The sequence below is a fragment of the Chanodichthys erythropterus genome, chromosome 14 (assembly GCF_024489055.1).
Source record: "Chanodichthys erythropterus isolate Z2021 chromosome 14, ASM2448905v1, whole genome shotgun sequence".
Lineage (NCBI taxonomy): Eukaryota > Metazoa > Chordata > Actinopteri > Cypriniformes > Xenocyprididae > Chanodichthys > Chanodichthys erythropterus.
Window position 1 is genome coordinate 13,631,176 of NC_090234.1, and position 288,358 is coordinate 13,919,533.

The following is a 288,358-nucleotide window of genomic DNA, read 5'->3' on the forward strand; positions in this document are numbered from 1 at the left end:
CATGTATCTTTTGAATATGTGGCCAGCTCTGTAATTTCATCCCTCAGACTTATTTTGATGCTTTATGAAAGTTAAAGAAATCAAATATAAGGTAGTGATATATTTTTATTTTTACAATGAATAAAAGTAGGGTTTTGTGATGCTCATTTAGATTTGTGGATAAGGAATTTTGTTATATTTTGTTATATATAAACATACCATATTTGAAATTCAACATCAGTAAAGAAAAATAAACATCTTTTTGCATTTCAATGTTCTAAATCTTACCAAAATAATTTTGTATACAATCATAAAATAAATGGACGCTTCTCTCGATTCCCTCTGTTCATTTGCATATATATGATAATAATAATATTATTCATAAAAATATACTGAAATAAATGTGCTTAATCGTTCACTGAATTAGACCGCCCATCTCGTTGTTGCCCCGCCCCTTTATCTTAAGCCCCGCCCTCAGATACAGGTCCGCCAACCTGAGCACACAAATGATTGATAGGCAGAGAGTTTCTGTGATTGGAGCAGCTATTAACCTGTCACTGAATTAGACCGCCCATCTTGTTGTTGCCCCGCCCCTTTCTCTTAAGCCCCGCCCTCATATACAGGTCAGCAAACCTGAGCACACAGATGATTGACAAGCAGAGAGTTTCTGTGATTGGAGCAGCTATTAATCTGTCGCTGAATAAGACCGCCCATTTTGTTGTTGCCCCGCCCCTTCATCTAAACCCCGCCCTCTGATGCAGATTAGCAAACCCAAGCGCACAAATGATTGACAGGCAGAGAGTTTCTGTGATTGGAGCAGCTGATAATCAGTCGCTGAATTAGACCGCCCATCTTGTTGTTGCCCCACCCCTTTCTCTAAACCCCGCCCTCTGATGCAGATTAGCAAACCCAAGCGCACAAATGATTGACAGGCAGAGAGTTTCTGTGATTGGAGCAGCTGATAATCAGTCGCTGAATTAGACCGCCCATCTTGTTGTTGCCCCACCCCTTTCTCTAAACCCCGCCCTCTGATGCAGATTAGCAAACCCAAGCGCACAAATGATTGACAGGCAGAGAGTTTCTGTGATTGGAGCAGCTGTTAATCTGTCACTGGATTAGACTGCCCATCTTGTTGTTGCCCCGCCCCTTTCTCTAAAGCCCCGCCCTCATATACAGGTCAGCATAACCAAGTAAGCAAATGATTGACAAGCAGAGAGTTTCTGTGATTGGAGCAGCTGTTAATCAGTCACTGAATTAGACCGCCCATCTCATTGTCGTCCCCGCCCCTTTCTCTAAACCCCGCCCTCAGATGCAGATTAGCAAACCCGAGCGCACAAATGATTGACAGGCAGAGAGTTTCTGTGATTGGAGCGGCTGTTAATCAGTCGCTGAATTAGACCGCCTATCTTGTTGTTGCCCCACCCCTTTCTATAAAGCCCCGCCCTCAGATACAAGTTAGCAAACCCAAGGGCACAAATGATTGACAGGCAGAGAGTTTCTGTGATTGGAGCAGCTGTTAATTGGTCACTGTATTAGACCGCCCATCTCATTGTCGTCCCGCCCCTTTCTATAAAGCCCCGCCCTCTGATACAGGTCAGCAAACCCAAGTGAGCAAATGATTGACAGGCAGAGAGTTTTTGTGATCAGGGCAGCTGTTAATCTGTCACTGAACAAAGTGCAACCCACCCCTTTTTCAGAGGCGCTGGTTCTGAAAGTATTTTTTTCCATTCATTTTTCCCATAGGGATATTAAAATAGTCTTTATTAAAGCCCTGAACCAAGCCAATGAGCGACAAGGTAAATCACAACACTACAAACTCTGATTTGAAGCATAAACGTTTTTGAAAATCAGACAAAAAGACACAATACTGTTTTAGTGAGCGAAAGAACTACAATCCCATGAACCATTGCGAACAGCATAATCAAATTTAAAATGGAGAAATATAAAATTATTCATTAACAAATGTTGATTATATTTTATTGCAAAATATGAATATATATAACACAAACTTTTCAGTATTTAGAGAGCGTGAGTGGGCGGGGCTAAAGAGCTGTTTTGGAATGTGTTCTTTTCAACACTGATTGGCTTAATTATCTATACAGCATCATGGGTAATGTAGTTTGTATCCAGCCCATAGACATCTATGAGACCGCCCATCTCGTTGTCGTCCCCGCCCCTTTAAGCCCCGCCCCATATTCAATCGAGCAAATGATTGACAGGCAGAGAGTTTGTGTGATTGGAGCGGTTGAGACTATCACTGAAGTCTGTCAGTGACAGTATATTTGTGAAATCAAGAACACTTCGATCAGCTATAATATGAAGGTAGGCTTTTATTTCACCACAGACACACGCATCAGTTAATACATTAAAAAGGATTAAAGAACATTATGTCGAGGATACGTGAAAGATAGACGTGAAATGAAACTTCCCTCGCCGGAACCGCGAGCAGGAAAGGCTGGAAAAAGCGGAAATAAACACGCAGAAAGAGGAACTGCAGCTCTGGGCGGAATATGAGAGCGCGAGAGTACGTACTAGAAACAACAACACGAGCCGCAGCGCGAGCGTGAGTGAGGATGTGGATCACTCCTGAAGAAGTCGTGCTGAAAAACGCGCTCAAGCTTTGGGTGACGGACAAATCCAACGATTATTTCCTCCTGCAGCACCGGAGAGGACACGGAGACTCCGGGGGGAAAATCACAGGTGAGTCCGAACATCAGAACATGTCAGAATGTGACTGTGTGGATCAAAACCTGCTCGCTTTGGGATCATAAAATACTCGCTCTGAAGTAAAGTTCAGTCTTTTGTCTGGATCTGAAGCAACAGTTGCATCCTGGTTTTCCTTTTGTCTCTGCTGGGAGTTTCCTTCCAAGAGAATTACATGGAAAATATCAAAACAAACATCCAGAACACTTTGTATGGAAGCCTGTTTACGCCACAAAAGGAAAAATGCCTTTGTAAATCTTACTTATGGCACAAAAAAACGAAATTATGACATACTAAGTCATAATTTTGACTTTTTATGTCATAGTGATATAAGAAGTCCAACTTATGATATGAAGTAATCTTGACAAAGTCACAATTATGAGATTTAAAGTCGAAATTGTGACTTACTAAGTCATAATCATGAGTTAAATGTCTAAATTATTACATAAAATTGTAAAATTATGGCATACCAAGTCATAATTATGAGTATGATATAAGAAAAATATGACATACTAAGTCATAACTTGTCATAATGATATAGAAAGACGAAATTAAGATATTCTAATATTCTAATTATGACTAAGATTAAAAAAAAGTCAACATAAGACGAAATTATGACTTTATTATTATGAAGTTTTTCATGAATCATGACATAAAATCCAAATAATGACATAAAAAGTCACAATTATGATGCAAAGTCAAAATTAATTAGGACTGAGAGATTAAAAAAGATTAAAAAATCGAAATTGTGACTTACTAAGTCATAATCATGACATAAAAGTCAAAATTATGACATATTAAGTCATCATTTTGACATAAGAAAATATGACATACTAAGTCATATGACTTATTTTATGTCATAATGATATAAAAAGTCAAATTAATTATGACTAAGTTAAAAAAAATATAAATTGTAAGTCATAATCATGAGATAAGTCAACATAAACAGATGAAATTATGACAAGTCATTTTGTCTGTAATAATCATGATCCAAATTATGACATAAAAAGTCAAAATTATGACTTATTTTATGTCATAATGATATAAAAAAGTCAAAATTATGATATAAAGTCAAAATTAAGACTAATTATGGCTAAGATTTAAAAAATCAAAACTGTGACTTCATAAGACGAAATTATGACAAGTCATTTTGTCTGTCATAATCATGACATATCCAAATTATGACATAAAAAGTCAAAGTTATGACTTATTTTATGTCATGATATAAAAAGTCAAAATTAATTAGGACTAAGAGATTAAAACATTTAAATTGTGACTTACGAAGTCATAATCACGAGATAAGCCTAATTTATGACAAAAAGTCAAAATTATGACTTACATTGTCATAATTTTGACATAACAAGAAGAAAATATGACATACTAAGTCATAACTTGACTATGTCATGATATAAAAAGTCAAAATTATGATATAAAGTCAAAATTAATTAGGACTAAGAGATTAAAAATTTGAAATTGTGATTTACTAAGTCATAATCATGAGAAAAGTCTAATTTATGACATAAAAGTCAAAATTATGACATACTAAGTCACAACTTTTTATGTCATAATGATATAAAAAGTCAAAATTATGATATAAAGTCAAAATTAAGACATTCTAATTATGACTAAGATTAAAAAAATGTGACTTACTAAGTCATAATCTTGAGATAAATCAACATAAAATGAAATTATGACAATTTTTGTTTGTCATAGTTAGTTGACACTGACTTATTATGTCATAATCATGAGATAAAAGTAGTAATTTTGATATAAAAAGTCAAAATTATGACTTATTTTGTCATAATGATTGACATAATGAGTCACAATTATGATATAAAGTCAAAATTAATTATGACTAAGAGTTAAAAAAATTGAAATTGTAAGTCAACATAACAAGACGAAAGTATGACAAGTTATTTTGTCTGTCATAATCATGATATAAAAATGCAAATTATGATGTAAAGTCAAAATTAATTAGGACTAAGAGATTAAAAAATATTAAAAAATCAAAATTGTGACTTACTAAGTCATAATCATGAAATAAGTCTAATTTATGACATACAAATCTAAAATATGACATACTAAGTCATAATATTGATTTAAAAAGTCAAAATTAAGACATAATTATGACTAAGATTTAAAAAATCAAAACTGTGACGTCAAGTCAACATGAAATTATGACAAGTTATTTTGTCTGTCATAATGACAAAAATCCAAATTATGACATAAAAAGTCACAATTATGATATAATCAGAATGATGACAATAATTATGACTAAGGCACAGTCATGAGATAAAAGTTATTATGAGATAAAGTTGAAATTATTAATTTCTATGTCAATGTCGGCTTGGTATATGTATAATTTTGAATCTTTATGTCATAAATATGACTTAGTACGTCATAATTTTGACTTTTCATGCCAGAATTATGATTTTACAAAAGTTTGTGTGGCTGCACGACAGCTGGAAAAAAGTGGGAAAGTTTTTAACAGAAGACAAGGAAGCAAAACACGGCTATAAACATTCCCTCTTACAAAACAATAGAGATTCATTCATTTGCACTGTTCTCTTTCCACTTACGCAGATTTAAGGTCAAAGTTCTTGCAAAACTTGAGCGAGGACACAGATGACTGAAGCTCAGTGAAGATGAACAATGTTCTCTTGCTTTATGGGTCACCTAGTTTAGTTTATTTGAGTTGTGCAGTTCACAGAATTACCTCTTGTCTTTTTTACAGCCTTGTTAAAATGAGGAGATGATGAAGCTCAAATATTATACTTTCACTTTATTGTGTCTGTAACTGACACCAAACCTTTGCTCTCAGTGATATTTAATACACTCTTACAAATAAAGGCATCATTGTTTCCTTGGAGAACCTTTAACATCCACAGAACCACTAAAGGAAAAAGTGGATTAGTCTAAATAGTGGAAAAAAGTCCTTTAGATTTTTAAAATGTATTAAAAAAACATGGTTCTTTTAAAAACTGATAATTGAAAGGTTCTCAGAAATGTTTTTTCTATGACATCAAAGGTGAAAATCCCCTTTTGGAACTTTTATTTTGAAGAATTCATGACTTCATTGTTATTGTTTAATGATTTGAGCCGACAAACGTACAGTTCTCTTCTGTAAAAGCTGTTGTTTCAGTTACAAGTTACTGAACGATTGTGTGTTTATAGCTGAACGAATCACTTTATGATGCAGAGATTGATGAGGGATTGATCCCATTACAGCAGGTCTGCTGTAATTCAGTTTCCAAACTGGATTATGTAGGATCAGGACAACAGACTTGTGTTCTGTTTAGTAACTAATCACACATCTGAATCTTGCTCCATTGGAAACCAGCTCTGCAATCTTTTTTGCATGAAAGTGTTTTCTTTTCACTGTAGCTTGTTGAATATATATATATATATATATATATCTATATATATATATATATATATATATATATATATATATATATATATATATATGTTTTGTGATGGTTGTTCTTGAGTCTCTTGAGCAGTTAAACTGAGCTCTGTTCTTCAGAAAAATCCTCCAGATTCTTCAGTTTTCAAGCATTTTTGCATATTTGAACCCTTTCCAGCAGTGACTGTGTGATTTTGAGATCTGTGTTTTCACACTGAGGACAACTGAGGGACTCAAACTCAACTATTAAAAAAGGTTCAAACATTCACTGATGCTCCAGAAGGAAACATGATGCATTAAGAGCCGGGGGGTGATAACTTTTGAATTTGAATATCGTGGTAAATAAATTGTACTTAATTTGTCTTCCAGGAAATGTGAAAATATCTTCTTTTGCTTCCGGAGGGCAGTACTAAATGAAAAAATCTAATATTTAAATAAAATAAGAAAAAGTTGGACTTTTTCATCCTATTCAAAATGTTTTCACCCCCCGGCTCTTAATGCATCATGTTTTCTTCTGGAGCATCAGTGAATGTTTGATACTCAAATCTCATGAAAAACAATAACTTTTCTTGTGAATGAATGACAGAAAGCGAGCACCGCACTCTCCCTTTATAATCACTGAAGCTGTCAGATCAATGATTTCAGCACACTTGTAAAAACACATATTTTATTCAATTCATCTAACTAAAGTGCACAATATTTAATTTTTAAAGCTTTTTTTCACACAAAAGTGTGAAAACTGATGGTCGAATTGAATTTAGCCGAGGAGGAACACTGAGGTACGACTTTATTTATTAATTTTTTATGCTGTTTTACGTTTGAATAACTAAATTAATGCTATGCCACACTATTTATGTGACTATATTCTGATTATAAACTAAGTATTACACTACTGATGCTCAACACATCAGCACATGACTCTCACCGGAAGTTTTCCAGCTGGATTATATTAATGCGGAAGTTCTAAAGAACGCTCCGTGCATATAGTCCATTCTAAAACATCACTTTAGAACTAGTAACGAAGGAATGTTGAGTCCCTCCATTAAACTCATTGTATTTTGTACAGGGAGCGAGCATTACCTGTGTCTGATATAACATTCATTCTCCAGGTCGATGTCCATAATATTATGTCCATTATAAAAATCCGTTTGACTGTCCACTGAGGAAAGCGATCTTTGTATTTGTCCTTTTTACAGCTAAGGGAATTTTCCATAACAGTGTTTACACATTTACAAAAGTCCCTTTCAATGTAAAAGCCTGACTCGTTCACTCGTAAAGTTTGCCGCCATCTAATGGTGTATTAATGTAACTTTCACTCAGTTCATATTGCGCACTAATGGACCCTTTCTCAATACCAAAAACATCAAATTATTTCTATAAAATAATATTTATTAAACAATAATATTTAAATGAAAAACAATCGCCATTATAAATAACAATAGGAAACGTCAAACGTACAAAAGCAGTGCTCTACAGGATGTAAGTTAAATATAGCCTTAAAGGTGCCCTAGAATCAGAATTTGAATTTACCTCGGCATAGTTGAATAACAAGAGTTGAGTACATGGAAATGACATACAGTGAGTCTCAAACTCCATTGTTTCCTCCTCCTTATGTAAATCTCATTTGTTTAAAAGACTTCCGGAAAACACTCTGATCTCAACATAACACCGACTGTTATGTAACAGTCGGGATCATTAATATGTACGCCCCCAATATTTGCATATGCCAGCCCATGTTCAAGGCATTAGACAAGGGCAGCCAGTATTAACGTCTGGATCTGTGCACAGCTGAATCATCAGACTAGGTAAGCAAGCAAGAACAACAGCGAAAAATGGCAGATGGAGCAATAATAACTGACATGATCCATGATATCATGATATTTTTAGTGATATTTGTAAATTGTCTTTCTAAATGTTTCATTAGCATGTTGCTAATATACTGTTAAATGTGGTTAAAGTTACCATCGTTTCTTACTGTATTCACGGAGACAAGAGCCGTTGCTATTTTCATTTTTAAACTCTTGCAGTCTGTAAAATTCATAAACACAACTTCATTCTTTATAAATCTCTCCAACAGTGTGTAATGTTAGCTTTAGCCACAGAGCATAGCCTCAAACTCACACAGAATCAAACGTAACCATCTAAATAAATACTTTACTCACATAATTTGAAGCATGCATACAGCATGCATGACGAACATCTCGTAAAGATCCATTTGAGGGTTATATTAGCTGTGTGAACTTTGTAAATGCGCTGTAATATAGTCGAGAGCTCGTGGGGCAGAGGGAGCGCATCTCTTAAAGGGGCCGTGCTGAAAAAATCAGTGCATAGTTAATGATGCCCCAAAATAGGCAGTTAAAAAAATTAATTAAAAAAAATCTATGGGGTATTTTGAGCTGAAACTTCACAGACACATTCAGGGGACACCTTAGACTTATATTACATCTTGTAAAAAAACAATCTAGGGCACCTTTAATATTAAATTATTAAATTTAACACCACACAATTCGATTTGCTCAGGAACAAGTAATAGATTAATAAGAGCAAAGATTGGCCGTTTTATGCCCAAAATGAATTATATCTCCTGCTTAAACACTATAAGAGACAGCAGCAAATCCCTGAAGCACTGGCCGAGATGAAGCTGTTCTCGGCGGGTACTCGAGCACTGAACGACCGCTGACGGCCTGGAGCTCGCATCTCCGAAAACGTCTAAACAATTTGTAAAATGGGTGCTATGATTACATATGAGTCATATATTTCAGGTCTAAACAACTAAATTCTCACCTAAAAACTCTTAAAACTACAGTTCGTGGTACAACAGGTGTAGTATTTGTAAAATAAATACGGTAGATTTGCTCGTCCGCCATGACAGTCACTTCAAGTGGAGTGATACAAACGGTGAAAAGCTAGGAGTGCTGTTATCACTAGAATATCACACTGCTCTCAACCAATCAGATTTGAGGACCAGAAAGAACTGTTGTGTGTGTATATTTGTATATATAATATAATATAAAAAATCTTTTATAATATTAGAAATCCTTGCCACTTATGTGTCTGCCATGCTTTGTTTTATTTACAAATACAGATTTGACTTAATATCAGTATCAATGTTGTTTGGGTTTGTTTGACACTTATAAATCAGTTAGTTTTCTGTGTTTTAGTCAACTCTTCCACATCAGAGCTGGACTGTAAAGGGTAATGTTACCCTGAGGACGTTTGTGTTTGGAACTGGGACACATTCCAGGAGAGCCGGTTATTTGTCTTCTACTCTTTCTCTTTCTCTGCTGTGTCGACCGGAGCAGGAATGGCAAACATTAGACGCTTATCATCTCCCGACTTTTCAGCTGAGTACACAGAGCTGTTGAAAGAGGAGAACTTCACACGCTTCCAGCTCCTCCTCGTACTTTATTATGCTTAACATGAAGTTAACTCGATCTTCTTCAGTCTTGTGCATTTATTGAAGGGCTTTTTACTGCCAGTGAAAGTTCAGCAGATTTCAGCGTGTTTGATTGGCTCAGGATAACATGAGCTCATGGATTATAACTGACATCATCAGCTTATCCACGTCTGTGATTTACTGTAATCTCTTGTAGTGAGCAAAAGCATTTTTTTGTGCTCTTCCTTATTGGCATCTGTCGTTCCATGAAGAACTTTATTCTGCTTTTTTACATGTTCATCTTTCTTTAGTGTGTAATGTTGCTGTTTAAGCATGAAAAATCTCTGGAAAGTTCTTCTCTATATCAGTGTCAGTGTTTCTCCCTGAAACGCCTCCATTGTAGTCTTGAGTTTTCTTCACAATTTTCCTCATTTAAATAATTCATATGCAGAATAAAGGGGCGGGGCATGGTTGAGTTAGTTAGTAGTGTGTTGAAACTGGTGGTTATGGAAAGGGGCGGGACATTTCCCAAACACCAATCACAACACACTGCTCCAGCTGTCCAATCAGAGCACATTTTGCTTTTCAGAAGGTGGGGCTTCATAGAGACAGGAACTAAACAGTGTTACTGACAGACTGGGAAGAGAGGAGCTGCAACAATGGAGAATATGAACAAAATAATGAACATTCAAGCAGGAAAACCTGCTCTAGTAGAGCAAATTTTGCAAACGTTTTGTTTTTAAGAGACAGAAAAATCACGATATCTTAAACATTTTTATAAAATTAGAGAAAATGTGAAAAATTATTATAATTTTCAGCAACAGAACACACAATTCCTCTATTATAATATACTTAAAAATAGAGATGCATTGATATATTAGCCAATATATCGGTGCATCTCTTTTTTTCACTAACAATGTGAAATTTAGCTTTTATCAGCTGATACCGATTATCGGCCGATATATCGGTACTTATCAATTTTTAACCGATGGTGTGAATATTTGCTTTTATCAGCCAATACTGATTATTGGCCGATATATCGTGCATCTCTAATTTTAACCAATAGTGTGAAAACTGATAATGTGAAAATTTGCTTTTAATGGCCGATACCGATTATTGGCCGATATATATCGGTGCATCTCAATTTTTAACCGATAGTGTGAAAATTTGCTTTTATCAGCCGATACCGATTATTGGCCGATATATATCGCTGCATCTCAATTTTTAACCGATAGTGTGAAAATTTGCTTTTATCGGCTGATACCGATTATTGTACCGATATATCGGTACTTATCAATTTTTAACCGATAATGTGAAAATTTGCTTTTATCAGCCAATACGAATGTTGGCCGATACATGCCGGTGCATCTCTATTTTTAACCGATAATGTGAAAATTTGCTTTTATCAGCCGATACCGATTATTGGCCGATATATCATGCATCTCTAATTTTAACCAATAGTGTGAAAACTCATAATGTGAAAATTTGCTTTTAATGGCCGATACGATTATTGGCCGATATATCGGTGCATCTCAATTTTTAACCGATAGTGTGAAAATTTGCTTTTATCAGCCGATACCGATTATTGGCCAATATATCGGTGCATCTCTATTTATAGTCTAAAAACAGGCAATAGTCAGGGCCAATATATCCTGTCAATGCATTTGTGCTTTGTGTAAAGAAAATGATAAGAAATCAGTTTGATGTCCGATATTAATGGTAATTATATGAATTAATAACATTCAGAAAGCTTAGAAATATTCATTTAATCTTCAGAATGTAGTTAGTGTGTTAATATTAATTTGAGTAATGTGTTTGTTTATAAATTGATACCAGTTACTCAAGTTGATAATGTTAATAAAGTTTTTACATGCATTTCTTTCAAAATATAATAATTAAAATATAAAATATATATTAAATATAAAAATATAAAATATAATGATTAATTATAATTAAATTATCATTCATTCATAAGAAGGTATAAAAGGCAGAACCCCCAAACTATCGGTATCGTTATCTGTATCGGCCGATATCACTCTGAATAATCGGTTATTATTGGTGGATAAATGTAGTATCTGTGCATCTCGACTTAAAAAACAAACAAACTACTAACTAGACAATCCATAGCTTTATAAAAATAAATTATATTTCTTGACTTTATCATAGCTGCAAACACCATTACAACATTATAATCACTTTTCTGTTCATTTTTCTTTATTGCTAATATATAGATGGCAATTTATGTCATGTCTATAGTAAAATTATTAAACAATTTACATTTTATATTTGCATCTTGGAGTATATTTACAGCCAAAACCAAATATTTGTACAGTCAATTTTTCAACACGTCAAATAAAGTCTTAAGCAATAGAACGATCTGTACTTTCTCTGTTTCTGTCTCATTCGAGCTCAGTACGGTTTATTTTGCACTATTCATGTTTAGTCTAATCTGTTTAACAGGTGCTTTAATAGCTTATACCACTTTATCAGCTGGAAAATGTTCTGCAGAGAGGAAATAATATATTAAAAGCCGACGCGAGAGCCGTAAGCGAGAGAGTGTGATTTGCATTAGCCCGTGTTAAAGAGAGATCATGGGGTCCGTAATGAACTTGAACTGTTTTCATTTTGATTGTGGTGTCATTAGCTCTTGTTGCTGAAATGCTTTTGTTTTTCTTTCCTTTCAGTTTACCAGCATTGCTTGTTTGCAGCAGGATGATAAAGGGTTTTATCTCCATTTCTGTCACCGATGGAGTTGGTTTTCTTGCCACTGTTGCCTCTGGCTTGCTTAGTTGGCGACACTTAATATTTTGCAATTATTGATTTGACTGCACCGGGTTAGGATGAGAACTGAACTAAGCTAGATGATAATGTTACTGCAGAGCTGCTTTTGAATTGCAACATTTGAAAGCAAACGAAGACAAGTCTGTGTGTTCAAAGATTTTGTAAGTAAATGACCTGCTTATGAAGCAGAGAGAGTGATGTAATCAATTCACAATCAATAATGCAATATAAAACTACACGTCAAGTCAGTTATTTCTATAGCATTTTATACAATACAGACTGTTACAAAGGAGCTTCACAGTAATAAACATGAATATAACAGTGTTAAAGTTGCAGAGGTAATCAATTGGAAAACAAATTCAATTCAGCTGTAAAGCGGCTCTAGAAAAAGACAATAGTGTCATTATTCAGCTCAATTCATTTCAGATTTTGTTTTCATCTGATAGTGTCATTGCAGTCAAATCAATACTATTACTGAATATTAAATTGATTATAAAAATAAACACCATATTCCTCTAGTTTTTGTAAAATATTCATGAGTTCATTCAGTGAAGGAATCGTTCAAACTAACAACTCCCGAGTTTGTAAGTGAGTCTTTTGAATGATTCATTTAAAGAATCAGCTCATAAGAGTCATTTGACAGCTCATGCTGTGTGTTTGCATGAATGATTTAAATGTTTTCAGGTTTTAAATCAGATTTTGCATAAACAAAGGTGTTTTTCTTCAGGAAACCTGACCTTTACTCTCTTATCTGCTGTGTTTGTTTCAGAACAGGCAGATCCCGACAAATCAAATCTATAGTGCTTCATTCCTTGAGAAACTTCCACCTCAGACATGCTCTGTATCTGTCATATTATCAGCAGTTGTCTCTCTTTTTCATTTGTGCTGATTCGAGTGGCTGCAGCTCAAATAGGAAAGTGAAACTTTTGTCATGCTGGTGTTAAATCAGGCCATATGAAGTACATTAAATTAATAACTCGTGCAGCTCACAGGGGCGGTCACAGCTCTGCACCTATAAACAGACAAAAGTTGCATGCAATAAAGCAGTACTGAACTCATGTATAATACTGACAGATGTCAGTGAAATTTGCTTCTAATACTGACATGCTTTTGGAGGCTAAGATTTTAGAGAAAAGCAGTGGACAACATGGTGAAACTAGTGATTTTAATGTAGATTTACAGTGCATGTTCTGTCTTTCTGTGTGTGATGCAGGGCTCAAAAGTGCGAGCCTTTCACTTGCATTTGCGATTAAAAATAGATATGTGTGAACTTTCAAATCTATTTAGCAGCATGTGTGCAAATAAAAAAAAACTTCCTGCAGGTCCTTATGTGTATGTGTACTCTGTCACGATGGGTTGTAGATATGAATGCACGACGGAGGAGATATCTTCTGTAATGTTTAATGGAGGACTAGGAACAGGAAAAAAACATCAGGAAAGGAACTCACAAACACCATGTAATGCAATCAGAGCTAGACAACGGACGGACTAAAACTAAGGGCATATATATACATGCAGAGAACTGAGGAGTAAACGAGACTAATTAACAAGAAACGCCTGAACTGAAGACACTAATCAAATCAGTAACCAAGGAGACAAACAGGCAGGCACACAAGGAGAACTGAAACAATTATAACACCGGAAAACTGAAGACACGGAAAAAGCATGAAAACAGATCAAAAACTAACTCAAAACAGACCCTGACATACTCTGTATGTATATTATGTATGCATGTATGTGTATATATATATATATATATATTATGTGCATGTGTATATAGTAGTTTATGCATTTTAAAGTAGGCCTAAATAATTACATAATTATTACATGCAGTTTGAAGCAGAAATATTTAAAAACCTAGTGTAACTTTTCTATATTTATTGTAATTGTAAGGATTTTTTATTATTTTTCTTCTGCTGTAAAACTGATTGTGCAGACTTGGTCAGATGGTAGATCTGAATTTGAGAAGAGACTGACATGATATCACCCCAATCGGCCAATAGCGGGCGCTATTGTTTAAAAAGTTTGAAACCGTTCATAACTCCTAGATCATTTGTCGTAGACTCAAATTAATTTATATATCATTGGAATCCGTGCCTCAAGACGGAAAAAATGTATATCTCCGTTTTCATTTCCACCTTGAAAAATATTCCGCCATTTTTTAATTTTGTCCAAAACATACTTTTGCGAACTCGTCCTAGGTTTTTCACCCAATTGGAACCAAACCATCGCAGAAAGATTCTCTGGAGTCTAAGTATCAATATTGATAAAAAAAAGTCGAAATTTCGATTCACGGGCGCTAAGGGGCGCAAAAATGTTCGAAGTGGGCGGAGCCACTTTTACTAAATTAGCTATAACTCGAAAACAACATGCAATCTTTTCACCAAACTTTGTACACATGTGTATGCGTTCAATCTTTGGTTGCATGTAAAAAAAAAAAAAAGCAGTGATTGGACACTTGGTGGCGCTATAACGGGAAAAAAAGCATGAAAATGGCTATAATCACCCAACTATTAGTCCAATTGACTTGAAAATTGGCATGCAGTGTTGTGGTCCAAAGAGCCATGATTGGCTATGAGGACATTGGCATATCTCGAAAAACATGACTGCCATCGGCCAATGAATTTTGAGCACCTATTAGACAAGGTTAACGGATCGGAATGGTATTTTCGCTCATGGCCCTAGAGGTCGGTAAGAATTTTGAAATAATGAGTTTTACGCCTCTGTAATCACATTGTGTTTCAAACATGCGCACAATATTCATATCATTCGATAGATCTCCAAATACTGAACAACTTTGACTCAAGAACCACTTCTGTGGAACTTCCGGGTTAAGCATGGCGTGAGTAGGCGCACACGAGCGTAGCTCCCGACTTCTTTCGTTCATTTGGTCGTTATTCTTTCGATATTAGTCCATTACAGTCTATTATCTGGCAGCTGATATTACGTGAAATCTAGGAGGAACAAAAATGGCGAGTAGAAAGCAAATTCGGAATAAAACTGTCGACAGAGACGGCGAAGCTTCTTCGAGTAAGACCGACGAAATGGCACCACCGCCTGAGGGCCTAACGGCTTTACCTGAAGATCTCGAAAAACTCCGGTCAGCGCTCCTTTCTGACATGACGCAAGTAGTTCACTCACTTTTAAAAACAGAGCTGGCTGGCGCACTGTCACCTGTGAACGCGACATTGGAACAAGTTAAATCATATTACGAAGCTCATGACGAACGACTTCGCGAGGTTGAAGACGGGCTAAATGATTACAGTGACAGGCTGGCGAATGTCGAGGTTTCAATGGTTGCGCTACGGAAAGAGAACCTGTTCCTGAAGGAAAAGCTGGACGATCTCGAGAATCGCTCACGGAGATCTAACATGAGAGTGGTGGGCATCCCTGAAAGGCTGGAAGGGTCAGACCCGATTAAATTTATGACTGAGTTTTTTGAGGAAGTGCTGGGGAAGGACTTTTTTACGAGTCCTCTTGTTCTTTCTCGTGCACATCGAGTCGGACCCAATCCAACTAACGATACAAGGGCCAAGCAGACCAAACCCAGAGTGTTCTGGTTCTTTTCCACTTTTTCCAGGATAAGCATCGCATCCTCCGATTCAGCAGGCAACAGCGGGAGCTGCTCTTTCGTGGACACAGAGTGTTTTTCCACGAGGATTTCAGCGCTGAACTAGGGAAAAAGCGAGCGGCGTTTAAAGATGTTAAGTCTCGGCTCTACGAGAAGGGAGTCCGATTTGGTCTCTTGTACCCTGCAAGGCTCCGTATTACTCATGAAGGGAAAACACCTCTTTGGCACGCCAGAGGAAGCCAATGAGTTCTACCGTACTCACTGGGGTGAAGAATAATGTGCAAAGACGTTGCTTTCGTTTCCTCGGGTAAGAATTAGAAAACTGTTGGTTTTATATCGTATGTGTAAAACCCGAGGCTGAACTGGACTTATGGAAATAATTGTACACTCCATTTTGGCTTTTATTTTTATTATTATTATTCAAAGCCGGATAATGTACTCAAAAGTTGACAATTTTTGTTTCTGAACTTTTAGAAGGGGGCTACATCCACATTGTATATGACTCCATTTGTTGTTAGTTTGCATACTTTGGAAGTCTTTTCATTAATCTTTGTTTATCTGCGATCATCCTCAGCTGGGGAATTAGATCTAGGTATTATACTGTTCTTTTCCTGTTTCGTTTGGGGGGTGGGAAGGGCGGCTGGCAGCATTGTTTACCTCTGGTTTCTAGGTCTGGTATCTCTTTTTTTGTCATTTATGGTTAAAATTTGTTTCAGTTTGGAACCCTTGCATGCTTCTAATTTTTACATCACTCAGGTAATATAGGTGATGATAATGGAGGTCATCCTGTGAGGCTGATGACATGGAATGTCAGGGGATTAAACGGTCCTGTTAAAAGAGCTAAAGTTTTCTCCCATCTTAAATCTTTCAAACCAGATATATTATTTTTACAGGAAACACATTTAAGACCAGAGGATCACAATAGAATTCGCAAGATATGGGTTAGTCAAATTTTTCATTCCAAATTTAACAGTAGATAAAGAGGTGTGGCAATTTTAATTAATAAGAGAGTACAATTTATACCTTCTGACACAATCTGTGACCCTAATGGTCGTTACGTTATTGTCTCTGGATCTTTCTTTCAAGTCCCAGTGGTTTTAGTTAACGTTTATGCTCCCAATTGGGATGATGTTCAGTTTGCAAATAGTCTCCTATCATTAATTCCCAAGCTTAATACACATCATTTGTTATTTGCTGGAGATTTTAATTGTGTTTTCGATCCTCAGCTTGACAGGTCCAGCTCTAGTAGCAATGTTTCTGATATGGCAAAGGCTTTTTCTCTATTTATGCAACAGAAGGGCTGTGTGGATCCTTGGAGATTCTTAAACCCAATGACAAGGCAATTCTCCTTTTATTCCCATCACTCCTTTTCTAGATTAGACTATTTTTTTATAGACAACTTGTTTATATCAATGGTTAAGAAAGTTGACTACTCGGCTATAGTTGTTTCCGATCATGCACCTGTTGTGCTGGACCTGCATTTCCCTTCAAACATCAGGGAACGCCCTCTCTGGTCATTTAATTCATTACTACTATCTAACGATAAATTCTGTAACTTTGTCTCAACTAATATAGACACGTTTCTGGAATTCAATAAAACGGATACAGTGTCTTACTCCTTACTTTGGGAGACTTTGAAAGCTTACTTGAGGGGCCAAATAGTATCTTATACATCGTATGCTAATAAAGAACGTAAGAAGGAACTGCAAGCACTCTCACAATCCATATTAGATTTAGACAGACGATATTCTGAATCACCTACAGCTGAATTACGTAAAAAAAGAGTGGAATTGCAGACAAAGTTTAATTTTTTATCCACTACTCATGCAGAGCAATTAATAATGAGGACACGTGGTCTTTACTATGAGTATGGAGACAAATCAAGCCGGCTCTTGGCTCACCAGTTGAAACGTCAGGCTGCTTCCCGTCTTATTTCCCAGATAAAGGACTCTAATCAAACTTTAACTAGCAACCTAGAAGAAATTAACAAAACTTTTAAAACCTTTTACTCCTCATTATGTACTTCTGAATTCCCTTCAGATCCAACAGATATGGAAAATTTCTTAGATAATTTAGATACTCCCACCCTGCAATCAGATAAGATGGAAGATTTAGAGCATGACCTTGAGATTGAGGAAATCAGTAGGGCCATTATGGCAATGAAGAGTGGGAAGTCTCCGGGCCTTGATGGGTACCCTATAGATTTTTATAAGAAATTTAGGGAGAAACTTGCACCAATTCTTCTGCATGTTTTTAAGGAATCATTGGAGGCAGGCTCTTTGCCTCCAACTTTTTCGCAAGCATCCATTTCACTCCTCCTTAAAAAAGATAAAGATCCCACCCAGTGTGAATCATATCGCCCCATATCTCTTTTAAATACTGACATTAAAATATTAGCTAAAGTGTTAGCATTTCGTTTAGAACGTGTCCTTCCTTCAATAATTTCAGACGATCAAACGGGATTTATTAAAGGTCGCCAATCCTTTTCTAATATTCGTAGACTTGCTAACATAATGTATCTTTCTGATCCTTCTCCGCACCCAGAGGTAGTTATTTCCTTGGATGCGGAGAAGGCGTTTGATCGAATTGAATGGCCATATTTGTTTGCGGTCTTAAAAAAGTTTGGTTTTGGTAATATTTTTATGTCTTGGGTTAAATTAATATATAAGTCCCCTTCAGCTTCCATTCGGACCAATTATTCCCGATCAGACTTTTTTCCATTAACACGTGGGACTCGTCAAGGATGCCCACTGTCCCCACTCCTTTTTGCCATTGTAATTGAGCCTCTTTCAATAGCTCTGAAAACATCAACAGCATTCAAAGGAATTAAGCGAGGGGGTATTGAACATCGTGTGTCTTTATATGCCGATGACCTTTTGCTTTACATCAGTGACCCCATATCTAGTTGTCCTCTAATTATATCATTATTAGGTCGGTTTGGTAACTTTTCTGGATATAAATTAAATTTCCAAAAAAGTGAATGTTTCCCCATTAATAATTTGGCCTTACAAATTCAACAAGAATCATTACCCTTCCGTTTTTCTCTTGATGGGTTTAAATACCTTGGAATTCATATGACGCGCTCATTTTCCTCTTTGTTTGAAGCCAATTATAAAGCTCAGTTAAAAGAAGTAAAGGCAGAGTTGGAAAGGTGGCATAGTCTTCCCCTTACTTTAGCTGGAAGAATACATTCAGTGAAAATGACAATTCTTCCCAAGTTCCTTTATTTGTTTCAGTCCCTACCAGTTTTTTTGCCCAAATCTTTTTTCCATTTAATCAACCAATCCATAACCTCTTTCATTTGGGAAAATAAGATCCCCAGGGTTAACAAACATGTTCTTCAAAGGACACGCGATGTTGGTGGTTTAGGTCTTCCAAGTTTTACTCATTATTACTGGGCATCAAATATTCAGAAGATATTATTTTGGCTTCATTGCCCAGAAACAAATTGGTGTTTAATTGAAGCACATACATGTCACTCTTCTTCTCTCCCTGCTTTAGTGTATTCTTCCTTGCCTTTGAAAGCTTCTCTATTCACATCCAATCCTATTGTACTTTCTACTCTCAAGATCTTTAATCAGTTTCGTTGTCACTATAAATTTACATCTGCATCGGTTTTGGGTCCTATTTACAAAAATCATTTATTCCCTCCATCTACACTGGACTCATCATTTAGACAATGGGTAGTTTCCGGTTTGAAATGCATCAAAGATTTATATACTGAAGGTTTATTCAACAGTTTTGAGAACCTCTGCAGATTGTATGATCTCCCACAAAACCACTTTTTTAGATATCTTCAGATTCGCAATTTTGTTAAAAACAAATTCCCATCCTTCCCTGACCTTCCTCCTACCTCACCTTTAGATAATCTTACTCTCAATTTTTATAATAAAGGATTGATTTCACTTTTATACTCCCAGCTCATGTCTTTGAAAGAGTACAATCTGGATAAAATTAAATCCAGATGGGAAGATGAATTGGGCATTGAGCTATCTGAGACTTTTTGGAGGGAGGCGCTTAAAAAGGTCAACTCATCATCATCTTCTGTTAGGTTAGGGCTCATACAATTCAAAGTGCTGCACAGGGTTCACCTGAGCAAGGCATGGTTAGCTGGAATATATCCTGGAGTAGATGCAGCCTGTGATAAGTGCTCCTTTGCCCCAGCCAGTCTGACGCATTCGTTTTGGTCTTGCTCCTCTCTAAATAATTATTGGGCATTGGTGTTTAAAACTATCAGTGATGCCCTTGGGGTGATATTGCAGCCTTGTCCTTCAATAGGTATTTTTGGAGCCCCCAGTGACACTATGATAATTTCTTTAACTGCATCCCAGAGGGACATTATTGCTTACACCTCTTTATTGGCCCGCAGAAGAATTTTGTTATGTTGGAAATCCCCTACCCCTCCTTCTGTGACAGATTGGCTAGAAGATGTTATGTCCTTTTTAAAATTAGAGAAGATAAAATTTACATTAAGGGGATCGGTGGACATGTTTTACTCAAAATGGGAACCCATTTTGTCATATTTTAAAAATTTGAAAGAATTACCCAGTTGTTAATTTTTTTACTCTCCATATATGTATCTTTCTCTTTACCTTTTTTTTTTTTTTTTTATGATGCTGTATTTGATGTTTTGTCCTCAGTGTAATTTGTCTCACAGAATGGCTAAAAATAATAATAATTATTATTATTATCTTCTTTTATCTATTCACACTGCAATACTATTATTGTAATAATAATATTATCATCACTATGTAGTGGTATGCATGGGTCTATGCCTTGAAAAGATGTCAGACATTATGCGGTTTTGTTGTAGCTAAGCTGTCTAGGGAAGGGATAGGTTTGGGTGGGTGGGGAGGGGGTGGTGTTGTTATATTTAAAATAGAAGGAAGTAAATTGTATCTTGGATTGTATTAATGTATGTTGTTTTACTCCTTCAATAATAAAAAAAAAAAAAAAAAAAAAAATAACCACTTCTGTCAATCAGATCGTTCATTAAATATTCGCGATTATGTAAAAAATCTACTTTTGCGAACTGGTTTTTCACCCAATCGGAACCAAACCAGCGCAGAAAGATTCTTTGGAGTCTAAATATCAACATTGAAAAAATGATTCATGAGCGCTAAGGGGCGCAAAAACGTTAGAAGTGGGCGGAGCCACTCTTACTAAAATAGCTATAACTCGAAAACAACATGCAATATTTTCACCAAACTTTGTACACATGTGTATGCGTTCAATCTTTGGTTACATGTAAAAAAATAATCACAGTGATTAGACACTTGGTGGCGCTACAACGGGGAAAAAAGCATGAAAACGGCTATAACCACCCAACCATTTGTCCGATTGACTTGAAAAGTGGCATGCAGTGTCTTGGTCCAATGAGCCATGATTGGCTATGAGGACATTGGCATATCTCGAAAAACATGACTGCCATCGGCCAATGAATTTTGAGCACTTATTAGACAAGGTTAACGGATCAGAATGATATTTTCGCTCATGGCCCTAGAGGTCGTACAATTCTCTGGACTCTCTAGATCAATAACTATCAAAAAAAAAAGTCGAACTTTACCCTTTGGGTCGCTATAACTGAGTCATTTAGAAAAGGGGCGTGGCAAAATATACTCAAAAGCCAATAAATCCTAAACGAAAACTAAAATAGGTGAACGCATAAGATTCTAAACATGCATGCAAACCTTAATGATGATTGGATTATAGGTGGCGCTATAACTGTTAAAAAGGTTTAAAAGTCATGTATTTTCTATGGTAAACTGCCTTTTTATGCATGTGCTTAAAGCGCTTGAACCCCGATAATTGCTGCTCGCAGCTATATTATTATTATATTGATATTAAGGAAAAACATTATTAGATACATTTTCATTTTTAAACTTAGGAACACATGTGCTCCTTGGGGGAAAAAACTAAGCATCAAACCCTTTAAAGGTATAATCTATGAGGTCTGTTTGTATTGCAGGTTTGCTGGTGGGCGCGCTAGACACCGTGTTGGACTCAAATGCGCGAGCGGCCCCATTCCGGATCGTTCTGCATGTGCCCGGGTCGCAGGTCAGCTGGGTCATCGCCAGCGGTGAGAGCTCGTCTCCTCTTATTCTCAGTGTGATTTCATCTCTCGCGCTCGTGTGACACACTCCCGTCATAAACACAAGCATGTTATGCAGTCACTTGCACATGTGTGTGATGTTATCATCTGTGTGTTTGCAGGAGCTACGATAGAGGAGGTGCTGAAACACTGGAAATGGCTGGATCAGAACATACTGCCGTACATGGCAGTGTTTGAGAATAAAGAAGACGCTGCGAGTTTTGTACAGGGCAAAGTGAAGGTACTTATTTGAGATAATAGCAATAATTGTGCATTTCAATCACATTTTGCCATCCGAATTTAAAAAAGGTCATGAACTGAGAAATCAAATTTTCCTTGAGCTTTTGATATATACAAGAGGTCGTCATACTATAAGAATATCCTGTAAGTTTAACGAATAAAACGTCTTGTTGTGGAATGTGTCGGTTTATTACATAATAGTGCAACAAAACACCACCTCTGCAGAAGAAATCAACGCCTACTTCATCATTGCAGCGTTAGCCCCGCCCACTGGTGTGTTAGTGAGATGAGAAGAGCGATACAGGACTAAAATAACATTACCTTTCAAAGGATCCTAATGCTAGGAATACTGTCAACAATGTGAAAGTCTCAGTTGAGCTTTATTTATTTGTGTTTGGTACATTTCACTGTGGATTCTTTAGTAAATCAATCGCATTTCGGTGCAAACAGACTTTTACGACATGAACTCGACAGTAATGCAACAACATGTCAGTAACTGTGTTCATTCTGATATTAATGATTCATGTACAGTCAGATGATCTTTGTGTGTCAGTCAATCAAACCAGTGACTAAAATGCTCAATTTCACATTGTTTCTCTTAGTAAGATGAAAATAATCTATTTAAACAATGATTAAAATATATATAGGAATTAATCAAAGAACAATCGCTGGAGCTGTCAATCAAAGTTTATTAGTGACTGAGTTCTGGACTCGCACCAAAACACCCGTTTTATTCAACAAATCTCTTATTTACATCAAGTTTGCACTGTTCGTTATGATGAAAGCATTCATTAGTGAGTTTCAATGACGAGATCACTGCTTTCATGAGCTCAACAACATGTATGTGATCGACTACAGTGTTCATCACTGCAACCTTTCATGCCACGATCTAAATATAATGCCATAGATCTAAATATAATGCAACACTTTTCATGATTAGTTAACCTTGAGAGCTGTAATCGTAAAAACATGCTAAAAGTTTTTGAGAGAGTAATACTATTTCATATGCAAAGATGTCAGCCAATCACAGCAGTGGGCGTTAACACTGAAGTCTCATAACAGACACGCCCCTTAAAACAGAGCGTTCAAATCAGAGGAGAAAATCAGGGTAGGAAAAATGCCTTTTATTTCTAAATTGTGATCATTTTTGATGTAAAAAGCATACTAACATTATAAGTGCACCGCAGGAAACATTATAAACAATGCAGTTCATGACCCCTTTAAGAGGCTATCAGTTCAGTCCAGACTCTAATTCTCTTGATGTTTTTATGCATGCTCACAGGGTTTAATAGCTGAGGAGGTTTTGGGCGGTCAGGCTGCAGGCGAGGATGATCCGGCACGCTTCCGGGAAGACCTGGCGAGGTTCGAGCAGCGCTTCGGTCTCCCTCAACGAGAGAAACTGGTCACGCATTACTCCTGCTGCTGCTGGAAAGGTCATGTGCCACGCCAGGGCTCACTGTACCTCACCACCAACCACATTGCCTTCTACTCCTTCCTGCTGGGCAAAGAAGGTGAGAACTTTATAAATATAAATAATTGTACACAACAGTTTTCAACATTGATAATAATCATAAATGAGCATCAAATCATCATATTAGAATGATTTCTGAAGGATCATGTGACACTGAAGACTGGAGTAATGATGCTGAAAATTCAGCTTTGATCACTGGAATAAATTACACTTTACTAGATATTCACTTAGAAAACAAATCAAATAAATGCAGTGAGCAGATCAAATATATTTAAAAAAAATCTTTTGAACTTTAGTGATAAAAGATGATTTAAATGAAAGTAGACCAGGCGCGTCATGATTTAGTAATGATGTAATGGGCAGAATGTATATGAATTCTGGGCTGTCGATTTTAACGCATTAATTTAATTAAAGGTGCCCTAGAATTAAAAATTGAATTTACCTCGGCATAGTTGAATAACAAGAGTTCAAAACATGGAAATGACATACAGCGAGTTTCAAACCCCATTGTTTCCTCCTTCTTATGTAAATCTCATTTGTTTAAAAGACTTCCGGAAAACACTCGGATCTCAACATAACACAGACTGTTATGTAACAGTCGGGATCATTAATATGTACGCCCCCAATATTTGCATATGCCAGCTCATGTTCAAGGCATTAGACAAGGGCAGCCAGTATTAACGTCTGGATCTGTGCACAGCTGAATCATCAGACTAGGTAAGCAAGCAAGAACAACAGCGAAAAATGGCAGATGGAGCAATAATAACTGACATGATCCATGATATCATGATATTTTTAGTGATATTTGTAAATTGTCTTTCTAAATGTTTCATTAGCATGTTGCTAATGTACTGTTAAATGTGGTTAAAGTTACCATCGTTTCTTACTGTATTCACGGAGACAAGAGCCGTCGTTATTTTCATTTTTAAACACTTGCAGTCTGTATAATTCATAAACACAACTTCATTCTTTATAAATCTCTCCAACAGTGTAGCATTAGCCGTTAGCCACAGAGCATAGCCTCAAACTCATACAAAATCAAACGTAAACATCAAAATAAATACTTTACTCACATAATTCGAAGCATGCATGCAGCATGCATGACGAACATCTTGTAAAGATCCATTTGAGTGTTATATTAGCTGTGTGAATGCGCTGTAATATAATCGAGAGCTGGTGTGGCAGGGAGCAGGCGAATTAAAGGGGCGGCGCGCTGCCAAAATCAGTGTGTAGTTAATGATGCCCCAAAATAAGCAGTTAAAAAAATTAATTAAAAATAATCTATGGGGTATTTTGAGCTGAAACTTCACAGACACATTCAGGAGACACCTTAGACTTATATTACATCTTGTGAAAAAGCATTCTTGGGCACCTTTAATAGTTATTGAAAAAATAACTATGTGTAACTCAAGCGTTGTTTTTGTGCGCAGTGAAGCTGTTAGTTCCCTGGGCCGAAGTGACGCGGCTGGAACGCGTGTCGGTGGGTTTGCTGACAGACGTGATCCGCGTTCACACGAGACGGAAACAGAGGGAATTCTCCATGTTTCTGAACGTGGAGGAGGTGATGAAGGTCATGTGTCAGCTGGCTGATATCGCCCTCCGCAGGCTGCTGGACAGCGGCGGACTCACACTCGACAAATCCCTGCAGGACTCCACGAACATTACCAAGAGGTAATGCTTCACATATACAGTACATCAGATACTAGATTAGCTCATGTGTTTTGTTCTTCTTCCATCATGCTGGAGAACATGTTTAGTTCATGTAGCTTCAGTGAATCATCTGTTGCATCCATCTTCCATCCAGCCAATCATCAGCAGGGTTTTGATTCTAATATACTTCCTCTGCTAAAGGGGAAGTAGATGTATGAGAAAGAGTGAAAACAAGTAAAGCAGAAATGAAAACAACAGAAATAAAGAGATGTTAAAGTGTCTTCTGGTGTTTCATAGAGATTTGGAACAGCAGTTGCATTAAATCTGTTAATGGATGATTAATAATGATAACAATAAACTTTATTTATATGTACAATATTTAAAGTCAGCTTTAAACTATAAACCTCCAATATACCAGCATGTGAATTAAACAGTTAAGTCATGAGTTGTGGGTTGTGAAAGCAGCACGAGTGTATTTATAGCGCAGCAGGGTTTGTTCTGTCTCTGCTCCTTTGATGTTTCGGAAACGTTGCATGAAGTTGTTTCTGTTTGTGTCGGTTTCAGGGTTTTGGAGGAGCAGGCTCTCCGTCAGTACGTGCTCTCTCTCTTTGGCTTGCCGCGGTCCGAGCGTCTACGGGAAGTGATGTCATGCTCGGTTTGGACTCCTCATGCCCGCTGCCACACGCCGGGCACCGTCTACACCACAGACGGGTATTTGTGCTTTAACAGCCGTGAGGAGGGCCCGTGTACTCTCATCATACCCCTCGCAGAGGTGCGAACGCCATTACATGTCGTTCAAGCTTATGAACTGCTTGGTAACCATGTTATAGGAATAGTCACTTTGGATAAAAGCGTCTCCTGCTAAATGCATACATGTAAATTTAGGAATTGTTCACCCAAAATTAATGTTCTGTCATCATTTATTTTTATCCAGGCTGTATTATTATTTTTGTGTGTGTGAATGTTCAGTAGTATGTCAGAGCTGCTTGTTTCAACTCAACTTTCAAGCGTCAAAAAGCATGAAAAATGTACTATAAAAGTATCATATAAATGTATCAATAATGCCCTTTTGTATGGAAGCTTGTTTCCATATGAAGTCGGGATTGCGAGTTATGAAGTCGGGATTGCGAGTTATGAAGTCGGGATTGCGAGATGTAAAGTCGGATTTGCGTGATATAAAGTAAGTCGGAGTTGCGAGATACGAAGTCGGAGTTGCGAGATACGAAGTCGGAGTTGCGAGATACGAAGTCGGAGTTGCGAGATACGAAGTCGGAGTTGCGAGATACGAAGTCGGAGTTGCGAGATACGAAGTCGGAGTTGCGAGATACGAAGTCGGAGTTGCGAGATACGAAGCCGGAGTTGCGAGATACGAAGCCGGAGTTGCGAGATACGAAGCCGGAGTTGCGAGATACGAAGCCGGAGTTGCGAGATACGGCCGGAGTTGCGAGATACGGCCGGAGTTGCGAGATACGGCCGGAGTTGCGAGATACGGCCGGAGTTGCGAGATACGGCCGGAGTTGCGAGATACGGCCGGAGTTGCGAGATACGGCCGGAGTTGCGAGATACGAAGCCGGAGTTGCGAGATACGGCCGGAGTTGCGAGATACGAAGCCGGAGTTGCGAGATACGGCCGGAGTTGCGAGATACGGCCGGAGTTGCGAGATACGAAGCCGGAGTTGCGAGATAGATACGGCCGGAGTTGCGAGATACGAAGCCGGAGTTGCGAGATACGAAGCCGGAGTTGCGAGATACGAAGCCGGAGTTGCGAGATACGGCCGGAGTTGCGAGATACGGCCGGAGTTGCGAGATACGGCCGGAGTTGCGAGATACGGCCGGAGTTGCGAGATACGGCCGGAGTTGCGAGATACGGCCGGAGTTGCGAGATACGGCCGGAGTTGCGAGATACGAAGCCGGAGTTGCGAGATACGGCCGGAGTTGCGAGATACGAAGCCGGAGTTGCGAGATACGAAGCCGGAGTTGCGAGATACGAAGCCGGAGTTGCGAGATAGGACGGAGTTGCGAGATACGAAGCCGGAGTTGCGAGATACGAAGCCGGAGTTGCGAGATACGAAGCCGGAGTTGCGAGATACGAAGCCGGAGTTGCGAGATACGAAGCCGGAGTTGCGAGATACGAAGCCGGAGTTGCGAGATACGAAGCCGGAGTTGCGAGATACGAAGTCGGAATTTTGTGATTTTTATCCATTAGCAGAGAAGATGTATTAATGAAATCTGTGTGTGTTTGCGCAGATCCTCTGCATTGAGAAGGCTGAGAGCACCAGCGCTCTGCCCAACCCCGTCATCATTAGCGTACGGTGTAAGCGTGCATTCCAGCTAATCGAGCTGCTTCATCGTGATGAGTTGGTGGAGAACGTCAGAGACCGACTGCGAGCTCTGCACTGGGAACAGAATATGATCCGTGGACACGACCAACGCAAGAAATCCACGGTACTCTTAACATCATACCGTGTATCATCCCAGTTTAGTCTGTTGATGTTGTTTTTGGGCTCTACTAGAACAGGTTTTCATGCTTGAATTTTGATTATTCTCCTCATATTCTCATTGTTGCAGCTCTTCTCTTCCCAGTCTGTCAGTAACGCTCTGTTTGGTTCCTGTCTCTATGAAGCCCCTCCTTCTGAAAAGCACAATGTGCTCTGATTGGTCAGCTGGAGCAGTGTGTTGTGATTGGTGTTTGGGAAATGACCTGCCAGTTTCAACACACTACTCAACTAACTCAACTAGGCCCCGCCCCTTTATTCTGCATATTAATTATTTTAATGAAGAATATTGTGACGTTTTCAATCCTGGAAGAAAACTCAAGACTACACTGATATAGAGAATAACTCAGAGCTTTTTCATGCACACTAAAGAAAGATGAACGTGGAAAAAAGCACAATAGGACCCCTTTAATAGCTATCAGTGAGATGCTCCTGATCCGTGATATTCAATCTTTGACATTTACAAACTGCCCTGTTCCTACTTCAAACCTTTGTACATATTAGAATAGGTCACAAGTAATAATTCATCAGTGCATGGGAGATATCTCTGCACATGATACATGCACATTTAGCAAATAAATATGGAGGTATTTAGGGTTGCCCCCTAGTTCGTTAGTCGACTAGAAAAGGCTTAGTCGACCAAAATTTTATTAGTTAGTTAGTCAGGCAGCCCTATAGATATTAATATCATCAAGAGGTGGAACAGTATTGATAAATGTGACCTATAATGCTCTTTCACAAGATGTAATATCAGTCTCTGGTGTCTCCAGAATGTGTCTGTGAAGTTTCAGCTCAAAATCCCCCACAGATCATTTATTATAGCTTGTCAAATTTGCTCATATTTGGGTGTGAGCAAAAACACGCCGTTGTGTGTGTCCCTTTAAATGCAAATGAGCTCCACTTTCCAGAAGAGGGCGGAGCTTTAACAGCTCAACAACAACAAAGCTGGAGAATCTCACGCAGCCAAAATGATGAAAGTGTTCAGCCTTACATTGTTCAAACCGGAGTCGACACTGATGGAGAGACTCAGGAAGAAGTTACAACTTTTCTAACTACAAATTATGTAGTTGCTGTGGAGTTGATGAACCGGGGACCAGATTATATCACTTAAACACGAAAAAAGTCAGATTTCATGATATGTTGCCATCAACACCTCGTGCTACAGTTCTGCTGATACTATGACATAATTGTGAAACTGAAGCAAAATCATTTATTTGACTATATTTTCTATATTTTTATTATCTCTTATCTATATTGTGATTTCTGCTGATCTACAGTTACCGTGATATAATAGTGAAACTAAAGCACAATCATTTATTTTACTATTTGTCTATTGTCAGAACATCACTTCCTGTGCTTTTAGCTCATCTCAGGAAGTGAAACTCTGTCTAGTTCATTAAATGTTCACTTTCTTAATTTAGAACAGTTGTTGAGAGGTATTAAGCATGGCAGTTTTCATAACAGTTGTCATGCAACATTAAGCATGTTTTAGTCAGCTTTACTTCTGAAGCGTTTTATGCAATGCAGATCATTTCAAAGCAGCTTCACAGTAATAAACAGGAAAATGACAATAAATTATACCCGCAAAAACCATGTTTTAGACTGCGGTGTGTGTTTTCTGTCTTCTAGATCTCCACCACACCGTATTACACCTTCTGTTACGACACCGTCCAGTCTGACGAAGAGGACGGCAGCGTCATCATCTCTGATAAAGCTCTGCGTCACACTGTCCTCACGGACGCCCTCATTTCCACATTCCACCCCAGCCAATCAGACTCCAACCACAAAACATGTGTGAGTACACAAGCCTGAGATTGTCTTTGCTGTGGTGAAGATCATTTGCATCAAATATCTGAACAGATGGAGTGAACCTGTTAACTATCACCCCCTTTTACACATATGTAGATCTGAACTTAAAGGGACAGTTCACCCAAAAATGAAACTTCGGTCATCATTTACTCACCCTCAAGTTGTTCCAAACCTGTATGAGTTTCTTTCTTCTGCTGAACACAAAAGATGAAGAATGTCGAAAATCAAACAGTCGACTCCATAGTATTTTTTTCCTACTATGGAAGTCAATGGGCTCCATCAACTGTTTGGTTTAAAGGATTAATTCACAATTTCCTGATAATTTGCTCACCTCCATGTCATCCAAGATGTTCATGTCTTTCTTTCTTCAGTTGAAAAGAAATGAAGGAAAAGGATTTTTCTCCATATAGTGGACTTCACTGGGGTTCAATGGGTTGAAGGTCCAAATGTCAGTTTCAGTGCAGCTTCAAAGAGCTCTACATGATCCCAGACGAGGAATAAGAGTCTTATCTAGAGAAACCATCAGCCATTTTCTAAAAAAAAAAATATATATATATATATATATATATATATATATATATATATATATATATATATATATATATATATATATATATATATATATATATATATATATATATACCTTTTTTCCACAAATGCTCATCTTGCACTGCTCTGCGATGTGCCACGCATTACGTAATCATGTTGGAAAGGTCACGCGTGACGAAGGCGGAAGTACCGATTTACAAAGTTGTGTTCTAAAAGTTGATATCGTACCCCTAAAGGGACATTGTGATGGAAAAAATATGAAAAGAAATATATTTTAATAATTTTGCATTCGCTTGCAAAGAAATCATAATGTTTATGAGTGAAGGCAAAGTTTCCTGGGAGGTGCATTCTCCCAGGAAACTTTGCCTTCACTCATAAACATTATGATTTCTTTGCAAGCGAATGCAAAAGCATTAAAATATATTTCTTTTCATATTTTTTTCCAGCATTGAAATGTAATTTTTCCTCCTATGTCATATTGTTTTCCATCACCATGTCTCTTTAGGGGCTCCATAAAATCACAAAAATTGAGATTTTGTTTAGGCGCTATACCAAAAATAGTCACTTGTATCACAAAACAGTGGCCAAATAGGAAACCTTGAGTCTCATATCTTTCCAATGATACGTGTTTTGTCAAGATTGGAAAAAGGTTTTATTATAAAATAATGCAGTGAATTTGAAATGATGAGACAGTTATCAGGTTTAACTAAGATGTGGACAATCAAAATTAAATCAACTTCAAAATTACAGGATGCATTACAATAATTGGCTTCTATAGTGGTGAACAGAAACTACAACAAACACGTTTTTTAGCGTTCCCATTTGCTCCAAAAGCAAAAGAAAAAATGCGTGATAGTATTTCTATAACTTTTTAAAAGAGGAAAAAATAATGAGATTAATTACACAAGATGTCATCACATCCACTAGTTTACTGTAATTTAATGCCAAGGTCTTGGTTAACAACATTGGAAACGCATCTAAAAATACGATTTATGCAAAGTGCACATGCTGTTCATGCAAATCATTTCTTGTTGGATCTTGGTGTGAAATTTGTGTTTTTGTCTCCATCAGAACACAGAGCAGGTCAGAGAGCGTTTATGGGACGATCACTTCACTGAGTTTGGTCGTGGCGTTCACATGTTCCGCACCGATAAAATCCGCAATCTGGTGGCGCTGGGGATCCCGGAGTCTCTGCGCGGGGAGCTGTGGCTCCATTTCTCAGGTGAGAGATGGGAAAGATGCGAGAGAGAAGTTGGCCGGGTGACACGGAACAAAAGAAAGTCACTTCCATAGTGTTGTTTACAGTTACTCTATATATGTGCAGTGTCTCACTTCCCCTTCTGTAGAAGTGTTTATATATATAAACACACAGTCTGGAGTTTTATAACATGCAGCACGCTCATATAGTTTAATGGAATCTCCCATATGTTACTCAATTTTGTAACTAACTTTAAAATAGCATGGAAAATTTACATTAGTCATTAATATTCCTCTGCATATGTGTTGTGTGCATCTGTTTGTTGCACCTTTCTTACTTTAATTCACCCTCTCATCGTCTTGGAAATTAAAACACCATGGGCATTTTTTAATACGAATATGCATTTTTTTCCAGTCATGCTCTCACTTGGGTAGAAATTGTGATATAAAGTATTTTTTTCTTCAATCATTTTCAGTAAATCACAAATGACCAGAAAAGTCCTTTTAAAGGTGCAATATGTAAGATTTTTTGCAGTAAAATATCCAAAAACCACTAGGCCAGTGTTATATATTTTGTTCACTTGAGTACTTAAAATATCCCAAATGTTTGCAACTATTTGTAAATCGTAAGAAATTTGCAATTTTAATCAAGGCTCCGGGACGTGTGAGGAGTCGTCTGTCGATTGCGTCATCATACCCGCGTTACCCTCGGTTTCCGGTTTTAGTTAGTAGTAACCATGGAAACACCAAAGACGCTTTAATATTTACATGTTTTAATAAACTGTTTTGATATATTTATAGACAGAAACCGAATTATTGTTATATAGCTCAACACGTTTAGTCTTATTGTTTAAATCTAATTTTCTTGATGTTTTGCGAGTCTCATGCTTTACCATGCCTCAGAGAAAAACACTATTTTGTGAAGTAGCTAACATAGCATAATCAGATGCAGCTTTATTTTTAGTAACAGTAATACAGCATTTTCTCCATCATACAATATGTTTTAAAATGAATTGCATGCCATTTATCAACACAATCATCCAGCATTTAATATGATATTGTAAAATGGATCTATCTTACTGCAGTGTGTAACAGTGTCTCACAGCAGCCGCCGAGCGAACGCACAGAGTAACGTTATAACATCATTTTCAACACTCTCAAATGTATCTAATATGATAAACAGAGCTGTGTTACCTCATACTCATGACCGGAAAAGCGGCAGCGGCGACTGTGTCATAATAAAAGTCCCGCTGCTCGTGAGGCGTGTGTTGATCAATCGCTCCAGCTCCTCGTTCAGCTCCACAACACTCACTCCTGCTCTGCTTCATACTACAGTAAAGTTAATAATCACATCCATGAACATGATTTCTTCCCGAGTCCGTTCCCGATTGTTTCCACCGGCTGTGATGATGTGAGATTCCACGCTCAAACTTGGCGTCATCGAACTACGCCTTTGCTTTGAAAAGCCCTCTAGCGGATAGAAAATATGACATATTGTACCTTTAAATTCAATGTTTAAAAAGAGTGGGAAGAACATTCTAAACATTCTAAAAACTGGAATCCTGAAACTCAGCATACAGAAACTAGGAGTGTCCATAGATTAAAATGGTCTTCTTATAGCCATGAAACTTTGCCTTATTTGTTTTTAATTTCAATAGAATTATTACTTGATCTGATTTTTATGTTTGTGTAACATCTGACCCTCAGACGCGAGTTCCTCGCTGGCAGCTCATCCGAACTACTACGCTGATCTGCTGGAGAAATGCAGGGGGGAAACGAGCATCGCCACAGAGGAAATAGAGCGAGATCTGCATCGCTCGCTGCCGGAGCATCCGGCCTTCCAGAACGAAACGGGAATCTCCGCCCTCCGCAGGGTCCTCACCGCCTACGCCTACCGAAACCCCACCATCGGATACTGTCAGGTGAGTTCGCTCATTAGCACAAGTGATGAGTGAGATGCCAAAACACTCGTGCACTAATTAGATAATTATGATAAGTCACTGTAATCAGGGTCGCTGCAGGTTGAAGCAAAAAAACTCTTACACTCCACAAAAGTTCAATAAATAAGAAGTTAATGTTTTAGACACAATATTGTCTTTTTCCAAGGAAAATATTACATGTATAACCAGAGCAGAACTGTTTCTGAATGAATCAGTGAATCAGTCGAGTGAACCAGTGATTCAATGACTCATTCATAAAGAGAGCTGTTTACTTAATTCCTGAATGAATCAGCCGTTTGAATGAATTGACTCAATGACTCACTCATTACCACCACCTACTGGCAGTTTTAGTATAATTTCATTAAAATAAATAATTTCCTATTTTGAGAATAGTATGACCAAAAACGAAAATTCTGTTTATTTATGTTTACTCACCTTCATTACTTCAAACCTGACTTTATTTCTTTTGCACAACATGAAGGAAGATATTTTGAAGGATTTTGGTCTGTAAATATATTCAGATGCAGCAATTCATGACTGTTGTAGCCTAAACGTTTATTTGTAATAAATACTATGTTAAATAAAAATAAAATATTTCTTTCTAAAGCTACTTTTTGTATTGTCTATTTGATGCTTTTCTCATTTAACACAATGATGACTTTAAAATATCTTTTGGGGGTTATGTCTCTGCCAAATGTGATTAATATGTGATTAATCGGCATAATTAGATTTAAAAAAAAGTTTATATTTGTATAAAATTTAATAATAATGACAGTCATTATATATGTATTAAATACTGTATATTCATCAGAGTATAAATATAATCATTTTAAAATTTCTACTCATCCCTTTTCTTAAATAGTTTAAAGGCTAAAATGTGAGGTTTAGACTCTTATAAAACTTCCTGTTTTTGTCTAAACGTGTATTATATGAACTGTAAATCATGGTTTTTACTGTCATTTTATGGTTTAAGACTTTTTAAAACATTCAGGTAATAAAATGTTCAAAAAACTCTTTATTTAAAATCACTGGACTACAAAAAAAAAGAAACAAAATGTTTCGCATCCTCACTTGTAAAATCACAGGAAGCAACTCTAGCAAATATACACATACTAAAGTCACATGATTTCTTTAGGATGTTACCATAGACATTTCCCTACTTTGTCTTAAAAAAGGTCTTAAAAAAGCCATAAAAGTGATTATAAAAACTCTACACATGGATGTTACATAAACCTTGTGCATTAAATTTGTCTTCTCTGTAGTCCATGAACATCTTGGCGTCTGTGATGCTGTTGTACACTAAAGAAGAAGAAGCTTTCTGGCTGCTGGTCACTGTGTGTGAGCGGATGCTGCCCGACTACTTCAACCGCAGAGTCATCGGTGTGTGTGTGATTATTATCTCTCTGTATCTGCCAATATGAGGTAGGAAATGCCTTTGAAATGTTTTGAAGGGAACTGATTCAGATCAATTTCAGAAATTAGGTTTTGATCATTAACTAAAACTAAATAAAAATGGTTACTTGAAATTAAATCAAATTTAACTGACATAAAAATGTGAAATAAACTGAAATAAAACATAAAAAAATTACATTTATTTTATTTCAGCTAGTTGCCAGTTAAGGAAACATTTCTCGTTTTCTTGTAGTTAAACTCAATCCATAAAGAGAACATGTTTTGTTCCTTGAAATTAAATACATTTGAACTGAAATTATAAAATATTACAAAAAACATACATTTATTTTATTTCAGCTAGTTCACAAAGAAACATTTTTTTTTCTTTCTTTTTTTTTAGTCGATGTACTAAAAATACTAAAATAAAGACCTATTAGTAAAAAAAAGACAAAATTAATAATAAAATAATAATAAAATTATTATTATTAATAATAATTATTAATAATAAAAATGACAAAAACACAAGAAAATTACTAAAATGAGAACAAAAAAGAAAAACAGAAAAAAATTACTAATTCAAACCAGGGATGTGCAATGATTAATCGCGATTAATCATTTGCAAAATAAAATATGTTTGCATGTATAAACTTAAGAAATATATGCATGTTTAAATAAATATATACATTTCTATATATTTTATTACATATAAATGTTTTTACACACATATATATATATAATATAATTATTATACACAGAACACGCACATATATTATGTAAACACAGACTTTTATCGCGATTAATTGTTGCACATCCCTAATTCAAACTATTGATAAGTATAATAGTATATCAACGATACTAAAATAACACTGTTATTGGGGAAAAAAGTTGGGAAAAAAGTGATATTTTGCTTTTGCTAAGAAGTGTTTCTCTATTAGAGGGCCTCAAGTGAGACAAAAAAGCATTGAAATAAGATAAAACAATTAAAAAGCAAGATATTTCTTATTTTAATTCACCTTCTCTCCAACTGTTTTTGTTTTTGAAGAACCAGGATTCATATGGTCTTGGAAAACATGAATATTAGAGGAAGCCTGGAACAGTCATGGAAATTAAATACATTTTTCCAATCATGTAAATATTTGTAAAAATCCATTTCCTTCAGTGAATGAGAAACAGAAAAGTTATCTTTAGTTTATTGTTTTAAAATCCTGAAACTCGACATACAGAAACTAGGAGTGTCTGTAGATTAAAACTGCTCAAATGTGTTTTGGTCTGTGTTGGTTCGGCTCTTCACGACCCTCTGTGATGTCACTTCCTCTCGCTCAGGAGCTCAGGTGGATCAGTCTGTGTTTGAGGAGCTGGTCCGTGAACGGCTGCCGGAGCTGGCTGACCATGTCCCTGACCTCTCCCCGCTGGCGTCGGCGTCCCTCACGTGGTTCCTGACTCTGTTCGTGAGCGTGCTCCCGTTCCGCAGCGCTCTGTGTGTCCTCGACTGCTTCTTCTACTGCGGGATCAGATCAATCTTCCAGATCGGCCTGGCGGTGCTGGACGCTAATGTAGCCGAGCTGAGCTCGTGCACAGATGACGGGCACGCCCTGATGATACTGACCAGGTGATTCACTGCCTGCTAAAATAACCTCGGGCAGCATGATGTTCAGTCAGAGGAGAGGAAGCATTTGAACCAATCAGTCATTGAATTCAAGTAGATTCAAAATGCTTCATGTAAAGAAGTAAAATACAGTAATAATCAAGGCATGTTTTAACTAAATGAACTCAAGGAAGAATCATATTTAATATTTTCATTTATATGCACCAATATTTCATATTTAATCATTTTTCATTAATCATTCAATATTTAACCTTTTTTATTAATTATTTCAATTATTAAATATTTCATATTTAATATTTTCATTTATATGCACCAATATTTTATATTTAAATATTTTTAATTAATCTTTTCATTTAATCATTAAATATTTCATATTTAATAATTTTCATTTACATGCATACATTTTTTTAATATTTAATTTCATTTACATCCACCGGCTTTTCATATTTAATCATTTTTTCATAATTCATTTCAATTAATCATTCAATATTTAATCTTTTTTTAATTTAATGCACCAATATTTTATATTTAATCATTTTTGCATTATTTTATTTCAATTAAATAATATTTCATATTTAATCATTTTTTTCATAACTAATTTAAATTAATCATGCAATATTTAATCTTTTTTTAATTTAATGCACCAATATTTTATATTTAATCATTTTTCATTAATCATTTCATTAAATATTTCTTATTTATATGTGCCAATATCTCATATTTAATAATTTTTTTAGTCATTTCAATTAATCATTAAATATTTCATATTTAATCATTTTCATTTATATTCACCAGTATTTCATATTTAATCATTTTTCATGAATCATTCAATATTTAATTTTTTGTATTATTTCAATTATTAAATATTTCATATTTAATATTTTCATTTATATGAACCAATATTTTATATTTAAATATTTTTCATTAATCTTTTCATTTAATCATTAAATATTTAATATTTAATCATTTTCATTTACATGCATCAATTTTTTATATTTAAATATTTTTCATTAAGCTTTTCATTTAATCATTTTAATTTACATGCATTCATTTTTTTTTATATTTTCATTTACATCCACTGGCTTTTCATATTTAATCATTTTTTTCATAATTAATTTCAATTAATCATTCAATATTTAATCTTTTTTTAATTTCATGCACCAATATTTCATTATATTTAATCATTTTTCATAACTCATTTCAATTAATCATTCAATATTTAATCTTTTTTTAATGCACCAATATTTTATATTTAATCATTTCTCATTAATCATTTCATTAAATATTTCTTATTTATATGTGCCAATATCTCATATTTAATTTTTAGTCATTTCAATGAATCATTAAAGATTTCATATTGAATCATTTTCATTTAAATGCACCAATATTTTATATTTAAATATTTTTCATTTATATGCATCAGTTTTTCATATTTAATCATTTTTTCATAAATCTTTTAAATTTTTTTTTTAATTATATGCACCAATATTTCATTATATTTAATCTTTTTTTCATTTCATCATTTCAATTAATCATCAGATATTTCATATTTAATCACTTTCATTTATATGCACCAATATTTCATATTTTCATTTATAAGCACCAACATTTCATCAATATTTTATAATCATTTTTCATTAATAATTGTATTTATCATTAAATATTTCATATTTAATCATTTTCATTTATATGCACCAATATTTCATTGTTTTTATCATCATTTCAATTAATCATTAAATATTTAATGTTTAATCATTTTAATTACATGCACCAAGATAACTATACATAGTCATACACAGCAAAGTTTACCAACAGATATTTACTAAACATTTTAATATATGAAAAATGACACACAATCATTTTTTAATAAGTTATTAATCAGTTAATTGAAATGGACATTTTGAAATAATTCACACAAATGAATTAATCTTATCAACTTTGTTCTGCTGAAGTGTAAATGAGTGATCAAATCCTCTCTGTCTGAAGACTCTCATATTCGTGCATTAATGATCTTTAATGATATTTACAGTGTATCTTCCCTCCATCCGTTTGTGTAGTTTTAAACAGGTGATGTGATCTCGTGTGTGTGTGTTAGTTTCCTTGAGCAGGTCAGACATGAGGACGAGTCACATGTTTGTCCTGAAGACGCAGGAGCTTCTCAGCATCTCCACATCACCACTCTCATTACTGAAGCGTACGAGGTGTGTGTGTCTGCCGAACCGCATCATCACGGGACACAGTTACACACACCTGCACACCTGAAATGAAAAAGACTGTAAATATTTCTTACCGTCATGAGACTGTAGTTTGAATTATTTTTAATTTTTGTAGTATTTTTAAATTCTCACAGGCAGGGACACAAAGCAAAAAATTAATTCTATAATCTATGATGCAAACTTCATCAAATATGAGCCCAAAAACACAATTAAGACTTTGAAAAGTGTCATTTTTAATGTTAGGATTCAGAAAGCGCAATCCTTCATCTTCCTCTTTGTTTCTTGTTAGAAATTTGGGAGTGTGACAGTGAAGCATCTGGAGATGTTGAGGTGCCGCCACCGTGTTCAGGTGCTGCAGGCGCACGAGGACACCACCAAAGACAACGCGGTGAGACTTTCATCGGCCTCGAGTTTCTCTCTGAAATGCTTCTGCATGTGTTTTTCTTGCGGTTAAATGTTTGTGGTGTGTTTTCAGTTGCGGTTGGTCACTCCAGACGTGTCACTGTCGCAGGAGAACCTGTCTGAGCTCTACGACCTCTTCAAGGTGTGTGTGATCACATGTAAAGAGCCTGAGTAGATCTCTTCAAACTGTGCGTTTACATTGCTTCAGTCTGTCTGATTGTATATACACTAGTGGCCAAAAGTGATGTCCGGAGGGGAGGTTTGTTTTCACTGACAAAATATTTGATATTTTTTTAATTATTTTAAATATGAGGGAAGAACAAAACACTACACTTGGTTAAGGTATTTATGACAACATTTTTATCTAACTGTCCGAACAAATGAACAGGCTTCTATCGACCTCTAGCAGACAGAAAATCGTACATATTGCACCTTTTACGCTGCATTCACACGGGGCGTCAGCATCAACGCTTGACGGAGGGCGTGTCTGAAGCTTGTGTTGACGCGACCGTTATACACCCAATTACATCACTTTCCGGTGTTGCACGAACGCAATTGGCTGCACTAGGGTGTTTGCATAAAGCGATCTGATTGGCTGACCCCTGCGTTGGCGCTTGAAAAGTTGAGAATCTTCAACTTCTGCCGCGAGCAAGTGATGCGACGGATCCATAGACTGTAAAAAAAGATGGACGACGCTACACCGCTTCCTTCCATTGTATTGAACTGAAGCCAAAATGGGCCGACGAATGGGCGCTGACGCGTTACGCAATGCGTCAAAAAAAAAAGTTTGGAGCCTGGGCATGCGCAGAAGTAATCGTCAGTTCAGCCGGAGGCGGAGTCGCGATATCAAACTTCCGCCCAGACGACTGCGTCATCATTCATGTATTTTAAATAGACTATAAAAATTATACACAATTTAAAAGTCTACCTATAAAATAATAGGCTATTCTATTTCTAGAGCAATAATACTTTTAAAACAGCAAATCAGTAGATAAAATCAATATAATATGCCACTAGAAACAACTCTAAATCGTCAGAAACAGTCCGGCCATTTTAAATCAAGTTCAACTAACGTTACAGGAGATCGATTGCTGTAATTAGAGTAAGCTATCATTAGTTTTGTCCTGCTAATTATTATTTTATACCCATAAAAATAATAAGTAACTGCCAGATAACGATCACCTGCTTTTTCCCGACATGGTTAACATTAGGAGTGTTATCTTAACTAATAACATTTATTAATTAGCTTATAACGCCCACATTTGATGTTACAGAAAAAAAGTTCAGTGATCCGTCAGATCCTGTAGGTCGGTTAGTACAGTTTACTGCTGAACAACTCATTTTGTTGGTGTTAATGACAAAGAAATCTAAAATTAACAGTTAGTTATACATCTTCAATCTCCCCTCGAAGCTCCGACAGTCCTCAGACAACCTGTCAATCAACTTGAATCATGACGACACGCCCCGTTTTTATAGAATCAAATTGCTAGCTAAAATCTAAATCATCACAAAAACGAACAATTGAATATATATCAGTGTGATAACAACTACCTTAAATGACCAAAACCATCATTCAGAAAGTTTTATTTGAAGCAGAATTTATTTTTAAGTTTTCACTGAAGTCTCATTCGACTGCATTGAGAGGGCGGGGTTTATGACCTGTACTGCATCCAGCCTCCAGGGGGCGATCAAAGAGCCCGCAGCTTCACTTTTCAGAACGTATGAGACACACTCGGACGGAACCCACAATTCAGTTCAGCAACACATGATGTCACCCATTCAAAGTAAACGCGACGCCCCATGTGAATGCAGCGTTAAAGTGTTAGTTCACCCAAAAAATTAAATAATGTCATCAATTACTCACCCTCATGTCGTTCCACACCCGTAAGACCTTCGTTCATCTTCAGAACACAAATTAAGATATTTTTGATGAAATCCGATGGCTCCGTGAGGCCTGAGCAATGACATTTCCTCTCTCAAGATCCATTAATGTACTAATAACATATTTAAATCAGGTCATGTGAGTACAGTGGTTCAATATTAATATTATAAAGCCACGAGAATATATATTTTTTAAATAACGACTTATTTAGTGATGGCCGATTTCAAAACACTTCTTCAGGAAGCTTCGGAGCGTTATGAATCAGTGTGTTGAATCAGCTATTCAGAGCACCAAAGTCACGTGATTTCAGCAGTTTGACACGCGATCCGAATCATGATTCGACACAAAAGATTCATAACGCTCCGAATCTTCCTGAAGAAGTGTTTTGAAATCGGCCATCACTAAATAAGTCGTTATTTAAAAAAATATATATTCTCGTCGCTTTATAATATTAATATTGAACCACTGTACTCACATGACCTGATTTAAATATGTTTTTAGTACATTAATGAATCTTGAGAGAGGAAGTCTCATTGCTCAGGCCTCACGGAGCCATCGGATTTCATCAAAAATATCTTAATTTGTGTTCTGAAGATGAACGAAGGTCTTACGGGTGTGGAACGACATGAGGGTGAGTAATCATTTTTGGGTGAACTAACCCTTTAATGTAATCAATCAATCTATCTATTAATTAACGTTTTACCCTATTCAATTTATAAATGATTAAAGAGTAAATGATTATAAATGATTAATCGTGTGTCTTTCAGACAGAGCACTTCATCAGTCTGTACTGGGGTGACGGCGTGTGCAGCTCCGGCGCCGTTCTTCCTGCGACGGGCGGCTGCGCCGAGCGCTACTTCGTGGATCGAGCTCAGTTCAAGAGCCTGTATGAGCTGCTGGCGCCGTGGATCTGTGGGACGCACACCGACACTGTCGCCCAGCGCACCTTCACACTGCTGGACCAGGACAGAGACAACCTCATAAACTTCTCTCAGTTCGCTCAGATGCTCGGTAGGACCGCGTGCTTGAGGTTTATTCAAGAAATACTCATCGTCGCCTCGTGTCTCAGTCCTGCGCTCTTTCTTTGCAGACGTTCTGTACTGTGAGGAGCTGAATGAGAAGATCAGGCTGCTGTACCGACTGCACATCCCACCAGGTCCAATCACTACTGGATTATTATTTTTCATATCAAGAGAAGCAAAATGACCCTTTTTCAAAGTCTTGATGTTGTTTTGGGGCTCTACTAGAGCAGATGTTCATTGTTTTCCTTTATTCTCCACTTTTCTTCACAGCCTTGAGTGAGAATGAAGAAGACTCGTCCCCTCTGAAGAGTCCAGTTCTGTCCAGCACCAGACCTCTCTATGTCAACCTGCCCAACGGTGAGTTTTTCGAGTGTTTTGATGGTGTTTTCTGCTCAATGCTCCTGTGATGATGATGATGATGCATCATGTGTTTGCAGGTGAGAGTAAGAGTTATGAGGAGCAGCTGCAGCAGATGCTTCAGGACTTGAACAAAGGCAAAGAGAAGGATGAGGAGAAACCTCTTCCTCACATGAACCAGGTGAATCTCCAGTTTATGGACTGACATTAATATGTTAATGCATGTGTTTGTTTTGGATATTTAGCTCATGAGAGTCACAAAACTCACTCATATACACGTGAAGATCCTCACTGTGATTGGCTGTTTTGTTGAGTTCCATCTTAGTCAAGTCAGCTTTACTTTTATTATTAGTGGTGCTTGTCAAAGGCAGAGCATCACTATTGTTATCCGTCATACTTATTATTATTCTTCTGGACAACTTTGTCCCGCTACTTGCTCCGCACCGTTTGTCATAGACCCATGAATAAATACATTTTATTTGCTAACAATGTTAATTGTGTTAGGATTTTCCTAAAAACATGCAAGCAACATGCTAATTGTGTTAGCATCATGTTAACAACATTCTACCTGTTAAAATCATGATAGCAACATGCTAATTGTGTTAGCATCTTTGTTGAAAACATGAAAGCAACATGCTAATCATGTTAGCATCATGCTAACAACATTCTAACTGTGTTAACATCATGCTAGCAACATGTTAATTGTGTTAGCATCTTTGTTGAAAACATGCAAGCAACATGCTAATTGTGTTAGCATCATGTTAACAACATTCTACCTGTTAAAATCATGATAGCAACATACTAATTGTGTTAGCATCTTTGTTGAAAACATGAAAGCAACATGCTAATCATGTTAGCATCATGCTAACAACATTCTAACTGTGTTAACATCATGCTAGCAACATGCTAATTGTGTTAGCATCTTTGTTGAAAACACGAAAGCAACATGCTAATCATGTTAGCATCATGCTAACAACATTCTAACTGTGTTAACATCATGCTAACAACATGCTAATTGTGTTAGCATATTTGTTGAAAACATGAAAGCAACATGCTAATCATGTTGGCTCATGCAATAATTGTGGTAACATCATGTTAGTTGTTAACATCATGTTAACAAAATGTTAATCATGTTAGCATTATGGTAACAACATGTTGATCATGGTAGCAACATGCTAATCTTGTTAACATCCCGTTAGCAAAATGCGAATCCTTTTAGCATCATGGTAACAAAATGGCAACATGCTAATTGTGTTAACATCTTTGTTGAAAACATGCAAGCAACATGCTAATCATGTAAGCATTATGTTAACAACATTCTACCTGTTAAAATCATGATAGCAACATACTAATTGTGTTAGCATCTTTGTTGAAAACATGCAAGCAACATGCTAATTGTGTTAACATCATGTTAACAACATTCTAACTTAAAATCATGATAGCAACATGCTAATTGTGTTAGCATCTTTGTTGAAAACATGCAAGCAACATGCTAATCATGTTGGCCTCATGTTAACAAGATGTTAGTTGTGGTAACATCATGTTAGTTGTTAACATCATGTTAACAAAATGCTAATCATTTTAAAATCATATTAGCAGCATGTTAATTGTGTTAGCATCTTGTTGAAAAAATGCAATAACATGCTTATGTTAGCCTCATGTTAACAAGAAGCTGATTGTGGTAACATGTTAGTAATGTGCTGATCTTGTTAACATCTTTTTAAAAACATGTTAGCAAACATAATCAACATAACAACATAATCAATGTGTTACCATCATGCTAACAACATGTTCGTGTTACCATCTTGTTGAAAATGCTAGCAAAATGTTAATTATGTTAGCATTTTTTTGCTGAAACCAGGCTAGCAACATGTTAATCATGTTAGCATAATGTTAACAACATGCTAATCGTGTTAGCATCTTGCTGAAAACATGTTAGCAACATTCTAGTCATGTTAAAAATCATGTTAGCAAAATGCTAATTGTGTTAGTATTTTAATAAAAAAAATGCTAGCAACATGTTAATCATGTTAACATTTTGTTGAAAACGTTAACATGCTAATCATGTTATTTTAATGCTACCAACATGCTAATCATGTTAAAATAATGCTACCAAACATGCTAATCGTGTTAGCATCTTGATAAAAACATGTTAGCAAACATGATAATCACCGTGTTAGCATCATGTTAACAACATGCTAATCGTGTTAGCATCTTGTTGAAAATATGGTAGCAACATGCTTATGTTAAAATAATGTTAACAAAATGCTAATTGTGTTAGAATTTTGCAGAAAACAGACTAATATCATAATGCTAATCATGTTAGTATCTTGCTATCAACATCTTATCATGTTAGTATCTTGTTATCAACATGCTTATCTTGTTACAATAATGTTAGCAAAACATGCTAATCGTGTGAGCATCTTAAAAACATGCTAGCAAAATGTTAATTGTGTTAACATTTTGTTGAAAACATGTTAATCATGTTAAAATAATGCTATCAACATGCTAATCATATTAGCATTTGCTAAAAACATGCTGTCAGTGTAGGAGCAGTGTAGTTGCGCACAGCGAGCACCACTCATCTTCTTCAGGAAATCTACATTCTAGTTATTATTGTTAATATTAAGTAAAAACAATATAAGAAATATTACTATTGCAGTATTTGATTGTAAAATAAAGTTGAGTATTTACTACAAATAATATAAATGTAATTATTATTATTATTATTTTACATTACAACTCTAAAATTACAGTACTTGTTTATGACGGTCTTCATTTTTAAACTCCTAAACCGGAAAACCGCAGTGAGCTCTTAAAGGGACAGTTCACCCTTAAATTAAAGTTTAATAGTTTAAATTAAAAACTGTCATTTGTTTTTCCACACCTGTGTGAATGTGACTCAAACTCAGAGCAGCATTCACTGTGAATGCAGTCATTCAGAAGTCTACTGTTGTGTGTTTTGTCTGGTCAGCGGGAGTTCATCCAGTTTTGTAAGACGTTGTACAGCATGTTTCAAGGCGAGCCGTGTGAGGCCGAGCTCTTCCAGGCCATCGGGATGGTCACCAGTCTCGTGCTGCAGATCGGAGAGGCGCGACACCGCGAGGACGCTTCGAGAGACGCCGGCGAGTCGGACGCTCACTGGTCGGTGAGCTTCGAGCAGATTCTGGCCTCCTTACTGACCGAGCAGGTGCTGGTCAACTTCCTGGAGCGGCCCGTCGACCTGAGCGCAAAGATCGCTTCCGCAAAGACTCAGCAGTACCAGGAGCGCGCCGGTCTGCTCATGATCCAGCATGCAGCGGGCAGGTGATGAGCTCCAGACCACGACCTCACGTGTGCCTTGATTGTGATGATTCACGAGCGTATGGAGGACCAAACAGGCAAAAAATGATGTCTTGTTTTCCAGCACAAACATCTAAACAATCTTAAATCAAGATACATTTACTGGAGAAGAGAAATGAGTAAAAATAATGTCTGCCAATACAGGAAGAATAATTTTGTTTTCCCTTTTGAATGAAATAAACACTCCCCTTTTTTTTTTTTTTTTTTTTTTTTTTTGAAAACGGGCATTTTCCAACTCTCCTAGAGTTGAGTTTTACCGTTTTCGAATCCATTCAGCCGATCTCCGGTTCTGGCGGTAGCACTTTTAGCATAGCTTAGCATAGTTCATTGAATCTGATTAGACCGTTAGCATCTCGCTCAAAAATGACCAAAGTTTTTTGATTTTTTTCCTATTTAAAACTCGACTCTTCTGTAGTTACATCGTGAACTAAGACTGACGGAAAATGAAGAGTTGTGATTTTCTAGGCCGATATGGCTAGGAACTATACTCTCATTCAGGCGTAATAATCAAGAAACTTCGCTGCCGTACCATGAGTGATGATATTATGCATATTACTAGCCATATCGGCCTAGAAAATCACAACTTTTCATTTACCGTCGGTCTTAGTACACAATGTAACTACAGAAGAGTCGAGTTTTAAATAGGAAAAATATCGAAACTCTTTGGTCATTTTTGAGCGGATGCTGACGGTCTAATCAGATTCAATGAACTATGCTAAGCTATGCTAAAAGTGCTACCGCCAGACCCGGAGATCGGCTGAATGGATTTGAAAACGGTAAAACTCAACTGTTTAACTCTAGGGGAGTTGGAAAATGAGCCTATTTTCAAAAAAAAGGGAAGTGTTCCTTTAAATTTATTTTTCTGACCCCATTGGCAGATATTTGTTCTTAATATCTAAATATCTTCAGTCATTTCTCTTCTCCAGTAAATGTATCTTGATTTAAGAATGTTTAGATATTTGTGCTGGAAAACAAGACAGAAACACTGAGAAAGAACATTTTTTTTGCAGTGTGACGTCTATAAAATCCCAAGATGCCGCTGGGGTGAGCTGGACTCCCCTCACTGAATGCTTTAATGTAGGATGTCGTGAAGCGAAGTCTCGTTTAGCTGAGCCTCATTGATCCGAGAGTGTTTTAGTACAGCTTTACTGCTCACACTTTACAGTTAGGTTTCATTTGTGAACATCGGTTAAGCATTTAGTTAAAGGATTAGTTAATGTTTCAGCTTCCTGATAATTTCCTCACCCCCATGTCATCCAAGATGTTCATGTCTTTCTTTCTTCAGTGGAAAAGAAATGAAGGTTTTTGATGAAATCATTCCAGGATTTTTCTCCATATAGTGGACTTCACTGGGGTTCAACGGGTTGAAGGTTCAAATGTCAGTTTCAGTGCAGCTTCAAAGAGCTCTACATGATCCCAGACGAGGAATAAGAGTCTTATCTAGAGGAACCATCACTCATTTTCTAAAAAAAATAAATAAAAATTATACACTTTTTAACCACAAATGCTCATCTTGCACTGCTCTGATGCTCCAGGCATGACGTAATCACGTTGGAAAGACTAAGTTAAACGCCCTTTAGAAAAAAGGTAAAACAATGATGTTTTTCACCCTACTGTGGTACTTCACGTGACCTTTGCAACATGATTACATAGTGCGTGGCACATCACAGAGCAGTGCAAGATGAGCATTTGTGGTTAAAAAGTGTATAATCTTTTTTTTTTAGAATGGTTTCTCTAGATGAGACTCTTATTCCTCGTCTGGGATCATGTAGAGCTCTTTGAAGCTGCACTGAAACTGACATTTGGACCTTCAACCCGTTGAACCCCAGTGAAGTCCACTATATGGAGAAAAATCCTGGAATATTTTCCTCAATTTCTGAAGAAAGAAACACAAAAACATCTTGGATGACATGGGGGTGAGTAAATTATCAGAATTTGAAATGAACTAACTGTGAAGTGATTCAGATGATCATCAGCGTTATGTTTTATGAATCAGTATTCAAACGCATCTACTCTCACTGACATCTGCTTCTGTTCTTCACACACGAGGAAAGTGTGTTTGTCACATCAGATTTTAAGCTCTTTTTTTGTGTGAATTCTCACTATAGCTATTAAATACCATGTAAGTTCAGTCTGATGGGATTGTTTACATGTTTCTGACTGTATAAACGAGACTCATGTGAAGGAAATCTGTTCAAGCAGCTGAATATCTGATGCTGCGGCGTTCAGCGTTTTAATCATTTTGATTAAAAATTGAGGTCAATTTTTTTTTTAATGAAATATATTGTTCAACAAGATCAAAATCATGCATTTAGAAAGCAGATATAGTGAATGTACAGTGAAATGATTTTGATTTGATGTTTTTTATAGGAATATTTACTAGTTAAGCTCGATCAGCAGCATTTGAGGCGACATGATGCTTGCCAGCAATTCTGACTAATTTTCTTTAAAAAAAAAAGCAAATTTTTTGTAGTTTAAAGCCTGAAATGCAATGCTTATAATATTACATTCTTCTGTTTAATCATTTTTACAGTGTTTTAAGATAAATGGCATTGCATTGTGATGGAAACAAAATTGTAAAACTACAAGGAAAAGGTTGTTTTTCCATTCATACAGTTGAAATAATGCATATCAGATTCCCTTCTATTGAAAGTGCTTCACTTTAACCCAGATTTGTTTTTTTTAGACAAGCGGTAATCATCATTATGCCACAAATGATCATTTTATTTATTATTTGAAATATGCAAAGTTTTGTTTGACTATCTGTACTAGATCCTGACGACATTATCTGAACAAACTGTTCCGGTTTCATCACTTAAGAGTTTATCTATGTATAAAGTGCCTTAAAAACAAGTCACATGACTGATCCTCAGATTTATTGTGCCACAGAAAACTTTCATACATTGTGAAATCCAAAGGGACCAAGTTTAATATTTCACTGCAGTGAGCTTATCCAAATGAAACATCAGTGATCAAATCATACTGTGGTTGTGAATGTATATCTTGATCTCTTAACGGAACATGTAGCATTAGATGATTTTCTTGGTTGGAGGAACCAATCAGATTTGCCAAACGCTCTGCTCTATCTGCACAATCTCACCTCAAGCCTTTCCGAAGAAATAATCAGCTTTAAGTCAAGATGTTGTTTGCTGTACAAATGCAATGTGATGTCGCAGCATCTTAAGTTTACATACTACGCATGTTGATTTTATTCTCTACAGTCTATCAATATCTGCACAACTCGTCTGACAAGAAATAAATCATCCACAACAAAAATCCTTTTATGTTTTTATTCCAACAAGCATGAAGAGAATTAATTTTCATCCACATTTACAGTCTGAAGACCTGCGAACACAAAAAGATGTTTTTTTAAACAATAGATCCAGAGTTTAAGTCAAACACAGATTTCCTGCATGGAGGGCAAATGACGCATTCATCCTCACCTTTGTACGTGGTGACTGGGACGTATGTGACGAGGGTGTACAGCTTGTTTGGAGAATCTTCGTCTTCATTGCGTTTCCTGGACAGACGCACACGCATGCGGTACGGCACATTCCTGCCAAACACAAGACGTCGCTGTTAAGCATCGGATGGGTAACGGTGAATGACTCCTGTAGCACCGCTAATGTGTCTGTAGAGCGTTTTAATCTCCGTTTCAAGTGATTGCAGTTAGAAACAGGCGAGCTTTGTGACCCAATAAAGTTGTCAATGCTGTAAACACAGCCAGTGTAACTTCAACAAAAGCTTTCAAACTGCATTAAACACACACACACATAGATTAGAGCTGTCGATTTAATGCATTAATTAGATTAATCATGGTGAATAACATGTTAAAATGAATGCACTTCCCCCGTCCCAGTTCATCTGACATTTCATACTGTTGATTGATGACGAATATGATGCAGGGCAACAACTCCCTGTGTGCTATAGCCTATAATTCAAGACATGGTGCAAAAATGCCTGTTTGAGTTGTCTCATATTTACATCATATGATATAGTTAAGGAATATCACGACATCATGAGGTAACGCAGCTCTGTTTATCATATTAGATAGAGTGTTGAAAATGATGTTATAACGTTACTCTGTGCGTTCTCTCGGCGGCTGCTGTGAGACACTGTTACACACTGCAGTAAGATAGAGCGATTTTACAATATCAGATTAAATGCTGGATGATTGTGTTGATAAATGGCATGCTATTCATTTTAAAACATTGTATGATGGAGAAAATGCTGTATTACGGTTACTAAAAATAAAGCTGCATCTGATTATGCCATGTTAGCTACTTCACAAAATGGTGTTTTTCTCTGAGGCATGGTAAAGCATGAGACTCGCAAAACATCAAGAAAATTAGATTTAAACAATAAGAATAAACGTGTTGAGCTATATAACAATAATTCGGTTTTGTCTATAAATATATCAAAGCAGTTGTTCTCTTATTAAAACATGTAAATTTTAACCCCTTAACTGTCACCGTCCCACAGGTGGGACGTTTGCCATTACAGATTTAAAACAGTAATATTCTATACTAAACCTAAACTAATCTTGACAAACTATATATCATTTGAAAGCTTAGAATCTCTAGTTTACATATTTGGTGACTGATTTCCAAAATAAATGACAGAGGAGCAGTAATTTATCAATTTGCAACAAGCATATTTTCATATTTATAAGGCATGTTCAGACCTTTATTTTGAAATAGCGATGAACATGAAAAATCATTAAAGATTGGTTGAAACATGTTTGTTTTCATGCCAAGAGTTCAAAAGATAACATCCAATTTTTTTGAGAAAAAAAGGTCTGAAAATGTTTTTAATAGAAAAAAAAATATATACATTTATGATTGTGGCGGCAATCTATAACCCACATGCATGTTATTTTTATGTTTATTAGAGGCTGAATTCATATCAATTTTCTGCCAAACTTCCCATACTACTTCTATAATATGATGTCTACTTCATAAATTGTATGAAAATAATGGAAATATATGGTTCAGATCACTCAAACCATATATGGAAATGGAGGCGCCCTTATATGGTCAGTAATGGAGCTTGGTTGTCATCTAGTGTAAAAGTGTGGTACTGCGCCCAAACAAAATCTTACTGAAAGCTCATTTTTTGAGATATCAACCTGAAATTTGGAACACAACTTGTTCAGATTTTCGTCTTTGATTTCCTTGCAGCTTTAGAGTAAAACTTGTTTTGTAAAATATAAATTTTATATAAAATATAAAATTTTATATTTTTACATTTTCATAAACTTAAACTTCTATAACTTTTTTTCTGTTTCACTTACATAAGTTATTTCACTTCTACAATAATCTGCCAAATATCATCTTTAAAATAAGACCAGCCTTATGTCTATACTCCAAAGTATTCTTGAATTACAACCATTTAAGTTTGGATAGTGCATTTTCTTGTCTAAAAAAAAAAAAGTGGGGTTGACAGTTAAACGGTTAAAGCATCATAAACCAGAAACCGAGGGTAACGCGGGTATGATGACGTGATTGACAGGTGACTCCTCACACAAATTGCAATTTTCTCATGATTTACAAATAGTTGCAAACATTTGGGATATTGTAAGTACTCAAGTGAACAAAATATATAACACTGGCCTAGTGGTTTTTGGATATTTTACTGCAAAATTCTTACATATTGCACCTTTAAGAGTCTATGATTAGATCATTATTGCTGTGATTATTATATTTCCAGCATGTTTGGCAATAGTTCTTCAAACCCTAATTGAAGCATGTAGCTTTTAATTTCTCAAACATCCATATAGGAAGACACATCATGGCCATATTCCAGGATAACAAAACCAAGCCTGCATCCCAATGTCCATACTATCCATCCTAAATAGTATGAGAGATTAAAATAAGTGTGTCCCAAAGCATAGTATGTTGAAAAGAGTGTGCCAAAAGTCCCCGGATGGTCTATTTCCGGTAGATTTTCGAAGTGTGGATCCCTAATATTGCCCACAACCCATTGCGCGTTGGACACGGATTCAGTTCAGAACTACAAACACAAGTAAAAAGTGTTAAACTACAAAACATGGTGGATATGCACGATCGACGCTGAGAGGTTTGAGTGACTAATAATCAGTTCAGCCTGATAGAAAATATTTATTTAATGTTATATGTGTTATTTTTCATCTGTGGACTTTTATAAAGATCCGAATGGCCACTTTTAAATGCATCATTATGCATTAATATGAGGAGAGTTCTCCACATGAAAGACTCAACAGATCAAAGTGCTGCATTTCTCTCCGACACGGTAGGAAATTCACTAAATGAAATGTGGAGGATGTGAGATGATTGAGACGATGCGACAAGGAGAAAAGAAGCGATTGTATGACGTAATATGTCCCAAAGCTTGTCTACTCTTTTGCTACACACTCAAAAGAAAGTACTTTTTGTTCACAGAAAGAGTACATACTTTTAGGGCGTAGTACAAGTAGGCGAATTGAGACGCAGCACAAGATTCATCAAGCTCAAGCTGTGAAAGAATGGTTGGGACCTTAAATTCATTGAAAGCCTTTGGGATGTGCTGGAGGAGACTTTACAGACTGCTCACCTCTTACACCGACAATACAAGATCATAGAGGAGCTTCATTTTTGGTATTGACAATGCAAGAGTCTCCTCCAGCACATCCCAAAGTCTTTAGATGAATTTAAGGTCTGGACTGGAAGTGATTCTTCATGCATCCAAGCCTGATAAATCTTGACATTGTCATCCTGGAATATGGCCACGATGTGTCTTCCTACATGGACGTTTGAGAAATTAAATGTCATATTTATAGACACTCAAGACAACCTGAACCTCAAAGCGATCATGCGTTTCACTTGATATTCGGATAAAGTCCCCAACCTTTTGACGTTCTCGACCGCTCTCAATCACACAATTCACATTGCGAGCGTGAAGCTCAACTTCCATAGGAAAGAATTTAAAACGCTTGCTCTGTTCGGCGCCAGCGGACACACACTGTAACGGCAGAGAGTGTGAATACTTAAAGGGTTAGTTCAACCAAAAATGAAAATAATGTCATTTATTACTCACCGTCATGTCGTTCCACATCCGTAAGACCTAGTATTGAACCACTGTACTCACATGAACTGATTTAAATATGTTTTTAGTACATTAATGGATCTTGATAGGGGAAATGTCATTGCTCAGGCCTCACCGAGCCATCGGATTTCATCAAAAATATCTTAATTTGTGCTCTGAAGATTATAAACGGTCTAATGGGTGTGGAACGACATGTGAGGATGAGTAATAAATGACATTATTTTCATTTTTTGGTGAACTAACACTTTAATGCAGAAAACACAGGCAGCATCCAATCGCTGTTCAGTTCAGGAAGTGCCTTGCAGTTGTTATAAACATGTTTTTTAAAGCTTCCACTGTGAATACACTGGCTGGGTTTTAACTGACAGCATCTTTACTAGGGCCAGGAGTGTCCAACCCCATTCCTGGAGAAGTTCAGCTCCAGTCCTGATCACACTACATTTCGGAATGTAGACTCCAACCATCAGGACGCGTCTCACCTGACACCTTTGGCCCACACGGCCTTGTTGAGACGGGTATCGATGCGAACGTCAGGCGTGCCCATCTCCTTCATGGCAAACTTGCGGATCTCCTTCAGAGCACGAGGAGCTCGCCTCTTGAAAGAGCTGGAGGAGCGGAAAGATGCATTAATACTCCGGTACGGATCAGGGATGAGCGGTTACTCGTTCCAGGAGTGACTTACATGCCGTGGATTCGCTTGTGGATGTTGATGGTGTACTCGCGGGTCACCACCTCATTGATGGCGGAGCGGCCCTTCTTCTTCTCACCCTTCTTCGGTGCCATCTGCACAAAAACACACAATCATGATCATGATGCAAGTCATTCATTCACCAAAACAACCAGCTAACTTTCTCTAATAACACATTTTATGTCATTTCTCATTATAAAAACATGCTTCTATACTGTTCTGAGTCTGAACTCTGATTGGATGAGAGACACACACCTGTATAATACATTAATGCATCTGTGTTGCAACTGTAAATAATATAATCACGAGCTAATGAGTTATATTATTCATATATGCAACTGAGTTTCACATCGCGTAAAAACAACTGTAAATAATATAATCACGAGCTAATGAGCTACACTATTCATATATGCAACTTTATTGAGTTTCACATCGCGTAAAACAACATTTAAATATATAATCACGAGCTAATGAGCTACATTATTCATATATACAACTTTATTGAGTTTCACATCGCGTAAAAACAACATTTACGCTTAAAATCAGTGTAATTTACCGCTTTCGCAGATACTCTCACGGCCGCATTAGCATTAAGTGTGTAATCGCTCACATCAGTATTTTAAACGCACCAAAACGCATTATAATGATTCATAATGTGTCTTTAAACTCAAATGTGACATTAAACATAATTATTAGGGATAAATAACGCGGATGATGCTGGATTTATAGACGATGAACGAGAGGGAGATACTCACTCTGAATGGAGAATGTGGGAAAGGAAGAGCGGTGGATTATGGGTCACATACAAGGCGGAATACGCATTCACATCCGGGTCATTCTACTGTTTTGTGTATTTTTTTAAAAAAATTGTGTGACGTATACGTGAGTGAATTATGTTTAAAAAACATAACTTTTATTTTAAAACGAAAGTATGTGATTTTAAACGTTTTCCGTGTTGATTTATTTGAAAACTACATCTCCCATAATTCCGTCTGCTTCACAGGAAGCGCTCACGGATAGCCGCGACGGTTATGAGTGGAAGAAGTGAAGAAGATTCGGATTATGAAACAGAAAGAGTTTAATGATTAAAAATATTATCACCTGTATAATCTCGCAGATAAACGTTGTATCTGTGCTGGAGCGTCACCGCGTTTGTTTTTTTTATTGAATATTCATGAGCTGACGGGACGGAATAAATGAGCTCCACTCAGGTAATGTTGTTGTTACTGACTGTGTCTCAAAACCTACAGAGTTCCCTACATAGACAGCGGTTTGAGGAGTTTAGCGTGTGAAAAAAGTGCTTGTAGTATTTGATTTTCATCTAATGTGCTTCATTAAGATGAATAATCCAGTTATGTTGTGAAATAATTAGAATATAGTAACAGTTACCGCAAAATAAATATATTAACTTCATAAAGCCGTGTGTATGATATTTGTAGCACCTTTCTGAGGCCTATAAATGATCAAAACGTTGCTGTAAAAACTCTCACACAATCTACTACTTGCCTTCTGTCGTCTAAATTGATAGTTTAGACTTTTTCAGCAAGTAAAAGTCTTTTAGTATAATCGTAGCTGATAATCTTTACTAATTTTATCAAGTAAACATAAGAATAACTGTTAGTTAGAAGTTTACTTTATTATCCAGACATCATATAGTATCAAATATGATCAACATCTTTTATAAAGATCTGGTTTATTTCCATTACAAGCATCAGAATTTCATCACTTTTGGCCATATTAATATCAGCTTTTGCACCAAAATTGCATATTTTTGCTCACTTTGAATGTCTTTCCTCCATATTCTCACTATATTAGATCTAATATTGTCATTTAAAGTCATCAAGAAGTCAAAATGAACTTTTTTATGGAATATTGCAGTATTTATTATAAATGATTTATTGGTGCACATCATTATTGTTTTTAATTCATGTTCCTCCTAATCTTGAATAAGAATAACTTCCTCTTCTGTGATGACGAGGGCGGGGCAACCTGTCACTCACATGAGATCCACCAATAACAAACCACAACCATCCAATCAGTTCCCTAAAGACAAAATCAATCTACATTTGTTCTTGTTTGCGAAGCAGTTTCACTGTATATACATCAGAATAGGGAAGAAAAGACGTTTCATGCGGACTTTAAACCTAATTCATCCATCGTTGTCTGTCTCTTTCTAGCTTTCTCGTTGATCCAGTGGCCTGCGTGAGAAGCATCATGACGCTGGCTCCGAAAGAGCTGTCGAACCTGCTGGGCATCATGTCGGAGGACGCCTGCAGCAACAGCTTCGAGCAGCTGTCCACCGCCTTCCACCACTGCTTCGGTAAAGCCGAGCACTTCCGGGTGGGTTCGGTTCTGGTGATGTTGCTGCAGCAGCCCGACCTGCTGCCAAGCGCTCCGCAGCGGCTCACGGCGCTCTACCTGCTGTGGGAGATGTACCGCACCGAGCCGCTGGCCGCCAACCCCTTCGCCGCGGTGTTTGCCCACCTGCTGAACCCATCGCCCACAGGAGAGGAGCAGGAGAAACCGCTCTCGGGTACGTTCTCCTCCGCTTCTGGTTGTGTTTGTCTTGCATCACTCGTTCATAGATGGCTGTCCGTGAAAGATCATTTACATTTAAAGGGTTAGTTCACCCAAAAATGAAAATTCTGTCATTAATTACTCACCTTCATGCCGTTCCACACCTGTAAGACCTTCATTCTTCTAAGGAACACAAATTAAGATGTTTTTGATGAAATCCGATGGCTCAGTGAGGCCTATATAGCCAGCAATGACATTTCCTCTCTCAAGATCCATTAATGTACTAAAAACATATTTAAATCAGGTCATGTGAGTACAGTGGTTCAATATTAATATTATAAAGTGATGAGAATATTTTTGGTGCGTCAAAAAAACAAAAAGTGTTATAAATCTTTTTATGATTCGGATCACGTGTCAAACTGCTGAAATCACGTTAGGGTTGGGCGATGTCCCCTAAATTGGCAGTTGACGATATTTACAGTTCTTTATTACTTTATAATAGACGCGTACGATCACACCGGTGCATCACGTGATCAATTGCCAAATTCAAATGTGCGTGTGCGCTTTAGCTGGCGCTAAACCAGAGATGGATGTGCGCAGCACTTTTCATATATCACAAATATGCAGTGTTTTCAACCACATAATGTTTATTTTAGGTTTCGGATGTTTAAATACATATAAGATGTTGTAAATCCAACAGAACTAACATGGCGACGCCCATAAAGTGTATAGCTCAACTACCGCAAACATTATAAAGTTGTTTAAATAGCAAAACACATCCACTTTCACATATTTGACAATCGGAATATCAGATATTTCATGTTATAGTTAACAAATTAGAGAATATTTTGAATAAAAAAGGGAAACTGAAATAAAAGCAGATCATCAGTCATACAGCGCTGCGGTGTGTGACATGACAAGCAATGACGCGTCACCATGGAAACCATAAAGCGATACGTTCTAAATAACGGTCGCCTTGAAAAACTCACGCTGGGGGGTCAGCCAGAATATTTTAAACTTACGTGCGAAAGGGTTATTTTTAGTGCTGGGCAACGATTAAATATTTTAATCGCGATTAATCGCATGATTTTTCTGATTAATCGCTTTCAAAGTACTGCTGTATGAACAAAAGTGCAATAGAGAATACGAACCGGCGTCACACCTCGTTGCATGCCGGGGCGGCGCCGCCATTTTGACAGAATCGCGCTCTATTACTCATACTGAAATTAATACGGATTCTTGCTTACCTTTTGTTTTGTTTCTGCCATTAAGTGGAACGTTAACATTTTTAATGGTATCGTTTGCATGGAATAGAAGCTATTTTATCGCATCGCATGATCATTTTATTTATTTATTTATTATTTTTTCACTGAAGTTTTGTAGAATTTCGTTTACAGTTTTGATCTGTTTACCGTGTCGCACGCTGGACGCTCACTGCTGCTTCAGCCATCGTATGAATATCATCGTATGAATATCCAAATAAATCTATGTAATTAACACACTGAGAAAAGTCGAATCATTTATTTGTTGGAAACGTTTAAATGATGCTTAAACGAGCATATTGAGTAGGCCTACTTGTCATTGTAATTCCCCTTTTCCATGATCACAGATGAGGAGAATCAGAGATTATGGGTCAAATTCAGCGGACAGACGGACACAAACACACTGTATTTTTATATTTATTTTAACAAATGACAACCACACTAAGCAATTTCCTACCTTTATAAAACCGTTATGAAGAAAATTTATATTAAAGTTTATATTTTGGTGTCATCCGTTTTTCTGCATGTGCTTTATTTGTAAATAGAATTTGGTATCTTTAATATCAGTCTAAGTGCATTAAGCGTTTTCTTGAGATGACATGAGAGGAAACCGTTTAAGATATAAACGTGTTGCATTCATATTTTGGGCTCATTTGTTTATCTCCACACAGTATGCTTTAATAAACATGTACAGAATTGTTGGTCACATGAAGCGTTTTGTTAAGCATTTGAATGTCCCCGTCAAGTTCTGCTAATTCACGAGTGCAGTGAGAGTCAGACTCGCAAATGTTAATTATTAAACCAAACGAAATCAAAACGTTCAAAAACACTTAGCAATGTGATTCTTTTATTGAGTGATAAGCAGTGGGTACCTTTTTCCATTTTTCTGTCCGCACCAGATATTTTCTTTTTCGCGCTGTAGCTCTCTTAGGCACACAACAAGTGCTTTCATTGGTTGAGACGCGTGATGACGCTCATCCCAAGCAGCCAGTAGCCTACTGATAAACATCCCACCCCTCCTGTGACCCATGGTTTGTGTTGTATTCGGTTGTAGTCTATCTATGTGTATTCAAACGCAGTGAGCAACGGACTTTCAAAATAAAAAGTACATCAACGCGCGATAAACTAATTGTCGGCGTTAATTAATGAATGCGTTAACGCGATAAAAACGCGTTAACTTGCCCAGCCCTAGTTATTTTATTTCCAAACTAATGACTCATCCAGGCTTTCCAATAGGTTGCACGTGAGGGGAATAAAAGGGGCGGAGCGGGGTGGGGGCGTGGCATCACGATGGTGTCTCTCACCATCGTCCATATCGTCCATCGGCACAACCCTAAATCACGTGACTTTGGCGCTCCGAACCTCTGATTCGACACACTGATTCATAACGCTCTGAATCTTCCTGAAGCAGTGTTTTGAAATCGGCCATCACTATTTAAGTCGTTATTTAGTTTTTGTGGCGCACCAAAAATATTCTCGTAACTTTATAATATTAATATTGAACCACTGTAGTCACATGAACTGATTTAAATATGTTTTTAGTACATTAATGGATCTTGAGAGAGGAAATGTCATTGCTGGCTATAGCTCTGAGCCATCGGATTTCATCAAAAATATCTTAATTTGTGATCCGAAGGTCTTACAGGTGTGGAACGGCATGATGAGTGAGTAATAAATTACATTATTTTCATTTTTGTGTGAACTAACCCTTTAAGCACTTAGCAGATACTTTTATTTACAAAACAGGAACAAAGTCAGTTGTCATTGAGCCGACAATATTCATTATGTACAATGGCAGGTTTATTAGTTTTCAATCTTTTAGATGCCATGGACCTCCAATTATGATCTTCCTCATGTGAGGGATCCCCATTCTAAAATTTAAAAACCAGCTTTTTTTGCAGGTTTTCTTCCTCCCATCACACTGCCGGAGAAGTTCTTCCTGTCGCAGCTGATGCTCGCCCCTCCCCGAGAGCTCTTCAAGAAGACGCCGAGACAGGTGTCCTCCATGGACGTGAGCGCCACGCCGCAGACCATCGACATCAGCGGACTGCAGCTCGCCCTCGCTGGTATGAATCAATCCACAGATGGTGTTGGAGTTACAGATGTTCATGTCTTTCTTTCTTCAGTGGAAAAGAAATGAAGGTTTTTGAGGAAAACATTCCAGGATTTTTCTCCATATAGTGGACTTCACTGGGGTTCAATGGGTTGAAGGTCCAAATGTCAGTTTCAGTGCAGCTTCAAAGAGCTCTACATGATCCCAGACAAGGAATAAGAGTCTTATCTAGAGAAACCATCAGCCATTTTCTAAAAAAAATTAAATTATATACTTTTTAACCACAAATGCTCGTCTTGCACTGCGATGCGATGCGCCACGCATTACGTAATCACGTTGGAAAGATTATGAGCAATAATATACTTGCATTTTATGATGATATAAACAATCATACAACTGAGCCGATTTGCTATATAATATACGTCACTTTAGGTGCAAATACATATATATACAACTTTATATAAATAGCTGAGATATAACAAACATCTTGTGTCTTTTCCTTCAGAGCGTCAGTCGGAGCTGCCCACTCAGAGCAAGGCCAGTTTTCCCAGCCTACTTAGCGACCCTGATCCAGACTCCTCCAACTCGGGCTTCGACAGCTCCGTGGCCAATCAGATCACAGAGTCGCTAGTGACGGGACCACGTCCTCCTCTGGAGAGTGAGTGTGATGCTGCTGTTTGGTTTGTCTTTATTGTGATGCTGTGATTAAACAATCTGGTTCTCTGTCAGGTCACTTTCGTCCTGAGTTTATCCGGCCCACTCCGCCTCTTCTGGTGTGTGAGGATGAGCTGTCCTGGCTCAACCCGTGTGAACCGGATCATCGGATTCAGTGGGATCGATCCATGTGTGTGCGGAACGGCACAGGCGTGGAAATCAAGCGCATCATGGCCAAAGCCTTCAAGAGTCCACTATCAGCGGCACAGCAGACGCAGGTACGACACAACACACAGCTGAGACGGAGAATCACATGACGGTCACGTGTGTGAATCTCACGATACCTCGATTTTTTTTTTTTTCATTGTGACTAGAACTGCATGATTTATCATTAAAAGTTTGCGATCTCGATTCAAACACGCACACAATCTCAATCCTATATGACAACTTTTCACCTGTGTGTATTAAATCTTTGACAAAATCACTTCTGAGCATTCAAATCTGTGTTCGCGCTGACCCAGAAAAAAGCAGTTAGGCATCTTGATATTAAACAGCTTCGCAAACTGTCTTTTCAACCACACACACACAGAGTATCGTTATTTCTGTGTTACAAATTTTCAAATAATCTCAGAAGTACTGGGATAAAAGTTTATAGTTCAGATATAAACACTGATGTCTACCGCAAGTAACTTGAAAGTAACTTGGTTCTTCAGATAATGATTGTATTGATTACACCAGTAGGTGGCAATAAGTGACTGTTAAAAAATACATTTGTCATTGAATCATTCATTCAAGAGACTCATTCAGAAATGCTGATTCTTCCAGTAATGAAACAAGTGAAGTCTTTGAGTGAGTCATTGAATCATTCATTTAAGAGATTCATTCAGAAATGCTGATCTTCCAGTAATGAAACAAGTGAAGTCTTTGAGTGAGTCATTGAATCATTCATTTAAGAGATTCATTCAGAAATGCTGATCTTCCAGTAATGAAACAAGTGAAGTCTTTGAGTGAGTCATTGAATCATTCATTTAAGAGATTCATTCAGAAATGCTGATTCTTCCAGTAATGAAACAAGTGAAGTCTTTGAGTGAGTCATTGAATCATTCATTTAAGAGATTCATTCAGAAATGCTGATCTTCCAGTAATGAAACAAGTGAAGTCTTTGAGTGAGTCATTGAATCATTCATTTAAGAGATTCATTCAGAAATGCTGATCTTCCAGTAATGAAACAAGTGAAGTCTTTGAGTGAGTCATTGAATCATTCATTTAAGAGATTCATTCAGAAATGCTGATCTTCCAGTAATGAAACAAGTGAAGTATTTATGAGTGAGTCATTGAATCATTCATTCAACCTGAGTTTAGTTGTCTGTTAAGAATCATATGATAATCGTGATCTCTATTTGAAACAAAAATATTGTGATTATCAATTTTGACTGTATTTTTGATTAAATAAATGCAGCCTTTGTGAGCAGAAGAGACTTTCAAAAGTATATTAAAAAATCTTACCGATCTTAAACATTTGAACACTTGTGTGTTTTCTTTGATTTCTCCTCTGATGTTGAAGTGAAATGTGTTCCTCACAGTTAACTCTCTCTCTCTCGTCAGCTGCTTGGTGAACTCGAGAAGGATCCAAAGCTGGTTTACCATATTGGACTGACACCAGCCAAACTACCGGACCTGGTGGAGAACAACCCTCTAGTGGCCATTGAGATGCTTCTGAAGCTGATGTCATCCAACCAGATCACAGAGTATTTCTCTGTCCTGGTCAACATGGACATGTCGCTGCACTCCATGGAGGTGGTCAACAGGTATCACTTTCATGTTTGTGATAGTACAGACAGGGCATAAAACTTGATTCCCTGATCTACGAAGAGTTTCATCTGTGGATGTGTGAGTGAGCTGTATGTGTAAGCGCTTCATTATTTGTTCGACTATAGGTTAACAACAGCAGTAGATCTTCCACCTGAGTTCATCCATCTCTACATCTCCAACTGCATCTCCACATGTGAGCAGATCAAAGACAAATACATGCAGGTAAACAAATGTACCATGATGCATCTGTGTGAGCAACATTTCATACTTTTTTATATATATAAATGAATACTTTTATTCAGCAAGGATGCATTAAATTGAGCAAAATTGATCATTCTCTCATTCTGTCTCCTGAAGAACCGTCTGGTGCGTCTGGTGTGTGTGTTCCTCCAGTCCCTCATCAGGAATAAGATCATTAACGTTCAGGATCTGTTCATTGAGGTTCAAGCCTTCTGCATCGAGTTCAGCCGGATCCGTGAGGCCGCGGGCCTGTTTCGCCTCCTCAAGACCCTCGATAACGGAGAGGCGCCCGCCGAGGGCAAGATGGCCAAATGATGCAGACGGAGTGCATGAACTCCAGGACTAAAGCTGAGTCTCTCTATGAAAGCCTTTCAGTTCACTGCATTTGAACTTCCTTGTGTTTTCTGTTCCTACATGTACAACATGTTCAACTCTTGTGTCTTTGTTTTGATCCCGATTACTGCGTTTTTTTTGTCCATTAAAGCGATGGTTACTAACACGTTTTCAGACGACGTTCTTCATTGTGTCACAGTCATGCCGTCATGTGAGTGTGATCTCATTGAAATCCATTAAATTTTATGATCACCATTAATTAATGATGCAGAGCGGAATGTGTTCGTTTGACTGTGTGACATTTGGATGTTTGGGTAACATTTTACTTAAGGCCTTTATGTGTAATGCATTATAAAAAAGTATTTTTAATGCATTAATTATACACCTTATATTATAATGCGTTGTATGATCTCATGAATAATTGTAACCACAGTTATAATATATTATAATACTTATCTATTCATTGTTACACCTTTAGAAAGTATAAAACAAGCTACCAATTTTGGAAATATTGTACTGCATTTAACTAGAAAATATTTAATGCATTTTAATGAACATTATGAATACCCTTAAAATGCATTATTTATAAAGGCTTTAAGTAAAATGATAACGATGTTTGTTGTTTCATAGTCTTTCAACACAAATTAAAATGAAATGTTTGTTTAAGAGACAAATCATTTTTAAAGCTTCCATGCATTGCACTAAAACAGGTCAAATTTTATTTGTATGTCTTTTCACGTTACACATTGTTTTGTATCAGCTTTGCAGAAATTCATAATGTTATCGTTTTTATAATATAGAAATGTCTTAATAGTCAGTTTAGAGATGGGATAATTTACATTTGAGGACGATATAAACCATCAACCAGACGAGGTTTGCTGGTTACACTTTACAATAATGTTTAGTTAACTGCATTACTAAACATGACACAGGTCATTTATTATAGTCCCAAATTTGCCCATATTTGGGTGTGAGCAAAAACACACTGTTTTTGTGTGTGCCCCTTTAAATGCAAATGAGCTGCTGCTCCCGCCCCCTTTCCAGAAGAGGGCGGAGCTTTAACAGCTCAACAACAACAAAGCTGGAGAATCTCACGCAGCCAAAATGAGGAAAGTGTTCAGCCTTACATTGTTCAAACCGGAGTCGACACTGATGGAGAGACTCAGGAAGAAGTTACAACTTTTAGTCGTTTCTGAATGGTTAGTGGATAAATTGATGTAGTTGCTGTGGAGTTGATTCAACTCATCCACTAGCATGTGCCGTCATGTTCATCTTTTGTGTTGAATTGACCCTCGTTTGTGAAGCAGCCCGGCGTAAAATGAACAACACTCTACTACAACAACTCTTCCTCTTCTCTAAAGCAGCCCAACATGGCCCCACCTCCTTTGTTGTGTGTTCTCGGGGGCGGGGTTTATGTAAATTTTAAGAAGAAGCTCTTCGTAGTCCCTACCAGCCGTTGTAGTCCTTAAACAGAGAATTCTTTAAAAAAAAAAAAAAAACTTTGTTTGCAGATGTTGTTTATGCTCAAACAGCAACATTACACACTAACAAAATGTTAAAAAAGTGAAATCATGATCAACCACCCCTTTAAAATCAAAAGTTGTATCTATTAATATCATTTAATAGACCTGAGCTGACTAACAATGAACAGTTGTATGATTATTAACGTTAAAGATTAATATACACTGTATAACTAATGGGACTTTGTTGTAAACTGTTACCTAATAGTATATTACTTTATTTGAGTGTTCTGTATGTATATGAGTAAAGCTGGATTAACATATAATAGTTGTCAGCTGAAATTAGTTTTATTATCAGGTTTTGAAACAAGCACAATCACTCGAGTTACAAAACGTTCTGTTTTTATTTGCACTGTGACATTTGAAGATGTACATTTGATATATGAATCTGAATGTGTTTACTGTCATTTATAGCCTGAAGTACCTGAACATTTAAAAGAGCAAAACTGGTCTGGCTTTATTTCGCCTCGTTTCACCACAGTGATGTACATAAACACAGACATAAACAGACGTGACCTTTGAGCCTCCTCATAGGTCTAGGCACGTTATCTAGAGGTAAATGAAGACCCAGTGAGTTCCCGTGTCATTTTCACAGTGTAAAAAAAGGTTCTACCTCAGTTTTTTCTTTTTCCAGTACAAATATCTATTAGATGAACATTCTTTAATCAAGGTACATTTACATAAGATATTAAGTCTTAAGTGAGTTTTTGCTGAAAACAAACATATCTGCCAACAGAGTAAGAAAAGTAAACCACAGAATTTTCTCCACTGGCAGATTTTTTATTTAATTTTTTTTAATGAGTATAAACTTTATTTTAACACATTGTTCAGAAAACAAGACTTAATATTTTAAGTTATTTTGCTACTCCAGGAAATGTTAATTTAACCCCTTAAATGTATCTCGATTTAACCCCTTAACTTGATTTAACCCCTTAAAATGAATCTCGGTTTAACCCCTTAACTTGATTTAACCCCTTAAATGAATCTCGATTTAACCCCTTAACTTGATTTAACCCCTTAAATGAATCTCAATTTAAACCCTTAATTTGATGTAACCCCTTAAAATTAATCTCGATTTAACCGCTTAACTTGATGTAACCCCTTAAAATGAATCTCGATTTAACCCCTTAACTTGATGTAACCCCTTAAAATTAATCTCAATTTAACCCCTTAACTGGATTTAACCCCTTAAATGTAACTCGATTTAACCCCTTAACTTGATGTAATCCCTTAAAATGAATGTCAATTTAACCCCTTAACTTGATGTAACACCTTAAAATGAATCTTGATTTAACCCGTTAACTTGATTTAACCCCTTAAATGAATCTCGACTTAAACCCGTTAACTTGATTTAACCCCTTAAACGACTCTCGATTTAAACCCTTAACTTGATTTAACCCCTTAAACAACTCTCGATTTAAACCCTTAACTTGATTTAACCCCTTAAATGAATCTCGATTTAAACCCTTAACTTGATTTAACCCCTTAAACGACTCTCAATTTAAACCCTTAACTTGATTTAACCCCTTAAATGAATCTCGATTTAACCCCTTAACTTGATGTAACCCTTAAATGAATCTCGATTTAACCCCTTAACTTGATTTAACCCTTAAATGAATCTCGATTTAACCCCTTAACTTGATTTAACCCCTTAAATGAATCTCGATTTAACCCCTTAACTTGATTTAACCCCTTAAATGAATCTCGATTTAACCCCTTAACTTGATTTAACCCCTTAAACGACTCTCGATTTAACCCCTTAACTTGATTTAACCCCTTAAATGAATCTCGATTTAAACCCTTAACTTGATTTAACCCCTTAAATGAATCTCGATTTAACCCCTTAACTTGATGTAACCCTTAAATGAATCTCGATTTAACCCCTTAACTTGATGTAACCCTTAAATGAATCTCGATTTAACCCCTTAACTTGATTTAACCCCTTAAATGAATCTCGATTTAACCCCTTAACTTGATTTAACCCCTTAAACGACTCTCGATTTAACCCCTTAACTTGATTTAACCCCTTAAACAACTCTCGATTTAACCCCTTAACTTGATTTAACCCCTTAAATGAATCTCGATTTAAACCCTTAACTTGATTTAACCCCTTAAATGAATCTCGATTTAACCCCTTAACTTGATGTAACCCTTAAATGAATCTCGATTTAACCCCTTAACTTGATTTAACCCCTTAAACGACTCTCGATTTAACCCCTTAACTTGATTTAACCCCTTAAACAACTCTCGATTTAACCCCTTAACTTGATTTAACCCCTTAAATGAATCTCGATTTAAACCCTTAACTTGATTTAACCCCTTAAACGACTCTCGATTTAACCCCTTAACTTGATTTAACCCCTTAAATGAATCTCGATTTAAACCCTTAACTTGATTTAACCCCTTAAACGACTCTCGATTTAACCCCTTAACTTGATTTAACCCCTTAAATGAATCTCGATTTAACCCCTTAACTTGATTTAACCCCTTAAACGACTCTCGATTTAACCCCTTAACTTGATTTAACCCCTTAAACAACTCTCGATTTAACCCCTTAACTTGATTTAACCCCTTAAATGAATCTCGATTTAAACCCTTAACTTGATTTAACCCCTTAAACGACTCTCGATTTAACCCCTTAACTTGATTTAACCCCTTAAATGAATCTCGATTTAAACCCTTAACTTGATTTAACCCCTTAAATGAATCTCGATTTAACCCCTTAACTTGATGTAACCCTTAAATGAATCTCGATTTAACCCCTTAACTTGATTTAACCCCTTAAATGGCCCCACCTCCTTTGTTGTGTGTTCTCGGGGGCGGGGTTTATGTAAATTTTAAGAAGAAGCTCTTTGTAGTCCCTACCAGCCGTTGTAGTCCTTAAACAGAGAATTCTTTAAAAAAAAAAAAACTTCGTTTGCAGATGTTGTTTATGCTCAAACAGCAACATTACACACTAACAAAATGTTAAAAAAGTGAAATCATGATCAACCACCCCTTTAAAATCAAAAGTGATGATCAAAAATGAATCTCGATTTAACCCCTTAACTTGATGTAACCCTTAAATGAATCTCGATTTAACCCCTTAACTTGATTTAACCCCTTAAATGAATCTCGATTTAACCCCTTAACTCGATTTAACCCCTTAACTTGATTTAACCCCTTAAATGAATCTCGATTTAACCCCTTAACTTGATTTAACCCCTTAAACGACTCTCGATTTAACCCCTTAACTTGATTTAACCCCTTAAATGAATCTCGATTTAAACCCTTAACTTGATTTAACCCCTTAAATGAATCTCGATTTAACCCCTTAACTTGATGTAACCCTTAAATGAATCTCGATTTAACCCCTTAACTTGATTTAACCCTTAAATGAATCTCGATTTAACCCCTTAACTTGATTTAACCCTTAAATGAATCTCGATTTAACCCCTTAACTTGATTTAACCCCTTAAATGGCCCCACCTCCTTTGTTGTGTGTTCTCGGGGGCGGGGTTTATGTAAATTTTAAGAAGAAGCTCTTTGTAGTCCCTACCAGCCGTTGTAGTCCTTAAACAGAGAATTCTTTAAAAAAAAAAAAACTTCGTTTGCAGATGTTGTTTATGCTCAAACAGCAACATTACACACTAACAAAATGTTAAAAAAGTGAAATCATGATCAACCACCCCTTTAAAATCAAAAGTGATGATCAAAAATGAATCTCGATTTAACCCCTTAACTTGATGTAACCCTTAAATGAATCTCGATTTAACCCCTTAACTTGATTTAACCCCTTAAATGAATCTCGATTTAACCCCTTAACTCGATTTAACCCCTTAACTTGATTTAACCCCTTAAATGAATCTCGATTTAACCCGTTAACTTGATTTAACCCCTTAAAATGAATCTCAATTTAACCAGTTAACTTGATTTAAACCCTTAAATTGATTTAACCCCTTGAATGAATCTTGATTTAACTTATCCAATGCACTATACAAACTTAAATTGTTGTAATTTAAGAATGCTTTGGAATATAGACCTCTTAGTCTTGTTTTAAAAGACACTCAGCAGATTGTTGCTGAAGCACTTAAAAAAATGAAAGTATGAAAAAGTTATAGAAGTTTAAATTTACTGTAAATCAAATGTACTATAGATAAGTTGTTATTTGATATAAAATATATATTTTACAAAATAATTTTTACTGTAAAATTGATATAAAATCAAAGCCATGAGATTGCCATGAGTACCCATGTGATTTTATTTAGGCGTTGTACCATAAATATCCACCGGGTGTCACCAACATTCCATTGAAATTTTTTGGACGCATACTCCTGTAACAAATTAATACATTTCTGTCTAAATATATCTTTTCCAAAAGTACAAAAATAGACACCAAATATCAGACCTTTCCAACAATATGTGTTTTGTCAAGATTAGATCAGTTTTGACTATAAAGTAAGACAATAAATCGTTGAATCGCGAATCGAGAAATGATTCTGAATCGATTCTAAGATTTTCTGAATGCATCAAGATCGTGTCTCGAATCGATTCTGAGCTTAACAGCAGATGGCACTACATGCTTTAGAAACGGCCGTACTCTTACACATACCACTTGAACCTCCTATAAAATAATCATTCATAAAGTTCGAAAGAGTTGAAGTGTATTACATTCTGCATTAAGCATTCTGAGGTGCAAGTACATAGCCGAATGCACGAGTGCTCTTCTTCATGAGCAATTGAGCCTGCGGTTAAAAACTAGCCTAGAGCACCATCTACTGTTAAAAACTGAGCTCAGAATCGATTCAGGAGAGAAAAAATTCATATTTGTATGAAAAACAAGACCAAAATACTGAGAAAGAACATCTTTTTTTACATAATTTGCTTCATGGAAAGAACACAATAATTGAGCTGATAATAAAAGTCCCTTTAAGGAAATATAAAAGAGGCGTATAATCTCAGTTGAGTGGATGATGGGTTCTAGATTCGTCTCATTCCTCGAGCCATGAGGCAGGCGAACACCGTCATCACCATCTTCGGCTTCACCTCCACCAGATCCTCCGGCAGCGCGTACACACGGGCTCCGATCTTCCTCGCCATGGAGATGGCGTACCTTTAAAAACACGAAACGACAACAGTGAGTTTGGGTCAGCACAGTTCATTGAATATTCATTAATATGCTAATGAGGATGACATACTTGGCGTTATTGAGTTTCTCTTCCTCTGTCAAGTCTTCTGTCTTGAGAAGGTCGTAGCGAATGGAGCCGGGCTGAATGGCGTCAATCAGGTCCAGGACTGGCATGCTGGTGCTTATGGAACCGTCCTAAAGAATCACAACGAATGAAGAGGTCAGAGGTCAAGCAGGACGTCACTGGCGTTTCTCCAGTGTGAACGCGTGCTGCTTACTTTAAAGCCGCTGATGGTGCCTTTGCCCGCTTGTGCCAGCGCGTCGTTCACCCAGGTCACGATGGTGTCGTCGGTGACCTTCTGCCCGTCGCCCAGATCCTCCAGGATGTTCAGCGTGTACCTGCAGACGGACGGAGGATGGTGAGAGGTGTGTATGTCACAAACGTGTGATCGTGTGTGTGTGTGCGATTGTTTTACCTCCTCATGAGCTGCCAGAGCAGAGCGAGTGTGAGCGTGCGATTGCCTTCGTTCAGATCCTGTCCGGCGATTCCCACCAGAGAGAATTTAGCCTCCTTCTTTCCCAACTCCACTGCGTAGTTACAGTTCTCCAGCTGCAATTCACAAGACTCTCGTTAAGAATACTAGTTAATATTTGATATAATAATATCATTAATATTTATGTTATATTAATAATATTATCTTTTAATTAATTTTAATATTTTTTTTAGTAATTTTGTTACGTGCTTTTGTCATTTTTATTAGTTTTTTTATTCAAAATATTAATATTTGTTAAATTTTTATTTTATTAAATGCTTCATCTTAAACTGCAATTCATCAGACTCTCGTTAGACTTGTTATTTTAAGAATACTAATTAATATTCAAATTTAATAATATTGGCTTTAATGTTTATGTTATAATATTAATAATATTAGCTTTTATGTTTAATTAACTATAGTAATTTATTTTTTGTAATTTTGTTTTGTGCTTTTGTCATTTTTATTAGCTTGTGTGAGAAACTCACTTATATTTGGATGTTTATCTCTTTTAGTTTAGTATCAATTATATACTATTATAGTTTTAATTAATATTTTAAGAATATTATTTCACAATAGAAATTAATAATAATATTATAATTAATATTTATATTATAATATTAATAATTTAGCTTTTATGATTAATTTTAGTAATTTATTTAGTAATTTTATGTCTTTTTGTAATTTTATTTGTCAATATTATTTAAAATATTACTATTTGGTGTCCGGTTCCGGCGACCGAGTGAATGGCAGCGTAATTCATCGTCTCCTCCGACGTTCTAATTAAAAAGTCCACTAAATCTTGAGAAAAACGAAAGCTTTTTTTAAAACAGTCAATAATAGTGGGACAACGATGGAAACGAGAGAGAAGAGTAGGAAAATGAACACGGAGGTGCCAGAAACCGAAGGTAGACAGCAAGAAGTAGCCGACGCAACACATACGTTAGCGTTAACTCAAAAGCAAGATGCTAACCGTCAGCAAGCTCCCTCAGATAACATGCAAACCAATCTGGAACGAATTTTGGAGGAGATTCAAAGCTTTCGCAAAGAGAATAATCGTCAGCTGGATGAAATTAAGACTGAATTAAACAAGACAAACCAAAGAATTAGTCACGCAGAAGATCGCATTGACGAAGCTGAAACACGAATGCAAAACGTGGAAGAGATAATGCAAAAAATGATAAAAATGCAATCGCATTTGGAAAGCAAACAGATTGACCAAGAAGGTAGATCGAGAAGAGATAATATAAGGATATACAACGTGCCAGAAGGCGCAGAGAAAAATCCCATGACTGACTACATTGAACAACTTCTGCGAGACACGTTGGATTTTCCTCCGGAGGCAGAACTGCATGTGGAGAGAGCACACCGAGCACTTGCACCCAAGCCTGGAGTGAACGCGAGACCCAGGTCGATTGTAGTGAAATTCCTCAGGTACAAAATGAAAGAAGAAGTGATCCGGAAAGCATGGAAGAAAAAGGATATATTTGTGGGTCAACAAAAAATCTACTTCGATCATGATTACCCCCCTGCGGTTCTGCAAAAAAGAAAGGAATATACGGAGGTTAAAAAAGCGCTAAAAGAAAAGAAGATTCGATTCCAGACCCCTTATCCGGCCAGGCTACGTGTGTTCTATGAGGATGGAACCCACATCTACAACACAGCTGACGAAGCGTATATGGATCTGAAGAAAAGAGGGTTCAACGTGGAGAAAACATCGCTGACTGAATCACTCGCTGAGCAACTAGAGCGCACTTCTTGGGAGACGGTTTCACAACGAAAAACAAGAGGAAGAAAGGCACCGAGATCGACAGACATCAGAGAACGTCTACAGGCATATAGAAGATAATGCGAAGCTGACGATTTAAAAAAAAAAAAGAGAGGAAAAGTATGTTTTTGGACCTTGATTCGTTAGATAGATCTTTATTTCTCTTTTCGTATTACTGAATGACAGCACATACCTACGTCGTAACGTCGGACACGTGAGTTATGTTCTCTTATATCTCATGTAAAGACGGTGAACAGGAGGGCCCTAATCACCACTATGGAAGAGAAGGTTTTCCCTCCATGCCAGACGCCACTACTAACTTGTTACAGGGTCGTATGTTCCTGACCCCTATCTTGGAAGCACGTTATGTTTGTTGTTTATTGTTTCTCCAGGGATTGTGCCTTGCCTTCTATCATCCTTTAGATTGCAATGTTATATTGAACAGACATGGCAAATAGCGAAGTAAAAGTAATTTCTTTCAATGTGAATGGTTTGCTTAACCCAATTAAAAGGAAAAAAATCTTAAGCAAAATGAAAAAGAAAATGCTCATATTGTATATCTACAAGAGACGCATTTGAGTAACACTGAGCATGAAAAGTTGAAAATAATGGGATTTACCCAGATCTATTATTCTTCATATCATACAGGGCATAGAAGAGGAGTTATTATTTTGATATCCAACAAGATTATTTTTGAAAAGAAATATGAGTATGCTGATAAAGAGGGTCGATTTATTTTTGTTCATGGAGTGATGAATGGAACATATATTACTTTATTTAACATTTATGCCCCACCAGGTAGTAATGTCACCTTTTTTCAAAAGATTTTTCAGATTATATCCTCTGAAACACAAGGTATATTGATCTGTGGAGGTGATTTGAATGTACATTTACAGCCTGAGCTTGACTCTTCAAACAAAAAAGTTATTTTTTCTAAACCCATCCATCGGAAAATTAACACATTGATGAATGATATTGGCATAATTGATGTATGGAGAGATCTATACCCGAATACTAAGGATTATACACATTTTTCTCCTCCACATAATGTCTACACCAGGATAGACTATTACCTCATGTTTAATAGAGATAGGACCAGGGTGACAAGCTGTGATATTGGAACGATAGATATTAGTGATCATGCCCCAATCTACCTAACAGTAAAACTAGATAATAAATCTAAGGATACTTTGTGGAAACTTAATTCGAATCTTCTTAATGATCCTTCTTTTAAAATATGTATTAAAAATGAGATTCATTCTTATTTAGAAACTAATGATAATGAAGAGGTCACACCCCCCATACTGTGGGATGCTGCAAAGGCAGTACTAAGAGGTAAAATTATAGCACTAGCCTCACTTAAAAAGAAAACTCGACAACAGGAATTAAAAAAATTACAGCATCTATTAAATTTATTAGAAAAAGAACATAAGGACAAGCAAACCCCAAAAATACTAGAACAAATAAAGAAAACAAGAAACGAAATTAATATGCTGTATACTCAAGAAATAGAGAAAAAAATTATGTTTTCTAAGCAAAAATATTACGAGAATGGATCTAAATTTATGAAAATATTGGCATGGAAATTAAAAAAACAACAAGCAGATCAAACTATATACAAAGTCAAGGATCCTATTACCAATACAATACAAACCAAACAAGGAAATATTCACGATACTTTTGAAAGGTATTATAAAAAATTATATTCTAAAATGCCTGAAGATAGAAACCAGGAGATTGATTGTTTTTTAGATACATTAGAGTTACCTACCCTTACTGATGAGCAAAATAAAACACTGATAGCAGAAATAACAGCAAATGAAGTAAAAGGGGCTATTACTAAACTAAAATCTAATAAATCTCCAGGACCGGACGGATTTACTGGAGAATGGTATAAAGTATTCCAAAAGGAATTAATACCTATTCTGGTCCGCACTTTTAATTGGGTTTTAAAGAATGCAATAGCTCCTCCATCCTGGAAGGATGCAGTTATATCTATTATTCCAAAAGAAGGCAAAGATAAGCTAGAATGTGGATCGTATAGACCTTTATCAATATTGAATGTCGATTATAGACTTTTTACATCAATTATGTCCAGAAGGATGGAGGAATTCTTACCTAACCTAATAAATCAAGATCAATCAGGTTTTATCCGTCAGAGGCAGACACAGGATAATATTAGGCGTACACTGCAAGTTATGAATTATATCAAGAAAAATAAATTAAAATCAATGATTCTAAGTCTAGATGCTGAAAAAGCCTTTGATTCAGTCAATTGGACTTATCTCTATAAGGTTCTACATAAATTTGGCTTTCACAAAGATATAATTAGAAGCATACAGGCACTCTATGATACACCAACTGCAAAAATAAAGATTAATGGTTATTTATCAAAATCATTTACATTGGAAAGGGGCACTAGACAAGGATGTCCATGGTCACCTCAACTATTTGCACTATATTTAGAACCCTTAGTACAAAGCATCAGACAGGATAAAACAATTCAAGGTATCAGTATAAAAGGAGTGGAACACAAAATAGCCTGCTATGCAGATGATATACTGATTTATCTTGGAGATCCAACCAAGTCTTTGCCTCAACTAATGAAACAACTTCAGAGTTCTGGCCCTCTTTCTGGATATAAATTAAATATTGATAAAACGGAAATAATTTCATATAATTATAATCCCCCTGTAAATATAAAAAATACATATTTGTTAAAATGGCATACAAAGTCATTTAAATATTTAGGTATCCATTTGACGAAAAATATAGAAAAATTACAAAGAAAGAATTTTGATCCACTAACTGTAAAAATCAGAGAAGATTTAGCCAGATGGAATCTAATTCCCTTTTTTAGTTTTAGCTCAAGGATTGAAGCAATTAAAATGAATGTATTACCAAAATATCTTTACCTATTCCAATGCCTACCTGTAGAAATAACCGGAAAACAATTCATAGAGTGGGATAAATTGCTTTCACGTTTTATTTGGCAAGGGAAAAAGCCCAGAGTACGCTTTAAAACATTGCAGCTTCCAAAGGATAAAGGAGGGTGGGCTCTTCCCTCATTAAAAGATTATTATACAGCAGCGCAAATTAGGACAGTGATGAATTGGTGTGACCCACATTATAATGCTCCTTGGAAGGATATGGAAAACTATACTACAAAGAATATCCCTGTACAAGCAATATTAGCAGATAATAATTTAAGACAATATATAGATACACTAGAAGACCCATGGACAAAGCTTACTTTAAATGTTTGGGCATCTGTGATAAAAGAATTTAAATTATTGGAATATACTTCCATTTTTAAATGGATTGCTTATGATTCAGACTTCACTCCAAATCAGTCGGATAATAGATTCAAGTTGTGGACAAATAAGGGAATAACTTCTTTTTGCACAATCATTGAGAAAGGTGTAATCCTAAGTTTTCAGGTATTGAAGGAAAAGATCTCATTAGAAAATCAGGATTTTTACAGATATCTTCAGGCTCGAAGTTATTATGATAAAAAAATAAAAGGGAAACTTAAAGATAATCTTAATCCACTAATAGAATTGCTTAAAAAAGCATATACATCAGGTATTAGATATAAGATAGTCTCTCAGATATACAAGAGCTTAATAAATATGAAAAAACACTCTACAAATTATATAAAAAAGAAATGGATGACAGAAAGTGGAGTATTTTTTTCTGATGAAGAATGGTCAACTGTATGGAAATTTCAGTGGAAATCAACTAGGTCACTAAATTGGAAGGAGTATTGTTGGAAAAACATTATTAGATATTTTATAACACCAATACAAACAGCCAAATACAATAACAACACTTCAAAATGTTGGCGAAACTGTGGATGCAATGAAGCAAATCATTATCATATATTTTGGGAATGCCTATATATTCAGGAATATTGGAAAGAATTACAGGATGCTCTTGAACATATTTTTAGAAGAGACATACCTCTAGAATTCAAACTACTGTATTTTGGTTGTGCTAGCTTAGAAACTATTGCAGTGGATAACAAATATCTGATGGGCGTCCTCTTAGCAGCCAGTAAGAAGGCAATCACTCGCAAATGGCTGCAACAAGAGAGACCGACATTAGATGACTGGATAGAGGTGACCATTGAAATTTATATGATGGAAAAGATTACCTTTTTTGTTAACTTAAAGAGAGATGTTTTTCTAGAAAAGTGGAGGAATTGGGTTGCATATGTATCCGAAAGAAGATCAGATTTTGCTTCTATACTTAAATAGATCAAGATTAATATATAATGTATATGTTAATAATATATGTTTGTATACGTATGTAATAATCATTACCATAAGTCATTTGAGAATAGAATAAGTCACCTGAGGTTGTTAAGGATTGAGTTTAACTAAGAAACATGTTCTTTCCCTGGATGTATATAGTTTATATTTTTATTTTTCTTTATTTCTTTATTTTTATTTATTTTATTTTTTTTTGCCCTTGTTGTTTTTTTTTTTGTTTGTTTTTTGTTTTTGTTTTTACTTATAAATAATTGTAAAAAAGGAAAAGAAATTATATTTTGAAATAATCGAACAAACCTAAAGTACAAATCATACTAAAACACAGCAAGTAATTGTTCATAACTGCATTTGTTAAAACATTTTGTGATCGTAATGAGCATTATGTAAACTGAAATATATTGTGTTGTGATTGTACTGAAATGAAAGATCAAAATAAACACAAAATAGCAAAAAAAAAAAATATTACTATTTACGATTTTTATTTTATCTTATTTTACAGTTATAAGTTTAATGCTTCAGCTTAAACTAAACGGAAATTAAAAATATTGCCTTGGGAAGTTTTTCATCTAATATTTATATTTTGTTTTAATTCAGCTTTTATTTTAATTCATAAGACATTTATTACGTGTGTGTGTTGAGGAAAACTCACTTTTATTTGCATGTTTCTCTTTTAGCTCTTTTAGTTTAATATCAATTATATACTATTATAGTTTTTATTAATATTTTAATAATATTATTTCATATTAAAATTGTATAATATTGTATATAAATAATATTATATTTTATTTTCCTATTAATAATATTAGTTTTTGTTCATTTTAGTTAAATTTTATGTAATTTTAATGTGTGCTTTTGCTATTTTTATTGTTTTAATTAGTTGTTGTTTTTTCTTTTTCCTTTTTTTTTTTTGGCGTGACGGCAAACAAGTCTGTTGGTAATTAATGCTTTTGCAAAATCATTTTCTGTGCTGTTTATCAGAAAGACATCAGACATAAATAATAAAATAATATGTAAATAAAATATTTTATAAATGTAAAAATATATGTACAAAATAATATACTTCATCCGACTTAAATGTCGTAATAATGAATGCCGAACCCTGAAGCAGAATCTTCCCAGGTGTAACTTCAACACAGGGAAACATCAATCTCTTTCATAACACAGCTGTACCTTTTTCATGTTGCTGCCCAGTTTGGTGTACGGTGGTTTGTTCACTCTGTCCCAGTCCACAGGAACCTTGATCTTCTCATACAGCTGGAAGATCACCAGCGCATCAGCCAGATCCCTAGAAGAACACGATCACAGTGAGAACACGCAGCAGCAGCGCCATCTGCTGGAACAACCTCCAGTATTACATGCAGAAAGTGTTACAGGTCTCAGTGAAGTAGGTGTCATGAGGAGTCCCAGTGACAGAGACATTTTGGAACATTTTAGCCCTACAAATATGCTTAGGCCGAAGATTAATTTTCTGTTTCTGAAGTTTCAGTGCATCAATAGAGCTTTAGTTGCCAGAGTATTTTTGAGGCGGTACTTTACTTACACATAGAGATGATTGACACGTGGATTAACGCCCAGTGAGTTCATCCAGTTTCTGAAGGTGCGTTCCTCTCTGGTCTCTCCTGACAGAGACCGAACATGAGATATGGATTAGATATATAATATTTACTATTTGCTGAATGTAATATATGTAAATATAGTTCTTTATAGGACTTCATCTTAGGAGAAGCAAGAGACTTCAGCAAAAGCCTCCATTTAATCTCATTAATTTGCAGTGGAAATGTCTGAGATATTAAAGAGATTTTAAAGGGATAAAAATCATTCAGTCATCATTTACTCATGTTTTTACAAACCTTTATGACTTTCTTTCTGTCTGCTGAACACAAAAGAAGAGATTTTGAGGATTGTTGGTAACCAGTTTCTATTGACTTCTGTTCAAAACTTGCAGGTTTTTATATATTTTTTTAAATTCTTGGTTATGTTAAAGGAACATTCCATTTTGCAAACATTATGGGAATGTTACGTTTGAATGTTCTCAGAACATTCCGAAACAAATAGTAACATTTCAAAATTTCAGAAAAAACATTCCATGAATGATGACATTATTAGAGACCAGATAACATTGAATGAACATTCCATTAACGTTGCTGGAAGAATGTTTACTGGACTTTCTGAGAACAACATGAGTAAATGATGACAGAATGATCTATCCCTTTAAAGACGGTTCAGATTCACTTACCCTCAATAGAGCTCCAGTCAATGTCCTGGTTTTCCGGCTTCTTCAGTGCAGGATACTTGTTGAACAGATTGGCCACATAGGCCAGATTGAGTTTAGGGTTTCCTCGGACCACGTCTGTGGCCGTGACGAACTGCCGGCAGCCGAGCCGGTCGGCCTGTTCCAGCATGCACTCGGCTCTCTTCAGGTCGTCTTTTTCCTGTCACAATACAAACAATGAGTGTTTGAGGTTCTTCCGAAACCTGCTGAACACTAACACTAATCCAAACCTTTTTCATCAACATTGAAGGTTCAAATAACTGGTTCTTTTTTGTCTAGTTCATCTTAAATGATCCTGCAGTGTGACAGATGTCTCTTACTATGAGTTGATGTTTAGGCCTAAATTTAAGATTTACGTTTTTGAATTGCATATGAGATTATGTTCTCACCCGTATTCCAGTCATGTCAACAGGGATGGCCGGGATGCCTTCTTCATCTCCTTTAGGTGCCACCTGGTTCAGGATGTTGTAATAGGCCTTGGAGTCCTTCAGGATGAAAGATGACGGTGAGGTTACATGCGTTCTGTTCATATTTAGCCATTTTACATCCACAGAACAACTTTATTTACATTTGGGATTTACACAATCACAGTGTGAACTAGATGAGTAAATGTGTCATGACAAACTTTGATGCTGGCTTGAGAAAGCCTGGCCTGAATTTTTAAAATTCTTTTAATCTTTAAAGTTTGAGAGTTTTAAGTTCATGGATATGTTTGCTAGGGTGTTGCTACTTCCTAGGAAGATGGATGGATGGATGGATGGAATAAATAATGGATGGAATAAATGAGAGGGATGGAAGGATGGATGGAATAAATGAGAGATGGATGGATGAATGGAATAAATGATGGATGGATGGAAGGAAGGATGGATGGAATAAATGATGGATGGATGGAATAAATGAGAGATGGATGGAATAAAAGAGATGGATGGATGAATGGAATAAATGAGGGATGGATGGATGGAATAAATGAGACATGGATGGTGGAAGGAAGGATGGATGGAATAAATGATGGATGGATGGATGGAATAAATGATGGATGGAAGGATGGATGGAATAAATAAGAGATGGATGGATGAATGGAATAAATAAGAGATGGATGGATGGAATAAATCAGAGATGGATGGATGGAAGGAAGGATGGATGGAATAAATGATGGATGGATGGATGGAATAAATGAGAGGGATGGAAGGATGGATGGAATAAATGAGAGATGGATGGATGAATGGAATAAATGATGGATGGATGGAATAAATCAGAGATGGATGGATGGATGGAATAAATGATGGATGGAATAAATAAGAGATGGATGGATGAATGGAATAAATGATGGATGGATGGAATAAATCAGAGATGGAAGGATGGATGGAATAAATGATGGATGGATGGAATAAAAGAGATGGATGGATGAATGGAATAAATGAGGGATGGCTGGATGGAAGGAAGGATGGATGGAATAAATGATGGATGGAATAAATGAGACATGGATGGTTGAAGGAAGGATGGATGGAATAAATGATGGATGGATGGATGGAATAAATGAGAGATGGATGGATGAATGGAATAAATAATGGATGGAATAAATGAGAGGGATGGAAGGATGGATGGAATAAATAAGATATGGATGGATGAATGGAATAAATGATGGATGATGGAATAAATCAGAGATGGATGGATGAAAGGAAGGATGGATGGAATAAATGATGGATGGAAGGATGGATGGAATAAATAAGAGATGGATGGATGAATGGAATAAATGATGGATGGATGGAATAAATCAGAGATGGATGGATGGAAGGAAGGATGGATGGAATAAATGAGAGATGGATGGATGAATGGAATAAATGAGAGATGGATTGATGAATGGAATAAATGATGGATGGATGGAATAAATGAGAGATGGATTGATGAATGGAATAAATGATGGATGGATGGATGGATGGATGGATGGATGGATGGATGGAATAAATGAGATTGATGGATGGATGGAATAAATGAGAAATGGATGGATGGATGGATGGATGGATGGAATAAATGAGAGATTGATGGATGGATGGATGGATGGAATAAATGAGAGATGGATGGATGGATGGATGGATGGATGGAATAAATGAGAAATGGATGGATGGATGGATGGATGGATGGATGGAATAAATGAGAGATTGATGGATGGATGGATGGATGGAATAAATGAGAAATGGATGGATGGATGGATGGATGGATGGAATAAATGAGAGATTGATGGATGGATGGATGGATGGATGGAATAAATGAGAGATGGATGGATGGATGGATGGAATAAATGAGAAATGGATGGATGAATGGAATAAATGATGGATGGATGAAAAAATGAGAGATGGATGGATGGATGCATGGAAGGATGGATGGATGGATGGAATAAATGAGAGATGGATGGATGGATGGATGGATGGATGGAACAAATGAGAGATGGATGGATGGAATAAATGAGAGATGGATGGATGATGGATGGATAGAATAAAAGAGATGGATGGGTGGAATAAATGAGAGAAGATGATGGATGGAATAAATGATAGATAGATAGATAGATAGATAGATAGATAGATAGATAGATAGATAGATAGATAGATAGATAGATAGATAGATAGATCATTGTGATTTTGCTCCTACTGTACCTTAATATCTGAGCTGAAGTTGTTAATTTTGGGACATCCGGCCTCCTCCAGGTGGTAGTTTGCCCAGCGCAGCAGCAGCTCCTCAGGAGACAGTTTGACCAGATCCTCCAGACTCTCTCCATCCCTGAGCAGTGCGATCAGAGCTACACACACACACACACACACACAATCATGTGACTCAACGGAGAAACATTCAGTATGTGGACACTTATTGTCTGAATGTCATTCATTACATTGCCACAAGTGTCATTTACTGTGCAGAAATACAGCCTAATGTTCTGCAAACCTAGAAAGAACATTCTATCTCTAAAGAAAACTTTCATGAATAACTAAAAAACTAAAAACTAACATTCCCAGAACATCCTGAAAATTGTTAGCTGGACAAACATGCTGTAGCAGCAGTTCATGTTGGCCGTGTGTGTGTGTGATTATTTTGTAGTAATTTGTACCTTCGTTTCTACTAATTTCAATGTCGGCAAACAGGCCAATTTTGATGACTTGCCACAAGAGTCCCAGCACTAAATGCTGCCTGCCCTCTTTCAGGTCCTCTGCTCCGATGTTCACCACATGGCAGCCAATAGCAGAGGCGGAGTTCAGCGCGAGGTTCAGATTCTCCTGAACATTCAAACATGAACATGAGTATTAAAATCCCATCACAGCAGTGTATGAAACAAACCACCCAATCAGGAATGAGCGTTCGTCAACTCACCTGGATAGTGAAGGGCGTGAGCTTCTTCTTATTGATGGTTCTCTCGTCGATAGTGTCCGCCACAGACAAGTTGATCATTTTACTGCAAAGAGTAATATTTACCTTATTTCTGACTACTGAAATACTGAACATGTACAGTATGTATGGAAGCTTGGTTCCACCATAAAATAAAAAAGTTAATTGCGACTTTTTATCTCACAATTCAGATTTTTTTTTTTCTCAAAATTGCATGATATAAAGTCAGAATTACGAGATATAAAGTCAGAATTGCGAGTTATAAAGTCAGAATTGCGTGATATAAAGTCAGAATTACGAGATATAAAGTCAGAATTGGGAGTTATAGAGTCAGAATTGGGAGAGATTAAGTCAGAATTATGAGATATAAAGTCAGAATTGCGAGATATAAAGTCAGAATTGCGAGTTATAAAGTCAGAATTGCAAGTTATAAAGTCAGAATTGCGAGATATAAAGTCAGAATTGCGAGATATAAAGTCAGAATTGCGAGATATAAAGTCAGAATTGGGAGAGATTAAGTCAGAATTACGAGATATAAAGTCAGAATTACGAGTTATAAAATCAGAATTGTGATATAAAGTCAGAATTGCGAGTTATAAAGTCAGAATTGCGAGTTATAAAGTCAGAATTGCGAGTTATAAAGTCAGAATTGTGATATAAAGTCAGAATTGTGAGTTATAAAGTCAGAATTGCGAGTTATAAAGTCAGAATTGCGAGTTATAAAGTCAGAATTGCGTGATATAAAGTCAGAATTACGAGTTATAAAGTCAGAATTGTGATATAAAGTCAGAATTGCGAGTTATAAAGTCAGAATTGTGATATAAAGTCAGAATTGCGAGTTATAAAGTCAGAATTGTGATATAAAGTCAGAATTGCGAGTTATAAAGTCAGAATTGCGAGTTATAAAGTCAGAATTGCGAGATATAAAGTCAGAATTACGAGTTATAAAGTCAGAATTGTGATATAAAGTCAGAATTGCGAGTTATAAAGTCAGAATTGTGATATAAAGTCAGAATTGCGAGTTATAAAGTCAGAATTGTGATATAAAGTCAGAATTGCGAGTTATAAAGTCAGAATTGCGAGTTATAAAGTCAGAATTGCGAGATATAAAATCAGAATTGCGAGATATAAAATCAGAATTGCGAGATATAAAGTCAGAATTGCGAGATATAAAGTCAGAATTGTGAGTTATAAAGTCAGAATTGCGAGTTATAAAGTCAGAATTGGGAGAGATTAAGTCAGAATTACGAGATATAAAGTCAGAATTACGAGTTATAAAGTCAGAATTGCGAGATATAAAGTCAGAATTGTGAGTTATAAAGTCAGAATTGCGAGTTATAAAGTCAGAATTGGGAGAGATTAAGTCAGAATTGTGAGTTATAAAGTCAGAATTGCGAGTTATAAAGTCAGAATTGGGAGAGATTAAGTCAGAATTACGAGATATAAAGTCAGAATTACAAGATATAAAGTCAGAATTACGAGTTATAAAGTCAGAATTGCGAGATATAAAGTCAGAATTGCGAGTTATAAAGTCAGAATTGCGAGTTATAAAGTCAGAATTGGGAGAGATTAAGTCAGAATTACGAGATATAAAGTCAGAATTACGAGATATAAAGTCAGAATTACGAGTTATAAAGTCAGAATTGCGAGATATAAAGTCAGAATTTCGAGTTATAAAGTCAGAATTGGGAGAGATTAAGTCAGAATTACGAGATATAAAGTCAGAATTACGAGGTATAAAGTCAGAATTGGGCAAGATTAAGTCAGAATTACGAGATATAAAGTCAGAATTATGAGATATAAAGTCAGAATTGCGAGTTATCAAGTCAGAATTGTGATATAAAGTCAGAATTGGGCAAGATTAAGTCAGAATTACGAGATATAAAGTCGGAATTGCGAGTTATAAAGTCAGAATTGCGAGTTATAAAGTCAGAATTGTGATATAAAGTCAGAATTGCGAGTTATAAAGTCAGAATTGTGAGTTATAAAGTCAGAATTGTGATATAAAGTCAGAATTGCGAGATATAAAGTCAGAATTGTGATATAAAGTCAGAATTGTGATATAAAGTCAGAATTGCGAGTTATAAAGTCAGAATTGGGAGTTATAAAGTCAGAATTGCGAGTTATAAAGTCAGAATTGGGAGAGATTAAGTCAGAATTGTGAGTTATAAAGTCAGAATTGCGAGTTATAAAGTCAGAATTGGGAGAGATTAAGTCAGAATTACGAGATATAAAGTCAGAATTACAAGATATAAAGTCAGAATTACGAGTTATAAAGTCAGAATTGCGAGATATAAAGTCAGAATTGCGAGTTATAAAGTCAGAATTGCGAGTTATAAAGTCAGAATTGGGAGAGATTAAGTCAGAATTACGAGATATAAAGTCAGAATTACGAGATATAAAGTCAGAATTACGAGTTATAAAGTCAGAATTGCGAGATATAAAGTCAGAATTTCGAGTTATAAAGTCAGAATTGGGAGAGATTAAGTCAGAATTACGAGATATAAAGTCAGAATTACGAGATATAAAGTCAGAATTGGGCAAGATTAAGTCAGAATTACGAGATATAAAGTCAGAATTATGAGATATAAAGTCAGAATTGCGAGTTATCAAGTCAGAATTGTGATATAAAGTCAGAATTGGGCAAGATTAAGTCAGAATTACGAGATATAAAGTCGGAATTGCGAGTTATAAAGTCAGAATTGCGAGTTATAAAGTCAGAATTGTGATATAAAGTCAGAATTGCGAGTTATAAAGTCAGAATTGTGAGTTATAAAGTCAGAATTGTGATATAAAGTCAGAATTGCGAGATATAAAGTCAGAATTGCGAGATATAAAGTCAGAATTGTGATATAAAGTCAGAATTGTGATATAAAGTCAGAATTGCGAGTTATAAAGTCAGAATTGGGAGTTATAAAGTCAGAATTGCGAGATATAAAGTCAGAATTGTGAGATATAAAGTCAGAATTGGGAGAGATTAAGTCAGAATTACGAGATATAAAGTCAGAATTGGGAGAGATTAAGTCAGAATTACGAGATATAAAGTCAGAATTACGAGTTATAAAGTCAGAATTGCGAGATATAAAGTCAGAATTGCGAGTTATAAAGTCAGAATTGGGAGAGATTAAGTCAGAATTACGAGATATAAAGTCAGAATTACGAGTTATAAAGTCAGAATTGCGAGATATAAAGTCAGAATTGCGAGTTATAAAGTCAGAATTGGGAGAGATTAAGTCAGAATTACGAGATATAAAGTCAGAATTATGAGGTATAAAGTCAGAATTGGGCAAGATTAAGTCAGAATTACGAGATATAAAGTCAGAATTATGAGGTATAAAGTCAGAATTGGGCAAGATTAAGTCAGAATTACGAGATATAAAGTCAGAATTACGAGACATAAAGTCAGCATTGTGATATAAAAAGTAGCAATTACCTTTTTTTTTTTTTTTATTTAGTGGCACAAACAAGCTTCCATATGTATGTTCTTTCCCAGCTAACAAAAATATGTTCTGAGAATGTTTCGCTGATATTCGCATTAGGTTATGAAAACATTCATACATTTTTTTTTTTACATTTTAAAAGTGTTTTTTCTTGGTTTTGCGACCCTTAAGCGAACATTCTATTTTCCAAACTTTATTTGAATGTTACTTTTGAATGTTCTATTAACATTCCGAAACAAATAAATTTTAAAAAACATTCCATGAATGATGTATAGATGTTTTTGTAACATTTTGAGAACATTATTAAAGACCAGATAACTTAGAACGAACATTCTATTAATGTTACCAGAAGAATGTTTGTTCATAACTCTAAGAGAACCTTGCCAGAACGTTCAGAGAATGTTAGCTGGGTTTGTGCTGCACGTACCAGAGTACAATGCCGTCTCCCACCGCGGTGAACAGATCGTTGGAGCTGGGATCCATGGGAAGGACATGCTGGCAGTCCGGATCTTTCTCCAAGGCTTTATTGACCCAGTTCACAAAAGCCACTTTCTCCTCCTCTGCACACACACACACACACAGCATCAACATTATCAAAGGATCTTGCATGTAATGCTGTTAGTATTGTTATTTTTGTATTATTTCTTCATCTCTAGTCTCAGTGTCTGATGTGTTTTGACTCACCGGAGTACGAGTGCTGCGTTCCAGACTGTTCCGAGGTTCCAGCCACTGAACAGATTCCCTCCTTCTTATTAATGGCTTTACGGAAAGTCTTGGCCACTTCTGAGCTCTTCAAGTCATGAACCACCTGTGACAGATGCACACGGACGACCTTTAGGATGACTGGGCAGGTGACAGTTCTCAGCTAGGGTCTCAGGACGACTTAAAATCATTTAAATTCATATTTTATTATAAGTTGTATTAGATAAAGGCATCTGCAAAATTAATAAATGCAAATATTATATAAGGGGCCTTTGGTTTTCTCTCCCATCTGATAGAGTGGTGACCTTTGACCTGACCTTGGCAAACTCATCGAAGGTGATCTTTCCGTCCTGGTTGAGGTCCATGGTCCTGCTGAGCTCCTGTACGATCTCACGGATGCGGTATCCTGGCAGCGGAAGGTTGGCTGCTTTGAAGAGGTCGTTCAGCTCGTCTGTGCTGATGTAACCGTTGCCGTCCACATCTTCAAGAAAAGGTCAAAGGTCAGTCCCACTGCACAGTAGCATAACAGCAAATATGCAGCATGACCAGTGTAGTCTGAATTGATTCATAAATGTAGTTCTGACTCAAATGTAGAATTTAGTATTATTTATATTATTTTATAGGATTTTTTTTTACTACTTTTAATTAACTTTTATTTTTACATTTTCAGTTTTCATTTTAATTTCTTTTAGTCATTTTACCATCTTCATTTGTTTACTTTGCTTTAATTTATTTTTCAGTTTTAGTAATTTTACTACATAAACTTATTTATTTCAGTTTTTTCGTGACCAGTGTAGTCCAAATCACTCTAATGAACTGATTCTTTAAATGAATCACTCAAAAAGACTCAAAATATCTCAAATATTGATTCAGATTGGTTTGAATCAGTGTTGTTTTAGTATTATTTATATTCTATTAAAGTATTTTTTTTTTCTATTTTTAATTAGCTTTTATTTTATATTTTCAGTTTTCATTTTAATTTCGGTCATTTTGCCATTTTCATTTCTATTTAGCTTTAATTGATTTTTATTTCAGTTTTAGTCATTTTACTAATTAAACGTATTTATTTCAGTTGTTTCATTACCAGCGTAGTCCGATTCACTCTAATGAACTGATTCTTTAAAAATGAATTGCTCAATTTCTCAAAAGTAGATTTAGATTGTTATTTTAGCATTTTTTATATACTGTGATAGTAATTTTAATTAGCTTCTATTTTTATTTTTTTTAGTCATTTTAATTTTTGTTTGTTTTAGTGATTTTGTTGTTTTTATTTATTTTTATTTCAGTTTTAGTAATTATATTTCATTTTCAACTGCAAGTTTTTATTTATTTATTTTTATTTTTACATTTTATTTTATTTCAGCTTTATTTCAATGAATAAAAAATAGTTTTAATAGTTTTTAGTTTTAGTTAACACTAACTACACTGGTTTAAATCAGTTGAATAAACTAATTATTTTAATGAATCATTGAAAAACAGTTATTGAACATAACTTTTCATGAATCATTCAAAAGGTTTCAGTGCAATAAATGCAAATTTCATTTATTTATTTATTTTTAAGGTACTATTATTTTTGTTAAGAAATTTGCTCCAATTATTTGGGTCCCTCAAAAGTACTAAAAAGGATTACTAATAAAATTGCAGAGGAACCAGAAGTGTAAAGAGGAATCAGATTTGCAACACATTATGATCCAGTTAAATCTGCTCCATCTTTACACTGCATCTGAATGTAAAGGGATTTGGCTCTTCACTCACCGACTTTGCTGAAGGCCTCTCTCAGTTCCTCTATCTCGTCCCCTGGGATGTGTGATGTGCCCGCCATCTTTCACTGTCACAATAGATCACCTGTGAACAAGAGCGAGAGTGTGTTTGAAGCAGGTGATACACAAACACCTTCCGCTTGTGTCTCTCCACTGATGGAGAACAACGAGATGTGCCTGTGATGAAGTGAAATCGTGCTGTTTGAGAAGAAACAATCCTCTGTTTACAAAAATGTTTCACATTAATGTAACGTTCCATTTCGCAAACATGATGTGAATGTTACTTTTGAAGTGGTAACATTTAAACAATGTTAGATGACCTTTTAACTAAAACATTTCAGAAAAGAAAAAACATTTCATGACCAATGCATAAATAATGTTTTCTGTTCTAAAGTTTTGAGAACATTATTAAAGACCAGATAACTTTAAAATGCACATTCTATTAATGTTACTGGAAGAACGTTCATAACTTTGAGAAGAATGTTAGCTGTTAAAAACATTCAATGTGGGCTTTTGTAACAACGTGATCTGAAGAAGTGAACATGCCATCCAGAGGCTTGTGCAAGACCTTTCACACAGGAAGTGGCTGCTTTTTCTGGTTTTTGAGTAACATGTGGTTTTAGGAGGAGAAATTAAAAAATACAGCTCAGCAGAGCATAATCATAGTATCCGGATGAGAAGTATACATTAGCAATGGCAGCGAACGTTGCAGTACGTTTACAGCAGTTATGCATAGATAATCAATCGAATGAAACATCAGCAGAACTGACTTCCTGCTTCTGAAGGTGTGAGATGAGTTCTCTGAACGTCAACAGGATGTCAGTAATCATGGAGGAGGTATGAAGCTCATGGTTTTAAATGTGCCTCCAGCTGCTTTACCTCATGATCAAGCTTTGCTAATGTTCCCATTAAGTAATGAAAACATTATTTATGAATGTTCTCTGAACATTCCCGTTTTTTTTTAAATGTTTTAAAAACATTTTCTTAGATATGAGCAGTGTTGGTGGTGACGCATTACAAGTAACTAGTAAAGTAACGCCTCCTGTCCTCATGTTGAGAGAAATAAAGTTGTGTGTGCTGTGTGAACACAATGGTTACTGTAGTTCTAGACTAAATGTGAACATGCATTTACTCATCTCACTTGCATGAAAACATTCAGTATTCCTTAAAATGAATAAAAAACAGTGAAATGCATGCGCAGAATTGCATGCAAACCTTTAATAATTAACTATATTAAATTACACAAATATACTTTATGTATTTAATCTCACTTTATTATCCAATGGCTTTGCTGCTGACCTTCAATGATCTAATTTAACCATACTAATGAGCAAAAATGACTTTAACTTCCTTCTCCTGTATCCTCTTCTTCTTTAATTCAGAACTGCAGCACAGCTGAAAGGTTTGTTTGAGTTTCGCCCTCTATTGTGCAGGCGTAAATATGCATTTCCTTCAACCTGAGGCTTATTCATTTCACTTTTGGTGTGAAAGGGCCTTAACATTTGCCAAAAATAGAACTTTTTTGTTATTTAAAAAACAAGCAAGCCCAACCCAGGTGAGAAAAAGTAATGTAAAAGCAATATAACGCATTACTTTTCATTAAAAGTAACGCAATTAGTTATTTTTTTAGGGAGTAACGCAATATTGTAATGCATTACTTTTAAAAGTATCTTTCCCTAACACTGGTTATGAGAAAGTTAATGGAACATTCCATTTTGCACACATTATGAGAATGTTACATTTGAATGTTCTCTGAACATTCCAAAACAAGTTGTTACATTTAAAAAAAATGTCTATTCTCTCTGAACAAACATTCTATTAATGTTACAGGAAGAACGTTTGTTCATAACTTTGAGAGAACCTTGCTCCTTGTTCGCTGAGTTTAAATCTCCAGAAAACAGCCTATACATTTCTTTCTTGTAACAAAACTAAACACATGTAGTTGTGTGGATGACGAAGAGGGGCTCGTTTGTGTTTTATTCATGCAAATTCTATGAAAAGGACGCTCATTATCACTGCATTTAACATGCAAATAATTGCTCTGTTTAAAGTGATGTCTGCTGCACATTTGCATCTTCATGACAACGATAACTGCTTTTTATCAGCACAAATCTGAGCATCATGTTTCACTGAAAACTGTTTTGGTCATACTTTACAATAAGCTTTCATTTGTTAACATGAACTAACAATGAACAATACTTCTGTTCAGCGTCTCAGTTTTACATTTATTAATACATTTTTAGGATTAACTTTAGTTAAGTAACATGAATATAAACATTTTTAGTAACACTTGCTCATTCTAAATTTATGCAGTAACTTTATTGACTTTTTCATTGACTTGAGCAATGGAACAACTATTGCTTATTTCAGTATCATTTCAAAATGTCTGCCTTCCACATGTGCTCTGATCTTCCTCTTTCAAATGTTCATTTTGCATTTGTTTTAGCTCAGCCTAGAAATAGATATGATATAATCGATTCTGCTGCTGCACCATTCCTCACTTTGACTTTGCAAAGGTGTGAATAAAACTTTATGGTCTTTTACTGAGATGTAAGATGGAGCCCAGATGCTTGAGAATGATCTGTAACTTCATGCACTTGTTGCACAGCTAAACCACAGTTTCCTGTTTCAATTTAACAGCAGAGCAAAGCTTCACTTCTGCTTCAGATTACACCAAAGGCTCAAAAATCCCCCAACGCTTCATACAAACAGCCACAATCATGATTAAGACACACAGCGGGGTCTGAACTTGAAAACTGGTATTCAAAATCGAATGAAAATGAATTTCTCATACTGCCATGCTGGTAATATCATGTGCATTGGACAAGCAAAGTTATTCAATTAAATGGCAATGGCAAATATGAGCCTTTTCACTCTCAGATGTTTGAGCTCGACTGTATTCCCAGCTAACAAAAATATATTTTAAGAAGATTTTGCATTTAAGTTATGCTAACGTTATTTCTGAATGTTCTCTGAAGGTTGCTTATGCGAACATTAATGGAACATTCCATTTTGAAAACATCATGGAACGTTACTTTTGAATGTTCTCTGAACATTCCGAAAGTAGAAGTAACATTTAAAAAATGACAAACGTTCAATTACAATGTTCCACAAAACATGTATAAATAATGTTTTTGTGCTAACGTTTTGAGAACATAATTACAGACCAGATGATGTTCTATTAATGTTACTGGATGAACATTTGCTCATAACTTGCCAGAACGTTCCCTTAACATTGAATAATATTTATATATAAGTAATATTAATATTCAACTAAAATCTGTGGAGTAACTGTTGAGAGGTAAATAATCTAATGCATGAGGCACAAACATGTACAATCTTCATCTAAAGCTGTTATATGTTCAGTACACATCATGTGATCAAGATCTGAAAGGATCAGGATCAGGCTGTTTCTCATTTCATCAGTTCTTGTTTTTTCTCTCACTCTACAGACAAATGCAAACTGTGTTGTGCATCTCTTACCTACAGATGGATGGTGGACTTGATGGTGTATCTGTCTCTGGTGAGATTCTGGGCTGCTGCTGCTGTAACTCTATTCAAATGTGAGAGGAAGGAAGTGTCATACAGCGTTCGGCACCACAAACGAAACAGGAACACACAAGGTCTATGTCTTTATAAGGTAAAATGCTTGACTTCTACACACAGTAACAAACATGATGGACTTCTGACACTGTTCTGAGATTTAACAATGCTGAGGTTTGATCTTGTGAAATGGTCCATTCAACAATGTAACCACAATTTTGTGTGTAGAGATGTCATCGTTTAAGAATTGTAATCCACATTTGATTTTATATATAGTACATGCATGATTATCAGTACTGAGTGTCATTAGGTCCCCTCCTGTTTTCATGTACCGCATTTACAGTGCAGTGATTTACCCCAGAAATAACCCATCTACACTCAAAAAAATAACTTTTTGAACGAACATAAACAAATAATGGAAAGGATTTCCACATGATTAAGTTGCTTTATGCAATTCTGTTATTCCAATTTAATGTACTTACGTTGGGTCAACTTAATTTATTAACTATGGTTGGGCACAGCTTAATTTAATAGTGTCAGCCCAACTAATTTGCAATGTTTTGGAAAATAAATGAAAAGCAATACATAAATATATAAAAAATAAATTGTTTTCATATACATTGATTTTCTATAACTTTTGTGATGTTCTGTGTTAGAAATCTAGATGTGATACTGGATTCATCCTTAACCAAAAACATTGTGAAGCCTAAATTGATCATAAGTCCATTGGTGTCAATGGTTTTACAATCAACATAGGCTCACAATGATTTTGGGAAATGCAACCCAGAGCACTACCACAGTGATTACTTTCTTATTAAAGTCATTTGTAAGTTTGTTATCAGGTCCTCAGCCCAAGCACAAGTGCAACAATTCACCACAATGGTAAACTATTAATTAACAGAAACTTTTAAATACCAACATAATAGAACAGTAAACATTAAAAAGTCTTTCCATTTTCTCATCTTCCTAAAAACTGCTTAAAATAACACTTTATTTCAACATTTATACTCCTAGTTCAGCACCTTTGCAAAGCATGATGGGAAGTGAAAATCCTGTTTGATTGAGTCCTGGTTGGGTTTACTTGATTGAAACATGTTATTCCAATATGAAAACATCAAGTTAAGTCAAAGAGTAATCGTTTCAAGTCAATTTAATATGAATCAATCACATTTAAACCAGAAACATGATACAATGGAGTTGAATCAAAATAAATTGTTTAAATAAACTGAACAGACTGTAACAGAGAATGTTCTGTACAGTCAAGGTTCTCTCAAAGTTAAGAACAAACTTTCTTCCAGTAACATTAATAGAACATTCGTTTTAAGTTTTCTGGTCTTTAATAAAACGTTAAAACAAAAACATTATTGATGGAATGTTTTTTTTTTTTTTTTTCTGAAACTTTTCATGGGATGTTCCACTAACCTTTTTAACCCTTTCATGAATTGTGACAACCTCAGACAGGAATGTTTTATTGCTCTAAGGGCATGAAAAACAAGATTTAAAATTTTTGTTTACACATATTTTACAAAGAGATTTTCAGATGTCCACTTGAGTGGACAGTATGCGTTTATGATTTGTAACGCATTACAGGTAACATGCATAAGGTAATCATTACTTTTTCATGTAACGAGTAAAGTAACGAATATAACGAGTAAAGTAACCAATTACAGGTAACATGCATAAGGTAATCATTACTTTTTCACATTACAGGTAACATGCATAAGGTAATCATTACTTTTTCATGTAACGAGTAAAGTAACGCATGTAACGAGTAAAGGAACACATTACAGGTAACATGCATAAGATAATCATTACTTTTTCATGTAACAAGTAAAGTAACGCATGTAATGAGTAAAGTAACCAATTACAGGTAACATGCATAAGGTAATCATTACTTTTTCATGTAACGAGTAAAGTAACCAATTACAGGTAACACGCATAAGGTAATCATTACTTTTTCATGTAACAAGTAAAGTAACCAATTACAGGTAACACGCATAAGGTAATCATTACTTTTTCATGTAACAAGTAAAGTAACGCATGTAACGAGTAAAGTAACCAATTACAGGTAACATGCATAAGGTTATCATTACTTTTTCATGTAACAAGTAAAGTAACGCATGTAACGAGTAAAGTAACCAATTACAGGTAACATGCATAAGGTAATCATTACTTTTTCATGTAACGAGTAAAGTAACCAATTACAGGTAACATGCATAAGGTAATCATTACTTTTTCATGTAACGAGTAAAGTAACCAATTACAGGTAACACGCATAAGGTAATCATTACTTTTTCATGTAACGAGTAAAGTAACCAATTACAGGTAACATGCATAAGGTAATCATTACTTTTTCATGTAACGAGTAAAGTAACCAATTACAGGTAACATGCATAAGGTAATCATTACTTTTTCATGTAACGAGTAAAGTAACCAATTACAGGTAACACGCATAAGGTAATCATTACTTTTTCATGTAACAAGTAAAGTAACGCATGTAACGAGTAAAGTAACCAATTACAGGTAACATGCATAAGGTAATCATTACTTTTTCATGTAACGAGTAAAGTAACCAATTACAGGTAACACGCATAAGGTAATCATTACTTTTTCATGTAACAAGTAAAGTAACGCATGTAATGAGTAAAGTAACCAATTACAGGTAACATGCATAAGGTAATCATTACTTTTTCATGTAACGAGTAAAGTAACCAATTACAGGTAACACGCATAAGGTAATCATTACTTTTTCATGTAACAAGTAAAGTAACCAATTACAGGTAACACGCATAAGGTAATCATTACTTTTTCATGTAACAAGTAAAGTAACGCATGTAACGAGTAAAGTAACCAATTACAGGTAACATGCATAAGGTTATCATTACTTTTTCATGTAACAAGTAAAGTAACGCATGTAACGAGTAAAGTAACCAATTACAGGTAACATGCATAAGGTAATCATTACTTTTTCATGTAACGAGTAAAGTAACCAATTACAGGTAACATGCATAAGGTAATCATTACTTTTTCATGTAACGAGTAAAGTAACCAATTACAGGTAACATGCATAAGGTAATCATTACTTTTTCATGTAACGAGTAAAGTAACCAATTACAGGTAACACGCATAAGGTAATCATTACTTTTTCATGTAACAAGTAAAGTAACGCATGTAACGAGTAAAGTAACCAATTACAGGTAACATTTATAAGGTAATCATTACTTTTTCATGTAACAAGTAAAGTAACGCATGTAACGAGTAAAGTAACCAATTACAGGTAACACGCATAAGGTAATCATTACTTTTTCATGTAACGAGTAAAGTAACGCATGTAACGAGTAAAGTAACCAATTACAGGTAACATTTATAAGGTAATCATTACTTTTTCATGTAACGAGTAAAGTAACGCATGTAACGAGTAAAGTAACCAATCACAGGTAACATTTATAAGGTAATCATTACTTTTTCATGTAACGAGTAAAGTAACGCATGTAACAAGTAAAGTAACCAATTACAGGTAACATGCATAAGGTTATCATTACTTTTTCATGTAACGAGTAAAGTAACGAATGTAACGAGTAAAGTAACCAATTACAGGTAACACGCATAAGGTAATCATTACTTTTTCATGTAACAAATAAAGTAACAAATGTAATGAATAAAGGAACACATTACAGGTAACATTTATAAGGTAATCATTACTTTTTCATGTAACAAGTAAAGTAACGCATTACAGGTAACGCATTACTCGTTACATAAAGTACTGATTACCTTATGCATGTTATCTGTAATGTGTTCCTTTATTCATTACATTTGTTACTTTATTTGTTACATGAAAAAGTAATGATTACATAAAGTAACACATTAGAGGTAACATGCATAACGTAATCAGATTACTTTTTGATGTGCGTTATGTTATCAGATTACTTTTCTGATGTAACAAGTAATGCTTTACAAGTAACGTACATTACGTAATCACATTGATTTTTTGATGTAACTGCAAAATACATTCTAATATAAAGTCGCAATTGCGAGATATAAACTTGCAATTCAGACTTTTTTTTCCTCGCAATTCTGAATTTTTTTCTCAGAATTGTGAGATAAAAACACAATTGCGAGTTATAAAGTCCAATTCTAAGGAAAAAAGACTTAAAAAAAAAAGTAAGAACTGCGAGATGTAAACTTGCAATTGCAAGAAAAAAGTCAGAATTGTGAGATAAAAAGTCGCAATTACCTTTTTAATTTTTTTATTCAGTAGGCTAACATTCAGTGTGAACCTGCCCTAATACATGATATCTTAGAGGAAATCAGCAAGCAAGCTGATAAATATTTGTAACACTGAGGAAAAAATGCATTGCGTTCATGGGATCAGGAAAAGCTCTCTGGTAGGATTTGATTTACATTTTAAACTGTTTGACTTATGTATGAATGTATGTGTGTCCAAACTTCTGTTCTATTAAGTTCTGTTTTTACTTATGTTTCCTTGAAAATATAAAGTTGGGGGAAAAAAACATGTTTAGAGCATATTTTTAGCTGGGAATACAGTGTCACACTCAAACACGAGTCAAACGCGCTTTACTAGAGTATGAAAACGCGCATGAAAGCGGCAGGTGACGTCACACACGAAAATGTCACAAAGCGGCTTTGATCTTTACGCGCGCCTTGAGTTTGACAGGCGGTTGCTATGGCGGTTGCTAGAGACTCAGATGCGGATCTCTGGTAAGTTTTCTGGTGTTTTCATGGTTTAAAGTTTGCAGAAATCTGCGAATAACGGAGAAAATGAAAGTGATACAGTGATTTAAGGTTGATCATAAGCTAATAGATGGTTTATATCGCTTTAAAACGCGATCAGATATGAGCGATGTGTCTTAGGTTTCGCTATTTCAGAACTTTATTTAGCAGGACATTTGCAGTTTGATCCTTATATAACAATATTAATAATTAATAATAAATTATGCTATGAGATTACGCTTGATTTCTCTTTACTGTAATGCAAAATCAATTAATAATATATTTAAAATGTAAATATTTCTGCATTAGTATTTGTTGCACTGTATATATATATATATATATATATATATATATATATATATATATATATATATATATATATATATATATATATATATATATACAGTACAGTCCAAAAGTTTGGAACCACTAAGATTTTTAATGTTTTTAAAAGAACTTTCGTCTGCTCACCAAGGCTACATTTATTTAATAAAAATACAGTAAAAACAGTAATATTGCGAAATATTATTACAATTTAAAATAACTTTTTTTCTATTTGAATATATGTCACAAAGTAATTTATTCCTGTGATCAAAGCTGAATTTTCAGCATCATTACTCCAGTCTTCAGTGTCACATGATCCTTCAGAAATCATTCTAATATGCTGATCTGCTGCTCAAGAAACATTTAATGTGTACAATTGTACAAAATATTTGTGTACAATATTTGTTTTCAGGATTATTTGATGAATAGAAAGTTCAAAAGAACAGTGTTTATCTGAAATCTAATCTTTTGTAACATTATAAATGACTTTACTGCCACTTTTGATTGATTTAATGCATCCTTGCTGAATAAAAGTATTCATTTCTTTAATTTCTTTTAAAAAAAATAAAAATAAAAATTCTTACTGACCCCAAACTTTTGAACGGTAGTGTATAATGCTACAGAAGCTTTGTATTTCAGATAAATGCTGTTCTTTTGAACTTTCTATTCATCAAGGAATCCTGAAAAAAAAAGTACACAACTGTTTTCAACATTGAAAATAATCATAAATGTTTATTGGGCAGCAAATCAGCATATTAGAATGATTTCTGAAGGATCATGTGACACTGAAGACTGGAGTAACGATGCTGAAAATTCAGCTTTGATCACAGGAATAAATTACTTTGTCAAATATATTCAAATAGAAAACAGTTATTTTAAATTGTAATAATATTTCACAATATTACTGTTTTTACTGTATTTTTAATTAAATAAATGTAGCCTTTGTGAGCAGACGAAACTTCTTTTAAAAACATTAAAAATCTTAGTGGTTCCAAACTTTTGGACTGTACTGTATATATATATATATATATATATATATATAAAATACCCTTATACTGCAGGAAAAAATATTAATAGTCCTGAAAAGGGCTTCATTTTCTTTATGCAACATATCTTCTTCTGCATGACTTATTTCTGTTGTTTCTGAGGTGAAATGTGTCTTGTACATGATGTTCATAAACACTGATCAGAAATGAAGCTGTTGAGAAGACCCCTGCTCCCTATAAAGACAGCACACTACAGCACACCGCCTGCGCCCAGAACCACAGGTGACTCCTCATATATTTATTATATTTACACATGGCATCATGTGATCATTCCCGCCAACCGGGAACGTTCTCAGAACTTTAGCGAATGTTCTGGAAACGTCATGATCAAACGTTCTTCTAGTAACATTAATAGAACGCTCGTTCAGATTCGAAAATCTGATTATTTAAATAGATTCAGTAGTTGATATTTGTCTGTTTATTAGATTGGTTATGCTAAATTGTGTAATTCAAATGGATGGAAATTTATATGCCATTTAAAAAAAAAAAAAAATCTTAAATTCACTCCTAATTGTATTTTTAGTGTAGACAAAGAAGAAGCTCAAATATAAGAGTTTTAATTTGATATCTACATTATTCCATATGTGTGATTCATTGTTATTATAACAATATGAATATGATGATATCATCTCTGTGTTTCTAGACCAGGAACCAAGCGAGTCCGTTTGCAGTCCACAAACTTATCTTGAGGATTGTGTAACGTGTCGTGTTGGCCAGATCACATTACCCAGAATCCTCAGAGGTTTCCCTCATCAGCCTCAGCGCACGCCCGCGGGTCGCCGACCTCCTGACCTCTTCTGCCTCAATGACTTCCTGCAGGTCAGCCGGTCGGGCCGCGGGTCACTGGACGAGCTGAGGAAGATGGTGCTGTCCAGCCGTAACTACGAAAAGCTGCTGCATTTGTTCCTGTCGGAGCTGCACAGAGGCTGGCAGTGTGAAATAGCCAATCAGACGCTGAGCTGCGAGGGTCTGCCGCTGGTCGCACGCAGGATCCCTCAGAGACAGATCATATGCGGTAATACACACTTTGAAACAGTCAGTGGTGTGTGTGTGTACCTACTTAACCATATTTTGTACCCAGAAGTGAGCTAAATCTGTGTGTGTGTTCAGAGTTAGCAGCCGTGGTTCAGATAGAAGCACAAGCACAAAACTCTTTCAGGAGTAATTCTGGAGTGTGTCGACCGTCTGAAGATCAATCAGTGGATCAGCTGTGGACGTCAGCGGAGAGACGGACTGAACGCACAGGCAAGAACACATACTTCAGTGTCACATGATCCTTCAGAAATCATTCTGATATGCTGATTTGCTGCTCAAAAAACAGTTCTGATTCATATTTTTGTGGAACTATTCACCTCCTGTGTCTCTGATTCTCATCTTTCACAGCACATGAAGTTCTTCTGAACGCGGTGACCAGCAAACACTTCCAGGGCTCCCGACGCTCTCGCTCGCCGTTCCGGGGCGGAGGAGAGTGTGACGTCATCAGCGCATCTGAGCTGAACGTCCTCGACTGCCTCACACGAGGAGGAACGAGCCTCAGCTTCAAGGTGTGTGTGACTCCACATCAGGCCCTGAAACCAAAATCCCCCACAGATCATTTATTATAGCTTGTCAAATTTGCCCCTATTTGGGTGAGAGCAAAAACACGCCATTTTTGTGTGTGTCCCTTTAAATGCAAATGAGCTGCTGCTCCTGCCCCCTTTCCAGAAGAGGGCGGAGCTTTAACAGCTCAACAACAACAAAGCTGGAGAATCTCACGCAGACAAAATGAGGAAAGTGTTCAGCCTTACATTGTTCAAACCGGAGTCGACACTGATGGAGAGACTCAGGAAGAAGTTACAACTTTTAGACGTTTCTGAATGGTTAGTGGATAAATTGATGTAGTTGCTGTGGAGTTGATTCAACTCATCCACTAGCATGTGCCGTCATGTTCATCTTTTGTGTTGAATTGACCCTCGTTTGTGAAGCAGTCCGGCGTAAAATGACGGCATGACAACAACACTCGACTACAACAACTCTTCCTCTTCTCTAAAGCAGCCCAACATGGCCCCGCCCCCTTTGTTGTGTGTTCTCTGGGGCGGGGTTTATGTAAATTTTAGGATGAAGCTCGTTGTAGTCCTTAAAAAGCGATTTCTGTAAAAGAAACACTCAAGCGCCGAGGATCTCCTGGTTCTTGACTCATTTTGTGAACTGGTTTAACAGGTTAATTGAAAATAATTAAATCATTCACCAATTGCATTTTGGAGCATGTGACAAGTTCGTCAGTTCAAAATAATGAGTAACGATATGTTTTTATGAAATGTAGTGAAGTAAATAGTACAATTTTAAAGGATTAGTTCACCCAAAAATGAAAATAATGTCATTAATTACTCACCCTCATGTTGTTCCACACCCTTAAGACCTTCATTCATCTTCAGAACACAAATTAAGATATTTTTGATGAAATCCGATGGCTCAGTGAGGCCTGCATAGACAGCAAGATAATTAAAATATGTCTGATTTAAATATGTCTTTAGTAGCTTTCTGGGCATCTGAAAGTGTTAATTATCTTGCTGGCTATGCAGGCTGTACTGAGCCATCGGATTTCATCAAAAATATCTTAATTTGTGTTCTGAAGATGAATGAAGGTCTTAAGGGTGTGGAACGTCATGAGGGTGAGTAATTAATGACAGAATTTTAATTTTTTGGGTGAACTAACACCTTAAGCTTTGGAATGTGGTGAAGTAAAAGTTGCTCAAAATAAAAATACTCCAGTAAAAAATTTACTTAAGTAACGTAATGAACTGCATTTTGCTAACATTAATTCTGAATGTTCTCTGAATGTTCAAAACATCCAGTTTATTGAATTATTTTAAAAACAATAAGGAAACATTCCATTTCATCACTGTGCATTCCATGTTTTAATTTAAAAGAAAGTTACTTTTGAATTTTTCTGAACATTCTAAAACAAGTTGTAACATTTTAAAAAAACGTTAAATAAACGTTCAGCTAAATCCTTGCCAGAATGTTCTCTGTTGGACGGGATTGCAGTCATATTTGTGACATATTTGGTTGTGACTTAAGCTCAGTTAGCTCATTGGATGTGACGTTATGGTGCCTTTGAAGCTGAAACCAGTTCAGACCAGCTTCGTAATCGCATGAGGTCAGTTCTGTCATCACTCGCCCCTCAGTTCAGTGATGAGTCAGACCTGAGTTCCTCTGTCCAGGTCAACAGGGATTCTGTTCTCAGAGCTCCATGTCTTCAGTCCTGCCGTGTGGACAACAGATCTTCTGTAGGCGAAGCTTCTGCATCCACACAAAGATCTTTATGTCTCTTTAGGAAATGAAACATTCTGATTAAAAGGGGAAGAAGAGCATGTGCACTTCTCTTTCGCCTCCTTTATTTTTATTTGCAATTTAAGGAACTGTTTGTAGTCATATCTGTAATTGTGTTTTGTTGAGTGTGATGATATCTTGGGTTAATATTAGCTTCATTTTGGTGTTTATATTTATACTTATGAGAAATAAGTGTGAACATGTGCACACATTGTTTTCCAAAACTATTAACTGTAAGTGTAAGTGTAATTGGAAGCATTATTATTGATTATTCTAATCATAAATACTCTTGAAAAAGTAATATCAGTAAAAGTAATAATCCACTGGTGGACGTGTCTAACTGTGATTAATAGTAATAATGAGATTATGATTGTTTTCCCACAGGCTCATTTCATCCGTGATCTTCCTGACGTGACGTCACTGTCTGAGCGTCTCCAGTATCTGAACCTGTCCTTCAATGACCTCACACACGTTCCTCAGGAGGTGCTTCAGTTTCATTTGTTCTGTTTCCTGTCATGATTCAGATCATGTGTGACGTCCCTCGTCTTCCTCTCTCAGGTGTGTGATCTTCATCAGCTGCAGGTGCTGAAGATGAGGAATAACCCCATAGAGGAGCTTCCCGCTCAAATCAGAAAACTCCACAAGCTCCAGACGCTGGTCGTCTCCTTCTGCAAGATCACACAGCTGCCCAACCAGTGAGAGAAACACACACACACACACACACACACACACACACACACACACACACACACACACACACACACACACACACACACACACACACACACACACACACACACAAAAGGAAGCCCATCTAAGGACCCTTCAGATGTTTTGCATTCTGACAATATTTCCATGACAATAAACACATTTTCCTCCAGGATCCTCATTACTGTGATACATAGTTTTAATTAGATCCTTGTTACTGTAAAAATATCTTTAATATAATGATACTTTAAATTTAACATTGTGATTCATGAATTATTTAAAAAGTTTGGCCTCTTTTTTGCAGAAGTGAAAGCACTTAAAAAATGAAAGTGGAAAAAAAATTATGGAAGTTTACTTTACTGTTTTGAGTTTTTAATTTTGACTGTTTATGCTTTTATATGTTTACTAATTTAAGATGATTACTAAAAGTGCAATAAATAAAGTTAACAGGCTATATCACATTTATCACAATTTTACACTTTTTTTTTCTGTTATTTCCAGAGTATCATGATGGTTCTTTGCATCGTTCTGTTTGTTGCCTCATAATGCAGTTTCAGCGCTCAGCTAGACACTTTATATCTCTTTCTGTGTGTGTGTGTAGGCTGTACTCTCTGCCCTGTCTGCAGCATCTGGACGTGTCCTATAATCTCCTCAGATCCCTCAGCAGTGACGTCAGACACCTCAGGTCAATCTTCATTATTAACAATCACGTAATACTAAAAAATAACCAATAAATATTACTATAATGATAACAAACAATAACTATAATGATAACGATAGCAATAACTAAAGTGATACTGTAGCAATAACTGTAGCAGTATCTGTAGTGATAACTATAATAAACGTAATAATAACTATAGCGATAACTATAATGAAAACTATAGCTATAACTATAGTGATAACTGTAATGATAAATATAACAATAACTATAGCAACTATAGCAATAACTATAGCAATAACTAACGAAAACAATAGCTATAACTATAGCATTAACTATAGTGATGACTATAATGATAACTAACGAAAATTATAACTATATAGCAATAACTATAACGATAACTAATGAAAACAATAGCTATAACTATAGTGTTAACTATAACAATAACTAACAAAAACTCTTGCATAACTATAATGATAACTAACGAAAACGATAGCTGTAACTATAGTGTTAACTATAACAATAACTAACGAAAACTATCGCTATAACTATAGATATAACTATAGCGATAACTATAACGATAACTAATGAAAACAATAGCTATAACTATAGTGTTAACTATAACAATAACTAACAAAAACTCGCTATAACGATAACTAATGAAAACAATAGCTATAACTATAGTGTTAACTATAACAATAACTAACGAAAACTATCGCCATAACTATAGCTATAACTAATGAAAACAATAGCTATAACTATAGTGTTAACTATAACAATAACTAATGAAAACTATCGCCATAACTATAACAATAACTAACGAAAACGATAACAATAACTAATGAAAACAATAGCTATAACAATAGTGTTAACTATAACAATAACTAGTGAAAACTATCGCCATAACTATAGCTATAACTAATGAAAACAATAGCTGTAACTATAGTGTTAACTATAACAATAACTAATGAAAACTATCGCCATAACTATAACAATAACTAACGAAAACGATAGCTATAACTATAGTGTTAACTATAACAATAACTAACGAAAACAATAGCTATAACTATAGTGTTAACTATAACAATAACTAATGAAAACTATCGCCATAACTATAGCGATAACTATAACAATAACTATAACGATAACTAATGAAAACAATAGCTATAACTATAGTGTTAACTATAACAATAACTAACACTATAGTGTTAACTATAACAATAACTAACGAAAACTAATGAAAACAATAGCTATAACTATAGTGTTAACTATAACAATAACGTCTCGGTTACGTATGTAACCCTCGTTCCCTGAAGGAGGGAACGGAGACGTACGTCAGTAGTGACCGACGAATTGGGATATCGCTTAGAGAGCCCTATCATCTTCGTGTAAACTAAAACAAGCCAATGGAATTGGCGTGCGATATTTGCATAATGCGCACCGCCCCCGACAGGTGTATATAAATAGGAAGCAGATGCAATCGCACTCTGTTTTTCGTTGAGGAGACAACTGGTGTCCGCACTACAGCGAGGGTACAGAAACTGTGGCGACGGGACGTACGTCTCCGTTCCCTCCTTCAGGGAACGAGGGTTACATACGTAACCAAGACGTTCCCTTTCAGTCGGTCACGTTCGACGTACGTCAGTAGTGACCGACGAATTGGGATCCCAACTAAAGCGCCACAGTTACGAAACCCCTTCCAGTGCCCAGCGCAAGCTCAGCCGCCCATAGCACCGGCTGGCGGTGAAGGGGGCGAGCTTACACCGAGAGAGTCTACTGCTGTCTAACCACTACCCACTAAGTAAACTAGACACACTGGGGAAGCGAACCCGTAAGGGACGCTGCGGAAACCACTACCTACCCAATGGGGGAGGAGTTTACGTGGGAATACACACATGGACTGGCCCGGGGGGGCAGTATGCATATGGAGTCCCTGGGATGGCTCCACCTGGTTAGGGGGAGACTCATCTGACAGGTGACAGCAGAGCTGGCTCTGCTAAGGGAAAGACACGGACTCGGCCCGTAGGGAGTTTTAAACCGTGGAAAATACACATATGGGACCGCTCACGTAGAGGGGTCACGACATATGGGCCCCAGCCAACAGACAGCGTCAGCGACGGATGTAGGCCTGGCATCAGACACTCCGCAATGTCCGAGCCGAAGGGGGAGGCGGAGGAACTCGACAGGGTTCGCCAAGCGGGGAACGCGACTGGAGTGAAAGTATGCACGTATCCGGCCAGTGGCGGGAATGGCATTGCAAGCCGACACTTAGAGTGGGTACAACACGTCTACCGACTAGTGGATGCGAGTACACGCGAGGATACCGGCTCTACACGTAGGCTATTAAACCTAGCGAACGTGTTAGGTGTCGCCCAGCCCGCAGCTCTACAGATATCTGTCAGCGAGGCGCCATGAGCCAGCGCCCAGGAAGAGGCCACCCCTCTGGTGGAGTGGGCTCTCAACCCGAGCGGGCAAGGCACGCCCTGGGATTCGTACGCCAAGGCGATGGCATCCACTATCCAGTGGGCCATCCTCTGCTTGGAGACAGCCTTTCCCTTCTGCTGGCCTCCGTAACAGATGAAGAGCTGATCTGAGGTCCTGAAGCTTCGCGTTCTGTCCACGTAAACGCGCAGAGCGCGGACGGGACAGAGCAAAGCTAGGGCTGGGTCTGCCTCCTCCGAGGGCAGCGCTTGCAGGTTCACTACCTGATCTCTGAAGGGAGTGGTAGGAACCTTGGGCACGTATCCAGGCCGGGGTCTCAGGATGACGTGAGAAGCACCGGGCCCGAATTCTAGGCACGTTTCGTCGACCGAAAATGCATGCAGATACCCTACCCTCTTCAGGGAAGCCAATGCAACCAGAAGAACCGTCTTAAGAGACATTAGTTTCAGGTCGACTGATTGCAAAGGTTCGAAGGGATGACCCCGGAGAGCTGTGAGAACCAGGGTCAAATCCCAAGAGGGTACGGAGGAAGGGCGAGGAGGATTCAGTCTCCTGGCCCCCTCAGGAATCTGACGATCAGATCGTGTTTCCCCAGGGACTTACCCTCAACTGCATGGTGATGTGCGGCAATGGCGGCAACATACACCTTGAGGGTGGAGGGAGACAGCCTTCGCTCCAACCCATCTTGCAGAAAGGAAAGCACGGATCCGACCGAACATGATCGGGGGTCCTCTCGGCGAGAGGCGCACCATTCGACGAACAGGTTCCACTTCAGCGCGTAGAGATTCCTAGTGGAAGGAGCTCTAGCGGAAGTGATGGTGTCTACGACAGCTTGCGGGAGATCACTCAGAACCTCCGCATCCCGTCCAGGGACCACACGTGGAGGTTCCACAGATCGGGACGCGGGTGCCACAGGGTGCCCCGTCTCTGAGTCAGGGGGTCCTTCCTCAGAGGAATCGGCCAGGGAGGTGCTGTCACGAGGAGAATGAGGTCTGAGAATCAGGTCCGAGTGGGCCAGTACGGAGCCACTAACAGAACCTGCTCCCCGTCCTCCCTGACCTTGCACATGAGTTGTGCGAGAAGGCTCACTGGGGGAAACGCATGTTTGCGCAGACCCGGGGGCCAGCTGTGTGCCAGGGCATCCGTGCCGAGCGTGCCGCCGGTCAGGGAATAAAACCACTGGCGGAGGGCAGTTTCCGGGGAGGCAAGCAGGACTACCTGGGCCTCGCCGAAACGCTGCCAAATCAGCTGGACCGCCTGGGGGTGGAGCCGCCACTCGCCCGCAAGTAGATGCTGCCGTGGCAGCTCGTCGGCTGCACGGTTGAGCACACCTGAGACACGAGTGGCCCGAAGGGACCTCAGATCCTTCTGACTCCACAACAAGAGATGGCGGGCGAGTTGCAACATGCGACGGAAGCGTAGACCACCTTGACGGTAGGTGTACGCAACGGCCGCAGTGCTTAGTGAGCGGACTAGAACGTGCTTGCCTGACAACAGCTCCTTGAAGCGGGCCAGCGCAAGACGAACCGCTAGCAACTCGAGGCAATTGGTATGCCAATGCAGCTGAGGCCCCGTCCAAAGACCTGTCACTGCATGCCCGTTGTACGTGGCCCCCCATCCCGTGGCAGAGACATCTGTGGAGACCACAGCGTGCCTGGACACTCGTTCGAGGGGTACTCTGGCCCACAGGAACGAAGGGTCCAACCACTGGACAAGGGTGCGACGGCAGCTCGGTGTCACGGGGACACGGAGCGTGCCGCACTGCCACGCCCATCTCGGGACCCGGCCGCGGAGCCAGTGTTGAAGCGGTCTCATATGTAGCAATCCGAGCGGCGTTACCGCGGCTGCAGATGCCATATGCCCCAGGAGCCTCTGAAAATCTTTCAGTGGAGCCGCTGTCCTGCACTTGAGCGAGCTCAGGCAGTTCAACACCGACTGGACGCGCACCTCGGTGAGACGCGCAGTCCGTGCGACCGAGTCTAGCTCAAGACCGAAACAAGAGATCCTCTACCCGGGGGCGAGTTTGCTCTTGTCCCAGTTGACCTGAAGACCCAACCGGTTGGGAGCTACAACCATGTCGGGTAGGACTTTGTACTGACATGCCCGACCCTCGAACGCAGACCGACCTAGGAAGGGTCTGTGTCGAGGCAGAATCGAGACATGAAAGTATGCGTCCTTCAGGTCTATTGCTGCAAACCAATCCTGGGGACGGTCCAGGATTGGCCGTAGCCCACCGCCCTTTTACGGTACAATGAAGTAGGGGCTGTAAAACCCCGACTTCATATCGGCTGGAGGGACCGGCTTGATTGTACCCTTCGCCAGGAGGACAGCAATCTCCACCCGGAGAACAGGAGCACTGTCCAACGACACCTGAGTGAAGTGGACAGCCCTGAAGACCGGGGGACGCCGGGCGAACTGAATCGCATAGCCGAGTCTGATAGTACGAATGAGCCAACTGGACAGGCTGGGGAGCGCTATCCACGCTTCCAGACACTGAGCCAGCGGGACCAAAGGCACCACAGACGCACCGGGGGTGGGGCAGCAAGGCAGAGAGGGACCCGACTCGGACGGCTTGAGGGCGGCCCGGAGTGGGGTCGGACTCTGCGAGGCAGCAGTGTGCATGGGAGACGGCGCACGGGACGCGGTCTGCACCATCACACTGCCACCTGCTGGCGAATGGGGAGGGAGCTGACAGCAGCGAGGCGGAGCCTGGCACACTGGCAGACACCCCTTGTTGTGACCTGGAGTTTGAGGAAACTGCTCTTTTTGTGGCAAAGTGGGTACCGCTGGACTCCGGAGAGCCAGCGGCGGTAGATGGACAGCCGCCACAAAATCCCCCCCGGCCCTCCTCCGGGGTTGGGAGAGCAGATGGAATACTCTCCCAAAGGGCAGGAACCTTCCGCTCCAGGTCGCCCGTCCCACGTCCACGCCCGGCACCCTGCTGTTTGGCTGGTGTAGGCTGCTGCTTTGCCAACTTAGCAGGGGCGGAGGAAGACGCAGGCGGGCGCCCTCGGCGACGAGCGGGCTGAGGCTGAGCCACGGGCGGCTGGGTGGAGGCAGCAGCGGACCGCCGTGGCATGACATGCCTGATAGCCTCAGCCTGCTTCTGTGCAGAGGAGGACTGTTGGGCACAGCTCTCCACCGCGTCGCCGAAAAGGCCGACCGGAGACACGAGGGAATCCAGGAACCGATGTTTGTCGGTCTCCCTCATGTCTGCCAAGGTCAGCCAGAGGTGGCGTTGCTGGGCTACCAGAGTAGACATCGCCTGGCCAACAGAACGCGCTGTCACCTTCGTTGCCCGGAGGGCAAGGTCAGTGGCAGCGCGCAGCTCCCCAAGCAGCTGTTGGTCAGGACCTTCCTGGGGCATCTGCGACAGCGCTTTTGCCTGATAGACCTGCAAAAGGGCCATCGCGTGCAGGGCAGAGGCAGCCTGCCCACAGGCACTGTAAGCTTTCTCAGTCAGACCGGCTGAGAATTCACAGGCCTGGGACGGGAGACGCGGCTCACCGCGCCAGCCAGCGGCCGTTGGACACAACTGCGTCGCAACAGACCGCTCGACTGGCGGGATCTTTGCGTACCCCCTGGCTAGCCCGCCGTCCAGGGAGGTGAAGGCGGACGAGGGACCAGGCCCTGTACGAGCCCCATGCGGAGCTTGCCAAGACCTGGTCACCTCATCGTGTACTTCCGGGAAGAAAGGCATTGGGGCGGGACGCTGGATTTGACCAGCGCGACCCCCCGCCAAGTACCAATCGTCCAACCGAGATGGGCCGGGACAGGGTGGAGGGTTCCACTCAAGCCCGACGCACAAGGCGGCCCGGGAGAGCACAGCCGTGAGCTCGGGATCCGACTCGGGCAACGCTACCGTCCCGGGCGGCAGCACGTCCGAATCCTCCCCCGAGGACTCAGGCTCACCTTCCGATGCAGCGATCGACATCCGATCCGCCGCCAGCACACCAAAGGTAACGGCTGGACAGTCCGTAGAGGGCCCAGCGGAAACCAACGGTGGCACGATGGGTTGCGGTGCTGATGAGGCGGCAGGGGCCCGAGGAGCGTTTCCGCTCGGCGGGGAAGCCCTGACCGTAATCCTCCGGTCACCCTTCCTATACAGCGCCGTACCGTCATTCCGGTTCCCGGGGCCGGAAAAAACGGTCGTACGCGGCATAGGAGAGGGGACCCCCGCTTCCTGAGACTTCAGGAAGGAGAGTCTCGACCTCAGCATCGCGATAGTCATGTTCCCGCAATGGGAACATGAACCATCCACAAAAGCTGCTTCAGCGTGCAGAATGCCCAAACACGAGATGCAACGATTGTGCCCATCAGCAGGGACCAGGGAACGACCGCACCCATTAACGCACAGACGAAATGACATACTGTCAGGGTTCGTCTGTAAAGCTCTTTTAGAAGGGGAAGTCAACTCACTCGTGCTGAAGCACCCAGGGAGCGACGCGATGTGTCAGGTACACCACTCCCTGACACACCGAGGAACCGGCCCAAATCGCTACACACGCACACACTCTTTGTGTTGCTGTGAAAACAGCAGTTTTCGAGCTTATAGCTCAGCTCCTCGGAGACTCGCGACCTCGCTGAACGTGCCCTTTCACCAGCACTGAAAGCTCGCTGTAAATCCTCTTCTGAGGCAATGTTTTAGAATAAAACAAACGAAGGAAGGAGTCTTCTAAAACAGGACACCAGTGAATGGCTCCGAAGCGAAAGACAGAGTGCGATTGCATCTGCTTCCTATTTATATACACCTGTCGGGGGCGGTGCGCATTATGCAAATATCGCACGCCAATTCCATTGGCTTGTTTTAGTTTACACGAAGATGATAGGGCTCTCTAAGCGATATCCCAATTCGTCGGTCACTACTGACGTACGTCGAACGTGCCCGACTGAAAGGGAACTAATGAAAACTATCGCTATAACTATAGCGATAACTATAACAATAACTATAATGATAACTAATGAAAACAATAGCTATAACTATAGTGTTAACTATAAAAATAACTAATGAAAACTATCGCTATAACTATAGCGATAACTATAACAATAACTATTATGATAACTAACGAAAACAATAGCTATAGTTATAGCTAGATAACTATAATGATAACTAACGAAAATAGCTATAACTATAGCGATAACTATAGTGATAAATTTAACAATAACTATAGCAATAAGTATTATGGTAACTCTAACGACACCAGCGGATGATATTGTTGTTTATTTTACGCACGCTGACTTGACTTGTTTGTGTGTGTGTTCAGGTCTCTGAGGTCTCTGAACGTTGAAGGGAATCAGTTAGCGGCTCTTCCCGCCGGTCTGCTGCGTGTGTCCGTGTCGGAGCTCCGGCTGTCTGGGAATTACACACACGCATTACTGTGGAGCGAGAACAGCTGCAACTCTCCTCAGACGCTGCTGCACACGGCCGCACACACACTCGCACACACACTCACCTGCACACACCTGCCGCCCGCCGCACAGCTCGTCCTGCGCAGGTAATCTTATTTTCATAACTTGATAGTAGGATAACTATTTTAATCCCTGTTGAACTGCAGATATTGAGCAGCACAAGAACCTGCTTCATACTTGTGTAAAGTTTGTGATCTAGTCTGACTTGTTGGAAGAAGGTACTATATAATGCTTGTGTGTGTGTTCTCAGAGCTGGAGTGTGCGACGCTTGTTCGGGACCCATGTTCGGCCCGGGTCTCAAGCTCATCCGTCCGGTTCCCGGTGCGTTTGGCCTTCAGTTCGTCCCCGTCATGTTCCTGTGCTGTTCTCCTGCGTGTCTCCACAGCTTCAGGAATCACAACATCAACGAACAACCAGCGAGTGTGTGATCGGACAAGAACGAATTTCTTCTTCTGTTGATGCTGATGGAGCTGCTGCAGCTTCACACATTTATACCTATTTATAAGTATTACTATTCTATAAATATATTTATAAAGACTCATTAAGACCTATACTGCATTATAAGATCAGTTGTTATTTTCATAATTACTTATAAGCCCTGCATTTGCTTTTTCAATGTGAATGATCATAATTCATTATACACTGATTTATAAATGATCACAAAATAGTTCAGTTAGTTATTATGTCTTTAATGGCTAAAGTTTGCATTAGAGGTCATGAATGGTCATTTTGATTTGTTAAAATCTCCTTCTCCTCAGCCATTTGCATGGTATTGCTTATAGCAGTTTGGAATTATACTTTAAAAATTGTTTTGCTAGTATGTAACATTAAAAAAATATACTTTTTTCAACAGTTCGTATTAATGATTTTCGTTTTTTTTTTTGTTTGTTTTTTTTTTCATTCCATTGCAGGAATTGTTGTACATTAATTACATTTACAAATAAGCTTAAAGCACATATTTGTGATTTCTTAACATTTGATTTAGGAAAATTGCATACTGTGTTTTCACTTTACTCAATGATGCATTTATAGAGATTAGTAACTATTATTACTCACAATAAGTATTTATAAGAACACAAAATGTCTATTAATAACAATATATTCACTAATTTGACAAATAAATCTGAATAAAAATAATTTTAACTATAATATAACATTATAGCAATGCAAGCTGCATCTTTATAAATACATTCATGGAACCATACGACAGACTAATTAATACTTATAAATCAGTGTATAATGAATTATGAACATGCATTGAAAAGGAAAATGCATGACTTATAATTATAAAAATAATATAAATGTCAGTCACCTTTATTTATATAGCGCTTTTTACAATGCAGATTGTGTCAAAGCAGCTTTACATTGATAACTGGTATATAATTTTGGCTCTTAAAGAATAGTGTCAATGCAGGCAGATCAAAGCACACAAATGTCATGTAACAAATGTAACTAAAACTGTTCTAATAATGCAGTATAGGTCTTAATAAGTCTTTATAAATATGTTTATAAAATAGTAATAAATGGAGCTTTAATTCATTATAAGCATGGGCTTCATAGAACATGTTACCGTACTTTTATTTTAATTGTTTTGAACTTCTTCTTGAGGCCTAATACTGTCCTGTTCACTTTAATATTTGTCAATGTATTTATCTGGAGCTTATAGAATACATTATTGCACAGTAAATTTACAGTGACTGATTCATATGACACTCCCTCTGACTGGAGAAAAATATTCTTCAATTTCAGAGCAGATTTACTTTTACTGTAAGCTAGATTCAAAATGTTTTATGTAAGACGTAAAATACAGTAAAAAATCTAGTTCAAATAATCAAGGCACTCATGATTTCTTCACTAAATGAACACATGAATCACATTTAGTCATTTTCATTTATATTCACCAATATAACACAGTCACGAACTGCAGTTGATCATTTATGAGTGATGATGAATGAACATGTTCATGAATCAGTTTCAGTGAATCAAATCCACTTCAGTAGTTTTTTCCTTCTGAAGTTTAAATGAGAAACATCCGTCTGAACACAATCTGAAGCAGCACAACTGTTTTCAACATTAATAATAATCAGAAATGTTTCTTGAGCAGCAAATCATCATATTAGAAATGTTTCTGAAGGATCATGTGACACTGAAGACTGGAGTAATGATGCTGAAAATCAGATTTGATCACAGGAATAAATTACACTTTACTATATATTTACAGATATTTGACACTGTATGCTACTAAATACTCATAATGACTAAGTATGCCATAATTATGATTGTCATAATTGGGACTTTTTATATCATAATTATGACAGAGTCAAAATTATGACATACAAAATTGAAATTGTGACATAAAAGGCTGAAATCCTGAATAACTATGACAGAAAGACTTTTTACTCCCATAATGATTTAGTATGCCATAATTATGACTGTCATTATTTCTATCATAATTGACATAAAAAGTCAAAATTATGACTTAGTAATATTTATCATTTTGTCATAATTTTGGCTTTTTAAATCTCATAATTATGACACTACGATTTTTTGTAATAATTTTGGCTTTTATTTCATAATCGACCAAATGTCAAAATTTTGACTATGTAATATTTTGACTTCGATCTCATAATGACTAAGTATGCCATAATTATGATTGTCATAATTTGGACTTTTTGTCATAATTGACATAAAAAGTCAAAATTATGACGTAGTATCTAATATTTTGGTTTTATGTCATAATTTGGACTTTTATCACATAAACAACTTCTTAATCCCATACAGACTAAGTATGCAATAATTCTGTCATAATTTTGACATCAAAAGCCAAAATGTAATATTTTATAATATCTATGATGTCATATTTTGACTTTTATGATATTTTCATGACATTTTCAACATTGATAATAATCTTAAATATTTCTTGAGCAGCAGAATGATTTCTGAAGGATCATGTGACTCTGAAGACTGGAGTAATGATGCTGAAAATTCAGCTTTGATCACAGAATATAAATTACATTTTAAAATATATTCACAAAGAAAACTGCTATTTTAAATGGTAAAATTTTTTCATAATTTTTACTGTTTTTACTGTATTTGTGCTCAAATAAATGCAGCCTAGGTGAGCAGAAGAGACTCTCAAAAGCAATACAATAATTGGATTATTCCAGACTTTTGAGCGGTAGTGTGTGAATATAAAAACATTCAAGAGGCGCTGATGTTAAAAGCTAAACTGTTAAAAGCTTGCTCTCACTTAGACGCACATGAATGAGGAACAAAAGAGAAAAGAAAACCCCTTCATTCTGCTGTGTTTTTCTGGTCATCATGTGCAGTAAAAGGCAGTTGAAACACACTCTCGTCAGTCACTTCCTCCACACTGCTGGTCGCTTCCTCCCGTGTTTCCTGTGCCGGTCCATCCGTGTGCGTCGGCTCGTCCTCCTCCTGTGTGATGATGAGGAGGTTCCTCATGGAGTCGGACACCTCCTCCCTCAGCTCGTCCTCCGACTCCTCAAAGTTCCTGATGGGAAGCAGACGTCAGTCACGGCGTCTCAAGCGTCTCGGCTCTCTGTGTGTCTCACTTACGTGTCCTCGTCATCTGATCGAGGCTCCAGACGCTCTTCGTCACACTCGTCTTCAGCGCGCTCTTCCTCTGTCAGGCGCTTCTCATCTGATGACATCAGCGTCTCTGAGTGATCAACACACATTTCCACCTCAGTGATTCCTGTTGGTTCTTCATGTGATAAAGTGATAAAGTCAGCTGTCCTCACCCAATGGTTTATAATTAAGAAATAAATGAAAAATGTTCATGTCACATTAGGTGACATTAGAAAAGGCATATGATGTTTGTACTTTGTACTTTTAAGTCTACATCAAATTCCAATGAGTAAAAACTATTATTTTTAAAATAATAAAAGCACAAGTTTTTCAGTATCAGCAGAACTCAAGTATTCGTCAAATGAACACTGGAGTACGGGAGTGCCGTAGAGTCACCTGTGCTGCAGTCGGTGAGCCGTGCTTGAGCCAGAGCGTTCAGGAGCGTCTCCGGCAGACGCTTCGTCCAGTGTTTTCTGTTTCCTTCCTCCGGCTCCTCTGAAACTACAGCAACATCAAACCATCGCCATCAGATCATGATCAGCATTCAGCTGGATGTGTAACAACATGATGGTTTTTGGCCAAATCAGCAAGCTGATAAAGCTTTAAATCTGTACAAATCAAAAGGATTCTTCCGTTGGCTTTAGGATTAAGCCACAGTTTGACCACAGTAACTTTAGTGAATGGAGATGTTTTATTTTCTGCTCTTCAGCTGCTGATGGGAGAAACAACGATGGACACTGATATATTTTACAGTATGTTATAATCTAAATATATTCATAAAAATATAAGTTTTTAAAAAATCATTTATACATTCTGTATATATATATATATATATATATATATATATATATATATATATATATATATATATATATATATACATATATATATATATAAATTTATATTTTAATATATGTAAAACATACATTTTTATTAATATATTTACGTTATAATATATACTTTTTTAAATATTATTTTATATATTTAAATAATAAAATATGTATTTTATTAATATATATTAATATTCTTTATTATATATTGTATTTTAATATTCATATATTTATGTTAATATTTTTAAATGATATATTATTTTAATATATGTAAAAAAATAAAACATCTGTTTTTATTAATATATTAGTTAATATATATGTTAAATTATATATTATATTTTAATATTTAAAAAATAAAACATCTATTTTTATTAAAATATTTATGTTAATACTTTTAAAATTATATATATTTTAATATATGTAAAAAATATCTATTTTAATTTATATATTTATGTTAATATATATTTAAAAAATATATATTATATTTTAATATATGTAAAAAATAAAAACATATTTTTATTAATATATTTATGTTAATATATATTTAAAAACAAATATATATATATATAGTATTTTAATATATGTAAAAAATAAAAACATCTATTTTATTAATATATGTTAATATTTTTTTAATTATTTATTTTAATATATTTCAAAAATAAAAACATCTATTTTATTAATATAGGTAAAAAAAACATCTATTTTAATTCATATATTTATGTTAATATATAATTTAAAAAATATATATTTTAATATATTTCAAAAATAAAAACAGCTATTTTTATTAATATATTTATGTTAATATATATTTTAAAACATATATATATATAATGCATTTTAATATATTTCAAAAATAAAAACATCTATTTTATTAATATATTTGTTAATATAAAATAGATGTTTTACATATTAAATATACATACATTAATATTTTATATATTAACAAATACATTAATATTTTTTAAAATCATATTGCATAAAATAAGCTCTGTGACCAACAAAAGATTATGATTCTTGTGAGTTTTGTCCATCATGATAATCTGAAGGCAGAAGTAAAAAGCTAAAAGCTGTGTGTGTGTGTGAGTGTGTCACCCGTGCTCTCCGTCGTCACATCCATGTGCTCCAGAGCGCTCAGTAAGGTCTCGCCGGCGTCTCGACACCATTCGCCTCTCTTCACCCGAGCCTCTTCCTCTGAGCCGTGTGGACGCTTGCGGAGGTTTTCTCCTTGTGCAAACGTCAGTGTGTCGTTCAGGAGCTCGTCCTGTCACATACACACACACACAGATCAATCCTCAGCCAGATGTGGAAAAGTAACATAAAAGTCAGTTTTCCCAACACTTCCTGATCACTTCACCTCTGACTCCTCGTCTTCCTCATCAGTCTTCATCTCTTTATCACTCATCTTGATCTCGAACATGATTCCTCTCTGCAAACACATGCGGCCGTGTGTCAGATCAGTCAAACGTGAGTGTGTGTCTGGTCATCTTGTCTTTGTGTGTGTGTTTGTACCTGCTGCTCTTTCCCACGTGTGTGTGTGTGTCTGTTCTTCTTCAGTAAGTCTGCTCCTCTGTCCTGAGAACATCATCACACTCATCAGTTCATCTTCACACATGAGGATATCACGGCCTCTCAGAATCTCCAGCTGGGATTTTATTATCGCGTGCATCTCAAATGTTCATGTTTTTTTTTCTCCCACCAGTTGGTCATTTAATTTCTGTATAAATAATCCCTGAGTTTATGAACTGGTTTGAAAGTGGCTTTGAAAATCTAAAATGTTGTTGAGTGGCTGTAAAAAACTAACTTAAAAACTCATTTAAACACAGACGGCAGCAGCTGATCACATGAGGGGTTTTGCCACTTTTGACCACAGTAACTTTAGTGAATGGAGACGTTTTCATTTCTGAGATATTTTCTGCTCTTCAGCTGCTGATGGGAGAAACAACGGTGGACACTGATATATTTTACAGTATGTTACTAAATATATTCATGAAAATATGTTGTTGTTTTTTTTATCATTTATACATACATTCTGTATAAATCTATATATTTATATTTGAATATATGTAAAAATTAAAAACATCTATTTTTATTAATATATTTATGTTAATATATATATTTTTTAATTATATATTTTAATATATTTTAAAAATAAAAATGTCTATTTTATTAATATATTTTTTTAATTTTTTATATTTTAATATATTTAAAAAATAAAAACATCTATTTTATTAATATATTTATGTTAATATTTTTTTAATTATATATTATATTTTAATATATTTAAAAAAAATAAAAACATCTATTTTAATAATATATTTATGTTAATATTTATAATATAAATTTATAATATAAATATATATAATATAATATATAATAATATTTTTCAAATTATATATTATATTTTAATATATTTAAAAAAATAAAAACATCTATTTTAATAATATATTTAATGTTAATATTTATATTTTTTCAAATTATATATTATATTTTAATATATTTAAAAATATAAAAATATATATTTTATTAATATATTTATGCTCATATATTTTTTAATTATAAATTATATTTTAATATATATATAAAAAATAAAAACATCTATTTTTATGAATATATTTTTTTAAATTATATATTATATTGTATATATATTTAAAAAATAAAAACATCTATTTTATTAATATTTTTTATTATATCTTAATAAAAATAGATGTTTTATATATTAAATATAAATACATTCATATTTTATAGATTAACAAATACATTAATATATTTTTAAATCATATATACATTTATACATTTTGTATATATTTCAGATATATTAAAATATAAATATATTATTTTTTATATATTAACAAATATATTAATAAAAATCATTTTTAATTAATACAATTTCATATATATATATTTATACGTTCTGAAGTAGGTGATCATCAGACGCCTCCATTAACCGTTCAATTTATTTCCATTAATAAAAAAAACATGTTTCAGTTCATCAATAACTCTATGCTGTTCTTAATGGGCGTCTGACATCATCTGCCACTAACGTTTATTTACTTATTCTGTACAGCCCTAGATAGTGCACACTCACAGTGAACAGAAGCTCACATCAACATCCAGAACCAATGACACGTACCTCGACCTCTGCTCTCATTCTCATCTCCCTGACATCATGATGATACTGCTCTCTGATTCGCTGGAGCTGCTTCAGATACTCCTGCAACACACACACACACACACACACACACACACCTTCAGCTCAATGAGGTGTCGTTATCTAACGATCACGAATCGGAGTGTGATGACAGTCACCTCCTGCCCCTGTAGTTTCCCTCTCTGAGATGGTCTGGTCCCATGATGCTCTTGTGCGTTGGGCAGCTGACAGCCTTCAGCATCTGCTGTGGACGGTCTGATACCCTGAACACCAGAAATGATCATTGATTTCACACAGTCTGTGCTGTAGATTAACACACACGATTCAGCTCATACTATACTCATATCCATACTGTTTTTAGCAGGAAAATGTTCTATAAATGGGGCGAATGATACAGTGCACAGCATAAATGAGTAAACCCCCTCTGAACACATACAAAAGATGCATTTTCTTAATGATCACTAATAAAACTCATGGAAAGATGGCAAAACTGAAATGTTTTAAACATATACATAATATACACTGAGAAATATATAGTACAGTCCAAAAGTTTGGAACCACTAAGATTTTTAATGTTTTTAAAAGAAGTTTCATCTGCTCACCAAGGCTACATTTATTTAATTAAAAATACAGTAAAAAACAGTAATATTGTGAAATATTATTACAATTTAAAATGACTGTTTTGTATTTGAATATATTTCACAAAGTAATTTATTCCTGTGATCAAAGCTGAATTTTCAGCATCATTACTCCAGTCTTCAGTGTCACATGATCCTTCAGAAATCATTCTAATATGATGATCTGCTGCTCAAGAAACATTTAATGTGTACAATTGTACAAAATATTTGTGTACAATATTTTTTTTCAGGATTATTTGATGAATAGAAAGTTCAAAAGAACAGTGTTTATCTGAAATCTAATCTTTTGTAACATTATAAATGTCTTTACTGATTGATTTAATGCATCCTTGCTGAATAAAAGTATTCATTTCTTTAATTTCTTTAAAAAAAAAATAAAAATAAAAATTCTTACTGACCCCAAACTTTTGAACGGTAGTGTATAATGCTACAGAAGCTTTGTATTTCAGATAAATGCTGTTCTTTTGAACTTTCTATTCATCAAGGAATCCTGAAAAAAAAAAAGTACACAACTGTTTTCAACATTGAAAATAATCATAAATGTTTCTTGAGCAGCAGATCATCATATTAGAATGATTTCTGAAGGATCATGTGACACTGAAGACTGGAGTAATGATGCTGAAAATTCAGCTTTGATCACAGGAATAAATTACTTTGTCAAATATATTTAAATAGAAAACAGTTATTTTAAATTGTAATAATATTTCACAATATTACTGTTTTTACTGTATTTTTAATTAAATAAATGTAGCCTTGGTGAGCAGACGAAACTTCTTTTAAAAACATTAAAAATCTTAGTGGTTCCAAACTTTTGGACTGTACTGTATGTTATTAATAGCCATATAATAAGTAAAATAGCCAATTTTGTTTAAATTAAGGATTGCAGAAATGAGTACACCCTAGATTTAATTAAACAAATGTATAATATTCTATTTCTTAGTATTTCCTCCATCATTTTGAATATACTGCTCTGACCCTTCTTGGCACAGAGTGAACAAGTTCATGACAAATCATCACATCTGTCCTGTTTAACTCCTGAATGATGAGCTCCTTAAATGCCCTGATCTTTAACGGGGAGTGTTGCTCAACTCGTCTCTACAGAATCCCTCACAGGCGCTCAAGAGTGTAAATATTGAGTGCAATACGTGTCCACAGAAGGTTTTTCACCTTGGGTGAATGCATATCCTCATTGTCATGTTGAAAAAAATGCCCAACAATGCAGGGAATGAGGAAAAGGTAATATCTTCTGTTTCAAGTTTGTGTATTAAATTACACAGTGGTGTGTGAATTCATGACAGCATTGATAAAGCACACACCTTCACACTCATACATCCCTATATAAGAGCTTTACTACCTCTGAACTTTACTGTGGGAAGCAGGCACTTCTCACTGTACTCCTCCTCTAGCAACACCAGAACATTTTAGATGCAGTTAGTTGATTTGGTCTCATGAGACCAGAGTATTGATATATCTTTGTAAATATGGGCTTTGGAAATGGCTAATTGACTTTATTGTGCTTTGGCTAAAGTGAGAACAACAACCATGCATGCCATTTCTGCAGACTTCATCTTACTCTGTGAGATAAACACTCACTCTTTCAGAGCTTTTGATGGCTCTGAGACACTCGCTTGGTATCTCTCCTGCTCTTTGTCTAGCAAAAAAATCCCTCATCCCCAAACGAAAGCTTAAAAATGAAGGTCTGGTTATTGTCACAAGTCCATTTTTTTTGAATTTCTGTGTTACTTTTGCTATATTTTCACAAAATAAAACAATGATTTGGTAATCCTCTTGTCCTCTTTTGTGCTCATGATGATTCTCTCCCAATTGTTGTCAGTATTACGTCTGAGAATGATTCAGTGGGCTATATAACACTTTTAACTGTCAAGAAATTACTTCTCTTTAAATGTTTTGATTCAACATACTTACCTGTTGATCAAACATTGCCTTAAATCTACACCAGAAATGTTTATTTTGTATTATTTAGTAACTTTTAGGAATGTGTACTCATTTTTGATACACAACATTTTATCACCTTGATAAGAAAATCTTATTTTCCTGAATAATTTTGACATGCTTTTTTGGTAATTGATTAAGCAGAACATTATATCTCTAAAGAGCTCTAACATGTCTTCTAGGTAACTGAGTAATTGCTGACTTTCAGACATTTCAGACTCATTTATGCTGTCCACTATATATGAACACACCCTCAGAATATAGAAATGAATACGTTTGGTGAATGTAAAGCTGCTGAGGTAGAGATTTCTGACTCAAACCTACAGACGCAAATAGATAAAGTTCAATGAAATAAAGACTTGAAAGTGTATCTTGGATGCTTTCTTTCCGCTAGTCTGACATGTAATGGAAGCAAAATAGACCAAAACTGACCAGTGCGTTAAAAATCAATGGTTTTGTGTTCAGTGACACTCACCAGCTGTTTCTGAGCTCTGAGTTTGTACTGATGGGCTTCACGTCTCCTCTGCAGATACTCGTCTCTCGCCGCTGCGACACTGAACACACACACACACATCTGATCAATATTAGCCTACATTCATATATAAGCAAATCAAATGATTTCAGCAGTTAATCAGATGTTTCTTAGATGAATAAGAGGGATTGATGACATTGTTTCAGAGAATAAAAAGACATGTTTCTTTTCTTTAGAGTAAGGTCACTGCTGGATTGATATGAGCAGGAACTCGAGCTCAAGTGAAAAGTTTCGTGTGTCTCACAGTTTGTATGGCTCCAGCGCAGTGGGTCTGTGTGCGTCATGATCCGCAGGTTCGTTCGGCTCGGCCGGAGTGTTCCACCGCCGCTCATGATCAGCACGTGGTTTGGGTGGAATCGGGTTTTCAAGCACAGCAGGAAAATGAGGCTTTATTTGCTGAGAGAGGGAGGAGAGAGACAAAAACAGTCACATTTGTGCAATTATTTTCATCTAATGTAATATCATTTATCTTAAAGCTCAAAGATCAGACAATGAAGACTCACTTGTGCGTTTGCTCTTGTGCGTCTCTGCTCGGGTCTCTGTGGCGGTTTGTTGACAGGAGGCCTCAGGACAGGTTTGTATCCCACTGGATCTTTGGAATCTTTAGAAATGCCGAAGAAGTCCAGATAAACTTTCACACGGTACACGTCAGGAGACCAGATAACAACATTTACTGTATGTTGTAGTCCACACACACACAAACACACACACACTCACCTGTGTTGTTTGTGGCTTTAGGTGCGGCTGGCGTGTGTCTGTGCAGAACTGTGTGACTGAACTCATCCTCCAGCAACTGAGAGAAAATGGAAAAGAAAGCTGAAGTTTTATATCATTTTTCATATTTTAGTAAATATCTATAGATCAGTATTGCAGTTCATGTATTGTTATGTTGGTGCATATGAATGAAAATGATTAAATATGAAATATTGGGGCATATAAATTAATATGATTAAATATAAATATTTAATGATGAATAAAAACAATACATGAAATATGACACAACGGACATATTTAATGATTAATTAAAGAAATTAATTCATTAATTCAAATGATTAATAAAAACATCAAATTTGACATTGGTGCATATACATGAAAATTATTAAAAAATAAATATTTAATGAGTAATTTAAATTATTAATGAAAAAAAACATTAAATATTGATGCATATAAATGAAAATTATTAAATATAAATATTTAATGATGAATTGAAACAATACATGAAATATGACACAACAGACATATTTAATGATTAATTAAAGAAATTAAATCATTAATTAAAATGATTAATAAAAACATGATCAAATTTGACATTGGTGCAAATACATGAAAATTATTAAAAATTAAGTATTTAAATTATTAATGAAAAAAGCATTAAATATTGGTGCATATGAATGAAAATGATTAAATATGAAATATTGGGGCATACAACGGACATATTTAATGATTAATTAAAGAAATTAAATCATTAATTAAAATGATTAATAAAAACATTATCAAATTTGACATTGGTGCATATGCATGAAAATGATTAAAAATGAAATATTTAATGAGTAATTTAAATTATTAATGGAAAAAAGCCTTAAATATCGATGCATATAAATGAAAATGATTAAATATAAATATTTAATGATGAATTGAAACAATAAATGAACAAATTAATTAATATGAAATATTGGTGCATATAAATGAAAATGATTAAATATGAAGTATTTAATGATTATTTTAACTCTCTACCTGCCCTCAGGCAACAGAAAGTTTTCTTAAGCCCTATGTTTAGTAAATTTTTCTATAAATAATTACAACCAATTATAAAGGTCGAGAAAGTACCAAATAACAGTCCAGTAAGGTGTGGGAGTCACTATCAAGCACCATTTGAAAGTGGGACGTCCTGTTCTGACACATGGTCACAGGAGCACATGGTGTGAGGAGAAGGCAAGATTATTTGCTTTAGTTATCTTAATTAAAACGACATGAACTGTACAAAAAAAAATGTGTCTGTGTATGAAGGTGTAGAGAAGCCTTTTGTCAGGTTTTATCAAGTTTTTATTTTTATTTTGCATGTTCAGAAATTCCGTTTTTGTTTTTTGTTGCCTCAGGGCAACGTTGTGCGATAAGGGGAACTTTTCGGGGATTTTTGGACAATACCTCACATTGGCAAAAATGTGTTATGAGAAGGGAAGATGCAGGGTTCCTGTGTGCGCAGAGACACCCAAAGTGATGTGCAAAAGTGTGACAGAGAAGAACTGCGTCTGAAAGTTTCATATGGAGTGAAATCTCATTACATGAAGTGCATCATATGACATGACACACTACATGATACAAACCTGTGCATGTATCAACTTCAGTATATCAGTGTGTTTCAAGTGTTTTTCCCTTTTTACTCAATGATTTCTTTACATTTAAAACAAAAAAAAGTGATTTTGATGATAATTTTCTCTATGATTCTGTACCATTGTCGCACAACGTTGCCCTGAGGCAACGCAAAAATATTTTGGGACATTCCAAAAAAAATTTTATCAATAAAATGTTCCCAAATGAACCAAAAAATGATGTAGAATTGTTTTTTCATGTGCCATCAATGTGTGCAGTAGAAGGTTAAATGATTAATGAAAATATGATTAAATATGAAATATTGGTGAATATAAATTAAAAATATTAAATATAAATATTTAATGATGAATTGAAACAATAAATGAGAATATGATTAAATATGAAATATTGGTGAATGATTAAATATGAAATATTTAATGATGAATTTAAATGATTAATGAAAATATGATTAAATATGAAATATTGGTGAATGATTAATTTAAATGATTAAGGAAAATTATTAAATATGAAATATTGGTGTATATAAATGATAATGATTAAAATAAATATTTAATAATGAATTGAAACAATAAATGAAAAAATGATTAAATAGGAAATATTGGTGAATGATTAAATATGAAATATTTAATGATGAATTTAAATGATTAATGAAAATATGAAATATTGGTGTATATAAATGATAATGATTAAAATACATATTTAATGATGAATTGAAACAATAAATGAAAATATGATTAAATATGAAATATTGGTGTATATAAATGAGAATGATTAAAATAAATATTTAATGATGAATTGAAACAATAAATAAAAACTATATTAAATTTGAATTATTGGTGCATATAAATGAGAATGATTAAATATAATTTAATGATTAATGAAAATATAATTAAATATGAAACATTAGTGCATATAAATAAAAATGATTAAATATGATTCTTCCTTGTGTTCATTTAGTGAAAAACATTGTGAAAAATTGCCTCGATTATTTGAACGAGATTTTACTGATTGATGCTTCCTCTCATATATTGAATGTTGTCATAAGGAAGACAAATACTGAGATGTTTATATCTGTATCTTTTTATATCAAGTCTTTTTAGCTGTAAGTAATCTTGCAGGTGACGTCCTACCTGTGTGTCCAGATGTCTGCTGATCAGAGGCTGCAGTAAAGGTCGTTTGAGCAGCGAGTTAGCCGACGGCCGGTCACGTGGACTGACCTTGAACAGCTGGTTGAGCAGCAGTCGCAGTTCATTACTGTAGCGCTGAGACACTGGACTGTAGCGCCCCCTACAGATCTTCAGCACCAGCTGCTTTAAATTACTGCTTTCAAACTGTACCACACAAACACACTCATCAACTTTTTATTTATATCATTTATTAGAAGTCAATATAGTTTTTTGTGCATTTTTTTTATTTTAATTTGTTTTGTTTTTATTTTGACATTTTCTTTTAATCTAGGAAATTTTTCATCGACTTCAGCTCCTTTATTATGTGGCGTCCCTCAGGGCTCAGTTTTAGGAGCCGTAGTGTTTTCCGTGTATATGCTTCTTCTGGGCTTAATCTTTCAGAGATATGGCTTGTCTTATCATTGTTATGTTATAGCAGACTAGGCATGTGACGGTATCAAATTTTCATGTTGCCATAATTGCTGAAGCTTTTATCACGGTATACTGTATTATCACAAGTTGCAAATTGCAAAAAAAGTGTTGTCATAGTATATTAGGTTTAAGAACTCTTTTTCTCATAACAAAAAACCCTGAACATTTAAATGCAATAACGCAATACACAAATTATAAAATAAAATGTTTCAAACAGATTAAAGTGCAAAAATATTATAACAGGTAACACTTTATAATAAGGTCTCATTATTTAACGTTATTTAATGCATTAACTAAGATTAAGAATGAGCAATAGGTACATTTGTTACAGGAAGTATTATTTTTTGTTAATATTAGTTAAAACATACAACTGATCATTGTTAGTTTTAGGTCCATTAAATAATAATTACGACTTTTGACTTTAGTAATGTTAATAAACATTAACTAGAAATTAACATGAATAAATGCTATTTTAAATGCTATAATAAAAGTATATATTTTTCAGTTTGTTAATAATGAATTAACATGTTAATTAATGAAGCCTTAGGTCATCAAGTGTTACTGAACAATAACAAATAATCACAACATTTTCAATATTATAGGGCATGTTGTATCCATATTAAAATATAAAAATGTTTAAGTTTGAAAATAAATAGCCTATTAGGTCTTTAAGTATGAAGTATTTGGTGCTGTGATGAACAACATTATGAATACAAAAAAAAAAAAAAAAAAAGAATGGCTGTTTGAAGCATTTTAAATACTGTAGTTAATGGGGTTTCCGGGGTAACCGCTGTATTTCTGCTGTTCCATCTGCACCCTCTGCTGTCAGTGCATCTCTTTCACTTGTTCCGCCCTGTTTTTCTTGTGCACACTGGGCTTGTTAATATAGTGTGCTTGCCTCTTTGACGCAGCGGTGTTGTGCTTTTTATACGACTGATAGGTAAAAGTATTCTTAAAATTCTTAATAAATAATTATTTACAGTATTTTGAGGTGCCCATGGTAACAATATCGTGTATATTCATTATCGTTCATTATCGTGATATATGTCCATAGTAGATCAATCACAACCACAACAGACTGGGCCATCTGACCAATGGATTCAAGGTCAAGTGTTTTTTGCCCTTAAATGCTTGTAAACATGTTGTAGGAGACTCCAAAACTGAATTAGGAACCTTTAACATAGCATATTAGACTATTTGTGTGAGAGCTCAGAGTCCATGAGAGATGTGAGCTGAAGTACTCACCGGATGTCTCAGTGTGCAGAGCTCGTACAGGACACAGCCCAGAGACCAGATGTCCCTACAGGACACATGAGTTCAGAATGACGACACACAGCAGTCAGACGAGGAGCTGAAGACACAGACGCTCTACGTACGTTTTGTTGTTGTAAGGCCTGTTCTCGCAGATCTCCGGAGACAGATAGTACGGCGTCCCAACGCAGGTTCTGGCGAGCTCCATGGTGCTGCCCGACACAAACAAACCAGATGAACATCACAGCAGGAGAAGAATTACACAAACTATCAAAGAAATAAACACATTCAGACTCACTTGTTCAACATTCTTGCGATGCCAAAATCTCCCAGTTTGACTTTCAGTCCTCCTTGAGTGAGAAAGATGTTCTGGAGCACAGAATCGAACACATGAGGCGCGAGATACCGGGTTCACATCAGATGGTCACATGTGTCTAACCGTACCTGAGATTTAATGTCTCTGTGCAGGACCTTCCTGTCATGAATGTGCTTCAGTCCGAGACAGATCTGGACGAACCAGTCGACAATCTGAAACACACACCGACACACTAACGCTCAAATGAAATTTCCTATTGTAACATATCCGAGTGAAATTATAATACGAATATTTATTTTAAATGATTTATCCATTTAAAATCATGTCCCTCATAATCTTGAATCAGAATAACTTCCTCTTCTCTTCTCTGATGATGAGGGCGGGGCAACCTGTCACTCACATGAGATCCACCAATAGCAAACCACCACCATCCAATCAATTCCCCTCAGACAAAATCAAGCCCCGCCCTACATTTGTTCTTGTTTGTAAAGCACTTCTCTCAGACATACGGCAAAATAGGGAATAAAAGACAAATGCAACTTCTGTTTCATGCCAACTTTAAATAATCTCTGTCTGAACACTCTCATGCGCACAAGACACGAGATGAGAACGAATCATGAAGCTCGCCTCATTTATTTTCTCTCACTGGTAAATAAACCCATGGTGAATACTGTGTCTTTGTGTAGTTCACCTGCTGCTCTGTGAAGGGTTTTCCTCTTTGCATCTTGATTCTGTTCATCAGATCACCGGCGTCACAGTATTCCATCAGGATGTAGAGGTTATTCCTGTCTGGATAGTGCGCACAAACACACATCACAGCACATTAGTGAGTGTTAAAATCCAGCAGGAATTTAAACTGTAATATCCCAGCTAAAAAAAATATGTTTTGTTAACATTCACGAAAAATGATTTCTGAATGTTCAAAACGTCCAGTTTTTTTAATGTTTTAAAAGATTAATTCACTTCAGAATTAAAATTTCCTGATAATTTACTCACCCCCATGTCATCCAACATGTTCATGTCTTTCTTTCTTCAGTCGAAAAGAAATGAAGGAAAACATTCCAGGATTTTTCTCCATATAGTGGACTTCACTGGGGTTCAACAGGTTGAAGGTCCAAATGTCAGTTTCAGTGCAGCTTCAAAGAGCTCTACATGATCCTAGACGAGGAATAAGAGTCTAATCTAGAGAAACCATCAGCCATTTACTAAAAAAAATAGAAATTATATACTTTTTAACCACAAATGCTCATCTTGCACTGCTCTGTGATGCGCCACGCGTTACGTAATCATGTTGGAAAGGTCACACGTGATATTGATGGAAGAACCGATCCAGTGTTTACAAAGTCAAACGGCCTTTACAAAAAAAGGTAAAACAACGATGTCAGACTATTTTGAAGTTTTTCACCTACATCACATGACCTTTCCAACATGATTCCGTGATGCGTGGCGCATCGCAGAGCAGTGCAAGATGAGCATTTATGGTTAAAAGTAGGGCTGGGTATTGACACAATTTTCATGCTTCGATTCAATTCAATTACGATTTTGATGTGTTTATTATAAATAAAGTTTAGAATTACATAATCATATTTCTACTCCAATTCGTTTTTTTTTTTAATTTAAACATTTAAATCGCGGCTGTCATAACCAATTTATTCAAACATGCATTAAATATTGAAGAACATTAAAAATTATAATGAATATGTAACAGTGCATAGCTATATTTATCAGAATGCTGCTCTCTAGAGTTCACTTTTCTAGCTGACTAATGAGTTTATGGTCTCTGAATATGTTTTTCTGAGGTAAATGTGACGTTACGTGACATTATTTACAAGCTGTTTTACTGACATCTTTCCGAGGTTGAAACACTGATTGAGCGATTACACGAGACATGATACGGATTTTGGTACATACCTTCAGATGTTCATGCATGTTTATTTCGCGCTGCAACTGGTATTAAAGCGGAGGAGAGGATGATCACATGCTTCTCTTTAACTGAGATGCTAAAGCGATCTGTCACGCCACATTAAACAGCACCAAAATGGTATTTATTTTTTTAATCTAATAATAAGATGGACGACATTTGAAATCTGAGACTTTGCTTCATATCAGAAGTAAAAAAGCACAAAGATTATTGCGATTTATTGGATGGGAGGCGCTACATATTCTGCTCATTCATCAACTGAACACAGACTAGACTAATCAATACTTGGGATTTTAGAAATAATATTGTTCGTAAAAATGAGAATCGATTAAAATCGAAAAAATCTATATTTTTTAGTTAATTTAGTTATTTATTTATTTATTTATTTTTTTAAATGAGCAATGGTTCCTCTAGATAAGACTCTTATTCCTCGTCTGGGATCATGTAGAGCTCTTTGAAGCTGCACTGAAACTGACATTTGGACCTTCAACCCGTTGAACCCCAGTGAAGTCCACTATAAGGAGAAAAATCCTGGAATGTTTTCCTCTTAATTTCTTTTCCACTGAAGAAAGAAAGACATAAACGGATGCTACAGGAAGAACGCTTGTTCATAACTATGAGAGAAAATGTTCATTCCCTGTTAGCTATACTATCTTAAACTAATCTATATCACACACAACATAAAGAATAAATCAGGCGCAGCACACTGACCGTAAAATGATTTATAAAATGCCACAATGTTTGGATGTCTCATTTTGGACAGCAGAGTCACTTCCTTCCTGGAGGCGTCCTTATCCCGAGTGGACAACTGTGACGGAGACAGACAGACAGTTTCTCTTGTTATCTATTCCTAGATCCCATATCCTATAAATCCAATGCTCATCCCACATGAATGGATCAGAGACGCCACGACTGCAGCAGCAGAAAGCAGGAGGATTTTAAAACTAGTTTCAAAAGATGCATTATAACAGCTTTAAAGGGTTAGTTCGCCCAAAAATGAAATTTCCCTTTAAAAATTAAAAACCCTTTAAACGTTTTGTTTGTTCCAGCTGTCAATGCCAAACTGAATATCTGAACATTTTAATTCAGAATCAGTCTATTTATTTTAGAGCCTGTTAGCTGTGAGCGGGACTCAAATGCGTGATTTTATTTATTGCCTTTTTCACTATCACATATTTTAGTAATAATCATAAACTAGGCATCATTCAAACTCTTAAACACTCGAAATTCATCCAGTTTTGAAATGAAAACTTTAATTTTCTGAAATGCTTTCATCAATAATCTGTCTTCCTTAAAAAGAAACTAACCTTAGGTCCAAAACATTCATGAATTACAACCATTTCAGTTCAGATTTATGCTCAAAAACTTCTTGCATCACATCAATTTTTTCCTCCTGATCATACATGATACAAAACCTCTTCTCAGCACTTTTGATGAATGGCTATGCTATGTTTAATTGTGTCGTTTCACCCGAATATCAACGTTTGTGAGATTTAGACAGCAGAAACAGTTTTGCGTCTCTGGAAAATAGTGATCTATTAGACAGGATTATGTTGAATATCAAAGTTTTGTGTGTCCGTTTGCTAATGAGCCACATTTCATATTTGTGGAGGTAAAAAAAAAATAGACCCTTGGGGTAAGATGGGCCACCCAGAACTGGCACAGAATGAGCAAAGTGTGTCGACGTTGGTTGCAGCAAAGGATGAGAAAGGATCTTAAAGCAGCCATACTTTTATTTTAACAAAATCCAAAACAGAAACTACAGGAACACAACGATCTAGAACACAATGACAGGGAACAGAAGCAAACACAGGGTTTAAATACACAGTGAACTGAAGATCTAATGAGACTAAATAAGACACAGGTGAACTCAAACACTAGTCAAATCAGTAACCAAGGATACAAACAAGAGGCGGGAAACTGAGAACAAAGGAGAACATGTGACTAATGAAAAACAAACTCTAAACATGAACTACTAAACAGAACCAAACACAACTCAACATGTGACAAAGTGTTGTTTATTTCTAAATTTAATAATTAATGGGGTTATTATTCAGTATTTCCATGAATTAGATGTACATTTCAGACAGGTTAGTTGAGTGAAATCATTCAATTTGCATTCATAGTTTGGCTATTATTCAATTAAAATATGGGTAATTAAATATGCAAATATTCATATACCTGTATAAAAGTCGTAGAATAATTTTACCTTTCAGATTAATCTTTTACATCGGCTATTCAATTATTATCAACTAAATTGCCAAAATGAAATTTTAAATAGCTGATTTAGTATTTTACATTAATGACACTTTAAAATTATATGTAAATATTAATAAGAACTATATCAAATGTCATTCAGTAAAAGTTTATCTTTGTGGGGGGCTTCTTAAACCTCTTTTAATATTTGATATTTTGTGCTGTAATAACTAAAATACCAAATGCTTCCTATATTAATAACACATGATGCATCATCATCATCATACTGCACATGCTAAACTTATATCTAAATATGTTAATGTTGTAAGTAAATCCACATTGTTTGCTCTTAAGGGGGGCATCTTCTCCCATCATACCCTACTTATGCATTTAGCAGAGCGAATTACAAAAGTAATTCGTCAAACTTTTTCTCCAAAATATGAAAAATACCATATGGATGTTGGATGAAGTTTATTTGTATCTACAGCGCTTTTCACTATACATATCGTTTATATAAAATCCCCAGCACACACACAGTAATGAACAAATGATGAACATTTTTATTATGTCTCTCTCACCCGTCTCAGGTTGATCTCTTTGATGACGTAGAGCAGCGGATCGTCCCCGTGTCGGTGTTTGACCAGAAGCGCGCTCCCGAACGCGCCCTGCCCGACCCGCCGGATCACCTCATAATGATCCATAAACCCTGATGATGATGATGATGATGATGATGATCTTCGGCAGGTTCAGCAGACTTCTGAACATGAGCGGCGCGTCACCATGGCAACACGTCAACAACAGCGTCATTCAATCCGTGTGGAAATATTCCCACCAAACATAAATGAAGAACAGCAAAAGTTTGTTCGACGATTGTGTGAGGAGGAACACTTCATACAAATGGATTTCGTTACAAAAATTAAACAATTGCAAGGACAGGCTCGCGACCGACCAAGTGAAGCATTCTGGGATTTCTGGCGCCATCGATTATTTATTCGCCTTTTCTCACTGTGGAATTTTCTCACGAATTGTGAGATATAAACATTGATCTATACTGCATTTATATAGATATGTAAATCTCAATTGTGAGAAAAAGTCAGAATTGTGATATTATATTATATTATTTATATTCCATGGCGGAAAAGTCTTTCCAAGTTGTACACAAGGTATTTACTTATTGTATTTTCCTAGCTTTATGTCGGTCAAATAAAGGTTTACGATCACGTCGTATTAACATTTGTGGAACTTCATTTATATGACCATTGTATGTTTTTCTTAATTAAAAAAAGAAAAGCTTAGAAATAAGCTTACCAGGGTTGCCATGTCCACGGTTTTCCAGCGAAATTGAGCCTTCGCCTGGAGTTTGATTGACAAGCGATCTAACCAATCATAATGCCGAATCCGCCATTTTGTCCAACAAAGCAGTCAGGAGTTAGAAGATTCAACTTGAAATTGAAAAATAGTGTGTATTGACATCTTTCCACGTTTGAAACAACATTCCTTCTGATGTTCATTCATGTTTATTTGATGCTATAAATGAACTAGTAGGAAGAGATGATCGGTTCACGAGCCGCTTGAGCTGAGGCGCTACAGCGATCTGTCACGACACATTAAAGAGCCACAAAATGGTTTTTATTGTTCGAATTTCTCAAAAATTACACAATTTGAAAGCTGGAACTTTGTTTAATATCACAAGTAACCTGCTCTGTCTTGTCTGTCGACGTGTTGTCAGTTTCCTCTATGTATTTTTCACTCGGTGTGACTCATGGCTTGTCGGACATAGCAACAGTAACTAAGGAGGGCGGGTCTTTGCGAAGGGTCAATTAAGCTATTTTAATCCTCCAGGATTCTGATTTCTGCAGCCTAAAATGACTAATTTTGCAGCGGCTTTTCTCAAAATTTGCAGCAATATTTGCGATATAGCAGTATAGTTTTTCAATAAAAATACACCAGAGTCAATATTCTTCTAACATTTTTATTACTTTTATGAGTTCAAGAACCACTGGGCTCTGTAATTTTTAAAGAGGAGAACACTGATAATAACTTAAAATATATTTTAAACATTTCATTTCATAAGTAGCACCAAATAAAACAATTTATATTTATATATATATATATATATATATATATATATATATATATATATATATATATATATATATATATATATTGCAGTGTTTCCCACATGATTTTGTGAAAGGGTTGTCAGGTACTCTAGGGGGGTCTGGGGATATATGCTCCCCCTTTAGAAAGGTTTGTATATTTTCTCAGTCAATTTTGTATATTTTATGTATCAAATATGATACAACTTTCACATTTATTTGTTCATCTCTCAATCATCATTGTATGCCTTTTGCATTGCATTGTTTTGCCCCCCACAATAAAAATTATAAAGCTTTCATCATAAAACTAAGCATAACTTCTTACCAAGACATATTATTAGGAGATATAGAGTGACAAATTATATTTATATGCATTTGATTGTAAGTAGTCTGCTGTACTGTTATAAAGATCTCATTGATTTACATTTTTGGTCATATAAATAACAACTGCAGAAAACTGCAATTTTTGCTCAATTTTTTTCCCCCTCCATGTATGTAAATCCTGGTGTATCAAATATATGACAAAACATAAAACGCATGCAAACTTTTTCATTTATATTTTGTCTAAAGGTAAAATTGAAATATTTTATATTCTACCAATGATAAAACTGTGCTTGATGTTAAGTTTTGTGATCACTATAGTGTTAAAATAGCATATGTGGAAGAATTGACATGGTCATCATAATTGATAAACTTTGCAACTTTGACACTTAGTTTGATCTAAATAAACTGAACTTGAATAATGACACTGATGTCTGTTTAGAGCAGCAGAATTTGAATTAGTTTGCATCGTTGATTCTGTTATTTTCTTGTTTACTGCGCAGCTGCTTTGAAAATCATTGAACAGCACTGAATTTAGAACGGTGAAATATTAAGAAAATGTTTCACTTTTCTTTACCGATCTGTTTGTTGTACTCAGTCATCATGAAATCAGAACTGACAATTCTTATTTATCATGGAATACTGCAGTATTTCATATAAATGGAAATAAAAATCGATTTCAGGGTGACTTTATATGCACAATACAGTTATGTGTCATTCCTGATGACAACACTAGATGGCGCTGCACACCAACACTCATCCACTTAGTCGTGTCCTGATGAGACCTGGGCTGTATTTCACCCCTCATTCACTATTCCCTACATTAATACTATATAGTCAACTGAATGGGTGGATGAAAACTATCAAATATCATCCTTATATTGTAATCATTACGTTATATTGAGGTGCATTATGGTATTGATTGAGTGCACTTGATAATGTGCACTATGGTTTTGGACACCAAATGGCTGTGTCCTCAATAGTGTGCTACACAAGAGTATAGGAGGTGATTTCGGAACAGTCCTGAACAACCACAAAGAGTCCAGGTGTGAACCATTCTCACCTCCTCCTGAGACAGATGTTCTTAGCAACACATCGACTTACCTTCTATATGTCCCAGCTGGTGATCATAACATCATTAATCTGATTTATGTTGCTCTTACAAGCTCATATGCAGGGCTGCGAATAACATTCTCTATTTAAACAAGAAATAAACAAAGGCTGTTGTTTTCAGGACCTCTAGTTCTATTGACTGGAATTTCAAATGACTTATCCTTTGATTTATCCCGTGTCCTTGAAAGCACATTCGGCCTGTTTACACTGGATGACCCTGGACAGACATTAACACCAGATCACAAGTCAATAATCAGCTGATTGAAACATTTGGAAAGGCACGAACATGTACAGACTTCACCTTCAGTTTACAGAGGAGGATCAGTCACTTTGGGATAAAAGCATCTGCTAAATGAATGAATCAGAAGCACATCTGCTGACAAATCTTTTAATATTCAGCTCTAAACACACTTGTGGTGAGATTAAAACTCAGTTCTATCATGACAACTCTCTGAAGATTTTAGCATGATAATGGATACGACAATGTTAATGTATTTGGCGAAATACATCTGCTATGATGATGATTATTGCTGTTGTTGTAGATTATTGCTGCTGCTGCTGATTATTTTTGCTGCTGCTGTTGATTATTGCTGTTATAGATTGCTTCTGATTATTGCTACTGCAGATTATTGCTGCTGCTGATTGCTGTTGTAATTATTGCTGCTGCTGATTATTATTGTTGATGCTGCTGATTATTTACATTTACATTTATGCATTTGGCAGACGCTTTTCTCCAAAGCAACTTACATTGCATTATACTATACATTTGTATCTGAGTATGTGCAATCCCTGGGATCGAACACATGACCTTGGCATTGCTAGTGCCACGCTCTAACCGCACTGAAAAGCTGTAGCTGCTGCTGTTGATTATTGCTGTTATTATAGATTATTGCTGCTGATTTTTATTATTGCTACTGCAGATTATTGCTGCTGCTAATTGCTGTAATTATTGCTTCTGCTGATTATTGTTGTTGTAGATTATTGCTGCTGCTGCTGTTGATTATTGCTGTTATTAGATTATTGCTGCTGATTTTTATTATTGCTACTGCAGATTATTGCTGTTATAGATTGCTTATGATTATTGCTTCTGCTGATTATTGCTGCTGCTGTTTATTGATATTGTAGATTACTGCTGCTGATTATTGCTGTTATTAGATTATTGCTGCTGATTTTTATTATTGCTACTGCAGATTATTGCTGCTGCTGATTGCTGCAGTTGTTGTAATTATTGCTACTGCAGATTATTGCTGCTGCTGATTATTGCTGCTGCTGATTATTGCTGCTGCTGATTATTGCTGTTGTAGATTATTGCTGCTGCTGATTATTGCTGCTGCTGATTATTGCTACTGCAGATTATTGCTGCTGCTGATTATTGCTGCTGCTGATTATTGCTGCTGCTGATTATTGCTGCTGTTGATTATTGCTACTGCTGATTATTGCTGCTGCTGATTATTGCTGCTGTTGATTATTGCTACTGCAGATTATTGCTGCTGCTGATTATTGCTACTGCAGATTATTGCTGCTGCTGATTATTGCTGCTGCTGATTATTGCTACTGCAGATTATTGCTGCTGCAGATTATTGCTGCTGCTGATTATTGCTACTGCAGATTATTGCTGCTGCTGATTATTGCTGCTGCTGATTATTGCTGCTGCTGATTATTGCTGCTGCTGATTGCTGCAGTTGTTGTAATTATTGCTGCTGCTGATTATTGCTGCTGCTGATTATTGCTGCTGTTGATTATTGCTGCTGCTGATTATTGCTACTGCAGATTATTGCTGCTGCTGATTATTGCTGCTGCTGATTATTGCTGCTGCTGATTATTGCTGCTGCTGATTGCTGCAGTTGTTGTAATTATTGCTGCTGCTGATTATTGCTGCTGCTGATTATTGCTGCTGCTGATTATTGCTACTGCAGATTATTGCTGCTGCTGATTATTGCTACTGCAGATTATTGCTGCTGCTGATTATTGCTACTGCAGATTATTGCTGCTGCTGATTATTGCTACTGCAGATTATTGCTGCTGCTGATTATTGCTGCTGCTGATTGCTGCAGTTGTTGTAATTATTGCTGCTGCTGATTATTGCTACTGCAGATTATTGCTGCTGCTGATTATTGCTACTGCAGATTATTGCTGCTGCTGATTATTGCTACTGCAGATTATTGCTGCTGTTGATTATTGCTGCTGCTGATTATTGCTACTGCAGATTATTGCTGCTGCTGATTATTGCTACTGCAGATTATTGCTGCTGTTGATTATTGCTGCTGCTGATTATTGCTACTGCAGATTATTGCTGCTGCTGATTATTGCTACTGCAGATTATTGCTGCTGTTGATTATTGCTGCTGCTGATTATTGCTGCTGCTGATTGCTGCAGTTGTTGTAATTATTGCTGCTGCTGATTATTGCTGCTGCTGATTGCTGCAGTTGTTGTAATTATTGCTGCTGCTGATTATTGCTGTTGTAGATTATTGCTGCTGATTATTGCTACTGCAGATTATTGCTGCTGCTGATTATTGCTACTGCAGATTATTGCTGCTGTTGATTATTGCTGCTGCTGATTATTGCTACTGCAGATTATTGCTGCTGCTGATTATTGCTACTGCAGATTATTGCTGCTGTTGATTATTGCTGCTGCTGATTATTGCTGCTGCTGATTGCTGCAGTTGTTGTAATTATTGCTGCTGCTGATTATTGCTGTTGTAGATTATTGCTGCTGATTGTTGCTGCTGTTGATTATTGTTGCTGCTGATTATTATTATTGCTGATGCAGATTATTGCTGCTGCTGATTATTGCTGCTGCTGATTATTGCTGCTGCTGATTATTGCTGCTGCTGATTGCTGCAGTTGTTGTAATTATTGCTGCTGCAGATTATTGCTGCTGCTGATTATATATACTGCAGATTATTGCTGCTGTTGATTATTGCTGCTGTTGATTATTGCTGCTGCTGATTATTGCTGCTGTTGATTATTGCTGCTGCTGATTATTGCTGCTGTTGATTATTGCTGCTGTTGATTGCTGCTGTTGATTATTGCTGCTGTTGATTATTGCTGCTGCTGATTATTGCTGCTGTTGATTATTGCTGCTGCTGATTATTGCTGCTGTTGATTATTGCTGCTGCTGATTATTGCTACTGCAGATTATTGCTGCTGCTGATTATTGCTACTGCAGATTATTGCTGCTGCTGATTATTGCTACTGCAGATTATTGCTGCTGTTGATTATTGCTGCTGCTGATTATTGCTACTGCAGATTATTGCTGCTGTTGATTATTGCTGCTGCTGATTATTGCTACTGCAGATTATTGCTGCTGTTGATTATTGCTGCTGCTGATTATTGCTACTGCAGATTATTGCTGCTGCTGATTATTGCTGCTGCTGATTATTGCTGCTGCTGATTATTGCTGCTGCTGATTATTGCTACTGCAGATTATTGCTGCTGCTGATTATTGCTACTGCAGATTATTGCTGCTGCTGATTATTGCTACTGCAGATTATTGCTGCTGTTGATTATTGCTGCTGCTGATTATTGCTACTGCAGATTATTGCTGCTGCTGATTATTGCTGCTGCTGATTATTGCTGCTGCTGATTATTGCTGCTGCTGATTATTGCTACTGCAGATTATTGCTGCTGCTGATTATTGCTACTGCAGATTATTGCTGCTGTTGATTATTGCTGCTGCTGATTATTGCTACTGCAGATTATTGCTGCTGCTGATTATTGCTACTGCAGATTATTGCTGCTGTTGATTATTGCTGCTGCTGATTGCTGCAGTTGTTGTAATTATTGCTGCTGCTGATTATTGCTGCTGCTGATTGCTGCAGTTGTTGTAATTATTGCTGCTGCTGATTATTGCTGTTGTAGATTATTGCTGCTGATTATTGCTACTGCAGATTATTGCTGCTGCTGATTATTGCTACTGCAGATTATTGCTGCTGTTGATTATTGCTGCTGCTGATTATTGCTACTGCAGATTATTGCTGCTGCTGATTATTGCTACTGCAGATTATTGCTGCTGTTGATTATTGCTGCTGCTGATTATTGCTGCTGCTGATTGCTGCAGTTGTTGTAATTATTGCTGCTGCTGATTATTGCTGTTGTAGATTATTGCTGCTGATTGTTGCTGCTGTTGATTATTGTTGCTGCTGATTATTATTGCTGATGCAGATTATTGCTGCTGCTGATTATTGCTACTGCAGATTATTGCTGCTGCTGATTATTGCTGCTGCTGATTATTGCTGCTGCTGATTATTGCTGCTGCTGATTATTGCTGCTGCTGATTATTGCTGCTGCTGATTATTGCTGCTGCTGATTATTGCTGCTGCTGATTATTGCTGCTGCTGATTATATATACTGCAGATTATTGCTGCTGTTGATTATTGCTGCTGCTGATTATTGCTACTGCAGATTATTGCTGCTGCTGATTATTGCTGCTGCTGATTATTGCTGCTGCTGATTATTGCTGCTGCTGATTGCTGCAGTTGTTGTAATTATTGCTGCTGCTGATTATTGCTGCTGCTGATTATATATACTGCAGATTATTGCTGCTGTTGATTATTGCTGCTGCTGATTATTGCTGCTGTTGATTATTGCTGCTGCTGCTGATTATTGCTGCTGCTGATTATTGCTACTGCAGATTATTGCTGCTGCTGATTATTGCTACTGCAGATTATTGCTGCTGCTGATTATTGCTGCTGTTGATTATTGCTACTGCAGATTATTGCTGCTGCTGATTATTGCTGCTGCTGATTATTGCTGCTGCTGATTATTGCTGCTGCTGATTATTGCTGCTGCTGATTATTGCTGCTGCTGATTGCTGCAGTTGTTGTAATTATTGCTGCTGCTGATTATTGCTGCTGCTGATTATTGCTACTGCAGATTATTGCTGCTGCTGATTATTGCTGCTGTTGATTATTGCTGCTGCTGATTATTGCTGCTGTTGATTATTGCTGCTGCTGATTATTGCTACTGCAGATTATTGCTGCTGCTGATTATTGCTGCTGCTGATTATTGCTACTGCAGATTATTGCTGCTGCTGATTATTGCTGCTGCTGATTATTGCTGCTGCTGATTATTGCTGCTGCTGATTATTGCTACTGCAGATTATTGCTGCTGCTGATTATTGCTGCTGCTGATTATTGCTACTGCAGATTATTGCTGCTGCTGATTATTGCTACTGCAGATTATTGCTGCTGCTGATTATTGCTGCTGCTGATTATTGCTGCTGCTGATTGCTGCAGTTGTTGTAATTATTGCTGCTGCTGATTATTGCTGCTGCTGATTATATATACTGCAGATTATTGCTGCTGTTGATTATTGCTGCTGCTGATTATTGCTGCTGTTGATTATTGCTGCTGCTGATTATTGCTGCTGCTGATTATTGCTGCTGCTGATTATTGCTACTGCAGATTATTGCTGCTGCTGATTATTGCTACTGCAGATTATTGCTGCTGTTGATTATTGCTACTGCAGATTATTGCTGCTGCTGATTATTGCTACTGCAGATTATTGCTGCTGTTGATTATTGCTGCTGCAGATTATTGCTGCTGCTGATTGCTGCAGTTGTTGTAATTATTGCTGCTGCTGATTATTGCTGTTGTAGATTATTGCTGCTGATTGTTGCTGCTGTTGATTATTGTTGCTGCTGATTATTATTATTGCTGATGCTGCAGATTATTGCTGCTGCTGTTGTAATTATTAACTTGCTATTGCATATATGCTGACATGCTGAAGCTGCACAAATAGCATATATATAAATTACTCATAACAAATCTATACAGGTGAAGCTGGAGGTTTTCAGATGAACTCTGAAAACACCCTGCAAACTGCTATAGTGAATGTTAACCAGCCATTTAAATGTTGAGCAGCAAGTTCACTGGCTGCAAATGAGCCATCCAATAAAAAAAAAAAAAAAAAAAAAAAAAAATCAACTTGTGCCAAGTAATTAACACTGAGAATATCATCAGTTTGCATTAAGAACCCATCACCCTGCGCCATCTAGAGTTTCATGACAGAACCCGGCATGCGTGTTTTAACGTGCAGTGAGTTCCACAATAATTACCTGGAGTTTTCTATACGTTAACTGATCTGCCTTTCAATAATTATCTCTGGACAAACTACTATGAAATATTATGTTTAAATGTTGCTTGGAAGTATTTTGTTTTTACTCAAAATACATGCATCATGTTTGCAGATAAAACATTAGATCCTAACAAATTTCTAATTCATCCTCAGACTCATTGGTCTTTGATTTCATGTAATTCCAGTTTTGCGTATCATGACCGTTTTCACATTTCTGACACTCTCAGAAGTCGTCATATTTGGGTAAACTTCTATAATGTTGAACAGGAGATCATTTTTGCTCAATAGCAAAAGAAAAAAAAAGCATTTCTATGGCTTTCTAAAGAGGAAAATATATTGAGAGATTGATTTCGTTGGTCTGAAGAAAAATGTCAAATTTACCATCGCTCCCTCAGCTGTTGTATTAGAAACACAGCAGCTTGACTTAGTTCTTATTAATTCAATGCTAGGTAATGTAAGAAAGTATAGTTTAAAAATACACGTTAATCATTCCAGTATGTTAAAAGGGTCCATTATCTGGTCAGTTGTTTTCGGTGTCCTTTAGCCATGTATTTATGAAGCACATTATTACTCTTCAATGTTTTTAAATAAAAATACTGCACTGTACACGTTCCCAGCAGAGGAATGGAAGAGGACCGGATGGTGGAACATTCATATCATGCCATGAGGAAACTGGAGGCTTTCTGATAAAAACATCAATTACTGCTGAATAAACAGAAGCTCAAAGCCGAGAGAGATTCTGCCGTTATGAGGAAGCCTCGTCCTCAGCGCGTCTCACACGGCTGAGCTCTCCAGATGTTGATTTAATTACACGTTAATAATCTCGCCGGCACAGAGCCAATTGGCACACCCTTACCGGACAGAAAAGAGGGTTGTTCATATGAAGGCAGCGCAGAAGATAAAGCCATCCATTATGGATTCCAGCTCCTCCAACTCCCTTAGGCTCAATAAGAACACCGGCAGGTGGGGGATTTTTCTTTTGCCAAATTACTTTGACGTTATTGGAGGAGGAAAATACAGAGAAAGGTCTAGATGAACTGTGGGGCGGTTGAACAGATGAGGTGAGCGGCAGGTTAATGTAGCAGACAAATGACCCAATAAAAGCAGAATTGAGATGAACGACACCGTCCATCGGCTGAGATGCCTCGACCCATCGGCTCCTTACTGAAAAATAAATTGTGATAAATGAACGCCAGAGCATTGATACATATATAAAAACGACAAACTGATTCATGGCAAAGGACGGCAGTGTTTGATAAAGTAGATCATTTGGTGTAAACATTTATTGGTTCTCAAAACTGAAATAAAAATGGACTTGCACCAGTAAACATTGAACAGCCTTTCAGACTTCCACACGTATTTTCATAAGAAAAAAATAGATTTTTCTGTATATATACTGAGTTTGTATAAATGTGCAACTTTTTGTCGTTTTTCTCTTTTTATTTTTCCCCGGTAAGAATATATTAAAAGACGTGTGTGAAAACAAGAAACACAACCGTTCAACTTATTAAAAATGATCTGCTGAGATGCCGTATGATTGGTTTTAAATGTCTTAAATTAAAAAACAAGGGAAATAAACAACAACAACAACAACAACATCATAAAAAATGCTGTCGCTCTTACTGGCGTCTATTCCCACAATTCAGAGGAAACTGAATTATACAGCTACGTCAAAAATTATTTACACAAAAGCAGGGTGTTTGACATGAGACGTCTTTGTTCGTCTGACCGAAGGCACACCACGACACCCGCGTGTGAACGCGTCACACTGAGAGCCTATGGCTGGTGAAGAAATACAAATGTGAACGACTGGAAACCAAACCAAAAAAGTCCATCTGACGTGTTTTAATACTAGAATATTCAAATAAAAAACAAACAAACCAATAAATGCAGATAAAAAAATAAAGAACAACACAGTTCCGGCTGCATTTTGATATGTTCCAATCAACTGTCCAATGAGAGAGCAGAACACTTTCAGTTCGGATTGTTTTCTAGAGCTCAAACTCCCGCCGGCTGTTTGTCAGTCAGTCAGAGCGCCCTCGTGTGGAAGGGTGACGGCGTCACTGGGTGTCTGAAGCGGGCGAGCTGTAGGTCCTGTGCGGCGTGTGCGAGCAGGACGGTTTAGAGGCCGCGGGGTCAGCGCTGGAGGAGGGAGATTTGGCGAGAGAAATCCTGGAGCTCCTGTCCTGCACAGGCCTCCGTACGACTGATGCCCGCGGCACACGGACGATCACTGGAGGAGACACAGACCGTCACAAAACACACTGACTCTCATAAACTCAATACACATGCTGTCAAAAATATTCATAATCATCTATTTTTGTGACACACACACGACTCGTGTGCACAGAAAGACGTGCTCCAGTATCGAGTTTAAGTATCGAGATCAGTCTAAAATTAGTTAAATAACATCTTTAAATGAACTTAAAGAGTTGTGAGAAAATGTCATGTTCGGCTGCTCTTAAAGTGACAGCAGCCTAATAAACCAGTGGCTGCGACGTTTGTCATTAATTGTCAAAGAACAAAGGGAACAGAGAAAATTGTAGCTTTAATAAGGATTAATCTATATTTCATTTATAATTTATTTATTTCTCTATATTTCCTACTTGACATTTATTATAATGGGTTCATCTGAAGACTGTTTTAAAGCCTAACAAATGTTGAAATTGAAAGCTTTTAGATATACTGTAATGTTGAATGTCTATAATTAATGTTAAAAAAAATCTATTTCATAGGCTCATCAGTAGCAGTATTAGTATCAGTGATACTGGCCTTCATTCATAAAAAGATGACATGAAACAAATATTTATAATATACTGTCTTTAAGTTGTTTCTACATTAATTTGGAGAGTAACTGTGAAATTATTACAATATAAAAATATTAAAATGTTTTTAATCGTGATTAATTACAGAAAAAAATTTATTACTTATATATATATATATATATATTTATATATATATATATACATACATATATATATATATATACATACATATATATATATATATATATATATATATATATATATATATATATTTATATAAAAATTGATTAATTACTATATATATATATATTAATTATTATATATATTATATATATTTTTTAGGGCCTGCAGTAACACAGTTTGACCAGTGGGGCACTGTAGCATGTACAATAATATAATAATCAATCAAACATACTGATTAATCAGTGAAATAATCTGATTAGTCTATTAATCGTTCTATTAATCATTAGATTATCAAAATAGATGTTTGTTGCAGCCTTATTTATAATACGTCTGACACATTAGTTTGACACCGTAATGAAATCACTAAATAATCACTAAACTTTTGCCATGAAATCACTCTGATTGTACGATAGATTTATTTTATTTTTTTTTAAAATGCAGCTTATGTTTTGGAATCAAACTCTTCATTTTATTATATATATATAGTTTTTTATTTTTTTTATTTTGATAGATTAATCGAACTTGTAGGGTCACCTACACTGAGATCTGTAGAAAGCGCTTTCCTGTGTGGCTTCCTGCCTCGACCAGCGTGTCGAATCCCTACAGAAGCCTAAACAGAAGATTAACAAAAATTAATTTAACAACCGCACACTTTCTGTCACAACCTGAATTTTCAGTGCTTTTATTTTATTTGCACATTTTTTTACAGGGAAAATTCATAGCTGCCAATTTTTTTGAATTGCAAAAAAGTGGCTAATCAGGATTCACTGTAAAGCTTGTTAAGTACATGTTAATGTGATCTGAAATGTGATTGGTGGGCTGACCTGACTGGACACCATGGGCGGGGCCTGAAGTAAGGGAGGGCGAATCTGAGGGCTGTACTGGAGCGTCTGGCCCAGCAGAGGATAGCGAACGTCACCTGACACAACAACACACCTGATGATCCTCACGGCAACTTCAGCACTTTAATAAACACCAAACAGAACAAGAGGACTCACCTTGTCCTGAAACGAAGGATCTAGAGAAGTGAGGCATGATGGGAACAGTGTTGAGGCTGGGACGGATGTTCTTTACAGTAGTGAGGTGTGCAGGTGTGGGCGATTGGGCCGGCGAGATGGACGGGCTGCCGATCTGTGGACTGCTCTGCGCGCAAAGAAAGTTAAACATCTAAATGATGCTGCATTCATCACATGACAGAATCACGTCTAACATCAATGAAGATGTGTTTTACAAGCTCCCACTAAACAACTACATCTTATGAACTCATTAACAGTTAAACTTTACACAAGAGCATATTGATGTGCATTAAAGTGAGTTTGTTGTGGTCAAATCTGCACATGGATCCATTTTGAGCACAAAATAAACAAATGTCATGTGTTTATTTCTGTCAGAGATCTGAAGTGATGACTTACTCGTGACGTGTCCAGACAGCAGATCTCGCTGGGCTTCTGTGTGCGTGTGTGCTCAGAGCTGTAGTATTTGTTGTGTTTCCACTGCTGGGGTGAATGCGACTGAAGCTGCTGCGATGCAGGTAATGCCAGGTGCATCATCACCATACCACCTGATGGGGGCGGAGCACCTGTCAATACACACACATTGGGTTTTCATGTTTTTATACTGTACAAACTGTATATTCTATCCTCTAACCATAAACCTACCCATCACAGAAAACTTTCTGTATTTTTACAGATTTTACTGATTTATAAGCTGTTTTCCTCATGGAGACCAAAAAATGTCAAGGATTTCAGATATTTGTGGGGACAATTTGTCCCCATAACATAGGTTTTTTTTTGCTATTGGAGTAAATGGTTGTAGTTTCCGTTCACCACTTTAACAGTTTAAGGTGTGGTCACACTGCACTTTTCGCCCCATTGACTTCCATTCATACGCATGTGAATGCTTCAGACCGGAAACGCGAGCTCAAACAAAAAAGTTTTGCATTTCGCTGCATTCCAAAGTTCAAGTTTGTTGAACTCTGACCTGCGAATTTGTCACGTGAAGACCAATAGAAGATTGATTCGTCGTGGCATGACCTCTTGGCTGAATTAAAATAATATTTTTGCAGTAAAATCGAGTAGGCTGTATATTTTTGCATTTTGAATGTATTACTAAAAGTTATATATTGAATTTGCTTTCACATTCAGCAGCATCCGATTAAACTTTGCATGTTCAAAGTGCAAAGTGTGACCTTGGCTTTACCAAACTATAGCCAAGTTTCAATTACAGATTTGCACAAAACTTTTGCGATATTTTCTAAATGTCGATAAAAAACTACTGCGAAATGACAGTATTTCCGTCATGTTATGCAACTAAAACGTAATTTTTTCCGTCAGCTAAATTCACTGTTAGATTAGATCAATTACACTAGCTATTCACTCGAAGAAAGTGTAACGCCTCTCACAGTTCAAAACACTTACGTTACGTCTTACGCCTTTCTATATTTAACTTACGAAAGAAAGTGTAACGCCTCTCACAGTTCAAAACACTTACGTTACGTCCCACGCCTTACATATTCAACTTACGAAGAAAGCGTAACGCCTCTCAGTTCAAAATGCTTACGTTACGTCCTACGCCTTCCATATTCAACTTACGAAGAAAGTGTAACGCCTCTCACAGTTCAAAACACTTACGTTACGTCCTACGCCTTACATATTCAACTTACGAAGAAAGCGTAACGCCTCTCAGTTCAAAATGCTTACGTTACGTCCTACGCCTTCCATATTCAACTTACGAAGAAAGTGTAACGCCTCTCACAGTTCAAAACAGTTACGTTACGTCCTACGCCTTCCATATTCAACTTACGAAGAAAGCGTAATGCCTCACAGTTCAAAACACTAACGTTACGTCCTACGCCTTCCGTGTTCAACTTACGAAGAAAGTGTAAAACTCTCGCATTTCAAAACACTTACGTTACGTCCTACGCCTTCCATATTCAACTTACGAAGAAAATGTAAAACTCTCGCATTTCAAAACACTTACGTTACGTCCTACGCCTTCCATATTCAACTTACGAAGAAAATGTAAAACTCTCGCATTTCAAAACACTTACGTTACGTCCTACGCCTTCCATATTCAACTTAAGAAAGCGTAATGCCTCACAGTTCAAAACACTAACGTTACGTCCTACGCCTTCCGTGTTCAACTTACGAAGAAAGTGTAAAACTCTCGCATTTCAAAACAGTTACGTTACGTCCTACGCCTTCCATATTCAACTTACGAAGAAAGTGTAACGCCTCTCACAGTTCAAAACACTTGCGCTACGTCCTACACCTTCCGTATTCAACTCACGAAGAAAGTGAGAAGCTCTTGCAGTTCAAAACACTTACGTTACGTCCTACGCCTTCCATATTCAACTCACGAAGAAAGTGTGAAACTCTTGCAGTTCAAAACACTTACGTTACGTCCTACGCCTTCCATATTCAACTTACGAAGAAAATGTAAAACTCTCGCATTTCAAAACAGTTACGTTACGTCCTACGCCTTCCATATTCAACTTACGAAGAAAGTGTAACGCCTCTCACAGTTCAAAACACTTACGTTACGTCCTACGCCTTCCATATTCAACTTATGAAGAAAATGTAAAACTCTCGCATTTCAAAACAGTTACGTTACGTCCTACGCCTTCCATATTCAACTTACGAAGAAAATGTAAAACTCTCGCATTTCAAAACAGTTACGTTACGTCCTACGCCTTCCATATTCAACTTACGAAGAAAGTGTAACGCCTCTCACAGTTCAAAACACTTACGTTACGTCCTACGCCTTCCATATTCAACTCACGAAGAAAGTGTGAAACTCTTGCAGTTCAAAACACTTACGTTACGTCCTACGCCTTCCATATTCAACTTACGAAGAAAATGTAAAACTCTCGCATTTCAAAACAGTTACGTTACGTCCTACGCCTTCCATATTCAACTTACGAAGAAAGTGTAACGCCTCTCACAGTTCAAAACACTTACGTTACGTCCTACGCCTTCCATATTCAACTTACGAAGAAAATGTAAAACTCTCACATTTCAAAACAGTTACGTTACGTCCTACGCCTTCCATATTCAACTTACGAAGAAAGCGTAACGCCTCTCACAGTTCAAAACGCTTGCGCTACAGAACCCTGGAAATGTGAAAAGTAGGTGATATATGCAATGTAATTTCACTAAGAAAACTTCTGATTAAATGGTTACAACAGCGGCACAATAAGTCAAAATACTGCATTGGAAAAGAAATGGATATCCAGACGTCTCATTGTGTCAACACTGAATCAAGAGCCATTCAACAAACTGCAGAAGAGCCACAACAGGTTTAAAAGGACGTTCTTTCTTTTACTGCTTAATCAAATTAAACCACAAGACGCTTGTGAAGGGGAAGAGAATCTAATTTGAGCATTTGAGGAGCCCTTATAGCCTCCTCTTTTAATTAGTTATTAAAGACGAGCGATGGAGAGACGCCACAGAGCGATCAGAGTGGCTCACCGCGAGAAGCCATTCACATTAATGGAGGACACATCAACTGGAAATGAGAATTATAGCAGCCGTGAAGGCCTTCTTTAAGATAGCCATAACCGTGAACAAAGCAGCACAGGAATTACTTTTTAATTACCAGCCCATATCTGTTCAATAATGGGATTGTTGGGAGCAGAGAGTGTCATTTCAATTAGCACCTTTATGCCTCGCAGGAAACGACACGAGGCTGAAGGTCACGACAATGAGCTGCATATGGGCGTCTCTGAATTATAAGCCGTTCTGCTCGCTCGTGTTCTCCACACATCCTTTGTGGAGACACACAATCTAATTCCAGGGTCTGAATAAAGGACGAGTCTGACTGTATTGTGCTGCGATCAGTGCTGAGAATCAAGGAGGCCAAAAGACAAAGAGGAATAATGTGGATCTGAGAAACTAATGTCAGAATTAATGGCAGCATAAAGCATAAACGCTTTGTTTTAAAGGAGTGGTTGATTATGATTTCAGCATAGAGCATAAACAACATCTGCAAAGTTACGACTTGACATTAACATGACGGCACATGCTAGTCGAGGAGTTAAATCAACTCCACAGTGCTTCTTAATATTTTAATTTTTTTTATATAACCTGTGATATTTTTTTCAGGATTCTTTGATAAATAAAAAGTTAAAAAAGGACAGCATTTATTTAAAATTTAAATCTTTTGTAAAAATATACACTACCATTTAAAAGTTTGGGGTCTGTAATATATATATATATATATTTTAAAGAAAATAATACTTTTATTCAGCAAGGATGAAAAACTGATAGTAAATACTTTTATTTTGAATAAATGCTGTTCTTTTTAACTTTTTATTAATCAATAAATTCTGAAAAATAATCACAGGTCCAAAAAAAAAAAAAAATTAAGCAGCACAACTGTTTCCAACATTGATATTAAATCATCATATTAGAATGATTTCTGAAGGATCATGTGACACTGAAGACTGGAGTAATGATACTGAAAATTCAGCTTTGCATCACAGAAATGAATTATATTTTAAAGTATATTAAAATGGAAAGCCAATATTTTCAATTGTAATAATATTTCTGTATTTTTGATCAAATAAATGCAGCCTTGATGAGACTTCTTTCAAATACATTAAAAATAGTAATGTGTTCAAAGTTTTGACCAGTACTGTACATCAAAAATGAAATACTGTGTTCTTATAGTTATTTTGCAATAAATGTTATTTTGTAATAACTTGAGAAATACACTTAGTTTTAACGTAAAAAAACATACAAAAGAGAATTATGTTTGTTGTTTCCTTGATAGTGTAAATAATATTTTTGTTAATACTTTACAATAATGTCCCATCAGTTAACGTTAGTTAACACATTAAAAAACAATAAGCAATACAAAAATGTATTAGTAAATTTTAAAATTAACATGAGCTACGATTAATAAATTAATATTCTTCATTTGTTAGTTCTAATGAAGCTTTTTGTTGTAAAGTGTTACCAAAAACATCTAGTTTTTCTTGTGTTTTGTTGAAATCGTTCTATAATCACACAAGACATTTAAGGTTGTTTCCAAATTATGATAAAAATCCTTTAGGATTTTAAAGTGGGATATCTCTGTCTGATAAATATTTAAATGGATTTTAATGAAAATGAATGAACAAGTTAATCAATAAATAATTGACTTTGTATCATAGCTATCCAAGTGTAGCTGGAACATGAAATCAGCAGAAAACAAACCAGCTGATGCATTATTTGATTTTACGGTAATGTAATGCATTATGCATCTTTGCATAAATAATTATAACAAATGTTAAAATGCAGTATAATATTTGCAGATTCCTTCTTACATCTGAAATTGGTTGTTTGTCATGTGTTTTAATGCTATACACTTCCTAACAATGAATAGATAAGAATTATAACTGTGGTTTCAAAGAGGTAGTGCAAAGAGGAAGAGGACGAACAGCCCTATGGGTCACCGCGGGGTCCGTACCTGAGCACTGCTGGGCGGGAATCTGTTGCGAGCTGCAGGGAGGCGAGGTGCGGTGGAACGGCATCTGCTCTGCTCCTGGAGGAGGCAAGAACCCCACGGAGGAGCTGCGGAGACAAACACAAGCAAACACGTTCGCTTACGATGCCAAAACCACGTCACCCACATTGAGCTCTGATCAGTGTGACACCTGATCAATGTACAGGTGTAGGAGAGAAGAGCGCCAGCTCAACAAAGCCAATGAGCAGATCATCAGTATTCGCAGCGCTGGATCGTCTCTAGCGGTTTAATAAGGACATGAGCCATGTGACGCAGCTGCGAGGAGCCGTTCGCCCATCTGTGAGCCGCTTCACATGAAGGATGTGCTGCAGCGGGATCGCTCTCCTCACGGGACACGCCGCGTTATATTAAGACCAGCTGCATTTCTGGACTTATAAATCATCTTGAACGTGGCCTACTAAAGTCAAGGTCCCAAGAGACGACAAAAGCGAGCGAGCGACCTCTTCCTTACAGCTCTGCACACCCATTTTACACCAGACTGAAAGCCTTTTCATTTCGGGTTTCATCTCTGTTTGTAGCAGATTAAATGAGTCTGAATATATTATTCTGAAGAAAATTCATCAATCGACACATTTAAAATCGTTACTGAATTCACCAGATTTTTACAACAGCCGTCTGTTCATCATAAGTTTTCTGTGCTTTTATTGTGATTATGACACACTCCAGATCTTGTTTCTGATTAGCACACATAAATGTTTAATTTTTTTTTACTCTCCAGCCCTGAACGTCACTGAAACGCTCACAGCTCCTATTAACATTGACATTTAAGCATTGAACAGATGCTTTTATCCAAAGCCACTTAGTGCACATTTTATCAGTCCACACATTCCCTGCGAATCTAACCCGTGACCTTGGTGTTGCAAGCGCTATGATCTACTGTTTGAGCAACAGGGATGCAGACAATTGGCTAATTTTGCTAGCGGGACTGACTGTCTAAAATCCTAAAAAATTTGTTTGAAGAAAAGGTATAATGTTTTATTTAGCAAGCCAGTAACCATCTCGATCATAGATGGAAAAGACCATTTACAGCCAATACAGGCGATTTAATATTGGAAATATATGGTTTATAAAACTTTTTAACAGTTATAAACAGGCCTCTAGAGTCGTGAGTCAAACAGGCCCAGCGAGATTCGTTCCTCGTTTCGATTCGCTGCTAAAAAAATCATTGGCCGATGGCAGACATGTTTTTTGACATACGTCAATGTCCACACAGACAGTCGTGGCCCCTCGGATGAAGACACTGCATGCCAATTTCCAAGTCATTTGGCCTAACGGTGAAGTAGTTATAGTTGTTTTCATGGTTTTTTGTTTTTATGTTATAGCGCCACCAAGTGGCCAATTGCAGCATCCTTTTTCACTTGACCACAGAATTCGTTTTTACATAGATGTGCCAATTTTGGTGAAAATATCTCATTCCGTTCACGAGTTATAGCCATTTTAGTAAATGTGGCTCCGCCCACTTTGAACGTTTTGGCGGCCCTTAGAGACCGTGAATCGAAATTTCTTCTTTTTTTCTTTGATAATTACTAACAATCCGACTCTGGAGAATCTCACTGCACTGGTTTGTTTCCCATCGGGCCAAAAACCTAGGACTAGTTTGCAAAAGTAAGTTTTTCAAAAAATCCATATTTTTCACTGCTGTAGCGCCACCGTCAGGCCAATCGGGGCGAGCCTTGGTGACGTTGTAGACGGTTTGACCTTACTCTCCACGCCACTGCACCAGTTGCCAGCAAGATTTCTTTTGTAATTTTGTCTGGTTTAATTAGTCAATAGTGGGCGGAATTAGTGTAAATAGCCTCTGCCAACAAGGCAGGATATCTGCACTTGGTGATTTGATAATGTACTAAGCCATATCGCGTTTATTTCAATTAATCATACAACCCTAATCTGTAGTTTCTAGAAGAGATCTGAATGCATCAATGCTTTTGGAAAACAAATAAATTGTCTCTTTCATTTTGCAAATGAATACAGTGTAATCCGTACCTGACGGCGTTCTGTTGGTGAGGAGGTACGATGCTGTAGTAGACCTGAATGCTGGACCCAGGCACTGGCGCATGGCTGACGACGGGCTGCTGATACGTCTGCTGCGGCACAGCCGGGGCTCCTTGAGGCACAGACACCTGACACAGAAGATGCCTTTACTACTACACATTTCACTGACAGAAATTAAACCGCTCATGCGACAGCTTTATGATCACTAATATGTTATAATGAACAGCTCTGTGATGATGGAGTCCATTACATGTTCCCAGAATGCAGCATTCACCTGATAAGATGGCATTGACAGATACTGGACCATCATGCCTTGCATCTGACTTCCCATATTGCTGTGTTGGCTGCTGACCAGCGTCTGATTCTGTGGCGGCTGGATGACGTTCTGGTAGTTCTGCTGCTGATTTGGCATCACAGTTTGGTAACCTGGAGGAACGTACAGAAACGATTGAAAACGTGACAATGCAAGCGCTTCAATAGCATATAAACGTGTAGTGAAACTGAACAAAAGTGGAACAAAATACCCAATTAACCATTTACTGTCCACTTACAAAACAAAATCATCCTTTCAATGAACAATAAACAGTCTCTGTTTATTCAAATTATTATTTATTTATGTGTATGGCACTTTTCATACATAAAATGCAGCTCGATGTTCTTCGCAAGGTAAAATACAAACAAATTGAATTACGAACTATGAACATATTTTGACCAGTGCAAAGTTATGCAGTACTTTATAAATACTTTGTTGAACTGGACACCAGTATAGATCCATTAAAACTGCTGTAATAGACCATTTAGGTCTTTTCGGGTCATTTCGAGTTACATTGCAAAATTGTTTTAAAGTGTTGTCTTTAAGTGTTTATGCTGCCTTCAATTTTTAAGTTTAGCCTACTCGAAAATCCAAGTTGTAATTTAGTACAACGTCTAATTTTAAGTTGTTGAAACATTTTTTTTGTTTAGTTTTTTTTTCTCCCTCACAATTCACTTAAATTTGATATTTTGCCTTTTTTTCCTCAGAATTGTGAGTTTATACCCAAATCCAAAGATATATTACGTCCAAATTGAGAGATATAAACTCGCAATTGCAAGACAAAAAGTCACAATTGTGAGATAAAAATATTATAGGTTTAAATTTTATCTATGCAAGATGTAACAGGTTTAAATATGTCATGCTGTAACTATAGGACTATGCTCCCTATGAACTGCATATGAATATTATCTATCGTTTACATCAAATGCATGCTTTAATAATAGACTAATCATTCCGATTCTGACATCTAGCACAAGGCGAAATTTTCTCCTCTTATTCCATGGATCTTGTCTGTTCTCCTCCACTTGTTACCACTGTTTTTCTGCCAACACAATGTGCACGCAACTGCAGTGACATCTGCTAAATGGTCTATAGGCTTTCTATTTTATTAGCACTCTGGCTGGCTTCTGCGTTTTGTATCAACAGGGTTCGTACAGACACTGTAATAAGACTTTTCAAAAGACTTTTCAAGCACTACTTTTTGGTTTTCAAGGACTACAATAAGAGATACGATGAAAAAGATATTGCTTTCCTTATACAAACTGATTTTTACCTCATGAAATATATGATTGATCTGAAAAATGAAAGCTGTATCATAAACTTGGATATTTATGGGCAATATCACACATATAGCCATGCGAAATGGCTCTATATCTATTTAAGATGAGCTGCAGTATTGATTTTGTGTGAAAACATTGTTTTATTAATCAAATTAAACACTAATTTCATATATATTGTCTTTCAATAATTCAAGCACTTTTCAAGTACCTTTTCATAAAAATGTCTGTTTTCAAGGGACTTAAAATTTCAAAAGGTACTTCAAAGCACTTTAAGCTCCTTGTACGAACCATGAGCTTAGATAAACAATCGAAATGAGAAAAGATAAATGCATTAATTATTTAATTTATCATCCAAAGCTAAAAAGATGAATCCCGGCAATATTTCTCAGTTGGAAAAAACAAACAAAAAAAAACAAAAAAAAAAAAACACTATTTATATGAGACTTAAAGGATTAGTTAACTTCAGAAATCAAATTTCCCAAATTTACTCACCCCCACGTCATCCAAGATGTTTATGTCTTTCTTTCTTCAGTCGAAAAGGAATTTTGTGACCTTTCCAACGTGATTACGTTGCTCATCTAAGAGCAGTGCAAGGCGAGCATTTATGGTTAAAAAGTATATAATTTTTATTTATTTTAGAAAATGGCCGATGGTTTCTCTAGATTAGACTCTTATTCCTCGTCTGGGATCATGTAGAGCTCTTTGAAGCTGCACTGAAACTGACATTTGGACCTTCAACCCGTTGAACCCCAGTGAAGTCCACTATATGGAGAAAAATCCTGGAATGTCTTCCTCAAAAATCACAATTTTTTTTGGCTGAAGAAAAAAAGACATGAACATCTTGGATGACATGGGGGTGAGTAAATTATCAAGACTTTCAATTCTGAAGTGAACTAATCCTTTAAAACTCAAAACAACACCCAGGTTTTTTACTTTGTTCTTAAATATTTAGTAAGAAAAGATCACAAGGGTCTGTAGATGCCAACGAGGATGATAATCATCAGTTAGACGCACCATCAGCTCTCAAACTCACATGATGCATGTTTGTTTCACTGCAGTATTGAGCTCAAATCTCTGAATTCAGATTCATGTCGTCATAAAGCTTGTCAATTAAAACAGAGCAAGCTAATGATACCCTTACTATCTAAACGCTTTAAATCACTGATGATCTCGCCAAACCAGCGGCATTAAATTGCCTCTTATTATCCGCGCGCACACACTCCCAAAATGACAATAGCTTACATAATAGCTGCCCACGTTATGCCTTTAAAAGCTTCAACGTGTAAGATGGTAATTTACACGTACGGCGAGCAGAAAACGGCCCATTATGAGGCAGGATAATTTGCATTGGTGTCAAGGTTATTGGGGGGAGCGTGTAACTCCGTGACGCTATCAAACACACTCTCCCTGCGGGAGGAGGGCGTTTTCAATTTCTGCTGGCTTTTGGCCAAAGGGACGGCAATCAATTTAGCCCAGAAGTGGGACAAAAGAAACGGACGGCCCGCGGCGAGGAGATGGTGAACGTGAGCTATTTTTAGCTCCATTCTCTCACCTCCACTTAGAAGCAGGGCATGATGGGAATATAATATTAAACACTCTGGGTTCTGGCTGAGCGAGCAGGTACAGAAGAGGAGAAAATGTTTTTCATGCAATTCTGCCGTACGCGGCGGTTTTCAGTCTTAGATCTCAGCGCTGCAGCGTCAGGAACATCTGAAGGGTTTGATTTCTAATCATTTGCATCGCAACCTCTTCACACAGGATTCAGACATTATTCCTCATTTTCCTTTCTGATGCAAATTAAATGTTCAACTAGAAATACACAGTTCTGTATTGTCATTAGAGATGAGCTGCAAATGTTAGGAAATCTCCTGACTTTAAACCCAAAAGGATTCAGAATTCATCTGATGTGTGTAAATCAGCTTCACATGTGTCTTATTCAATCAGAATCAGAGTTTGAACTCTCCGACTTTGGTTTCATGAAGCCGTTTTTACACGGATTCATTCATGTGATACAAAACATTTGATGTAATACACATAAAGAAAATCTAAATGAAGCAGCTATAAAAACAGACATTATGACATGACCACTGAAACATTTTATCATTTAATTTCCTGAAAACAAAAAAACAACAACTATAATGTGATTTCACATGATCCTTCAAGAAATTGCTCTAATATGCAGATTTGCTGCTCAAGAAACAGTTATGCTGCTTCATATTTTTGTGGAAACTACCATTCAAAAGTTTACAAAATTTAAGTTTAAAAGAAAAAAATATATACATTTATTCAGCAATGATGCATTAAATTGATCAAAAGTTAGTTCTTTTGAACTTTCTATTAATCAAAGAATCCTGAAAAATAAAAATGCATCATGGTTTCCACAAAAATATGAGGCTAAACAACCATTTTCAACATTGATAATAATGAGGAATGATTTCTGAAGGATCATGCGACACTAATGACGCTAAAAATTCAGCTTTGATCACAGGAATAAATTACATTTTTACAATATATTCACATAGAAAATAGCTGTTTGAAACTGAAATAATATTTCACAATTTTACTGTATTTTTGAACAAATTAATGCAGCCTTGGTGAGCAGAAGAGATTATTCAAAATGGTTCAAAATGTTTGATTGACCATTAATTGACATTAATTACCAGCAACTGAACCAAAATGGGAAACATGTTCAACATTTCATGCAAACAACACCAGATTTGAAGGCTGTGACAGTCAACCCGATCACATGACCGTGCAGACGGAAGATTAAAGCGACTCAAACGCAGCTTGATCCGATGTTCGAGGAGGAGTGAGGGGCTGGAAAAGAGACCGGTTCACTGTGAGAATCGTAGGGCGTCTCAGACAGTGCCTCGGCCCCGCATTCAGCCGCTCCGACAGAACTCACCGATGACACGAAAACACTGCAAAGCTCCAGAACGCACCGCCGAGGTTCTCAAAGGATCCGTTTTCAGACATTCAAAGCATGAAGGATGTTTTGTTTTAAGCGGGAAGCTTTTCCAATTCACCCAGTAAAACATCTGTCACCACACACAGGACGCAGAATAGCGCTGAAGTGAACAATACGATGAAATCATAACTCTTTGTGTCTGTTCAAAGGGCCAAATGCCATGAGTTCCCCTTCAACAATCTTTGTGTGTGTGAAACACAGAGACAGAGAGAGTGTAGATAAAGAAGAAGTGCAACGAGCCGCCCAGTTATTAACACAAACTAAAATCAACATGAGCTCAAAGAAATGGAAGGAAAACCGCCTCCTGTGAACTGATGCAGTGACGGATGAGAGCGAGTGTTATTGTGCTGATAACAGTAAACACACACGATCCTGAGCTAAAGTCACATTAGATGCTTGGCAGAAACAACTTTTCTGACTTTTGCTTTAAGCCCCCGATATACAAACGGCGAAGATCTTTTTCGTTCTTCGCTTAGTGGCAAAAACATATACTGCTAACGAACATCCTTACGCCGTTCACGCTGCTGAGAGCGACATTTAGATAAATATGTAAATATGTGCTGCGCGCTTTCCTTTCAATAACAAAATAAACAACAAAAATGACAGAGGTGAGAAAACAGCCATTCAGAAAGCATCTGATCTTTGTGACGTGGATATCACCAGCTAGTAAAGTCACGTTTTTTTAGAAAACTTTATGCAATAGATTGCTTTAAAGCAGCAGCTTTACAGTATTAAAAACAGTGTTAGTGTCTCTTTCAATTAGAATTACAAGTTCAGTTTCTACTATAAAGCGCCTCTCTAATGTGCTCATGATTTTACTCACATCTGACCTTGATGGACTAAACAGAAGAAAAAAAAAGAAAGCGGGGCCTCAGAGCCACACCTACCTATCACATCATCACCACGGACCAGCCGGAGCGAACTTATCTGGAAAAGTCGTTTCGGACTCCTGAATTGAATTTCGTTTTGGCCGGATTTTGTTCGAATTTATGTCACATCAGTTTGTTCTTCGATTTTGCTCAAAGTATATCAGTGTGGCAATAGGAGATATCAGTTCTAGATTTCAAAATCCAGTGAGATTTTTTGATGAACCAGGAGAATCAGAGATCACCATCATTGAGTTCATCTGGGATAACATAAGGAAACTACTGAGACTAAAACCTAAATACACAGAAGAACTGTGATACACAGAAGAACTGTGAACAATAATCATGATCAAGTAATGGTTGACACTCCATAGGCAACGATTTTGCACCTCAATGCCAGTTGAAATGCTATGCGCGATTCTTTTATGTTGTATGCTACTTCAGCCTCAATAATCGAGTAGTGAACATCTGATATCATGACAGCCCTTTGCAGGTAGCGTTTGGTTGGAGGAAATAGTTTAATTAATGAAAGGATGGTAATATATAGAGTGCTAAAGCTCTTGCAAGTGTGTAGTTACCTGTCGGCTGCGCGGGTGCAGGGGGCATCTGACTCTGAGGGCTGCTGTACGGCACCGAGCCCATGGGCCGGTACGGCTGTCCAGACACGGGGTACTGGCCGGGTGAACAGTAACACGGCGGCATCTGTGATAAGAATGACATGAACTTCAGTGACATATCTGCTGCGTCACACAAAACCGCGAGACACTTGCGGTCTTCATGCACAATTGGGCTGAATATAGTAAATACGGCGTGTAAGACAAGTGGTCGAATGCAAAGACCTCAAGTGTGTGTATTGGGACAGAACTCATGTGTTGACATTTGTTGATGCTGGTGAGCATTCAGCTCTAATTCAGGCAGATTGTGTCTCACACCTGCTGCTGGATGAAGCTCTGCTGCTGCTGCTGGTTGATGGTGGCCGTGTGCGGCGCAGGGAATGCAGGTGTGGGCATATTCTGTCCTGGCGAGGGCATCATGTATCCGGCCTGATGCGGCGGGGGAGGCGCAGGTGTCTGGAGCGACACAGGCGTCGGGTAAATGGCTGTGTGAGTGTCACGGGCGTCTGCCGAGGCCTGCCGGACCATCATCATGTGACTGAACTGGGCGCTCAGATTATCCTGCTGACAGAAGATTTTGTATCATAATTAATGAATTTTTGCTACAGTTTTTGAATTGAACAGAATCAACATTGAACTGAATTATGATGTATGGAACCCCGTAAATTGTCTAATCGTTCCCTTGGTTTAATAAATTGTTTGCAAAATTTAATTAGTTCCCTCTGTTTAATAAATCATGTGCGAGATTTACTAATTTGTTTCCTCGATTTAGAAATCGTGCATGTGATTTACTAATTCATTCCCTCGACTCACTAAAGCGTGTGCTATTTACTAAATGGTTATCTCGATTTAGAAATTGTCCACGTTATTTACTAATTAATTTCCTCGATTTTGCTAAAGCGTGCACAAGGTTTACCAATTTGTTACCTGGATTTAGAAATTGTGCACGTTTTTTACTAATTCGTTCCCTCAATTTGCTAAAGCGGGAGCTAGATTTACTCATTTGTTTCCTGAATTTAGAAATTGTGCACGTGATTTACTAATTAATTTCCTCGATTTGCTAAAGTGGGCGCGAGATTTACTAATTAATTTCCTCTATTTGCTAAAGCGTGCATGTGATTTACTAATGTGTTTCCTCGATTTGCTAAAGTGTGCGTGAGATTTACTAATTAATTTCCTCGATTTGCTAAAGTGTGCGCTAGATTTACTAATTCGCTTCCTCGATTTGCTAAAGCGCGGCGAGATTTACTAATGTTTCCTTGATTTGCTAAAGTGTGCACGTGATTTACTAATTTTTTTCCTTGATTTACTAAAGAGTGCGCAAGATTTACTATTTTGTTTCCTCGATTTGCTAAAGCATGCGCGAGATTTACTAATGTTTCCTTGATTTGCTAAAGTGTGCACGTGATTTACTAATTTTTTTCCTCGATTTGCTAAAGCGTGCGCAAGATTTACTATTTTGTTTCCTCGATTTGCTAAAGCGGGAGCAAGATTTACCAATTAATTTCCTCGATATAGAAATCGTGCATGTGATTTACTAATTCGTTCCCTCGATTTGCTAAAGTGTGCGCAAGATTTACTAATTAGTTTCCTCGATTTAGAAATTGTGCACGTTATTTACTAATTCGTTCCCTCAATTTGCTAAAGCGTGCGCGAGATTTACTCATTTGTTTCCTGAATTTAGAAATTGTGCACATGATTTACTAATGTGTTTCCTCGATTTGCTAAAGCGTGCGCGAGATTTACTAATTAGTTTCCTCGATTTGTTAAAGTGTGCGCGAGATTTTCTAATGTTTCCTCGATTTGCTAAAGCGTGCGCGAGATTTACTAATTCGTTTCCTCGATTTGCTAAAGTGTGTGCGAGATTTACTAATGTTTCCTCGATTTGCTAAAGCATGCGCAATATTTACTAATTCGTTTCCTAGATTTAGAAATCGTGCATGTGATTTACTAATTCGTTCCCTCGATTTGCTAAAGTGTGCGCAAGATTTACTAATTCGTTTCCTCGATTTGCTAAAGTGTGCGCGAGATTTTCTGTGTCCTCGATTTGCTAAAGCGTGCGCGAAATTTACTAATTCGTTTCCTCGATTTGCTAAAGTGTGCGCAAGATTTTCTAATGTTTCCTCGATTTGCTAAAGCGTGCGCGAGATTTACTAATTCGTTTCCTCGATTTGCTAAAGTGTGCGCGAGATTTACTAATGTTTCCTCGATTTGCTAAAGCATGCGCAATATTTACTAATTCGTTTCCTCAATTTAGAAATTGTGCACGTTATTTACTAATTCGTTCCCTCAATTTGCTAAAGCGTGCGCGAGATTTACTCATTTGTTTTCTGAATTTAGAAATTGTGCACGTGATTTACTAATGTGTTTCCGCGATTTGCTAAAGCGTGCGCGAGATTTACTAATTCGTTTCCTCAATTTGCCAAAGTGCGCGCGAGATTTACTAATGTTTCCTCGATTTGCTAAAGCATGCACAATATTTACCAATTTGTTTCCTCGATTTAGAAATCGTGCATGTGATTTACTAATTCGTTCCCTCGATTTGCTAAAGTGTGCGCAATATTTACTAATTTGTTTCCTCGATTTAGAAATCGTGCATGAGATTTACTAATGTTTCCTCGATTTGCTAAAGCATGCGCAATATTTACTAATTTGTTTCCTCGATTTAGAAATCGTGCATGTGATTTACTAATTCGTTCCCTCGATTTGCTAAAGTGTGCGCAAGATTTACTAATTCGTTTCCTCGATTTAGAAATTGTGCACGTTATTTACTAATTCGTTCCCTCAATTTGCTAAAGCGTGCGCGAGATTTACCAATTCGTTTCCTCGATTTGCTAAAGTGTGCGCAAGATTTACTAATTTGTTTCCTCAATTTGCTAAAGTGTGCGCGAGATTTACTAATGTTTCCTCGATTTGCTAAAGCGTGCGCAACATTTACTAATTCGTTTCCTCGATTTGCTAAAGCATGCGCGAGATTTACTCATTTGTTTCCTGAATTTAGAAATTGTGCACGATTTACTAATGTGTTTCCTCGATTTGCTAAAGCGTGCGTGAGATTTACCAATTCGTTTCCTCGATTTGCTAAAGTGTGCGCGAGATTTACTAATTTGTTTCCTCGATTTGCTAAAGTGTGCGCGAGATTTACTAATGTTTCCTCGATTTAGAAATTGTGCACGTTATTTACTAATTCGTTCCCTCAATTTGCTAAAGCGTGCGCGAGATTTACTCATTTGTTTTCTGAATTTAGAAATTGTGCATATGATTTACTAATGTGTTTCCTCGATTTGCTAAAGCGTGCGTGAGATTTACTCATTTGTTTCCTCGATTTGCTAAAGCGTGCGCGAGATTTACTCATTTGTTTTCTGAATTTACAAAATTGTGCACGTGATTTACTAATGTGTTTCCTCGATTTGCTTAAGCATGCGCAATATTTACTAATTTGTTTCCTCGATTTAGAAATCGTGCATGTGATTTACTAATTCGTTCCCTCGATTTGCTAAAGTGTGCGCAATATTTACTAATTTGTTTCCTCGATTTAGAAATCGTGCATGAGATTTACTAATGTTTCCTCGATTTGCTAAAGCATGCGCAATATTTACTAATTTGTTTCCTCGATTTAGAAATCGTGCACGTTATTTACTAATTCGTTCCCTCAATTTGCTAAAGCGTGCGCGAGATTTACCAATTCGTTTCCTCGATTTGCTAAAGTGTGCGCGAGATTTACTAATGTTTCCTCGATTTGCTAAAGCGTGCGCAATATTTACTAATTCGTTTCCTCGATTTGCTAAAGCGTGCGCGAGATTTACTCATTTGCTTCCTGAATTTAGAAATTGTGCACGATTTTCTAATGTGTTTCCTCGATTTGCTAAAGCGTGTGTGAGATTTACCAATTCGTTTCCTCGATTTGCTAAAGTGTGCGCGAGATTTACCAATTTGTTTCCTCGATTTGCTAAAGTGTGCGCGAGATTTACTAATGTTTCCTCGATTTGCTAAAGCGTGCGCGAGATTTACTAATTCGTTTCCTCGATTTGCTAAAGTGTGCGCGAGATTTACTAATGTTTCCTCGATTTGCTAAAGCATGCGCAATATTTACTAATTCGTTTCCTCGATTTAGAAATTGTGCACGTTATTTACTAATTCGTTCCCTCAATTTGCTAAAGCGTGCGCAAGATTTACTCATTTGTTTCCTCGATTTAGAAATCGTGCACGATTTACTAATGTGTTTCCTCGATTTGCTAAAGCATGCGCAATATTTACTAATTTGTTTCCTCGATTTAGAAATTGTGCACTTGATTTACTAATGTATTTCCTTGATTTGCTAAAGCGTGCGTGAGATTTACTAATTCGTTTCCTCGATTTGCTAAAGTGTGCGCGAGATTTACTAATTTGTTTCCTCGATTTGCTAAAGTGTGCGCTAGATTTACTAATCTTTTTCCTCGATTTGCTAAAGTGTGCGCGAGATTTACTAATTTGTTTCCTCGATTTGCTAAAGTGTGCGCGAGATTTACTAATTCGTTTCCTCGATTTGCTAAAGTGTGCGCGAGATTTACTAATGTTTCCTCGATTTGCTAAAGCATGCGCAATATTTACTAATTCGTTTCCTCGATTTAGAAATTGTGCACGTTATTTACTAATTCGTTCCCTCAATTTGCTAAAGCGTGCGCAAGATTTACTCATTTGTTTCCTCGATTTAGAAATCGTGCACGATTTACTAATGTGTTTCCTCGATTTGCTAAAGCATGCGCAATATTTACTAATTTGTTTCCTCGATTTAGAAATTGTGCACTTGATTTACTAATGTATTTCCTTGATTTGCTAAAGCGTGCGTGAGATTTACTAATTCGTTTCCTCGATTTGCTAAAGTGTGCGCGAGATTTACTAATTTGTTTCCTCGATTTGCTAAAGTGTGCGCTAGATTTACTAATCTTTTTCCTCGATTTGCTAAAGTGTGCGCTAGATTTACTAATTTTTTTCCTCGATTTGCTAAAGTATGCGCAAGATTTACTATTTTGTTTCCTCAATTTGCTAAAGTGTGCGCGAGATTTACTAATTTTTTTCCTCGATTTGCTAAAGCATGCGCTGGATTTACACATTTTTTTCCTCGATTTGCTACAGTGTGCGCTAGATTTACTAATTTTTTTCCTCGATTTGCTAAAGTGTGTGCGAGATTTACTAATTCGTTTCCTCAATTTGCTAAAGTGTGCGCGAGATTTACTAATTTTTTTCCTCGATTTGCTAAAGCGTGCGCTAGATTTACTAATTTTTTTCCTCGATTTGCTAAAGTGTGCACTAATTTTACTAATTTTTTTCCTCGATTTGCTAAAGTGTGCGCGAGATTTACTAATTTGTTTCCTCGATTTGCTAAAGTGTGCGCAAGATTTACTAATGTTTCCTCGATTTGCTAAAGGGTGCGCAATATTTACTAATTCGTTTCCTCGATTTGCTAAAGCGTGCGCGAGATTTACTCATTTGTTTCCTGAATTTAGAAATTGTGCACGATTTACTAATGTGTTTCCTCGATTTGCTAAAGCGTGCGTGAGATTTACCAATTCGTTTCCTCGATTTGCTAAAGTGTGCGCGAGATTTACAAATTTTTTTCCTCGATTTGCTAAAGTGTGCACTATTTTTACTAATTTTTTTCCTCGATTTGCTAAAGTGTGCGCGAGATTTACTAATTTGTTTCCTCGATTTGCTAAAGTGTGCGCGAGATTTACTAATGTTTCCCCGATTTGCTAAAGGGTGCGCAATATTTACTAATTCGTTTCCTCGATTTGCTAAAGTGTGCGCGAGATTTACTAATGTTTCCTCGATTTGCTAAAGTGTGCGCGAGATTTACTAATGTTTCCTCGATTTGCTAAAGTGTGCGCGAGATTTACTAATGTTTCCTCGATTTGCTAAAGCGTGCGCGAGATTTACTAATTCGTTTCCTCGATTTGCTAAAGTGTGCTCGATTTGCTAAAGCATGCGCAATATTTACTAATTCGTTTCCTCGATTTAGAAATCGTGCATGTGATTTACTAATTCGTTCCCTCGATTTGCTAAAGCGTGCGCGAGATTTAGTCATTTGTTTTCTGAATTTAGAAATTGTGCACTTGATTTACTAATGTGTTTCCTCGATTTGCTAAAGCGTGCGTGAGATTTACTAATTCGTTTCCTCGATTTGCTAAAGTGTGCGCGAGATTTACTAATTTGTTTCCTCGATTTGCTAAAGTGTGCGCTAGATTTACTAATTTTTTTCCACGATTTGCTAAAGTGTGCGCTAGATTTACTAATTTTTTTCCTCGATTTGCTAAAGTGTGCGCAAGATTTACTATTTTGTTTCCTCAATTTGCTAAAGTGTGCGCGAGATTTACTAATTTTTTTCCTCGATTTGCTAAAGTGTGCGCAAGATTAACTATTTTGTTTCCTCGATTTGCTAAAGTGTGTGCGTGATTTACTAATTTGTTTCCTTGATTTGCTAAAGCATGCGCTAGATTTTTTTTGCATGTTGTGCAGGGCTCCGTAATAATGATACTTTAGATGCCCGTTTATTGCGATTAAAACCAGCATATACCACACTTTACTACGATTATGGCTGCTACGATCATGAGCTTAATTGCATCAAAGATTAAACACAATATTGCCCAACTATAATTGCATTATGAGGGTGCATGTAAACAGTCACTGATTCGGTTATTTTTTTGTTTATTACTGTGAAGCTGCTTTAAACAAGTATGCTAGTTAGTTCAACTGTTGACATGTTACTAGCTAGATGGCCAAAGCACAGATGACATGCTCTTACTGTAACTATCAGCCTGTGTAAATTAGCTTTTTGTGCCCCATTAGAAATGGGAAGGGACGAGACGCTTTTCTATTCATAGAATATTAATTCCAGCATCTGCTCCTCCATTAATTATTCAAAGCATCTCCCACTCTTTTAATTAGTCATTAAGGGATGTTTACTGGCTGAGGGAGGTCAAGAAAAAGAGGTTATCGTGCGTGTCCGAGTGAGTTTGAACACGTTCCTTAAAATACTGAACCCTGCAGCTTTATTATGTGCTACTCATGACAGACTGTTTATTATAACAGGGGATTGTGGGATTAACAGCAGTAAAGAGTGAAAGATGACGGAGTCAAGTTGAGAAATGCACAACTATGCAAATGAGATGCACAAAGCGGTCATGAGTGGATCTCTTCAACATCAGCAGACACACAGCGCAAACATAACGAATGGCAGAGAGAGGAAGTTAAAAAAAGAGAGCGAGAGAGCTGTAGGTACCACAGTGAGCTGCTGGTTAGGAGACATTGTGAGGATCGGTGGGTAAGACACCGTGGAGTGCTGGACGGGCAGAGCGGACGGCTGGACAGACCAGAGAGGCTGAAGACACCAAACAGGAAGAGGAAATATACACACAGAGGAAGGAAATGGATTTAGTTCCAGCTGTACAGGATGGAAAAAGTCACAGCATCAAGAAAGAGCATGCTCATTCAGTGTTAGTTTACAGCACAAATAACGTACATCGATAAACTCTACAAGTGCAGATGGTTTATAAAGTCAGTCAATGACACTGATAAACGGATTCATGTTCCATCCCTTAAAAATAAACTCACTGATGATTCTCTGAAGAACCTTTAACATCCACAGAATTTTCCACTCCGCAAAATGTTCTTTATAGTGGAAAAAAGTTCTTTACTTTATGGTTTTCAATCTGTTAGATGCCACAGACCCCCATGTGAAGAACCCAATCCTAATGCATCTATAAATGATTATGTATAAATATCTAATTTATACTGTAAAAAATAAATATGTTGAAAATATTATTTGGAAAATATTTAGCGTAAGTTTTTTCACAAATTTACTGATTTGTTTATTTTAATCTAATTTTTATGTTTTATTTTAACCTATTTTTAATTTAACTTCTATAACAATTTTATAATATATTTTTAATTATTTTATTCATTTATTAATATTAAACTATATTAAATTTGTATTGTAATCTATTTTTATTCATTTTAATCTTTTTATTATTTATTTATTTCAATGCATTTATTTATTTTAATCTTATTATTTACTTTTACTTTTTTTACACTGTTTAACAACTTATTTTTAACTTTTGTAACAATTTTAAAATCTATTTAATCATTTGAGTATTTTTTTATTTATTTTAATGTATTTTTTTTTACTTACAAAAATATAATATAATATAATATAATATAATATAATATAATATAATATAATATAATATAATATAATATAATATAATATAATATAATATAATATAATATAATATAATATATAGTCATTAAAATTTTACCAATTGATTAGACATGCTTTTTGATTATTAAAATTTAATTAAATTAAAATAAATTCAACGGAAAGTAAAGAGAAACTAAAACGTATTTCATAGGGCCCTAAAATGTAAACTGATGTTTTCTTATTTAATAATTTTGTATTATTAAAAGAAAATCGAGAAAATCTCTCAAAAATGCATAAAATTAATCATTCATATTAGGACGAGCATCAAATATGTCCCATAATCCATCACATCTAACCTAAAGACTGCTTTTAAACACCAATCAAACCACTGGATTAATTTGTAAACATCAGCAATACTAAACTCACCTGTGACATGACGTGATTGGTGGGCTGGTGCTGCTGGTGAGCGGCTGGAGGCGGAGCTACAGATGATTGACATCTGGAGGCCTGTGAGGTCACACTGGGGTTGTAGACTACAGCACTGCTGTCAGGGTTCAGGAAAGGCTGACCTGTGATCAGTCAAGAGGATTGCAGATCGTATTAATTTTTTTCTTTGTTTGAATAATTATTTTAAGCATCAACACTGAACTGAATTGCTTTACAAATAAATTAACTGGACTTAAAGCTAATGTCCAGTAATGGCTCATTTGTTCACACAGCACTAGATTATGAACAACGGTGCAAATGAGCTAAAGTTTGAATATAAACCTGTAAATGATGACAAATGTGGCACATGAGAAGGCAGTGAGCTCCAGAACACAATCACACATCCCAGAGGCCTCGACAGAAGTAAGAAATTTCCCATTTCCAAAGTCTTTAAAAGAGGTCAATAAGCAATTACACACCGGTGCTGCCTGGTGTAAATGCATTAGCGCTGGCGATATAACATGTCCTAGCAGCCGCATGCATATTTTAAGGTGTCCGACGAGACACAATGCTTTACACGTCCGTCTGGCCCCGGACACATCACAAATTGCTTCATTAGAAGTTTCCCAGCAGGACACTGTGGATGTATTTGCTGAATGAAGTTGAAAGTGGCGTTTATAACACAGTTTCTTCATGATCACTATGAAGAGGAGACTTTAGGGCCCTATTATTTCCGTATTTTATGATTTAATAATTGTGCATTAAACCATAAATCCAGAAATAATAAATATACAATTTCTAAATTTTCTATATATATATATATATATATTAGGGGTGTAACGGTACACAAAACTCACGGTTCGGTACGTACCTCAGTTTTGAAGTCACGGTTCGGTACAGTTTCCGGTACAGCAGGTGGAGAGAAAACTAAACATAAAATTGCTTTTTTTTTATTATTAAACAGAGGTTTACTGAACAAATTGTGTTTTTGTCTTTAAATATATTAAATCAAATTAAAACTAAAAGTTTCTTAAGGATAAAAAAAATGATCTCTGCTAATGCTATAAACTATGTAGGGAGCCCTAACTTGAAAGAAGCCCAAACTATTAGCCTAAATTCAATTGCTTTTTATTTTTAGATAAAATAATCAACACTCAAATAACAAATTGTATGCAAACCTGTAAGCTGCACCTAAGGCAGTTTTTGCATCAACTTCTAAATGTTTTTACTCCAATTCGTTGTTGAAATATAGTAATTTCTACACAGTGGCTGTTATTTTAACATCAGATTTATTTAAACACACATTAAATAGCCTAATCAGGATATCACTAAAAGATTAAGTAAAATAATGAATATATTGGCTAATACAGTGCATATATTAAGCGAAAGAGTTCATTTCTCTAGCGAACTAACAAGCTGTGAACACTGAATGGTTTTTCTGAGGTAAATGCATCATGACATATTGTTGAATACGGACGCTTTCATTGATGTCTTTCCACCGTTTAAACACTGAATGAGCGATTACATGAGATATATGACCGTTTCAGTAAGTTGTTCTGAATCTTGCAACATACCTTCAGATGTTCTTTCATGTTTATTCTGTAACTAGTATTAAGGAGGAAGAGATGAACACATTCACTTGCGCTCCGCGCTCGCGCTGCCGGTTGAACTGAGGCGCCTGTACAGTGATCTGTCACCCCACATCAAAGCACGTCAAAATGGCATTTTCTGTTTAAACTTCATGATTTCGTGGACAGAATTTGAAGGATGACACTTTGTTTCTTATCGAAAGTAACAAAACGCAGAGCTTATTGCGGTTATTGGTGGTGAATATTGGTTGCAATGTAATGCTTCGGTACACACGTACACACGTGCACCGTACCGAAAGCCCTGTACCGAAACGGTTCGGTACAAATACGTGTACCGTTACACCCCTAATATATATACACACACACACACACACACACACATATACATATATAAGGTAGTTACAATTTTATGAATTCAACTGATTATCCATAAATTTACAATTAAAATAAAATCCATAAAAATTAATGGAAAGTAAATGGAAACTAAAACGTATTTCATAGGGCCCTAAAAATGTAAACTTATATTTTCTGATTTAATAATTTTTTATTAAATCATAAATGCATAAATCATTCACACAATTTCTGAATTTCTGAAAACAAAACAAACAATTATAGGGCCCTACTACTGTTGGGAAAAAAGTTGAATGGAAAGTAAATGGAAACTAAAACGTATTTCATAGGGCCCTAAAAATGTAAACTGATGTTTTCTGATTTAATAATTTTGCATTTAATCATAAATCCGGAAAAAATAAAACAATTTCTGAATTTTTCTGAAAATAAATAAATAAAAACCACAGGGCTCTATTATTGTAAAAATAAATAAATAAATAAATAAATAAAAATTAATAATAATTAATTAATTAATTAAATAAGGTAGTTAAAATATTATGAATTCAATTGATTACAAATACTATTTGATTATTAAAATTTAATTAAACAATTAAAATAAAATCCATAAAAATTAAACGGAAGGTAAATGGAAACAAAAATGCATTTCTTAGGGCCCTAAAAATGTAAACTTATATTTTCTGATTTAATAATTTTTTATTAAATCATAAATGCATAAATCATTCACACAATTTCTGAATTTCTGAAAACAAAACAAACAATTATAGGGCCCTACTACTGTTGGGAAAAAAGTTGCTAAAGTTTTATTAATTTAATTGATTAGATGTGCTTTTTGGTTAAATTTAAAATTTAATTAAAAAATTAAAATAAAATCCAGAAAAATTACAAAGGAAAGCTTGGGATTTGTAACGGAAAAAAAAAAAGATTTTAAGACAAAATAACACGTATTTCACGAGGCCCTAAAAATGTAATTTTTTGTTAAACTTTTAAAATAATATCATTAAATTGCCCAAGGTCCATGATTTCAATTAATAACACATGCTTTCTGAATACTAAAATTTATTTTAACCTTTAAAACAAATTCCATAAATGGAAAAAACTGAATTCAGAAAAAAAAAATAAAAAGGACCCTAAGATTTACAGAGCATCCATTTAAGACTTTGACCTTTCAGAAGAAAATAAAATCCTCATTATGAGCCTGAACAGTAATGTACCGTAAAACCCCACCATCAGTGTTCATGAAACGACAGTCTGAGACACACAGTTAAGATCAGGGTTAGTGGAGGATGTAAAGACATGCATATCGAGAGAAATCAGCTGCACAGCGTTTACCAACCTGTATGCGGGTTGACCAGGACACTTCCGGCCGGTATCCCCGCAGCTTCCAGGGGAAGCAAATAGTAGCTAGGGCTAGCCGTAGACGCCGGCGGCTCATAGGAAACGCCGCTGCTAGCGCTGACAGCAGGGTAGGCCATCGACTGCGATAGAGCCGCGGCGGCAGAGGGAGGCTGGGATCGAGAGAGCGAACCGGTGGACGAACCTACGCTACTACAAGAGTCAGAACCTAGAGAGGGAGCAACGACATGAGCCTTAAGATAGCAGCGATGAGAGCGTGAATTCACTGGGGATCGTGGAACATATCGGCAAAGGTGACCGACGGAGCGCTGCAGCTATTAAAACACTCCGGAATATGGAAGTATAGAAAGCAAGGTCAGACAGATTTCAACAAGATGCTCAATTCAATTTCATTTCTAATTACCTCGGGGACAGAAGCAATGGAAGAAGAGAATAATTGTATTAGCTTAGAATGACATGTTAATTAATTTCTGATTAATGTCTCGGCTCATTTAGCAATTTACATGTTTCTTGTCTCTTCTCTCAAATATGGGATGTTTTTTTTTGTATTTGAAATGAAAAGCACTGTCAAAGGTCAAACAGGATGGTAATTTACATGAGTGCTACATACACTAGCGTTCAACAGTTTGGTTATGTTCCTGAAAGAAGTCTCACCAAGGCTGGATTTATTTGATCAAAAATACAGTAAAAATTTTGAAATATTATTACAATTTAAAATAAATGTTTCTATTTGAATATATTTTAAAATGTAATTTATTTCCGTGATCAAAAGCTGATTTTCAGCATCATTACTCCAGTTTTCAGCATCATATGATCCTTCAGAAATCATTTTAATGTGTTAATTAATTTATATTAATAAGCACGGTGTCAATGTTAATGCATTCACGACTGGGACCTTACTGTAAAGTGTCACTGAAAAAAAAAAAAAAAAAATCTTCCCAACCCCAAACTTTTAAAGGGTAAAGCATGAACGATCACCAATGAATTCAGAGGATTTGAACAAATAGTGTTAATAGAAGTGAATTTCATGCAGTCGAAATAAAGCATGCTGTTACAAGCAAGAATGGAGACTGAGAAGAAAAGAGCATGAAATCAGCAGAGGAAGAGGAAGATTATCAACAATCTCAGGGCTGAACGCTAAGGTCAGGCCAGAGGTTCACATTTTCACTGGTCCCACCACAAAAAAGTAATAAATAAATAAAATACCTTCCCTTTTTGATACCACAGCAAAAACTACTAGTCTAACTAATTTCAAACATTATTAAAGACAGGTAAACAGTAAGTAATAAAATAAGAACAAATAACCAAATTACAAGCAATGGCACAAATAGAATAATAATACAAATGAAATAAACAGTGCTTTTCAGGTAGGTCTAACTGTAGTTTTCAGGTACAGAAAACGTAATCAAAATGTAAAATACTGCAAAAAAATAATTATTAAAGCTAAGAAAATTATTCAGACAAAAGCAGTAAGTTGTCTTTTATTGTTTGATTAACATTAAAGAAAGACAGCAGCAGGTTTATTAGGCTGCTGTCACTTTAATACAGATGCTGATAGTGTTTACATGCACTTAAGACATAACCGACTGTTTACTTGGATACTCACCAAGATGGGCATTTTGACACAATTTTGTGTGTATTTACCTGTTCAAGCGCAAGACGACATGAGAGAGAACCTAGTTCAGTATTCACGCACTGTCTGAGACGCTTTCAAAGCGCGCGAGCGCCGAATTAAGTTGTCTTTTGTGTCCTCTTCTGCTTGAATGTTTAAATTTGCAAGGCTTAAAGGATTAGTTCACTTCAGAATTAAAATTTCCTGATAATCTACTCACCTCCATGTCATCCAAGATGTTCATGTCTTTCTTTCTTCAGTGGAAAAGAAATTTTTGAGGAAAACATTCCAGGATTTTTCTCCATATAGTGGACTTCACTGGGGTTCAACGGGTTGAAGGTCCAAATGTCAGTTTCAGTGCAGCTTCAAAGAGCTCTACATGATCCCAGATGAGGAATAAGAGTCTTATCTAGAGAAACCATCACTCATTTTCTAAAAAAACCTAAAAAATTATTTACTTTTTAACCATAAATGCTCATCTTGAACTGCGATGCGATGCGCCACGCATGACGTAATCATGTTGGAAAGGTCACATGTGATGTAGACAGAAGTACCGAGCAAGTGTTTACAAAGTGAACGTGCAAAGACCAAGTCAAACGGCCTTTACAAAAAAAGGTAAAACAACGATATCGGACTATTTTGAAGATGCATGAGAAAATGAGATGGAGTTTTTCGCCCTACCGCACACGTGACCTTTCCAACGTGATTATGTAATGCGTGGAGCATCGCAGAGCAGTGCAAGATGAGCATTTGTGGTTAAAAAGTAAATAATTTTTTTGTTTTTTTAGAAAATGAGCGTGGTTTCTCTAGATCAGACTCTTATTCCTCGTCTGGGATCATGTAGAGCTCTTTGAAGCTGCACTGAAACTGACAGTGAAATCCACTAGACATGAACATCTTGGATGACATGGGGACGAGTAAACAAATAATGTGTGATTTTTAACAGTATTTTTATTTATTGAAATTAATTTTAATTACATAGCATATTTAATTACATACTAATATTATGCATTGTAAATTATGCAAAATTACAGCATTTAAATGGTTCATCTTTTCCTATGGTCTCCTTTTGCTGTCATATAGTGTCTCTCTCAGTGAATGGGACACAGCTTTTACTAGTAAAATTTATAAAATGAATAATATATGTGTCAAATAATGTTCTTAGTCTTTTCTTCCTGTGGGGGAGACTACTATTACTACTACTATGAATTAAATGGAAATCAAATGAAATACAATTTATAGTGTAACCAAAATACCAATAATGCCCAAAAGAAAAAGAAAAAACTTAGCGTGTGACTTTTAATTATAAACAAGCCCGAAATACACCGGGACTTTTATTTTGAAATGTCTGTACTATTGCAGGCTGATCCTTCAGATTCTTACAATCGTCTAAAACATTTTATATAAAGGCCATGAAGTAGACTTTGTAATAATTCATTAACTTCATTAAGTTCATTAGCAATCGCTTGGCATAAATATGCACTTTTCATTGATTGAGAAACAGCTCCGCCTTGTGACTTTGCAAAAAGCAGCGCCCGTGGAAATGTTAGCAAAAGTAAACAGTTCTGAGGCACACATAACGAGCAGGTACGAAACGACTAGTATCGATCGCGGATGGTTTCATTATCTTGCGCGGATATAAAAGTATAAGAGGATAAAAATGATAAAAGCAAAACTGTGCCTCCAAATATACTTGGGCGGCCGTTATTATGCGTGGGCGGCCCACCCAAGTAAAGTCTATGAGTGGGAAGCACGGGGACATTTTAATTCTGAAGGGAACTAATTCTTTAAAACAGTTCCAAATGATAAACTTTCATGGCCTGATAGGGACACTGACAATTTTGTCAACTGTCCAGAGGCGTCCTCATTGTCAAGCCCTGAATCAACAAATAAAACTAATATTCTCATGTTGTCTTGTGGTGTCACTCACCGGTCTTTGAGAGCCGGCCCACACTCTTACTGCTGCTGGAGCTGTCGCCGCGGATCAGAACCGGGATACCGCTGAAGCTGCTGGCTTTGGTCATGGCAGGCTTCAGGTTGCGGTTGGAACTGTCCGAATCCGTGCTGCTCCACGGACGTGGCTCTGAATACTTGGCCTCGTTCTCAGAGCTGCTTTGTCGGCTGTTTGCCGACCGGCCATCTTTCAGTCTGCGTGAGGACATCAGATGCTTTACAGATGAACAGCTTCATTTCACTTGCAGTCATAAGAATATGATAAACATTACCTGAAGATCTGCCGTCTCTGCTGTATGTTGTTACACATCTCGTCCTCTTGAATCCTGGAAAACATGTCGCTTATTACTTAAGTCAGCTTTATTTCTATAGCGCTTTATACAATGAAGATTGTCTTAAAGCAGTAATAAACAGGAAAATAACAGAATCAATGATGCAAACGTCATCAAATATGAGACAAATTCAGCTCTACAAAAGACAAAAGTGTCATTATTCAGTTCAATTTAGTTCAATGTTGATTCAATTCAATAAGAATGTCAATGTTATAAAGCTTAGCAGTTATGAAATTAATTCAATTCAGCTGTAAAGCAGCGCTACAGATAACAGTCAATTCAGTTCAAGTTTTGTTCTCATCTATAAATAAAATAAAAAATAAAAAATAATTGCGACTTCTCACATTTTTTAATTTTTTCTCGCAATTAAGAGTTTATCATCATGCAATTCTAACGTTATATCATGCAATTCTGACTTTATAACTCGTAATAGTGGGTTTATATTTCACAATTCTGAGTAAAGTACCTTTTTTATTTTTTATATCATGGCGGAAGCAAGCTTCCACAGTTAAATCAATAATATTACTGAATATTAAGTTTACAGTCACATCAAACACTGTCTGGAACTTATTTACTGCCATAATGCGAGAATAATATGCATGATATTTAATAAGAACAAAAACTGTAGGGTGGGACTTGATTTTCCCCATGTTTTCTGTTTCTCCTAATCTATTCATCTAATAAACCTGGCATTGTATATCACAAATGCTGTTGGCTCATTAACAAATTGCTTTTGTTCCCGTTTTGTAAGTCGCTTACTAAATGAATAAATGTAGGGATGCACCGATATGAAATTTTTTGGCCGATACGATAACCGATAATTATTTATATTTGAAAGCCGATAACCGATATATTGGCCGATAAATCTAAATCAAAATTTTTATATGATTTTTGAGAGCCTGATTACAAAGGACAATAGTTTCACTGTTAAAAGCCATGTCTTAAACACACGTTTATTATAATATTATTTAGCCTATATGAATATAAAATGTATATAAATGTTCTTATTGGGCCGATAACGATAACATTAAAAATGAACATACCAATATGGTGGCCAATATATCATGCATCCCTACATAAATGTAAATATTTAGTTCAGTGCATGAAACGCCCATCATTTGGCATTTATGCATTTGGCAGAAGCTTTAATCCAAAGAGACTAACTTGCACTTCAGTTCACGAATTCCCTGGGAATCGAACCCATGACCTAGTGTCATGCACTACATAAGTTTCCCTCTAGTATTCAACACTGCAGTTCTGTCTTACATGTCTCAAATACATCATTCAGATGTATTTCATCTTACACTTACCTTTGATCCAACGGGAAGGTGTCTAAACCCTGCAAAAGAGATTCAAGGCTGTTTAAGTTGCATTTCAAAAGACCTATAAGCACATGATAGTGTAGCAGTTAACGTATCTCACATCAGCAAAGATCCTTTCTCGCACTTTCTGATATTCCTCCTCACGCTCCTCGATTGACTTGCTTCTCCTGTCGTCTTTTAGTTTCATTCGCATCTGAAACATAAAACGCTCTTTGAACTTTCCCTGCTGTATATGAAGTATTTCATTACATTATGCCATCAATATGAGAGTTAATAGCCTGTTTGATGTTGGCTTCATTAGCAGCTCTCCACCTACCATGTTGTCGTCTTTGTCAACGCTGGAGTTGTCCCGTTTTAAGATGTAGCGCTTCTGGAAATCATCCGTCTTGTCGTCTTTGATGTGTTCGGAAAACTTCTGATCTGGTCTGCACACGTCGAGAAACGGAGAGAGAGATCCAAATGAGACACGTTCCAGGAGAAGCGCGGCGTTTATGGCCGCTTTATTCCGTCACATAGACAATCCTATCTTAAATCCCTCATAATTACGTTTCTACTCCAAGGGATCAAATGCAAAAGACGTCGCAGTTGTTCTGCACTCAAGGAACAGAGCGAGGTCACTCACATTCGTGTATTGCTAGTTTTGTTGATGATGACGCATTTCCCGGTTTGGTCGACGTTGTGGTCTAAGCCAAAGTAAGCAGCGACTCGGTGCAGGAGCATTCGGTGATAGGAGGTCATGGGCGGAAACCTTCTCCTCTGACTCCTGGAACAAACAGCAACTACATCAATAACTTGTCATTTAAACAATCTAATAAATCATTAAACTGTTAATTCAATTATTCATTTTTTGATTATTAAAATTTAATAACCATTAAAACTGAATCTAAATATATTAAAATGGATTTTTTAATTTTGGAAAATGGAATTTGTGAAAAAATGTATGGATTTCATAGGGCCCTAAAACTGTTGTTAAATTGTATTAATTTCATTATTTCAATTTATTTGACATGCTTTTTGATTTCTAACAATTTAACATACACAAAAAAATAAATAAATAAATACATTTCTCCCCCATAGAAAACAATTATAAAGAAAACACTTAAAATAGACTAAGACAGTGATATTGAAAGACCAAATTCAGTACACACCTTATTAATAAAGCATACTATGTACAGACAAGCTGAAGAGCCCAGAATATAAATGCAAAGTTTCACATTATGCGTTTTTCTCCCATTAATTCATAATTAATTTGTGTTAAAGCTGCAAAAGTGATTTTTCTCTTTGTCTTTTGTTGTTTGATTAACATTCATGACACAGAAAGCAGCAGGAATATTAGGCTGCTGTCACTTTAAGACTGAATGCGCAGATCCTAAATACTGTTACACATCCATTTTCTTTCTCAATTGTTTAACTTCATTTAAGCCATAAGCAAATGTGTTTACGATACTTGCAGAGACGTGCATTTTGACAATTTTTGTGTGTATTTTTCCATTCAGGCGCAAATAGATGCTAAAGAATTTGGTGTTCACGTGCATATCTGCACGGATGTGTGTGTGTGTGTGTGTGTGTGTGTTGATCAACGACCCCTATATAGACATCGCACGTCCTGCAATGTGACTATCACAGATGCACACATCGCGATATCGATGCTAAACCGATATATCGTACAGCCCTAAAGTGTTTTCCTCCCATTGAAAACCATTATAAAGAAAACACTTAATGCATTAATACAGTAGCGTAATATATTAAAAGATCAAATTCAGTACACATCTTATTAATAAAGCATACCATGTACAGACAAGCAGAAGACCCCATAATAAGAATGCAATGCACAAGTTTCATGTTATGCGTTTTCATCCCATAATTCATAAAGATGACATACAGCCACAATAAAGGACTTACTCATTATTACTGATGAAGTCGAGGATGTCCTGTTCCAGCTTCAGCAGCATCATTCGGTCCCTGTCGATGAACGTCTACATTTAGCCATTCAATACATAATGATTCAAAGCGGGAATAAATAATAGTAATATAACCAGCACTTTCCACAACAGGGTACAAAATAACAAAAACAAATGTCATCCTTCAGAATATGTTGAACGACCACCTCTGGAGGTCAAATGAAATATTCAGCATTGGTTGTGGACAGTGACTCCAGTGTGCTCACAGAGGTCAAAGGTGTCTAACCTGGGGTTGTTCTTCAGTGTGTTCACCAAGAACTCGTGCAGGTCGATGCCAGTGGAGTCCGTGTATTCCTGACTGGAATCTTCACGGAAAGGAGAACATGTTAATGGCGTGCATTGTTTTCCGTTAAAATCTTATCACACAACACAACGCACCTCTGGACAGCATCTTGTGTGGCATTTTCTCCAGTTTCTCAAGCTTGTTGGCACTTTTGTCTTTATCATCCTCGTTGGCAGTAAGAGGCGATTCATCTTTGTCAAACGTCTGGGGGAGTTTAATATGATCTCCATCCTGTGGGGTGAAGATAAACACAATGTTAATGGAAGAACAACAACACTACACCAATATCTCAATGAAAATAAAGACTTGCGTTTTAAAATCAAAGTTCTGGCTAATTACCTCAATCATATTTTTAATTAAACCACCCATTATGCAACTGAGATAAAAGGAATTGATCACTTGCATCAATTAAATAATAAAATAATAATTATTTTATAATTAATTTAATTAATTAATTAATTATAATAAAATGCCAATATTGACAAGACATTTTTCAAAAGAGATAAATTAGTTAGCTATATCATAATAGGTATTTGATCGACTGAACTCCATGAAACGTTTTCTTTCGGGAACGAACACGTCACAATATTCTTCATTTAAATAATTCATAGGCAGAATAAAGGGGCGGGGCCTGGTTGAGTTAGTCAGTAGAGTGTTGAAACTGGCAGTTATGGTAAGGGGCGGGACATTTCCCAAACACCAATCACAACACACTGCTCCAGCAGACCAATCAGAGCACATCGTGCTTTTCAGAAGGAGGGGCTTCATAGAGACAGGAACTAAACAGAGCGTTACTGACAGACTGGGAAGAGAGGAGCTGCAACACTGGAGAATATGAGGAAAATAATCAAAAACCTGCTCTAGTAGAGCCAAAAAACAAAATAAAGACTTCGCAAATAGACTTCGGAATAAAAATAAATAATAAAAGTCCTCTTTAAATCCGAAAACACCCAAACTTCCACACTGAAAGCTAAAATGCTGTGACAAATCACAACCTATCAGAACATACAACAATCAAACGATTGAATCGCTTAGCGCTTGTTTTAGTTAATCTATCGCTATAACAGCTATGATGAGGCTGTTTGTGTGCACCTTTCACACCAATGAATTTATTATGCAGTTCAACTGACCCAAGTACTTAATATTTTACCATAAATATAAAACGATACATCAACCGATATATTGTTATATATTTGCACTGAACTGAATATTTACATTTATCTAGTGATGCACGATCCAACATATCGGCCGATATATGTTAATTTTTAATGTTATCATTATCGGCCCGATAAGAAAATTTGGCTGATATATTAAAGCCAATAAATAATGGATTATTTCCTTAAGCTGAGACACTTCAGATGCACAACGTTCACCATGATGGTTTTGAATTGCTTGAAATATGATTGAAAAATCACTTCAAAAAGGAAAATATAGTTAAGTGTAACGTGCAACGCAAGTCTGTCATATAAAATTTGGAACCAAAATATCGGTTATCGGATTTCAAATATAAAGAATTATCGGTCAAAATTTTAATATCGGTGCACCCCTAAAATAAATATTAGTATCATGTAACTGAATTATTATTATTATTATTATTATTATAAATCACATGATAACCAACATGATTAACAATCCTGCAATATACATCAACTGAATCATCACTTCTTTGTCACTTCTTTGTTAAAAAGAGGATGAAAGTGTGTTGAGTAGCACATCATGAGCTGGACAGCAGTGACCCTAGCGGCTGTTTACCTGGTGGTCTTGAGGAAGTTGTGTGGTAATTGTGGAAGGAGAGGGTTCTTCACAAATGGCCAGGCTCCGAACTAACTTTAACTTTGTGTTAGACTGGAGAAGAGTATGGGTGAAGGTTACACAGAGTCATTGATTTTCACAAGCAGAAGTGCATGAACGCATGGCAAAACTAACCCCTGAAAACAGGGACCAAATATATATATAAAACAAAAATCCCATGCAAACATAACAAACATGGGTCATAAATGATGAAACGGCCTCATCAAACTGAATGCCAGCAGATCGTACAGATGTGTGATCCTCGTGAGAATCGTGCAGAGAACTGAACAAAATCATGACGGCGGAACATGGTGACGACACGGAACTATTCAGAACACACAAGCCGGCCATTCCAAAGAACACTGGGACTGAACAAACACACGGTGGCCGACAGCAAACACTGAACCGTCTGATGGATGGAAGCAGCAAACACACGTGCTCATGCCTCTGGACACGGTACCTTGGATCTTTTAGTGCCTTGTCCGGGTATTTGCCGCTGTATGGTGGGCAATGAGACAAAATGAAGCATGTGAATCTCACCGAGATTAATGTTTCTAAATCACAAACTACAAAAAGCTCAAATCGGCATGAGATGCTACAGGGAAACGGACAAAATGCCACATTCATCTGATCACACTTTTCCTGTATCATGTGCAGGTGAACAAATGCACTTCCTAATGATTAAACATCACATGAGTGAACCAGCAAATGCTTTTCTTTTCTTCATGGATTGTGTTTCACTAAGAAAAATTAGACTTTGTTTCTGCAATCAACCACGGGAATATTATTTCTCTGGATCAATGGCTTAAAATAAATATATATTCAACACTAAACCAGTCCTGCGATTTTATGAAATCTCGGACACCGATTAGATTAATAAAGGCAGGACTGTCAATCAAAAGCCGTCATTAGATTTGCTGCCATCTTCCCTTATTGGACACGAGAACAAAGAGTGCCACGCTCTTGAAATGTTCTTTCAGGATACCTTTGAGGTTTCTGCTAATATAATATAATGGAAATATGATCCCTCAGGATGAAAACCCATTACAGAATCACTCTCAATACACTAAAAAAAGTATATATAATAAAATAAATATATAAAATTATATGGTAACACTTTAGACTAGGGAACACATATTCACTATTAACTAGTTGCTTATAAGCATGCATATTACTAGGATTTGCTGTTTATTAGTACTTATAAAGCAGATTTTAATGCCTTATTCTGTATAAACATATTTTACATCCCTTAATCCTACCAATACCTAAACTTAACTACCTTACTAACTATTAATAAACATTAATTAGGAGTTTATTGAGGGAAAACTAGTTAACAGTTAATATGTTGTTCCGTAATCTTAAGTGTTGCCAATTATACATTTATTTTTTACATTATGTAATAGACAGAAGTGGCCAATTGCTAAAATATCTAATATCTAATACATATCTAATACAAACACACACACACATACACACACGCATTTTATATATACTTTATATATTTTTGTAATTTTGTAAATAACAGCTAAAATGCTTTATTGTAAATAAGCTAAAATATCTATAATTTAAATATAAATATTATAGTTTTTAATATTATACATATAAATATAAAAAATTAAAAATATCTATAATTTAAATACAATTATTATTTCATATATTTATTTTATTATAATTTTTTATTTTGTAAATAACAGCTAAAATGCTTTATTGTAAATAAGCTAAAATATCTATAATTTAAATATAAATATTATAGTTTTTAATATTATACATAAAATATAAAAAATTAAAAATACCTATAATTTAAATATAAATATTATTTTATATATTTTATTATTATTTTTTTATTTTGTAAATAACAGCTAAAATGCTGTGAGATATATAACACACACACACACACACACACACTATATTATAAATAGCTATAATTTAAAAATAAATATTGAATATTAAAAAATAAATATTATACATTAAAATTAATGTATAATGTAAATATAAAATTATATATTTTTATATATTAAATTATATTTAAATTATAATTAGTATATACACAATTTAAATATATATTTATTTATTATATTAAATAAATTATATTTATATTTAAATTATATATACTTTTAATTTTATTATCTCTCTCTCTCTCTCTCTCTCTCTCTCTCTCTCTCTGTGTAGTTAAATATAATATTATTTATAAATACACACACACACACACACACACACACACACACAGAGTGATCCACCGCATAATTTGTTCACGTGTCTTTTGTCCCGGTTGTTCTCTCAGCCTCAACAGACAGAAGTGGCCGATTGTTAATAAGCACAGGGTGTCTTTACTGAATAATGACGGATGGTTATTCAGCTTTAATTGGCTATTGAACATAATGTATTCCCCAAGAGGCTGAATCTGGCATAAGGCCACACAGAGCCTCAATGACAACTGATGCTGGAAGGATCCGTATAACGCGGCCGTCTGCGCTCACTGTAAAACACACAGGTAGCGCTGCATTGTGAGCAGGAGCTGCCAAGATCGGCAAAAGAGCCAGATGGCCATAAAGACCCTCGCTGTGTCCCTTCGGGCAACATGCGGGACGTTCACGGCTGTTGACTCGGTCATCCGCTTTCTTTTTCACAAGCGTTTTCCAAAGATGGGAAAGGGATTTTATGAAATTAAATGAAAAAAAGAGGAAAATGTCACTGTATCAGAGAGAAACACTTTTGTCAAATAAAGACGCACTGCCGCAACCTTCAGCATCTGAAGACGGCTGAGAGTTTGTCCATGTGTGCCGCTTTTCATAACACAATTACCCGGCAATTGATCGCTCGACTCCTGTGGGCTTCTGTGGCCGCATGAAACAGAACAATCGCTTCAGTCGTTTGTTTTGCTGACCCTTGCTCTCCGTATAAACAAAGGCACAATCAGTTTCTAAAGCACAAAGCTAACTATAATGATCAATATGTGCAAAGAACAATGCCTGCATTTACAGAGTGCAGGTCATCACACCAAACGGCCTGTAGGGGGTTAACGATCAATTAAAAACCAATCAAAAAGGCAATCACTTTGTCTCATTTTTGATTATGCAGAGCAGTACGTGACCGTGTAAAATGGTAATAATATTGTTTTATTATTAGTCTTCATCTCATTTGAATGTTCACAAATTTTTGTTTTTTAGGCTGGGAAAATTTCAACTGAAATGAAAAGCTCTGAAGGAGAGCGAGTCGCTTTTGTCCTGACATCACATTACCTGCGTCTCAGCTCTGTCGTCGCTGCAGGTTTCATGGTGGTGTTGGTTTTGCGGCCGGCTCTGTGACGTGTTGAGGTCGTGGTCGGCTGCGCTCGAGGTGTTCTCGTCCAGAGCTCTCATAGTCTCACTGACAGTATCAGACATCCTCATCAGACACGGCTACTTGGAGCGTCTACCAAGAGCCTGGAACCTGAAACACATGCGTGAATTATTTTTTAATACACATCAAAATTAAACCATCATGTTTCAGTGCATACAGTCAGATGCCGAATACAGTCGGTGATCCACACTCCAATCCAGAAGGGGGCGCACACGGTAATGCAACACTGTAGCGCGAAGACGACTTGTAGACTTGTTTAATTGTAATCTTTCAACCAGTGTTTAAACCACAAAAAAATATCAATAAAACAGCTTGACAATAATATCTCACATAGCATTACATTTACCTCAGGCAAGTCATTCAGTGTCGCTCATGTGACGGTATCAAATTTTCATGTTGCGATAATTGCTGAAGCTTTTATCACGATATATGGTATTATCACGATATTGAAATAAGTTGCAAAAAAAAAAGTGTTGTTACACTATAACAGGTTTAAGAACTCTTTTTCTTATAAAAAAAAAAAAGAACTCTGAATGTTTAAATGCAATAACGCAGTACACAAATTATAAAGTAAATTTTTTCAAACAGATTAACATGTAAAAGAATTATAAAGAACAACAGGTAACACTTTACAACAAGGTCTCGTTATTTAACGTTAGTTAATGCATTAACTAAGGTTAAGAATGAGCAATAGCTACATTTGTTACAGAAGATATTTTTGGTTAATGTTAGTTAAGAAATACAACTGATCATTGTTAGTTTTAGCTCAGGTCCATTGAATAAGTTACAACTTTTGATTTTAGTAATTAGTATTATACAGTAAGAAAATAACATTAAGATTAATAAATGCTTCATAAGTATTTTTCATTGTCAGTTTGGTAATAATGAATTAACATGTTAACTAATGGAAGCTATGTCACTTAGTGTTACTGAACAATAACAAATAATTAGAACATTTTAAATCATTAGGGCATGTTGTAGTCCAGATTAAAATATAAAAATGTAAGTTTGAAAGTAAATAGGCTATTAAGTCTTTAAGTATTACATATTTGGTGCTGTGATGAACAACATTGCGAATACAAAAAAAACCGAATGGTTGTTTGAAGCATTTTAAATACTGTTCAGTAGCGCAGCTGCTTTGTTTATGGGGTTTCCGGGGTAACCGCTGCATTTCTGCTGTTTCATCAGCACCTTCTGCTGTCAGACAGTGAACATGCACTTTCATTCTTCACTTGTTCCGCCCTTTGACGCAGCATACAGTTGCGGTGTTGTACTTTTTATGGGGAAAGTATTCTTAAAATGCATTATAAACATTTTAATAATTCGTAAAAAATAATTATTCACTGTATTTTGACGTGACCGCGATAACAATATCGTGCATATTCATTATCGTGATATAAAGTATTACAGAATATCGGCACATGTATAGGGTCCACTAGCGGGCAGCATTTAACTAAATATACGCACTATATTGGCGTATAAATTTATTAGATTTACTTTAGCTGTTAGTAAAGTCTTAATTATTTAATATATGTTTAAATAAATTTGTCATGAAAACAAGTTATGACAGTAACTGTAAATGATTATATTTAAAAAATGAACTGGAGTACTAATGTAAAACTTGACTTGTGTGCAATTTACTTTTTTTTTTATTTGGTTGTTGATTATTTTATCTAAAATTAAATAGCAACTCTGTTTTTAATTGTAAACTTTAATATTATTGTAATGTTTAAGGGCTCCCTGTATACTTAACAGCATTAGTGGAGATAGAGTTTTTTTATTCTTAAGAAAATGTTAATTATAATTGAATTTATTTAAAGAGACACAAAAGAGAAGAAAAAATAAGTAATTTTATGTTTAGTTTTCTCCCCCCTGCTGTACAGAACAGTGGCTTCAAGTATGTACAGAACCGTCACACGACTAATCAAAATATTTACAAATGCTTTTCTTAAAAAAAACAACCTCTAATATCATCTGTAGCTGATTTGGTTGCTTCTAAAGTGCATGTAAATCTCAAGCTTTTGTGCTTTTTCATGATATAACTACAAACACGGCAGGTATTTGCAGCCAATCTGTCCTTAAAAAGCTTTAATTTATATAAAACATGCATGACGTTTTCAATGACGTAGCTGAGTTCTCTAGGGAGACGGTATGCATGAGCGCTGTTACCCAAACCAATTAACCTCCAACAATTATGAGCCGAGTGTCTTGCACAAGAATCTGAAGAGCAAAATGAGTTAATGAGAATTACACCAATCTCAGACTTTCATTAACACGTTAGCACAGAGTGAGATTTCTAACACGCGTGACGGTCCAGATCCCCACCGAGAAGCGGGGAGAGACGACACCTCATCCAGATGGTTGTGAAACCTGTGAATGCAGTCAGCGCTAGCGTCAAACTGCACTCGAAACCATCTACCTAAAGAGTGTTTGAATCAAAATTACTTATAATAAAATACTTATTCAATTTTCATGATTTGTTATCAAGACATTTGTGGTTCAGAAAACATAATATTTTTAGTTTCTGTTGATTAAACCAATCGCCAAATTGTATTAACTCAAATTTTTAATTTCAATGAACTCAAAATTAAGGCAACCAGGTAACTTACTTCTTTAAGTTAAACCAACAATTCTTTTTTACACTGTACTTATTACTTTTTAATAAAAAATGACAGCAAAAAGCCATTTCTCTTCATCACACTACATCCTGGCATTTTAAAACACCCTCAGAAAGGATTCTTTTTTTTACCCATCAAGTAAGAATATGTCATTAAATTTTAAATTTCATTAAGTATGAATTATTTGCATGTTTTGAGGAATTGCTTAAATATGCGTGTTGCCTAAAAGCAACACTGTGCACCAGTGGAATAATATTTTTTCTTTTCTATAATCCATTACTACAGTATTTTTAGTACATATCAAACAAGTAAAATTCAAAAGACACATTAAGGATTCATTTCACGTCTGTCATGCAGTTATTTATTTCATTGTCACACAAGGACCAGCTCAAATATTAGTATTTGATTGCAGTAATGAAACTTCGTTTGAAAGAAAACTGAATCACATGGTGGTTTTTTTAGCTTCTGTGTCCATTTTCATGGCAAGGAAACTATATCAGGTTTTTAAAATAAATTTTTGCTGCAAGCTCACAAACAATATTTGGTTTAACTTCAATAAAAGTTTCTTTCAAAGAATAAAAAATGAGGTTAAACCCAGAACAATATGCTTTAGGGTTAAAGAACATGTTGGTGGATCAGTTATTAACACTAAAAACTTGTGCTCTTTCATCAAGGTTACCCGATGGCGGCCTGTTGACGTCGCCCTGGCGTGAAGACCGAACCCTCGTCCGTTTCAGTGGGGCTGTGGAGCGTGTTGTGGCATGAGTTGAGACGGCGGCCCATGTCCCCTTCACCAGCACCGCAGCCAGATCACAACAGCGCTGGCCGCCAACAAGGCGCTCATGTCCTTCAGGAACCTGCAAACACAGAAAAAATGATGAACGCAGGGAAAAAAAAAAAACAAGTCATTGCAAACTTGAATCGAAACTCACCCCATTGAGTGATTTCTGAACGAGCACTAATGCAGAACGGATCATTGAACAAGGGCTTTGAATATTTCACTGTGATGCACTTTGACCTTTGATGCTGCGGAGGCCAGAGATGAAAGCGACGTGTGCGGAATGGAGGATGCAGCTAAACAAACACCGAGTGCCGACAACGAAACGCATTTATCAGCCTAATGCGAGCGTGGCGACCGCTGCTGCATTATTTAAGAGGCTGATGGCCGCGGCTGATTGATATTCATGAGATCTGTAGCCTCGGGGTGTGTGTGTGTGTTGTCATCGCACGCACGCACGCACACACACTGACAATCAAGTTGCGCAAGGTAGCTGTCAAATCACTGCAGCCGCATGTGGGAGTGACGGCGTGCAAACATCCTTCAAAATGAATTCTGCAAACTCCCATATTCCCTCTAATCGCAGCACTCGAACAGCGTTTGGGCCGCGATGCAGAGAGAAACAGCTTGCTCTCTTATCCGCACCGGACGCCAGCCTCGACAGGGGACAAAGAGGAGTGCCAGGATCTGGTGACACCATACGCTCGCACGGACACATACGACGGCACCTTCAAACGAGGACAGAGAGCACAAACAAGGCATGAAATTGAGCAACAGAATTTGTCACACTGAATGTAAAATGCACAAAAACAGTGTTAAAAAACATGACTGTGCGTTTGTGATTTTCCATAAAGCGGCATTTTTCCTCGAGCATACGAAGATGGAGTTCACATTCGGCGCTAATAGGCCCGTGTGTAGCAGACAGAAACGATGTTTGAATGAGACGTCTCGAGCATCACGGCCGAGTGCGCCGGGAACTGCTGACAGGAGGATTGGGGAAAATGAAACAGGAAAGAGAAATACACAGTTTGATGGCACTATCAATCCGCGCACGTCTAAATGAGACATAGGTGTTGCTGTCAGACGAGCGCCACGCATGTATTGATTTTGTCAGCGTAGACAAATAAGCTGTTTGTTCTGCATGCCGTTTGTGAAATGAGACGAGCGCTGCTGTTGGTTACGCCAGTCTGTTCGACACAGACGGGTGCCAATATCAGCCACGTCTCAAACCCTGAAAAACTGAGGAAAAAATGTATTCTAAAAACACAAAATGAACAGTAAATAACCACAGCAGTGCATTTATATACATTTCTGCAGATTAGAGCTAGAAATTTCAATTTGATTCGGTTTCTATTCACAAGCTTGCAAATCGGTTAGATTTCAGATTCAGTATCGATTATTTTGTATTTATATAAGGTCATGGCAAATTTTCTCAAGGAAAAAAGTCAGTTGGTGCAACATTATAATTTATTAGCCTATAATATTGAAGGTTAAAATGAACTGATTTGTATACAAACATTTACATTATACACAAAAAGTTACAGTTACAATATTATCTTTACATGACTATGTTATGTAAACATTTAAACAGTACCTATTTATTTAAACATACATTAAATATTGAAGAACAATAAACATTACAATGAATGTGTGATATGGTGCATATATTTAACAAAATTCTCCTCTCCAGAGTTCATTTTTCTAGCTTACTAATGAGTTTATGCTCACTGATTATGGTTTTTCTGAGGTAAATGTGACAAGCAGTTTTCGACGTCTTCGAAGAAGCGCGGTTGAAGCACTGATTAAGCGATAACATGAGACAGTAAATTGTCCTGTATCTATTTACATACATTTTTGTATTCATTCATGTTTATTTCGCACTGTAGCCCGTAACTGGCATTGAAGATCGACGAAGAGATGATCCGTTCACGTGCGCTGCGTGATCTGTCAGCAGATAAAAGAGCGCCAAAACGCTATTTCTTGTTTGAATTTCATAATAAGACAGACAGAATTTTAAATCTAAGACTTTGTTGCTTATTAAAAGTAACAAAGAACAAAGCTTATTGCGATTTAATTGATGAGAGGTGAGCTAAAATGTTGTTTTCATTAATCACCGATTTTGGGATACACAAATCGATATCGGTTTGTAAAAATGAGAATCGATTAAAATCGCGGCATCAATATTTTTTTACCCAGATGCTTTCAGACATGTTATCAGGTGTAATCTACGCTCTTAATTAATGATTGCATATAATAAATATAACAGGTTTCCTTCATAACCACGATTAATACAAGCCCCATCTGCTTTATTTTAGTCAATTTTGTTCAGATGATTGACAGCTGCCTAAAAAAAACACTGTTTATTACTAAACAAAGACAAATTTAAAAACAAGTCTCATGATATTAACTTTGAGACAAAGTGAGTTTAATTCTAATTTGAAGTCTAAGTCACCATACAGATCATTTCAAAGAAGCTTCACAGGGAAATAACAGAATCAATGATGCAAACTTCATCAATTAAGAGACAAATTCAGCCCTAAAGACTAAATATCACCATTATTCCGCTCAGTGTTGATGCAGGTCAAATTTTCAGGTCAAAAAAACTGAAAGTAGCAATTGCATAAACTAAATGCATTTATAAATTTGATTTCACAAACGCCAACGCTGAGAGAACGAGGACACTCGGATACGGTTCATAAGACGCTTGTGTGATCAAACGCCTCCATCTGCTCAATGAAACACACTGAACAAAACCAGTCTCCTCAGACAGAGGAAATCACACACAAAAGCCAAACTTCATATTGAAACACAACAAGTCACCATGAATGATCAACTGTTACAGTAAACGGCAGCGCTCATACATTAATAAATCGCACCAGCACACGAATGTCCTCACCTCACCCGACACACAACCAGCTCAGCACTACCACACCGGATTGGAGAACGTCTCCATCTCAATGCATCGAGCTCGGATGAAACGTTTCAGAGACTGTCGAGATGTCAGCAGCACATTCACCTCCTCTGAAACGACACGAGCCCCACGACAGCACATTTACAGTCACGAAAAAGAGGACCAACATTCACCCCGAAACAAACTGTTTGCAATGCCCTGCCTTGAGCAAAGTTCTGACAACTCATTTCTAAAGTCCCTCTGCATCAAACACTCACCTGACACATGTTCGCGGTCATTATTTCCATCGGTCAGAGGGTTAGTTTCCATAGTACCAGAGGCTGCATCGGCTCCCCAAAGCGCCTCCTCCTCCTCCTCATCCACCTCCTCCTCCTCTCTGTGGCTCAGTCTGCAGCGAGAGCTCCTCCGTCTGCGTCTAACTGCCGGAGCCCATGGCTGAGACTCTCGCCCGAAGCCTCAGAGACAGTGGCAAATCAACGGCTGGCCAACGTGATGTCAGCAGCGCTCAGCCAGTCAGAGCGCGCGGCTGCGCTCGCGGCACGTCACTGGCTAAATTGAGCTCTTCATTAGCCAAACAGCCAAGCCCGAGGTGTCAGGGGGGAGACGTGGGTGGTTTACCTTCACCCCCAACCCCAAAAATACACCGGGAGCGCGTTGTTGGGAGGGTTAGTGGTCTACAGAGGCTGGGTCACATGCCAGCTCGATTTCAAGAGGGTTTAATCAATAATTGTAGGGCGCTTTTCAATTGCCGCTTGCATACGGAGTCATTACGATTAACGGCGTTCAATTAAATGGGCCACAAATGCCACCAAATATTACAAATGTACAAATGAGTGTTGAATTGAATGTCAAGCTGTTTTCAGATAAAACGCTGTAAAACACTCCCAACAACCAACAAGTCAACTCACCTTTATTTCTATAGTACGTTATACAATACAGATCGTTTCAAAGCAGCTATAAACAGGAAAATAACAGAATCAGTGATGCAAACTTTATCAAATGTGAGACTAATTCAAATTCTACAGATAATTCTGCAGATTATAGTGTCATTATTCAAATCAGTTCAATGTTGCAAAATTAATCAATTATGAAACTAATCACATTCAGCTCTATAGAAGACAAGTGTCATTTTTCAACTCAATTCAGTTCAAGTTTTGTTCTTCTCTGATAGTGTCAATGCAGTCAAAGAATATTACTGAAAATTAATTGCTTTTTAATCAATTATTAATTCCACAAACAAAAACAACACAGTGGCAGCAGACAGCTGTTAATATAACATAAAGACATGTATTCTAACAGGGCGTTTGCTGTTAATTTGATTTTAGACCTAACTATACAAAAAAAAAAAAAAAATGCTGGGTTAAAAATAACCCAAGTTGGGTTGAAAATGGACAAACACAGCAATTGTGTTGCTTTTACCCAGCGATTGGGTTGCTTTTACCCAGCGATTGGGTTGCTTTTACCCAGCGATTGGGTTGCTTTTACCCAGCGATTGAGTTGCTTTTACCCAGCGATTGGGTTGCTTTTACCCAGCGATTGAGTTGCTTTTATCCAGCGATTGGGTTGCTTTTACCCAGCGATTGGGTTGCTTTTACCCAGCGATTGGGTTGCTTTTACCCAGATTTGGTTGCTTTTACCCAGCAGTTGGGTTGCTTTTACCCAGCAGTTGGGTTGCTTTTACCCAGCAATTGGGTTGCTTTTACCCAGCAATTGGGTTGCTTTTACCCAGCAGTTGGGTTGCTTTTACCCAGCAGTTGGGTTGCTTTTACCCAGCAGTTGGGTTGCTTTTACCCAGCAGTTGGGTTGCTTTTACCCAGCGATTGGATTGCTTTTACCCAGCGGTTGGATTGCTTTTACCCAGCGGTTGGATTGCTTTAACCCAGCGATTGGGTTGCGTTTACCCAGCGGTTGGGTTAAATGTTTGACCCAACCTGCTGAGTAGTTTTATTTAACTCAACTATTATTACTATAAAAAAATTATGATACTGCTGACTTAAAATGAACGCAAAATAGGATGGAAATTGACATTAATATGTTTAATAAATTAACATTTATTAATAAGTTTATTAATTGCTTATTAATAAATGTTCACCTTTTGATTATTACTGTTGCCTCTAGAAATTGTGTGTCTGGTTTTCAATTTCCAACCTATTTTAGGTTCATTTTAAGTCAGACATATAGTCATTTTTAATCAATAGTGTAACCCAATTGCTGGTTTTGTCCATATTTAACTCAACTTGTTTTTTACCCTGCATTTTTAAGAGTGTACTAAGGCAATTTAAATATAACTGATGAATATGCATCATGCAACTTTTTAAAGAAGGTAATAACACCTCTAAAAATGGGTCCAACACCACCCTGGTTCTATCATCTGAAGAAAACTCACAGTAATTTACATACAATTAAACCGAAATTCTCATTTAGTTGGGCTCACATCTTTACACGTCCACTGCTCGGAAATAATTGCACCACTGATAAACTGCACGCAGGAATCTCACCCCATAATCAATTTATTTCAATTGTGTGTGTGTGAACTATTACTGAAGGAGAAGAGATGAAGGTTTGCTCCCGAACGGACACACGCGTGTCTCTCAGACAATTACTGCAGCTGCAGCATCACATGGATGCACTAATATCTATTTGCAATGAAGCACCACAGAGCTGCGATGCAGGAAAGCGTGCGTTCACTGAATGCTGTTACATTAGTCCTCAGAAAACTAGGGATTGCGATGAGTAATAATGCAGTAGCACATAATATCCTAATAATGAGAAGATGATGAGAAACATTATGCGAGCTGTATTTGTGCGCCGTTTTATTGACAAACGTGAGCAAATAGCCGCGAGTCTCGCATTAAAATCGTCTGTGACGTGTTAATATTTGATGATTTCTCCAGAAAGCGCACACACTCCATCTTCGTGTATCTGTAATTGCTCAAAGGAACAATGAGGTGCTGAAAACACGACCCAAACTGACACGCGTGTCATTGAGCTGCCGCGCAAGTTTATTACCAGTGTTCAGGTGGTGAAGTCAGACTGACAGGCGGAGGTGCGAGCGATGCACGAGTGGGCGAGAAGCGTCAACACATCAGGGCGCACGGGTGGAGCTGCTGCCAACAACTGTGGTGTGACCTTCCCAAAAAACCCTGAGCCAACATCACAGCATGACGAGCACGCCGCTCTCTCTTCGCTTTAACACGTGAGCGCCAGTGACTTCAAGACTGACGAGGGCTCATGTCACTAAACAGGACGTTTCTCAACACATTAGCCTACAAGATTGGGCAGTTAAAAAGGAGGAACGTCACCACGTGCTGGTGAGATTCACAGCAACGCTACACAGAGAGGATAATGGGAAACACACACTCGATGGCACCGCACCTGCAGCAGCCTCACTGCAACACCTGTGCGCAGTCAGAGAGCAGACCATCATCATGCGGCGATGGGAAACGATTCCCCTTAATTGCCCTTGACTGCTGCCTACAGAAGTGATCACTTCACAAAGAAAGAACACAGCACAGCTGATCGTTAATCGAAGAGTTAATCAAAGGTGTTCAATGTTCAATGCAGATATCAAGAAAGAAGGGCAATCAATGGCCTGTATGTAGGTCAATACAGACGCTTTTCACATTTCTGAGATTCTCAGAAGTTGTCATATTTGGGTAAACTTCTATAAGTGTTAGGCCGCATGTCCACCAAAGCATTTTTAGCCAGCTGAAAACACCTAGCTGTGAGCGATTGAGAGCGCTTTGGCAGCGCAGCGTTTGTTTCAATTGAGACGCTATGATATAGAATATCCGCGGAAGTGTTATTAGTATCTCACTTCACAGTTTGTTTCTGTACTGTTTCTATATAAAAATGTCAATACAATATAAAGTATTTGCTCTGGCTCGATTGGAATGATTTTGTTCCATTATTATTAGTGGTTCAACGGATCACAAAACTCACGGTTCAGATCACATGAAGTCACGGATTGGATCATTTTTCGGATCAGCACAAAAAAAAAATAAAATAATAATAATTAGGGTTTGGGGGGTAACTTAACTTTGCATTTATTACTTAGCCCACTTTAACTACTCTGATACCACAGCAGAAACTACAAGCCTAACTTATACATTATTAAAGGGCAAGTGAACAGACTGTAAAAAGAACAAATACTGTACACCAATTACAAGCATAGATAAATACAATATAAAGTTACAAATAAAGGTCTAACTGTAGTATTAATTTTCATGTACAGAAATGTAATAACTAAATATAAAATGAAACCGTTCACTGTGTAAATGTAATATAGATTAATCTTTGTTAAAGCTGTGTTTTGTTGTTTGATTTACATGACAGACAACAGCATGTATTTATTGGTTGCTGTCACTTTAAAGGGATAGTTCACCCAAAAATGAAAATTTGATGTTTATCTGCTTACCCCCAGGGCATCCAAGATGTAGATGACTTTTTTTCTTCAGTCGAACGCAAATTATGATTTTTAACTGCAACTGCTGCCGTCTGTCAGTCAAATAATAGCAGTGATTGGGAACTTGAACAATAAGAGTCGAAAAAACTTCCATAGACAAATCCAAATTAAACCCTGCGGCTCGTGACGGCACATTGATGTCCTAAGACACGAAACGATTGGTTTGTGCGAGAAACCGAACAGTATTTATATCATTTTTTACCTCTAATACACCACTATGTCCAACTTCGTTCAGCTTCCGGCTAGTGAGGTCTGATCGCGCTCTGACAACGGAAGTGATGTCTCGCGCTCATTGAAGTATATGGGCGAGACATCACTTCCGTCTTCAGAACGCGTTTTTTGACCTCACTAACAGGAAGTTGAACGAAGTTGGACATAGTGGTGTATTAGAGGTAAAAATTATATAAATACTGTTCGGTTTCTCGCACAAACCGATCGTTTCGTGTCTTAGGACATTAATGTGTCGTCACGAGCCGCAGGTTTTAATTTTGATTTGTCTAAGCAAGTTTTATTTACTGTTATAGTTGAAGTTCCCATCTACTGCTATTATTTGACTGACAGACGGCAGCGGTTGCAGTTAAAAATCATAATTTGCGTTCGACTGAAGAAAAAAAGTCACCTACATCTTGGATGCACTGGGGGTAAGCAGATAAACATCCAATTTTCATTTTTGGGTGAACTATCCCTTTAAGAGTAAGACCCCATGCACACGCACATCTAAATTCTCACCTCGTTCACTTGAGACATAACCCAATGTGTTTACGAGAATACTTGCCGAGAGGGGTATTTTGACTGACATAATGCGTGTATGTGACCATCCAATTGCATTGACGATGCGAAAGAGGAATTAATTTACAGTTTGCGAGCTATCTGGAACGTGCTCTCTCTCTCTGTGCACGCAAGCCTTGTATGCGCGTGTGACGAGCAGGGCAGGTGAGACCCTTGAGGGAACGGCGCGAGGCCAGTGTCTCTCACGGAGGAGCTCCGGAGGCATAAAAGGAGGAGCGACGACAGTGAAGGACGAGAGAGGACCAGGCCTGGATATTATTTTATGTTTTATTATGTTTGTGTGGCTGGCAGACGTCCGCGAAGGTCTGTCGGCATTACTTTCGTTTTGTTCTTTGTTTATTTTGAAATTAAAGTTTTGTTGAATGTTCGCCGGTTCCCGCCTCCTTCTTCCCATATTTACGAAACTGTGTTACATTGGTGGCGAAACACGGGAGGAAGGAAGGATATGCTGTCGGAGTTGAGGCAGCGCGGGAGTGTGAAGACCGCAAGAGGCTGCCCGAGGCGGTGGTGCTGGAGCATAGTGACAGGTGGGACGAAGAACTCGGTGCCGTGCCCCTGGGACGAGATGGGGTGGCTGCCGTCCAAGAGGGAGCCGAGGAGTCGCCGCCGTTCGTCGTGGGCCGGAGCCTGCTGCTGTCCGCCATGAAGGGGAGGAGCAGGGAACGAGGGACTCGCTGCCGGCTGCCCTCAGTCGGAGGAGCCATCGCCGGCTGCCAGTGGGCGGAGGAGGATCGAGCCGTCCACGGAGCGTCCAGTACCATCGCATGGCACCACGAGGAAGAGCCTCTTGGCAGGCTGAGGACCGAGCGGCAGTGTGTCGGGGAACCGGACCAAGAATTTTTTTTCCTTCTCTTTTTCCTCTCTCCCCTCTCTCGTTCTGTCGCTCCCCTTGCTTCCATCTCCTTTCACTCGTCTCGTCTGTCCTTACCCCCAGGTGCTGCAGCCGCCGAGACAGGCCCCGGGGGGGAGTGGAGCGCAGTCTCGGGAGTACCCCCCGGCCTGCGAGGGGCGATGGGGGTATGTGAGAAGCAGGGCGGGCGAGAGCCGTGAGGGAACGGCGCGAGGCGGTGGCGCAAGTGATAATGAGCATCACCTGTGAGGCGCGCCGGCCTCAAGTCTCTCACGGAGGAGCTCCGGAGGCATAAAAGGAGGAGCGACGACAGTAAAGGACGAGAGAGGACCAGGCCTGGACTTTATTTTATGTTTTATTATGTTTGTGTGGCCGGCAGACGTCCGCAAGGGTCTGTCGGCATTACTTTCGTTTTGTTCTTTGTTTATTTTGGAATTAAAGTTTTGTTGAATGTTCGCCGGTTCTCGCCTCCTTCTTCCCATATTTACGAACGGTGTTACAGCGCGTCTGTGCACACCGGTAACAGGGCTGCGTACGATACCGAATTAAATCCTCTTTTGCCTCTTCTAGTGCTGGAATGGTTTTATATCTATTTAATGTGTAAACTAGCCAGACAAAACACGTTCAAATGATAACCTTTTTACTCTATTGCGGTGAAACTTGCAAGTGATCCGTGAATCACATGCATCGCGAACCGTGGGGCTTGATCCGAACGGATCACGGATCAACAACGATCCGTTTAACCATTAGTTATTATGCTTGTTGTTGTTGTCATCTGTTGACGTTGTACAAGCAGAATGTGCAGGTTGGTCAGTGTTCTATTTGTCCCGCCCCTCCTCCACTGATTGGACGGCTGGGTACAAAGTGACTGATGAGCACTGCGTTTTACCCAAAGTTGAACATTCTTCAATTGAAGTCGACTGGTAAAAAAAAAACTGAAAGCTCAGCACTTAAGCGCCTCGTTACGCTCATGACGTTTTAAAAAAATATGATATTGAAAAATATTGAAAAAATATGCTAGCCTTGGAAAAAACGCTTTGGTGGACACAGGACCTTAGCGCTGTGACAGTCAACTTGACAACTGGCCCACCGCGGTGGTAGAGCGCCACCAGTGGTGGTCCTCCAAAACACATTAGCTGCGTCCGAAATCGAATACTTCCTTACTATATAGTATGCGAAAAACAGTACGCGAAAAGTACCTGAATGACTTACTACTTCCGGTGAGATTCTGAAGTCCGCATTCGATGGACACTTTACTATCCCATGAGGCCACAGAAGAGGATTTGTGAATGGAGTTGAAGGGACGTAACTAACGCTGGTTGGTCATGTGACAGTAACAACATGGCGGATGTAGTACGTCCGAATTTATTCATACTACACGCATTTGTACTATATTAGAACATTTAAAGTCAAATGTAGTACCTACTTAACAGTACGCGATTTTGGACGCAGCTACTTTTTTTGTATGTGAATGATGTTTTACGTGAATATTACGACACAAGTGAAGCACAAAGCTTTGTTTACAAAATAAATAATAGGTTAGCAATTAAATGCAACCGTGAAAACATTTGGATTTGTGCCGAATAAGAGAGGTAGCCTACGTGAGCGCATAATTTAATATATTATAATATAATATATTCAACTGTACATGTAGTCTCTTGTATTCTCATGCCTCACCGATATTCACAGGGGATTATAAACATTTCTTTCTTTCATTCACTTTTAATTACTAGCCTATATTCACATCCTTTCCTGTGGTAAAGTAGAAAAACGCTGTTTACTTGCACATCAAATTTTATTTAACACAGTTTGTGCTTGTTGGACTTGGTAAGGAACATTGTATATTTGTACAGTGCATTTCACACATGCCGGTAATTTAGTTTTGCTTTCTCTGGCAGTGCAACATCAAATATGACCCAAATATCTTGAACATAAAATTTGCTCTTCCGACCTTTTACAACAATTGCTTTGGAACATCGGGAGAAGACATGAAGATATTAGCCAAGAGATGGTCTCGTGTTCGACATCCCTCTCAAAGCACAGAGCGGTACCTATATATCATGATGCGTATATCTTTGAGGAAATATAAATCAAACTTGGCTTAGTTCCAAAATTTGTGGTAAAAAACTGTGACCGTCACAGTGGTGAACGGAAAATACTACAAATATTATTTTTGCGTTACCATTTGCTCCAAAAGCAAAAGAAAAAAAAAAATGCACGTTGGCATTTCCAACTCTCCAAATGAGAAAAAAAACATTGCAATATTGATTAAGTTGGTCAGAAGAGAGAAAGATGTCAAATTTGTCAACACTCCATTAGACGTTTAAATTAGAAACACTCCATTTAATGCCAAGGTGATATAACACAAAGTATAGTGTTATAAATGTATTCATTTTAAAAAAAAGTGAAAAAAAAATCTTTGCTAGATTTACGATGCAATAACTGTGGAAATGCATTATTGCAGTCTTGAAAATATAGTACTCAACATGCAGTAGATCAAAACCTTTCATCAAAGTTGTCCTAAAACCTTATTCTTAGGACAACTTTGATGAACTTTTTTGATCCACTTCAAATGTTGACGACTGTAGTTTTGTCAAAAGATTTTGGAAGTGACAAGGGGAGGAACTTCTGTTCTTCATATATACCAATTTAATGGTCAAATATCAGCCAAAGTCTTGTGGAAAAGTGGATCTATGAAGTGGAAACTGAAGGGTTCATATCTTAAACACGAACAAATGATTTAATCTTATATTGTTTATCAGCATTTCAATACTGAAAACATGACAGACAGGTGACCCTGAATCTGATTGGCTGACACAACTCAATATTCAAGCCAGATTTGCAGGACAAAGAGAGGGACGGCAAAAGTTCCTCCAAAATAAATCAACTCAAGCCCAGGATGGACCGCGGCCTCGTCCTCCTCAGTCACTGTCAATTTCCAAGTCATAATCCTTCCCAGATCTCCCTCATCATCATCCCTCGCTCGTGCTGCCGGTGAGGATGGTAGGAGCAGGTGGGCAAGATTAACATTCCACATTTCCTCTCATAAAACCTGCCGCTAAGGGGGAAGACTTATAGATTTTCAATATTAATCAAGCGCTAACCCCTCGGGAGACGCACCCACCCCGTTCCAGGCATTACAGTTCAAACTCCTGGATTTCCAGGAATCAAGTTCTCGGGAAGAGGAGAGACGAGAGAATAAGAGAATCCCGACGCTTGACAGCCACCACATTCGGAAAATCATCATCCCCTTTCTGAGCTCGGCCGCAACAAAGGAAATCAAAGTAGCGTCGTCACTCACAGCGCTAAAGCTGCAGATCGGAGGGGAGGGGAAAAAAATCATCTGTCAAATAATTATAGCTCGTCCTACGATTTCACAGTACAGTTGTCTTTTTCTTTAGCGCGAGGATGAAAAAAGCACCGCCAGCATTCAGCCAGAAAACACCTGGCACAAAGCTTGCGAGACAACAGTTCCAAGTGCTCGGCCGCTTCATTTACATTATAAAGAACGCATAATGGCAGTGCTTACTAATTAAGCCTCGCAATGCAATTTCTCTTCCTGGAAAAAGCAAAATAGGAGGGAGCTAAGTGACAAACGCGTTTATTTACATTTTTCCCTACGGACGATGTGATTCCTGCATGGAGACGGTGGAAAAAAAGCCTAATGAGGTCCCCGGAGGCCGAGCAGGAGAGGAGCCTTCATCGGTACGTGACAGCGCTCGGCGGACACTGTTCCATCCTCATTAGAGCAGGGGAAAGATGCCGCTCTGGTTTAGGATGTGTCAGTGAGCAGCGACAGTGTTCCTCTTCACCGTGACATCCTGCTTCTGTAGCACAGGACAGGTGGGGACAGGAAACGGCTGGCGATGTGACGCTTAATGCACACTTACTGGCATGCACCCGCTCGCCGCTCCTTCCCGCATCTGTCCTCGGGTCACGCGACAATTACAGCCCGAGAAGTTTTCGATTGCATAAAGCCGAGGGCGGCCTTCGACACTTACTCTATCCAGGCTAATTCTGCTTCATTTGATGCAACTGATTCACATTAGCTCAGTAGCTCAAGCTCATGTAAGCGACCAAACGTGTGAATTCAACTTGTTGAAAAAACTGCTGTCTCATGAACAGGTCCAGATGCAAACTATGGACTTTTTTTTTAATCTTCTGCAAATGTATGTGGAATGGATTTAAAGGGTTAGTTCAACCAAAAATTAATCATTTACTTATCCTCAATGTCATTCCAAACCCATAACACTTTCATTCATCTTCAAAACTAGGGTTGCCCCCCTAATAGTTGCCCAAACGTTATTCAACTAGAAGCATGGCCGTAACCACCATAGGCATTGAGGGGGACAAGTCCCCCAATAATTAGAATTGGCCAAATTGCATTTTGCAGTGAAAGAGTGCATGTGGGGTAAATAGCTAAACATTTAACATTTGACAACTGTTTTACGATGTCTAACGACCCACAGTAACATACAGTGATGCAAACTACTCCGCTTTTTTATTTGGAATTTTTCCATTTTGAAATGAAAACATGCTATCATTGAAATTATGTCATCCATTACGAAGGTGACGAGACTTTTGTCCATGACGGACAGATAGCATCACAGTTAGTCTATGTGGTATGTCGGGCAGGAAATCCAAACGTTCACCTAACATTCATCGGCTTAACTATGACTTATTTGACACATGCAAGTAGTAGCCTAATTAGTAGTAGCCTAACCTACACAGATGAACATAGGTGCATTTGAAAGCAGGCGTATATCAGCAGATCTGTGTATCGGCGGATATATTAGGGATTCGCTGACGGATGCATGCTTTTAAATGCTCTCATGTGTATCTGTCAACAAAACGTTGTGCTTTTGTAAAATAAAGAAAACAAACAGGGTGCACTTTCTGCCGTCTTGGTCACAGTGTACCGTAGCAAGTCACAAAAATTAACCAAAACTTAGCATATACTTGCCTCACAGTCATTACTGAAAAGTATACGTGTAAATGAACCAATTAAAATCGAAAGCATTCGCTGATTATGTCATCTGTATGAAATGCTCATTTCTCACAATATGTCCACTATACCGAGGAGATCTTTGCAGCCGACACTGACTCAGAAATCACTAGTTTATTAATAAACTATTAAAAAGTTCAGACAGTCTCCTTTCTGTTTTTTCTTTCTTGATGCATTCATAATCATTACTTTTGCCAGTGTGCTTCTACAAGCATTATGAGCACCCTTGAGCACTTAATTTATATTTTAAAGGCTCAATATTATGGTTTGCTATTTCTCTGTCATATAGAACAATGTTAGAAATGTTACATATAACATTCTTTCTCATCCCTGAAACTCAAACCATTTTCTCAGTAGGGCTGCACAATTATGTCAAAAATCATAATTGTCGATTATTCTCTTGAAATTGCAATTGCGAATATTAATTACGATTATCAGAATTACATTTAATAATGTTTTGAATACCTTTATATCATTGTTTGAAGAAACTGCATGCCATATATTTATGCAAAAATAACAAGCTGAAAACACTCTTCCTGAATTTTTTTATTGCTTTTCTATTGCATTAAGCCTTAAACGTCAACTATACATTGGTTTGGTTTATTCTTTAAATAAAATAAAAGTAAACATATGCATGTAATAATAATAATAGGGGCTTTTGCATCATGTTGTTCTAGGAACTTAGTTATAGGAAATAGCCACCAGGGTGATTCCCAGAGAACTAATGTTCCACTATGGCCATTTTCACCACCAGTAGAAGCTTTAAACTGTGCACGGCTTTTTAAAAATGGCAGGTGCTGGTGTTTCACGTTCGTTCGACCAGTCAGTGTACACTTGTGTCAATGGTAGTTCCTTTTGTGCTGGTTAGACCTTTTACACTCTGAAGTAGTCGTGATTTGCCTCTCACAACGTAACATGCCTCTTAAGCACGCAGAATAATGTGTTTTTTTAAAGTAATTGCGCCTTTGCACGATTACGATTACATATGCCGCGATTTCGTAATCGTGATTAGAAATTCGATCAATTGTGCAGCCCTACCCCCCAGTATATATTTAAGTAATTAAATATCATAAATGTGCAATTAGTTGACTATTGGCTTAAAGTCCCTGTAAAGTCAATTCTGAGAATTCTTTCTAAACACTTTATAAATGTTACAGGGCAATTCCAGCGTTATGGACGTGACATTTGGAGTCAAAACTTGAAATATAAACGCTCAAAGAATGCATTTAATAGTAACATATTGAACCGTCTATTTATATATTCATAATCCCTTACTAAAGGAGTCCAGACATTAGAAAAATGTCAGTCTATTCAACTGTTTTATATTTTAGATGAGGGAAATATACAGCGTTACGGACGTGACAAAAAAAGTCACTAAGATTTGGGTGACAACATATTTTTTAAGAATTCTGTGACTTACATTGCGCAAACCAAAAGTAATACTGCCCACTGAATGAAGAAGGGTTGGCTCTCCACAGAGCATAAAATAATAATTTTATTTCATTTTTCATGTTCGCATTAATGAGGAAAAAACAACGTTACGGATGTGACAGTTTTCCGTTACGGATGTGACCGGTCTGAAAGCGGCACAGAAGACTGGTTTAAAACTGCTTTAAAACTTTCACAGAGACCTTAAGCAAGCATTTAAACCACCAAATACTGAAATCTGGGATACCAGTATGGTAAGACTCCACAATTTATCAACTTTTTACTAAACTTTATACAAATGTAACGTTATACTCTGTAGTGCAAAAGGTTATGGATTAGACCTATTTCTCATGTTGACAAGCATGTGCGTTGTTCAAGAATCAAATTAGAGACCATGATTTTCCTTCTTACAGAACTGCTTGCTAAAATACATTGACAAATATTAATGTTTATCATAAAGCAGTTTAAAATCGCATGTTTTCCCCACAGTCAGGTGAACCGATTGACACTATTGCCAATCGCAATCATGTCAGTTTTATGTTTTGTGTTTGAATGACCACACGTTTTTTTTCGTCTAGTTTTCAGAGTTTAAAGCGGAGTCTTGAGTCAAAATGATCAAACTTTATTTCAAGTCAAAATTATTGCAATCTTATTATTTTCATTTTGTCAGCTTGATTGTGATCAATATAGGCTAGGCTATTCATTTTTAACCAACCAGTAACACGACATCCCAATTCCTGAGGGAAGTGTCCTATGAGACACAATGCTCTTCTATAAGTTGTACTGTTTCATATAGGCCTACCTTTTGATGTTCATATTTCGTTCTCTGGCAAGAGGAAGAGAAGATCGGTTCATGTGCACCTGATCCGCCGCTTACAGGCGCTGCAGTAGCTAATCTGTCACGCGCCGTAGGCTATTAAAGAGCGACATCTATTGTTTAAATTGTTATAAAATCGACTGAATTTGAAAGTTAAACCTTTTTCATATTAAAACTAACAAAGCACAAAGAGTATTGCGATTATTGGATATGTTCTGATATGGTAAGCCTGAAACAGATGATAGCAATATAAAGAAGCAAACTCATAGGATTTAATATGAAGCGTCCGTAACAGTCACGTCCGTAACGCTTACGTCCGTAACGCTTATTATGGTTGTTCAGAGCAACGTAGTGAAATGAATTGTTGATCCTAATAAGCATAAACATAATTTAGCTTTGCATATAAAGTTTCAAGTTATTTGCATTTATAATCGTTATATGACAAACTTAATCTTTAAAACGTTACGGACGTGACAGAGCACTGAAGCGTCCTGACCTCTTTATTCTAGCTCTTATAAATTCATCAGGCAGTGCTGTTATGACTAAATGAGTGTATTTATTTCTCAGGCATGTATCCATCTTTCTACACAATGCTTACTGCTAAAATAAAGTTTAAAAAAATGGGGTCTTTGATCCCTTTTTTGAAAGCATGAAATATGGTTGGTTGAAAATTTTGTTGCTTACCACATATATTGTGGATAAACAAGGTAATTTTCTTAAAATTTCTGTTAGAGCACATTAATACAGTATATTACAGACCTAAATGGACAATTTAAAAAGGGTTTTGTTCTTTTGGTTAAAACTTTTTTTTTCATGGTAAAGATGACCTTTGCGTGGAATTGCCCTACAAATGTCTTGCTGAAACACATTACAAAGACTGTGAATTGTGTAATGCTTTATTGTGAAGTTAGAGCGTTAAACAGTTTTTCACCAAGTCTCTGCTCAGGATTTTTTGGGCGGAGCTAAAACGGGGGTCTGATGACGCACTTGGACCCCCGAGCATAGCCCCTCCCCTAACACTATATATAACTGTCGATGACGCACCGAGCGTGGCGCCGCCTCTACAGCGGTTCACTCGCTCAATCTCGAGTGTCATTACAGTTATACAGCCCTTTGCACATTTAGCTAGTAATGCCTTCGTCACGCAAATGCATATTACATGGTTGTTATAATATACAATATGCTCGGTTTCCTTATTTAAATTTCCTAAAACGATGATATGAAGGATTCTAAAGTGATCGTTCTACACCGGATAATTTTACAAACTTTCATCAGACAGCTTGGATTCACAGATAATCCGCTGTTTTAGGTAAATGTGACTGAACAGACCTCGGTCCCCCTCCCGCCTCGGCCTTCCTACCGTCCCACCAATAACCGATGATATATGGGGCCGGACAGAGTCCCTCCCGTCCCGGCCTTCATCCTCCCGTCTCGCAGCACCGCCATTTGACGACTCGACAACAGTCGGCAGTACGTGCCCACCAATGAGTGTAAGTTGCCGTGTTTGCTTATATTATAATTAGTAGGTAGTCCACAGTAACTCTGCTAAAATTTGCAACCCTCTAAATGATTCTTTTTATATGCATCAGTATGTTTGACTCATTAGACTCAAGTCAGTTGAGACTGGAGCTCTCACGAGTGGGTGTGGTTCCAGCGCCGACAGCAGACACGCCCCTAGTATTTGAGAGCAGAGAGCGCTGCCTATTTTTTCAGGATTTTGATAACTTATTTCATTTACTTGCAGATTTTTTTTAATCATTCAAATTTGGCTGAGTGGTTAATAACACATTTTTCTGTGGTGTGACAAACTCAGAACACACACTTTAAAATGACTTTACAGGGACTTTAAATGAATGACTAGAAAAATCTTTAGTTAGGGGCAGCCCTTTTCGAAACACATTTTTAATGAAATCTGAGAGTCCATGCAACTTTGACAATCCAAAAAGGTCATAAAAGCAGTATAAAATGAATTCATATGAATCGAGTGGTCTAAACCAACTCTTAAAGCAATCACTTTATATGATGAACAGACATGCATATGCATACATAGAGCACATGCAATAGGGGAAAGACGGAAGCTCAAATGTGCATTCGTCACGCTAAAACAAACATCATTGGTTCTCAAGCATCACAAGCATGATTGAGCTCAGGTTTCATTAAAAACATCTTATTTTGTGTTTCAGAGATGAATGAAAGTCTTATGGGTTTAGAACAACATGAGGGTGACTAAATGACAGAATTTTCATTTTTGTGTGAACCAACCCTTTAAATGGAACTAAAAGGACTGATGAAATATTAGTACCTGCAAGCATGATGATATAAGACAAATTAAGAAACAGAGAGGTGTAGAACTTTGTGAATGAAGGTTCAAGTTCAAGTTTATGTGTATAGCACATTTCCAACAGCCCCCAGGCTGACCAAAGTGCTTTACAGAAAAGCAAGAACAACACATACACAAAAATAAACCAGAAGAAAATATAAAACCACCCATTAAATGTTGGTAGGTTGTTCCAGTTCTGCTGGTGTTTCAGCATCGCCTCTATTCTATCTGTAAAACAGTGGAAGATCTAAGGAGATGAATTATTGTTTATTGTAATTATTGTATTTAAATTATTGATTTGGTTGATGGTTATTGGTTTAAAAGACTGTTCATGAAGCTGCTCTCTCTCTCTGGATCAGAACGCAGATTTCATCGTTCGCTGTGATTGTGCACGTCAAAGGTTTAATAGACACTGAATTTGAATCAAGATTGCAAGCGTAACGATTAATTGTGCAGCTCTTCTTGAAAGTGTCCCATCATGATCTGAGGGGGTTAAAATAATAAAGATCATTTGAATAAAACAAAAGCACATGGGTCATTCCCTCTTAAGTGCTCCACTATTTACAATTTTTGGAGATGGAATGACCCATATAGAACAAAAATATTCTCAACGTGATTGACCTTTGCTAGGAAAACTCAATGCAAAACTCAACACAGGAAGAGCTGACAGTGTTACATCATTTAACCTCTTACACACCAGCTCTCATTCAACAGCAAATGCAAATATCTACAGAAAGAGACCCTGAGAGAGATAGAAATGTCACTTCAATCACTTGAGAGATGCCCGCAGCAATTAAAGAAAGAGAATCAACTCTTAAGCTGCAGAAATTGTAAGCGGTACAATCCACACTAACACATGGCGATGAAGGGCACCGCTGCACCACGGGACGGGATCCAGCGTTCTGCCGGCACATACTCTAATTAGGTCAACCGTGCGCTACACGTCGACCTCTACCTGGATCTGAGGGAACCTGGACTATCACATGGGATACGCTTCCCGCTCATGGGAACATCCTGACTGCGGTTATTCGGTTAGAGCGTGCCGTCGCTCCTCAGAGCTCGTGCCAATTTCACAAATCTGAAACCGGCAGGTTTTTCGTTTGTGCAAGAATATTGCAGACCTCCAACTTTGTTGGAGAACTGAGCCGGTGAACCGCACAAGACGCCTTTCTCAGCGAAGTGCAGAGGCGAAACTGTAATGTTGTGGAAACTTAATTGACTCGATGACCCGCTGCATTGATGGATGGCGCTAGATACCCAGAGCATTCAAAAGACAAGAAAGACTGATGGGTGAGTCGGTAATGGCGTTAAACCTGCACAGAGGTGGATGGAAACGGCCACCCGCTGCGACAAAGCAAGAGCTCAACAAATGTCTGGTGTCAGACGCTTCATATAGAGACGGGAAATGAATGTCTCTAATGGGTGATGGAGGAAAAGATGCAGAAAAAGCACGGATCCAGTTCCTTTAACACAGAAAATCTGTCAGGAACATTTCCATAGCAAAAGGCCAGAAGAGAGGGGCACAAAAAATTATTATAAAATGCTAAAAGGTTATAAGAGCGAGCGTGGAGGGCTTTTACGCGCAACACCGGAGGGACGGGCTTTCTGCAGCGCGACACATGATGATACAGTCAAGAGAGATGCAGCGTATGCAGCGACAGGCACATCAACACTCTAATGGAGGCTGCGTCTATTATGCTTTGTAAGAAAGCTGCGAGTTGCCATTCATAGACCTGTGCTCGATTCAGGTCAGGCAATTACCGCACACGCTCTGAGAGCACGGCTTAATGTCTCAAACTGCACAACTGCTCTTAACGCAACACCATTGAAAGACGACACTCTGAACCGGGGTGGAGGAGTTCAAAGCCGCTCTATACTGCCATCGATTGAATAACATGCTAAATGTTCTTTAAAGCAACAGATCTTGTCTGATATATTGCAGATGAAGTTAAAACCGATGTAGTGTCACACTGGAGGGATGGACATTATGGTACACTGTAAAAAAATGCTGGGTTAAAAACAACCCAGGTTGGGTTGAAAATGGACAAACCCAGAAATTGGGTTGTTTTAACCCAGTGAATGGGTTGTTTTAAAATTGGCTTGTTTGGAAATGGACAAACCCAGAAATTGGGTTGTTTTAACCCAACGAATGGGCCGTTTTGACCCAGCAGTTGGGTTAAATGCCCAACATGCTGGGTAGTTTTATTTAACACAACTATTGTTTAAAAATGACTATGTCTGGCTTAAAATGAACCTAAAATATGTTGGAAATTAAAAATTAGACACATAATTACTAGAGGCAACAATAATAATCAAAAGGTGTACATTTATTAATAAGCAATAAATGTTTATAATTTCATTATTATCAAAGACTATAGGCACAAGACGTGTCACTCGTATTGTTTTGAATGGGAGAAAGTGTAACACGCAATATGGCGGAATAAGTCCCGCCTTCTAAATAAGAGCCAATCGCCGACTGGTAAAGTCATCGCGTCACTTCAGCGGCCGTTAGAATCACCAGTTTCTATAGAAACAGTCAGACACGCGCCTCCGAAGAGACGCGCATTTAGGTCTGCGTATGCGCATTAGCTTGATCCAGCCTGAAAAATACAGTTTTTTTGTCATGATTGAAGTGTTTAGAAACTAAATTTATGAGCCGGTTGTTGTTAGATTTCATTGGTGATTTCAAATATGAAATTTAATCGTAAGGTTGGTGAACAGTTTTGGAGAATTTGATGTTTCCCCATTCAAAGAGATTGCATGATGCCCAGGATGCCCGAGAGGCGTTTCAAGGATGGCTGCCGAGTGAAATGACTTGTCTTAAAAGGGACTTTGTAATTATTCATTAAACATATTAATACATTTTTCATTTCCAAAATATTTTGGGTTCATTTTAAGCAAGCAATACAGAATTAAAAAAAAAAAAAAAAAAATAGTTGAGTTAAATAAAACAAACCCTATAAAACCCAATCAGCTGGTTTGTCCATTTTCAACCCAACTTGGTTTGTTTTAGACACCTAAAAGATGCCTACTCAGTAATAACATGGTCTTCAAAAAAATCGACTATTAAATTGATCATAGTTAAGGCTTAAATTAAGGCTGCAACTAACGATTATTTTGATAATCGTGTAATCTGAGGATTATGTATTAGATTAATCAGATTAAACCAAATTTTAGTTAAAAATAAAAATGATTACATCCTGCTCAATGTTGACCTCCAAAAAAATTTTTGGGATGTTGAAACAAATTTAACTTTGCTTTCCATTTCCGCAGGCATTTATAGGCTGCTGTCACTAAGAGCTAATGCACTGATCCAATATTGACACACATCTGATTTCCTTCTCAACTGTTTGCATTCACTTTCAGGACGCGTTTATGAAAATACCTGCCGAGACTGGCATTTAGAGATCGCTCTGTGTGTATGTGTCTGTTCAAGCGCAACAAAGCGCGAAAGAGGACTCAATTCTATGTTCGCGTGCGAGTATCAAATTAAGTTCTCTTTCACCTTTTCCTGTGCTTGAATGGTTTAAAACTGCTTTAATGTTTCAATTGGCAAGACTTAGAAACACATGCAAATCACATGTGTGGCGTGGTCCGTACAGATGATGGACGATCCATTACACCCCTAGTATATAAACTATGCTATACAAAAAAGTAAAAGGAAAGCACAGATTGAACCTACACATTCACTTATATAGTAAGTATATTACATTTATACCTCATTACAAGACCCTTTACATTTACTGCTCTCATAAAAATATGTAGCAGCATTTTAGACATACATTTAACGTCCAACAAAATGCATATTTTTTTGCGCTCCTATTGTAATCTGTTTGATGCACAGCCAACACACCCATGCATTACAGATAAGGATGTAAGTTACAAATTAATGCAAGCTATGCACATTAATGCTTTAAACAGCACACGCATCTGCCAGAGCACCTGACAGTAGTACACTACACACATCTTTATGCATATGAGTTTGTTTGAAGCGCCGAATATAAAGCACTCTCATGTTTAGGATAACCTAAAGCAGTTCATTCGTGTTGCTATATTTCAGAATTAATTTGTCCATAGAAATGTGTTATTCACTCCTGTAAATTGACAGGACGAGCAGATGTTTTCCATGCACAGCATGCAGGCATTATTAATCATTAATCAAATTCAATTATCGATTAATTGTTGCAGCCCTAGTTTAATGAAATCCTTAACACCATGAATGAAACTTCCCAATTGAACTCTGACCCAGAACACCTCGACTATATATAATATGGGGGATATTTTGCACGGCCAAGCCACATTTTCATCTGTAAATGTAAAATCAAATTGTAATATCCTTCCATCACACCTCCTGAACGTTGTGGCACCAGAAACACATTTCATTATAATGCAAACATGAAAGTAATATTCCCATGCAGCACTGCAAAAGCAACACTAATTCTGCTGATTACAGGTGAGAAGCACTCAGTACTCTCCACAACTACTGAAAAACTCCTCGATCACCCTGTTTAATTGATAAACTGATGGTTTTGAATTAAAGGTTTGGCATTAATGCCCTTTTTATTTGACTTATTTGAGAGGCACCAGAACTGTGAATGTTTCTGAACAAATACTGTGACAAAAGGCATCCAGGTTGCTACTTATTTTGAGACTGACTTACTGCATAACATCACAGCAGTGAATCTCAGGCTATGTCCACATTCGTCCGGATGCAACTGAAAAAGCATCCTTTCCCCTCTACATTTTGACCTTTCGTCCATGTTTTTTGTCCAGCAAAACCTGAGCTTTTTGAAGACACTTTCTCAAGTGGATGAATTTGAAAACGCAGTTATGCAAACGGAGGTATTCGAAATGATGACACATTTAGTTATGTAACGCATATTGTATCCATATACATCTATGGATGCACTGCCGTTGTTGTGCCGGCCTCATTTTCACAAAATTTACTCTCAATTGCTGCGGCAAAACAAATGCAGTGATGTTTTAGACCCAGTTACGATAAGTCCACGGTTTTCCCATGGAAATGGGCTACTTTAACACTTGTCACAGGTTGTTTCTCATGTCCGCGAGTTGAAGCGACCCCAAATAACATGGTATTTAGTCCCTGGAATGCGAATTTTACAGGGGAACCCTAACAAAAACGCGGATTTTACCCCTGGAACACATTTTTTACCAGGGGACCAAACCTGAAACGCAATTAGACTAGTTTTGAACTAGATTTGATTAGGCGAGTTTTGTTGTGAAAACCTGGCAACCCTGTTTAGACCAAACATAGAATGGCAAATGAGTGTGACCTGGATGGATGCACCAGTAAGTGGTGAGATATTTTGCTAATAAAATGATCATACCATGAGAATAGCTTGAGGATTTTATTATATCTGGTCTCAGGCTGTGTCCGAAATCACCCCCTACACCCTTAAATAGGGCACTATTTTAGGACACAGTGCAGTGGTGTCCAAAACCATAGCGGATGTTATTAAGGTGTGTGTGGGGGGGGGGGGGGGGATGTGTAATGCTATTTCATGCATTCAGACTTATTTACACTGTTAAAGAGTTGCATTCTCATGCTAAACATGGCCAAAGTTTCAAAACACGAGTTGGACGTATGAGTATTTCTGTGCCAAATCCACTACTTCTGATTTCGGTACAGGATTCAGAGAGTTTTTTTCCAAGTGTGTCCTGTATAACATCAAAAGAGAGCGGAATTAGGCACTAGGGCTGCATGATTTATTGCAATTTTATTGCACGCGATTTGGCAAAGGCTGCGATTATTTTATGCGCAGCTTGTCAGAGCTGTACGCCTCTGTGATCAGTAGTACATTTTTCTTTATCTGAAAGCCAGAGGGCGCTCTTGTGCAGAAACTGCAAATATGCCCTGCTGCCGAAGTAGAACACGCGTCATTCCAGGAAATCCCATACTATCACTGTAGCTGAATAAACAGAAGATTGAAACGTTTTGATTAATTAAACATGACTGGAACGTTATGATAATGAACACACGACTGCCTTACTTTGTGTAAGAAGTAGTGATCGACCGATGTATCGGTTTACCGATATTTTTCCTGATATTTAAGCATTTTTCCATAATCGGGTATCAGTTTTGTAATATTGGATTCGCCGATTTACGGCACCATCTTGTGGCCATTTTGAGACTTCCTCCGTCTGAGGAGATCAGTCAACAACAACTTATATGTTCAACAAAGTATATGTTCTACTTGGTTTGCTTTAATTAATCAACTTTATTTAACATAACAGACATGCACAAATGAGATCTGAGACATAAATTCCTGATATAGTTAATTTATGTAGCTTGTTTCTAAACAATTGAGACGAACTCATTGAGTCACGTAGTGTAATTCGCCATGTCCTGCCCCAATAAAGACGTAACTTTACATGAATTAAATAAAACAGACGTGAATGAGTGCATGTTGAAAATAAAATCGCTGAATTTAATTCTCTATCTGTTGTATTTGCTCACCATTAGTCTAGAAGAAAAAGTTCGTTCATATTGCTTAGCAACTGACGGATGATCAGGAGGCTTAAGCACGGCCACTGAATGAAACTTTTGACAAGATTATCTTGTTTAAACACCCTAGATTATATTATCATTTACTACATAATTATTTCGCTAATACACATAAATATAGCCTACCGCTTTGTGGAAATTAATTATTTATTATCTCCATGCGCGATCGCGGTTGATTAAGTCAAACAGCACTTTGTCAGTTGGCATTTCATGATTTAACGTTAGATTAAATTTAGATCATAAAATGCCAACTGGCAAGTGCTGTTTAACTTTATTAGATTATATAATCATTTGATTTACATAACCATTATTTAGTTAATACAAATCTAAATAAATGCAGCTCTGTGGAAATTATTTAGTATCTCCACACGCGATCGCGGTTGAGTAGCCCAATTTATAGTTTTGTGTAAATGCATAGATAAGTTACAGCACTTTGTCAGAAAGCATTTCATGATCTAGACCGACAAAACATAATTAATAACACTAGTTGGAAAATGCAATGATGTATGCTGTTTTGTTTGTTACTTTCCTGACAATGTTATATATTCCAGCTAATATTATTTAGTAAAGTTTTTTTTTTTTTTTTGTATGCGAGGAGGGAGTGATTGTTATAAATAAAATGGTTTGTTCAGCTCATTTGTGTTGTAATAATTGTCAAAAACAGAAGTATAACAGTAAATAAATATCGGTTCTGCATATCGGTTATCGGGTACATAAACATGCAAATAATCGGTATCGGTATCGGTTATAAAAAAAATCAATATCGGTCGATCACTAGTAAGAAGCCACATCATCTCACAGAAGGACGCTCAACTGTCGTTATGAAGTGAGTTTGGAGTAAAAACATGTTATTAAATGTTGTCTTTTGTTGGACAAGGTGTTAATAAATGCTTCTGGAAAGATGTTTTGACACGTTGTTTTTTGTCAAACATTATAAGTGATTCAAACTCTCAGTGCTTTCAAATGGTTTAGCATTTGGAGCCATAGTTCATTGATAAATCGTGCATAAAAAAAAAAATAAAAAATTGCTGCTTTGCGATTTCATAATCGCACAAAGCCAAATCGTTTAAGTGCAATTTCAATGTTTTTTTTCTAATCGTCTGATTAATCGTGCAGCCCTAATTGGCACTTCTCCATGATAAGTGTACACACACACACACACACACACACACACACACACACACACAAACACAAACACACACAAACACACACACAAACACACACACATCACCCAAAGCAAGAGCAAGATCACGCCCATCAACGCGCTTCGTTCAGGACACGGAAGCCGAGAGATTTTTCAACAATGGCTGTGTCCCAATTCAGGGGCTGCACCCTTTGAAGGCTGCGTACATCATCGGTCTCATTTAAGAAAAATAACTTTTAGATTGCAACATAAAAGAGAAATTACAGTATTTTACACCTGACAATGTATATCAGTCAATTTTATTATGGTTACTTTTCTTAAATATGACATCCTTGATGACGTATGCAGCCTTCAAATGCGACCCCCGGAGGACGCAGCCTTCGAAATGAGATGCTGCTCCTGTAAACCAAGGAATGTGTTTTTAGTTGTGAGGGAAAGATTACCCTTTTCAGCATCCCAAAGAACCCAGCGTTTTTCCGGGGCAGCAACAGAGTTGTGCACGTATGTTTGTTTGTTACCAGTTTGCCAAGTTTCAAATAATTACTAAACAGCACAAACTATGCAAAAATGGCGCATTCAGTGTCCAAAATCACTCGCCCATTTTCATTCACTTCCTCAAGTGAACTATATAACTAATGTAGGGAATAGTGAACGTGGGTATAAGGGTTGATTTCAGACACAGCCGCAGTGCGTTTCAATGTGAACGAGAAACTTTTGGAAGACGCTAGTGTGCACGTAGCCTCAAATCACAGCGTTTGCTGCATGTGACGACAGATACGATTTTTCTGAACGGATTCATGAAGGCCGCTCACGGCTCTCAGGTGAGTTGGTCCCGCGGGGTGAATGATGTGCACTACAGTACATGTGTTCAGTAGAGCTCATATATCACCAGCACACTATTAATATCAGCTGCTGACAGATACAGGCCATAGAGGAACACCGCCGAACAATACTGCTGATAAGAGCACTTATAATGTGATAAGACGCCGCAGCAACATCACACACATGCATCGGGACTGAACACTACCAAATGATAAATATATTTTCAACCAAAATGTCACCACCACTTGTTTCAACACCTTGTGATTGAAGGTAGATTTGCAAATCGGCTTTCAGTAGATGTGTGTCCTGATGCATTAGCATACAACACTGTGCTATGTCACTGCTAAGTGCACTTGACAGCTACATCCTTGATGCATCCCTTATTTAACACACCTCATTCAACTCATCCGCTCATTACAAAACAAGCACACAGTGCATCTTCAGTCGCCGCAATGAAAGTCAATGCAATAAAGCCAACTCTGTCATACTGGATGCATGCATTTCTAAGGCTTCTAAAAAGTAAACATGATCAAAACTTTGATGAACACACAATCTATTACATGCCCTCTGTCGTCTGATTGATCGTTAATACTTTTTAGCAGGTAAAAGGCTTTTAGCATCACTGGAAAAAGTCCAATTTCAGGTCACAGTTCATGTCTTTTTGCTGTTTTATAAAGTTAACAGAAGAATAACTTATAATATTTCAAGATAAACATACTGACTGAAGCAACTTAGGTTTACTTAAAGGTGCAATATGTAAGATTTATGTCCGCTAGAAGCCTTTTCAAAACAAAGGCGTAGCTTGATGACGGCAAGTTTGAACGCGGAATCTTGGGACAAGTGGTCTTCACATCATCACAGCCGGTGGAAACAATCGGGATTGGAGTTGGGAAGAAATCATGTTCATGGATGCGATTGTTAACGTTACTGTAGTATGAAGCAGAGCAGGAGCGAGTGTTGTGGAGCTGAACGATTGATCAACTCACGACTCACGAGCAGCGGGACTTTTATTATGACACAGTCGCCGGCGCCGCTGCCGCTTTTCCGGTCACGAGTATGAGGTAACGCAGCTCTGTTTATCATATTAGATAGAGTGTTGAAAATGATGTTATAACGTTACTCTGTGCGTTCGCTCGGCGGCTGCTGTGAGACACTGTTACACACTGCAGTAAGATAGAGCGATTTTACAATATCAGATTAAATGCTGGATGCTTGTGTTGAGAAATGGCATGCAGTTCATTTTAAAACATATTGTATGATGGAGAAAATGCTGTTACTGTTACTAAAAATAAAGCTGCATCTGATTATGCTATGTTAGCTACTTCAATAGTGTTATTCTCTGAGGCATGGTAAAGCATGAGACTCGCAAAAAATCAAGAAAAATTTGATTTAAACAATAAGACTAAACGTGTTGAGCTATATAACAATAATTCGGTTTCTGTCTATAAATATATCAAAACAGTTGTTCCCTTGTCTATTAAAACATATTAAAGCATCTTTGGTGTCTCCATGGTTTCTACAAAATAAAACCGGAAACCGAGGTTAACGCGGGTATGACGCAATTGACACGCGACTCCTCACACGTCCCGCAGCCTTGGTTAAAATTGCAAATTTCTTTACGATTTACAAATAGATACAAACATTTGGGATATTGTAAGTACTCAAGTGAACAAAATATATAACACTGGCATAGTGGTTTTTGGATATTTTACTGCAAAAATATTACATATTGCACCTTTAATTATCCATACATAATTTTTTGACCACATAAAAGCACTCAAACTCACTTACTAGCTGTTTGATAAAATTTCATCTCAAATCATCTCATAAACATGACTGATTTAGAGTCATAATTATTTTACCAAAGCACAATTTTTTTTCCTTTTATACAAGAAATGGGCTACCATAGTATAAGGCCAATCAGATGCAGAATAAACAATTGTGACTATACAGAGATCATATTTAACCATATCTAAGTACATTCTGCATTGCTAATATCTTCTGATAGCCGTGTCATTCAATCTGACTGAATCTCTCATTGACAACAGTTAGCATATTAGCTCTGCTGCTAAAAGACAGTCAATAATAAGATACACATTTGACAGCAAATTGACATTTATGAGACATTCATGTAATCTCAAAGTAAAATCTATTAATGCAGATCAGTTAATATTAAAAGTGAATGTATTCGTGTGACATGTCAATCACTTAAAATCACAGGCCTGTAGAGTTCAGTCACAGCAACCGGCGCCTGTTTCAATGAAACACATGGCGCACTTATTTACAGTGGCAGTGAAACCACAACATGAACTAACCGAGCTCTTCAGACGACATACAGGACAACAATAGTCAGATTATTTTTTAAATCGAGCTGTTTTAACTAACCAGCTAATGCAGATACCGCGTTAGCAGACTCGCTAATCAGCCGCTCGTGCAGCCGTTAGGCATATTCTCAACATCAATAAACAAGTATAAACATATTCTTACCGGTTCCGTTAAAGTGTGTCGTTTGTGGACCGTAATGATAATATTTTGGAAGCGTTTGTTGTTATTTAATGTGGAAAAATAAGTAAGCGACCGCTGAAGAGAGCGGCGTGGAACACGTTGACGGACAGCTCGTTCGATCCAATCAGAGTAGTCTATTTGCGATCGAGAGCCAATCACTTCACAGTGTTGAGCTGAGAGGCGGGTGTAAGCGCAAAGGCTCTATAAATATCAGCAGTCTCACATGAGTAAGTGGAGATTGAGCGAGTGTTGGACGTATTCATGTTTATAACAATATTCGTGATTTTTCCTGTGGGTAATTTTGAGGTAGATGACTAGAGCACTCTTGTTGTAATCCTTATTTGTAATGTTAAACTCTATATACAATATAGCAGCTTCACAGAAATAAACAGGAAAATAACAGAATCAATAATGCATATATTTAATCAAATATAAGCAGTAAAGCAGCCCTAAAAAGACATTAAAGGGTTAGTTCACGCAAAAATGAAAATTCTGTCATTTATTACTTACCCTCGTGCCGTTTTACACCCGTAAGACCTTCGGAACAAAAAATTAAGATATTTTTGATGAAATCCGATGGCTCTGTGAGGCCTCCATAGCCAGCAATGACATTTCCTCTCTCAAGATCCATTAATGTACTAAAAACATATTTAAATCAGGTCATGTGAGTACAGTGGTTCAATATTAATATTATAAAGCCACGAGAATATTTTTGGTGCGCCAAAAAAACAAAATAACGACTTATTTAATGATCGCCGATTTCAAAACACTGCTTCAGGAAGCTTCGGAGTGTTATGAATCAGTGTATTGAATCATGATTCGGATGGCGTGTCAAACCGCCAAACTGCTGAAATCACGTGACTTTGGCGCTCCGAACCGCTGATTCGATACACTGATTCATAACGCTCCGAAGCTTCCTGAAGCAGTGTTTTGAAATCGGCCATCACTAAATAAGTCATTAATTTGTTGGGTGAGTGGGTGAGTAATTAATGACAGAATTTTCATTTTTGGGTGAACTAACCCTTTAATGTCATTATAAAGCTCAAAATTCAGTTCAGTGTTGATTCAGATCAGTTCAATAACTGCGTAAAGTTCATCAGTTATGAAACAAGTTCAGCTATAAACAGCTCTAAAAAGACAATAGTGTCATTATTCATGTCAATTCAGTTCAAGTTTTGTTCTCATCTGATAGTGTTAGTGCAAATAAATGTAGTATTTTCACCTTTAAATGCAAATTTTGTATAAAAGTTAAAACTCTAAATTCATTCACCTTTTTCTTGTTTGATAAGATTGCATTTACATGTATGCATCTGGCTGACGCTTTTATCCAAAGTGCATTGCAATAAATGTATGAATTTACATTTTATCAGTTCTTGCTTTTTCCTGGGAATCAAACCCAGCCGAGTTGCACCCTGGGAAAAATATATTTTGGCAGTTTAATTACATTAATGCATTTGGCAGACACTTTTATCCAAAGCGACTTATGTTGCATTGAAAGTACACATTTTATAAGTTCATGCATTCCCTAGGAATCGAACCCATGACCTTGGTGTTGCAAACACCATGCTCTACACTCTTGCAAATAAAGGTTCTTTACTGGCATCACTGGTTCCATGAAGAACCTTTAACATTTTTTAAATGTTCTTCACACTAATAAGAAAACATGGTTCTTTTAAGAAGGTTCTTTGGGGAACAAAATATGGTTCTTCTATTGCATCGCTGCGAAAACCCCCTTCTGGAACCTTTATTAGTCATTTCAGTCAAAAATACAAAATCGCTTATCCTCAAGACAGACAAACTGGATGCCTTCGAATCGCTCATCATTCTGGCGAAATTTTCAGGTATTTTGGATTTTTTGAAAAACCTACTTTTGCAAACTAGTCCAAGGTTTTTGACCCGATCTGAACCAAACCCTTGCAGCGAGATTTTCCAGAGTTTGATTGTCAATAATTATTTACATTTACGCATTTGGCAGATGCTTTTATCCAAAGCGACTTACATTGCATTATACTATACATTTGTATCTGAGTATGTGCAATCCCTGGGATTGAACCCATGACCTTTGGCATTACTAGTGCCACGCTCTAACCACTGAGCTACAGGAAAGCTCCAAAAAAGTTGAAATTACGATTGAATGTCCGTCAAAATGTTCGAAGTGGGCGGAGCCACTTTTACTAAAATGGCTATAACTCAAGAACGGAATGAGATATTTTCACCAAACTTGGCACACCTATGTAAGAGCTCATTCTGTGGTTGCATGAAAAAGGACGCAGCAACTGGCCACTCGGTGGCGCTATAACATGAAAAAAAATCATGAAAATGGCTATAACTACTTCACCGTTAGTCTAATCGACTTGAAACTTAGCATGCAGTGTCTTAGTCCAAGGTGCCATGATTGTCTATGAGGACGTTGACGTATCTCAAGAAACATGTCTGCCATCAAACACTGAAGTTTGAGCAGCTATCAGACAAGGTAAACCAAGGCCGACTGGAATGAAACTCACTGGGGCTGTTTGACTCAAAGCCCTGAAGGCCTGTGAGAATTTCAAAAGAAATCAGCCACCGGGGGGCGCCTTCGCATTTTTCACGTGCGTAAAGAATCGTGTATATAGCACACGCCTACGACATCCAAACCACATGGTAAGACTCCTCATTCTGAGCAACATTGCCTCTAGGACCGCCGCTGTCCATCGAATCGTTTGTTAAATATTGGAGATTATTTCAAAAAACAACTATGATGAACTCGTCCTAGATTTTTGGCTCAACTTTGACAACTGTTAAAAAGCTTTAAAAAACATATATTTCCTATGGTCTGTATTGTAAATGGTCTTTTTGGAACACAGACTTGCTAAATAAAACAAAAAAATCCTTTTACACATGTGCTTAAAGGCCTTAAAGCACATGAACCCCGATAATTGCTGCTCGCAGCTATATTTTTTAAGTGTCTGTTTGGCTACAAGTAGGCTCTAAATCATTGTTTGTTTTTGCCCTCCCTCCATTTACAGGAGGATCTTCAGATCCGACAGTCTAACCCTAACTGCACAAAATAGCCTTGATCTGTGGAAACGCTTTCAGAGCCTCTTTCCCCTGTCGAGTTGCACCAAATCCATTTGCTTTTTACTGTTTAACATGGTCCGAAGCCGACCATCAGCACGACTGTAGCAAAGAGCACTTCCAGACGATCCCGCGCCCTCATATAGGCACCGCAAAAGAAAGCCGTAATTCAGCAAGGGCAGCCTCTGCTTCCCGGCCTTCTCTCTAAATTGATTGATACCTTTGAGAAGTCACTTGCTGACGTTCATACTCCTGTGAAGAGACGCTGTTAGTTTTATATAACGCTGTGTGGGAGGCCGGTGACGATCGCAGCCCATCCAGTGCATACGGCTCTGCTGGGTGATGTGTGGGCAGCCGCTTTTAACAAATGGATACTGGCTCACACTCAGGTTATGGGGGAGTACAGGAATAAAATTATGTAAATACCCTCCAAAGTAGTGACACACACACACACATGCTCAAACGGAGCTTGAAATATCTATTGATTTGTGTATTTGCTGAATAGTGTGTGTGTGTGTATGGGTCTGCTCTTAATTTGGAATGGCAAATCCAGAAAATGAAGCTGAATTTAAACTCGAGATCAAATAAGAGTCGCTTCCACTTGAATATTTAGTTCAGACAGAAGCACTTCATTGGATTCCAGAGTATTGGCTACTAAAGACTACAGTAGTTAAAAAGCTGATCATACAGACACAAGTATTGGCTGAGGGAATTTGCTGTGGTTCATCGCCTATAAATCTGATCAAATCAATCACCTGCTACACTTTAACTGCCTATTTATACCTTTTGGTACTATTTATTGTCCGTATTTACTGTTGTCTGCTACATGTGTCACTGCTGTTTCCTGGAGGAACCGTATAACTGAACTGAGCTGAATAATGACACTATTGTTTTTTTAGAGCTTATATTTGCAATTTTGCAACATTGAAACTGAAATGAACTGAATCAACACACTATTGAATAATCACACAATTGTTTTCTGTAGAGCAGCTGCTTTGTATCTGAAACTGAATTTGTTTCATAATTGATTAACTTTACACAAAAAACATGATGGAAACATGTTATCTCTACTGATTGAATGAAGTTATTTGGACATGTCTAGGGATAGTTGAGTTCAAACAGTTAAGCTTAGTTCATTCTACATGTTTCCATCATGTGGAGTCACTGTCCATGATTGAATAAATTTCAGACAAAGAGACAAAAATGGCTTTTTTTATTTTATTTTATACATGTTAAGTTTTGGCAACCAGAAGATGGTACTGGTTACATCCAGGCGAGACACCCTAGGTGAATAGGGTAAAAAAAATAACTAATAGATATCACCATACTACCCTTGGTGATTGATTACATTAGAAATTGCAAACATTTTTTGTATTACAAGTTTTCTAAAATGTAATGTTTAAATATGCAAATGAGCCTTTATCTAATTAAATATGCAATAATTTGCATACATTTCTAGAACAAAAATCTGAAGATTGGATGACGTCAGGTTCAAAGTTCTCGTTTAATTTTTTGGACATATTACATTCAAAGGTTTTTACAGAGAGAATTTTGGATATCTCGTTTTATCGTTTAATCAGAAAATACTATCAACAGCCAGAAAAAAATATTTTCACAATTTTTTTAGGAATAAAATGTTGTATAAAATCATTGCAAATTATATCAACAAATCCCTCTGTAAAAACCTTCAGAATATAGATAGGAATAAAACTGTAAAGTTTGGTGTAAATAAGTTCTGCTAAAGTGGAGATTTCTGACTCTGAGCAGGAGAAAAAACTCATTTTGAGAAAACGGCCTTTAAAGATATTTACTGTAATCGAAATCTATAGACACAAATAGATAAAGTGCTATAAAACATGCACTTAAAAGTCTATTTTGGAGGTTTTCTTTCCACCAGTCTGAAAAAACACTTTATGAAAAGCCAAAAAGTGCAAAATCTCAAAATTGACAGGTGCCTGAAAAAACAGTGTTTTTGCCTGTAGTGTCTCCCCTTAAATGGTAACTTCCCAACAAAGTCTCTCAATTTTCTCATCTTTCCAAAAATGCAGAAAAAAACACTTTATTTCAACATTTACTCTCCCTATCAAGTGAAACTTTGATGTGAAATGAAAATCTTATTTTCTATATATACTTGATTCAAACATGTTCTTCCAACATAAAAACATTGAATTAAGCCACAGAGTAATCGTTTCAAGTCAGTGTAACATGATGCAATCGTGTTTAAATGAGAAACACAATGATGTTAAAGCAAAATGAATTATTTAAATTATGTATGATTGTGTACAAAAACACACAAAAATATAGCTGCGAGCAGCAATTCACGGGGTCTTTCAGCACATGCATAAAGGTTTTAATTAGCAAGCCTGTAACCATCTCAATCATAGATGGAAAAGACCATTTACAGACAATTCAAGCATTTTTCCAAAAGAAATATATGGTTTTTAAAGCTTTTTAACAGTTATCAAGGTTGACCCAAAAACCTAGGTCTAGTTCGCCAAAGTTGATTTTGAAATAATCTCCAATATATAACGAATGATTTGATGTACAGTGGCGGTCCTAGAGGCAAAGTTGCTCAGAATGAGGAGTTTTATCATGTGGTATGAATGTCGTAGGCGTGTGTGAAAAATCAACGCTTGATGGAGGGCGTGTCTGAAGCTTGTGTCGACGCGACCATTATAATGATAACAGCCAATTACATTACTTTCCGGTGTTGCATGAATGCAATTGGCTAGCGACTGCTCTAGAGTGTTTGCATAATGCAAACTGATTGGCTGACGCCTGCATTGGCCCTTGAAAAGTTGAGAAATCTTCAACTTCTGCCGCGAGCAATGTGAGCGAAGTGATGCGACGGAACCCACAATTCAGTTCAGCAACACATGATGTCACCCATTGATAGGCGTTAAATGGTTAGTTCACCCAAAAATGAAAATTCTAAGTAAGAATTCTAAGTAAGAAAATTCGAAGTAAGACCTTCGTTAATCTTCGGAACGCAAATTAAGATATTTTTGATGAAATCCGATGGCTCAGTGAGGCCTGAGCAATGACATTTCCTCTCTCAAGATCCATTAATGTACTAATAACATATTTAAATCAGTTCATGTGAGTACAGTGGTTCAATATTAATATTATAAAGCCACGAGAATATTTTTGGTGCGCCAAAAAAACAAAATAACGACTTATATAGTGATGGCCGATTTCAAAACACTGCTTCATGAAGCTTCAGAGCGTTATGAATCAGTGTGTCGAATCAGCGGTTCGTAGCACCAAAGTCACATGATTTCAGAGGTTTGGCGGTTTGACACGCGATCTGAATCATGTTTCGATTTTTGGGAGAGGAAATGTCATTGCTGGCTATGCAGGCCTCACGGAGCCATCGGATTTCATCAAAAATATCTTAATTTGTGTTCCGAAGATGAACGAAGGTCTTACAGGTGTGGAACGACATGAGGGTGAGTAATAAATGACACTATTTTCATTTTTGGGTGAACTAACCCTTTAACACAGACGCCCCGTGTGAATGCAGCATTAACTTAATGCTTTAGGAGTTATAAGCCATTTTGTACTTGTAGCGCCCCCGTCAGGCCATTTGGGGCGAGCCTTGGTGGCGTTGTAGATGATGTGAGTACTACCAGCCCTCAAAGTTTCAAGTCTCTATGATTTACAGTCTGGTCTGCCCGATCACTTTTAGGGGAGAATGCTGATCCTTGGAAATTTGAGTTTCAGCGCTACGCACTTGAACTCCTAATAACACTCAATTTCATCATTCATTCTCTTTATGCAATCTGATGCATGGGAACTAGAACTGCTGCACTCATTCATCTTAAGTTCAGCTTAATATAATCAGTTTTTGAGTTCACTTTTAACTCTTTCTATTAAGTACAATGAACTTTCAGTAATATTTGAGTGAAATAAGCTCAAATGTAACTGTTTGTTTTACAAAAAGTCACATTTTAACCACTCTTCTCATGTTTGCGCTCTCAGACGAAATGATTCACTGCCAGTAAACACCATGAGAGGATTTCTGGATATGTGTAATGTGGCTTGATCCTCTACAGAGAGCATCAGAATTATAATCAGGTATTCTCTTGCATTCAGCCGCTTGAACTGCAGCCATTCAAGAAAGCAGAACAATACAGCCATCAGCACGATGTGACAGCGCTTGGCTTATCTGTCCGAACCACGCAGGTCAGCCAGCCAGCTTTACGACCCCGTCCAGGCCGTGAGTGCACGTCCGCGCCGCTATTTCCCCTGATCCTCCAATGACAGCGCAAATCCTCATAGTGTTTCATGATCCCAGGACTTTCTGTTCTGATATATGATCAGCTCTGGAGGCTCACAGACTGTGCGTGTGTGAAGATACACAACATACTGCGGACAGACAGTCCCCCTCCAGACAGGTTATTTATCTGTAAATTGATCGGCAGGACTTCAAGGGAGGAGGCCGCCACTTGTCTCCTGGTGAAATTGGGAGGGCAGCTTGCGCTCGCACATTCAGCACAGCTTTAGCGCTTCATAATGGAGCAATCTAGCTCCCCTCACATTCCCCAGATGGCTTTTTCCCTGTATTATTCATCCCGCAAAATGTTTTCCAAGTTTATTGGTCCCCTGCAGCCATATTTTACTGGCCAGTTGACCTACGTCATTCATATTCATTCGCCCGTCCTAGTGAATATCGTCACCTCAGGGGGTTTGTCTTCACACTGACCCGAGCGCTTGTGTTGGATTTCCGAGCCCTTTCATTTAGGAGTGACTGAAGCGCGCGCTTGCAACAGCTCAGTGGAAACGAGAGGAAGGACTTGTGGATTCTACGGCACTCTTTACAAATGCAATTGTCACGGCCAATCTGCAGGATAGATCTAATCACACTGTGGCCGACAGATTTCATAGATGTGGACGCATGCAAAGAACCAGAAAGAGTGCCATAATGTGCAGAAGCTACTCAAAACTATACAGTCATTCATCTGCCCTTTAGAAAAGCAGAAAGATAAATGCATGCTAGCTATAAAGATGCAAAATGTTCAATACCGGTGCACAAGGTGCAATACTTCTAAAGCATTAGTTAATCTCAACATTTACAACTATGATGTAACAAGATGTAATATAAGTCTCCAGAATGTGTCTGTGAAGTTTCAGCTCAAAATCCCCCACAGATCATTTATTATAGCTTGTCAAATTTGCTCATATTTGGGTGTGAGCAAAAACACACTGTTTTTGTGTGTGTCCCTTTAAATGCAAATGAGCTGCTGCTCCAGAAGAGGGCGGAGCTTTAACAGCTCAACAACAACAAAGCTGGAGAATCTCACGCAGCCAAAATGAGGAAAGTGTTCAGCCTTACATTGTTCAAACCGGAGTCGACACTGATGGAGAGACTCAGGAAGAAGTTACAACTTTTAGACGTTTCTGAATGGTTAGTGGATAAATTGATGTAGTTGCTGTGGAGTTGATTCAACTCATCCACTAGCATGTGCCGTCATGTTCATCTTTTGTGTTGAATTGATCCTCGTTTGTGAAGCAGTCCGGCGTAAAATGACGGCATGACAACAACACTCTACTACAACAACTCTTCCTCTTCTCTAAATTAGCCCAATATGGCAACGCCCCCTTTGTTGTGTGTTCTCGGGGGCGGGGTTTATGCAAATTCTAGGGTTTGTGATGTCACTAACCCGGGAAGAAGCTTGTTGTAGTCCCTACCAGCCATTTGTTATAGTCCCTAAAAAGCGATTTCTGTAAAAGAAAATATCTCCTTGAACTTTGAGCGTTGTAAATGAGAAAATGGGAAAAATGTTTTTGAACCAGCTCATTTAAATGGACTGTACAAACCAACTGTTTCACTAAAATGAATCATGCCATTTCAGAGAAAATTCCTAGTGGAGCGTTTGATTTGTGCTCTTCACTGCAAGGCCGCGTGCAAAATATAATGAGACATAAAACCAACCATGTAATCTTTGTAATGCTACTAGAGAAACTAGCTTGTTGCTTGAAAAGCAACACTATTACTGACATGCTACTGGAAAAGATTTAAATTAGCAGTATTTCTACTTTTAGAGAGTTACTCTCCAACACTGTAGCAGAACGACAGCATTACTGTCATTAATGAACTGTATTGCCATCTGCCTTTAGGCTTCTTTATATAGAATGTGAGAGCGCTGCGGGCGAGAGAGAGAGAGAGAGAGAGACTCACGATGACCCGGATCCACCCATGACCCACTCTATATTCTCTCTGTACAACAACTATCGACTCATTTGGGTCTATTTTTATTTCTCTCAAGGAATTGTGTGTGGTTGTCAGAATAATTCTGTAAAAATGCAATAAAAATATAAACATATTTATACAGAATAACCTGTACATTTTACAATTTAAAACTAATTTACAAAAATTTTAGACGGGTAAATCCAAGAGTCTGTTGCAAGGCAATGCTGCTATTAAAACCCATTTTGATTCTTTCACATTTACCGACATCCACATAACACTGCTGGAAAAGAGAAAGACATACACATTCATCACAAGATTGAGGTAAATACTAATATACAGATTAGAAGATGCACAGTGTCATGCACACAAATACAAAACACCCTCATAGTAACACACAACACTAAAAAAACGCAATAAAGAAGAAGAAACATACTTATTAAAATGAAAAAACATAAAATGTGAGCTGTTATACAGGGAATTCTAGGAATGGATTTTCACTGTAAATTATAAGGGGATTTGTACTTTTTAATTTCCAAAAATGGTACATTTAACAGCATTTTAATGTAAAATACATAAAATATACGGTTAGATCTATTACAGTTTTCCTAGTAAGGGAATATGGTCAACCAAATGAACAAGCATTTTGACAGGCTTTTACAGTTACATTTATAATCATTTTTTACAGTGTAACTGAGAACCCAAAGAGCCCCATCTTTAAAGTGAACCTATTAAGTCTTGGTTTTGTTTTCAGGCTCTGCTAGAACAGATTTTCATGCTTGAATGTTTAAAAACACATTATTTTCCCCATATTCTCCATTGTTTCAGCTCCTCTCATCCCAGTCTGGGGTGCATTTCTCAAAAGCATCGATAGCTAACTATCAAAGACTTTATATAGAGAAAGACGGCGCACTTGGTGGAATAAGTCCCGCCTTCTAAATAAGAGCCAATCGCTGATTGTTAAAGTCATGGCATCACTGCAGCGGCCATTAGAAGCTCCGGTTCCTATAGAAACAGTCAGACCCGCGCTTCTGATTGAGACACGCATTTAGGATTGCGCATTAACCTGCCGTTTTGTGTCATGATTTGAGCGTTTAGAAATACAATTTATGAGACAGTTGTTGTCGGATTTCATAGGTGACTACAAATATGAAATTTAATCGAAAGCTTGGCAAACAGAATTTGATGTTTCCCGATTCAAAGAGATATGAGCTGCACTTGCATCCCCGAGAGACGTTTCAAAGATGGCCGCCGAGTGAAATGACTTGTCTTAAAGGGACTTTGCTAACTATGGTCATTATCAGCATAGTTTAATGAGTCAGTACTTCTCGAAACCAAAGACACTAACTTGTGTGGTTGGAACAACAGCTCTCGACTTGTGGTTAGAAGCAGAGTTTCTTGTTTGCATGACAAATCCTTATCTTGAGCAAAATAAGCAAGCTGACATTTAGTATAATCTCTTTTAGTTCGAATATATACAAATGTCATTACGTCTTTTAGATTGTCGAGAGATTTAAAGCCCCGTTTTTGAAGAGTGCGTATGTGCTCTAGTATGTCAGACTGAATCTGAAAATAAAGCAAAATAAATGAGAATTCAGATGCCATGTCTGTATGTAGCATTAATTCGATCTCAAACGGATTCATTACTCCACCACCTGCGTGATATCATTCACCAACGTTGTTGAACGACAGGTTTGCGAAATTACGGTTTGCATCGTACTATGGTAGTGACGCAGCGAATTATGTCGTTGTACGGAAATGCACCACTGTTTAGTTCCTGTTTCTATGAAGCCCCTCCTTCTGAAAAGCACAATGTGTTCTGATTGGTCAACTGGAGCAGTGTGTTGTGATTGGTCAAGCGCTTTGAGCATAACCGCCAGTTTCAACACACTACTAACTAACTCAACCAGGCCCCGCCCCTTTTTATTCTGCGTATGAATTATTTAAATGAGGAATACTATGACGTGATCATTCCCGGAAGAAAACTCAAGACGTTTCAGGGAGTTCAGAAACAGTGTCACTGATATAGAGAAGAACTGGAACTTTGCAGAAATGTTTCATGCTCAAACAGCAACATTACACACTAATGAAAGACATGAATAAAAGTATACTTCTTCAAGTGAAACGTCTGTTGATATATAAAGTACGATATTTCAAGAAATGCTTTGGAATGGATTAGATGAAGACAGATTAAAATGCTTCACTGAGGAAAAGCAAAAAATAAATGGCTAATAATATTCTGTTCAGAAACGGATGAATAGCAAACACAGCCACGCGGCTCAGCCTCTCCACGGGTTCAATGCTACTGAACTGATGATAACGTAGAATAATGAGAAAGGGAGCGCGCCTGCGAAGGCCAGAAAGACCCACAGAGCAATAATTATGAATCAAGCACAAACTCTAAATGCATCAGCAGGTGAATATCAATAGAGTCTGGATCCTGCGGGTCTGCGTCAAAAGCACGTATCCGCGGGGTCGCCGACAATTAAGAGAGATAATTGTCCTGCGTCGCTAGCGTGGCATCGCTGGCCGTCTTTGTTACGGGGCTAATGAATTGTCACAGCTCACGTTAAGATGTCAGAACGAGTTCATAATGCTATCTGACAGAAATCATCCTGTGTCAGATTGATTGTTTATCTCGTCTGCGTGAGGTTTGGCGAGTCAAAAGATTCCTCACCTGATGCATGTTGAATGTCGGCCTTCACATCTTACTAGAACAAAATTTGAACTGAACTGAGCTGAATAATGACACTATTGTCTTCTGTTGAGCTGCTGATTTGAACTCGTTTCATAATTTGTGAACTTTACACAGTTATTGAACTGATCTGAATCAACATTGAACTGAACAATGATTCTGCTTTGAAACAATCTGTATTTTAGAGTTTAAGTTTTTCCAGACATGCTTTATGATTTCAATTGAACATTTTTGTGTTTTTCCCGCAGAAAAAAATGACGCTGCAAATGAAATGTCCTCTGAGAAATCAAATCCCATCCAGACAGATTGGGAATATTCCCATTTCTCCTCATTTATTCCGAGCTTCATTGAATACTTTAACTAAAGTCCACATTGTGCTGCAGAATACACCTTCATTATGGATTTTTGCCAACTAAAATAACAGTTGGTGGACGGCCAGCTATCATCATTCCCTTAATTAATTCACCAATAATAAATGTGCACACATCCAGAGAACAGGACCTCCTGTAACACCATCCAGAGATCTCCGTCAATACGCTAATAACTGTAATTTCATTTAGAGAAGCAATTCTGGCCAAACAGTGCTTAAAAATAAAGGTTCTTTATTTGCGTCATAAACTGAGAAATCAAATTTTCCTTGAGCTTTTGACATGTAAGAGGTCATTGTACTATAAGAATATCCTGTTAACGTCCTTATTAGTCCAAAAACAGCTTTTATTGTAACCAAGCCCAGATAACGTCTTTATTACATAATAGTGTGACAAAACCCCGCCTCCACAGAAGAAATCAACGCCTACTTCATCATTGCAGCGTTAGCCCCGCCCACTGGTGTGTTAGTGAGAAGAGCGATACAGGACTAAAATAACATTACCTTTCAAAGGATCCTAATGCTAGGAATACTGTCAACAATGTGAAAGTCTCAGTTGAGCTTTATTTATTTGTGTTCAGTACATTTCACTGTGGATTCTTTGGTAAATCAATCACATTTTGGACTTTTACGACATGGACTCGACAGTAATGCAACAACATGTCAGTAACTGTGTTCATTCTGATATTAATGATTCATGTACAGTCACATGATCTTTGTGTGTCAGTCAATCAAACCAGTGACTAAAATGCTCAATTTCACATTGTTTCTCTTAGTAGGATGAAAATAATCAGTTATTTAAAATATATATAAATCAATCAAAGAACGCTCCCTTTACAATTGCTGGAGCTGTCAATCAAACAGCACGAGTTTATCAGTGACTGAGTTCTAGAAAAAGTCCCATTAAAAACAAATTTCTTATTTATGGAGATTCTCATTGCGTTTGGACTGTAATGATGAAAGCATTCGTTAGTGTGCAGAAATTGAGTTGTAATGACGAGATCACTGCTTTCATGAGCTCAACAACATCTGTGATCGACTACAATGTTCATCACTGCAACCTTTCATGCCACGATCTAAATATGATGCCATAGATCTAAATGTGATGCTATAATCAACACTTTTCATGATTAGTTAACCTTGAGCGCTGTAAATGTGCTAAATTTTTTTTAAAATAGTAATACTTAGCTATTTCATATGCAAAGATGTCAGCCAATCACAGCAGTGGGCGTTTACACTGAAGTCTCACAGAAGACACGCCCCTTAAAACAGAGCGTTCAAATCAGAGGAGAAAATCAGGGTAGGAAAAATGCCTTTTATTTCTGAATTATGACAGTTTTTGATAAGTGCACTGCAGGAAATATTATAAAACAATAAAATGCAGTTCATGACCCCTTTAAAATATGTTCTAAGAATGTTTTGCTAATGTTCCCATTAAGTTAGGAAAACGTTATTTCTGAATGTTCTCAGAACATTCAAAACGTCCATTTTTTTAAATTGATGTTCTTCTTGGTTATACAAATGTTAATGAAACATTCCATTTATTCATTTTGCACACATTAATGGAATGTTACTTTTGAATGTTCATTCCGAAACAAGTAGTTACATTTAAAAAATGTTAGACAAACAAAACATTTCAGAAAATAAGTTCACTGAACGATGCATATGTTTTAGTGCTAATGTTTGAGAACATTATTAAAGACCAGATGAACGTTCTGTTAACATTACTGGAAGAACATTTGGTTGAGAGAACCTTGCCAGAATGTTCCCTGAAAGCTGTATTAACATCCATGGAATCTTTCCATTGCACAAAATGTTCTTTATTGTGATGCAAAAAGGATCTTTAGATGATTAAAATGTTCTTTACACTAAAAAATATTTAAGAAATGTTCAACCAAAAATGGTTCTCGCAGTGAAAACCCCATTTCGCAGCTTATAGATCACAGTGTTTCTGTGGAGCTCCATCATCTCCGTACTGCAAACATACAGTATGAAAGACTTGTGCTGAATCAATAGGCAAATTACAAGTGAGTTATAATTTGCTCCTCGCTGGGGTGCAGAGATTATGGGGTCGAGCTGGAGAGGTTGGTGTCAGCAGAAGGGATTCTCTGCTGTCAGGTGGCCGGTGTGTTGGTGAGATAACATTTGGATGTCCTGCGCTCTGTTGTCAAGCAACCGACCCCAGATGCGTCTGTCTGCAAGGCTCCCGCAGACAGACATGATTAATGCACGGCGAGGCTGCCCGACATCGGTCTGAGACTCTATTGTGTGCGCCGGGTCCGGCGGGGGGAAGGAATCGGAGCAATTAAAAAGGGAACACCGCTGGCGAGCATCACATTACTCAAACGCCTTCAGCGCAGAGCCGAAGAGGGCTGTTTATATCACGCTGATCCTGAGCCGTCGTAAAGGCACAAACACGGCCAGTCTCAACGATCAGAATGAAAACGGCCAATGAGAGCCAATAAAACCTTCAGCTTTGATTTGCAGCCTCCAGTCAGAAACGGACGTTCATGTCCACTGCTGTCAAAAACACCGTACAAAAAACATGGATGTTTGATTAGTCTTGAGGGAAGTTATTTCTGCTAAATACGACCCAGTGACTGTTTATTAGTGTTTCTAGCCTTTTTTTTTTAAACATTTTGGGGTTTAATAGACACTTAATATTCAGTTATTGATTTGAATGCATTGACACTATTGGATGCGAACAAAACTTGAACTGAGCTGAATATCAACACTATTGTTTTCTGTAGAGCTGATTTACAGCTGAATCGAATTTGTTTCATAATTGACGAATTTTGCAACACTGATTCTATTATTTTCTTATACTGTGAACTGTCCGAATGAATCAAACCTCCTCTTTGCACATCTGTTTGATCAATAGTGATTTGTTCAGCTGATAGAAACATGCGTGACCTGACTGCTAAAATATGGCATCAATGTTGCTGTTCTAGGTGAGATAAAAGTTGAAATTATGACATACTAAATCATAATTATGAAAAAAATCAGGACATACTAAGTTATAATCACGACATAAACGTTAAAATTACAACATAAAATATCATAATTATGACTGTCATAATAATGAGATTTAAAAAAAAATCAAAATGGACATATATAAAATCATAATCATGAGAAAAAATGTTGAAATTATGAGATAAAAAGTCAAAATTATGATATACCAAGTTATAATTATGACATACTAAGTCATCATTGAGATAAAAGTTGAAATTATGACATACTAAGTCGTAATTATCAGATAAAAAAAATAGTAATTGACATACTAAATCATAACGAGAAAAAAATGTTTAAATTATGATTTAAAATGTCGAAAATTATGATATAAAAAGTAAAATGATGGCATACTAAGTCATAATTATAAGATAAAAGTTGAAATTATAACATACTAATTCATAATTATCAGATAAATAATCAAAATTGACATACTAATTATGAGATTATGAGAAAAAAAAATTAAATGATGACATTCAAACATTATGAGATAAAAAGTAAAAATTATGACATACTGTCTTAATTATGAGATAAACGTTGCAATTATGACATATTAAGTCATAATTATCAGATTTAAGAATCAAAATTGACATACTAAATCATAATTATGAGAAAAAATAAATAAATTATGAGATAAAAAGTAAAAATTATGACATACTAAGTCAATTATGAGATAAAAGTTGAAATTATGACATACTAAGTCATAATTATCAGATTTAAAAAAGCGAAATTTACATACCTAAATCATGATGAGAAAAAATTATGTAAACTATGATTTAAAATGTCAGAAATTATGAAATAAAAAGTAAAAATCATCAAAATTCTAATTATGAGAAAAAAATGTAAATTATGACTTTAAAAATGATGAGATAAGTAAAAATTATGACATACTAAGTCATACTTATTAGAAAATTAAAATTGACATACTAAATCATAATTATGTGAAAAAATGTTTAAATTATGATTTAAAAGTCAAAAATGATGAGATAAAAGGTAAAAATGATGACATACTAAACACAATGACATCAGTGTTGCTGTTCTAGAAGAGTCTGAATAATAAAAATACTCTCATGCACACACAGCAAACTGAATTCATGTCATTGTTTGTGAGAAAGCCAGAGCTGACTGTCAATCATCTGTCAGTCTTTTGTCCTGCTGTTGTTTATGTTGCAGTAATCGTGGGGGTGTTTGGAGAAGGTCTTGTGTCTGTTAAACGACACTTGCTAATGCAGACTTGTGAAATCTGTTCGCCGTCCAAACCGATTAATGGCAGCGCACTAGATGTGTGGCTTCTCTTCCCTCCGGCGATGATGTTAAATCATTCATAACACTCACTCCCTGTCATAATTCATCTGCCGTTCAGAACCTTCTACTTTGATTAGTGTACACGATCACGGCCAATGCGGTTTAATAACACCAACAATAACGTCCTGCACACGGCGGTGTGTTTCATATGGAGCAGAAACACAGAGATTAATGAGCAAACAAAAAAAAGGATCATTTTGTCCTTTTCTACAAGTCTATGACTTGATTTTGAGAGGATACAATATGGAAATTCATTTACACACAGTCATTTATGAGATGAAATGTCGAAATTATGACAGTCATAATTATGAGATAACAGTTGAAATGATGACATACTAAGGCACAATTATGGCTGTCATAATTATGAGATTAAAAAAAAATATATCGAAATTTACACTAAATCATAATTGAGAAAAAAGTCAAAATTAGTTATTAATTAGTCATTAAGTCATAAAAAGTTTATAATTAAAAAGTTATAATTATAACTTATTAAAAGACTTAAGTTATAATCATAACATAAGAAAAAATCAAAAATCATTAAAAAGTCAATTATGTCATTAAAGTTGAAATTATGACATACTAAGTTATAATTATTAGATTTAAAAATATCAAAATTGGCTAAATTATAATTATGAGAAAAAAGAAAAAAAGTTGAAATTATGATTTTAAAAGTCATAATTATGATAAATAATTTGAAATGACATACTGGAATAATTATGACTGAATCATAATTATGATATTTAAAAAAAAAATCGAAATTGACACTATAGAGAAAAAAGTCAAATCTGAAATACTAACTCAAAATTATGACAGAAGTCGAAATTGATTATGACAAGTTAAAATTATGACATACTAAGTGATAATTATGAGTAGGCATGTGACAGTATCAAATTTTCATGTTGCGATACTTGCTTAAACTTTTCACGATATTGAAATAAGTTGCAAAAAAAGTGTTGTCGTTTAAGAACTCTTTCTTATAACAAAAAGAACTCTAAACATTTAAATACAATAATGCAGTACAAAAATTATAAAGTAAAATGTTTCAAACAGATTAAAGTGCAAAAGAATTATAAAGAACAACGAACAGGCATAACTTTACAATAAGGTCTCATTATTTAATGTTATTTAATGCATCAACTAAGATTAAGAATGAGCAATAGTAACATTTATTACAGAACGTATTATTTTGGTTAATGTTAGTTAAAAAATACAACTGATCATTGTTAGTTTTAGGTCCATTAAATAATAATTACAACTTTATTATTAAAATTGTAATAATTCCTAATAAATAATCATTCACAGTATTTTGAAGTGCCCACTGTAACAATATCTTGCATGTTCATTATATATTGTATTACCGAATATCGGCACATGTCTAATTATGAGATTAAAAATTGAAATTATAAGACACTAAATCATAAATATGAGAAAAAAATGTCAAAATTATGATTTAAAGTTAATGAGATTAGAAGTTAAATTATGCCATACTAAGTCATAATTATGAGATAAAAATTGAAATTATGACATACTAAGTCATAATTATGAGATAAAAGCTGATATTATGACATAGTCATAATTATGAGATAAAAATAGAAATGACATATTACGTCATAATTATGAGATAAAAGTTGAAATGATGACATATTAAGTCATAATTATGAGATAAAAATTGAAATGATGACATATTAAGTCATAATTATGAGATAAAAGCTGAAATTATGACATAGTCATAATTATGAGATAAAAATAGAAATGACATTACGTCATAATTATGAGATAAAAGTTGAAATTATGACATACTAAGTCATAATTATGAGATAAAAGCTGATATTATGACATAGTCATAATTATGAGATAAAAATAGAAATGACATATTACGTCATAATTATGAGATAAAAGTTGAAATGATGACATATTAAGTCATAATTATGAGATAAAAATTGAAATGATGACATATTAAGTCATAATTATGAGATAAAAGCTGAAATTATGACATAGTCATAATTATGAGATAAAAATAGAAATGACATATTACGTCGTAATTATGAGATAAAAGTTGAAATTATGACATAAGTCATAATTATGTGATAAAAATTTAAATGATGACATTAAATCATAATTATGAGATAAAAATAGAAATGACATACTAAGTCATAATTATGAGATAAAAATAGAAATTATGACATACTAAGTCATTATGAAATAAAAGTTGAAATTATGACATATAAAGTCCTAATTATTAGATTAAAAATTATTATGAGATCATAATTATGAGATCAATTAAAATTATGAACAGTCATAATTATTAGATTAAAAATTATGAGACACTAAATCATAATTATAAGAAAAAAATTCAAAATTATTATTTAAAATTATAATTATGAGATAAAAGATGAAATTGTGACACTAAATTAATTATGAGATTAAAAATTTAAATTGACATACTAAATCATAATAATTAAAAACAAAATGTTGAAATTACGACAAGTCAAAAATGATGAAATAAAAAGTCAAAATTATGACATACGAAGTTATACTTATGATATTCTGAGTAATAATTATGAGATCAAAATAAAAAATAAAAATTATGACACTAAATCATAATAATGGGGAAAATAATTGAAATTATGACAGTTATAAAAAGTCAAAATTATGACGAAAATTTTTAATTATGATTTAAAAAGTCATAATTATGACTTAAAAAACTTCAAAGTCATAATCTTGACTTTTTAATAGCTTTTTCTTATGTGGTGGAAACAGGTTTCCATATCAAAGCGTCTGTATTCTACTGTGAGTGTTAAAGTGTGTTTGACCCTTATTGTAGCAGATAAACAAGAGCTCCAGGCCTCAGAGATCTGCTGAATGCAGCTCATATCCTCTAGCTGGCAATATCTGCCCTGAAATATCACACACACAACATCATATTCAGCGGCTGCTGTGATTAAACACACTTTCCGGCTTAACTTTGTGTGTTTGCTTTAAGCAGAGCTTGAGGAAGGTTGATTTTCATTAATGAGTGTGTGAAGTATTGCAGTGACATTTATTCTGTGACTGCGGTTTTGATCACCGAGACATGCGGCCGTTCTTGACACAGACTTTCTCTCGCTGTCATTTAATTAACCCGCCGCCGATTAAAATGTTATCCACCTTTATCTCAGACCGGCTTTTTGATTGTTGAGATATATGGAAGTAAACTATTCAGCGTTTGTTATTGCGTTGTTAAGACAATGCAATATTTGTCGCTCTAAACTTTCTTTCTTCAGTAAATGAAGATATTTTGAAGAAAACTGTGAAACCCCACTGACTTTCATTATATTGGGACATTTCTCAAAATATCTTCTTTTATGTTCTACAGAAGAAAGAAAGTCAAACAGGTTTGGAGTGACGTGAGGGAGAGTTAATGATGCATTTACTTAAGAAGAAACTTTTCTGAGATATTAAGTCTTGTTTTCTGAAAAATCATCATTTTTTGAAGGTATTAATTTCATTTCTTGTGAATTTTAAATTTCACATTAATATTTGTTTTGTCTAGAATCTTTATTTCCAACTTAAAATCCTTAATAGTTTTTGTTTTTTAGTCAAATAGAATGAAGTGAAATGTGGGCTTGAGTAGCCCATTTAATGTTCACATTATAATTGGCTTTATTTATCCATTCACCGTATTTTCTGTGTTTTTTATATTCGTACTGAGCCCGCCCATGCACTCTTCTGATTGGCTGTGATTTTTGATTGACTTTATCATGTCTAAATTTCAATTGACACTTCACCGGGAGTTTGATTGACAAGCGATCTAACCAATCATAACACCGAATCTGCCATTTTGTCCGTCAAAGCAGTCAGGAGTTAGAAGATTAACCTCTGTGGACTTGAACTTGAAAAATAGTAGGATACTATACTTTGGATCACATAATGTAGTCTTGGAAGTATGACCAAAATAAGAATTTTCACCGGAAAATGTCATCTGAACAACATCTGACCAACAGAAGCATTGCAATAAATCAGGCTGTCGAAGGTAATTATATCTAACGATCACTTAGCTCATATCACATCAAACCATGCAAAAAATTATTATTATTGTTATACTTTGTTCTCAAATTGTTCATGTTAACAACATCAGCATTACGTAACTATGTGTATTTAGTGTGTATTAGTGTTACCTCCTGTAGATTTACTTTCTGTACAGTCTAATCTCTAATTCGTCATACAATCCGCCATCAAAATGATAAGTTTAATTGTTCCAAGTGCTGTTAGAAAAGGCTATAAATGATCCGCCGTCCTCACATGCTATATCCTACTAGCTGGGATTCGTTCTTTATGTAAACAGACGTGACGTAATGACGCAAAGACGAACGGCGACATGCTCGAATTTCCTGCGAAAACCCACCAGTACCATTTAATTAGAAAACATTACAACAAGCTTACTGTAGTGAATCGGGATAAGGCAAGGAGATTTGAGCACTGGCTGGTTAAAATTGATTTTGGATCATTTTTAACCAGAAAAAGTAGCTTTAACAAATTAATTCTTTCTAACAAGACAAAAATACTAAGCATTCTTAAATCAAGATACATTTACTTGAGAAGCAAATAGTTAAATATGGTTAAAATAAGAAAAAAATATCTGTCAATGGAGTCATATATATATATATATATATATATATATATATATATATATATATATATATATATATATATATATATATATATATATATATATATATATATATATATATATACACAGTACAGACCAAAAGTTTGGAACCACTAAGATTTTTAATGTTTTTAAAAGAAGTTTCATCTGCTCACCAAGGCTACATTTATTTAATTAAAAATACAGTAAAAAACAGTAATATTGTGAAATATTATTACAATTTAAAATAACTGTGTACTATTTAAATATATTTCACAAAGTAATTTATTCCTGTGATCAAAGCTGAATTTTCAGCATCATTACTCCAGTCTTCAGTGTCACATGATCCTTCAGAAATCATTCTAATATGCTGATCTGCTGCTCAAGAAACATTTAATGTGTACAATTGTACAAAATATTTGTGTACAATATTATTTTTCAGGATTATTTGATGAATAGAAAGTTCAAAAGAACAGTGTTTATCTGAAATCTAATCTTTTGTAACATTATAAATGACTTTACTGCCACTTTTGATTGATTTAAAGCATCCTTGCTGAATAAAAGTATTCATTTCTTTCATTTCTTTTCAAAAAAATAAAAATAAAAATTCTTTTGAACGGTAGTGTATAATGCTACAGAAGCTTTGTATTTCAGATAAATGCTGTTCTTTTGAACTTTCTATTCATCAAGGAATCCTAAAAAAAAAAAAAGTACACAACTGTTTTCAACATTGAAAATAATCATAAATGTTTCTTGAGCAGCAGATCAGCATATTAGAATGATTTCTGAAGGATCATGTGACACTGAAGACTGGAGTAATGATGCTGAAAATTCAGCTTTGATCACAGGAATAAATTACTTTGTGAAATATATTTAAATAGAAAACAGTTATTTTAAATTGTAATAATATTTCACAATATTACTGTTTTTATTGTATTTTTAATTAAATAAATGTAGCCTTGGTGAGCAGACGAAACTTCTTTTAAAAACATTAAAAATCTTAGTGGATCCAAACTTTTGGACTGTACTGTATATATATATATATATATATATATATATATATATATATATATATATATATATATATGAATGAATGTTTATATGAGCATAAACATTCATTTTGATTAATTTTGATCTTCATTTCAACATTCACATTTCAACCCGTCCTCACGGCAATGTGTACGTATTTTACGAAGTGGCTAATTCGACCTCACTCACACAAATTTGTATATTTTTTTGCTAAATCATATGTATTTAATGCATTGCGAAATCCGTATGAATTCGTACGAATGACCAACCTCTAACCCCACCCCTAAACCTACCTGTCACTGAACTGTAAAAAAATCCCAGTAAAATTTACGGTAAAAAAACGGCAGCTGTGGTTGCCAGAACTTAAATGGTACCGTAAAAAATACAGTAGCAACGTAAAAAAAAAAATCTGTTAAATTTACGGTAAAATAACGTATTTCATTAACTGATATAATGTTAATTTCGCAACCTAATGAAGTACTAATATCTGTTTTGTACCTTTATAATACACTGACAGTCACCAATCACAGTGGTGATAAGAGTCACATGATGAATCAAAGTTCAAGTTTCCACAAGCTGAGAAGGACAACACTAACATATAGAAGGTGCACACAGTGTCATTCACGCACACACACTAAACACCATCATGGTAACATGCATGACATTTTAAAAATGCAATAAACATTAATTTAACAATATTAGATGTAACATAAAACCCTAATGTACATAACTGATTAGAAAAAAATGAGAAACACTAAGAAGAAACAGAGTTATTTCAACGAAAATATATCAAATGTGAAGTGTCACGCAGGGAATTGTGGGAATGTCAATTTACGGCTTTTCACTGTAAATTTTACAATGAATTGTTATTTTTCACTTCCAAAAACTGTGAATTTAACGGTATTTTACCGTAAAATTACATTAAACGTACCGTTAGATCTATTACAGTTATTCACCGTATATAGTACTTTCTGTAAACCAATTGATAGTTTTTCACCGCAGCATTTTTACAGTCTTTTACTGTTAAAATCACGGTCATTTTTTACAGTGTGGGGTTTAGAGAAATCGAAGTTGTATGAGGGAGACCATACAAATTCAAATAAATTAGCCACCTCGTAAAATACGTGCAAATTTCGCTTCTCCGGTAAATGTATCTTGACTTAAGAACATTTAGCTATTTGTACTGGAAAATGACAAAAATACTAAGAAAGAACATCTTTTTTTTGCCGTGTATTCACACCGTCCGGTCTACAATCACAGTGACTTACACATGATTATGTAACAGCCACACAGAATAATGCTGAACACATTCTTACAGCAACTTCATAAGCTCATCGCACAACTTTTGTTATTTCTCAGGTGGTTATTTCTTTTCCTTTGCCCTTTTTTTTTTTTTTTGCTTATGCCCAACATTCTCTATTATTAAGCAGAAGTCTTGGGTGAATTGTCTTTAGCAGCATCTGCTGACCACGGTCTCGGGGAGTATGTGTTCACCTGGAGGCGCTGCATACAGACGGCCAGATGCTGCGTAAGCGAGAACGGGACATCTATCATCTGTGGCTTTCAGAGGAGCGCGCGGCATCTGGGGCCGGAGCGCAGCAGCGGCAGACGGACGCCATCACACACCTAGGAAGATGTGGTCACCTCTGACCCCCAAGAGTCACAGTTACCCTTAATATCACACACGTCACATATGCAAACTTTGTTCAGTTTTGAAAGTACTTGTCCAACGTTAGTTTTAGTCATACCAGTGGTTTATGATATTAGATTAATGTGGTGAAATCTCACATGTGCATTTCTTTAAACTGCAAAAAAGATTGTCTTCTTCAGTATTTCTGTCTTGTTTTCCAGCACAAATATCTAAACATTCTTAAATCAAGATACATTTACTGGAGAAGCAAAATTACTGAAGATGTTAAGCAAAATCATTAAAATTAAGTAAGTTTATACTTAAAACAAGAACAAATATCTACTAATGGGGTCAGAACAAGCAGATATTTGTTCTTGTTTTAAGCATAAACTCACTTCGTTTTGATACATATTTCATTAAACAAGACTTAATATCTTCAGTCATTTTGCATCTCCAGTAAATGTATCTTGATTTAAGAATGTTTAGATATTTGTATTGGAAAAAAATCTGATCAAGGTTATTATAAATAAAAACTAATACCATAAAAGAGTTATATTTTGTACTTGAAATAAAATAAACTGAAATAAACTTTTTATTTCAACAGATGCCCACTGTGTAACTTGAAGTACTAAATACTAAAACTATAAAGTCAGCATAAAATGGAAGTTGCGATCGTCTTTTTTCCTATGTTGTGACGTATATATCCGAGTGAAATGGTGTCGTGACAAATCAAGTCCCTCCAAACTGTAAGTTGATTATCCTAAGTATATACAAATAATATTAATTGAAAAATACCCATATAGCTTACTATATAATGCGTAAGAAAACAAATTAGTGCATAATAAAACCGTAATTTTGTAGCTGTTAAATAATATTAAATAATAATTATATTAGCCTACACTCTAACAAATGCTGGGTTAAAAACAACCCAAGTTGGGTTGAAAATGGACAAACCCAGCGATTGGGTTGTTTTAACCCAACTGTTGGGTTAAATGTTTGCCCAACCTGCTGGGTAGATTTATTTAACCCAACTATTGTTTGAAAATGACTATTTGGCTGACTTAAAATGAATCTAAAATGAAATTAAAATGTTCATTCATTAAACATATTAATAAACGTTAATTTTCAAGATATTTTGGGTTCATTTTAAGTAAGCAATACTGTAATTTTTAAACAATAGTTGAGTTAAGTATAACTACCCAGCAGGTTGGGCAAACATTTAACCCAACAGTTGGGTTAAAACAACCCAATCGCTGGGTTTGTCCATTTTCAACCCAACTTGGGTTGCTTTTAACCCAGCATTTTTTAGAGTGTATTAAGTGAATAATTGAATATAATTAATTTGTGAAATACTTGGACATTTAACACTTAATTTAACAATTACATTAAAGATGTAAGTGCAAATGTGTGTATAAACTAAGCTATCAGGCTAATTGGGTATCTGTATGCTATGCTACACTCTAAAAAATGCTGGGTTAAAAACAACCCAAGTTGGGTTGAAAATGGACAAACCCAGCAATTGGGTTGTTTTAACTCAGTGGTTGGGTTAAATGTTTGCCCAACGTGCTGGGTAATTTTATTTAACTCAACTGTTGTATAAAAATGACTGTATTGCTTGCTTAAAATGAACCCAAAATATGCTGGAAATTAACATTTATTAATATGTTTAATAAATTAGCATTTATTAATAAGATAATGAATAATAAACAATAAACATTTATTAAATTGCTTATTAATAAATGTTCACCTTTTGAATATTATTGTTGCTTCTAGTAATTGTGTGTCTGATTTTTAATTACTCACCTATTTTGGATTCATTATAAGCCAGACATATAGTCATTTTTAATCAGTAGTTGGGTTAAATAAAACTACCCAGCAGGTTGGGCAAACATTTAACCCAACCACTTGGTTAAAACAACTCAATTGCTGGGTTTGTCCATTTTCAACCCAACTTGGGTTGTTTTTAACCAAACATTTTTTAGAGTGTAGTACATAAGCTAACTAATACAGACATAAATGGTAATTGTAACGTAGTTGAAACGGCATTTATCATAACATTTTTTTTGTAGGAATTGCAAACAGGAGCTAAAGAGAGTACCTATTAAAAGCAATTTGAACCAATGGGATCGTGTATTCTCCTACCTGATTTCGAGGGCGGACCCAATTTGTCACTACAATGGCTTCTCAAACAAGAACAAATGTAGGGCGGGGCTTGATTTTGTCTGTATGGAATTGATTGGATGGTTGTGGTTTGCTATTGGTGGATCTCATGTGAGTGACAGGTTGCCCCGCCCTCGTCATCAGAGGAGAAAAGAGATGCTGCAAGAGGGAGGAGAAGATATTCTGATTTAAGATTACGAGGAACATGAATTTAAATGGATTTATAATAAACAATGCTATATTACATTTAAAAAATCCATTTTGATGCCATGGTGAAATTAAAACAGAAAAAAAGATAAATAAATAGTACTAAAGTAACACAGATTCTGATTTATCACATCATGACACACTGCTGTGTGACACCATACTGAAAATCAAAAGGACAGGCAGCTCGACACATGAGCTTCACACACAACATACACCTGAAATGAAAGCAGAGATCTCAGCCTCTCATGTACTTCATCATTCCCTGGCCGCCCGTCCTCCTCCGCACCCATGATGCCAATAATCTGCCACAAAACCAGTGTCTGAAAACTGCTGACGGGCCACATATGACAGACTGATGCGCTCGGCCTCGTCTCGCTGTGTTTGTGCTGTGAGACTGTGAGCGTCGCAGGTACACCCGGCTGCTGACCAGCTCAATATAAAAACAGTGCGACACGGAAAACTGTGAAACAATATAACAATATATATATTTTAAAATATATAAATAAATTAAACTAGAATGAATCTGTAAATCTTAAAACTCACCACACATCTAAAGAGTGCTTTCTGGGCGTTTGCAAGGATGTTGCTATGCAGCAGGGTTATTAGGGACTTTAAGCAACAGCTACTGATGGAACGGCAACAGCGACCAGAAGTAAACTGTTAGTTAACTGTGGCCATTGATCGCATAAATCATTAAGCAACAATACAGAGGTCGGCGTAATGCAAAGTACAAAAAAAATATTTTAAAGTGGACCTATAATGCCCCTTTCACAAGATGTAATACAAGTCTCTGGTGTCTCCAGAAGATTTATATTCACCAGCTTGTCAAATTTGCCCCTATTTGGGTGTGATGCTGTTTTTGTGTGTGTCCCTTTAAATGCAAATGAGCAGCTGCTCCAGAAGAGGGCGGAGCTTTAACAGCTATACAAAAACAAAGTTGGAGAATCTCACGCAGCCAAAATGAGGAAAGTGTTCAGCCTTACATTGTTCAAACCGGAGTCGACACTAATGGAGAGACTCAGGAAGAACTTTTAGAATGAAACTGGACGTTTCTGAATGGTTAGTGGATAAATTGATGTAGCTGCTGTGGAGTTGATTCAACTCATCCACTAGCATGTGCCGTCATGTTCATCTTTTGTGTTGAATTGACCCTCGTTTGTGAAGCAGTCCGGCGTAAAATGACGGCATGACAACAACACTCGACTACAACAACTCTTCCTCTTCTCTAAAGCAGCCCAACATGGCCCCGCCCCCTTTGTTGTGTGTTCTCTGGGGCGGGGTTTATGTAAATTTTAGGGTTTGTGATGTCACCAACCCGGGAAGAAGCTCATTGTCGTTCCTACCAGACATTTGTTGTAGTCCTTAAAAAGCAATTGCTGTAAAAGAAAATATCTCCCTTTGCACTGAACTTTGAGTAACTTCACAGATGTTGTTTATGCTCAAACATCAATTTTACACATTAACTAAAGTAAAAAAAAAAGTGAAATCATAATCAACCACCCCTTTAAACAAAAAGCAAGAGAAGATATAATGCTTTTGGTTAAAGGTGCCGTAGAACTTGTTTTCAAAAGATGCAATATAATTTAAATATTAAATATAATTTATTTATTCATTTTTTTAACTGCCTATTTTGGGGCATCATTAAATATGCACTGATTCAGGCTGCAGCCCCTTTAAATTCTCGTGCTCCACGCCCACGGAGCTCGCGCTTGCCTTAAACAGCATAAACAAAGTTCACACAGCTAATATAACCCTCAAACTTTACAAAGTGTTCCTCATGCAGCATGTCTAATCGCGTAAATACAGTATTTATTTGGATGTTTACATTTGATTCTGAATGAGTTTGAGGCTGTGCTCCGTGGCTAAAGCTAACATTACACACTGTTGGAGAGATTTATAAAGAATGAAGTTGTGTTTATTAATTATACAGACTGCAAGTGTTTAATAATGAAAATAATAATGGCTCTTGTTTCTGTGAATACAGTAAGAAACGATGGTAACTTTAACCACATTTAACAGTACATTAGCAACATGCTAACGAAACATTTAGAAAGACAATTCACAAATATCACTAAAAATATCATGATATCATGGATCATGTCAGTTATTATTGCTCCATCTGCCATTTTTCGCTATTGTTCTTGCTTGCTTACCTAGTCTGATGATTCAGCTGTGCACAGATCCAGACGTTAATACTGGCTGCCCTTGTGTAATGCCTTGAACATGGGCTGGCATATGCAAATATTGGGGGCGTGCATATTAATGATCCCGACTGTTGCGTAACAGTCGGTGTTATGTTGAGATTCGCCTGTTTTTCGGAAGTCTTTTAAACAAATGAGATTTACATAAGAAGGAGGAAACAATGGAGTTTGAGACTCACTGTATGTCATTTCCATGTACTGAACTCTTGTTATTCAACTATGATGAGGTAAATTCAATTTTTAATTCTAGGGCACCTTTAATGCTTTTGGCATTAAATGATAAACAGATATAATTAAAATGCCACATAACCATAAAATATAACATTTACTTTTCTAATCTGTCACGTACTAGTAAAGTAACTAATTGTTTTACTAAGTTTCTTTTTATGGAAAAAGTAATGCATTGTTACTTTTGCGTTACTTTTTCTCTCCTGGGCTGGGCTTGCTTATTTGTTTTTTTATCACAACAAAAAAGTTCTATTTTTGGCAAATGTTAAAACCCTTTCACACCAAAAGTGCATATTTACACCTGTACAGTAGAGGGCGCAGCTCAAACAAACCGTTTTGTTGTAAATTTAAAAGTAATGTGTTACTTTAGTTACTTGAAAAAGGTAATCTGATTATGTAACTTGCATTACTTGTAATGCGTTATCCCCAAAACTGGTTATTATCGTTAACTAAAACTATTTAAAGCATTTCTAGTAATTGAAATAAAGCTGAAATAAAATATAAATATTAGTTGAAAAACTTAAAATGTTGCAATGGCAATAAAGTGAATTTTAAGTTGAAGCAACGCTATCTCGTGACCAATTCGTATGTATTTTACAAGGTGGCTAATTCGTAAAAATTTGTACAATTTGTTACTGTAGGTTTAGGGGCAGGTAATTCGTACGAATTGGGTAACTCGTATTTATAAATTTGTGAGATCGGGTTGGCTGAAGCACTAAAATTAATAACTGGAAATAAATAAAACCTAAAAAAATAATTAAACCTAAATCGCAATAAAAAAAAAAAAAAAAGTCATGTGATCCAATCCTCTGGTCTGTACTTGTGACTCAGTTAATGTGGGATTGTTACATTTACATTTATTCCTTTTTTTTTTTAATCCAAAGCAACTTACATTAAACAGGAAACTCTTCTTCTGCAGAGCTGCTTGTTGAACTCATTTAATAAATGAAGCACTTTACAGTTATTGAACTGAACTGAATCAACACTGAACTGACCTGAATAATGACACTGTTGTCTTTTTAGAGCTGCTCGTTGATTCTGTTATTGTCCTGTTTATTACTGCGAAGCTGCTTCGAAACAATTTATACTGTATAAAGCGCTATAGAAATAAAGCACACTGACCTTTCATTTAAGTTATATATGTTATCAGTTTATGCATTCTCTGGGAAAACCACTGGATGTGTTTCATATATACTGTACAGCTGCTCATTTCTGGATATATATCTCTGAATAAACGAGCCTCGCTGCAAATTAAGAAGCACAGTGTTATTCAATGAAAACCATTATTCACAGATGTAAAATTAGTCCAAATGAAACAGAGAAAGTTTGTTAATGAAACACATTGTACTTCTTGAAACAGGCATTTCTAAAGAAGGAATCAAACTAGTCCTTCTTGTTATTGTCGAGTTCCTCCCCGAGTATTTCAGCGAGGCAGAGATGACCCGTCTGTCGCTGCCATGGTAACGTCAGGATAAATCCTGCATGTTGCTCGCCAAGCACTGATATTTATAACCATCCTGAGCTTCATGTTAGATTGTTAACCTCTCACCACAACAGGATGTTATTAAATTCATGTAAAATTCCAGAGCCTCTAATTTCCAAGCACGTTACGGACGTTTATTCAAGGGTAAATCTGTTCCCTAAAGGAACACACACATCAGATTGTTCATGTCAAAGCCGGTGTGTGAAGTGTGTTCATACACACACGCTGCTTCATGACAACATGACAGCTGACAACACGACAGAAGCTCATCGGGTTGATTCAAGTTTGATTAAAAACATCTACAATCTGATTAAACTGCTGAGAAATGTTTATGAGGCCAGTGAGGAACTTTATTTTCCTTCTGGATTTCTTACAGTTATGCTCTATTTTAGCACAGGTAGCCAGGTAGATTTTTCTACCTTAATTGAAATTGATACAACTGTAACGAGTTTAGCAAATTAATTCATAATTGGAAGATAAAACGCTTTGGGTTTAGCAAACATCACCATACTTGTTACTGAAAAATACCATGTGAAACATGCAAACAGAACGTTGTGTCAAGGTTCTCTCAAAGTTATGAACAAACATTTTCCAGTAACATTAATAATAGAATGTTTGTTTAAAAGTTATCTGGTCTTTATTAATGTTCTCAAAATGTTATTATACATCATTCACGGAACTTTTCTTTCTGAAATGTTTCAGTTTGACGTACGTTTAAAAACAAACGTGTTTCAGAGTGTTCAGAGAACAGTCAAATGTAACGTTCCCATAATGTTTGCAAAATGATAAAATAGAATGTTCCCATAATTTTTTCTGGACATTTTAAACATTCAGAACTTAAAGTGCCTCTATTATGCTTTTTTAAATATCACCCCTCATGCATTGTGTAATGTCGCTGTCTATGAATGTAAACGATCTTCAAAGTTGTGAAGCTAAAAGTGCACGATAAATAAAGTTATTGTCTCTCAAAAGAAAGAATCGACTCTGAACAGCTTAAACGGGTCATTAGGAATTCAAATCCCACTTCCGTGACAGCTACACGTCACAAAGTAACTCATTTGCCCAATGCCCGCCCAGAGCTGGGTAGTAAAGGATTACATGTAATCTGGATTATGTAATCAGATTCCAAGAATCAAGTACTTGTAATACTTGTAATCAGACTACAGTTACTTTTTTATAGATTACATGATTACATATTATTTACACAATGGCAGTAAGTTGTTCACAATTCATTGATTCTCCTAATTTCTCTTTTTTTATTACGGTTTTTTTTTTCAATAAAACTGCCCCTTATATACATTCGTGATTATTTTTTCTGGCAGTTAGGAGGAAATATATATATATATATATATATATATATATATATATATATATATATATATATATATATATATATATATATATATATATATATAATATTATTATGTGAAATATAGATAAAATATTTGATGTAGCAGTGATATTGCTGTGAATGTCATGTTTTTCAATATTTGTTTTTGTAATGTTGCTGTTTTCTAAATTTACTTAAAGGATTAGTTCACTTCAGAATTAAAATTTCCTGATAATTATCTCACCTCCATGTCATCAAAGATGTTCATGTCTTTCTTTCTTCAGTCGAAAAGAAATGAAGGTTCTTGATGAAAACATTCCAGGAGTTTTCTCTATTTTTCACAATTTTTTCACAATTTTTTCACAATTTTATAGTGGACTTCAATGGGCACCAAACGGTTGAAGGTCCAAATGTCAGTTTCAGTGCAGCTTCAAAGAGCTCTACATGATCCCAGACGAGGAATAAGAGTCTAATCTAGAGAAACCATCACTCATTTTCGAAAAAAATTTAAACGTATATGCTTTATATAAACAAATGATCGCCTTGCACGTGTTTCCGCCAAAACCGTTCCATAAGTAGAGAGGGTTTTAGAGAGACTAAAGCATCAGATGAGTCGTTTGAGAATCATTGAAAAATGTGGTGATGTGCAATGTATATTATGAGAAAAAGAAAGCGTTTTTGATCTTTGATGCATGTAAACATTGTAGGAGACCTCCTAAACAGAATTAAGAACCTTTAAAATAGCATAATAGGGGCACTTTAAAGGGATAGTTCACCCAAAAACGAAAATTTGATGTTTATCTGCTTACCCCCAGTGCATCCAAGATGTAGATGACTTTTTTTCTTCAGTCGAACGCAAATTATGATTTTTAACTGCAACCGCTGCCGTCTGTCAGTCAAATAATAGCAGTGATTGGGAACTTGAACAATAAGAGTCGAAAAAACTTCCATAGACAAATCCAAATTAAACCCTGCGGCTCGTGACGGCACATTGATGTCCTAAGACACGAAACGATCGGTTTGTGCGAGAAACCGAACAGTATTTATATAATTTTTTACCTCTAATACACCACTATGTCCAACTGCGTTCAGCACTCGGTTAGTGAGGTCTGATCGCGCTCTGACAACGGAAGTGATGTCTCGCGCTCATTGAAGTATATGGGCGAGACATCACTTCCGTCTTCACAACGCGTTTTTTGACCTCACTAACAGGAAGTTGAACGAAGTTGGACATAGTGGTGTATTAGAGGTAAAAATTATATAAATACTGTTCGGTTTCTCGCACAAACCGATCGTTTCGTGTCTTAGGACATTAATGTGTCGTCACGAGCCGCAGGTTTTAATTTTGATTTGTCTAAGCAAGTTTTATTTACTGTTATAGTTGAAGTTCCCATCAACTGCTATTATTTGACTGACAGACGGCAGCGGTTGCAGTTAAAAATCATAATTTGCGTTCGACTGAAGAAAAAAAGTCACCTACATCTTAGATGCACTGGGGGTAAGCAGATAAACATCAAATTTTCATTTTTGGGTGAACTATCCCTTTAAATGAGCCAGTGTAGAATTCAGAAACCCTTGTTATTAGCGACACCGGTGGTCATTAACTGAACTGCAGCCAGAAACTTTTTGCTTGTGCAAGAGAAAGAACATGATTCAAGGCCTCGACATACTCTCATTGAAGTTCTTTTTCGTTCTTCTCTTGGAAGTAAAAAGTTGGAAATACCTTTGCAGCGATATACTGTTAACGAACATCCCAACGCCATCCTGAGAGCGACGTTTAGATGAATATGTAAATGTGCTGCGCGCTTTCCTCTCATTGAAAAATAATAAACACACAACAAAAATGCAAAAACAGCTGTTAAAGCACCTGATCATAGTGATATGGATATGTTTGCACCAGCTCTGCGATTCACCGGCATCATATTGACAGATGAGGTAAATAAATTACACATGAGAGTTTGATTATAAAGTATATTAAGACTATATAGATCTATGTGAGAATATAGTTTGAATGAAACCCTATTCTTTGCATGACACATTGACAGTACAGTACAGAACGGCTCTTTCTGCATTACCCTGAACATTGAGTGCGCATAACTGTCACATCATCATGATTTTCTCTGCAAAACGTCCCACGTGCTTCATGTAAAAATCAGTCTACTGGCTTTCTTTGACAACCTAGGAAGGCCTCGTTTGTTACGTTTCATATATCTATATATATCTATATATATATATATATATATATATATATATATATATATATATATATATATATATATGCATGCATTTTTAATCATTTTGTTATTAGAGAAAGATTTTACAAAACATGACATGTTATTTCAGGTTCATTGGTCACACTAGAAATAAAATGTCAAATTGAGCGCATTGATTTAGGGGATACAATACTCAGTGCAGTGTTGAACATGTTGGCAAATGTAATGTAAGGTCATGCAAACAAAGTCTGTTCATTCTGTGCGGGAATACGTGCTGGAGACACATAGGAAGAGCATGTTCACAATGGTATGGAAGCTTGTTTGTGCCACGGAATAAAAAAATATAAAAAATAATAGTGACATTTTATCTCACAATTTCTCGCAAATTCAAACTTGTGCATTAATATTTCACAATTCTGAGAAATAAAGTCAGATGCAAACTTGCAACTGTGAAAAAGAGTCAGAATTGTGTGCTTTCGTACAATGGCTTTTGTTCAAAGCAGCTTCACAGAGAACAATCACAGTAAAAATCTCTCAAATGCTGTAATGTCCTCATTTAGCAGTTCAATTAAAATAAAAAATGCCTTAATAGCTGTGTCTATAGTAAGAGTATGCTAGAAAGGTATTCTTTAATTAAATCATTTTGAAGTCACGACTTGATTTCTTCCACAGTTTTTCTCTTTCATTATAAATTGCCTTTTTTCCTCATTAACAAACACATTCGCTCATTAACAGTGAGTGTGCAGCTCCGTTAATTACACCGAAACTCTTTAAGAGCACAAACTTAATACTTTTTAGATGATCACATGACGCGAGGAACAAAAGATTTCATGAATCAAATGATAATGCTGAAGTCAAACATCTCTGTGACTTCAGCTCAGCCTCCTGAAATATAATCTACACATCAGCAGCAGATGCATTAATGCGTTTGATCTTTCCTAATGCCTCCGTCTTACAGTGGATCTCAATGGAGCAGGACGTCACGCCGCTACAGAAAACAGCAGCCTCTCTCAGATGTGTCCCTCTAAATTGTTTGCCGTGACATTTGGGGCCAAAGCAATCCATGCCTCATTTTCTCAGCCTCAAAGACCAGCAGTCCATTAGATCGATAGCGCAGAGATTTCCTGTCCCCGCGCGAGCGTAAATATCACACGCGCGCGCGCCGCTCTTGGCAAGAACGAGACACGCTGTCAGTTTGCTGCGCGTCACCGGGAGATTTGATGAGAGCAATCGGGCCTTTCCGTAATGCACGTGGGCAGCACAAAAGAAGCTTTACTGTAATTGTGAGTTATTAAAACCGGTAATCACCCCCCGAGCGCAATGAGGTGTAATGAACTTCACTGCTGGAACATCGTACAGATAAGAAGTTCTCACAGAGGCAGAAACTGATACGGCTCGTGTTTGTTGCGGCACTCGTGAGAGAAAGTCATCAGCTGTAACCCCAGAAGTGCGTTTTCCCCGATCGGCACTCAAAGGGAATCAAAACAGCATTGAGTTGAAAAGCTCATGCGCTGCCGCCCACCCCCGCGCACCCACGCGCGTCCACCCACGAAGCCTCTCAAACCCCACAATGCAATGTTTCCAGCAGTGGAGCGCGCAGGGACTGTGCTGAAGTGCTCGAACGGAAAAACAGCGGGTCATCACTATATGGAAGCTTATTTCCGACACGTTTCCGATTATATCTCACTATTCCTGGTTATACACTACCGGTCAAAAGTTTGGAAACATTAGCATGTTTTTGAAGGAAGTCTCTAATGCTCATTAAGGCTGCATTTATTTCATAATAAATACGGAAAAAAACTGTAATTTTTTTACAATTTAAAATGATGGTCTTCTATTTTAATATACTTTAAAATATAATTTATTTCTGTGATCAAAGCTGAATTTTCAGCATCATTACTCCAGTCTTCAGTGTCACATGATCCTTCAGAAATCATTCTAATATGATGATTTATTATCAGTATTGTGCTGCTTAATATTATTTTATAACCTGTGATACTTTTTCAGGATTCTTTGATGAATAAAAAGTTAAAAAAGAAAAATCTTTTGTAACAATATACACTGCCGTTCAAAATTTGGGGGTCAGTAATTTTTTTTCTTTCTTTTTTTTTGAAAGAAATGAATGCTTTTAGTCAACACGGATGTGTTAAATTGATAAAAAGTGATAGTAAAGATTTATATTGTTATAAAAGATTTATGTTTTGAATAAATACTGTTCTTTTTAACCTTTTATTCATCAATGAATCCTGAAAAAAGTATCACAGGTTCCAAAAAAATATTAAGCAGCACAACTGAGTATCAAATCAGCATATTAGAATGATTTCTGAAGGATCATGTGACACTGAAGACTGGAATAATGATGCTGAAAATTCAGCTTTGCATCACAGAAATAAATTATATTTTAAAGTATATTAAAATAGAAAACCATCATTTTAAATTGTAATAATATTTCACAATATTATTGTTTTTTCTGTATTTATTTATGAAATAAATGCAGCCTTAATGAGCATTAGAGACTAAAAAATAGTAATGTTTCCAAACTTTTGACCAGTAGTGTAAACTAGTTAACATATCGCAATTCTGAGTTTTTTTCTCAGAATTCTGAGTTGCAGACTTGCGATTGTTTTCTGCACTACAGATTGCAAAAAAAATTGCAAATTTTTATCTGACAATTCTGACTTCTTTTTCTTGCAATTGCGCAATTCTCACAAATTTGGAATTTTGACTTTTTACAAAAAAATTCGAGCTGATGAACGATAAAAACATTGACAGCCAATCAGAATCCATCCTGCTTGAGCATTTAAAGCAACAGACGACAAAACTGCAGCATCCTTATAACAAACAGAACAATATCATCTGTCGTTGTGGACGCTAATAGAGTTATCGTTATAGTTATCGTTCTTGCAATTGAGCAATTCTTGCAAATTTGGAATTTTTTCTCCAACTGCAACTCAAAATTCTGAGGAAAAAACTCAGAATTGTAAGATGTTAACTAGTTTATAACTAGCAATTGTGAGATAAAAAGTCGCAATTAAGGCCCGTTCACACCGAGGATGATAACTATAACAATAATAATAAAGATTGTGAGTCCTTATATAAACTATAACGATAACAAAAGCACAATATTGTTGGAATCACTTTCAGAATGTTTTTTTTCAAGCTGTTGAACAATAAAATCATTGTTGAAAGATTTTTTTCAGAATCGTGTGAAAAAAGTTAGAATTGTGAGATGAAAAGTCACAATTACTATTTTTTTATCCATAGTGGTGGGAAGAAAAACAATCGCACGACTGCAACTCAGAATTCTGAGAAAAAACTGAGAATTGCGATGTTAACTGGTTTATGATTACCAATTTCGAGATATAATCTCACAATTCCGGGAAAAATGTTGTGAGATAAAAAGTCACAATTAAGGCCCGTTCACACCAGGGATGATAACTATAACGATAACGATAAAGATATAGTTCTAAAAATCGTTCAGAGTCCAGTCCTTACACAACTATAACAATAACGACAGGCTCAACATCGTTGGAATCACTTTCAGAACTTTTTTTTCCTGAGCTGATAAACGATAAAAACATTGACAGCCAATCAGAATCCATCCTGGTCTAAAGAGCTCCAACATTTAAAGCGACAGACGACAATTACACAATTCTCGCAAATTCTGAATTTGGACTTTTTTCTCAGAATCGCCTGAAAAAAGGGGGAGGGGGGAATCGCATGACGGCAACTCAAAATTCTGAGGAAAAAACTCAGAAATGTAAAATGTTAACTAGTTTATAACTAGCAACTGTGAGATAATCTCACAATTCTGAGAATAAATTGTGAGATAAAAGGTCGCAATTAATGCCCGTTCACACCGAGGATGATAACTATAACAATAACGATAAAGAGTCCATACACAACTATAACAATAACAACACAAAGAAACAATATCGTTGGAATCACTTTCAGAATGTTTTTTTTTTGTTGTTGATCTGATGAACGATAAAAACATTGACAGCCAATCAGAATCCATCCTTCTATAAAGAGCTCGAGTATTTAAAGCGACAGACGACAAAACTATTGTGCGCTTATAACCAACAGAATGATATCGTCGGCTGTTGTGGATGCTAATAGAGTTATCATTATAGTTATCATTCGTGCAATTGCGCAGTTCTCGCTTATTCAGAATTTTGACTTTTTTTCTCAGAATCGCCTGAAAAAAGGACAAAAAAAAATCTGCAACTCAGAATTTTGAAGAAAAAACTCAGAAATGTTAACTAGTTTATAATTAACAATTGCGAGATAATCTCATAATTCTGAGAAGAAATTGTAAGATAAAAATGTGCAATTAAGGTCCGTTCACACAGAGGATGATAACTATAACAATAAACATTGTGAGTCCTTATATAAACTATAATGATAGCAACACAAAGACACAATATCATTGGAATCACTTTCAGAATTTGTTTTTTCTGAGCTGATGAACGATAAAAACATTGACAGCCAATCAGAATCCATCCTTCTCTAAAGAGCTTGAGTATTTAAAGTGACAGACGACAAAACTAGTGTGCGCTTATAACCAACAGAATGATATAGTCGGCTGTTGATGCTAATAGAATTATCGTTATAATTATCGTTCTTGCAATTGTGCAATTCTCGCAAATTCAGAATTTTGACCTTTTTTCTCACAATCGCCTGAAAAAACTCAGAATTCTGAGGAAAAAACTCAAAATTGTAAGATGTTAACTAGTTTATAACTAGCAACTACGAAATAATCTCACAATTCTGAGAAAAAAAAAAATGCAATTAAGACCCGTTCACACAGAGGATGATAATTATAACAATAACGAGTCCTTACACAACTATAATGATAATGACGCAAAGACACAATATTGTTGGAATCACTTTCAGAACAATAAAATCATTGTTGACTAACAGAACGATATTCGCTGTTGTGGATACTAATAGAGTTATCGTTATAGTTATCGTTCTTGCAATTACGCAATTCTCGCAAATTCAAAATTTTGACTTTTTTCTCAGAATCGCCTGAAAAAAGGGGGAGGGGGAATCGCATGACGGCAACTCAAAATTCTGAGGAAAAAACTCAGAAATGTAAAATGTTAACTAGTTTATAACTAGCAACTGTGAGATAATTCTGAGAATTATGTCCTTACATAACTATAACAATAATGACACAATATCATTGGAATCACTTTCAGAAAATTTTTTTTTTTTCGAGCTGAAAAACAAAGTCATTGACAGCCAATCAGAATCCAGAGCTTGAGTATTCAAAGCGACAGACAACAAAACTAGTGTGTGCTTATAACAAAGAGAACGATATTGTCTGGTGTTGATGCTGATAGAGTTATCGTTTTTGGTGTGAACGGGCCATTTTATTTTTTATTTTGTGGCAGAAACATGCTTCCACTGATCATCGAGGGGGCAGAGGTCAATAATCAAAGGTGCTCACACGGCCGCCAGATCACTATTAATGAATGTGATTCGTCATTTATGATTTAATTGGGACCATCTTTATTCATCAGCAAATTTCTGCTGGAGTATTAGAGGGCTCGAGAGGGATTGAGCCGTTTTAATTGCGAGTGAGCTGGCAACACAACACGAAACCATGCGGCGTGGGGGAAATGCAGCCAATATTTCATACATGCATCAGCATTTTACACTATTTCTATGTATTGATAATTAAAAAAGCTGATGACACCAAAATATTTTTGGTACAATATTAGCATATATTTAATATGTTCCCACATTGCTGTGCTACATGATAGCTATTCTCACTATGGTCCTTCATGCAAATTAATGCATTAATTAATTAATGGATAAAAAAGTCACATTTATTTATTTCTATTGCGCTTTACACAAACACAATAATAACAGAACCAGTCATGCAAACTTCATCAAATATGAGACAAATTCAGCTGTAAATCAGCTCTAAAAAGACAAAAGCGTCATTATTCAGATCGATTCAGTTCAGTGTGAACTGAAACACACTATTACAAAAACAAAAGAGTTCTGCACTCTAAACAAGTAATACATTTCAGCTGAAAGCCTTCTTCAGTGTGATTATGAAACATCAACATCTTATTGAAACAGTTGCTGATGTCAACACACACCATCAGAGCACGAACGAGAGAAACCGCTTTTGAAATGTTAATGCGCACTGGAACAGAATGGAAACGATACGCGTTCTGTTTTGAACAGAAGCTGTAAGGAGTCTTTTTTTCCCGAATGGATCTCTGAATGGCGTCACTGGGGAGCGTTTGAAAAGCTATACACCTGTATTCATTGACAGGCAATTTGCACGAGCTTGAGGCGCGTTCAGATTTACAACGGGTCACGCGTCCCGTGTGAATAAGCGTTGTGGGATCGTGTCTTATATTTTAGTGGTCGGTTTGTTCAACTCGTATCCATTAGGAGTTTTCTGACCATTAGCTTCCTGTGCTCACACTCTCTCTCTCTTTCTTTGTGGAAGAAAAATAGGCGGCAGGGGTTGGAAAGACAGAGGCGCCAAAAATAGAAGCCATTACTCCATTATTACAGCCTATCGTCTGTTGCTAGGCAATGGTATCAGATTAACACTAATTATCATTTTATCACACTTTCTTCTCTCCGACGTTCCCTCTTTCCTTGACTCTGCGCCATTCCTCTGCAGAGCCGAATCGCAAATAGGATCCTATGCATTGAAGTGCTGTCGGAAACCTCTGAATCCATTAATCAACATATCTCGGTTCCGAGGCTTTTCATTCGCTGCCGTTATTACATGAGACTTAATGAATATTGGAGAAGTCAAACAGGGAATGTTCTCAGAATGTTCTGGCAAGGTTCTTTCAAAGTTATAAACAAATGCTCCACACTCTTAAAAAATGCTGGGTTAAAAACAACCCAAGTTGGGTTGAAAATGGACAACCCCAGCAATTGGGTTGTTTTAACCCAGCGGTTGGGTTAAATGTTTGCCCAACCAGCTGGGTAGTTTTATTTGACTCAACTATTGTTTAAAAATTACTGTATTGCTTAATTAAAATTAACCCAAAATATGTTGGAAATGAACATTTATTAATGTTCAATGAATAATTATTAAACAATAAACATTTATTAAATTGCTTATTAATAAATTTATATTAATAAACTATTAAACTATCAAATTTAAATTAATAAAATATTAAAGCTTATTAATAAACATTCACCTTTTGTCTATTATTGTTGTCTCTAATTGCATCTGGTTTTTAATTTCCCAACTATTTTGGGTTCATTTTAAGCTAGCCATATAGCAATTTGTAAATAATAGTTGGTTTAAATAAAACTACCCAGCAGGTTGGGCAAACATTTAACTCAACCACTGGGTTAAAACAACCCAATAGCTGGGTTTGTCCATTTTCAACCCAACTTGGGTTGTTTTTAACCCAGCATTTTTTAGAGTGTTGGGTCATGTATAGACAACCACAACCATTAAAATCTTAAAAACCCAATGGTTGGCTTGATTGAAACAACCCAGCATTTTATAGAGTGTACTTGTTCCAAAACATTCAACATGCAAAACCAACGTTCCAATAATGTTTGTAAAATTATAAAATGGAACTTTTCTTTTGGAACATTCTTATAAATTTGGAACATTCTCATAGATTTTAAAACATTTTAAAAACTGGGCATTTTGAACATTCTGAGAACATTCAGAAATAACGTGTCCATAACTTCATGCGAATTTTATCAAAATGTTCTTAGAACATATTTAGTTAGCTGGGCCGGCCGAACGCACCTTTATGTTCTCGCACTTGGAACGCAGACGGAAACGCACCATCTGGAAAAGGAAAGTTATAAAAACACAGCCAAATTCAACAATCCTGCACGCACATATGAAGACTTCCAGCTTTTTTTAATCAGACTCGTGCACATGACTGACAATCACTTTCTTCGTCTCTTGGCAAAAGTACAGCGAACGCCGTTTTGTTCTTTGAGAACAGATTTCGCTGCTAATTAACAGACACACGGAGGTGGTGTTTAGGAAGCGCCCTACATTGAGCCGGTGACGGCGTCTGAAAACACCTTCCTCTCAGTTTCTGCTGTGATTTATTCCTGTGGATCTCTGGCGCTCGTGTAGGCCGCAGCTCGAGGGCACGAGCGCATTGTTCCAAACCTGCCCATTGTTTCTGAGCTCAGGGCCAGTAATGAGGGACCGTGGAGGAGCCGAGCGCTGCGCTGCTGTCAGAGTGAAGAATGCAGCCGCGCAGCGCACACACACACACACACACACATATAAATGAGAGCATATATGTCTGTTTAATTAGAGGTACTGACCCAGTGTTGCTTTAATACACGTCCTCCATTAGTCAGAGTAAATTATTCATACTATTGAACATTAAACCGGTTTAACCTGTGATACATCGCAGGGTTTCTCTTTCTCACAGCAAAACATTTTTACACGTGTTCATCTTTCATAGTTCTTTGTCTTGCTCATTTGGGGTTTAATATATATATATATATATATATATATATATATATATATATATATATATATATATATATATATATCTATATATATATATATGTATATATTAATATATAAAAAGTACAGGTTAAAAGTTTGGACATTACTATTTTTAATGTTTTTGAAAGAAGTCTCTTCACTGCATTTAGATGCTCAAAAATACAGAAAAAACAGTAATATTGTGAAATATTATTACAATTTAAAATAATTGCTTTCCATTTTAATATACTTTAAAATGTAATTTATTCCTGTGATTAAAGCTGAATTTTCAGCATCATTACTCCAGTCTTCAGTGTCACATGATCCTTCACAAATCATTCTAATATTCCCAATTATTATTGGCGCTCAATTATTAATAATGGTTCATTAGGTTCTTTCATTAGTTCAAAAGTTCTTTGTAACATTATAAGTCTTTACTGTCACTTTTGATCAATTTAAAGCATCATTACTAAATAAAAGTATTGATTTAAATAATTAAATTAAAGTTTTAATCCATTTTCAACAGTTATAATAATCAGAAATGTTTCAAATCAGTATGTCACAGTCGTTCTTCCTCATTTTCAAAGCTTTGCATTTACACATCTGAAACAACGTGCAGGTGTGTTTTGATTACTGCATTTATGTTTCCAGTATGATTCCTGCGCTAAGCGCCTGTGCTCCAGTTCCCACAAATTCCTGACTCTTCAACTTCCTCAACATCTCACCTTGAAAATGAGCCATCCCGCTTTGATTTATAGCATCGGAGGGAAGAGTTTCCATCTTCACCCCCCGAGTTGTCACAGCCATTCTATAATTGGATGAGCCGCGTGACCGACCTAGCCGGCGCTTTTCGGGAGGCCATCTTTGGGAATTTTCCTACGTTTTGCACTCAATCGGAGGCAAAAAGTAGGACGTCGTTCATGTTGTCATTAATTGTGCTTCCGTATCTGGAAAAAAAAGCCACTTCATTGTCCTCTAAGAGTAAAAGCAGAGAGGGAGAATCTTTCCTCAACAACCATCACTGACCTCAAAGTGTCACCTGACCACATGACTCGTTTCATCCTCGCTGCCTCATTGTGTCATCGCTCTGTTCCAGCAACCGTCCTTCCCATCCAGCATGTGAGAATCGACCTCAGGACACCAGGATCCAGTCGAGGATGGATTCGTGACCTTCTGTAACTCTTACACGGATCTAAAGGTGTTCCTGAAGTCATCAGAGTATCGACGTTATGCACGTACAGCCGGTTTCAGAGCTGTTCAATCTGCTTTGGGTCACTGCAGAACATCTCTCCTGAGGATAGAAATCCAATTAGCTGCTGAAAAAACATCATGTATTTCACGCTAATTACTCTTGCTATGTGTGATACACTATTTCTGAGACTTCTTTACAGAAGCATATTTGTTTTTTTTAGGTCTGTATCATGTTCACTGCATGAGAACCACTAGAGTCACTAATAAGCTCGTGTTTACAGTGATTTTGTTCACAGATGATCATCGACATGACGTGGAGTGCCTAAAACCCACAGTAAAGCAGCCTCTCATACATTGTTGCTGTTAAAAATCGTATTCAGAATAATAGTTCTGTATGTTCCAGCTAACACACATGCACACACACACACTTGCTCAGCGTAAATGAGTACACCCCCTTTGAAAAGTAACATTTTAAACAATATCTAAACGAACTCAAAAACAATTTACAAAATGTTGACAAGACTAAGTTTAATATAACATCTGTTTAACTTCTAACATGAAAGTAAGGTTAATAACATAACTAGAACAAATTTTTCAGTTTTACTCAAATTAGGGTGATGCAAAAATGAGTACACCCCACTGAAAGTCTCTGGATCAAAGCTACATTTTAGACTACAGATGTCTAATTTAACAAGAATTCAACCACAGGTGAGTCTAATAATTCATTACACAGGTGTCCAGCAGCAGACTATAAAAGGGTGTTAAAACCCCATTTCTTACTGTCAGCAATGGCTCTACATGGAAGAGAAATGTCACCAGACCTGAGAAAGAAAATCATTTCTTTACACCAGAAAGGTGAAGAAGATCAGCAAAGCTTTACTTATCAGTCAGAATACTGTAGCAAAAGTGGTACAAACATAAAAAAAAGATGGAACTGCAACCATCTCAGAGACGTCCAAGTCGTCCACGGAAGTTCAGGAGCATCTTCTGATGAAGAAAATCGTCATGCAAGTTCACTGCAGTTATGTAAAGAAGTAGAAAGCCAAACTGGGGTGACTGTTTCCCGTGACACAATACGGCGTACACTGCAGAGGAATGGCATCATGGGTGCCGTCCACGAAAGAAGCCTTTCCTAAAGCCCAGGCACAAAAAAAGCCCTAGAGTTTGTCAGGGCCCAAGACTACTGGGACTCTATACTCTGGAGTGATGAGACCAAGATAAATGTTTTTGGAACTGATGGCTTCAAAACTGTGTGGCGTCGCAAAGGTGAAGAATACAAAGAAAAATGCATGGAGCCTACAGTGAAACGTGGAGGTGTCAGTGTCCTTATGTGGGGCTGCATGAGTGCTGCTGCTGTCTGGAGCTGCATTTCATTGATGGCATCATGAATTCACAGATGTTCTGCTCTATACTGAAAGAGAAGATGCTACCATCACTCCGTGCCCTTGGGCGTCGTGTGCTTTTCCAAAATCAATGATCCTAAACACACATCTAAGGCCACTGTTGGATTTCTGAAGAAGAACAGGGTGAAAGTGATTCAGTGGCTCCTGATCTGAACCCAGTCCAACACCTGTGGGGAATTCTGAAGAGACGAGTTGAGCATCACTCTCCGTCCAGCATCCAGCCTCTAAAAGAGCTCATTCTTGAAGAATGGAAAAAGATAGATGTTGCAAAATGTCACCAACTTGTTCATTCCATGCCTAGAAGACTTAGTGCTGTCATTAAAAATCATGGAGGCTGTACAAAGATGTAGTAGTTTTTGTTGTGGGGTGTACTCATTTTTGCATGTATTCATACATTATATACACATTATATATATATATATATATATATATATATATATATATATATATATACGTATACGTATACGTGTGTGCACATGGTATGATTGTGTGCATGTATATACACACACGCTTGTATGTACATATATATATATATATGTGTGTGTGTGTGTGTATAAAATATATACATTTTCCCTTCTACTGACAGGCCTAGTCTTTATGACTTGTTTCATACATCCTACAGCTGCTGAACTCTTGTTATGTGAATCTGCTTACCTGCCCTCTGAACACTTTAATTCAAAACGCTTCTTGTTCAACCTTTTCTTCTGCATCTCACTGAGCCTCTGCATCTCTCTCTCTCTCTCTCTCTCTCTCTCGGAAACAGTTGTCATGGCAACCTGCAGAGAAGAACTTTCTTCACTATGCCACTTTTAGAAACAAAGTTAGCAGAATTCCTCCAGGGTTCAGAGGAAGAGGAGAGAAGATGGATCTACAGGTACCGCAAAATCACGCTCAACGACCTTAAACGAGGCCTAATGGAGAAAACGCAGTGAATTAACCATGTTTTACCTGCATCCTGGGATGATGTGCAATGCAAGACAAACCTGAAAACCACCAAAGTCTGGTTTAAGTTAGTCCCCATTCACTTTCTTCATCAAGCGCAGGCGCAAATCACATCTCACGCTCAAGCAGATGCACACAGCGTCAAATTGTCTCCCTCGTCGGCTGTCAGCGCGAGCGATCGTGTCAAGACACACATGTAATTTTACCTCAGCAACAGCTGCCTGTAATTACTCCCCGCATGCGCCGCTCTTGAAAACAGCTTGATTTTTGGTTGAAGCAGTTCGGCGCTCAAAAGGTTCTGCGAATACACATAAAGGCTGCAGAGCTCGTGCTTGTAAACAGTGATGCACAATCAGAAATGTCATCATGTGGGTGAATACTGAAATAATACTCAAATGAACGAGGAAATCAAATATGTGATTACAGCAACAGGCTTTCCTAGACATCCACACTGACTAACTTAATGTTTTAGTCAATATTATAGTCAGTTACGTCTCATTCACACTGCAGTTAAATTCGGTGTCACTCCTAATCTAAGGGATTTCTTCTGGTTTTGAAAAATCATTGAATCAATCAACCAATCTATCTATCTATTATCTATCGGCAAGCAGATGAATCCACAATATAAATGCAACATTCAGCATTTTTCCATACAAAACCATTATAAAGAAAACGCTTAACCATTTTCTTATGATATGATATGATCTTTGATATATGATCTTTTAATACCATCGTTTTTACCAGGCATTTTTTATTTTCTTCTGAAAGAGGGACTTAATTTGTTACAATATAGCATTTTCTCCTTGGTTCGGTTTGCTTTCACAAGGAAACATTTCAAAGTGTACCAAAATGTGTTTATGTAAGTCACATGTGAGTAAAGCTGTCCTCTTATAGGTCAAAGTTTTCTCTCCGTCATCCATCAAGATGGCTAAACAGGTTCACTCCGGCAGCTTCTTGTGGCTTTATTTCTCTCCCTTTCATCTGTCCGACAGCAAGTTGACACACAAATCTGCATGGGATTGCAAGTATTGCGCATAATTTTACTCAGATTTTGTGCTCAAACCCAAAGTGCGCACAGATAAAGCCACCTCTCAGTACTAAATTGAATTGTTCTTCACTGCTTATTGTGCTTAAACAGTCAAATACACACAAAATAATGTCAAAATGCCGGTCTTGGTGAGTATCAACATAAACACAGTCAGTTATGTCTTAAGTGAACGTAAACAGTTGAGAAAGAAAACACATGTGTAACAGTATACTGGATCCGTGCATCGGGTCTTAAAGTGACAGCAGCCTAATAAACCTGCTGCCAAATTAAGAGGGAAAAAAAATATCTATATGGCAGTTTTTCCCCGTGGTATCAATGTCAAAATTGTGGCCAGTGAAAATGCTGAGTGGTTAGTAACTTTGGAAAACCACTAGCCATATTGGCTGATGAGCAAAAAAGTTAATGTCAAGTCCTGGCGATAATTAATGTACTCACTCACAGAATCAGACATTTCCCATTATGAATTATAATAGAGCTTGGTTTGTTGGGTCGGGTTGCTTTCTCATTTTTATGAAGTATTGCAATTGTGGTATTTATTTTGAATGATTTCAATTGGAATTGTCCATTTTGATCTCATGGTGACTTTAACTCGTCCACTGCAGCACGTGACGCTTTGGCTTTCAAGCGCCTCAGAGGAGTGCAGATATACCAAGCTTCAAACTCCTGTGTGAGCCGCTGACAAGAGAACGACCACAGATGGTATCATCGCTTTTCATTAATTTACACCTTTTGAGGCAGATGCACGGTTATTTTTATAAAGGTGTAAGTCTGGGCGCCATCTCTCGCTCATGCCGCTACAGCGAGTTCAACGTCAAACATGATTGTGTGATATTTATACAATCACAGTCTGCATCAGAAAGAAAGTCAAAGTATTTTTTGAGAACTTTAGAGCAAATTAGAAAGAGTTTCAGTGTTTTTACCCAGCTGAAAAAAAGCTGGTCTACAGCTGGTTTAAACTAGTCTCCCAGCTTGACCAGCCAAGATCAGCCTGGCCAGCTAAAAAAAGTGTCCAAAACCCCTCTAAAACCAGCCTGGGAGAACTGGTTGGCTGGTTTTACAAATATCTAAACGTTCTTAAATCAAGATATATTTACTGGAGAGGCAAAATGACTGAGGGTATTAAGAAAAATAATCAAAGTGAAGTGAGTTTATGCTTACAATAAGTATCTGCCAGTAGAGCCAGAAAAATAAACTAAATTCATAGTGGCAAACAAGTTTATTTTTCTGACCACAATGGCAGGTATTTTTACTGTACTTGTTTTAAGCATAAACTCACTTTCATTTGATTATTTTTCAGAAAACAAGACTGCGATCAGCAGTTATTTGGGTTCAAGAGCTTTAAGACCATTAAACACATGCGTAAAAAGATATGTTTTAACTAGCAAGCCTGTAACCATCTCGATCATAGATTTTTACAGCCAATTTACCGAAGGATATATACGGTTTATAAAGCTTTTTTAACAGTTATTGAGGTTGAGCCAAAAACCTAGGACTAGTTTGCTAGAGTTGGTTTTTGAAATAATCATAACGAATGAATTCGATGGACAGCGGCAGTCCTAGAGGCAAAGTTGCTCAGAATGAGGAGTTTTACCATGTGGTATAAATGTTGTGGGCGTGTGCGAAAAATCATGCAATACCCAATCCTTTATGCACGTTAAAAACACGAAGGCGCCCCCCGATGGCCGTTTTTTTTTTATTTTCTCCACAGGCCTCTAGGGCTGTGAGTCAAACAGGCCAAGTGAGATTCGTTCCGATTGACCTCCGTTAACCTTGTCTAATAGCAGCTCAAATTTCATTGGCCGATGCCGGCCTTGTTTTTTGAGATGCGTCAGTGACAATCATGGCTCGTTGGACAAATACACTGCATGCCAATTTTCAAGTCAACTGGACTAATAGTGAAGTAGTTATAGCGGTTTTCATTTTTTTTTTTTCTGTTATAGCACCACCAAGTGGCCAGTCGCTGCGTCCTTCTTCATACGACCACAGAATGAGCTCTTACATGCGTGTTCCAAGTTTGGTGAAAATTTGTCATTCTGTTCACGAGTTATAGCCATTTTATTTAAAAGTGGGTCTGCTCACTTAAAACATTTTGGCGGCCCTTAGGGACCATGAATTGAAATTTCAACTTTTTTTTTTTTTTGTTAATTATGTTAATCAGACTAGTTTGGTAAATCTGGTAAATCAAAAGCCTATGACTAGTTTGCAAAATATGTTTTTCAAAATGTTTTTACTACCAGTCCTCAAAGTTTCAAGTCTCTACGACTCACGGTTTGGCCTGCCTGATCACTTTTAGGGGAGAATGCTGATCCCTGGAAAATTGAACAATTACAATAGGGATTCAGAGCTACGCCCTTGAACCCCTTAAATATCTTCAGTAATTTTGCTTCTCCAGTAAATGTATCTTGATTTAAGAATGTTTAGATATTTGTACTGGAAATAAAGACAGAAACACTGAGGAAGAACATCAATTTGCACTGCATGCTGGGTGAAAACCAGCAAACCACTGAGGCTGCTTTGATGATTTTTCAACTTAATAAGAATCACACAATTCAAAGTGTTCAAATCAAATGTGTGAACGTTTCCACTGCTCCGTGATTAATATTAATGTGGCAGTTGAGATGAAAAAGTAAAATGACATTTTTACTTTTACTGAAGCTTGAACAAAAGTTAGAAGGCAGTCACACGCATTTAACGAAGCAGAGGAAAGACTGCGTTCACAATACACAAAAACAAAGGGGAAAATCATTATTGGAAAATCAGTGCATGCAAAGAGGGACAGGCAAACTCCACCCACAAGCCTTCAGAGATCACAGCTACACGTGTGGAAACTTGCATGAAACGGTACATTCATAGATCAAATGCGTTATGCATGACCTGTAGAAACACTTCTGGGAGGTGAGCGGACCTCTACCTGCCGCTGCGGCCGCCTGCAGCAATCACCGCCGTCTGCAATTACTGCCACCCGCAATTACTGCCACCTTGCCGGTGTCACGGACTCTCCGGCTCGCTGATTAACTGCGCCCGGGGCGGAGGGTTCTGCCTCGCTTGGCCAATGCTTGTCAAGTATGTCTAAACCCTCTTCAGTTCTCAATAAAGTCAGCCAGCAATTGCAACTTAGTTGAAGACGGCGAGAGCAGGATCAGCGTGAAGCTCTCGCTTTAAATAACAAGCTCTCACACAGACAGACTGTCCTTTATTTAAACACAACACAAAAGTCATTAAAACCAGGAGGAGCTCATGTCTCAATCACACTACAGTCAAAATCAAATTAAAAATGTGCTCTTGGACACACTGTTCCAAACTGATGCCGTTAACCACAAATGAGATCAGTGAAAATGAGGGAATAAGGGCTTCAGTTTCAGTCCGTTTGCATACAAAACATCATATGACTTACATGAGTGTAGCAGTGGCCTAGGAAAATTGACATCTTCACCCTTTATTGAGATATTATTCAAAGGTTATGGCAAAGGCTGCAGGCAAATCAGATATTTTCTCAAATCAGATCTTTCCATGCACACTATTAATTGCAATTGAGATTCATGTGTCCAGACTTAACCTGACTGCATGGGTTGCTTTGATAACGACGTTGGCGTAACCACATGACGAGGTTTTCAAAACGAATGCAGGAAAAATGGATGTGCATCATCTCACTCTTCAAATAAGCGACTCGCGGTGCAGAACTCCTCTGTCACAGGAAAATGGCAGAAATTTTTCGGACATACCATTTGAACACTGTATGAATACTTCTGGCATTTCAATCACCAGTTATGACCTTATCTTTGTGTGGTACATTAAGACCGATGCAAAAGACATCAGATTTGAGCATCCAGTGTCCAGACTGAGACCAGGGTTGCCAGGTTTTCAAAACAAAACCCGCCCAATTGCCACTCAAAACCAGCCCCACCAAAAACAAGGATTTTACCCCACAGAACGATGTCCCCAGTAAAAAATGCGTTCCGAAGCAGTATAATCCATATTTTTGGCGGGGTTCACCTGGTAAAATTTGCTTTCCAAGGGCTAAATATCATGTTATTTGGGGTCGCTTCAACCCCCGGACATGCAAAACAACCTGCGACAAGTATTAAAGTAGCCCAATTCCGCGGGAAAACACTGACTGAGATGCATCTGTAAAAATCTGATTGGAGTCGCATTTCAAACCACCTCCATTTGAATCAGACTTGAAAAAAAAAATATTTCATGTTTTTTTTTGCTGTCCAGACTTTCAAAAACCCATCTGGATAAAATCTGGATATGCGGCAACTAAATAAACAATAAAAAGGTAATTGTGACGTTTTATCACACAATTCTCTCTTTTTTCTCACATTTGTTTAGCTATATCTTGCAATTCTGACTTTATACACAATTGCAGTTGCACACAATTACAGAAACATTTGCAGGTTATAAAGTCAGAATTGTGAGATATAAACTCGCAATCCTGAGAAAAAAAGTCAGTCTTTTTTTCCTGAGAATTAGACTTACGTTTATATTTATAAATAGTTTATATCTCACAATTCTGATTCAATTACCTTTTTTATTTTTTATTTAGTGATGGAAACAAGCTTCCACAGATTTTTGCTGGCAGTCAAACATTGCAAAAATGCTGTTAAAGGTTTTGTAGTCATATTGCGTATTTGTGTGGGGAGGTCGATTGTTTTATTTGTGATGATAATGCAATGAAACATGTCAAGTTGTGCCGACATCGTTTTTATCCAGGCCTACAAAGAAATTGAGAGAGAACCAAAGAAATATCAATAACTGCTTATGTTGTAGTCGTTGCATGATTTCTTTCTATGCATTTTTTTGCATAGTAAAATAAAACCTATAAAATAATGTCAGATATATACCTTCAATACATATAAAAATGGTTTCTAGTTTTTTAGTTTTTTATATAAAATTCATACTAAACAGACATAATAAAGCTGTTCTCCGCTATGTTTCTGATATTTAAAATATAATTTTTATAACAAAATATCAATGTTTAAAGTTCTCTAAAATGCAAGTCAAATGCAAAAGCAAAAGAATTACAAATAGTATGCACGTGATATTTGTTTCAAGTAATCATTGCTGTGAAACATTCTTAGCTTGACAGCAAAATTCAAAAGACTAAATATCAAAAGCCATTTTGCTTCTCAGGTACATGTATCTTGATTTAAGGATGTTTAGATATTTCCACTGACAAACAAGACAAAAATACCAAGTAAGAACTCGTGTGTTTGTCAATCTTTTCCTTAAATCAGCACTCTCGGGGCTTCAAACAGAAGGAAACGAGGTTTGTTGTATTAGCGCAATGTGCGCGAGCATCCCTCCACGCGACCGCTTTCCTCAACTCAGGAAACTAATCTCCTCGGCACACCGTTAATGGCATGCCAGGAAGGTGTAAAAAAAAAAGAGGCAAGAGAAAAGAGTGTCTGCAATCTCACCTCCCCTCACGAACATTGTCACACACTTGCATTCCTCACCTCCAATTAGCAAGAAGAGGGCCTAAATATAGCAGCCATCACACTCCAATCAGATCACGGCGAGAGACTCTGGAGAACTTGATTATCTGATGATGCGTGTGTGGAACAATGGAGGAAAGGTTGGAGAGTTAGTTGGCCGGATCGTCTCATCGGTGGCCTGTCCGATCGATCACTTCCTAAGATGGCATTGCGTATGAATCGATGGAAGTAAATTGTCAGTGTGATTATCAATTGTGGCATTGATCGAGTCTGAAAGCCTGCGCTTTTGACTGACACCCACTGTTCGTCTTCAAGTGAGGCCTAATGTGAGCATCACTTAATACTAAAGCACCGGTGAGAAAATCATACACTCCAGACGACAGCAGAGCTGCCAGCCAACGATTCAGAAGTACTGCAAAAAAATTTCTTTCTTAGATATATCTGTAGGTTACTGGGAAAAGAGCACAAAACACATAAGTTATTCCCCCTTGTAGAGGACATTAAAGTCACCATGAAATCAAAATGGACGATAACCTGTTTGTACATGACGTCACACCACTGCGTTAACGTGGCGCGAAATGCAGATGGAGGGCAGGAAGTGATTTTTTTTACAATCTCATGGAGTGTCCAAGTCATGTCGGAAATATCGTTTCATTACTGGACAAGTCTGTGTTTTTCAACTAATCTTTTGAATTAATGATTTAATGACAAATATATTTTAACAGTCACTTGTCGCCACCTAGTGGCGATATGTTGTATTGATACAACCGTTATTTGAAGCACCAAGTTAGTTTTTACAGAGCCCCGGACATGAGGCTTAATCGTGCACACGATTTATTAATTCATTCCCTCAATATACTAAAACATGCACACAATTTACTATTTCGTTCCCTCGATTCATAAATCAAGCATATGAATTAATAAATCGAGGGAACAAAATAATGCAACCTGGTCTCATGACAAAACGTACCCTTGGGCACGTTTTCGCGAGTCGCGAAATACACACCAGTGAGTACATATCGCTGCAGTTTCGCTCTGAAATGTCCACTGAGTGGCGCCAAAAGCGTGTTTTTTTTTTGTTTGTTTTTTTGCCGGAGCAGATAATAGGGTGAATGCGGTACGTTTTTATGATGTTGCCTTTAGAAGAATCGCCGCGGTTCTCGATTTGACATTTGCGCTCCGTTTCATTTTAAAATAACTTCCCACCGACGCCACACCTAAACCTACCCGATAGTGTTAACAAAAGCAAACGTGACGTGAGAAGCATCAGTTTTTCAGCTCGTTTAGATCTCTCTTTGAGCTCTTTTTTTTTTTTTGCCGTCAGTCGCCTTTCGCGGGATTTGTACCCATGCGGGCAGGGGGAGTCGACTCCTCGCCCTAAGTCCGACTCCATATCGGCCGAGCTCCCGAGCAAGCTTGGTCACGCGTAGAGCCGGAGAGTCCAAAGTACGTTCGTTTACAAATCGGGTACTCCGGTCGGATGCGTTTTGAAGCCGTGACGTGATATTGCGCGAGGAGACGCCAAAACGAGTCTTTACGAATCCATAATCTGACCCCGGCCGTCGTCGAAACCGTGCGTGAAAATGAGCAAAAGCGCTCATCGACGTTTTGGCGGCCTCTAGCGTTCGTTTCTGTCGGAAACTGCGGCGAGACGTACTCGCCGGTACGTAATTTTGTGTCTCGCGAAAACTTGCCCACTGGTACGTCTCTCCCATGAGACCAGGTTGAAATGCGCACGATTAAGTGAATCAAGGGAATGAATTAATAAGTCGTGCATGCAATTTTGTAAATCGAGGGAACGAATTAGTAAATCGTGTGCAAAATTTTATTATTTTTCTTGCATGTCATGTGCGGGGCCCCGTAAGTTATCGCTATTTTGATCGCTATTGTAGACATCAGTGTTTAAATCCTAACTTTAAACATTTATCTCTGATAATTTAATCATTTGTAACATAGAAATAACTACTGTTTGGTTCAAAACCGCTCTCTCTGGCTCATCACGGCAGCACAAACACAGATTTGTTCGATATGATTTTGTCAAAGGTAGACACTGGCGAATCATTGTCATTAATAAAATAAGATCGCATGGGTGTTTGAATCGAGATCTCAATCTTTGTACAGTTAATTGTGCAGCTCTACTCATAATCTTTAATCAAAATAACTTCCCCTCCCGCTTGCAGCGACATCTCTTCTCTGATGATGAGTTTAGTGGCGTGAGGGCGGGGCAACCTGTCAATCACATCAGATCCTCCAACAGCAAACCACAACCATCTAACCAACATATCCAAAACCCACTAAAGCACACTCACAAATTTCAGAAGCATTTGATTCTGGAACCAGGCTTGATTTCAAACCACCTCTCACTGCAACTGAATCGCTTCATCAGTCAAAGTCTCAACGGCAGATTGCTCAAAGTCTCAGTGCTTCAACTTGCACTATTTCTGAACACTTCTAACTGTGTTCTTTGCATGTGCACAGAGGTAATTAAAAGGTGGGCAGTGTCCCAAACCCCCAGAAGCTCATATGCGGCTTGTCAATGGTGTTTGGTGAGACGCAGAGCTAGTGGACCCTGAAGGTGCAAACGCCCTTACCGTTCACACTCAGTCAGTGCGGGACTCTCAAGGAGACATATGTAGGTTTGTCCTCAGTGGTCCTGACATCACATGAAGCCTTTGGAGGTTGTTGAGGAGACACATAATGAAACAAATGGGAACAAATGGATAAATTCTTCTGGTAAAAGAGCTGAAAAGCCCTTTCTGGTATTTCTCTGAGTCTTTCTGTGCTTCATTCAGTGATATCAAACGGGATCTGAGGGGCATTTGCTCCGCTTGAGCCTTTCAAACATGTGAAGCTTCATTATCTTCCAACTCTATATTATGCATACTTTCTAAAGGGCTAGTGTCTTAGAATGATCATTTATAGGTCATCAGTCACTCATGTTGTTCCGAACTGTACGACTTTATTTCTACTGTGGAGCACAAATGAAGATATTTTGAAGAACATTGGACTTTTATGGACAAAAACGCTGAGAGATTCAGGAGTTTTAGTCTCATTATCCTTATTTGCCCCTCTGGACAATCTGAGAAAAAATCTTGAACTGGAGTGCGTTTCCCAAAGCCATATGGTCGCAAGTTCTGTCGGTACCAATAGAGTTCAATGGTAAGTTGATGAAATAACTGCATATTTTTGACAATTTGACACCTTAGCTGACCTATTATGAATCTACTTAGTAGTTAATAGTGGTATTTTATATTATTCAGCAGCTTTTCTGTACATTAAACTGCTTTATTGCACACCTTCCAGCCATTAAGAATCGGGTATTCAAACAGGTATAAACATATATATATCAAAAACTAATAAAAGTAAAAAAGTTTAACTAAAATCAAAGTATAAATATAGCTGCAAGCAACAATGATTGGGGTTCAAGTGCTTTAAGGCCTTTAAGCACAAAAAGGTTTTATGTTTTATTTAGCAAGCTTGTAATCATCTCGATCACAGATGGAAAATACCATTTCCAGGCAATACAGGCAATTTACCCTAGGAAATATATGGTTTTTAAATCTTTTTAGCAGTTATTGAGGTGGAGCCCAAAACATAGGACTAGTTTGCCAAAGTTGTTTTTTGAAATAATCACTAATATTTAACAAATGATTCAATGGACAGTGGAGGTGCTGGAGGCAAAGTTTCTCAGAATGAGGAGTTCTACCATGTGGTACGAATGTCGCATGATACATAATTCTGAGTTTTCGTTTAGGAATGATTGGCTTTTGGGTAGACTTGACCACACCTATTTTCTAAATGACCCTGCTATAGCTATCCAAAGCACAACATTGAACATTTTTTTTGATAACTATTGACCTAGAGAGTCCTGAGAATTGTGCCGCAGTGGTTTTATCGAGATTGAGCCAGGACTAGTTCACCAAAATTGGTTTTTGAAATAATCTCCAATATTTAACAAACAATTTGATTGACAGCGGAAGTCCCAGAGGCAAAGTTGATCAGAATGAGGAGTTTTACCATGTACAAATGTTGTGGGTGTGTGCAAGTGAAAAATGCCTCCAGGGCCAAACAGGCCCAGCAAGTTTCGTTCCAATCGGCCTCCATTAACCTTATCTGATTAATTTTTTGGCTGATGGCGGACATGTTTTTTGAGATGCGTCAACGTCCTCAAAGACATTCATGGCTCGTTGGACGAAGACACTGCATGCCAATTTTCAAGTCAATCAGACTAACGGTGAAGTAGTTATAGCCATTTTCATGTCTTCCTGTTCCGTTTCCTGTTATAGCGCCACCAAGTGACCAGTTGTCATGTCCTTTTTCATGTAGCCACAGAATGAGCTCTTACACGCGCGTTCCAAGTTTGGTGAAAATATCTCATTCCGTTCACGGGTTACAGACATTTTTGTAAAAGTGGCTCCGCCCACTTTGAACATTTTGGCGGCCCTTAGGAACCATGAATTGAAATTTCAACTTTTTTTGATAATTATTGACAATCAGACTCAAGAGAATCTTGCTGCACTGGTTTGCTTCCAATCGGACCAAAAACCTAGGAATATTTCGCAAAAGTAGTTTTTCATAAAATCAAAAATATCAGAAAATTTCGCAACACGCATGAACCCCTAAAAATGAAATCCAATTCAATATCCCAACTCATACTAATATGACACTAGTAGAAGATGCGAGTGAATAAATAAAGATGATCTTGGCTTCTCTTTTTGTGTTCATCATGACGTCACTGTAACAAACCCATCAGACACGAACACACACTTGTGTTTCAAGTACAAGTAGAAACGTTCTGAGTGTCAGAGAGGCAGGACGTGCCGCATATGTCCTCGTCCGCCATGTCTGCCAGTGTCCCGTGGTAAAGGGTCATTCTGTCGCCCGTCCTGCCATGGCGAGGGGACATCTGTTAGCATCGGCGGTCGTCAGGCTGTGTGCCAGCGGCTGCCATGATGACCAGACCATGACCCTGAACACACACACACACCTGCTCCTCAAACATACAGCAGGAGAGTCGCTTTCATTATTCACATTCTCTGTGGGCAAAGATTCATCTCACAGTCTCTGATGTGAATGTTCATTAGAGCAGGTCAGCAGGATGAACTACCCGGATTTAAAACACATTTCCATTATGCATCTCCAGATCTTTCTTTGTGACGTTCTGAGGATCAAAATATCTGAATAAAGAATCTGGTGTTTTCAAACTGGGCTTCAGGGATGCAAAGCATCATAAATATAAGAAGATTACATCTTTACACTGCAAAAAAAACTGTGTTTCTGTCTTGTTTTCCAGTCCAAATATCTAAACATGCTTAAATCAAGATACATTTACTGGAGAAGCAAAATGACTGAATATATAAAGTCTTGTTTACTGAAAAAAAATCTTTAAAATTAAGTGAGTTTATGCTTAAAACAAGAAGAAAAAAAATGCCAATGGAGTCAGAAAAAAAATCTTGTTTTCCTTTTGAATTAAGTTTATTTTTCTGACCCCATTGGCAGATTTTCTTGTTTTAAGCCTAGACTCACTTAATTTTGATTCTTTGTTCATTATCTTCAGTCATTTTGCTGCTCCAGTAAATGTATGTTGATTTAAAATGACGAAAATAACAGCATTTTTTTGCAGTGTAACTAAGCTCAAATGCTGCAGAAGTAGTAGTTCATGCTAATAAAATGTACTAATACATTTTTTTAAAATCAAAAGTGATGCAGAAAAAATTTTCACTCAAAAATTTAATGTTTAGTTCAATGTTTTACTTGCCGTTTCTTTGCAATTATTAGTGGAATTTACTCACAATTTCTAAGTAGAAAGACTGAAATAGTATTTTCTTGTAAAGCATACTCCAATAATCTTTCTTTTATTTACAGATAATAAAAAAAATATTGTTTTACAGTGTGAATGAACGATTGCATTAATAAACAAAGATTAAGAAACATATGTTAGCTAATGCATTAAAGATCTAATATCTGAGTTTCAGAAGGACAGATCGACGGTCAGAACCTTGGCGAATGACAATCACACCTTATTTATAATCCCAGCAGCTGATTAATTATGCGCTGCAGCTCATTAATTACTGTCAGCACGAGTCTCCAGTCAAAATGGCATGTTCAAATCGGTGTGTCGTATTTATCTTTAAAAGCAGCTGCACACATACAGGCTTTAGTTTGAACACTTAAAGGAATGGTAAACACTGACTGGGGTTTAAAGATACTTAATATTCAGTAATATTATTGATTCGACTGATCTGAATAACGACACTGTTGTCTTCTGTAGAGCTGCTTATAGCTGAACTGAGCTTGTTTCATAATGATGAACTTTACGCAGTTATTGAACTGAACTGAATCAACGCTGAACTGAATAATGACACTTTTGTCTCTTTAGAGCTGCAGAATTTGAATTAGTGTCATATTTGATGAAGTTTGCGTCACTGATTCTGTTATTGTCCTGCGAAGCTGCTTTGGAACAATCTGTATTGTATAAAGCGCTATAGAGGTATAAAGGTGATGGTTTAATTTTAAACAATAAAATCATCATTACAAGGAACAAGACAGAAACTTGAGTGTGACACACATGTACCTCATTAACCCTGTCATACACTAAGTGATGATCTATAGAGCCGGTGGAGATCGCCTAGCAACAGCACGCATCCGTCACGAGGAATTCAGTGCTTCCATTTGACGAGTGCATTGGTTTTAATTGGCACTAGTTGCTGCGATTTCATCTTTTTCGGGCGTCTCTATGTTAAAGACATTGGGACAAATGACGGTGGTGTGGCTACAGCGATCATCAGTGCAGGGAAACAGCTTCTCTTGTGCCATTAGAGGTCTGCTGATTTCCCATCGGAGGAGTCGCCGCACCAGTTATAGTACCATAAAAATGCAGATTGTGACATTCTCCTGCGTCTGAGGTTGCGGCGCCCCAGTTCTCTGCTCAGAGTAATTAACGCTGGACTGCAGCTGCCGCTTTGTCCTTAATACAAATCAAGCTTTATATTTCATTGCTCACCAAAACAAATTATATCATCAGTTACTCACAAAAGAAGATTCTTCAGCTACTGTAGCTCAAATGCTGGTTCTGATAGAAAGAGCCAACAGTGGGTGTGTGAACATCAGAACTGGACCACGGAGCAATAGGTCGCTTACCTGGGGAACACATGGCACCAGGATGCACTATGAGAAGAATGATGCTTTGGGCAATGTTCTGCTGGAAACCTTGGGTCCTGCCATCCATGTGATTTACTTTGACACGTACCACCTACCTAAGCATTGTTGAGACCATGTACACCCTTTCATGGAAACGGTAACCTCTTTCAGCAGGATAATGCTCCTGACACAAAGCAGAAATGGTTCATGAATGGTTTGAGGAGCACAACAATGAGTTTGAAGTGTTGACTTGATCTCCAAATTCCCCAGATCTCAATCCAATCGAGCATCAGTGGGATGTGCCGAACAAACAAGTCTGATCCATGGAGGCTCCACCTCACAACTTATCATATAAACTTGCCGTTATAAACTAGGTCAGCCCTTTTTCCCTCCAAATTTGACTTTACAACTCACAATTGCAAGTTTATACCTCACAATTTTGATAAAAGATGTCAGAATTTTGAGATATAAACTCACAATTGCCAGAAAAAAAGTCAGAATTGCAAGTTTATATCTCGCAATCCTGACTTTATTTCTCGTAATTGTTCATATTTTGCAATTCTGACATTATTTCTCGCAATTTTAAGTTTATATCTCGCAATCGTGACTTTATTTCTCACAATTTTGAGTTTATATCTCACAATTCTGATACTACAACTTGCAATTCTGACTTGTCTGAATTGTAAAATAAAAAGTCGCAATTACCTTTATTTATTTTTTATTTAGTGGCGTAAACAAGCTTCCATAGTAACATTACCGTAATGTTAACATTTTTAAAACACGTTTTGATCATCCAGGGAACGTTCAGAAATAACTTTGACGTAACTTAATGGGAACTTTAGCAAAAATGTCCTTAAAACATATTTTTGTTAGCTGGGATGGAAATGGTCTTTACTATTTAAAGGAATTAAATAAAGGATTTAAATGCATTTCATCTTCCAGAAAGAAAATATCTAGAAAATATAAGCGAGTTTCTTTATTAGCCATTTTGGAGAGAAACACCATGGAAGCCCATTTTCACCATATAAGGAAAAAAATCATGTTTTGGTAAATCATAATAATTATCTATAAATTTAAATTATGGCATATTAAGTCATATTTATGAGATTAAAAGTCAAAATTATGATTTAAATGTTGAAATTATGACATAATTACAATTTAATTATGTCACAATTATGACTTAGTATGACATGATGTTGACTTTTTGTCATAATTATGATTTTTGATGTACCATAATTATATATAAAGTCGAAATTATGATATACTAATTCATATTTATGAGATTAAAAGTCAAAATTATGATTTAAATGTTGAAATTATGACATAATTACAATTTAATTGTCACAATTATGACTTAGTATGACATGATGTTGACTTTTTGTCATAATTATGATTTTTGATATACCATAATTATATATAAAGTCGAAATTATGACATAGTCATATTTATGAGATTAAAAGTCAAAATTATGATTTAAAAATTTAAATTATGACAATTACTATTCACTGTGTCATAATTATGACTTAGTATGACATGAGGTTGACTTTTTGTCATAATTACGATTTTTATATCATAATTGTGACTTTTTGTGTCACAATTACGATGTAAATTCTGACTAATTATGATTTACCAAAGCATTTTAATTTGTTATGTGGCATAATTTTTGGAGTGAAATCATTATAAATGTTCACAGGTCAGATTGGTTTCCAGACGAAGGACAGGCTGACAGGTAGTACTATATCAGACTCCCAACCTCCGTCTCACCGGAGACAAGGATGAAATAAAAAGCTGTTTCCTTTACAAACAGAGCACATTCATCTTTCAAGGCTACTCTCGATGTTGTTTTCCCATTTAGACGTGACCGGGCGGCCTCTTGTTTGGGTCGGCCGTCTGTATGGCATAATGCAGCACATCGAGGCGTCTTCAAACCCACGTCCTCATATTAAAGACCTTCCACCCGAGCTCAGAATAGCGCTTTATCTCATGCATGCTGCATGATGAAGTTTGACTTCTGAGAGCCCAACGTTCAGAAGTATTATAGCAGGAGCAACATTTATTCACAGATGCCAAAGTTGAGCATCTGAAAGGAAGTGCTGACCTTTAGCCTCAGATAAATGAATCTGAAAGCACAGAGCAGCTCAATACGGATCCCATTTCTGCTTGATAATAGCGCCGCTGTGCAGATGTTTCGTGAGAAGGTTTTTATCAATCTAGCCTTGAACAACACAGATGCATCTGTATACTGGAGATAAAACGCTCAACACGTGACATGTCGGTCCGCTTCAGAAGAGCTGCAGGGGTTTATGGAGGACAAGCTCTTAAAAATAAAGGAAAACATTGATGGAACCACTAAAGGTTCTTTATAGTGGAAAATATAATTATTATTAAAGGGGCTATAGTGTATGTAACAATTTTCATGTATTCGTCACATTTTTATTGGCAGTGTAAGCAGTTTGTAAGGAAACTTAAGAAACAAGACTTTTCCCGACCTACTACACTCTAAAAAACGCTGGGTTAAAAACAACCCAAGTTGGGTTGAAAATGGGCAAACCCAGTGGTTGTGTTGTTTTAACCCAGTGATTGGGTTGTTTTAACAGAGATTGGGCTGCTTTCACCCAGAGATTGGGTTGTTTTAACCCAGCGTTTGGGCTGTTTTCACCCTTAACCCAGTGGATGGGTTGTTTTAACCCAACGATTGGGCTGCTTTCACCCAGAGATTGGGTTGTTTTAACCCAACGATTGGGCTGCTTTCACCCAGAGATTGGGTTGTTTTAACCCAGCGTTTGGGCTGTTTTCACCCTTAACCCAGTGGATGGGTTGTTTTAACCCAACAATTCGGCTGCTTTCACCCAGAGATTGGGTTGTTTTAACCCAGCATTTGGGCTGTTTTCACCCTTAACCCAGTGGATGGGTTGTTTTAACCCAATGATTGGGCTGCTTTCACCCAGAGATTGGGTTGTTTTAACCCAGCAGTTGGGCTGTTTTAACCTAGTGGTTGGTTTGTTTTAACTCAGCGTTTGGGTTGTTTTAACCCAGCGTTTGGGCTGTTTTCACCCTTAACCCAGTGGATGGGTTGTTTTAACCCAATGATTAGGCTGCTTTCACCCAGATATTGGGTTGTTTTAACCCAGCGTTTGGGCTGTTTTCACCCTTAACCCAGTGGATGGGTTGTTTTAACCCAACGATTGGGCTGCTTTCACCCAGAGATTGGGTTGTTTTAACCCAGCAGTTGGGCTGTTTTAACCTAGTGGTTGGTTTGTTTTAACTCAGCGTTTGGGTTGTTTTAACCCAGCGTTTGGGCTGTTTTCACCCTTAACCCAGTGGGTGGGTTGTTTTAACCCAATGATTAGGCTGCTTTCACCCAGATATTGGGTTGTTTTAACCCAGCGTTTGGGCTGTTTTCACCCTTAACCCAGTGGATGGGTTGTTTTAACCCAACGATTGGGCTGCTTTCACCCAGAGATTGGGTTGTTTTAACCCAGCTAAAGCGTTGTTTTAACTTCTAACCCAGAGATTGTTTAACCCAGTGTTGTTTTAACTCAGCGGATGGGTTGTTTTAACCCAACGATTGGGCTGCTTTCACCCAGAGATTGGGTTGTTTTATCCCAGCAGTTGGGCTGTTTTAACCTAGTGGTTGGTTTGTTTTAATTCAGCGTTTGGGTTGTTTTAACCCAGCGATTGGGCTGTTTTCACCCAGAGGTTGGGTTGTTTTAACCCAGCTAAAGTGTTGTTTTAACTTTTAACCCAGAGAATGTGTTGTTTTAACCCAGCAATTGGGCTGTTTTCACCCAGAGATTGGGTTGTTTTAACCCAGCAGTTAGGTTGTTTTAAGCCAATGGTTGGTCTGTTTTAACCCTTAAACCAGCAGTTGGGTTGTTTTAATCCAGCGATTGGGCTGTTTTCACCCAGAGATTGGGTTGTATTAACCCAGCAAAAGCATTGTTTTAACTCTTAACCCAGAGGATGGGTTGTTTTAACCCAGCGGATGGGTTGCTTTAACCCAGCGAATGCACTGTTTTAACCCAGTGGCTGGTTTGTTTTAACCCTTAACCCAAAAGATGGGTTGTTTTAACCCAGCGAATGGTTTGTTTTAACCCAGTGGTTGGTTTTATTTTAACCCTTAACCCAGCAGATGGGTTGTTTTAACCCAGCGAATGGTTTGTTTTCACCCAGTGGCTGGTTTGTTTTAACCCTTAACCCAAAAGATGGGTTGTTTTAACCCAGCGAATGGTTTGTTTTCACCCAGTGGTTGGTTTGTTTTAAGCAACTGAAGAAAGAAAGACATGAACACCTTGGATGACATGGGGGTGAGTAAATTATCAGGAAATTTTAATTCTGAAGTGAACTAATCCTTTAAGAACTGTTTGCTGAAAGGATCTTCTATGGCTTAGCTATGAAAAACCCCCTTTTTGTACCTTTATTTTTAAGAGCAATATGGACCGAACACACAGCCGTCCATGTGTTATTGAGTAGAACATTTAGGGAAAGTGTCATGAAAACTTTCCTGCTACCATTACAGCCCACCGTGACACGACACGAGTCTGAGAGAAATAGAGAAACGCAAGAAAAAGCGTGACTTTCACAGTCCGTCCGGCTGATGTGCCAATGGCAGCAAAAATGCACAGCGAACTCGAAGTCTTTCGCATGTTCTTTAACAACCTGGCAGCTGCGAGACACATGATTGGACGGCCCTTATCGCCGTGGCGACACTGCCGCTGCATTATATTTTTAACCTGCGCAGAGACAATGGAGCCGGGTTTGGTGTCAATCACAAAGTTGGATTTGCGGTGGCTGATGAGGCCTCAGAGTTGTGTGTGAATGTGTGTTGTCAGCCCTCACGGTGACACGGATCCTGCTGAGATTCTCCTCAGATGACCGACAAAAGCAAAGTTTCTGCGGGAGATGAGCTTCTGGAACTTCTACACTGACACTAAAAAAGCCAGACAAGAGCAAAAACCTCATTAAACACCAAGCTTTATATATCTTTATATCACATCAATCAGTGATCAAACCTTTCTGATCTGCTCTTCATACACGTTTGATCTTATTGAAGCTCCACTTCAAAAAACTAAACATTCTTAAATCAAGATGCATTTATTAGAGAAGAAAAATGATCCAAACAATAAAAATTATCTGCTGGTGGGGATAAGAAAAATAAACTTGTTTTCTGACCCCATTGGCATTTCATTTAACATTTTACAATACTTAATATCTTCAGTCATAGAAAATAGCCTAATTGTTTGCAGTGTATAAAAACACAATTAGAGGAATCATTCACACATTATAAAATTCACACATTATAAATTATTACATTATAAAAATATGTTTGACCCTTTTCACATTTCCATGTTTCTCAGAAGTGGAAGTCGTCATAGTTTGGTAAACTTTTATAGCGTGAATGAGAGACTACATTAAATATATATTTTTGTGTCCATTTGTGCAAATAGCAAAAGAAAAGCTCCACAATAGTGTTTCCACAACTTTTAAAAAGAGGGAAAAAATAGAGAGCGATTGATAACGGCAGTCTGAAGAGAGAAAGATGTCATTTTTACCGTCACTCCCATAGGCGACACCCTCACAGCAGCGTTAACTATCCTATTTTTTTATTTATTTATTTATTTATTTTTTGTAATTTGATGCAAACGTAATATAACATTAAACATAGTGTTATAAATGTACATACATTTTAAAAAAAAATGAAAATATAAAAAACGTTGCAGGATTTACGATATTGATGACCGTTAAAACGCGTCATCACAGTCCGTGAAAAAGGGCGCCAGAGCAATAACAGTAATATATGTAAACCGCATGTGGTTTTCTGTTAAAGCTTCATAATCATAAGTTTTTACTGTTTTCTGACAGCTGCCGATGAATCTTGCGAGTCGTCTCTGTCCATCGAATTGAACAGATAATGGCCTGTTTGGCGGCGGTCGTCAGATAAACAAGGTGAGCTGTAATCGCTCGGCTGTCGGTGGATTTGTAGCTTGGCTTCAGGAGCCCAAACTAAGATGACATTTGAGAAAATCCATAGGCGTCACTGGCCTTTGGAGAGACAAACTCATGGGATGGAAAAGACAATTAGCAGCATTTCTGCAGTGCGATGGCGGGGGTTTTGCTTTTGTCTCTCTCAAACCTCTCGACGCGTCCACGGCCACCTGAGAGACACAGAAAACAGTCAAAGCGTCATTACACAGAAAATGGCCCAAAGAGCAGCGCCACGATCTGTTTCTGCACTGATATGAACGACTGGGACTCATTTGACCCACAATAACTCCACAGATACACATAGAGCTCATTTAAAGGAACAGAACAGCGGAAAATGAACATTCACACGGCTAATCAGTCATATTATTCAGCAGAATGTCCAGTACAAGTATCTAAATAAATGAATTACGAATGAATACAATGATTTTCTTTGCACTAGAAAACAAAACAGAAATACTGAACATTAAATCAAGGTCTTAAAAACAAATTCTTAGTTGGTAACATGCACTATAAAAAATTATTTTATGGTGAAGTAAATAAACAAATGTAATTTTTTACACGAGTTCAGGCAAGAATTTAAAAAACTAACTAAATTCTATATAAGTACTCAATTTAAGCTTGTAGAAATTAAAGTGTAAATATCAACATTATAAAATTAAGTAAAACTACTCAACTTTTCTGATACTGGTGTTCCCATCATGCACTGGGCCTTGAATAATTAATGAGGTCGATTTGTTTTCCAGCTGTTTTTACACTGTTTTATCATTGCTTTTGTGGTTATGTTTAGTAACTTGCTATTTTGTGACATTTGGAGTTCATTTTCTACTCAAAATGCCACATTCACACTCAAAAACGATCCATCGAATGTTACCATCATTCTGTACCAAGTATTGAAATCTCTGTGTTCAGGTGCCGCGCTACTTCTAATATGTAGATATGGTGTTATGTTTCTAAGTAAAGCATACACTTTAAAAGCATGGTTTAATTCAGTCTTATATTGTTTGAGTAAAATGTATTGCAAAAGAAACTTCAACTAAGTAGAAATTACTCAACCATTTACTGGCCAAGTTAAAATTACTTATTTTCTTTGTTAATTTTACTTAACTTGGTTAAGTAGAGTTACTTAATTCCATATATGAAATTTACTTAAAAACATGCGTGCAAAAACTTGTGAAAGAAAAATTAAGTAAATTTTACTTATTGTTTTTTTTTAAAGTGTGGGTTAAAGTCACCATGAAATCAAAATCTTAATCTTGCAGTATTATAAATAGTTTATCGGTGCACATAATTTTACATTCATCTGTCTCATAATCTTGAATCAGAATAACTTCCCCTCCCTCTTGCAGCGACATCTCTTCTCTAATGAGGAGGGCGGGGCTACCTGTCACTCACATGAGATCCACCAATAGCAAACCACAACCATCCAATCAGTTCCCCATGAATAAAATCAAGCCCCGCCCTACATTTGTTCTTGTGAGAAATGTCCCCCCAGTCTCCTTTAGGACCCCATATGATCCCATTGGTTCAACAGACTTTTAATGGTAGTATTTTTAGCACCTGATTACAATTCTTGCAAAATCACATTACAATTTATATAGTTTAAAATGTTATAATGACCATTAAGGTCTTTTAAATAGCATGGTTCATATACTAGTATGTAACTGAAGCTATAGGCTGTGAAATCAAGCATTTCTCGTTCTATTTTTTTAGTTAGCATAGCATGTACTAGTATAGCATAATCTACCCAAATAGCCTGCTAGCTTAGCTTATATTAGTTTTTTAATGTTTTTGCTTCCAATATATTTACTATTTATATGTTTCAAATTAATGATGTTTGTGTGTACTTAGCATGACAATTCATTTATTATAGTATAATTATATACTATACCACATTGCTATTATTGTGTAAAATTAATATTAAATTAATTTAAAGAACATAGTATGTTGCAATAATCCTTATCCTTATAAAAAATACATTGTTAGGCATGGTTTTGTTTCCAGTTCATAGGCATTCGTTTTATATTTGTTGTTTGTGCACTTAAAGGTGCAATATGTAATATTTTTGCAGTAAAATATCCAAAAACCACTAGGCCAGTGTCATATATTTTGTTCACTTGAGTACTTACAATATCCCAAATGTTTGCAACTATTTCTAAATCGTGAGAAAATTGCAATTTTAATCAAGGCTCCGGGACGTGTGAGGAGTCGCCTGTCAATTGCGTCATACCCGCATTACCCTCGGTTTCCGGTTTTAGTTAGTAGAAACCATGGAAACACTAAAGACGCTTTAATATATCACATGTTTTAATAGACAAGGGAGCATCTGTTTTGATATATTTATAGACAGAAAACTAATTGTTGTTATATAGCTCAACACATTTAAATTGTTTAAATTTAAAAACACGCTTTTGTTTAAATCTAATTTTCTTGATTTTTTTGCGAGTCTCATGCTTTACCACGCCTCAGAGAAAAAAACTATTTTGTGAAGTAGCTAACATAGCATAATCAGATGCAGCTTTTAGTAACAGTAATACAGCATTTTCTCCATCATACAATATGTTTTAAAATTAATTGCATGCCATTTATCAACACAATCATCCAGCATTTAATCTGATATTCTAAAATCGCTCTATCTTACTGCAGTGTGTAACAGTGTCTCACAGCAGCCGCCGAGCGAACGCACAGAGTAACGTTATAACATCATTTTCAACACTCTATCTAATATGATAAACAGAGCTGCGTTACCTCATACTCGTGACCGGAAAAGCGGAAGCGGCGCCGGCGACTGTGTCATAATAAAAGTCCCGCTGCTCGTGAGGCGTGTGTTGATCAGTCGCTCCACCTCCTCGTTCACTCTCAAATTTGCCGTCATCAAGCTACGCCTTTGTTTTGAATAGGCTTCAAGCGACCTCTAACGGACAAAATTATTACATATTGTACCTTTAATGTAATGAACATGATGCAATAGTTAAATAGGTTATAATTAGTCAAGATTTTGCGATAACAACTTTTGGGTCCTAAAGAAGACCTGATTCACCTGAATATACATCACAATAAGGAATAGAAGACTAGCACAACTTCCGTTTCATGCCGACTTTATAATAATTAATATATATTAAAATTAAAAAAACAATCTTAACAAAACCACTGTTAATATGACTATTTACTTCCATCAGAGAACCGTTAACATGCGAATGCACCGTTAAATTATTGAAATTATTAATATATCAGTTTAAGGAGTTCAGCTGACAAAAAGGGCATTTTTAATGCAGTTTCTGTCCCTCATGTCGTTCCAAACCCCTATGATTTTCTTCCTTCTCTGGAACACAGCAGACGTCACACTTCTGTACATTCATCACTGACAGTAACGCATTCGCATGGCCTGTGAATATACCTGACGACAATACGCCTCAAATGAGATTCACAGGCTGCAGGATAACATTTTCACAGAATAACGCCTTAAATGAGTGTCTGTTTCTCACACAAAGCATCACTTCTGCACCTGAAGATCAACACCACTGCGTCACCGACTATACGGAGCCCCTAAAGGAACATAGCGATGGAAGATTAATGTGACAATGCTTTTGCGTTCGCTCACAAAGAACTCAAAAGATTTGCAAAGTTTTTCGGGGTAACGTAAATATTTTGCAAAAACATTGTCACATTACTCTTCCATCGCCATGTCCCTTTAGGGGCTCCGTAGACTACACCTTCTCCAGATGCTGAAGAGAAACACAAGATTTACCACGTGCAGCATCTTACATTTGCTCACAAGTTTGATTTGACCTCTTGAGCTTCAGACTGCCATCGGTGGTGTTTTGCATCAGTATCTTCTATAATAAGCAGCATGTTGTGTATTAGTTTCTATGACGGAGCGTGTTAGTGCCCACGCTTTGTTTGAGACACAGATGGCGCAGTATTTTAGTGGCTGTTGCGTTCGGTGTGTAGGTGTTGATGTTGTACTACATGTACAGAATAAGCCCTCCGCAGTCTTGGGTTATGTAAAGTTTAACTGCATCTCTGCTTCCAAAAGTTTCACCAGCCGTCCGCCCATCCAACCAACCAGACTAACGCTGATGTGTTTAGATTAGAAGATAACTGTGGACTACCAGCTGAACTAGGAGATGTGGTTGTGCATTAATGACTGTTGTGCTAGAAATACATCAAATACTTTGGAATTAAACCTCCTGCACACACACACACACACACACACAGAACATTAATAGTGTTTTTACCTGCACTCTCAATCTGTGGTCTGTTCTTTATATGTTGCCAGAAAAACACCAGATCTGGCATATTCGGTTCTTAAATTGCACACGCAGATTAATTTAGCAGATCTGGATTGAGCTCTTTGACATATGAATGAATAAAGATCATCATCAAACCCTTGATATTTTGATAGTTGGTGAGAGAAATCCCATGATTGTGCACAATAAATGATACTGATATTGAAAAATATCAATATTCAATACCACATATATTGTCATATAGACATTTTTATTATCTCATAATTTTTTTGATAATTTAGGTAATTTTGTTGCAGGGAGACTTTATTTGAAACTGATTTGAATTAACAAATAAGGCAATTAACAGTAAACAATAAAATAAGAAAAATTAAGCAAACAATAGCACAAATAAATACAATAGAATAAATAGATCAATTAAATAAACGCCGCTTTAAGTTTTTCAGGTGGGTCTAACAGTAGTATTTAGGTAAGAAATACTACATAAATTAAATAAAATAGGCAAATCGAATGTAAAATAACACTGGATAGATGCTTACAATTAAAGTCACGCGCAAAGAATGACTTTCTCTTTGTCTTCAGGATTATTAGGCTGCTGTCACTTTAAGAGCTTATCCAATATACTGTTACACAACGTGCATTTTCTTTCTCAACTATTTACATCCCAAAACTGACTGTGTTTACCTGAATACTCACCAAGACGGGCATTTGGACATCATTTTGTGCGCATTTGACCATTTAAGCGCAGTAAGTTAGGAAAAAGAACTAAATTTGGTACTCACACGCTGTTTGAGAGGCAGCTTTATAAATCAGTGGTGCATGTGCTTTTGGTGCGAAACCTGTGGGAATGAGTAAAATTATGCACAATACCCACAACCATGCGCTGAAATTTAGGACATTTTTTGACAACACAAGATCAAACTCACTAAACAAGTAGTCATTTTATAAAGTTACAAAGACTCATCCAAATATGAAGTGAATGAGTCAGAAGAAAGACATGATTTTCTTCCTCAGTATCTTAGTCTTGTTTTCCAGTTCAAATATAACTAAACAAATATCTGCCAGTGGGATCATAAAAATAAACTTAGCCTAATTCAAAGTGAAAACAAGAGTAGCCTATTTTTCTGACCCCATTGGCAGATATTTTTTCTTCTTTTTAAGCATAAACTCATTTCATTTTGATACATTTTTCAGATAAGACTTTATTTTTTGCATCATAAGTATCTTGATTCAAGAATGTTTAGATATTTTTACTGGAAAACAAGACAAAACTACTGATCTGGCGGTGTAGATCTGACAGTGTTGGGAGAGATGTGAGATGTTCTGATGAATTATTAACATGTTTAAGCGAAATAGCCCTCCTGGGCTCATTTGGCCACTGCATTTGATGTCAGCGCTTTTAAAATCTGCACCTGCATCACCTTCAGACACTCAAGAAGAGAACGGGAGCACATGTTAAAGGATTAGATCACTTTCAAATAAAATTTTCCTGATAATTTACTCACTCCCATGTCATCCAAGAAGGAAGGCGTAGGACAAACAGCATAAGCTTTTTGAAGAATACAGGAAGCGGAAGCACGTGCAAGGCGATCATTTGTGTTTATAAAGCATATACAGTTGCATTTTTTTCGAAAATGACCAATCGTATCACTAGATAAGACCCTTATTTCTCATCTGGTATCGTTTAAAGCCCTTTGAAGCTGCACTGAAACTGTAATTTTGACCTTCAACAGTTTGGTGCCCATTGAAGTCCACTATAAGGAGAATAATCCTGGAATGTTTTCATCAAAAACCTCCATTTCTTTTCGACTGAAGAAAGACATGAACATCTTGGATGACACGGGGGTGAGTAAATTATCAGGAAATTTTAATTTGAAAGTCAACTAATCCTTTAACCAATTTGCGTTAGCATGAGCATCGAGTCCCCCTCAGGAACCGGGTCTCCTATACATATAAATCATTGCAGGAATTATAATCAAGCGCTAAAAATACTACCCATTAAAAGCCAGTTGAACCAATGGGATCACTCTGGGTCCTAAAGGAGACCCGATTCCTGGGCAGGACTCGATTTTGTCGCCACACTGGTCATGGAAGGTTGTGCCGCAAGAACAAGAGCATGATGGGAAGAGAGCAAGAGAGTATTTAAGCATAATATTAAGCATATTAATTTTGAACTATCATGTTTGGCAGTGAATGACGTCACATACTATCAGCAACACTCCAATTAACACCCTCAAGAGCAGCTGCGTGACCCAGTGCTGCAGAATATTATCTTCTCGCTTACCTGACGCCTACCTAGTGCTCTCACCGGGCAGCAGCATTCAGGAAGCAGCTCTTAAAGGCCCGTCAGAAACGCTGCCACTTAACCTCCTCCACCGTCTTGCACATTTACATCCATTTCAGTGCTTCACTTCCATTGCTGTGGCTTCATCCAGGAATCAGCGCCGTGATGAAAGTCTCTGGTGATCAGATGTCAAAAGCTTCACCGTGACAGAGCGCTTGCCATCTTTAAGACGTGCTATAGTTTAATAATGTTCATTATGAGCACTAGTACTAAGTTTTGGTGAAACTATTTTGCTTAATATCCAGATAATTGTTACAATTCTGCTCCACAAGTTCCATTTTTAATCCATCACATATGACACTAGAAGCTATGCTCAATATGAATCAATAAGTCGCAGCTAATCATCTGTCCGACCCACCAATAACGAAGCAGTTATGCTCCAAAATAATGCACGCGGCGGTCACTTCCTGCTCATTCTTCACTGTGATGCTCAGAGACATTAATTATGGATGCATATGTGCCTCTCCGGCAAACACACACACGCTGGAAAACTTTCATTATGCTCCATTCGTTCAGACCTGGAGCTCGTGTTACAAACCAAACTGCAGCTATTGGACATTTCTGACATCGAGGTTTGACTTAATGACCAGGAGACGGACATATAGGAAGACACAAAGGCGTGATGTGCCGTCGAATCCCACATTAATGAATAGCGCAGCGTTCCTGTTCTGCTGATGCCACGTGGCTCTTATCAACACTGAGATGCTGACAAGATCCGTCCCTCCATCCCAAAAACCCAGTGCCATAAAAATCGCTGTGTCGCAGCACCTGCCTTTTTTGTCTATTCATGCTGTCCTTGCCACATCTCAAGAGCTGCAGCAGCGAGGAGCTTCTCAACTTGTCGTGAAACTTTCTGAGATGGATCTGCAGCACAGTTATGAAAAGATACTGAGTCGATGAAACTTTTGAACGTGTAGATGGCGCTTTATGCGACACGTGAGCCATGTTTTCACAAACGCACAACTATAGAGTGTTGGTTCCGCAAGTTTCCCAATAGAAATTAAAGGGGACATATCATGAAAATCAGATTTTTTTCTGTGTTTAAGTGGTATAATCAGGTCCCCGGTGAATCTACAAACCCAGAGAACGTGAAAAAGGACAACCCAGCAACTTTGTTTTGGCAAGCCTTTCTCTGCAAACGTGAAAAAATTAGCCGCTCAGATTTCACTCCTCTAGTGACGTAGGAAGAGGATCTTATTATAATATTACCTCCTCTTTTTCCACCCACGGCGCCGCCTTTTTGTTTTCGCAAACGACGACGGTGTGCCAGTTCTAACGCCATGGCAAAAGTTCGAGCAAAGCATGCTAACTGTTCTGTCGTTGCTGCACAGACGAGCAATGAACACTATTTAGAGTCGCTTTAGCTTGATCCTGACAAGCTCGATTGCTAAAAAAGGAGCGATATTTTGGAAAAAATATTAGACCATTCCCAACATTTGATAGCAATCATATACGGTAGCCTGGTGTGTACGGCTCTGTTCGGCAACTAGGCGCACTATATAGTGGGCGTCCATACAGGTTTTGCACAAAAGATGAACATGACGGCACATGCTAGTGGATGAGTTGAATCAACTCCACAGCAACTACATCAATTTATCCACTATCCATTCAGAAACGTCTAAAAGTTGTAACTTCTTCCTGAGTCTCTCCATCAGTGTCGACTCCGGTTTGAACAATGTAAGGCTGAACACTTTCGTCATTTTGGCTGCGTGAGATTCTCCAGCTTTGTTGTTGTTGAGCTGTTAAAGCTCCGCCCTCTTCTGGAAAGTGGAGCTCATTTGCATTTAAAGGGACACACACAAAACGGCGTGTTTTTGCTCACACCTAAATAGGGGCAAATTTGACAAGCTATAATAAATGATCTGTGGGGGATTTTGAGCTGAAACTTCACACACACATTCTGGAGACACCAGAGACTTGTATTACATCTTGTGAAAGGGGCATAATAGGTCCCCTTTATAAAAAAAAGTCTTTGTTTAAACATTATAAGCCAATCAAACCAACCAGCTATGAGGAGAATCCTAACATTGTAAACTAATTTGAAGCAAAACAAGTTTGAAAATCAGACAAAATGACAAAACAATGAGAACGCAATGAATTTAATGAGGTAAAGAACTACAATCCCATAATGCATTGCATTTAAAAACGATAGTGAAATATAAACTACACTGTAAAAAATGACCGCGATTTTAACAGTAAAAGACTGTAAAAATGCTGCGGTGAAAAACTGTCAATTGGTTTACAGAAAGTACTATATACGGTGAATAACTGTAATAGATCTAACGGTACGTTTAATGTAATTTTACGGTAAAATACCATTAAATTAACAGTTTTGGAAGTGAAAAATAACAATTCATTGTAAAATTTACAGCGAAAAGCCGTAAATTGACATTCCCACAATTCCCTGCGTGACACTTCACATTTGATATATTTTCGTTGAAATAACTCTGTTTCTTCTTAGTGTTTCTAATTTTTTTCTAATCAGTTATGTACATTAGGGTTTTATGTTACATCTAATGTTGTTAAATTAATGTTTAT

General features: G+C 36.8%; 7 protein-coding genes across 13 annotated transcripts; 3 read left to right on the forward strand and 4 right to left on the reverse strand.

Moving 5' to 3' along the window:
* Window positions 1-2,201: 2,201 nt before the first annotated feature.
* LOC137036467 (TBC1 domain family member 8) lies at window positions 2,202-45,669 on the forward strand. Its single transcript, XM_067410648.1, has 20 exons — window positions 2,202-2,679; window positions 21,785-21,895; window positions 22,030-22,148; window positions 23,430-23,658; window positions 25,049-25,289; window positions 25,833-26,040; window positions 27,515-27,712; window positions 29,392-29,556; window positions 31,192-31,342; window positions 33,025-33,239; window positions 34,520-34,637; window positions 35,973-36,258; window positions 38,351-38,456; window positions 38,761-38,859; window positions 38,947-39,015; window positions 41,523-41,766; window positions 41,846-41,911; window positions 42,048-42,134; window positions 42,215-42,315; window positions 45,109-45,669. Exons 1-20 carry the CDS (start codon window positions 2,553-2,555, stop codon window positions 45,442-45,444), a joined length of 3,276 nt encoding a protein of 1,091 aa, XP_067266749.1. The 5' UTR covers window positions 2,202-2,552; the 3' UTR covers window positions 45,445-45,669.
* Window positions 45,670-48,752: 3,083 nt separating this feature from the next.
* rpl31 (ribosomal protein L31) lies at window positions 48,753-54,000 on the reverse strand. The gene is made up of 5 exons (XM_067410650.1): window positions 53,982-54,000; window positions 53,221-53,321; window positions 53,018-53,143; window positions 48,920-49,032; window positions 48,753-48,821 (listed from the first exon to the last, which is right to left on the reverse strand). Exons 2-5 carry the CDS (start codon window positions 53,319-53,321, stop codon window positions 48,790-48,792), a joined length of 372 nt encoding a protein of 123 aa, XP_067266751.1. The 5' UTR covers window positions 53,982-54,000; the 3' UTR covers window positions 48,753-48,789.
* Window positions 54,001-54,212: 212 nt separating this feature from the next.
* On the forward strand, window positions 54,213-64,066 carry cnot11 (CCR4-NOT transcription complex, subunit 11). The gene is made up of 8 exons (XM_067410649.1): window positions 54,213-54,437; window positions 55,404-55,759; window positions 58,907-59,071; window positions 59,564-59,716; window positions 59,788-59,990; window positions 61,318-61,520; window positions 61,650-61,746; window positions 61,882-64,066. The coding sequence occupies exons 2-8, from the start codon at window positions 55,441-55,443 to the stop codon at window positions 62,077-62,079; spliced, it is 1,338 nt and encodes a 445-aa protein (XP_067266750.1). The 5' UTR covers window positions 54,213-54,437; window positions 55,404-55,440; the 3' UTR covers window positions 62,080-64,066.
* A 3,773-nt stretch (window positions 64,067-67,839) lies between these two features.
* On the reverse strand, window positions 67,840-90,439 carry lcp1 (lymphocyte cytosolic protein 1 (L-plastin)). Of its 2 annotated transcripts, none has more exons than XM_067408723.1 (16): window positions 90,332-90,439; window positions 86,844-86,933; window positions 85,406-85,569; window positions 85,071-85,194; window positions 84,814-84,946; window positions 80,932-81,013; window positions 80,672-80,837; window positions 80,223-80,365; window positions 77,961-78,056; window positions 77,536-77,731; window positions 76,840-76,918; window positions 76,470-76,584; window positions 69,201-69,334; window positions 69,003-69,123; window positions 68,795-68,919; window positions 67,840-68,709 (listed from the first exon to the last, which is right to left on the reverse strand). In XM_067408723.1, exons 2-16 carry the CDS (start codon window positions 86,908-86,910, stop codon window positions 68,577-68,579), a joined length of 1,878 nt encoding a protein of 625 aa, XP_067264824.1. In that variant the 5' UTR covers window positions 86,911-86,933; window positions 90,332-90,439; the 3' UTR covers window positions 67,840-68,576. The 2 variants fall into 2 exon arrangements, with proteins under 2 accessions (XP_067264824.1, XP_067264825.1); XM_067408724.1 differs by having other exon boundaries at window positions 90,336-90,437.
* A 3,777-nt stretch (window positions 90,440-94,216) lies between these two features.
* Window positions 94,217-110,815, forward strand: LOC137035894 (leucine-rich repeat-containing protein 63). The gene is made up of 10 exons (XM_067409678.1): window positions 94,217-94,776; window positions 96,595-96,714; window positions 97,136-97,507; window positions 97,603-97,737; window positions 97,876-98,036; window positions 100,189-100,287; window positions 100,363-100,499; window positions 101,114-101,197; window positions 108,877-109,107; window positions 109,272-110,815. Exons 2-10 carry the CDS (start codon window positions 96,639-96,641, stop codon window positions 109,447-109,449), a joined length of 1,473 nt encoding a protein of 490 aa, XP_067265779.1. The 5' UTR covers window positions 94,217-94,776; window positions 96,595-96,638; the 3' UTR covers window positions 109,450-110,815.
* Window positions 110,816-112,000: 1,185 nt separating this feature from the next.
* On the reverse strand, window positions 112,001-130,027 carry LOC137036215 (serine/threonine-protein kinase Nek5). The gene is made up of 20 exons (XM_067410250.1): window positions 129,905-130,027; window positions 127,842-127,938; window positions 125,901-125,998; window positions 125,338-125,421; window positions 125,192-125,262; window positions 125,019-125,105; window positions 124,888-124,942; window positions 123,175-123,375; window positions 120,431-120,506; window positions 120,217-120,344; window positions 119,958-120,109; window positions 119,657-119,735; window positions 116,749-116,853; window positions 116,567-116,653; window positions 114,952-115,014; window positions 114,797-114,868; window positions 114,535-114,703; window positions 113,009-113,113; window positions 112,601-112,703; window positions 112,001-112,535 (listed from the first exon to the last, which is right to left on the reverse strand). Exons 1-20 carry the CDS (start codon window positions 130,025-130,027, stop codon window positions 112,316-112,318), a joined length of 2,175 nt encoding a protein of 724 aa, XP_067266351.1. The 3' UTR covers window positions 112,001-112,315.
* A 10,163-nt stretch (window positions 130,028-140,190) lies between these two features.
* On the reverse strand, window positions 140,191-214,003 carry LOC137035915 (R3H domain-containing protein 1-like). Of its 6 annotated transcripts, none has more exons than XM_067409715.1 (25): window positions 213,876-214,003; window positions 184,213-184,390; window positions 180,816-181,005; window positions 175,881-176,016; window positions 175,729-175,807; window positions 175,444-175,503; window positions 174,164-174,304; window positions 173,858-173,966; window positions 173,642-173,734; window positions 173,530-173,558; window positions 172,160-172,213; window positions 171,865-172,082; window positions 168,303-168,530; window positions 165,030-165,172; window positions 163,686-163,784; window positions 156,746-156,988; window positions 156,392-156,515; window positions 150,661-150,812; window positions 150,378-150,514; window positions 148,338-148,441; window positions 143,300-143,466; window positions 142,886-143,030; window positions 142,712-142,806; window positions 142,426-142,497; window positions 140,191-141,172 (listed from the first exon to the last, which is right to left on the reverse strand). In XM_067409715.1, the coding sequence occupies exons 3-25, from the start codon at window positions 180,963-180,965 to the stop codon at window positions 141,170-141,172; spliced, it is 2,781 nt and encodes a 926-aa protein (XP_067265816.1). In that variant the 5' UTR covers window positions 180,966-181,005; window positions 184,213-184,390; window positions 213,876-214,003; the 3' UTR covers window positions 140,191-141,169. The 6 variants fall into 6 exon arrangements, with proteins under 6 accessions (XP_067265816.1, XP_067265817.1, XP_067265815.1 ...); XM_067409716.1 differs by having other exon boundaries at window positions 143,300-143,448; window positions 156,746-156,991; XM_067409714.1 differs by having other exon boundaries at window positions 156,746-156,991.
* Window positions 214,004-288,358: the final 74,355 nt, after the last annotated feature.

Bases quoted from the DNA above. Each gene is read 5' to 3' on its own strand.
- LOC137036467 (XM_067410648.1), top strand. From the start codon at position 2,553: ATGTGGATCACTCCTGAAGAAGTCGTGCTGAAAAACGCGCTCAAGCTT. The intron at 23,659-25,048 runs GTGAGAACTTTA...TTTTGTGCGCAG, and splicing joins CTTCCTGCTGGGCAAAGAAG to TGAAGCTGTTAGTTCCCTGG. The intron at 42,135-42,214 runs GTGAGTTTTTCG...ATGTGTTTGCAG, and splicing joins CTATGTCAACCTGCCCAACG to GTGAGAGTAAGAGTTATGAG.
- rpl31 (XM_067410650.1), bottom strand. From the start codon at position 53,321: ATGGCACCGAAGAAGGGTGAGAAGAAGAAGGGCCGCTCCGCCATCAAT. The intron at 53,144-53,220 runs GTAAGTCACTCC...CCGCTCCTCCAG, and splicing joins CACAAGCGAATCCACGGCAT to CTCTTTCAAGAGGCGAGCTC. The intron at 48,822-48,919 runs GTGAGGATGAAT...TTGTGTTCGCAG, and splicing joins CCCAGTCACCACGTACAAAG to GTCTTCAGACTGTAAATGTG.
- cnot11 (XM_067410649.1), top strand. From the start codon at position 55,441: ATGACGCTGGCTCCGAAAGAGCTGTCGAACCTGCTGGGCATCATGTCG. The intron at 59,072-59,563 runs GTATGAATCAAT...CTTTTCCTTCAG, and splicing joins ACTGCAGCTCGCCCTCGCTG to AGCGTCAGTCGGAGCTGCCC. The intron at 59,717-59,787 runs GTGAGTGTGATG...GTTCTCTGTCAG, and splicing joins ACCACGTCCTCCTCTGGAGA to GTCACTTTCGTCCTGAGTTT.
- lcp1 (XM_067408723.1), bottom strand. From the start codon at position 86,910: ATGGCGGGCACATCACACATCCCAGGGGACGAGATAGAGGAACTGAGA. The intron at 80,366-80,671 runs GTACAAATTACT...GTGTGTGTGTAG, and splicing joins TGAAATTAGTAGAAACGAAG to CTCTGATCGCACTGCTCAGG. The intron at 68,710-68,794 runs GTATGTCATCCT...GTGTTTTTAAAG, and splicing joins GAGAAACTCAATAACGCCAA to GTACGCCATCTCCATGGCGA.
- LOC137035894 (XM_067409678.1), top strand. From the start codon at position 96,639: ATGAAGCTGTTGAGAAGACCCCTGCTCCCTATAAAGACAGCACACTAC. The intron at 96,715-97,135 runs GTGACTCCTCAT...CTGTGTTTCTAG, and splicing joins GCCTGCGCCCAGAACCACAG to ACCAGGAACCAAGCGAGTCC. The intron at 97,738-97,875 runs GCAAGAACACAT...CATCTTTCACAG, and splicing joins GAGACGGACTGAACGCACAG to CACATGAAGTTCTTCTGAAC.
- LOC137036215 (XM_067410250.1), bottom strand. From the start codon at position 130,027: ATGGATCATTATGAGGTGATCCGGCGGGTCGGGCAGGGCGCGTTCGGG. The intron at 119,736-119,957 runs GTGAGACACACG...GTGTGTGTTCAG, and splicing joins GCGCTGGAGCCATACAAACT to TGTCGCAGCGGCGAGAGACG. The intron at 116,854-119,656 runs GTGAGTGTCACT...TCTGGTGTTCAG, and splicing joins TCAGAGCTCAGAAACAGCTG to GGTATCAGACCGTCCACAGC.
- LOC137035915 (XM_067409714.1), bottom strand. From the start codon at position 180,965: ATGAGGATGTCTGATACTGTCAGTGAGACTATGAGAGCTCTGGACGAG. The intron at 163,785-165,029 runs GTGAGTTTAGTA...TGGTGTCTTCAG, and splicing joins CCAATCACGTCATGTCACAG to CCTCTCTGGTCTGTCCAGCC. The intron at 148,442-150,377 runs GTACGGATTACA...TTGTCTCCGCAG, and splicing joins CACCAACAGAACGCCGTCAG to CTCCTCCGTGGGGTTCTTGC.